The sequence below is a fragment of the Oncorhynchus gorbuscha genome, linkage group LG06 (genome assembly GCF_021184085.1).
Source record: "Oncorhynchus gorbuscha isolate QuinsamMale2020 ecotype Even-year linkage group LG06, OgorEven_v1.0, whole genome shotgun sequence".
Taxonomy (NCBI): Eukaryota; Metazoa; Chordata; class Actinopteri; order Salmoniformes; family Salmonidae; genus Oncorhynchus; species Oncorhynchus gorbuscha.
In genome coordinates, this window is record NC_060178.1 from 40,660,146 (window position 1) to 40,914,623 (window position 254,478).

Below are 254,478 nucleotides of genomic sequence, written 5' to 3' on the forward strand. Positions count from 1 at the left end.
TTTTTGATGGGCATAAATCATAATTGTCTCTTTGTTATCATTTAGAATCCATTTTGCTCTAAATACCTGTCTCGTCTTTGACTTAGTATTTTAATTACAACTCTATTCCCAATACGTTATTCACTTGTCTAATTACAACTCAGACCAGCATTAGTGAGTGTAAGCCTTTAAAATGCCTTGTCTCTGGGAACAGGGAAGTCCCCTTAACCCAAACATTTACTCCTACAACGACACCCAATAATTCTTATGATCCCTTCACGTCGTTCGTTTTAAATCTCTTGATGTATCATGTAACTTATTTTTCTCTCTTCGAATTGTCGTCCTACAATATTTTTTTCCCACTGTCATACACTCAAACCACTGTGATTACCGTGCACTGTCCCTTTTCATTTGTTCCCCGCAATGAGAACGGAAACCAGATCGTTTTTAGAATACGTTACTTTTTTGTTCAAATTCACTGCCGTTACCTTAACCAAACATCAATAATCAGAAAAACAATCACAACTTCTTACGATTAAACTATTCTTACCTAATTTATAGTCAAAAGCGTTGCACTATATAGCCCCATTTGAGTGTCTAGCAATTCCGTTGCTTGGCTATAGACACAAATCTGCCCGCCTTTGTAAAATATATATTCCCTATTCCGATTGAGTTCAGTTTTAAATTATAATCAGAGTAAACCCAACCGAACTTCTCAATTTAATTTACCCTAACATTTAACGTACCCTGTTTTTGTGTTAAACTTCTCATGTCAATTCTATCTAGAACACATAATATCTGTTCAGTTATATCTTTTGCAAACACTGGCGACCGTATTTTTCAGGCAAAACATGCAAATAGGTCAATTACGATCTAAAATCAATTTTAGTTAAACGGGAACCGAACCGTGGATTACCGTTGGTGAGATGGCCGCGCTCACCACTCCCCTACCAGCACAATGGATTTTTGACTGAGACTCTCCGCAAATATACCCATTTTCACAGTTAATTGTATTTGTTACTCCGACATCTAGACAACAGAAAATAGCCCAAATTTAAACGCCCAACGTTTTCTCTCAGTTTAGGATTCTCATTAATCTCACTCCCTTTGTATCTGTTTTAGAAGGGATTCTAACTTTTCGACATCTAGGCGTCCGTCAAAACCACACCTTTTTCCCATTTAGGACAGAAATCTACATTCCTTCTATCTTTTTGTTTCATATAACGGTAATCTTCCGTCTTTGCAGAAAGCAGTTTAGAAGTGTTACTACCCATTATAAATCCTTGCCGTTCTTTTGTAGCTATGGTATCTAATCACTTATCTATGCTTTTCTATATAATTTTAAATTCTATGTGCGTGCTGTTCTATAAATTTGTAATTTACCGTTACCTAGTTACTTCTAGTTACTATCCTGTCTGCCTATGTGTGTGTTCCTTTAAAAATAATCAGTATGTATTTTCCATCTCGGTCGGGTGCGTTTCTCATGATTTAAGTTTAGCTCTTTTATGGATATTTTACCAATAGCTTTGACTTTTGAAACAAACATTAGGTCTAACCTTACAACTATAAGCCCAGGGTTTGTAAGGCCCTAGTTAATCTTATTTTCCGGTTGTGTCAGTAAAGAACTCTAATAATCGTTATTTTACGCCACCAATTGTTAGATTTTCCTCTCGCATTAGATTTAAATTACCCTCTCCTCCTTATTCGGCTAAACAATCCTTCCTTTTCTGTCTTAATCTCGCATGATTAAGTTTAGCTTTTTTATGGAAATCCTACCAATAGTTTTGACTTTTGAATCAGACTTTTAGGTCTAACCTAACAACTATAAGCCCAGGGTTTGTAAGGCCCTAGTTAAAATCTTATTTTCCGGTTGTGTCAGTAAAGAACTCTAATAATCGTTATCTCACGCCACTAATTGTTAGATTTTCCCTCTCGCCTGGAACTGTCATGTCTATAGATATGGCTTTTATCTCATTTCTTTAGATTTAAGTTTCCCTCTCCTCCTCATTTGGATATTTTCCGTAGTATTAGTTGAATCGGGACGGTGATCAATACTGCCACTATTTAAATGACCCATCCAGTTATCTTGCGCATTCTTGCCGTCTCTCTACGCCCAGTATTTGTACAAGATCCCGTCCTATCTCCCAATACCTATTTAATATCCCTTCTTAATCTCGGGCTGGTGTGCCACTCATGACTAAGTTTTAGTTTATTTATGGTAGTGCACCTTACCACAGGTTATTTTCGAACCTGCTTCCGTATATATCGGTTCTACAAAACCCATTGTATGATCATACACCTTTGTGGGGATAGCAAAGTTCTCACTATTGATGAATTCTCACAACATCAATTAAAAAACTCAATTCCCCCAAAATCAAGAATAAAAATACTGACCTTATCGCCGACTGGGAAAGCAATGTTCGTTGTATCTAGTCACTCTCTCTGTTCTCTGTGATAATACGCAGGCCTGTTTAAGTTAACCTCAATTCAGAGGTCAGGTCTTTAGTAAAACGAGTCAAACTCGAGTTTTCAAACCTTCAGATAACAGATAAAGATATTTAGATCCGTGCCAAATTGATAAAGTTCACTGATTTTCAAAACTGTTCGCTAATGGTGGAACAAACTCCCTCAGATAATCAGGAGACACCTAAACCCCACCTCTTTAAGAATACCTTAGGTTAGAATCCCTCTCACCCCACCCCCTAAGTTTTAGATGCACTATTGTTAAGTGACTGTCCCACTGGATGTCATAAGGTGAATGCCCAAATTGATAGAGGAAATGACTTAAATGTAAATTTAAATGTAAATGATAGAGGAATTTTAAATTTCCTTATGTTTTATTGCCAAAACCAATTAAAGGTGAATGCACCAATTTTGTATTGGATAAGAGCGTCTGCTAAATGACTTAAATGTAAATGTGTAAATGTAAATGATAGAGGAATTTTAAATTTCCTTATGTTTTATTGCACTCATTTCTAATTCATGATAAGTTGTAAGTTTATCATTTGCATGAATTAGCAAGAGACCAGTCTTAAAAAACAAGTTCAGCATTTATTCTTGATGAGTACTGACCCAAAATACAAAGAACATTACATTTTAAATCTGAAGAAGACATAAAATGACGTCATCAGATACACCCCCTCTCCCAGTCTTACAATGGTGTAGTATTCGGTCCTGGAGATAGTTTCACTCCCCTCATAAACTACATTCCAACCTGCCTAAAGGATATACTTCTCTCTGCTAATGGAATCCAACCAAAACATTCTTATCTGTTTGAAGTACTATCTTATCTCTGCTTTAAAACTTTCCCAGGAGACACAGACACAATTAATTTCTGCTTACATTTTCAGTAACAGTACGGGCAGTCACCAGTGCTAAGCTATGCTTCATCTCTTCTCCGGCCTGGGTCTGGCCACAATACTTTGTCCACATCACAAGATAAGTTTTCTCTTAACAAACATCGAGGGAAGTATGTCCTAGCATGGCGTATCCAACCTTGGACAGAGGCAACCTCTATGTCCCCACATGCGTCCTCCATTGCCTGGAGAAGTGGCATGCAGGTATAGGGTTGGCGATCATACACTTTCCAGCGCCAGGCTGAGAAGAATTCCTCTATGGGATTTAGAAAAGGTGAATATGGGGGTAGGTACAAAACTACAAATTGTGGATGGGTGGCAAATCAGTTTTGGACCAGAACAGCCCGGTGAAAACTAACATTGTCCCATAAAACTCTAGCAGGCTCCTGATCTGGATCAGGGACAAGCATTGTGTGTAATGAAGTTCGTCTGTTGTTTGAAGAGAGTCAGACCGAAATGCAGCGTGTAGGTTACTCATGACTTTTAATGAAGATAATACGGTACATGAAATAACGGAAGAAGAAAACAACAAACGAATGAAACTAATACAGCCTATCTGGTGACTAACACTAAGACAGGTACAATCACCCACGAAATACAACGCGCACTCAGGCTGCCTAAATACGGTTCCCAATCCGAGACAACGAGAATCAGCTGACTCCAATTAGGAATCGCCTCAGGCAGCCAAGCCTAACTAGACACACCCCTAATAATACACACTCCCAATTAATACAACTCCAATACGAAATACAACATATAAACCCATGTCACACCCTGGCCTACCCAAACATATAACAAAACACAAGATACAATGACCAAGGCGTGACAGAACCCCCCCCTAAGGTGCGGACTCCGGGACGCACCTCAAGAACATAGGGAGGGTCCGGGTGGGCATCTGTCCATGGTGGCGGTTCTGGCTCGGGACGTTGACCCCACTCCATAAATGTCCTAGTTCCTCCCCTTCGCGTCCTAGGATAATCCACCTTCTCCGCCGACCATGGCCTAATAGTCCTCACCCTGATCCCCACATAACTGAGGGGCAGCTCGGGACCGAGGGGCAGCTCGGGACAGAGGGGCAGCTCAGGACAGAGGGGCATCTCAGGATAGAGGGGCATCTCAGGACAGAGGGGCAGCCCGGGACAGAGGGGCAGCCCGGGACAGAGGGGCAGCCCAGGACAGAGGGGCAGCCCGGGACAGAGGGGCAGCCCGGGACAGAGGGGCAGCACGGGACCAAAGCAGCCCGGTACTGAGGGGAAGCCCGGTACTGAGAGGGAGCCCAGTACAGAGAGGAAGCCCAGTACAGAGAGGAAGCCTAGTACTGAGAGGAAGCTCAGTACTGAGAGGAAGCTCAGGCAGGTAGTAGGCTCCGGTAAATCCTGGCTGGCTGGTGGACCTGGATGATTAAGGTTGTCTGGCTGATCTAGAAGATCTTGGCAGACTGGCACTTCTGGCGGATCCTGGCAGACTGGTGACGCTGGGCCGACTGGCGGCGCTGGGCAGACAGGAGACTCCGGCAGCGCAGGAGAGGAGAAAGGCTCTGGCTGCGCTGAACAGGCTGGAGACTCCGATAGCACAGGAGGGGAGAAAAGCACTGGCTGTGCTGAACAGGCGATGCGCACTGGACGCGCTGGGCCGACTGGGAGCACTGGTAGCGCTGGACAGACAGGAGACTCCGGCAGCACAGGAGAGGAGAAAGGCTCTGGCTGCGCTAAACAGGCTGGAGACTCCAATAGCACAGGAGGGGAGAAAAGCACTGGCTGTGCTGAACAGGCGAGGCGCACTGGAGGCCTGGTGCGTGGTGCTGGAACTGGTGGTACTGGCGCGAGGACACGCACAGGAAGCCTGGTGCGGGGAGCTGCTACCGGAGGACTGGTGTGTAGAGGTGGCTCTGGATAGACCGGACCGTGCAGGCGCACTGGAGCTCTTGAGCACCGAGCCTGCCCAAGCTTACCTGGCTCGATGCACACTCTAGCCCGGCCAATAGGAAGGGCTGGTATGAGTCGCAGCTGGCTCTGCACCCGCACTGGAAACACCGTGCGCTCCATAGCATAACACGGTGCCTGCCCGGTCTCTCTAGCCCAACGGTGAGCACAGGGAGTATGCGCAGGTTTCCTACCTGGCATAACTATTCTCCCTTTTAGGCCCCCCCCAATAAATGTTTTGTGGCGACTTTCCGGTTTCCAACCGCATCGCAGTGCTGCCTCCTCATACTCGCGCCTCTCCGCTTTAGCTACTTCTATTTCCTCCTTGGGACGGCGATATTCTCCCAGCTGCGCCCAGGGTCCTTTTCCGTCTAATATCATCTCCCAAGACCAGAAGTCCTCATATTGCTGCTCCTCACAATTAACAGGGAGAGTAGGCTCAGGTCTGACTCCTGACTCTGCCACTCTCTCTCTGCGCTTTCCCCCTTTACCTTCGGTTTTCGCTCTGTATAGCAATGCTTTCCTTCTCGATTCCATACGTGTATAGCCCTCTTCGCATTGCTGTAGGGAATCCCAGACGGGCTCCTGCACTTGCTCTGGGTCGGCCGCCCACCTGTCGATTTCTTCCCACGTCGTATAATCCTTGCTTCTGTTGTCCATAACGTCCACCTTCAGATCCTGCCAGTTCACACGCTGCTCGGTCTGTGAATCGTGGTGGGTGATTCTGTAATGAAGTTAGTCTGTTGTTTGAATAGAGTCAGACCGAAATGCAGCGTGTAGGTTACTCATGACTTTTAATGAAGATAATACGGTACATGAAATAACGGAAGAAGAAAACAACAAACAAATGAAACTAATACAGCCTATCTGGTGACTAACACTAAGACAGGTACAATCACCCACGAAATACAACGCGCACTCAGGCTGCCTAAATACGGTTCCCAATCCGAGACAACGAGAATCAGCTGACTCCAATTAGGAATCGCCTCAGGCAGCCAAGCCTAACTAGACACACCCCTAATAATACACACTCCCAATTAATACAACCCCAATACGAAATACAACATATAAACCCATGTCACACCCTGGCCTACCCAAACATATAACAAAACACAAGATACAATGACCAAGGCGTGACATTGTGTAAATTGCATCCAGAAAAGTGAGCATATTGCCGGTGTTGTACGGACCCAGTGTGGCATTGTGATGGAGGACTCCGTTTTGAGTGATGGCAGCACACATAGTTATATTACCCCCACGCTGTCCAGGGACATTGGTAATTGCCCTCTGTCCTATTACATTTCTTCCGCAGCGCCTGGTTTTGGTGAGGTTGAAGCCAACCTCATCCACATAAATAAATTAATGGCGAATTACATGGGCATCCAGCTCCCATTACTCTCTGTAACAGACAAAAGGATATACAGATGAGTAAATAGTTTATGTCTGAAGTACAGGAAGTAGTGTTGCATACATACCTCTACAAAGTCATGTTGCATATTCTTGACTCTGTCAGAGTTCCTCTCAAATGGCACCTTGTAAAGTTGTTTCATCGTCACTCGGTGCCGTTGGAGGATGCGTTGTATGGTCGACAGGCTTACAGCATTGATGTTGTTAAATATGAATCCTAATTGCATTATTGGCCAAAACCATATTTATAATTGCAGTCTCCTGTACATCTGTAAACAAGCGTCCTCGTCCTCCATGATGTCTTTGCCTTTCCACTCTGTACAGAATTCAAACAGTATATGTTCAGCATAGGAACTGTAAACAATGTACCAAAAAATGTAGTACAGCATGATAACCTACCTCATTCATTCAATGCAGTGCAGTAAATGGATGGCTTAGAGTTACAAATGTTTATGCAATACTATGCAGTTATATGTATTTTACAGTACATTACTGTAATGCTAAAATAGTCATTAGATAGTTGCATACCTGTTCTCATTTCTGAAGGTTCGAATTATGGATGCCACTGTAAATCGACTCAAGTTAGGCAGTCCAGCCTCTCTCGGGGTCAAACCGTAGTTGATCACATGATCAACAAGTGTTGCCCTAATCTCATCAGAGATGGCTCTCCTTCCTTCTCTTCTTTGCCCTCGTCCTCTTCTTCCTCTTCCTCTCCCTCCTACTCCTCTTGTCCATTATTGGCATCCATTGTTCAAAACAGGTCATCTGACCTTTGACCTATTTATAGGCCTATAATACAGTAAAGCAGTGATTGGTTAGTGATCAGTTAAGCTATTAGTGTTTACACATGTGAGGAGTGTGTGTGTGACCATTGTGAATAAGTGTAGCATTTTGATTGGTTGTGTTTGGAGAAAAAAAGCAAGGCACTTCCTGTTAGATTTTTGTGTTTTAGGTAGAGAATTGTGTGTAGTGCTTTGAAAAAGTGTTTTATGCAATTGACAACTGAGTCAAAGGCTGAGAAATAGCTTATGGTTTTGGATGTTTGGTCTGTAGTTTTGCACTTTGAGTGAGAGGTTTAAAAAGTTGTGTGACATGAAAAGATTTTGTGTGTAAGCAGTTGGAAAAAACTGTAATCCAAAGGGGTAGGCAAGAGAATGGTCGTGGACAGGCAAAAGGGTCAAACCAAATCATTTTTGCGGCACGCTTGTAAGGCTCTGATTGTCCGAAATGGTTCCAACTCTTGTTCTTCTTCGTGGTTGTCTGGTATCTGGTGACTTGTTGTGCAGTCCTGAAAAGAACTACAGAGTGGATTTTCCTTCCATTCACTCTTGAAGATGCTTCTTTGAAGATAAGCTTAGCATAATACGATGGTTTGAGCTGAGTAACAGGATGGTCTTACTTAAATTCGCTTTCGAAGATAATCAGCCGTACTAGTGATTGTCTGGGAGGTGAGTTTATCTTCTCCACCTTGTGTTGAGATTCAAAGTTCAAACCATTTTAAACGTGTAGCGTCCGGCTGACACGCTCTCTGACCTCACTTCGGGGTGGTGACTACTCACTGTGCAAAGTTATGGAAAACAATGATCTCTTGTAGCTTCTCAAATCACATCCCCTCTTAACAAAAACGCTTATAATTTATCATATTACATGCACAACCCATAGTATGGAAACTACAGCTATGTAGTGTGTGTACATTCCAAGTTACAGTATTTCCTTTATGACATGTTTAATGACATCACAAAATAACAAACAAAATGATATTAATGTTTTATAGATCGCCTCTGACCATTCCCCACGTTCTATGTTTGAAATACTGTTCCAGTATTCACTTTTAAAAGTGTTCGAGTTTCAGCGGGAAAAATGTCTGTTGAGACAAAGCACATTTCTTGGGTGAATTTTGAGAGCACTGGCATGGATCTTCTCCCTTGATTTACAACAGGACGTGATTTGTTAATCCCCACAAGTTCTTTCCTTCCCCCTCAATGAGTGAGAGGGGGTCTGATTGAAGTTATTAATTGCAAACCTGATCTGACCTATTTGGATTCTCGTGGACAGTCATGACAACAGCCCTAGACCATTATTCCTGCACCATCAAACTTTAAAGTTGGCACTATGCATTCAGGCAGGTACTGTGTCCTGGCATCCGCCAAACCCAGATTTGTCCGTCAGACCTCCAGATGGTGAAATGTGACTCATCACTCCAGAGAATGCATTTCGAATGGCAGCGAGATGAATGGCGGCGAGCTTTACACCACTCCAGCTAATGCTTGACATTGCTCATGTTGATCGTAGGCTTGTGTGCAGCTGCTCAGCCATGGAAACCAATTTCATGAAGCTCCCAAACAGTTGTTGTGCTGACGTTGCTTCCAGAGGCAGTTATGAACTGGGTAGTGAGTGTTGCATCCAAGGACAGATGTTTTTACGTGTTAAATGCTTCAGCACTCAGTGGTCCCATTCTGTGAGATTGAGTGACCTACCACTTCGCCACTGAGCCGCTGTTGCTCCTCGACGTTTCCACTTCACAATAACAGCACTTACAGTTGACCTGGGAAGCTTCTGCCTATGGCAGAAATTTGACAAACTGACTTGTTGGAAAAGTGGCATCATATGATGGTGCCATGTTGAAAGTCACTGAGCTCTTCAGTAAGGTGAGTCTAATGCCAATGTTTGTCAATGGAGATTTCATGGCTGTGTGCTTGAGTTTATACAGCTGTCAGCAACGGGTGTGGCTGGAATAGCCGAATCCACTAATTAGAAGGTGTCCACATACTTTTGTATATATAGTGTAGATATACAGTAGGTACAGTACATATGTACATATATACACTCACTGGTCAGTTTATTAGGTACACCCATCTAGTACCGAGTCGGACCCCCTTTTTTAATCCAGAACATCTTGAATTATTAGAGGAATTCTACAAGGTGTCGGAAGCGTTGCACAGGGATGTTCATCCATGCTGATGCGCTGGCACCACGCAGTTGCTGCAGATTGGACGGAGGTTCATTCATGCTGCGAACAGCCCGTTCCATCTCATCCCAAAGATGATCTATTGTGCTGAGGTTTGGGGACTGTGCAGGCCACTCAAGTAAACTGAACTCGTTGTCATGTTCCAGGAGATGTTGTATCACTCCTCAATTGTGCAGTGTTGGTGATTGCGTGCCCACTGGAGCCACTTCTTCTTGTTTTTATCTGATAGGAGTGGAACCCGGTGTGGTCGTCTGCTGCAATAGCCCATCCATGACAAGGATCGACGAGTTGTGTGTTCCGAGATGTTGTTCTGCACACCACTGTTGTACTGCGCCATTATTTGTCTGTTTTTGGCCCGGCTGTTAACTATTCTCCTTCTACCTCTCTCATCAACAAGCTGTTTTCGCCTACAGGACTCCCGCTGACTGGATGTGTTTTATGTGTCGCACCATTCTCGGTAAACTCTAGACAAGGTCTTGCGTGAAAAGCCAAGGAGGGAGGCCATTTCTGAGATACTGGATCTGGCGCGCATGGCACCGACTATCATACTACGCTCAAAGTTTCTTAGGTCACTACTGTTGCCCATTCTAACGTTCAATCGAACAGTAACTGAATGCCTCCATGCCTGTCTCCTTGCTTTACATAGCAAGCCATGGCCAAGTGACTCACTGTCTGTTGAAGTGATCCATTTTTGTGAAAAGGGTGTACGTAATAAACTGTCCTGTGAGAGTAGATATAAAGTAGATGAAGTAGATATGCATAGATATGCATTATACACAGTATAAATATATGAGCTGGTTATGACTAGCTATGGCATTATGTTACAGAGTGGCCATTCCATTCATGCCTGCTGATGATCCTTATCTAATCTTTTCAGATATTCATCTCCCTATACCACTCTCTTTCTCCTACACACTTGTCCTTTTCTTCCATCTATCCTCCTCTACTAGAAATCACTCTCCAGATTTTTCTGTTTCTTTCTATTCCCGTTCAACCTATTGCCATCGACTGACCGCACAGTAGAGGCCATAAGGCTACATGGTCCAACCTTTCACCTCAGACTGGCGCTCCCGAGTGGCGCAGCTGTCTAAGGTAATGCATCTCAGTGCAAGAGGTGTGACTACAGTCCCTGATTTGAATCCAGGTTGTATCACACCCAGGCCGGGTTTGGGAGTCCCTTAAGGCGGCGCACAATTGGCCCAGAGTCGTTTGGTCGGGGTAGGCCGTCATTGTAAATAAGAATTTGTTCTTAACTGACTTGCATAATTAAATAAATGTTTAAAAAATATACATTAAAAAAGACACACACACTATCCTCTCTCCTTCTCCCTCCCCGACTGTCATGTTTTGTCATTTATTATCTTGTCTTGTCCCTGTGCTTCCCATTCTATTCGTTTCCCTCTGCTGGTCTTATTAGGTTCTTTCCCTCTTTCTATCCCTCTCTCTCCCCTCCCTCTCTCTCACTCTCTCGCTCTCTCTTCTCTCTATCGTTCCGTTCCTGCTCCCAGCTGTTTCTATCCTCTCTCCTTCTCCCTCCCCGACTCCGAGGGATAAGAATAGGCTCCATCAAGTTCATATGTGATTTGTCTTAACACAATTATATCCCTCCTTCTCTCCCATTACTCCTTCTCTCTTTCTCGCTGGATTCCCTGTGTGCTTTACGTGGGCCTATAAAGAGGAGGTAATTAACCGCGAAGGGCAGTTTTATTAATTAGCTTTTAACGAGAGATGAGTGAAGAGAGGAGAGAAGGGGGAGGAGGAGAGGGGTTAAAGCTATCTTAAGGATAATGTTAGCTCTAGATATGGGAATAGGTGGGATGGAATCGTTTCTGTCAGGAATCGCTTCACCTCTCTTGTTCTTTTAATCTTTCTATATTTTTCTTCTCCTAGGGTATGTTCATTTGATTCAAAGGTGAGAACCTTTGTTCTCTGGGTTTGAGAAGGTTCTATATTATTTCTCTTTTCTTCTTTCATTCTCTATCTCTCGCTTTCTAGGTGTCTCTGCTTCTCTCTCTCGTTTATACCTGGCGCTAGCTAACCTGGTGTCTGATCCTGTGTCCAGATCTTGTACACTTTCATATTTTCTCCACATTTTCAGACGCGTGTCTACACATGGTATTGAAATGTGTCTCTTATCCGTTCACTGTGTCCACATTTTGTGACCATTTTCTGGTCACTCCCAGTATGCAAATTATTTCACAGATATTTCACAGATTATTTCAAAATAATATTTATTTAAATTCTTGATGCCATAAGGCTGCCACACCTGTCAATTATTTTAGAGGGCAGGAAAATTATTTCTTAAATGGGTTCACAGTTCAGATCTTTTTACACTTGTAAGGAAGGGCATGTTCACACTTGACACTTACATGTGACTTCTGAAACACAAATATGATGATCACATTTAAAAGACAGCTCTAGATGCACAAACGTTGCATTGTGGTCTGATTGTGTTCAGGTCTGGCTGACAACTTCAAGGGCTGGCTAGGGATGCATTGTGTGCGGATTGCTATTCAGTCTGGAAGCAATTATGCTTCCAAAAGTGCATACAGCGAGCGACGTCATCAGTACTCCACCCACAAGTCTTCAGAAAACATGTGTTTTGGGAGCGAGAGGCACCTTTTCATTATAACTTTGTAGGAAATACGTTCCTAGCGTGTGAGGAAGTATTTGCTGGTCTCATAAATACTAGCAAGCTTGCTAACATTTAGAAAAACAAACGTTTGTTTTGCTGGAGTTATGCTTACCGTTAGCAATCCTTTTAGCTCTGCTAGCTAGCTTGCTAGTTAGCTACAAGCTAGCTACAATAATCAAGTTGTTGTTGTGTTATTATCATGTTTTGCCAGAACACATAATGGCATTTGAATATAGCGTGGAGAAAGGGTATCCTGACACAATGTGGACACGATGGACACCTTTAATCGGAATTCCATATCCAAAGGGACTTGATTGTGGTGTTTGCATAGCTCATCACCTAAACGAAACACTTGATTTAGAGTAAACCGGACTCACTTCCATTAGTGCTGACACTGTTACACTTACTCAGAGTAAGAAATTAACTGTAGTGGTTTAAAAAAATGTATTTTTTAAATTTGTATTATTAACCCAACCACCACCCCCCTCGGAAGACAGCTTTTTTGCTACATATACATACATTTTAAATATACATTTTACATGTGCATTTTGCATACACCTTTTAATGCACCTTTTGCATACGAATTTTACATACATGGTACATTTATATAAAGCTGTCACATAACAATAAGACTTTACCAAACATAAGCTCTTTAATCCCAACCCTCAGCCACTCTCTGTCATGCCCTGACCTTAGATATCTCTGTTTTCTATATATTTTGGTTAGGTCAGGGTGTGACTAGGGTGGGTACTCTAGTGTTGTTTGTCTAGGGTTTTATATGTCTAGGGTTGTTGTAGGTCTAGGGGTTTTGTTCAATGTTGGCCTGATATGGTTCCCAATCAGAGACAGCTGTTTATCGTTGTCTCTGGGTTGGGGATCATATTTAGGCAGCCCTGTTTCCCACTTTCGGTTGTGTGATCTTATTTATGTGTCGTTGCCTGTCAGCACTCGTTTGTATAGCTTCACGTTTCGTTTTGTTAGTTTGTTCAGTGTTTCATTCTTTAAATAAATAAGAATGTACTCATACCATGCTGCGCCTTGGTCCGATCCTTATAATGAATGTGACAGAAGATCCCACCATTTGAGGACCAAGCAGCATGGTCAGGAGGAATGGACCTAAAAAAATTGTATTAAAATAACCATGGACGCTTACCACGCCGCATATTGGTCCTCCGATCCGTCTCGCCTCTCCTCTTCAGACGAAGAGGAGGAAATCCCTTACAGTAGCTATTTTTCCCACCTGTGTTTGTGGGATATTGTTTTGTGTTTGTGCATGTGCACCACGTAGTCACGTTTAGTTGTTTGTTTATTGATATATTTTTTGTTTTGTTTAAGTTTCTCTTTGTATTAAATATGTGGAACTCAACATCCTCTGCACCTTGGTCCTGTTCTTACAACAACCGTGACAGAATATCCCACCAAAAGAGGACCAAGCAGCGTATCCACGAGGTAAAGGAGTTTTGGACATGGGAAGAAGTGATGGGTGGATGCGAGACCCTTCCTTGGTGGTAGACGGAAGGTAATAATGGAGGATAGCGATGACGCCAGGGTTCACAGCCACAGAAAGCCCAAGGACAACCCCAAGATTTGTTTTGGGGTAGGAGCACAAGGGGTGGCCGGTTGAACCGTGGGAAGAGCCAGAGCACATGGAGCAGGCGATAGAGAATTGTTCGGTCGGCCCAAGGAGAGTGCCAGAGCCCGCATGGGAGTCGATGGAACAGTGTGAGGAAGTATACCGGAGAATGGAGTTGGCTAGGAGTATGCGGCAGCGCAAGCGTGCTGAAGAGCGGGTCATCAGTCCTGTGCCATATGTGACGGCTCCACGCACCAGATCTCCAGTGCGCCTCCTCAGCCTGGTATGTCCTGTGCCGGTTCCTTGCACTCACCATGAGGAGCAAGACGTCAGTCCGCTGCCAAAGAAACCCCAAGATTCTTTTTTGGGTGGGGGGGACATGGAGCTGGCGGTCGAGCAGTGGAGAGTGCCAGAGCCCGTGTGGGAGTCGGAGGAGGAATTTCATGAAAGATTCCCGAGAGAGGTGGTAGCGATGAGAATGCTGCAGCACACTCGTCCTGAAGTGCGTGTCCCCAGTCCGGTACATCCTGTGCCAGCTCCCCACACTCTCCCTGAAGAGCCAGAGACAATCAAGGAGGCGATGGAGAAGTTGGAAGAGAGAGGAGAGAGATGTTGTGCAAGTGTGTTCTGCTCAACGTTCAACCAGAGGATCCAGTTAGCAGTCTGGTGAAACCTGTACTGGCTCCACACATCTGGACTCCAGTGCGCCTTCCCAGTCCGGTACGTCCAGCGAGGGTCAACAGTCCTGGGCTTCCAGGAAAGGCGTCCAGCCCAGCTCCATGGCCGGAGCCTTCTTCTGTCCCAGTACAGGCACGGCGTCCAACCCAGCTCCAGGGCCCTCCCCTGCGCCGGTGCCCAGTCCAGGCATGGTGTTCAGCCCAGCTCCATGGTCGGATCCGGGGTCTGGGGAGGGCTATGACCCGCACCAGAGCCGCCACTGACACTAGTCACCCCCCTAACCTCCCATTTGGTTTCAGGTTTTGCGGCCGGAGTCCGCACCTTTGGGGGGTTACTGTCACGCCCTGACCATAGAGAGCCCTTTTTTCTCTATGGTGTAGTAGGTCAGGGCGTGACTAGGGGCTATTCTAGTTTAAAATATTCTATGTTGTGTTGTAGTTTATATTTTCTATGTTGATGTTTTGCATGATTCCCAATAAGAGGCAGCTGGTAATCGTTTTCTCTAATTGGGGATCATATTTAAGTAGCTATTTTTCCCACCTGTGTTTGTGGGATATTGTTTGTGAATGTGCACCACATAGTCACGATTAGTTGTTCGTCAGTTGGTAGAGCATGGCGCTTGTAACGCCAGGGTAGTGGGTTCGATTCCCGACCACCCATTAGTATGCACACATGACTGTAAGTTTTGTTATATTATTATTATATTTTTTGTTTTGTTTAAGTTTCTCTTTGTATTAAATATGTGGAACTCAACATCCGCTGCACCTTGGTCCCATTCTTACGACAGTCATGACAATAACATATGTATGAGTGAAGCTTTTATTGAGAGTTTTAAATCTTTAATATTGAATAATTTTAGCTCCCTAAACTCATATTCATTATTTAAATAGGCACGTTTAATTTTGTCTGCCTTAGCATTCCAAAATAAATATTTTTAATATATTTTAAAATACGAGTCATCTGGAGTAGGCAGTGCCATTAGTCAGTAAGTAAACTGTGATAGGACCAAAGAGTTAATCAATGTGATTTTTCTGTAAATATACAAGTATTTACCTCTTCATGGTTGCAGAATCTTATCTATTTTTGCTAACTTTCTATCGAAATTAATTGTGGTAAGTTAATTTATATTGTTCGAGATTTGAATACCAAATACAGTATGTCTACTTCACCATCTGCCCATTTTAAGTGGACACTTGTCATAATTAGATTTTAATCCAGAGAGGCTCTCTTCAATGATACTGTGCAGGGATCCAGATTACGGACTTACTGAAAAATTAGAGTCATGGGCATACACTGATACTTTTGTTTTTATCCCCAGGGTTTCTAACCCCTTACTGTTGTTGGATCTAATTTTAATAGTTAGCATTTCAATGGCCATAATAAATAGATATGGAAACAACGGACAGCCTTGTTTTACTCCTCTTAAAAGCTCAATACCTTCTGAGAAGTAACCATTATTTACTATTTTACATCTGCGGTTGCTGTACATAACTTTAACCCATTGTATAAGAGATTGAACAAAATTAAAGTAATCCAGGCATTTATATATAAATTCTAGTAATACTTTATCAAAAGCCTTTTCAAAATCTGCTATGAAGACCAGGCCTGATATCTTCAATGTTTCATAATGTTCAATTGTTTCAAGTAATTGTCGTATATTATCTCCAATATATCATCCATGTAAAAAAAATGGGTTTGATCGGAATTAACAATATCTGGTAAAACCTTTTTATTCTATTTGCAATGCATTTCGTCAGGATTTTTGCATCACAACATTGAACTGTTAGAGGCCTCCAGTTTTTTAAATGGACTGGATCTTTATACTTACCACCTGTGTCCTGTTGAAGTAGTAATGAAATCAGACCTTCTTGTTAAGTACCTGAAAGTCTACCATTTGAATAAGAGTAATTAAAACATGCTAATAATGGATATTTGAGTAATTCAAAAAATGTCTGATATACCTCTACTGGTATGCTATTAAGCCCTGGTGTTTTTCCAGACTGAAAAGTTTTTATTGTCTCAAAAAGTTCCTCTTCTGTAAATTGGCCTTCACACAGGTCTTTCTGTAAATTTGTTAATTTAACATTATTATTATTAGGAAAGAAATCCTTGCAGTTAACATAATTCAGTGGAAATGGAGGTGTAATGGTTGTCGTGGGTTGAAGAAGGTGAGGACCAAAGTGCAGCGTGGTACGTGTTCATCTTTTATTATGAATTGAACACTGAATGGAAAAACAACAAAAGAGAATGAACGAAACCGAAACAGTTCTGTCTGGTACAGAATATAATAACAGAAAACAACTACCCACAAACACAGATGGGAACAGGCTACATAAGTATGGTTCTCAATCAGAGACAACGATTGACAGCTGCCTCTGATTGGGATCCATGCCAGGCCAAACACATAGAAATACAACAGCACAGAACAAAATATAGAATGAAAAACATAAAATGCCCACCCCAACTCATGCCCTGACCAAACCAAAATAGAGACATAAAAAGGGAACTAAGGTCAGGACGTGACAGGAGGAGACTGAAAATAAAACATACGCTTAAAATATTTAGCTTCCTCTTTCAAAATATAATTTGGTGAATTTGTAAGGAGTTTCTGTAAATTCTTCTTGGTATAATTTCTATGTTGAAGATTCAAGAAAAAATGTTGTGCATTTGACCATTTTCCATCCAATTTGCTTCGTTTGCTTTGATCTTTCTTGAATAAGTACCATCATTTCTTTTTGTTTTTCTTCTAACCTATTTTGTGCCTCTATAGCACAGTTCCCATTACCATCTACAGTTGAAGTCGGAAGTTTACACTGAAGATGGAGTCATTAAAACTTATTTTTCAACCACTCCACAATTGTTTTGTTAAGCAAGTTGGTTAAGACATCTACTTTGTGCATGACACAAGTCCTTTTTCCAACAATATATTGTTTACAGACTATAGATTATTTCACATATAATTTACTGTATCACAATTCCAGTGGGTCAGAAGTTTACATACACTAAGTTGACTGTGCCTTTAAACAGCTTGGAAAATTCCAGAAAATCATGTCATGGCTTTAGAAGCTTCTGATAGGCTAATTGACATCATTTGAGTCAATTGGAGGTGTACCTGTGGATGTATTTCAAGGCCTACCTTCAAACTCAGTGCCTCTTTGCTTGACATCATGGGAAACTCAAAATAAATGTGCCAAATGTATAAGCATGGACATATGGCACATTTGCAGCAAAGATATTCATATTCAGGTTTTGAGATAAGGTTGTTTAATAGGGCCTGCTCCAGAATAGAGCATATTTCCCTTAGGAACACCTGTGTGGTATCAACACTCAGTTTTCTATAGAAACGTTCATTGCTGAGTTGTCTCTGAATTTCTTCTTTCTATTTTTCATAGTCTAAAACAACCACAGCACCCCCCTTGTCTGCAGGTTTTATAACCAAAGATGCCTATATATGTTATTAAATTTGAACATGAAGTATGTGTCTCTTGTAGATTATTCTGACTGATGAAAACTTCCTATGTCCTCATTGAGATTTTACAGGCGTGTTCAATATGCCTTATTTATACACTTTTGTAATATTTATGAAATGCATAATTGTTATAATTGGTAGCACTTTTTTGTTTTTCCTTTGCCTCCAACCCCCTTCGATGTGTAGAACGGATGTGGGTGGGGCCAGGTCTACATAAGGGTGCAAATTTTTTTAAATCACAAAAGCTCGAAGGCCGTGTGGCCGAAACGTAAGCTTATTAAATATCGGTGATACTATCAAGAGCAGTGATACTATCAAGAGCAGTGTGCAGTTTCATTTTTCCTCCATCTTGTTCAGTTGTTGCCATGCACCTGCAAATAAGATTATTCAGATGTGCGAGTGCCTTTTGAATAATGTACAATATTCAAATTAAATAAATAAAAATCTTAAAGAAGAAAGGGCAGCCTTACCCATCTTCACCTTCCCTTATATCAAAACCTGATATTATGTCCATATAGTCCGAAATTCCATATTGCCTAAATAGAAAAATAAGTTCATCATACCCATTCTGCATTATCATAAGTCCAACCTTTTTTAGGTCCACATTGTCCACGGTTCCATACGGCATGAATAAAAAAAATTTGTTAATCGTAAAAAAAAAAAAAATTTGTAAAAAACAAATGAATCCATATTTGTACTGTGTAATGCGATGTAAATTTGTATTGGGGACTACTTCAACAGGAGGTAGCTATCACTCAAAGCCACGTTGTAATCTTCGAGTCATTGAACATTTGGTTGTTTACATATAATTTATCGACCACTAGACGAAGATTCTGCTTCTCTGCTCAGATCCTTTTGAAAGTAAGGTACAGGGCACATCGTCACTCCACTATTTCATGAGGAAATTGTCCATTAATAGAGAATGGGGTGTTCTTCAATTCCCTACCCTGTTGTAAACAAGGCAATTTTCATTTTGTAGTGTGTTAGCATAGCTACGATCGGACGGAGCCTTCCCTCTGCTCTGCCACCGTGAGCCCTTTGAAAATCAATTGTTTTCACCTGTTCGTCCGCCATTTTGAGATTACGTTTCATGAACACCTTGACATTTTCCTCCGTTGACTGATCATTATCATCCTCCTTTATTCCCATTATAACAACATTATTTTTCATACTTCTACACTTTAGATCAAGTAGTTCGGCTTTCATTGTTTTATTATCATACTGTCATGGGAGTCGTCTTCTGAAGAGGAGGAATCGGACCAAAGCGCAACGTGTGTTCATGACTTTTTATTAAACAGAACACTGAAACAAAAATGACAAAGTGAATAAACGAAACTAAAACAGTCCTGTCAGGTACTAAACAGAAAAAAACTACAAAACCTATGTGGCAAAAAGCTACCTAAGTATGGTTCCCAATCAGAGACAACGATAGACAGCTGTCCCTGATTGAGAACCATACCCGGCCAAAACAAAGAAATACAAAAACATAGAAAAAAGAACATAGAATGGACACCCAAATCACACCCTGACCAAACCAAAATAGAGACATAAAAAGCTCTCTACGGTCAGTGCGTGACACACGTAGCCTCTCTGTAGTGTCTTTTAGGGAGTCCACGGTAGTTTTCAATATCTTATTTTCTGATCGTATTTCTTCCATAATTTTATTACTGTAATCCATTCCTGTTTTTATTAAGGCCTCAACTTCCCCCAGTAGCCCAGGCAATAGATAAAAACAATTTACTCGCTCATGCTGTTAAGCAATTTTCAATTTTCTGGAGACATAGTTATGAAAACGAATTTTAGATGGCGGCTTGCCTTCAGTTTTGCTCACAGAACTCGAGGAAAGGTCGTCTCTTGTTTGCTTCGATGTATCCATATCTTTTTCGAGCATATCAAAATGCTAATCAATAAATAGTTCCAGATTCTCTATATTATCCAGAATGTTTGATTCGGGGTTATCAGCTAATCCTCAATTTTTGTGATTAATTCATGGGACAAGCTGTACCTACCACGCTGCCACCTGCCACGACATCACCCAGCTGTAGTGTTTACATTTACATTTACATTTAAGTCATTTAGCAGACGCTCTTATCCAGAGCGACTTACAAATTGGTGCATTCACCTTATGACCTCCAGTGGAACAGCCACTTTACAATAGTGCATCTAAATCTTTTAAGGGGGGGTGAGAAGGATTACTTTATCCTATCCTAGGTATTCCTTAAAGAGGTGGGGTTTCAGGTGTCTCCGGAAGGTGGTGATTGACTCCGCTGTCCTGGCGTCGTGAGGGAGTTTGTTCCACCATTGGGGAGCCAGAGCAACGAACAATTTTGACTGGGCTGAGCGGGAACTGTACTTCCTCAGTGGTAGGGAGGCGAGCAGGCCAGAGGTGGATGAACGCAGTGCCCTTATTTGGGTGTAGGGCCTGATCAGAGCCTGGAGGTACTGAGGTGCCGTTCCCCTCACAGCTCCGTAGGCAAGCACCATGGTCTTGTAGCGGATGCGAGCTTCAACTGGAAGCCAGTGGAGAGAGCGGAGGAGCGGGGTGACGTGAGAGAACTTGGGAAGGTTGAACACCAGATGGGCTGCGGCGTTCTGGATGAGTTGTAGGGGTTTAATGGCACAGGCAGGGAGCCCAGCCAACAGCGAGTTGCAGTAATCCAGACGGGAGATGACAAGTGCCTGGATTAGGACAAGCGCCTCTTCCTGTGTGAGGCAGGGTCGTACTCTGCGGATGTTGTAGAGCATGAACCTACAGGAACGGGCCACCGCCTTGATGTTAGTTGAGAACGACAGGGTGTTGTCCAGGATCACACCAAGGTTCTTAGCGCTCTGGGAGGAGAACACAATGGAGTTGTCAACCGTGATGGCGAGATCATGGAACGGGCAGTCCTTCCCCGGGAGGAAGAGCAGCTCCATCTTGCCGAGGTTCAGCTTGAGGTGGTGATCGTCATCCACACTGATATGTCTGCCAGACATGCAGAGATGCGATTCGCCACCTGGTCATCAGAAGGGGGAAAGGAGAAGATTAATTGTGTGTCGTCTGCATAGCAATGATAGGAGAGACCATGTGAGGTTATGACAGAGCCAAGTGACTTGGTGTATAGCGAGAATAGGAGAGGGCCTAGAACAGAGCCCTGGGGGACACCAGTGGTGAGAGCGCGTGGTGAGGTGACAGATTCTCGCCACGTCACCTGGTAGGAGCGACCTGTCAGGTAGGACGCAATCCAAGCGTGGGCCGCGCCGGAGATGCCCAACTCGGAGAGGGTGGAGAGGAGGATCTGATGGTTCACAGTATCGAAGGCAGCCGATAGGTCTAGAAGGATGAGAGCAGAGGAGAGAGAGTTAGCTTTAGCAGTGCGGAGCGCCTCCGTGATACAGAGAAGAGCAGTCTCAGTTGAATGACTAGTCTTGAAACCTGACTGATTTGGATCAAGAAGGTCATTCTGAGAGAGATAGCGGGAGAGCTGGCCAAGGACGGCACGTTCAAGAGTTTTGGAGAGAAAAGAAAGAAGGGATACTGGTCTGTAGTTGTTGACATCGGAGGGATCGAGTGTAGGTTTTTTCAGAAGGGGTGCAACTCTCGCTCTCTTGAAGACGGAAGGGACGTAGCCAGCGGTCAGGGATGAGTTGATGAGCGAGGTGAGGTAAGGGAGAAGGTCTCCGGAAATGGTCTGGAGAAGAGAGGAGGGGATAGGGTCAAGCGGGCAGGTTGTTGGGCGGCCGGCCGTCACAAGACGCGTGATTTCATCTGGAGAGAGAAGGGAGAAAGAGGTCAGAGCACAGGGTAGGGCAGTGTGAGCAGAACCAGCGGTGTCGTTTGACGTAGCAAACGAGGATCGGATGTCGTCGACCTTCTTTTCAAAATGGAGGGGGAGGAGGATTCAGGAGGGAGGAGAAGGTGGCAAAGAGCTTCCTAGGGTTAGAGGCAGATGCTTGGAATTTAGAGTGGTAGAAAGTGGCTTTAGCAGCAGAGACAGAGGAGGAAAATGTAGAGAGGAGGGAGTGAAAGGATGCCAGGTCCGCAGGGAGGCGAGTTTTCCTCCATTTCCGCTCGGCTGCCCGGAGCCCTGTTCTGTAAATCATTTTTTGGTGTTGTTTTAACCCTATATGGTATAAAGGCTAATTTGCATATTTCCCACGGTGCATTTTCTTTTAGAGTGAATGGTAGAGTTACCACCTACGACTATTTGTTGGTGACAGAGACATGGTTATTGAATTTTTCCCTTCAAAGGCCTGTGATTTTTATCAAGTGAGTACCTAGGCGAATGATATCATTAAAATTGAACTCTATGACAATACAATACATACACTGAGTATACCAAACATTAGGAACACCTTCCTACTATTGAGTTGCACCCCCCCCCCCACTTTGCCATCAGAACAGCCTTCATTTGTCAAGGCATGAATTCTACAAGGTGTCGAATGGGTTCCACAGGCACGCTGACCTATGTTGACTCCAATGCTTCCCACAGTTGTGTCAAGTTGGTTGGATGTCCTTTGGGTGGTGGACCATTCATGATACACAGGGTTGGGTAGGTTACATTCTAAATGTAATCCGTTACAGTCACTAGTTACCTCTCCAAAACTAATCAGTAACGTAACTTTTGGATTACCCATGCCATTTGGCCATACCAACCTCCTTGCTGTGTTCCAGGCTCTGGTAAATGAAGTTCTCCGTGACATGTTGAACCGGTTCGTCTTCGTCTACCTCGATGATATTCTCGTTTTCTCCTGCTCCGCCCATGAACACGTGCTCCACATGCGACAGGTTCTTCAACTTCTCCTGGAGAACCAGCTTTTTGTGAAAGCAGAGAATTGCGAATTCCATCACTCCACCATCCTCCTCCTGGGTTACATATTCACTGCAGGGAGTGTACAGATGGATCCCGGGATAGTAAGAGCAGTGGTGGATTGGCCCCAGCCTATGTCCAGAGTACACTTGCAACATTTCCTAGAATCGCCAACTTTTATCGTCGCTTTATTTAGGTTTACAGCACCCTGGCTTCCCCCCTGTCTGCACTCACCTCTTCCAAGGTTCTGTTCACGTGGTCCCCAGCTGCTCACCGGGCATTCCAGGATCTCAAACACCGTTTCACCACAGCTCCCATCTTGGTTCATCCTGACCCACCCCACAAGTTCGTGGTGGAGGCCGATGCTTCAGATGTCGGATTGGGGGCTGTCCTATCTCAGCATTCTGCCCTGGACCTCAAGTTACATCCCTGCGGCTTCTTCTCCCATCGCCTCAATGCCACAGAGAGGAAACTTGATGTGGGGAATCGTGAGCTTCTCACGGTGAAGATGGCGTTGAAGGAGTGGAAGCATTGGCTGGAAGGGGCAGAACATCCGTTCATTGTGTGGACAGACCACAAGAACTGGGAATATCTCTGCACCGCCAAGCGTCTCTATTACAGGAAAGCTAGGTGGGCCCTGTTTCAACTGGTTCAACTTCTCCCTCTCATACCGACCGGGATCCAAGAATGTCAAGCCGGGTGCAGTGTCACGTCGCTACATCCCCGGAACCCAAGATCATCCTTCCCACCTTGTGCCTGGTGATGGCTGGGAATAGGGAAGCAGGTTCGTGAGGCACAGCGTTCCTAGCCCGGGCCCAGATAACCGGATGTTTGTTCCTGACACTGTCCACTCCTCGGTCCTGGAGTTGGCCCACTCCTCCAAGCTTGCCTGCTTTTGGTGGCCTACCATGGTTCCTGACGTCTCCATGTTCGTTGCTGCATGCACGATCTGTGTGAAGAACAACACTTCGCAGCAAGCTTCGGCTGGTCTCCTTCAACCTTCCTCACAGTCCCTGGTCTCACATATCCCTAGACTTTCTCACAGGTCTTCCCCCGTCAGATGGCAACACCGCCATCCTGACAGTAGTGCACCTACTCATGATGCAGCACGTCTTCCGGATCCATGGACTTCCAGTGGACATGGTCTCCGACAGGGGTCCTCGGTTCTCGTCCCGGTTCTGGAAGGCATTATGCACACTCATTGGGTCGTCAGCCAGCCTGTCCTCTGGGTTCCACCCCCAGTCCAACAGCCAGTCGGAGCGAGTCAACCAAGACCCGGAGACGACTCTTCGCTGCAGGGTCTCCGCCAACCCCACCACCTGGAGCCAGCAACTAGCATGGGTCGAATACGCCTGCTACATCCTTCCTTGCTCTACCATGGGTCTCTCGCCTTTTGAGTGTTCTCTGGGTTATCAGCCCCCGTTCTTTCCTGAGCAAGAGGAAGATGTCGACATACCCTCGGCCCAGATGTTTGTCCGGTATCATCTCGGGCAAAGGGTATGGTTGTCCACCCGAGATCTGCCCCTCCGGGTAGAGTACCACAAACTTTCCCCCTCAGTTTATCAGCCCTTTACCTATCTCCAAGATCATTAGCCCCTTTGCTGTTTGTCTTCTGTTGCCCCATATGCTCCATATACATCCCACTTTTCATGTGTCTAGGATCAAACCCATGTCTCCCAGCCCTTTGTCTCCTGGCCTGCAAGTCATGTGTAATGTGTAATTCCTATTGGAATCCAGCATGAGTTAGGATATTCAACAGTTGCCATTTTTATTCACCCGCAACCTGCATTCAGAAGGACAGTCAGGGTTAGGAAAATTGATAAGAAGACTACCTAACTAATAAATGTTATCTATCTTTGCATGGCATAAGATCAATGTATCAATCAATCAATCAATGTACACGCAAAAACAGATATTAAAAACAATCATTAAAGATCTGCTTCTAGTATAGCATGCTGGAAAATATGATGATAATGATGGTTGTGGTTTATATGGGACTATTTTACTCTTCAAAGTGTAAAACAATCATTCTGGTTATTAACACCAACACTTGGGGTTCTTTTACACCACTGAGTGTTAAGTTCACTCTTAAAGAGTGAATTGAACTCCTGAATCAACACTAGAAATGTCACACTGAAAAATGAAGACTGGCCAATTTGCTGTGTGAAGTGCTGTGTGTGTGTGAGCTCACAGCAGTACCCCTAGTCTTAAGGTGATTCATGCCTACTGTCGAAGAGCCGGTGTGAGCTCCTGTAGTGCTAGTTTGTGTGTGTGTCTCTATTCGTCTCGATCTCTATTCTCTCCCTCTGTTTATTATTCCTCCCTACCTGTCTCTCTCCACCCTTTCCTCTCTCCCCCACCTGTCCCGATCTCCCACTGGTCTCGGCTGTTCATTCATTATAACTGGGCCTGCTGACACACACACACACACACACACACACACACACACACACACACACACACACACACACACACACACACACACACACACACACACACACACACACACACACACACACACACACACACACACACACACACACACACACACACACACACACACACACACACACACATACGAGGTAGGGTGCATAGTAGAATTCTTCATGCAGTACAGGTTAACAGGTCATCAAAGAAGAATGACAACCTTATATTTTAAGGAGACATAGAGAGAGAGAGTGAAGGGGGTAGATTTAAAAGCTACCCAACATGGCAGTTAAAAATAGGGGAATATAATAGAGTGAAAGCCAGAGACAGATGGATATCGTAAACCAGCAGCACACTGCACCAAGAGAGAGGGAGAGAAAGAGAATGAGATGGGGAGAGAAAGGGAGGGGGAGACTGCAGCATTTTGTCAGTCCGCAATACCCCAGTGTGTCCTCTAGATGTCTCCTGTGTACCACAGTGAGGGAGATGCAGGCAGAGATAAGGAGAGAGGCACTGCACTGTATATATAGAGAGAGATGCAGAGAAGCCAGCCACATACTGAGACGGTTGGGTAGATCTTTCTCTCCTTCCAGCTCTCTCTCTCTCTCTATTCATTGTGTTCACTGTGTCTCCCCAGAGGTACTCATATTTATATGTGGTATTCCATATCTGCGTACTTCCCCTTTGAATCCTCCTCCTCTTCCCTTTTTTTATTATTTCCTTCTCTCTCTTTGCTGTACTCCACCTCTTATTTTACTGTCTCACACACATTGTCTCTCTTCCCTTCCCTTCCCTCACTCTCTCTTTCTCTCTGGTAATCCCCCCTCTCAGAACCAGTGTACTTTTCTCCCTCTCCCCCCTTTACTAAAATCACACCATCCCGCCCCTCTCCCTCTGTTCTCCCTTTTTCCCGCTTGCTTCTTATACTCTCATTTATCTCGGCTCGCTTCAATCTCTGGATCTATTCTGATGGTGTAGCATCCCACCATCTTACACACTCACACACACAGCAAGGATTTTCCTGTTTTCCAGTAGAAGCCTTTTTTTTGTTCAGTCAGCAAGCCTCCCTCCTACCCTTTCTCTGTCCCTTTCTCTCTCTCTCTCTCTCTCCTTCCTCTCTCTCTACTTCCCCTATCTCTCTCTCTCTCCCTCCATCCCTCCCTTTTACCCCTATCCCTCCCTTTTTACCCCCCCTCTCTCGAAGCCATTTGTGTTTATTGCTTTTTACTTCACAATCATTTATTCCTCTACTAATCTCTCTCTTCTTGCTCACACTCTCTTTCCCTTCCACACTATCTTCATCCCTCCACCTCCTCCCTCCTTCCACCACCCCTCTCTCTCGGTGTAGTGTCAGTGCTGATCCTAGTCTCTGGGTTGTTTGTTCAGTCATTTGTGTGTGTGTGTGTGTGTGTGTGTGTGTGTGTGTGTGTGTGATCCCTGCCTGCTCCCCTCTATCACTCTCATACAGTGCAGGCCTATGCACGTCCTTACTCAGCATGTTAACTTAATTAATATTGTGTCGGCGTGTGCGCGTGTGTGTGTGAGTGTGTGTGTGAATGAGTATACTACCATAGGTATCTGAATGGTTGTGATGTAGACCTATAACCTTTTTGTAATTTTGAAGATGGGTGCTGTCCATGGTGCTGAAACCATGTCCCACATCCACTATTAGTTAATGACATATTTGCCTCTTGATATAATCATAATCTCAATAGTCACGTTGATATGAACATGTTATGATTTAAGTTGTTATGGCGACATGTTTTTTGGCTGTAACATGGTATGCTCTGAGAAGGGTCTATTGACCACAACATTGTTTTTAAAATCTATTTAAAGGGGCAATCTGCAGTTGCTACATCCATATTTTGAATTAATTATATACCCATTGATTCTTGAAGAATATAACTTGTAAATTCCTCATAAGCTTAGTTCAACTGTCCTAGTCCATCAGAACCCCAAATATTAGCTTGTTTTACTCCTTTGTTTGTAAATTGTAATTGTAAAAAAACACGGTATAGCCGTGTTTTAGATATAGATTTTGGATTTGTTTCAAGAGAGAAAATGGTATATATGTTGGTAACATAGCTGGTAATATGGTGAACTGCATGTTGGTGATCTCTGAGAAGAGTCTGTTGACGGCAGCATCGGTTTGCATGATCTACTAGAACGTGGAACATAGAAGAATCCCAGGATACTGGAGTTTCCTTTTCAAACACAATGGTGACAAGGCCATGATGAAGTATTTGGTCAAGCTTATTTGTTGAGTTTGTTCATTTGTTGATATCCTTTACAGTGCATTCGGGAAGTATTCGGACCACTTTACTTTTTTCCACAGTGTGACGTTACAGCCTTATAAAAATGTAAAATGTATTAAATGAATTCTATCTACACACAATATCCCATAATGACAAAGCAAAAACAGAAATACCTTAATTACATAAGTGTTCAGGCCCTTTGGTATGAGACTCGAAATTGAGCACAGGTGCGTCCTGTTTCCATTGATCACCCTTGAGATGTTTCTACAACTTGATTGGAGTCCACCTGTGGTAAATTCAATTGATTAGACATGATATGGAAAGGCACACACATAAGGTCCCTCAGGCGAAAGTGCATGTCAGAGCAAAAACCAAGCCTTGAGGTCGAAGGAATTGCCCGTAGAGCTCCGAGACAGGATTGTGTCTTCAGCATTGAAGGGCCCCAAAGAACACAGTGGCCTCCATCATCCTTAAGTAGAAGAAATTTGGAACCACCAAGACTAACTAGAGCTGGCCGCCCGGCAAAACTGAGCAATCGGGGGAGAAGGGCCTTGGTCAGGGAGGTGACCAAGAACCCGATGGTCAACCTGACAGAGCTCCGGAGTTCCGCTTTGGAGATGGGAGAACCTTCCAGAAGAACAACCATCTCTCAACCATCTCTCACCAATCAGGCTTTTATGGTAGAGATCCTTGATGAAAACCTGCTCAAGTGCGCTCAGGACCTCAGACTGGGGTGAAGGTTCACCTTCCAACAGGACAACGACCCTAAGCACACAGCCAAGACAACGCGGGAGTGACTTCGGGACAAGTCTCTGAATGTCCTTGAGTGGCCAAGTCAGAGCCCGGACTTAAACCCGATCGATCATCTCTGGAGAAACCTGAAAATAGCTGGGCAGCGAAGCTACCCATCCAACCTGACTGAGCTAGAGATGACATGCAGAGAAGAATGGGAGAAACTCCTCAAATACAGGCGTGCCAAGCTTGTCGCGTCATACCCAACAAGACTCTAGGTTGTAATTGCTGCCAAAGGAACTTCAACAAAGTACTGAGTAAAGGGTCTGAATACTTATGTTAATGTGATATTTCCGTTTTTTAAATATATATATTTGTCAAAATGTATAAAAAACGGTTTGCTTTGTCATTATGAGGTATTATGTGTAGATTGATGAGGAAAAAGTAATTTACTAATTTTTTAGAATAAGGTTGTAATGTATTAAAATGTGGAAAAGGTCAAGGCATCTGAATAGTTTCGGAATGCACTGTATAACAGGGGTCTCCAATCTTTTCCAGCATGAGGGCTACATGAATGAAACATGTCACGAGCTACACATTTTTTTTCTAGCAAATGGGCACATTCTTCTCTTCTCTTCTCCCCTGCAAATCTTCCCCCGGGTCCTTGGTGTACGAAAGAAAGTAGTGCACTGCACTGTTTTCTGACACTATACCTGGTAAAATAATAGTTAATAAATGTTTTATATTTTTCCAAATGATGTTTTCTCAGTTGTACTTTTCCTGGTTTTAGATTTCTTTTTCACTCTCAAAATTACAATTGTTCATAGAGAAACAACGAAATGTGATGTTCTGAGTCAATGTCAATGGAAATCACATCAAAATACCTTTTTAGAGGGGTCTGGAAGAAAACTAACGCATTTAGATGTTTGAGTGTAATTCACATTTAATTGTGCATCTGGCCCTTTAATTGCACATCTAACGCGTGAGGTATGCGTTGTCTAATGTGCCAGTCTACTGATGGTTATGTAATGCTGCTGCTCATTTCATGGCAAAGTTGCAAATAATATACATACAAATTATATATTTACTCATGATATACTTCTGCCAGGTAAACATGCTTTGGTGTTCATTTTGAATTGAGAAGGTTTTGGGGAAAGTATGTCTGTCAACCCATAAGATGGTTATCACTTCAATTGTCTCCACACTGAGTGATAGACCAACGTGCGCACCACACAGACAGATGGGCAATATTGCTGGAAATGAATAGTCAGATATTGTGTTAGTTTGGGCTTTTTAAACTAATAGTGGCTAACCAGTGTGGGATAATGTCAATGTTGCGTTGATTAAATAGTAGCTGGGCTCTTGCAATGTAACGTGGGCTCTTCCATGTACTTTCACAATTGTTTGGTGAGCTACTCATAGCTGGGCTGCGAACTACTGGTAGCTCGCGATCCACTTGCCGGAGACCCATGATCCATAACATTAGTGTTTACATTGATAAACGCTTTCTGGTGTAGTAATTAGCTATTTGGTTTTTGGTTTGACCTTTTTCGTATTTAAATGTGTTTGTATTAATAGCCTACTGGTTTTTCGAGACATTGCAACAACAGACACATTTAGGGCATGGTATATATAATCTGGAATGTACTCCGTCATTTCAGTAAAGTCCCAGAAGAAACAGAAATCAATGCACATCTCGCCCTCGGGCTTCCTTGACTCGCGCTACTTTTTGTCTTCGGCCCTGTCCGGAAATAGCCGAAGGTGTCACGTGTTTTCACTGATGCGCGGTATGCCCGCTGTCCATTGTGATGAAACAGACAACCACCGCAGCTACAGCATTCCCGTGCAGGACTATAGGACAAATCAGGTCACATTTCAATCCCCTCCTCCCCTCCAATAATCCTACTATGCAGTTATTTATTCAGAGAGTATGAGTGCTGACCATTGGTGGCGTGTTTTATACAGCAAATTAAATGTCATCGTTTAAATTTTTTTTTAAAATCTCTCCATATCATGTTTCCTTCAAATTCCTACATTTGTATTTTATTATGGCAGATATGAAAACCCCTTCCCCAATACAAAATATGTCTGTCCCATACATTTTTAATTGACTACTTTGTAGCCCCGCTCCCCTCTTTCTCCCTCTGTCTCTCTCTGACTGTGGTTCCCTCCTTCCTTTCAGGGGGGGGGGGGGGGGGTTGAAATAGCACTGGCAGCAAAGTAATGGTCCTGCGGAAGTGAATAGCCAAAAGCCAAAAGAACAGAGAGAGAGGGGCAGGGATGAAGAAGGACATTACAGAGGGGAGAGGAGGAAAGGAGAGATGGGGGTGTGTGAAAGAGAGAGGGATGGAGGGAGGTAGTACATTTGTTGAGTGCAGTACCTTTACTGAGATAGTGGAAACAGAAATTAAACCATAGAGAGGGAGGGAAGATGAGAGTGAGAGAGAGCATGGGAAGGGCAGGGACATAAAGGAATGGTACGAGTAGAAAGTGAGGGAAGGAAGGAAAGAAATCCGATTATTTTATGCGGAACACGAGTGAGCCAGGGGAGGGTGTGGAAGGAAGAGGGGAAGAAGAGTAGGAGAGAAGAGAGCAGAGCTGAAGTGGCTGGATTACTTTGAGTAGGTAAAGGACACAATGTCCGGGCCATTCAGAGAGAGAGAGAGAGAGAGAGAGAGAGAGAGAGAGAGAGAGAGAGAGAGAGAGAGAGAGAGAGAGAGAGAGAGAGAGAGAGAGAGAGAGAGAGAGAGAGAGAGAGAGAGAGAGAGAGATAGTGTGTGTGTGAGAGAGAGAGAGAGAGAGAGAGAGAGAGAGAGAGAGAGAGAGAGAGAGAGAGAGAGAGAGAGAGAGAGAGAGAGAGAGAGAGAGAGAGGGAGCCTCATTCTTGTTTTCACTGCAGCAAAAGATCATTCACTTTTCCAGCATGGACCCGGTCCCCGCTCGCAGTGCAGCTCTACGACTGTGTGTGCGTGCGTGCGTGTGTGAGAGTGTGTGTGTGTGTGTGCAGATACAGATCCACATAGTTGTGTGTTAACCCTTCATGTGTGTTATTAACTCCCTCCTCTGAATCTCTCTCTCCATCCAGACTAATATCACTCCATACGCTCTGTAGTATGCCTAGACGAATTTCTGCAACTCAAAGTAATTTGCTTCCTTCTCTCGTTTTCTTTCGTCGTCTTCTCCTCTCCTCCTCTCTCCGTCTCTTCTTTCGTTGTCTCATCTCCTTCGCTCATCTCCTTTCTTTATCTTCTTTCCTTCATCCCCTCTGATCTGTAAGTGCAGGAATAGTGAAATCCAGTCCCCTGTGTTTACTAGTATGCTTCCCTTCATGCTCTCGTTACAGATCAGTGCAGACGAAGGAAGGGAGACTATTGAGATGCACCCCTCGTTGCACAAAGGCACTGCATAGCCTACTACAATATACACACGCACACGCACGACACACACACACACACACACACACACACACACACACACACACACACACACACACACACACACACACACACACACACACACACACACACACACACACACACACACACACACACACACACACACACACACACACACACACACACACACACACACACACACACACACACACACACACACACACACACACACACACACACACACACACACACACACACACACATACTGACTCTGCAAACACACTGATGATATGAATAGGGCTCTGTTTACACACTATAACAGCAGAGTGTATCAACTGTATTAAGACTTTGCAGTAAAGAGACCCTGTGCTTGTATGTGAAGGTGCTGTATAGCGACACACACACACTCCAACGACTGCACCGAAGGAGGAATGTGGCCACCTACTAAGTTAATCCAGTGTAATCAATGACATTGCATCACCGCAGTAAGGGTTAATACAGCATAATCAAGAATGTACTCAATCGACTACACAGCATGTTAGCTTTGCACTGAGAACGAGAGATGGAGAGAAGAACAGAGAGAGAGAGAGGGGAGGGATGGGAGAGTGAAGAGGGAGAGAGATGGGCGAGAGAGGAGAGCACGGGAGAGGTAGAGAGAACAGGGTGCATTAATCGTCTGCAGTCTTTTTCTCCCCATTTTGTGCAGCTCAGCAAATAATCGTTCTGCCTTTAGCTCTCCTCTCCCCCTCCTCACACTCTCTCTCGTTCCCACTCTACTCTCCCCTCTCTCCCATTGGATGAGCCTGAAACTTGGAGAGGGCGAGAGAAGGAGGGATAGAGAGAGAGAGACGGAGAGACGGACTGAGGGAGTGAGGGGGCGTGAAACACAGTCATATTCATCTCACTCCTCTCTAATTGAAAAAAAGTGTTTTAGTGAAATTAAAGACAGGAGGACAGGAAGAGTGGGGCCATGCAGGGGGGGGGGGAGTAGAGAGAAGAGAGAGACCCATCCGTTATGTAATATATTAAATCATTACCTCTCCACAATTCAACATTGCCCTACCGGTGTGTCTGTGTGTACGTGTGTATGTGTGTACGTGTGTATGTGTGTGTACGTGTGTATGTGTGTATGTGTGTGTATGTGTGTATGTGTGTATGTGTGTGTGTGTATGTGTGTGTGCACATGTGTTTCTTCACTGTTCCTCACCTTGTCCACTATGGACCAAGCACTAACGATAACACAAGGTTTCTCATGCAGGGCCCCTTATGTCATGCTCCATCTCATCAGTGTATGTTCACCTGCTGTCACTATAGTAACATGGACCTCTATTGAAAAGGAAACACCTCCCTGCCTCACCTCCTAACCTCCCCTCATCCTCAACGCCCTAGGCGACCAGTTTTGATAGCCTTTAGCCGCACCCTCATACTACTCCTCCTCTGTTCCGCGGGTGATGTGGAGGTAAACCCAGGCCCTGCATGTCCCCAGGCACCCTCATTTGTTGACTTCTGTGATCGCAAAAAGCCTTGGTTTCATGCATGTCAACATCAGAAGCCTCCTCCCTGAGTTTGTTTTACTCACTGCTTTAGCACACTCTGCTAACCTTGATGTCCTTGCCGTGTCTGAATCCTGGCTCAGGAAGGCCACCAAAAATTCGGAAATTTCCATACCCAATTATAACATTTTCCGTCAAGATAGAACTGCCAAAGGGGGAGGAGTTGCAGTCTACTGCAGAGATAGCCTGCAAAGTAATGTCATACTTTCCAGGTCCATACCTAAACAGTTCGAACTACTAATTTAAAAAATTACTCTCTCCAGAAATAAGTCTCTCACTGTTGCCGCCTGCTACCGACCCCCCTCAGCTCCCAGCTGTGCCCTGGACACCATTTGTGAATTGATTGCCCCCCATCTAGCTTCAGAGTTTGTTCTGTTAGGTGACCTAAACTGGGATATGCTTAACACCCCGGCAGTCCTACAATCTAAGCTAGATGCCCTCAATCTCACACAAATCATCAAGGAACCCACCAGGTACAACCCTAAATCTGTAAACAAGGGCACCCTCATAGACGTCAACTGGTCCTGACCAACTGGCCCTCCAAATACACCTCCGCTGTCTTCAACCAGGATCTCAGCGATCACTGCCTCATTGCCTGCATCCGCTACAGATCCGCAGTCAAACGACCACCCCTCATCACTGTCAAACGCTCCCGAAAACACTTGTGAGCAGGCCTTTCTAATCGACCTGGCCCGGGTATCCTGGAAGGACATTGACCTCATCCCGTCAGTTGAGGATGCCTTGTCATTCTTTAAAATTAACTTCCTCACCATTTTAGATAAGCATGCTCCGTTCAAAAAATGCAGAACTAAGAACAGATATAGCCCTTTGTTCACTCCAGACCTGACTGCCCTCGACCAGCACAAAAACATCCTGTGGCGGACTGCAATAGCATCGAATAGTCCCCGCTATATGCAACTTTTCAGGGAAGTCAGGAACCAATATACGCAGTCAGTCAGGAAAGCAAAGGCCAGCTTCTTCAGGCAGAAATTTGCATCCTGTAGCTCTAACTCCAAAAAGTTCTGGGACACTGTGGAGAACAAGAGCACCTCCTCCCAGCTGCTAGGTAACACGGTCACCACCGATTTTATTTGTATTTTTTATTTTACCTTTATTTAACTAGGCAAGTCAGTTAAGAACAAATTCTTATTTTCAATGACGGCCTAGGAACAGTGGGTTAACTGCCAGTTCAGGGGCAGAACGACAGATTTGTACCTTGTCAGCTCAGGGGTTTGAACTTGCAACCTTCCGGTTACTAGTCCAATACTATAACCACTAGGCTACGCTGCAGCCCTGATAAATCCATGATTATCGAAAACTTCTACAAGCATTTCTCAACGGCTGGCCATGCCTTCCTCCTGGCTACTCCAACCTCGGCCAACAGCTCCGCCCCCCCCCCCTCCGCCCCCGCAGCTACTCGCCCAAGCCTCTCCAGGCTCTCCTTTACCCAAATCCAGATAGCAGATGTTCTGAAAGAGCTGCAAAACCTGGACCCGTACAAATCAGCTGGGCTTGACAATCTGGACCCTCTATTTCTGAAACTATCCGCCGCCATTGTCGCAACCCCTATTACCAGCCTGTTCAACCTCTCTTTCATATCGTCTGAGATCCCCAAGGATTGGAAAGCTGCCCCAGTCATCCCCCTCTTCAAAGGGGGAGACACCCTGGACCCAAACTGTTACAGACCTATATCCATCCTGCCTTGCCTATCTAAGGTCTTTGAAAGCCAAGTCAACAAATAGGTCACTGACCATCTCGAATCCCACCGTACCTTCTCCACTGTGCAATCTGGTTTCCGAGCCGGTCACGGGTGCACCTCAGCCACGCTCAAGGTACTAGACGATATCATAACCGCCATCGATAAAAGAAAGTACTGTGCAGCCGTCTTCATCGACCTTGCCAAGGCTTTCAACTCTGTCAATCACCATATTCTTATCGGCAGACTCAGTAGCCTCGGTTTTTCTGATGACTGCCTTGCCTGGTTCACCAACTACTTTGCAGACAGAGTTCAGTGTGTCAAATCGGAGGGCATGCTGTCCGGTCCTCTGGCAGTCTCTATGAGGGTGCCACAGGGTTCAATTCTCGGGCCGACTCTTTTCTCTGTATATATCAATGATGTTGCTCTTGCTGCTGGCGATTCCCTGATCCACCTCTACGCAGACGACACCATTCTGTATACTTCCGGCCCGTCCTTGGACACTGTGCTATCTAACCTCCAAACGAGCTTCAATGCCATACAGCACTCCTTCCGTGGCCTCCAACTGCTCTTAAACGCTGGTAAAACCAAATGCATGCTTTTCATCCGTTCGCTGCCTGCACCCACACGCCCGACTAGCATCACCACCCTGGATCGTTCCGACCTAGAATATGTGGACATCTATAAGTACCTAGGTGTCTGGCTAGACTGTAAACTCTCCTTCCAGACTCATATCAAACATCTCCAATCTAAAATCAAATCTAGAGTCGGCTTTCTATTCCGCAACAAAGCCTACTTCACTCACCGATCCTCGACTTCGGCGATGTCATCTACAAAATTGCTTCCAACACTCTACTCAGCAAACTGGATGCAGAATATCACAGTGCCATCCGTTTTGTTACTAAAGCACCTTATACCACCCACCACTGTGACCTGTATGCTCTAGTCGGCTGGCCCTCGCTACATATTCGTCGCCAGACCCACTGGCTCCAGGTCATCTACAAGTCCATGCTAGGTAAAGCTCCGCCTTATCTCAGTTCACTGGTCACGATGGCAACACCCACCCGTAGCACGCGCTCCAGCAGGTGTATCTCACTGATCATCCCTCAAGCCAACATCTCATTTGGCCGCCTTTCGTTCCAGTTCTCTGCTGCTTGTGACTGGAACGAATTGCAAAAATCGCTGAAGTTGGAGACTTTTATCTCCCTCACCAACTTCAAACACCTGCTATCTGAGCAGCTGCAGCTGTACATAGTCTATCGGTAAATAGCCCACCCAACTTTTCTGCTCTTTTGCACACCAATATCTCTACCTGTACATGACCATCTGATCATTTATCACTCCAGTGTTAATCTGCAAAATTGTAATTATTCGCCTACCTCCTCATGCCTTTTGCACACAATGTATATAGACTCTCCTTTTTTTTCTAGTGTGTTATTGACTTGTTAATTGTTTACTCCATGTGTAACTCTGTGTTGCCTGTTCACACTGCTATGCTTTATCTTGGCCAGGTCGCAGTTGCAAATGAGAACTTGTTCTCAACTAGCCTACCTGGTTAAATAAAGGTGAAATAAAAAAATAAAAAATCTGTCCCAGGTTCATATGTTGTTGTTAACTAGCCTATAGAACTGGTGAATTGGCCTGTTAATTAGCTGTAGTTCCAGTCACTATTGGGTGAATTGTTTCTCTAACTAGCCTGTAGGTTTAGGTGTATATAGAGAACCAGTCAAAAGTTTGGACACAACTACACATTCAAAGGTTTTTCTTTATTTTTAGTGTTTTCCACATTGTAGAATAATAGTGAAGACATCACAACTATGAAATAACATGTAGTAACCAAGTGTTAAAAAAATCAAAATATATTTTATATTTGAGATCGTTCAAAGTAGCCTTGATGACAGCTTTGCACTCTCTTGGCATTCTCCTAACCAGCTTCATGAGGTTGTCACCTGGAATGCATTTCAATTAAAATAATGATGGCTGTCGTTTCTTTTTACTTATTTGAGCTGTTCTTGCCATAATATGGACTTGATCTTTTACCAAATAGGGCTATCTTCTGTATACCACTCCTACCTTGTCACAACACAACTGTTGGCTCAAACGCATTAAGAAATGAATGAAATTCCACAAATGAACTTTTAACAAGGAACACCTGTTAAGACATGAAGGTCAGTCAATCCCTTAAACTCTCCCCTCCTCTCCCCCATAATCGTAAAACATTCCCTTTAATTGAGTTTTTTTATAACCATTTCTCTCCCTTACCGGACGGTTTGTCCTGTCTGAACTAGTTTCAAGAAATGTAAAGAACTTTGAAAGTTTCTTCAAATTCAGCTGCAAAAACCATCAAGTGCTATGATGAAACTGGCTCTCATGAGGACTGCCACAGGAAAGGAAGACTCAGAGTTACCTCTGCTGCAGAGGATAAGTTCATTAGAGTCACCAGCCTCAGAAATTGCAGCCCAAATAAATGCTTCACAGAGTTCAAGGAACAGACACATCTCAACATCAACTGTTCAGAGGAGACTGCGTGAATCAGGCCTTCATGTTTGAATTGCTGCAAAGAAACCTCTACTAAAGGACACTAATAATACGAAGAGACTCGCTTGGGCCAAGAAACATGAGCAATGGACATTAGACTGGTGGAAATCTGTCCTTTGGTCTGATGAGTCCAAATGTGAAATGTTTGGTTCTGTGAGACAGAGTAGGTGAACGGATGATCTCTGTGTGTGTGGTTCCCACCGTGAAGCATGGGGGAGGAGGTGTAATGGTGTGGGGTGTGCTTTGCTGTTGACACTGTCTGTGATTTATTTAGAATTCAAGGCACACTTAACCAGCATGGCTACCACAGCATTCTGCAGCGATACGCCATCCCATCTAGTTTGCGCTTAGTGGGAGTAGAATTAGTTTTTCAACAGGACAATAACCCAACACACCTCCAGGCTGTGTAAGGGCTATTTGACCAAGGAGAGTGATGGAGTGCTGCATCAAATGACCTGGCCTCCACAATCACCCGACCTCAACCCATTTCAGATGGTTTGGGATGACTTGGTACGGCAGAGTAAAGGAAAAGCAGCCAACAAGTGCTCAGCATATGTGTGAACTCAAGACTGTTGGAAAAGCATGCCAGGTGAAGCTTGTTGAGATAATGTCCAGAGTGTGCAAAGCTGTCATCAATGCAAATGGTGGCTACTTTGAAGAATCTCAAATATAAAATATATTTTAATTTGTTTAACACTTTTTGGTTACAACATGATCTCATATGTGTTATTTAACAGTGTTGATGTATTCACTATTATTCTACAATGTAGAAAATAGTACAAATAAAGAAACCCTTGAATGAGTAGGTGTGTCCAAACTTTTGACGGGTACTGTATGTATGGTGCACACATGTTAAGCAATGATCTATTTATATTTCAAAGATTTTACCCTCACCTGTAGATTTGACCCTCATGTTAAAACATCTATTCCATACTCCATCCTTTTCCACTAAATATTCTACCCCTCTCTCTTTCCCTCTCCACAGACTCCTCCTTCCCCCTCCCCCTTGTGTTCTATCTCTTTTCCTCTCCCTCCTCCTTTCTCCTATGCTCAGTTCGGTTTGTGTCTCCTCTTTCAAAGGACGCAAGGGTGGGAACAAGTCGCCCAACAAAGCATGTTACAGTGCAGACATGACTTGTCCGTCAGACAGCGAGAAAATCGTAATAAACTGCGGAGGGGTGCGACACGAGACTTACCGCAGCACCCTCAAGACGTTGCCCGGTACCCGCTTATCTTGGCTTACCGATCCGGACGCGTTTAGCAACTTCGACTATGACCCCAAAATCGACGAGTTCTTCTTCGACCGCCACCCTGGCACATTCACATTCATCCTCAACTACTACCGCACAGGCAAGCTTCACTGTCCCAACGATGTGTGCGGCCCACTGTTCGAGGAGGAGCTCGCCTTCTGGGGCATCGACGAGACGGACGTGGAGGCGTGCTGCTGGATGAACTACCGCCAACACAGGGATGCGGAAGAGGCGCTGGACAGCTTCGAGCAGCCGGAGCCAGAGGAGCCGGAAGACGACCTGGAGCTGACTGCGGACGGAGAGCTCAAGAGGCTGTGCCTGCACGAAGACGGACGCAAGAGGAGCTGGTGGAGTGTGTGGCAACCCTATTTCTGGAATCTTTTTGAGGATCCGTATTCTTCCAAGAATGCCAAGGTGAGTCCTCCCTCGAGCACGATACATAGGCTACATTCTGTTGCGATGCTTGTATTGCGCGCGCGCGCCCTCTCCTTATGACATTTCCTCTTAAATGTTTTCCCGTCCGATAAAAGTCTATTACAGGTGCACAGGAATATTAAACTGGATTTAGAAGAGGGAGATCCCGTATAACCTACTGCTTATTTAGGCTGTATATTGAATATCCTTGACGTATTTTTATAATGGACGTCATGTGTACAGACTGCAGTCTATGAAAGTTGGCTGCTATGTCCAAAGTTATTACGATGATGAGGGAGGGTGTGTTGGAACGGAGTTCATTGTGTTCTTCGCTTTGATAGTCAAGGAAAATTAGTTGGAAGAAAAAAAAACAGTGAATGTCACAAACATCGTTTGGAATTTTAAAACAAGCAACCAACTCAGACCAGTGCTGGTGTGCCTAGTAGTTGTTGCCGGTTGGAATTAGACATTTGTGGCCTATGGCGTGTTATTTTCTCTATTTTCACAAATAATTTAATTTAGCACCAAGGTACACTATTAAGTTGTGTGGTCACTTGGTCGATCCTCTATTCCTATACGATTCTCTCCTCGTCCCTCTCTCCTCCATTTTTACGCACTGTCTCCCCGTTACCACTGCGTCTCGAGCGTACCGCATACCCCCCCCTCACACGCACAAACACACACACACATACACACACTAAAAAAACACGTTCCTACGCTTGATTAAATTGTCTTTCTTTGCTCCTTACTTCGTCGTTGGCGAGCGCATCACTCAATCTCGATTAGCGCATTATCTCTCCTCGCTCACTCTCTCGTCTTCCACAATGTCCACTCCCCGGTTGCGCATCTCTCTATGTCTCCTTGCCTTTCACTCTCTCCATCCCACTCTCACCCCTCTCTTTACCTGCTCTCCATGTATATCTTCACATCAATAACTTTTTCGTTTTAACAAGCCTTCTCGTGCTGCGTCCCTCTCCAGTCTAAATGCTACCCGCGTTTTGCACACCCTGGCCGTGATTTTGGCGCATTTTAAGCACCTAGTATTATAAAACTAGTCGATAGTCGAGTGTCCACTTGCCTAACTCAAATAAGGTCAAAACCATATGTTTTAATCGTTAATGAATGGAACCTTTGTCATGTTTTTGCCCTCCGCAGAGATTACTTCATTAACTCACCACTTTTCATGCTAATCTAGACCTAATCCTAGACCTAATAAACCTGTCCTTCCCGGCAATCAACGTCTCCATCTCGTCTCCCGCAGTCTCAATTTATATAAGTGAAGAGTTATTTTAGGCTTAGTTAGTTTAGGGTTTTGTTACCAACCAACAGTTTGAATGAATGTTTTGCTTGCCTCTATATGTTGATTGACCAATTGTCTACAGTTGCCTATCTCACTTTGCTAGTGGTGACATACAGTAATGGAAAACTGTAAATGATACAGTCATTTTGTGTATTATGAACAGTAAAATACTTTTGAAATGTTTTACTGTAGCATACTGTAAGTTATGGTCAATGTGGAACATTTTGTGAGATGGAAAAAAATAACTTTATTTCAAATGGTACTGTAATTACAGTATTTGTTGAGGCAATATTTGTTGCACCTGCGAGTGAGAATAATGCACCAATTTCACTTGTATGTGGTTATAGTGCCCCATCATTTTAACATGTAAAGGGGAATGGCAGCAAGTCTTAAACCTTAATGCTTAAGCATTTTGCCATGTCCTTTTGGTCTGTTTTGCCCTGTGGTCGCTGACAGTTTGGAAGCCTTTGTTAAGGACTCTTAGAAGTGCAAGTGATATAAAACACAAAATATTCATTGATACGCTGTAATGTTTGTAAACACTTTACCTAGCAGCCAAACTGCTTGGACCAATCCCTTGAAATTACAGTAAAATACTGTGATAATACAAACCCCTAAACTAATTTAGTTTATTCATTCATTTATTCATTTTACGGTATTGTACTGTGTGTAATTACACAGTACTTGCTTTGATACTGTGTACTGTAATGTGAAATACAGAATTTTACTTGCCACTGAGCTGCCTGTAAGCTACTGACAAATTCACAGTAAGCCCTTTAGAGTATAGGCCTAGTCAGTGCAGTTGGCATGCCAGCTATGAGGGTGACATACAGTAGCCCTATGTCACATGTGACCCTGTAGGTATAACACCCCAGCAGTTGGTTATTCCCCCTTCCATAAACATTCAACCCTTCAACATGACAAACCATACAGCCCTTTATCTTCAGTGTTCACTGTTGTCACTGTCTTCACTGTTTTCCTTCGAGGTGATAGGCTATCTGTGTGTGAAAACAGGGACATCAACAGGCCTGCACCTGTGACAAATGAACAAAGACACATCTGTATGAGTATTCAGGAACTGTTGACTGAAATGTGTTGACTGTAGAGGATATGCAGGCCAGGCCAGGCCTGTAAACCTTCCCTGTTACAACGGCTTACTTGTGGACACCTGCACTCAAACACAAATTAACACCTTCACGCGGGTCACACTAAACACATGTGGTTCCCTGGCAACAGGATATATGCTGTGCTGTATTCTGGCCCAGGCTACAATAGGCTATTACAGGTATCGGCTTGACATAGAAATATACTTAGTAGAACCAATGTGTTCTATAGAGAACACACAGACCTATTTAAGGTTTAAAGTAAGGTGTCAATAGAAGGCAACTAAGGAATTCCGCTCTTGATTAAAAATGGCATAATCATCAATGGTCTGTATAGGGCTGATTGCTTCAGTTTAAGCCTGAGATCTTCGTACATGGCGTGACACTAGAATATTCACCGTCACACAACAGGCGTAATTTATATCAAAAGTCGTCCTGCGGGAACCTGTAGCTCCTTGTCCTTCAAAACGCAAGTCCTTGGTAGAATGGACATTCTATCTATGCAATGCGGTGGGTTTTTAGAGTTGTGTGTCTGTTCTACTAAATCTAACTCTGAGATTAACTCACCTGATGTTCTCTTTCTGGTGTGGTGGCCCTCTACCTGACCTCCAAGGATGCTGTCTCCATGGGAACACAATACTGCAGGCTTTTGTTTCCCAGGGGTTTGTGTTAGAGGGCACAGCGGGCTTAGATTCAGAGTCTACGTCCTAAAAGACACCCTATTCCCTATAGGTGCACTTCTTTTGACCAGGGTCCTATTGGCTCTGGTCAAAAGTAGTGCACTATAGGGAAAAGGGTGCCATTTGGGACGAAGACAGTGTGGCAGTCCAGGTATAGAAGTTGCCCTCAGAAACAGATCTAGGATTAGTTTACTCTCCTCCAATCCTAGCCTTATCCAATAGGAGGAGAGAATGGAAATCTAACCTTAGATCAGTGTCTAGGGCTAATGTCACCATACCCCAGAGAGAAATTACAGCTAGGTCTCTTGCCAGGCTTACTCAGCAGGTAGTGTTGCCAAGATAACCCTCCTGGTTTTGGCGTTGAATTTGACACATTTTGTCGTTCATCCCCTCAGACTATAAAGCTGAATCTTCAAATGCTTGAATGAAATGAATACATGTAATCGATGTAAGTAGACCTAATGTCAAATTACTTATATAATCACTTAAAATGAGTTTGTTTTTGTCATGGCAGACAGGAGAGGGTCAACACTGGATAGACCTATGGCTGACCAGTGCCCCTCTACTCTATCATCTAAAGAACTATTGAGGGGTTACTCATAATAGTATGTACATTATTGGGGCTAGTACTACTAATTTCACAGATGTGGGAGTTTACAGTGTGATGTGCATGGAGAAGATTCCTGGTAAACTGAAATAACCACCCCATGATTGAGCTTTTCTGCTTTCCTGTAGGCTACAATGCAATCCTGTGGGCTGATCCAAAACAAGCTGATGCTTCTGAATGGACTTTTTCTTTGCACTGCAGGGTTGATTAGTAACATAGTGTGCTTTATAACCAGTGGTGTAAAGTAACTAAGCAAAAAATACTTTGAAGTATCTGTACTTTACTATTTATATATGTGACAACTTTGACTTTTACTCCATTACATTCCTAAAGAAAAAAATATATATTAACAAAATATATTTTTTCCCCAATACATTGTCCCTGACATCCAAAAGTACTTGTTACATTTCAAATGCTCAGGCAGATCAACAATATGGTCAAATTCACACACCTATCAATATAATGCATTGTCATCCCTACTGCCTCTGATCTGGTGGACTAACTAAACACAAATACTGTGTTTGTAAATGATGTCTGAGGGTTGGAGTGTGCCCCTGGCTGTCCGCACTTGTACTTTTTTACTTTTACTCAAGTCTGACAATCGAGTACTTTTTCCACCACTGTTTGTAAACACAACAGAAGTTAACAGATGAGTTTGTGTTGTTTGGGATGGTCACATTTTGAACTTCATATGGCAGATTGTGAAGAGAATAAAGGGGGTTATCCCAAGTAGGATGTGACTTTACACCACCACACACCTTGGAGGGAAGCGGAAACACACCCTCACCTGTGCCAATAGGATTAATCCACCCAGTAGTGGCTGTACTAAGTGTAACTATAGCAGGGTCGCTACCACAATAAACCTGTTGTCTCCTCTCTTGCTTCCCCTCCTCATGCTTAATTGTCTCTAAAATCCACATCCATTTATGGAGAGAAAGCTGTGCCATGACCCAGATCATTGTGTGTTAAAATAGTATGTTCTGTCAACTGGGCACATCAAGACAGCGTATTGACCCAGGCTGTGCCTGCATGCCTGGTCCCTAGTTTGGGCTGTATGAAGAGACTGGATGTTGTAGATGCTTGTGTTGCTGTCTCTTGCAGGCTTCCTTTGTAACAGAGATGTCAACAGAGCCAGAATTACTGAAGAATGAAAGCATGGTGAATCCTTGATTTCAAGTGGAGTGAAATCTTGCTGAATGGCATGGTTTGCCTATAAGTTAGTGAGGGCACAAGTGACCTTGCCTGCCAGGTTCCTAAAGGTTTGGAGTATAGTAAGATACCTCATTTATCAAAAGTGCTTGTGCACAAAAACTACTCTAAACCTTGCGTGTGTCAGTTTTCCTGCAAAGGTTAGGTTTTTGTCTTTTTTAAAAACTTGATGGGAAAGTGTGCATATTGTATCTCCACGCAAATCTCAGACCATGCGTATGCACACCTAGTGGTTGATTAACTGTATTGCAAGCAAAAAACATTATTTTGGGGGAAATGGAGGTGTTTGATGCAGGGGAATTATAATAATGGTAGGCTTATAAAGGCATTCAAACCTAGGCCTAATGATAAGATAGATGCATTTGCTGTTGATAAGCTTGCATATAAAATCAAATCAAATGTATTTATATAACCCTTCTTACATCAGCTGATATCTCAAAGTGCTGTACAGAAACCCAGCCTAAAACCCCAAACAGCAAGCAATGTAGGTGTAGAAGCACGGTGGCTAGGAAAAACTCCCTAGAAAGGTCAAAACCTGGGAAGAAACCTAGAGAGGAACCAGGCAATGAGGGGTGGCCAGTCCTCTTATGGCTGTGCCGGGTGGAGATTATAACAGAACATGGCCAAGATTGTTAAAATGTTCATAGATGACAAATATGGTCAAATAATAATCACAGTAGTTGTCAAGGGTGCAGCAAGTCAGCAGCTCAGGAGTAAATGTCAGTTGGCTTTTCATAGCCGATCATTGAGAGTCTCTCTACCACTCCTGCTGTCTCCAGAGATTTGAAAACAGCAGGTCTGGGAAAGGTAGAACGTCCGGTGAACAGGTCAGGGTTCCATAGGCGCAGGCAGAACAGTTGAAACTGGAGCAGCAGCACGGCCAGGTGGACTGGGGACAGCAAGGAGTCATCATGCCAGGTAGTCCTGAGGCATGGTCCTAGGGCTCAGGTCCTCCGAGAGAGAGAAAGAAAGAGAGAAAGAGAGAATTAGAGAGAGCATACTTAAAGTCACACAGGACACTGGATAAGACAGGAGAAGTACTCCAGATATAACAAACTGACCCTAGCCCCCGACACATAAACTACTGCAGCATAAATACTGGAGGCTGAGACAGGAGGGGTCAGGAGTCACTGTGGCCCCATCCGATGATACCCCCAGACAAACAGGAAGGATATAACCCCACCCACTTTGCCAAAGCACAACCCCCACACCACTAGAGGGATATCTTCAACCACCAATTTACCATCCTGAGACAAGGCCGAGTATAGCCCACAAAGATCTCCGCCACGGCACAACCCAAGGGAGGGCGCCAATCCAGACAGGAAGATCACGTCAGTGACTCAACCCACTCAAGTGACGCACCCCTCCTAGGGACGGCATGAAAGAGCACCAGTAAGGCAGTGACTCAGCCCCTGTAATAGGGTTAGAGGCAGAGAATCCCAATGGAGAAAGGGGAACCGGCCAGGCAGAGACAGCAAGGCGGTCCGTTGCTCCAGAGGCTTTCCGTTCACCTTCACACTCCTGGGCCAGACTACACTCAAACATATGACCCACTGAAGAGATGGGTCTTTAGTAAAGACTTAAAGGTTGAGACCGAGTCTGCGTCTCTCACGTGGGTAGGCAGACCATTCCATAAAAATGGAGCTCTATAGGAGAAAGCCCTGCCTCCAGCTGTTTGCTTAGACATTCTAGGGACAATTAGGAGGCCTGCGTCTTGTGACCGTGTAGTTATGTACGGCAGGACCAAATCCGAAAGATAGGTAGGAGCAAGCCCATGTAATGCTTTGTAGGTTAGCAGTAAAACCTTGAAATCAGCCGTTGCCTTAACAGGAAGCCAGTGTAGGGAGGCTAGCACTGGAATAATATGATATATTTTTTTGGTTCTAGTCAGGATTCAAGCAGCCGTATTTAGCACTAACTGAAGTGTATTTAGTGCTTTATCCGGGTAGCCGGAAAGTAAAGCATTTGCAGGAGTCTACCCTAGAACTAACAAAAGCAATTATTAATTTTTGCAATGTTACGTCGATGGAAAAAGCTGTCCTTGGAACAGTCTTGATATGTTCGTCAAAAATGAGAGATCAGGGTCCAGAGTAACGCCGAGGTCCTTCACAGTTTTATTTGAGACGACTGTACAACCATCAAGATGAATTGTCACCGCATAGCGGCAAGTCACCTAATATGTTTATTTTATTTGTATTATATATTCCTAATTCATAATCATATTGCAGGGCATGTCTCTCTCTCTTTCCGACATGACTGGTTTATTCCCGCTACCTAACAAATATGAATCTAGTATTTATCCATCAATATTAGTAAATAGACCTGGAGCCTATGACAGTATTAGTAGGCTACAGTAGTATTGTGCGATAGGAGCGCGACATAATAATCGAAACAAAATTTTGAACAACAATTCATATTTTGTATGGGCTGTAGGCAGCATTTACTTTTAAATGGTTCAATAGACAATCAATCTTGCACAATGTGCAGCCAGTGATTGGCACCTGCAATAGTCAGCATGCGTTTTTTGTTTGAAGAAGTCACTGCAAAAGAAATTGAAGAGCCTGCCCACACCTCTACATAAATTTGATCAAATTTGCCATTGCGCTTTAGAAAGTATCATGGCCCAGTTCCTATATCTCCTAATCCCACAGAAAACGAGTTTTTTTGTTGTTACCATAACAGGTTTCCAGGCGGGGTTGTAGCGCTCGTTCATGAGCGCGCAAAAAATAGTATGGCTCATATTTGCTAATGAAAACATGCGTATACAGTGCCTTCGGATAGTATTCAGACCCCTTAACTTTTTTCACACATTGTTACAGTACGTTACAGCCTTATTCTGAAATGGATTAAATAAAAAACATTCTCAGTAATCTACACACAATACACCATAATGACAAAGCGAAAACAGGGCTTTAAAAATGTTAGCAAATGTATAAAAAAAACAGAAATGCCTTATTTACATAAGTATTCAGACCCTTTGCTATGAGACTCGAAATTGAGCTCAGGTGCATCCTGTTTCCATTGATCATCCTTGAGATGTTTCTACAACTTGATTGGAGTCCACCTGTGGTAAATTCAATTGATTGGACATGAGGTGCTTCATGAAAGTACTGAGTAAAGGGTCTGAATACTTATGTAAATGTGATATGTTGTTTTATTATTCTAAAAACCTATTTTTGCTTTGTCATTATGGGATATTGTGTGTAGTTTGGCGAGGGAAAAAACAATGGAATACATTTTAGAATAAGTCTGTAACGTAACAAAATGTGGAAAAAGCCAAGGGGTCTGAATACTTTCCGAATGCACCTTATGTTTGATAAATCCCAATAATTTGTTGCACATGCAAATTGGTTGATAAATGAGGCCCATGACCTGTTTGCAACATAATACATGCTGTGGTCCTGTATGGCTGAGTTGGTTTGAGCATGACGCTTGCAACGCTAGGATTGGAGTTTCAAAACGCGGCGCTACCCATGCGTAAAATGTGTGCATACGTGACTGTAAAAACATCTGTAATATAATATTGTACGTTCTGAAAAATGAATGAAATAATGGTAAATGGTGTAGAACGTAGAGGACAAAATTACTATAACATAGCATTGATTAGGCTCCATAACTGACTACAGCATCTCGGTTGGTGGTGGCTTATTCTTCGTACGGTGGTTGAATGTCGTCATCGCTCTGCGGCGCGGACAGTGTATCCCTCAACTCTTTATCATATACAACACACTACTTGTTGTATTATCATGGATGCAGGGGTGTACGCTGGATTGCTTATTATCGCCTTCTAGACCCCGAGCCCCTCCCCCTCTCTCCCTCTCGTACTATCTCTCTCGTTGTGCTATAGCGTAGCACTGCGGTGCTGATAGTAGCTGACTGCGCGCCGATTTCTGCTGCAGCGCAACACACGAAGCAGCTGTCTAAAAGGAGAGAGAACGGGAAAGGGGGAGGTGGAGAGATCGGGGGCTGTTTGTGCTAGCCCTTTTAAGACTTCGATCGAGAATAAAAGCACTAAAACTATTGGACGTGGTCACTTTTCCCCCCTTTCGGGTATTTTTTGTTTTGCTTAGCCTTGCAAGCTTGGGTATGCGTATACGCTTATCGATTAATCCAAATTTCTCCGTCTGCACCATTCACGTGGCTGTCTTGTAAAACGAAGCCCCCCTCCCCCTCCCCACATACACACAGACACTGAGAGAGGGGAGGGCGGTAATGCGGGTAGGCGAAAGCCGAGTGCCCGCTGTTAGTGGCACTGCCTGTCAAGCTCTAGAATGGCTGAATAGTCTTATTTTTCACATCATGCCCGTAAAGGTTATATTTTTGTAATTCTGACCTCCTTTCGTGTACTACGCTTGCGCTGTTTGGTCAGTTTGAATTATTCTGACTCTGTGTGTGTGTGTGTGTGTGTGTGTGTGTGTGTGTGTGTGTGTGTGTGTGTGTGTGTGTGTGTGTGTGTGTGTGTGTGTGTGTGTGTGTGTGTGTGTGCGCGCAGACTGACGGGCTCTCAATATCACACCTCTAGAGAGAAATGAACCCTCGTCCACCTTGTAAACTTCACGAATGGCCCTGGTCCAGTTTCACTCATGTTACAATTACGACACACACACACACACACACACACACACACACACACACACACACACACACACACACACACACACACACACACACACACACACACACACACACACACACACACACACACACACACACACACACACACACACACACACACACACACACACACACGTTGTGTTTTTGCTACAGAGGCTACCCTAGATATCAGAGGGAGCGCGTGATATCTGTTTAACCTTTGTGTGATCCAGCTCTGTCCATGTCACCCGCCTCCTTACGCGTCTTGGCTGATGACACGGTCGGTCGTTCATAGCTGTGTTCCCCTCCCAGATAGACCTGCGCTTGTGAGGAAGAAAAAATGGCATCACAAAAAATAGCAAATGACTCTCTTTAGGACTAGACCAAATATACAGCTGATCAGTGTACAGACCTACCGGCATGTAGTTATTTGACCCCGGCACCATATTTCCTATAGGCACCGGTACACACAACACCAACAACATCCTGTAGGCTAACAGTTAGCCTATTCATTCTCCCATTTGCTATGGATGAGCAAGTGTTTAATGGACTTCCTGTAAATGAAGGTAATAGGCTAATTATTAAATGAAACTCATTCTAGTCCTAATCTTTCGCACAAAGTCCTTAGTAATATGCCTACAGCCCCCCCAGATGTAAAAGTGGCCACATTTCTAGGCCTATGGTGCTTGTAGGTTATTAGTACTCATTGTCTCACATTGGTTCGCTTTTTTAACTAACATATTGCCCATGATTTATCCCGTTGTATCTATTAGGTAGGCCACATGGAATGCTATGGCTATTTTGGTCTAACGATATGAGTAGAGTCCGTCATTTGAGTCTAAGTGAGCAGGTAGAAAGGTGAGTAGGTACAGTAGTAGAGGCGAGAAACGATGGAGACTAGCAGGCCTAGGCGGAGCTGTCCTCTGAAATGCAGTCCCCTAGAACAGGTATGGGCGACTCCAGTCCTCTGGGGCCTGCTTGGTGTCACACTTTTGCCTCCAGCCCCAGCTATCACACCTGACTCCAATAATCAAGAAATCGTGATTCTCAGTTTGGAATGCAATTACGTTAATCAGCTGTGTTTGCTAGCGATGGAGGAAAGGTTTAGCACAACTCCGACCCCCTGCGTCCTGGCTTTCTCATCCCTGCTCTAGAACCGGGCAGCTCCACCCACACATTCTGTATTTCAGCACTGGACAGCAGCAGTCTGTAGACCTATTTCAGCACTGGACAGCGCCTAGGCCTCTCCTTTTACTACTTTACTCGCCTTTCTACTTTCGTCTTTTAACTTTACTCGCCTTTTCTATGTGAACTAAAGTGTCTGACTGTATAATGGCTGCTCTTGCAATCTTACTTTGCAGCAAACTATTATGTTACAACAATGCGACCAGGCAAGTTGGTGTTACTTATAGCCTAGGCCTACTCAATGTGTTGATTGTCGAGGACGCGTTATGTCACTGAGTTACATCATTCAGTTCATGCTGCTGGTCTCTAAAGTGTTCGAACTTCTCTGACTGACTTAACTCTCCCAGGTCTCATTGGCTCCGTAAGATACGTCACTGAGCGTCAAGGGAACAACTCAACAACGTTTATTCTCGAACCATATTGGTCACTTTGTGTTATCCAACTCCAGTCCTCGAGAACCCCCAACAAACTATAGGCCTAAAATAAACAGTATAGCCTATCATAAGTTTAGGGGCGTCAATGTTCCCAATGTTAATGTGCACGCCCTCGGAAACTGCATAGCTTATGAAATATTTATTTTCTTTCTATCCACAATGTAAAAATAGGCTAGCCTACTGCATGGCACATGAAAAATACTATTCGCCTAGGAATCAACTCATTTGTGACTTGGCCGTAGAGATAAAGAGCAAAAACGTTTTTGATGACTTTGATGTTGTGTGTTCCACTTTTTAAACGGGGCTAAGTCGCCCTTGTTTCGGTGTGTAAGTTATCGTCTGTATCTTTCTCTCCTCAGGTGTTTGTAAACAATCTGTGAATAGGGGACACGGGTTCCGAAAATAAACTGGCGCGTGCCGAGTGTGTGAACTCGAACTAGATTAATTTGTACTGTATACTTCAAAAGTGTGCCGTGCGCACTGACAGACTTACTCGCGCGCATGCTCGAGCCGGCAGGGATCTCGTCTTTCACCGTCGGCAGTTTTATTTATCGCCAACCGGTATTTGTAGCACTGTGGAGCGATAGGCCACTGGGAAACCTTTAATTTCCAGGCCGTATTGGTCTGTCTGTGGCCGATGTAAATGCTACTGCTGCGGATTGGCATTTCTGTGTTGTTCTTTAGTAAATGTAATGGGAAACGCATGTGACAGAGTAGTTTATTTGGAGTGTCGTTGACATTGCGTGAAAACACTGTCTCAAATTCCCCTGTGTATACAAATGTTGCACTCCACTCATTTTACACCACCTTGACGTTTTTCTGCTAAGGTTTCTGTTTAGCTGCATCCTATTTGTGATTCTACCCCTCTACCGTCCCCTTTCCTCCCTCTCTTCCTTCTACCTCTAAATATAGAAATAAAAAGGGGAGATAGGCTGCATCTCTCCTCCTCTTCACCATATACTGACACGCACACTCCTCTTCACCATATACTGACACGCACACTCCTCTTCACCATATACTGACACGCACACTCCTCTTCCCCATACTGACACGCACACTCCTCTTCCCCATACTGACACGCACACCTCCACCCGGTGGTTTTCCCTGGACGTTACTGCACCTCCGTTGCACATTCCCATGCAGCCGAGTGCTTTTCAGAAGCAACCGGCCACCGTGTGCATCAAAACCGCCCGTGGTTCTCTCCGCTTTCTCTTTTCTTTTACGGATGTGCGTGATTCCCACCCGTGGCCCGCCCTCAGCAGCCGGTTACTTGGCTTCCCTTACACAGCGCTGGCTGGTTTGCAGCGTGTACCCGAGCCAAATCGTTTTCGCTCTTGTAGTCGTCGATTGTACCAGCTCGGAGTGCTTCGTGTGAATTGCATCCACTGCGGCGGCAGCAGGGCCCCTCTGCTGGGAGAGATGCGACAACACGTCGGTGGAACTGTACGCTTTCAGCGCCGGCGTTCGCACATAGAGCCCAGTCACGGGGGCTTTTGAATGAAGTCAAAAATAGAAATAAAAAGCTTCGTTATGTGTTAATTTAATTTAACCGTTTTTTGTAACATGTGTGAGAGGTAATCTACCTACAGGGCAATGAATTGACAAGTAATACATTACACACACACACACACACACGGCATATTTGGCATTTGGATTACCAGTGAAGAACTTACACAGGAGTAGAGAATAGTTATTGTAGCCAAGCCATTTAGGTGTGAGGCCCTCCAAGTCGAATCGAACATTGCCTAAGGGGAAAGACAAGTAATACATTACACACACACACACACACACACACACACACACACACACACACACACACACACACACACACACACACACACACACACACACACACACACACACACACACACACACACACACACACACACACACACACACACACACACACACACACACACACACACACACACACACGCGCTGTTCTTCAGTGTCCTTTTAGTTCATAAGGGACTGTCCCTATTCAAATACATTAAACATGCATAATTCCATCCTTCCTTCAGTTAGTCAGGGACTAGTCCCGTTCAAATATTTAAATATGCATCCGTCCTTCCTTCAGTAAGTCAGTAACTGGCCCCATTCAAACACTCTGAACATGCATCCTTTCTTCCTTCCTTCAGTTAGTCAGTGACTGGCCCCCTTCTTATACTTTAAACATGCATCCTTCTGTCATCCAATCATACATATCAGTAATAACCTTGAGAAACAGCTGAAAGGAAGGATGCAGTCTGAAAGTATTCGAACCGTGCCCTGTGTGTGCCCTGTAGTCAATGTCATGATAGCCGTGCTAGCCTACTGTGCTGAAGACTTGGCATTTGCCTCTGGGAGCGAACACAAATCTTCAAGTCCCAGGCAAGGTGACTTGTGTCACGTGAGTTTAGTTTGGCAAAGTACCACCTCTCCATTAGGCTGATAGGGGACAGACAGAGGAGAGCAGAGTGCCACGGGGTGCTGCAGTGCAGATGGATCTTCCCACTGGGCACACACTGGATGAATCAACGTTGTTTCAACGTAATTTGTCAACGTATTGTGCCGTGGAATTATGTGGAAAATACATTGGATTTGAAAAAACTAATCAACCATTATTGTTTATCTCATTTCAACCGGTGTTGTAAACATTGAAATTAGGGTAAAACTTCATCTTAAATAGATTGACTTAACCTGACTAACAGGTTGTTACATCAATCTAATTTCAACATAGTCATTACAACTATGTACACGATGAAATTGCATTGAACATTCCACATAGAAATACATTCAATATATATTGGGTGGTTGAAGTATTGAATTTGATATTTGATAAGACATATGTTATTTGACCTTGTTTCAATGTTGATAGTAAAATGGTTTGTTTGAATCAACGTCATGGTTTCAATATCATGCCATCAACCGAAATAAAGAGGTATTTTGAAATATAATGGGAAGTCACAGTCCAACGATTCCTGGCTGAACTATGACTCCTACTGGTGCACGAGAGGTAATGCACGTCAGTGAGAACAAGTCTACCATCCAGAAGCCTACCTCTACGTCAGGGGTGTCAAAGTCAAATGGACGGGGAGGGCCAAATAAAAAATTTAGCTACAAGCCGAGGGCCGGACTGTTCGAATGTTCATTGAAAATTTTTTAAATGACGCATATAGTCTAGTGAACCTAATTGAACCTACTGAAAACCTAACAAATATATTCCAATATGATCAGATAAATAAAGCAATATTTTCTTATGGCTCTGTCAGTAATCTTTAATTTTCAACAGACACAAAAGACAAATTTCCTTTATATAAAAATCCCCATAACATGAACATTAAATGAAAGAAACCGGTATTCAAGGCACCATCAGTAGCCTATATTTTCTATTTTAGCAAAAGTGGGCTAAATTTACTTCAAAGAAAAAAACAATAATAGCAATTTTCTATCATCCACTCAACTTGGTTTTAAATGCCTTCACTGTACTGTACATATCAGAGATGACACGATCCCGACCCTGCAGCTGCAAGTTCATTGCATTCAGATGACTCGTAATGTCACACAGAAAAGCCATTTCACACAGAAACATTTCGTCTCGGAGTTGTGTTGTGTCTTTCCCTTTGCTGTCCAAGAACAGACAAATCTCCTCACGAAGCTCGAAACATCTTTGAAGCACCTTTCCCTGGCTTAGCCATCGCACCTCTGTGTGATAAGGCAAATCACCATGCTCCGTTTCTAACTCCGTCAAAATGCCTTGAACTGGCGGTGATTCAAACCTTTGGCTCTGATAAAGTTAACTGTGCGTGATGATGCTCATTACATGCTCCATTTTCAAGGCTTTACCGCACAACGCTTCCTGGTGTATGATACAATGATAAGCTGTCAGCTCACCTGTCGCGTTTTCCTCTTGCATCTTTTCCCGTATCTTCACCACCAGTCCGCTCCTGTGTCCACACATCGCAGGTGCTCCGTCGGTTGTCAAACCCACGAGTTTTTCCCAAGGCAGCTCCATCTCATTTACACATCTTGACACCTCTTCATACAAATCATGCCCCGTAGTTGTGCCATGCATAGGACGTAAAGCCAAAAACTCCTCTGTCACGCTTAGGCTGGAGTCCACTCCGCGGATGAAAATTGACAACTGGGCAATGTCAAAATGTCGGTGCTCTCATCCACAGCCAAGGAATATGCAATGAAATCTTTTCCCTTTTTCACAAGCTGCTCTTTTAGATTGATGGACAACTGGTCTACTCTCTCGGCAATGGTGTTTCTGCTCAGACTCACATTTAAAAAGAGTTGCCTTTTTTCTGGGCAAACTTCGTCACAAACTTTAATCATGCAGTTTTTGATGAAATCCCCCTCCGTAAATGGCCGGGCTGATTTAGCGATCTCTTCTGCCAAAATAAAACTGGCCTTGACAGCAGCCTGGCCTTGTGATTTGGCTTTTTGAACAGAGCCTGTCGAGATTTGAGGCCTCGTTTTAATTCCTCTGCCTTTGTAGCCTTTGTTCCATGTCCATATTCTTGTTTTGTCCGCGTGTTTCGTTTCATAATGTCGTCTCAGATTATACTCTTTCAGTACCGCCACACTTTCTCCACACAGAAGACACACAGGTTTTCCAGCTACCTCCGTGAACAAATACTCCGACTCCCACCTTGTTTGAAACCCCCGGTTCTCAGTGTCCACCTTCCGTTTTGCCATTTTTGATGGGTATCTGAAAGTTAATTTCACTGTGATGCTGACAACTGCTGTGCCAATAAATATTGAAATGAAGCAGCCTACTGCTCGGTGCGTCACCATTGCATTGTGGGAAATGTAGTATTGGTGCGTGTAAAAGATCTGCGGGCTGCCGGCTTGCTGCGGTCTGCGGGCCGGTTCTAATAACAAATCAAGATCATCCCAGGGGCCGTAAAAAACCTTCTCGCGGGCCGGATGTGGCCCGCGGGCCTTGACTCTGACATATGTGCTCTACGTAGACTACTTAGCTTTGGCAACAAGCTGCGTTTGATTCAGCTGAGCTGTCATGTCAACACATTTAGACATTGATCATCTTCCCTACTCATTTGCGTAGACTACCTAAATAATGTTGACTAGTTGAAGGTAACTCCTCTAACTTTTCTTACACAAGCTGTATGTGAAAGTAACAGTCGAAGTGAGGTTGGGTTTATGTAGGCTACATTAACATCTGATTTTCCCAAAGGACACCATCAATTAAATACAAGTCCATGTATTTAAGTTGAAGTTTTACCCCAATTTCAATGTTCTCAACACCTGTTGAAACGAGATGAAAACAGCGCGGGTTGATAACGTTTTTCAAATCCAATGTATTTTCCATGTCGATTCGATGTCACAATACGTCAACCAGTGTGTGCCCAGAGGGTTTGGCTCCAGTCCCTTTATGCCTCTAACGGCCGATTTCTGATCAGATCTATTTGTCTCACTGCTAACCAGCACCAGTTAGAGCAACAACAAAAAAAATATGAAAAGAGGCCTGGGATCAGTTGAGGCATAATGTAAAAACGTAAAAGATAGCCACAAGAAGTTGTTTAGGAACGGATTTCAGTCCAAGGGTCAAGCCAGTCATACGGGATAGCTAAGGTATAGGGTTGTAATCTTGTCAGCGAGACACTCAAGTAACCTCTGGAGGAACTTGATCCAGTGCACTGCAATGTGAGATGATATAAAAACACCTCCGACCGAAACATTTGTCATATAAAAGGTCGTTTGGGAGTTTTTATGATGTGAATTATTATTAGATTTTTTTGTTCCTTTTATACGGCCTTTAATTCTATTCATGGGAACCATTATAGAGATTGTTTTTCAATGAAAAGCACATTTATAAATTCAACGTATTATTATTAACGAAAGGAGAGGTCGCAATAAGGGCCTGTGTTCATGTGGCTTCTGTCCCGCTAGTCTACATCCTCTGGGGGAAGGGGTAGGGGTAGAGGTAGGGGTAGAGGTAGGGGTAGGGGTAGAGGTAGGGGTAGAGGTAGGGGTAGAGGTAGGGGTAGAGGTAGGGGTAGGGGTAGAGGTAGGGGTAGGGGTAGGGGTAGGGGTAGAGGTAGGGGTAGGGGTAGGGGTAGGGGTAGAGGTAGGGGTAGAGGTAGGGGTAGAGGTAGGGGTAGGGGTAGGGGTAGAGGTAGGGGTAGGGGTAGGGTAGGGGTAGGGGTAGAGGTAGGGGGGGTAGGGGTAGGGTAGGGGGGGTAGAGGTAGGGGTAGGGGTAGGGGTAGGGGTAGAGGTAGGGGGTAGGGGTAGGGGTAGAGGTAGGGGTAGGGGTAGGGGTAGGGTAGGGGGTAGGGGTAGGGGTAGGGGTAGGGGTAGGGTAGGGGTAGGGGTAGAGGTAGGGGTAGAGGGGGTAGGGGTAGGGGTAGAGGTAGGGGTAGTGGTAGGGTAGGGGTAGGGTAGAGGTAGGGGTAGAGGTAGGGGTAGGGTAGGGGTAGGGGTAGGGGTAGAGGTAGGAGGTAGGGGTAGAGGTAGAGGTAGGGGTAGGGGTAGGGTAGGGGTAGAGGTAGGGGTAGGGGTAGGGGTAGGGGTAGGGGTAGGGGTAGGGGTAGAGGTAGGGGTAGAGGTAGGGGTAGAGGTAGGGGTAGGGGTAGGGGTAGAGGTAGGGGTAGGGGTAGAGGTAGGGGTAGGGGGGGAGTAGAGGTAGGGGTAGGGGTAGAGGTAGAGGTAGGGGTAGAGGTAGGGGTAGGAAGGGGTAGAGGTAGAGGTAGGGGTAGGGGTAGGGGTAGGGGTAGAGGGGGGTAGGGGTAGAGGTAGAGGTAGGGTAGGGGTAGGGGTAGAGGTAGGGGTAGAGGTAGGGGTAGAGGTAGGGGTAGGGGTAGGGTAGGGGTAGGGGTAGGGGTAGAGGTAGGGGTAGGGGTAGGGGTAGGGGTAGGGTAGGGGGGGTAGAGGTAGGGGTAGAGGTAGGGGTAGGGGTAGAGGTAGAGGTAGGGGTAGGGGTAGGGGTAGAGGTAGGGGTAGGGGTAGGGGTAGAGGTAGGGGTAGGGGTAGAGGTAGGGGTAGGGGTAGAGGTAGGGGTAGAGGTAGGGGTAGGGGTAGAGGTAGGGGTAGAGGTAGGGGTAGGGGTAGAGGTAGGGTTAGGGGTAGAGGTAGGGGTAGGGTAGAGGTAGGGGTAGGGGTAGAGGTAGGGGTAGGGGTAGAGGTAGGGGTAGAGGTAGGGGTAGGGGTAGGGGTAGAGGTAGGGGTAGGGGTAGAGGTAGGGGTAGTGGTAGGGGTAGGGGTAGGGGTAGAGGTAGGGGTAGGGGTAGGGGTAGGGGTAGAGGTAGGGGTAGGGGTAGGGGTAGAGGTAGGGGTAGGGTAGGGGTAGAGGGGGGTAGGGGTAGGGTAGGGGTAGGGGTAGGGGTAGAGGTAGGGGTAGGGGTAGGGGTAGAGGTAGGGGTAGGGGTAGAGGTAGGGGTAGGGGTAGAGGTAGGGGTAGAGGTAGGGGTAGGGGTAGAGGTAGGGGTAGAGGTAGGGGTAGGGGTAGAGGTAGGGTTAGGGGTAGAGGTAGGGGTAGAGGTAGAGGTAGGGGTAGGGGTAGAGGTAGGGGTAGGGTAGGGGTAGGGGTAGGGGTAGGGGTAGAGGGGGGTAGGGGTAGGGGGTAGAGGTAGGGGTAGGGGTAGAGGTAGGGGTAGTGGTAGGGGTAGGGGTAGAGGTAGGGTAGGGGTAGAGGTAGGGGTAGGGGTAGAGGTAGGGGTAGGGGTAGGGGTAGGGGTAGAGGTAGGGGTAGAGGTAGGGGTAGGGGTAGAGGTAGAGGTAGGGGTAGGGGTAGGGGTAGGGTAGGGGTAGGGGTAGAGGTAGGGGTAGGGGTAGGGGTAGGGGTAGAGGTAGGGGTAGGGGTAGGGGTAGGGGTAGAGGTAGGGGTAGGGGGTAGAGGTAGGGGTAGAGCTAGGGGTAGGGGTAGGGGTAGAGCTAGGGGTAGGGGTAGGGGTAGGGGTAGGGGTAGAGGTAGGGGTAGAGGTAGGGGTAGGGGTAGGGGTAGAGGTAGGGGTAGGGGTAGGGGTAGGGGTAGAGGTAGGGGTAGAGGTAGGGGTAGAGGTAGGGGTAGGGGTAGGGGTAGAGGTAGGGGTAGAGGTAGGGGTAGAGGTAGAGGTAGGGGTAGGGTAGGGGTAGGGGTAGGGGTAGAGGTAGGGGTAGAGGTAGGGGTAGAGGTAGGGGTAGGGGGTAGAGGTAGGGGAGGTAGGGGTAGGGGTAGAGGTAGGGGTAGGGGTAGGGGTAGGGTAGGGGTAGGGGTAGAGGTAGGGGTAGGGGGGGTAGGGGGGGTAGGGGTAGGGGTAGGGGTAGGGTAGGGGTAGGGGTAGGGGTAGAGGTAGGGGTAGGGGTAGGGGTAGGGGGTAGGGTAGGGGTAGGGGTAGGGGTAGAGGTAGGGGTAGGGGTAGGGGTAGGGTAGGGGTAGGGGTAGGGGTAGAGGTAGGGGTAGGGGTAGGGGTAGGGGTAGGGGTAGAGGTAGGGGTAGGGGTAGGGGTAGGGGTAGGGGTAGGGGTAGGGGTGGGTGGGGGCTTTTCCTCTTGGCCCTGAGGGAACACTCTTTCCCCTTGTGTAAAAATGGCTAATTTGGCACAGGACTGGGGGCAAAAAAACAACAACACCTAAACACCCTCTTTCCCTTCCCCTCTTCCACTTCTCTCTTTCTCTTCCCTCCCCTCCTCCACTTCCCTTCCACCCCTCTCTTTCTCTCCCCTCTTCCAATCCAGTCTTCCCCTCTACCACTCAGTTCCCCATTTCCCCCCTCTTCCATTCTTTCCCTCCCCTCCTCCACTCCCCTCTTGCTCTCTTTCTCCTCCCCTTTTCTCCCATCCTCCACTCTGTCTTCCCCTCTTCCCCTCTTCTTCTGGTTATAGGATGGTGGGATGATTCCCGTCCTCCGGAGAGAGAGAGAACTGGAAGCTTTTGGAGATTTGTGGGATTTGTCAGGCAGATGTCAAATTCTCTTTACTTAGAGGCTTGTATTAGCCTCCTCACTTAGACCTACGGGGCCCAGTTCAATCAAAACTGCTAACCAGGTTTCCGCGGTAAAGCAATGATGTGGCGAGAATACTTTAATTGTATTGATTTGAAACTTTAATTGTATATGTGTATTGATACGCTCAGAAAAACAATGTTTAGGCCTACATTAGAAACAAAATAAATCTTTAGAACATATCAATGAACGTCAATAGGACATATCAAACACAACTGCCTCCCATTTACCACAAAATGGTGGAAAGTATTACCCGTTTCCCTATACAATGTAAAGCACCTTGAGTTTGAGGAAACTGTTGTTTCCTGTTCTGTTGTGATCTGTTCTGTACTATAAACACAAATCATGACCATTATAATGCAGATGTAATTTCCTGGAAGTATACCATGTGAGGTGCTGCTGAAAAGGCCAGGCCTTGCATCCTTGATGAGTATTTATGGATCAGTAGAGATAAGTGAATGGCATTTGGATTACCAGTGAAGAAATGACACAGGAGTAGAGAATAGTTATTGTAGCCAAGCCATTTAGGTGTGAGGCGCTCCAAGTCGAATCGAACATTGCCTAAGGGTCAATGAATTGACAAGAAATACATTACACACACACACACACACACACACACACACACACACACACACACACACACACACACACACACACACACACACACACACACACACACACACACACACACACACACACACACACACACACACACACACACACACACACACACACACACACACACACACACACCAAGCGATGGTTTATTGCATACAGAATTTGCCTTGCACACTCTGTTTCTCACCCAACCCGCTCCTGTTTCTCTCTCCCACAATATTTCATTTTTGAACAGGGTTGGATAAATGGATCTGAGGGTGGAAAGAGACTAAGAGAGAATAAGAGAGGGAGAAAAGGAGAGATGGAGAAAGCGAGAGAAGGAAAGGGAGAAAAAGAGAGAGGGAGAGATGGAGAGTGAGAGAGAGATGGAAAATGAGGGAGAGAGAGAGAGGAAGTAAAGGAAAGATGGAGAGACATCCTGTCTTTAAAAAAATAACACACACACACACACATTATAAACCTCTCCTTCAATTTCTGTGCACCACGTCAATAACATGATGGTTTCCGTAAACCCTCTCAGTGTGTTCACGATGTTGAAATCCCTCGTGGAACTTTATAGGCAAAGACTGAGTGTCTCGGTATGTGTGTGTGTGTGAGAATGTGTGTGCACTGCAGAGAGCAGGTCTGTGAGAGGAGGGGGACTCTTGAAATGATGACGGTAATGCTGCAGAGCTCTGTGAGAGAGAGAGAGAGAGAGAGAGAGAGAGAGAGAGAGAGAGAGAGAGAGAGGAGGCTGGCGGGAAGGAGGAAGTGAGAGAGAGATGCGGCGGAGCAAGAAGGAAGAGGAGGAGGAGGAGGAGGAGATGAGGTGCCTGGGAATGAAAGAGGGATGATTTGAGAGAGAAAAGAAGGAGAGAGCAGTGATGGAGGGACGATCCTGGGCGTAGCAGTATCAAAGCACCTCAGGCCAAAGACTGCTGGGGAAAAAACCTACACGTGCAGAATAAAGGCAATTGGACAGACAGGAATGCAAGACAGTACAGAAAGTAGTAGAGAGAGAGTAGGAAGAGAGAGAGATTTGCAAAGAGGGATGGAAAGAGATAGATAGCAAAGTTCTGTGTTTTAATAAAATCTCTCTCTTACACAAAGTCTGTGAAGCGTGGGTACATTTACCAGCCAACCCAGTCAATCTATGGGTGGCCCTGTCTCAGACGGTTTGGACACAGTTGGCCCGTGTGTGGAGAAGATTCCAGTGTGTCTTTGTGGAATAGTGGCTGCTCCGCTCTCTGCTGACTATTCCTGTACAAATACAGACGCAATGACTCAGTGCCCAGAGCCTGTGTGTGTGTGCCTGTGTGTGTTTATTCTCTAGGACAAGAATGCTTTTCCCCCATGCAGTGTGGGTACTTTACTACAGAACGTATGTGTGTGGAGTGGGAGAGAGATGGAGAGAGAGAGGTACAATGAGGAGCAACATTTTAAAATAGTGATTGATATGAGGGCACAGAGAGAGAAGAGAGACTGACAGAGGGAAAGAAGGAGGGAGCGAGAGGAGGACACGAGAGGAACATTTGCAAGGACAAACATGCGTAGTGCACTGCAGTGATCAGGATGGAATACTAAGCAGAAAAAATGCAATGCCTTCTCTTTTTCTGGTTTCACCTCAATGGACAGGGTGTGTGTGTGTCCTGGCCAGAGAGAGAGAGAGGGAGTGTGTGTGTGGGTGTGAGAGTGTCCGTCTGCATGTGTGTGTGTGTGCGAGAGTAAGGACCAGTTGATGTGTGTGTGTGTGTGTGTATCTGTGTATCTGTGTGTGTAATTCTGCGTGTTTATGGCTTCCTATTGCACTTACTGTACTTTCCACAGTCTAATGAACCGGAATACAATGTACACCATAAGCACTCTCCAAGACTTAGGGGTTAGTGCTCTAATTACCTGAAGCTAACATTACCCTCTATACTTCACTGTTCTTCAAGAGTTAGTGCTCTACCTACTGAAGCTAACATTACTTTACTGTTCCACTTTCCCTTAAATAGAATTCCTATGGTGTTTCCATCCTTCCAAACCTAGATCTTTAAGATGTCCTAATTACCATGAATATTCCCAAGGCTGCCGGGCTTTTTCTGTTCCCGGTCCCACATGGGAGCATCTCCCTCCTCTTTCTGTCCTTCTCTTTCTGTCCTTCTCTCTCTTTCTCTTCATTTGTCAGCTCTTCTTCTTCTTCTTCTTCTTCTTCTTCTTCTTCTTTGCTTCCTTGTCGTCCTCCTGCCTTTTCTTCTTATTGTCTCTTTCTTTCTGTCTGTCTATCTTCATCTCTCTATCTGTCACTCAGACTCTGTCTCCCAGCGGAAACGTGTGTCCACTTCTAAGGGCTCTTAATGTTCCCTCCTTAGGGAAGATAGGAAGTAATGTCCACTCGGGTGCTAAGACGTCTCCACTGACTTCTCTTCAGGAATGAAGTACGTTTAGGACACGGACACTCAGACCCAATGGGATATGTGAGAGTTTATTCCACTCTTTGGAAACATCAATGCACACTCCTAAGGGCATGGGGATGTTCCCTCCCTATGTAGGGTACACTTTAGTCCCTGGTTAGTGAGGACTGAGCAGTAGTGTCATTACTGTTGAATGAGCTGGTTATATAAATGGCCTGGATGCGTAGGACTGTCTCAACATCTATATGTCTCAATGGGCAAAATACAGTATATGGATCAGAGGGAAGGGAGGGATAAGGAGAATGGGGAGAGAAGAGAGGGGGGGAGAAGAGTGAGAGAGGTAGAAAAGAGAGATGGGGATTAAAGAGAGAGCTAGAAGAGAGAGAGAGTGGAAAGAGGGTTTTCGTGTCATTAGGGATGGTTTGAAATGTACAGAATGGGGACCAGGAGGAAAATGGGAGAAGGTCATGCTTTTTCAATTTCAGTCATGGGGTGGGTTTAGTATTTAAAAAACAAAATCTAATCCAGAGGAGGGTCATGTAATTTGTAATTGATGAAATTTCAATAGTTCTCAGTGTCCTAGAATTAGTTGCTTTCTAGGCTATTATCGATGTGTGCCTGATGCCGCCCCTCATCTCTGATTCTCTGCTGGGCGTGAAAATACAAGTGCACCTATCGGCTATTTAGTGTGTTCTCAATCAAATGCTCCACAGGCTATAGGCTCGGCTACAGAAGCACAGAGCAACGTTATATTTCTAAGAATATGTACTTCCTTTTTTTGAGCTGCTGGGATGGTGTAAATAAAACTAGGCTGCCATGTTCTTTCTGATACATTATTTTTTTTTAATGCTGCCTAAACCAATGACTGTGCTGTGTAGCAGTGGCAGTTCAGGAGTTAGAGTCAAAGGCTTCTTCCCAAAATCTTTATCTATTCATATTCCCCCAAAATTCTACATTGTGCGTGCGGACTAGCCTATACTATTCAGTTTGAGCGGGAAAGCGAGAAGATGACAAGGAGGACCGGAAGTCAACTTTGATAGGTTGCTACTACTATAATTGACTTTAATATAAACCATATGTTTCTAGCCCATGATGGAACTATACTCAACACAAATATAAACGCACCAAGCAAAAATGTCTAAGATTTTACTGAGTTCCAGTTCATATAAGGAAATCAGTCCATTTTAATAAATGTATTAGGCCATAATCTATGGATTTAACATGACTGGGAATATAGATATGCATCTGTTAGTCACAGATACAAACATTTAAAAAACCTAAGGGCGTGGATCAGAAAACCAGTCAGTATCTGGTGTGACCACCATTTGCCTCAAACAGCATCTCCTTCACATAGAGTTGATCAGGCTGTTGATTGTGGCCTATGGAATGTTGTCCCACTCCTCTTCAATGGCTGTGCGAAGCTGCTGGATATTGACGGGAACTGGAACACACTATCCTACACGTCCATCCAGAGCATCCCAAACATGCTCAATGGCTGACATGTCTGGTGAGTATGCAGACCATGGAAGAACTGGGACATTTTCAGCTTCCAGGAATTGTGTACAGATCCTTGGGACATGGGGCTGTGTATTATCATGCTGAAACATGAGGTAATGCCTGTGGATGAATGGCACGACAATGGGCCTCAGGATCTCGTCACGGTATCTCTGTGCATTCAAATTACCATCAATTAATTGCAATTGTTCTCACTGTCCGTAGCTTATGCCTACAATACCATAACCCCACCGCCCGCATGGAGCACTCCGTTCACATCAGCAAACCGCTCTACTACACGACGCCATACACGTGGTCTGCGGTTGTGACGCCGGTTGGACGTACTGCCAAATTCTTTAAAACAACATTGGAGGTGGCTTATGGTAGAGAAATTATCATTAAATTCTCTGGCTAGAGCTCTGGTGGACATTCCTGCAGTCAGAATGTCAATTGCAAGCACCCTTAGCCTAGTGGTTAGAGTATTGGGCTAGAAACCAAAAGAATGCTGAATCGGATCCCCGAGCTGACAAGGTAAAAGTCTGTCATTCTGCCTCTGAATAAAGGGAGTTCATCCACTGTTCCCTGGGCGCTGAAGATGTGGATGTCAATTATGGCAGTCCCCCACACTCTCTGATTCAGAGGGGTTGGGTTAAATGCGGAAGACAGATTTCAATTGAATGCTTTCTGTTGTACAACTGACTAGGTATCCCCTTTTCCCTTCCCTCAACACTTGAGACATCTGTTACATTGTGTTGTTTGACAAAACTGCAGATTTTAGAGTGGCCTTTTATTGTCCCCAGCACAAGGCACACCTGTGTAATGATCATGCTGTTTAATCAGCTTCTTGATATGTCATACCGGTCAGGTGGATGGATTATCTTGGCAAAGGAGAAATGCTCACTAATAGGGATGTAAACAAATTTGTCCACAAAATCTTTAAAAAAGAAGCTTTTTGGGCATACAGTATGGACCATTTCTGGGATATTTTATTTCAGCTCACAAAACATCAGACAAACACTTTACATGTTGCGTTTATATTTTTGTTATAGCATATTTATCAGAGATATTGATCTCACAATATGCGAGATTTTACTAACTTGCATTGTGGTGCTGAAACATGAAGCGATAGCCGCGGCACAATTAATCCGACAGATCATGGTGCTGCCTGTGTCTGTGAAATTAAAACCAGGACTTGAGGGGGTATAAGAGGGTATGTGTGTGCCATAGGCTTACCTTTGGCTAAGGACTATTGTTTTGTTTTTAAAAAAGCATAGGCCTACCCCTTGTTAGCTTAAAGAGATGCTTCAAAATCCCGAAGTATCCATTCTAAGATTTTGAAGAAAATAAAACTGATCCGATTATATAAAGTGATCTATAACAGTGCTTTGGTCCTAGAGTAGACGAATTAAACTACTTCTATGCTCGCTTCGAGGCAAATAACACTGAAACATGCATGAGAGCACTAGCTGTTCTGGACGACTATGTGATCACACTCTCCACAGCTGATGTGAGTAAGACCTTTAAACAGGTCAACATTCACAAGACCGCAGTGCCTGTAGTGAAGCAGGTTGAGAGCTTCAAGTTCCTTGGTGTCCACATCACCAACAAACTAACATGGTCCAAGCACACCAAGACAGTCGTGAAGAGGGCACAGCCATACCTATTTCCCCTCAGGAGACTGAAAAACTTTGGCATGGGTCCTCAGATCCTCAAAAGGTTCTACAGCTGAGGAAGGCCCTGAAAATTGTCAAAGACTCCAGCCACCCCAGTCATAGACTGTTCTCTCTGCTACCGCACGGCAAGCGGTACCGGAGCGCCAAGTCTAGGTTCAAGAGGCTTCTAAACAGCTTCTACCCCCAAGCCATAAGACTCCTGAACATCTAATAACATGGCTAACCAGATTTTTTGTATTGCCCCCCCCCCCCTTTGACGCTGCTACTCTGTCATTATCTATGCATAGTCACTTTAATAACTCTACCTACATGTACATATCACCTCAATTACCTTGATTAACTTGTGACCCCACACATTGACTTTGTACCGGTACCCCCTGTATATAGCCTCACTATTATTATTTTACTGCTGCTCTTTAACTACTTGTTACTTTTATTTCTTATTCATATATATTTTTTAACTGCATTGTTGGTTAGGGGCTTGTAAGGAAGCATTTATGGTCTACACCTGTTGTATTCGGCGCATGTGACTCATAAAATGTGCTTTGCTGCTTTATGCTAGAAACAAGATGTGAAAGACCTGGGACAGATGGGACGTTGGATGCATATGCGAACATCTTCGTTTAGTTTCTATGACATTCATTGGCTGAGCTACAGATTTCTATAGCCGAGGAGACAAAAAAATAGACTTTGCTTGGGAAGTAATCTAAATCTGTCGCTATCAATTGATTAAGCTATTCACTTTCTGTACAATATAAGACGTTTAAACCCAGACAGCTTTTAGGGAAACTCTTGTGACCTTCTCACGTTGGTTTAAGCCTTGGAAGAAGAGTAGCCAGCAGTTAAAGCTTACATTTTTCTGCTTCTATAGGCTTACTTTGTCTGGAGTGGAAAGGTAGGCCTAACTTTTGAAAGTACCCTACTCGTATTCATAGTGAAGTGTCAGATTTATTTAGTTGCAAACAGGGACAGTTTCGTTGCAAACAAGTCACAATGATTTGGCATTGGAGAAATACGATGAGATGAACACATAGGCCTATCTCTCTGTCCATTCTTATCTTGTAATTTGTGTGGTTTAAAAAAAAAACTTCTGCTATGGTCTCCTGTCATGTGAAATGACGTAGAATTGCATGACATTTAAAAAAAATAAAAGGCTTATTTTTCTCAGACCTGCAAAGATAGATTCATGCAGTGCTTTTATTATAAAGAAGATATTTCACCCCTGCTCTATTTTCACGGTGGTTTGCGAACCCACAACCTTCTGGCCCGCAGCCCTATGATATCATTATTCCTGCATTGCCATGTAAATGTTACAGAGACGAATAGCAGTTTCTAAAACTGCATATCTAAGTCTCTGGTCCGTCCTAGAAGTGAGGGTAAACGGTAAGCATGTTCTCTGTTATCCAATTTTCTGTTTTAATGATTATTTTGGGTGTAGGGGAGTGTCACTTGTTTTTTTTTAAGCGTTCAGGGGAGGGTTTAGTTCAAATGTATTTTTCAGAGAGGCTTGATTTTGTCCAGGTCAGCCATGTTATAAATAACGTACACTCCCTTTCTCCTTGCAACTTGCTGTTCACATATTGTCATGCAGGTGAAAGAGGACCCAAACGCGACTTAACAGAAACAGAGTTTATTAATGTTCAAAACGGAATAACTGAAATCCTCTAGATTTGTAGAGGGGAAAACAACTGGAGAAGCGGCCACAGACTGCAGGTCGCTTCTCGGGTAGGCGCAGGCCGCAGTCGACTGAGACACCTGCTCACACGCAGCGTCTGATGAAGGCACAAAACACGACAGGACAGGGTGATACACAATCACGGCAAAAAACACGACAGGACAGGGCGAAACGCAATCACAGCATGGTGAATACAAAACAAGGAACCGACGGCACAGGAACGGATCACAAAGGAATAAATAGGGACTCTAATCAGGGGAAAGGATCGGGAACAGGTGTGGGAAGACTAAATGATGATTAGGGGAATAGGAACAGCTGGGAGCAGGAACGGAACGATAGAGAGAAGAGAGAGCGAGAGAGTGAGAGAGGGAGGGGGAGAGAGAGGGATAGGAGGGAAAGAACCAAATAAGACCAGCAGAGGGAAACGAATAGCATGGGGAGCACAGGGACAAGACATGATAATAAATGACAAACATGACAGTACCCCCCCACTCACCGAGCGCCTCCTGGCGCTCTCGAGGAGGAACACTGGCAGCAACGGAGGAAATCATAGATCAAACGGTCCAGCACGTCCCGAGAAAGAACCCAACTCCTCTCCTCAGGACCGTAACGAAAACGATAAAAAGGGAAACTAGGGTACTACTCTAAAAAAAAAATGAGAACTAGGGACAGACTGAGACACAGCAAGGGCAGGGACAAGAACAGGAGAGATGCGATGGCAGGGAACAGACTGAGACCCAGCAAGACCAGGAGCAGAAGCAGAAAAAAAAAAAAAAATTACCAGACTTCTTCTGCGCGCAGTCTGAACACGCAGCCACGAAACGGCGCGTGTCACGCTCCTGAGTCGGCCACCAAAAGCGCTGGCGAATAGACGCAAGAGTGCCTCGAACACCGGGATGACCAGCTAACTTGGCAGAGTGAGCCCACTGAAGAACAGCCAGACGAGTGGAAACAGGAACGAAAAGGAGGTTACTAGGACAAGCGCGCGGCGACGCAGTGTGCGTGAGTGCTTGCTTAACCTGTCTTTCAATTCCCCAGACTGTCAACCCGACAACACGCCCATAAGGAAGAATCCCTCGAGATCAGTAGAAGCCACAGAAGAACTAAACAGACGGGATAAGGCATCAGGCTTGGTGTTCTTGCTACCCGGACGGTAAGAAATCACAAACTCGAAACGAGCGAAAAACAACGCCCAACGAGCTTGACGGGCATTAAGTCGTTTGGCAGAACGGATGTACTCAAGGTTCTTATGGTCTGTCCAAACGACAAAAGGAACGGTCGCCCCCTCCAACCACTGTCGCCATTCGCCTAGGGCTAAGCGGATGGCGAGCAGTTCACGGTTACCCACATCATAGTTGCGCTCAGATGGCGACAGGCGATGAGAAAAATAAGCGCAAGGATGAACCTTATCGTCAGACTGGAAGCGCTGGGATAGAATGGCTCCCACGCCTACCTCTGAAGGTCAACCTCGACAATAAATTGTCTAGTGACGTCAGGAGTAACGAGGATAGGAGCGGACGTAAAACGTTCTTTTAGAAGATCAAAAGCTCCCTGGGCGGAACCGGACCACTTAAAACACGTCTTGACAGAAGTAAGAGCTGTGAGAGGGGCAGCAACTTGACAAATTACGAATGAAACGCCGATAGAAATTAGCGAAACCTAAAAAGCGCTGCAACTCGACACGTGACCTTGGAACGGGCCAATCACTGACAGCTTGGACCTTAGCGGAATCCATCTGAATGCCTTCAGCGGAAATAACGGAACCGAGAAAAGTAACGGAGGAGACATGAAAAGAGCACTTCTCAGCCTTTACGTAGAGACAATTCTCTAAAAGGCGCTGTAGAACACGTCGAACGTGCTGAACATGAATCTCGAGTGACGGAGAAAAAATCAGGATATCGTCAAGATAGACAAAAACAAAAATGTTCAGCATGTCTCTCAGAACATCATTAACTAATGCCTGAAAAACAGCTGGCGCATTGGCGAGACCGAACGGCAGAACCCGGTACTCAAAATGCCCTAACGGAGTGTTAAACGCCGTTTTCCACTCGTCCCCCTCTCTGATGCGCACGAGATGGTAAGCGTTACGAAGGTCCAACTTAGTAAAGCACCTGGCTCCCTGCAGAATCTCGAAGGCTGATGACATAAGGGGAAGCGGATAACGATTCTTAACCGTTATGTCATTCAGCCTCGATAATCCACGCAGGGGCGCAGAGTACCGTCCTTCTTCTTAACAAAAAGAACCCCGCCCGGCCGGAGAAGAAGAAGGCACTATGGTACCGGCGTCAAGAGACACAGACAAATAATCCTCGAGAGCCTTACGTTCGGGAGCCGACAGAGAGTATAGTCTACCTCGAGGAGGCGTGGTCCCTGGAAGGAGATCAATACTACAATCATACGACCGGTGAGGAGGAAGGGAGTTGGCTCGGGACCGACTGAAGACCGTGCGCAGATCATGATATTCCTCCGGCACTCCTGTCAAATCGCCAGGTTCCTCCTGAGAAGTAGGGAGAGAAGAAACGGGAGGGATGGCAGACATTAAACACTTCACATGACAAGAAACGTTCCAGGATAGGATAGAATTACTAGACCAATTAATAGAAGGATTATGACATACTAGCCAGGGATGACCCAAAACAACAGGTGTAAACGGTGAACGGAAAATCAAAAAGAAATAGTCTCACTGTGGTTACCAGATACTGTGAGAGTTAAAGGTAGTGTCTCAAATTTGATACTGGGAAGATGACTACCATCTAAGGCAAACATGGGCGTAGGCTTGTCTAACGGTCTGAAAGGAATGTTATGTTTCCGAACCCATGCTTCGTCCATGAAACAACCCTCAGCCCCAGAGTCAATCAAGGCACTGCATGTACACCCGAACCGGTCCAGCGTAGATGGACCGACATAGTAGTACAAGATCTAGATGAAGAGGACTGAGTAGTAGCGCTCACCAGTAGCCCTCCGCTTACTGATGGGCTCTGGCCTCTTACTGGACATGAATTAACAAAATGTCCAGCAACTCCGCAATAGAGGCACAGGCGGTTGGTGATCCTCCGTTCCCTCTCCTTATTCGAGATGCGAATCCCTCCCAGCTGCATGGGCTCAGTCTCAAAGCCAGAGGAGGGAGATGGTTGCGATGCGGAGCAGGGAAACACCGTTGATGCGAGCTCTCTTCCACGAGCCCGGTGACGAAGATCTACCCGTCGTTCTATGCGGATGGCGAGAGCAATCAAAGAGTCCACATCTGAAGGAACCTCCCGGGAGAGAATCTCATCCTTAACCACTGCGTGGAGTCCCTCCAGAAAACGAGCGAGCAGCGCCGGCTCGTTCCACTCACTAGAGGCAGCAAGAGTGCGAAACTCAATGGAATAATCCGTTATGGACCGTTCACCTTGGCATAAGGAAGCCAGGGCCCTAGAAGCCTCCCCACCAAAAACTGAACGGTCAAAAACCCGAATCATCTCCTCTTTAAAGTTCTGGAATTTGATAGAGCAATCAGCCCTTGCCTCCCAGATAGCTGTGCCCCATTCTCGAGCCCGGCCAGTAAGGAGTGAAATGACGTAAGCAACCCGAGCTCTCTCTCTAGAGTATGTGTTGGGTTGGAGAGAGAACACAATCTCACACTGCGTGAGAAAGGAGCGGCACTCAGTGGGCTGCCCGGAGTAGCAAGGTGGGTTATTAACCCTAGGTTCTGGAGGCTCGGCAGGCCAGGAAGTAACAGGTGGCACGAGACGTAGACTCTGGAACTGTCCAGAGAGGTCGGAAACCTGAGCGGCCAGGTTCTCCACGGCATGGCGAGCAGCGGACAATTCCTGCTCGTGTCTGCCGAGCATGGCTCCTTGGATCTCGACGGCAGTGTAACGAGCGTCTGAAGTCGCTGGGTCCATTCCTTGGTCGGTTCCTTCTGTCATGCAGGTGAAAGAGGACCCAAACGCGACTTAACAGAAACAGAGTTTATTAATGTTCAAAACGGAATAACTGAAATCCTCTAGATTTGTAGAGGGGAAAACAACTGGAGAAGCGGCCACAGACTGCAGGTCGCTTCGGGTAGGCGCAGGCCGCAGTCGACTGAGACACCTGCTCACACGCAGCGTCTGATGAAGGCACAAAACACGACAGGACAGGGTGATACACAATCACGGCAAAAAACACGACAGGACAGGGCGAAACGCAATCACAGCATGGTGAATACAAAACAAGGAACCGACGGCACAGGAACGGATCACAAAGGAATAAATAGGGACTCTAATCAGGGGAAAGGATCGGGAACAGGTGTGGGAAGACTAAATGATGATTAGGGGAATAGGAACAGCTGGGAGCAGGAACGGAACGATAGAGAGAAGAGAGAGCGAGAGAGTGAGAGAGGGAGGGGGAGAGAGAGGGATAGGAGGGAAAGAACCAAATAAGACCAGCAGAGGGAAACGAATAGCATGGGGAGCACAGGGACAAGACATGATAATAAATGACAAACATGACACATATAGAATTCACTGTATGTCGCTACTGTTGTCAAACTATTGTCTTCTACATTATGCATTTGACATTCACTTAGTAAACTCAAGCTTATGCATATTTGCTTTTGATGGAAAGAGATAAAGAGAGAGGAAAAGAGAAATATACGAAGAGAGGGGGGAGAGGAATATATATATATACACATGAGAGTGGGGAGATGGAGAGATTGCGTTAGAAGGCTCTCAAGTTTTTGAGGAGAATGGAGGCTCAGTTCCTATGGAAGATGTTTTTATCAATGAGAGGTGATCTAACCATTCACGAGCACTGTTCAACACTCAACACACAACTCTATGACACATATTTTCTCCTCTCTCTCTCTCCCCGCTCCAGCCCACTTACTCTCTCTCTCTTTCTTCCTCAGCTACCCCCCTCTCTCAGAGACATGCACACATATGCACACACTTATAGCAACACATGCATCCTGTACCTTTACACAATTACATATTGTATACACACACACACACACACACACACACACACACACACACACACACACACACACACACACACACACACACACACACACACACACACACACACACACACACACACACACACACACACACACACACACACACACACACACACACACACACACACACACACACACACTAGTCATGAGTTTAGACACTGTAATGATCCATGCAAGGTTGATGTGTGTAGGGCATAGTGTGTAGGGCATAATACATATTGCGTAGTGTGTAATGGAAAGTGGCGTATCGTAGACCAATGAGGCGCTAACCTTTTCAACAGCACCAAAAACAGGGGGGTGGTTGGTTTATCCTCTAACATCAGAATGGTTGTAGAAGTGTTCAAAAACATATTATATGCTGAATCTGACTGAGCTGGATGGATGTACACCCTGTGGTTCTCTAGAATGGCACCTATTCAATATTTAGTGCACTACTTTTGATCAGAGCCCTATGGGCCCTGGTCAAAATGTGGGCACAATTAAGGGAATAGTCACCAAATTGGCACCCCATTCCCAATTGGCACCCATTGTGGAATAGGGTAGAGATAGGTCATCACTGGGGCTCAAACTAATAAGACTATTCAGCTACAATTTGCCACTAAGTAATGTTTTTATATCAACTCCTGTACATTTTTCCTGGTCCGGTCACATGGTCAGAAGAGCTATAACTGGCAATAACTGTCCAGTCCCAGAATTTTCCCTTGCTTTAGCCTCATTTGATCCATACACCCATCCATCCATCCATCCATCCCCTACCTCCACTCTCTCTCTGGCCCAGGATAGGGACCAGCTGCTGGGCTGCTGGGGTTCTCCGGGCCCCTAGCCCCTGTGGCTCAACCACTCTGTGGCTCTGTTGCTCTGGCCAGTTCTCACTCCCTTTGCTTTGCTGCCAGGGATGGAGAGAGAAAGAGAAAGAGGAGAGCAGACTGTGGAGATGGAGAGAGATTTTAGTGAGAGATATTAGCAAGAGAGAATGAGGGAAGCATGGAAAGAGTGAAATAGAGAGATATAGAATGAGAGAGCGAGAGAGAGAGAGAGCGGAAGGGAAACGGAATGAGCAAGAAGCTGAGAAAGAGTAAAATGGGAGAATTAGAGAGGGAATGAGAGACAGAGAGATAGAGAGAAAGAAAGCGAGAGATAAATATATAGTCAGAGGGAGAGACAAATAGAGAGACCAAGAGGGAGGGAGAGCTGGCTGGTATGGTGCACAGTATGTCCTGTCCTAACCTCCTCCTTCCCCCAGATGGCTCTGATGCTGCTACTGATGATGGTGTGATTGGTCTTTCTCTCTCTCTCTCTCTCTCTCTCTCTCTCTCTCTCTCTCTCTCTTACCCTGCTTTCCTCTTTCGCCCTCGATCTCTTTCTCTCAATCAAATTCAAAGGGCTTTATTGACATGGGAAACATATGTTTACATTGCCAAAGGAAGTGAAAGATGATAAACAATAAAAAGTGAACACTCACAAAAGTTCCACCTCTCTCATCCTCTCCTTCTCATCCTCTCTCTATTCCTCTCACATGCTGACCCCCCCCCCCCTCTATTCTTTCTTTTACAGACTCTTCCTCGCTCCTCCCTCCCTACTGCAGGGTCTTTGCATTTCACACACCATCTCTATGCTTTAGTGGGATTCTACATTTACATTACATTTAAGTCATTTAGCAGACGCTCTTATCCAGAGCGACTTACAAATTGGTGCATTCACCTTATGACATCCAGTGGGACAGTCACTTAACAATAGTGCATCTAAAACTTAAGGGGGGGGGTGAGAGGGATTACTTATCCTATCCTAGGTATTCCTTAAAGAGGTGGGGTTTCAGGTGTCTCCGGAAGGTGGTGATTGACTCCGCTGTCCTGGCGTCGTGAGGGAGTTTGTTCCACCATTGGGGGGCCAGGGCAGCGAACAGTTTTGACTGGGCTGAGCGGGAGCTGTACTTCCTCAGTGGTAGGGAGGCGAGCAGGCCAGAGGTGGATGAACGCAGTGCCCTTGTTTGGGTGTAGGGCCTCTCACGTAAACACACTCAAACACACACTTCTCTGCTTGGTGTGGTGCATTCGAACACACACACACACACACACACACACACACACACACACACACACACACACACACACACACACACACACACACACACACACACACACACACACACACACACACACACACACACACACACACACACACACACACTGACTGGTGGCTGATCAATAGAGAATGGGTTGATGACCCCATGCACATTAAAGGGTCAGTAAGAGGCAGGTGGGCGGAGCTTTGCTGGCAATCATCTCAGTATCTGCTCACCGGTCACATCGCACACTAACACAGCCCCTCCCACCACATAGACTATACCTCAGAGTAGGTGGAAATTACCCAGGGTCAGAAATTCTGATTCTCTTTTGTAGTTGAGGTTAGAACTCTGATCCTAGATCTGTGCTTTTTTGTTAGATTAATTTAGAATCTAATACTGTCCATAATACATTGTTTTAAAACTAATACCACATGGATATCCCTCTACACATACTGGACACATACCCCCCCCTCTTGGGGCAATATTTATTAGTGTCCTGACTGATACTGCTCCCTATGGTATTCTCCATTCATGCAGCTCTAAAGACCGATCTCTTTCTGGCAGGTTCTCCTTTCAGTTATGGCTATGTTGTGTAGGAGCCCGGAGCAGGATTTGGCAGCTGGCTGTTCATGCCGTTCAGAACAGAGCAGTAGTCATTGTATAAGGCCAACCTCTGCCTTGCACATACCATTGCACCAATCTCTATCCATGAGAAGAGCTGGAGTGAGCACATATTCATTCTCTCTCGCTCTCTCTCTCTCTCTCTCTCTCTCTCTCTCTCTCTCTCTCTCTCTCTCTCTCTCTCTCTCTCTCTCTCTCTCTCTCTCTCTCTCTCTCTCTCTCTCTCTCTCTCTCTCTCTCTCTCTCTCTCTCTCTCTCTCTCTCTCTCTCTCTCTCTCTCTCTCTCTCTCTCTCCCTTTTTGCCTCCTCTTCTCTGATCTCCATCCTCCTCTCTTCTCCTTTCATCTCCTTCTTTCCTTTTCTTCTCCCCCTCTTCCTCTGTTTTAGCATAATTGCTCTGCTCATAATGTACCTTTTGTTAGCCGCTATCAATATCCTCAGACACAACACACACATGCACACATTCTCACGTTCATACTCATTATGCGGCTTTGCACCGTGGTTTGGTGTTGTTTGCACTTCTATGTACTGTAGCTACTGTGCGGATGGATGCTCTTTGTGCTATAGCCCTATGACGAGGGATGCACGATATATCGGTGAACATATCGGAATCGGACAATATTCGCTAAAAATGTCAACATCGGTATCGGTCGATGTGCAAAACCGATGTCAAAGCTAACGTGCATACCTATATGTAACGGAGGTACATGACGTAATGACGCCACGTAAGATGCTGCTCTACACGTGCAACACAGCATTCCTAACCTGGCCCACAATGTCTGCTGTGTGGGTCGAGCAGTCGACAAGTCGAGCAGTCATTTGGAAGAGTAAGAAAATGTAATTGAGAAATCCATTAACACCAAGATAATGGAAGTCATTGCCGTTGACAGTCAACCGTTCCCTGTCGTGGGTGATATTGACTTTTGTGACTGGCCGAGCACCGGTACACACTAACATTATCACGTGTGCCATTTTTCAGATGTTGCCCTACCAGAGTAACACAGTAATAGCCCCACTGCTGTTAGCTTAACGTCATACTATGGAACGCCGTTTGGGTCTTTGCGCGTCAAAAAAGATACACGTCAAATAACACTATTTGACAATTACACTCTTCGTGTTAAATAAGCTTTTAATTTGACACGTCAAATAACACAGTTCTATTAGAATGTTGTGTGTTCTGAATTTGCACGTGCAAGCCAAGTGCCACCACTACTATCAGTAGCACTGTCAAAGCTGTACAAAAAAGTCTGCAAACAAACAAACACTGGCCACGAACGATGTGTTTACAATACCCTGTTCGTACTAAAGTATTATTTGTTTGACCACAACTTCTGGGGTAGCTAGCTTTAGCTCAGTACCTAGCTAGCACCAATGCAACCAGCCTGAAAACAATGACCAGTAGAAACTGCAGTCATTTTCATTATTCTTAGCAATGATTTAGGAATCCTTGTGAGTAAGTATTAGCTAGGTAGCCACTCGCCTATTGAAATTGAACTTCAGTTCATGAAAATAAATATCTAGCCAGCTACTATTTATCCCTGTTTCCCAAAGCTAACGTTATAAGCAGCCAGCTAGCTTCATTTGGTAAGTGAGGCTCGACCGGACCGGGTTATGTGTTGTGAAGCTAGCCACAATAATGATTAGGCACAATAGTGGAATTTGTGGTTTGCCTTCAAAATAAAAGTACCTCTTTGAAAGTGATGCAGTACGTTACAATTGGTGAAATAATGCCACCTTTAGACTAGATAACGTTAAACAAGGTTGGAATGTGAAGCAATGAAATTGGGTATCAGTCTACTCTGTGAAACCCACAGAACACAACTGTGAAAAGTTTACGCAAATATTAGCGTTTTAGCTCTTATCTCGGGACTGTGACTGGGGAGGTGATTTCACACAGTCAGCCTATTGTGTGTATTGACATTCATATTGCACTGTACAGCTTTACCTAAGGATTGGGGATCAATTAAATGGGGTATCAGTCTACTCAATACCCAAGATATATTTTCCCAACATCGTCCCAGTTATCAGACTCCAAAACATCCACGCAGTATTGCTTTTTCTCTGGAATAGTGTTCAATATACATAGGTTGACAATAAATGTGGCTCAATTCACAGTTGTTTCAGAGTCCCGCAACAAGAGCTACGATGCTAATGTTCTCTGGGTGTATCTGAGGAGACAGATACCCCATGTCATTGCTCCACAAACCATAGGTAAGGCTGTGTAGTGAAATAAGTATGCCCCCAAAGCTAAATACATCCAGTGTGATTTCAACAGATTTTTGTCAAATTGATTTTATATAACAACCTTCCAACCTCGTTTAACATGATCTATTCAATTATGGCTTAATTTTACTTATTTGTATTGATTTGCATCACTGTCAATTACATACTTTTATTTTGAAGGCTAACCACAAAGTCCACGATTGTGGCTAATCCTCATTGTGGCTAGCTTCACATAGATGGGTCCGACCACCATTAATCCAATACAAACTGTCTTATAAATTAGGGTTATTTTAGATGATGGCACCTAGCTATACAGTTAGCTAGCTAACTATAACTGCTGTTGTCGTTTTTCTATGTTTTTGGGGAAGAACATTGTTTGCATCCATGAGCTAGCTATCTTTTTTTTAAATGACCAGCACTGAAGGTGCGCGAGACAACTTTACCAGCATCATAGCATACGTATCGATGAATCGTTGTGACATATGAAATACGAGTGATAGTGTAATAACTACGTAGAAAATGCATGAACGCGTTAAATTATTATGTGATGTGCAGTCATATTCAGGTCCTGACTGGTTCATTCTCTCCTGGTTGAGAATGAAACGACTGAACAAATGAACGAGTAAGTGAAAGAAATAGGTTTTGATTATGTTCTACTGGTAAAGGGGACATACACGTAAATGCCAACAAAATAACTATTTGGTCAGGTGTGTGTGTGTGTGTGTGTGTAACCTTTATTTAACTAGGCAGGTCAGTTAAGGACAAATTCTTATTTACAATGACGGCCTACCCCGGCCAAACCCGGACGCTGGGCCAATTGTGCGCAGCCCTATGGGACTCCCAATCACGGCTGGATGTGATACAGCCTGGATTCAAACCCAGGGACTGTAGTGACATCTCTTCCACTGAGATGCAGTGCCTTAGACCGCTGCGTCCATCTCTCTCTCTCTCATTTTTCTCTCCTGCCTCTACTCCCTCCCAGTTCCACCTTGGGTATCCATTGGTCCGTGTCATTATGGTGCAGGAGAGAGAGAGAGAGAGAGAGAGAGAGAGAGAGAGAGAGAGAGAGAGAGAGAGAGAGAGAGAGAGAGAGAGAAAGCGCTCCAGGCAATACATTAGCGTGAAGCTGGAGTGCTCCTCCTCCTTCTGTCCCTGGTCCCCTCTTTCCCTCCCAATCTTTTGGAGATACAAACACGCTTGCTTAGCAGATTAAATGGGCAGAGAATGTTACTTTTACCCCAATGAACCCTGTGTTGTCTGTTTTTTGCCTTCTATGATCTATGGAATAGGATGCTTTTGGTTGATGGCTTCAATCTACTGATTTATAATTAACGACTTCTCCACCACTCTGTTTTTCATCCAAATGATCTGATTGATTTTTGACGCGGAGATTCAGTGTCGCGATCCCGCTGACGCTGCTTATGGTCCGAAGCTATTCACATGTCAGTGCTAGTAGTGGTTGTACGTCTTTCTTCTGCTTTAATATGTATTTGTCCCTCTGAGGTTTTGAAGGAGCTAACAGAGACATTTTTTTTCTGATTTTCTGCCGTTGGGTCGGAACTGGGAAAGTATAGACCGCATCAGTGGTGGCTGGTGGCACTTTAAATCGTAGGATGGGCTCATATAATGTCTGGATTCCATGTGTTTGATACCCTTCCGTTCATTCCATTCCAGCCATTACGATGAGCCATCCTCCCCTCACCAGCCTCCATTTGAACCGTAGGCCACTGTAGCGTTATGGCAGTTTTCCCTCGTATTGAGCCGTCATTCATGAGCTCAGTGAATACTTGTGGATATCTGTTCTAAACCAGAGGTAGACTCCACCCCGTCAGAAGCCTCTCTGTCAGGGAAAGGTCCAATGCAGCCGTTTTTCTATCAAATCATTTCTGTGTAACAATTAAGTACTTTGCCGTTAATAGATTTCCATTAGAAGGTCCTTAAGTGTTTCTCAAGCAATAATTGTGCTAGGACTGTCTAAGTAAGGACGGGAAAACTGATAACTAGCTGTTATTGGCAGAGAGGTTTGGAACTCTTTGTTATTGGTCTATTAACCAATTTACCACGTGGTGATGCTTTTTTATTTAATTTTTGATTTCACCTTTATTTAAGCAGGTAGGCTAATTGAGAACAAGTTCTCATTTGCAACTGCGACCTGGCCAAGATAAAGCATAGCAGTGTGAACAGACAACACAGAGTTACACATGGAGTAAACAATTAACAAGTCAATAACACAGTAGAAAAAAGAGAGTCTATATACATTGTGTGCAAAAGGCATGAGGAGGTAGGCGAATAATTACAATTTAGCAGGTTAACACTGGAGTGATAAATGATCAGATGGTCATGTACGGGTAGAGATATTGGTGTGCAAAAGAGCAGAATAGTAAATAAATATAAACAGTATGAGGAAGAGGTATGTAAAGTTGGGTGGGCTATTTATAGACTATGTACAGCTGCAGCGATCGGTTAGCTGCTCAGATAGCAGATGTTTGAAGTTGGTGAGGGAGATAAAAGTCTCCAACTTCAGCGTTTTTTGCAATTCGTTCCAGTCACAGGCAGCAGAGAACTGGAACGAATGGCGGCCAAATGAGGTGTTGGCTTTAGGGATGATCAGTGAGATACACTTGCTGGAGCGCGTGCTACGGGTGGGTGTTGCCATCGTGACCAGTGAACTGAGATAAGGCGGAGCTTTACCTAGCATGCACTTGTAGATGACCTGGAGCGAGTGGGTCTGGCGACGAATATGTAGCGAGGGCCAGCCGACTAGAGCATACAGGTCGCAGTGGTGGGTGGAATAAGGTGCTTTAGTAACAAAACGGATGGCACTGTGATAAACTGCATCCAGTTTGCTGAGTAGAGTATTGGAAGCTATTTTGTAGATGACATCGCCGAAGTCGAGGATCGGTAGGATAGTCAGTAAGGGTAAGTTTGGCGGCGTGAGTGAAGGAGGCTTTGTTGCGAAATATAAAGCCGACTAGATTTGATTTTAGATTGGAGATGTTTGATACGAGTCTAGCCAGACACCTAGGTACTTATAGATGTCCACATATTCTAGGTCGGAACCATCCAAGGTGGTGATGCTAGTCGGGCGTGCGGGTGCAGGCAGCAAACGGTTGAAAAGCATGCATTTGGTTTTACTAGCGTTTAAGAGCAGTTGGAGGCCACGGAAGGAGTGTTGTATGGCATTGAAGCTCATTTGGAGGTTAGATAGCACATGTCACCATGGAAGCTGAAACTCCCACCCATGCAAACCTGCTGATTAGAAGGTCCTGTGTAGATTGTATTTTCAATCATCAACTATCAGGAAATAACACGGATCAAATTTCTTCACACTTTTACAATGTTCGTTTCATCAGCTGTTATCATGCAATATGATATGAAACACAGGAAAAAAACGAATTTTGACTACACTGGGCCTTTAAAGGCCACCATCATGCTTAATGCTTTCTAACAAATACAATTCAGAAATTCTACTATGCCCAGACTGAAACGATGTGCGCTGAGAGTTGGGAAGCAAGTTCAGGGAGTGAGTGTTTTAATAAACAAAAACAACATAGTACAAAATAAGAAACACGGACAATGCACAGACATTAATTTAATTGTATGACTTTTGATGTCTGTAAAAATGACTGAGGACATTTGGATTGTAGATACAATGTATTTGGAAAGTATTCAGACCCCTTTACCTTTTCCACATTTTGTTATGATACAGCCTTACTTACCTCATCAATCTACACACTATAACCCATAATGACAAAGTGAAAACAGGTTTTTAGAAATTTTAGCAAATGTATTAAAAATGGAAAACACAAATACCTTATTTACATACAAAGGGGCAAAAAAGTATTTAGTCAGCCACCAATTGTGCAAGTTCTCCCACATAAAAAGATTAGAGAGGCCTGTAATTTTCATCATAGGTACACTTCAACTATGACAGACAAAATGAGGGAAAAAAATCCAGAAAATCACATTGTAGGATTTTTAATAAATTTATTTGCAAATTATGGTGGAAAATAAGTATTTGGTCAATAACAAAAGTTTATCTCAATACTTTGTTATATACCCTTTGTTGGCAATGACAGAGATCAAACGTTTTCTGTAAGTCTTCACAAGGTTTTCACTCACTGTTGCTGGTATTTTGACCCACTCCTCCATGCAGATCTCCTCTAGAGTAGTGATGTTTTGGCGCTGTTGTTGGGCAACACGGACTTTCAACTCCCTCCAAAGATTTTCTATGGAGTTGAGATCTGGAGACTGGCTAGGCCACTCCAGGACCTTGAAATGCTTCTTACGAAGCCACACCTTTGTTGCCCGGGCGGTGTGTTTGGGATCATTGTCATGCTGAAAGACCCAGCCACGTTTCATCTTCAATGCCCTTGCTGATGGAAGGAGGTTTTCACTCAAAATCTCACGATACATGGCCCCATTCATTCTTTCCTTTACACGGATCAGTCGTCCTGGTCCCTTTGCAGAAAAACAGCCCCAAAGCATGATGTTTCCACCCCCATGCTTCACAGTAGGTATGGTGTTCTTTGGATGCAACTCAGTATTCTTTGTCCTCCAAACATGACGAGTTGAGTTTTTACCAAAAAGTTATATTTTGGTTTCATCTGACCATATGGCATTCTCCCAATCTTCTTCTGGATCATCCAAATGCTCTCTAGCAAACTTCAGACGGGCCTGGACATGTACTGGCTTAAGCAGGGGGACACGTCTGGCACTGCAGGATTTGAGTCCCTGGCAGCGTAGTGTGTTACTGATGTTACTTTGGTCCCAGCTCTCTGCAGGTCATTCACTAGGTCCCCCCGTGTGGTCATGGGATTTTTGCTCACCGTTCTTGTGATTATTTTGACCCCACAGGGTGAGATCTTATGTGGAGCCCCAGATCGAGGGAGATTATCAGTGGTCTTGTATGTCTTCCATTTCCTAATAATTGCTCCCACAGTTGATTTCTTCAAACCAAGATGCTTACCTATTGCAGATTCAGTCTTCCCAGCCTGGTGTAGGTCTACAATTCTGTTTCTGGTGTCCTTTGACAGCTCTTTGGTCTTGGCCATAGTGGAGTTTGGAGTGTGACTGTTTGAGGTTGTGGACAGGTGTCTTTTACACTGATAACAAGTTCAAACAGGTGCCATTAATACAGGTAACGAGTGGAGGACAGAGGAGAATCTTAAAGAAGACGTTATAGGTCTGTGAGAGCCAGAAATCTTGCTTGTTTGTAGGTGACCAAATACTTATTTTCCACCATAATTTGCAAATAAATTCATAAGAAATCCTACAATGTGATTTTCTAGATTCTTTTTCTCATTTTGTCTGTCATAGTTGAAGTGTACTTATGATGAAAATTACAGGCCTCTCTCATATTTTTAAGTGGGAGAACTTGCACAATTGGTGGCTGACTAAATACTTTTTTGCCCCACTGTAAGTGTTCAGACCCTTTGCTATGAGACTCGAAATTGAGCTCAGGTGCATCCTGTTTCCACTGATCATCCTTGAGATGTTTCTACAACTTGATTGGAGTCCATCTGTGGTAAATCCAATTGATTGGACATGATTCGGAAAGGCACACACCTCTCTATATAAGGTCCCTCAATTGACAATGCATGTCAGAGCAAAAACTAAGCTATGAGATCAAAGGACCAAAACATTTCTGCAGCATTGACGGTCCCCAAGAACACAGTGTTCTCCATAATTCTTAAATGGAAGAAGTTTGTAACTACCAAGACTCTTCCTAGAAGAAGTGAGCAATCGGGGGAGAAAGGCCTTGGTCAGGGAGGTGACCAAGAACCCGATGGTCACTCTTATAGAGCTCCAGTGTTCCACTGCGGCGATGGGAGAACCTTCCAGAAGGACAAACATTCCCTGCAGCACCCCTCCAATCAGGCCTTTATGGTAGAGTGGCCAGACAGATACCACTCCTCAGTAAAAAGGCACATGACAGCACACTTTGAGTTTGCCAAAAGGCAGGGACTGAGCGACTAGTCAGGATTGAAGTAAAGATGAATGGAGCAAAGTAGAGAGAGATCCTTGATGGTAACCTACTCCAGAGCACTCAGGAACTTAAACTGGGGCGAATATTCCCCTTCCAACAGAATAATGACCCTAAGCACACAGCCAAGACAACACAGAAGTGGTTTCGGGACAAGTCTCTGAATGTCCTTTAGTGGCCCAGCCAGAGCCAGAACTGGAACCCAATCGAACATCTTGGGAGAGACCTGAAAGTAGCTGTGCAGCGATGCTCCCCATCATACCTGAAAGAGCTTGAAAGGATCTGCAGAGAAGAATGGGAGAAACTTCCCAAATACAGTGCCATGCTTGTAGCATCATACCCAAGAAGACCCGAGGCCGTAATCGCTGCCAAAGGTGCTTCAACAAAGTACTGAGTAAAGGGTCTGAATACTTGTGTAAATGTGATATTTCATTTATTTTTTAAAACACATTTGCAAAAATGGCTGAAAACCATGTTTTTGCTTTGTTATTATGGGGTATTGTGTGTGGATTGATGAGTGGGGGAAAACTATTCAATCAATTTTAGAATAAGGCAAAATGTTGAAATGGGTTCTGAGTACTTTCTGAATGCACTCTATTTTGGTAGTAGTATATAGTATTAGGACAGTGGTAGTAGAATACAGTGGTTGTCACGCCCTGACCTTAGAGTTCCTTATTTTTCTCTATGTTTGGCTAGGTCAGGGTGTGACTCTGATGGGAAAGTCTATGTTTTCTATTTCTTTGTTTTTGGCCGAGTGTGGTTCCCAATCAGAGGCAGCTATCGTTGTCTCTGATTGGGGATCATATATAAGTTGTCATTTTCCTTTTGGGTTTTGTGGGATCTTGTTTTGTGTATAGTTTCTTTGCCTTACAGAACTGTGCGCTTTCGTTTATTTTGTCGTTGTTATTTTTCTTTTGGTGTCATCAATAAAAAGACGATGTACGCCTACCACGCTGCACCTTGGTCCGGTCATTCCACAAACGAGAGCCGTAACAGTGGTAGATAGTATATAGTGGTAGTATATAATGGTAGTAGTACCATATAGTGGTAGTATACACTGAGTGTACAAAACTCTTTCCATGACATTGACTGACCAGGTGAATCCAGGTGAAAACTATGATCCCTTATTGATCTCACTTTATAAATCGACTTCAATCAGTGTAGATGAAGAGGATGATACAGGTTAAAGAATGATTTTTGTCTCCTTACAGTGCTGTGTGTGTGTGTGTTCTTACAGTGGGGTGAGGCTGACTGGAGCGACATGGAGGTGACTGGACTACAAATAGCTTCTCTTTACATTTGCATCTGTTATTCCCCATGAGGTTTCAATAAACGCTGTGCCCTGCCTGGATGCTTCCTGCCTGGGCCTGGCTGTCTTCTATAATCTAGTCGTTATGCGCTGTCCTCTAGTCTATGCTCTACGTTTAATGCTTTGGCCTCAACTGCACACCGGGGGTTGGGTTGGGCCAACGTGTGTGTGATTTGTGTGTGTGCATTACGATTGGTTTGTGTCTCCACTCTTAGGGGAAAAAAGGTGCTATCTAGAACTTAAAAGGTTTCTTTGGCTATCCCCATAGGAGAACATTTTGAAAAACCCTTGTTGGTTCCAGGTAAATCCCTTTTGGTTCCATGTAGAACCTTTTTGGATTCCATGTAGAACCCTTTCCACAGAGGGATCTACATGGAACCCAAAATGGTTCTACCTGGAACCAAAAAGGGTTTTACTTGGAACCAACAAGGGTTCTTATGGGGACAGGCGAAGAGTGTCCTGCGTCTCTTCACATTAAGACTTTCCGTGCTTGTGTGTGTTTGTTTTACTCTGCCTCCACTTCTTGCTCATCAACTGTACTTGCGTGTTGTGTTGTCTATTCAGACAGGAAGAGGTGGATCGGTGCATTAGTGTTTAGCAGGCTGGGTTGTTTTAGGTAGCAACTCTAGTCTCTCCTCATCTCTCCTCTCTCTCTGCTGTCTCTCCTTTCTCTGTCTGTCTCTCTCTCCATCGCCACTCGCCGTCTGTCTCTCATCCCTTCCTTCTCTCCATCCCTTCTTTCTCTCTCCGACTCAGTGCTAATACTCTGAAGAGCCTCTCTACAGCTCTGGGGCTGTCTAAGGTTTGGGATATGAATATAGCACAGTGCTAGTGCTAGTGCTGAGAGAGAGAGAGACCTGCTATGCACTACAGTACCACCCTAGGAACATGAGAGGACTAGTTCTGCCACACACAGATAGAGGGCAGTGTTTGTAGGTATCTTACTGTTGGGACACTTTGGCCAAATACAATGACATGTAGTTGGAGACCCCCACCCCCCCAACAAAAATTTGACAGAGAGGAGAGAGAAAGTGGATATGAGAAGAGAGTGGGTCACATAGACAGTGGGTCAGATACTCTGATTCAAACACATATCGGTGTTGCTTGCTGTAGGGCGGCGACACAGGCGGCTAGACCACCTAGCCCACAGGAAACCTACCTTTTTGTTTGACATCTCATGTTATGGTAACAACATGCATTGAGGTATTGACTAGCCTATCATGCCTATATTGTGGAAGGACACTGTAGGTCCATGTATAGGGGCAGCAGGTCGCCTAGCAGTTAGAGAGGCGTGCCAGCAGCCGGAGGATTGCCAGTTTGGATCCCGGATCTGACGGGAAAGATCTGGTGGAAGTGAGCTGGCAACCGGAGAGTTGCTGGTATCAAATCCTAGATGCCATTGCCTGCTGTTGTGCCCTTGAGCAAGGCAGTTAACAACTGTTCCATGGGTGCCCAGTGTGGCAACCCCCTGCTCTTACCTCTCCAGCCTGTATATGCATGTATCTTTTGGATGGGTTGGGATAAAGCAGAAGTCAAATTTCGGTTGGACCTTGTGTACAATTGACAAATGAAGTAATCGTAAAGTACCAGAATAAATAGATAGCTGGGTGTCTCTCTTGCTACCTCTCTTGACTTTCTCTCTCTAGTCTAACCTGATTCCCCTGCTCTCTCTCTAGTCTAACCTGATTCCCCTGCTCTCTCTCTAGTCTAACCTGATTCCCCTGCTCTCTCTCTAGTCTAACCTGATTCCCCTGCTCTCTCTCTAGTCTAACCTGATTCCCCTGCTCTCTCTAGTCTAACCTGATTCCCCTGCTCTCTCTCTAGTCTAACCTGATTCCCCTGCTCTCTCTCTAGTCTAACCTGATTCCCCTGCTCTCTCTCTAGTCTAACCTGATTCCCCTGCTCTCTCTCTCTAGTCTAACCTGATTCCCCTGCTCTCTCTCTCTAGTCTAACCTGATTCCCATGCTCTCTCTCTCTAGTCTAACCTGATTCCCCTGCTCTCTCTCTCTGTCTCGCTCTCGGTTTCCCTCCCCCTCAGTGATGTTAGATCAGTGCTGTGCTGTGCTGTATGATCTGACTGTGGTGACTTGTGAGCGGGGCTCGTCTCCAATACAGCCTAATTGATGTTAATAGTCTGTTGTGATCTGCTGTCCCAAGCTCTCTTTCTCTCTCCCTTTACACCTCACTACCTCTTCTTTTCCTCCTCTCCTACCCTTCTCTCATCACTCCTCCTTTCCTGCCACCTCTTGTTTCTTTTATCCTCTCTGTCTCTCTCTCTCTCTCTCTCTCTCTCTCTCTCTCTCTCTCTCTCTCTCTCTCTCTCTCTCTCTCTCTCTCTCTCTCTCTCTCTCTCTCTCTCTCTCTCTCTCTCTCTCTCTCTCTCTCTCTCTCTGTCTCTCTCTCTCTCTGTCTCTCTCTCTGTCTCTCTCTCTCTCTGTCTCTCTCTCTGTCTCTCTCTCTGTCTCTCTCTGTCTCTCTCTGTCTCTCTCTCTCTCTCTCTCTCTCTCTCTCTCTCTCTCTCTGTCTCTCTGTCTCTCTGTCTCTCTCTCTGTCTCTCTCTCTGTCTCTCTCTGTCTCTCTCTGTCTCTCTGTGTGTCTCTCTCTCTCTGTCTCTCTGTCTCTCTGTCTCTGTCTCTGTCTCTGTCTCTGTCTCTCTATCTCCCTCATTCACTCACTCTGTCTCAGTCCCTCCCTCTCGCTTTCTTTCTCCCAATCTCTTTAACTACCTCTCTTGCTCTCTTCCTTTTTCTCTCTTATTAAGTGAGACCATTAATGAGAATGTTGTTAATATCCACTTTTATGTATTTTATGTACAAGCAGGTGTGTGTGTGTGTGTGCTTGTTTGTGTGTACGAACTTCTTGATCCTGAGACCACTTAGTTTCTTTCAAGAAGCCAGAAAGGTTTGTATTTTTGTTAAAAGGCCTTTTTTAAGGGGGGAACACCAGTTTGCCTAATGGCCAGTGTACATGTCAGTGGACTGTGGAATGTTTCCAAGCACATGTATTATTCAAACTAAACAATGGAAGGGTTAAAGAGGAGAGATGGAGGAATGAGAGGAGAAAGACAGAAAGAAAGAGGTGTAAAACAACTTTAGTAGAAGCACTAAGAGATAAAAAGGAGAGGTGGAGTTACCATGACGAGGGAAGAGAGAACAATAAAAGAGACCGAAAGAGAGGAATAGATGGCCATCCTACTTTAAACAAATAAACTTTGAAGCTCATTACTTTTTCTTATAAATGATTTGTGAAGCATTTGTGAAGCATCTATGGAGGCTTTTAAAGGTTTTTTGAACGGTTCTTCGATTAAAGTGGACCAGAGATGGCAAAACAGAAAGGAAAAATCAGTGTGAGGAAGAGAAGGAGAGGAATAGCGGAGGGGAGGAAGAGAACGATATGAGAGGAAGAGAAGAGGAGGAGAGGAAGCCATAGGAGAGCTGTGAGATTGAGGAGGCATCAATGAAAATGAGGTCACTTGGACTTGAGTGAGCGGGGAGTGAGGGAGAGGGCTTGGATTGGAGGGGAAAGGAGAGAAAAGGAAAGAGGCGAGAGATTAACTTTGTGGGAGTAGAGAGAGAGAGCGAGACAGAGAGAGGGAGGGCAAAACAGAGAGAGCTATGGGGATGATGATGAAGTCTGTGCTTGTTTCAGATTTAGATTAGAAATAGTTAAGTTAAGAATGTGGGTAAAATTAGAGGCTTGGGTAGGCTTGGGTGGTATGCCGTTTATAACATATACTGGGGTATTTGGAAATAGTCACGGGATGTTTTTTCAAAACCGTGAACAATTTCTTTGAATTTTTTTTTAATACATTTGAATATTTGTAGCTACTTTTTAAGTAAATACCTGCAGTCAACTTGTGCAATACATTGGGAGATAAAGCACATTGCGTTCTTCATTTCAGCTGTCACATTATTTTTCATTATGAAGCTTACCGGTAGTCACGTGGTGGTTGTTTACAAGCACACAACGACGAGAGACCGGAGCCTTGTGAGTCACTCACTGTTGTGCAGAAAGCGCCAGGTGATCTAGTTACAGTATGGAATTCACAACTAAATGTTTGCCAGCTAGATGCAGTATCTTATAACCATTAAGTTAACTGTCTAAAATGTGCTAAATTCTCTGCAGTTGTGCATTTGGGTTGCTAATTTAGTAGCTAATTATCTAGATAAGTGGTAAGCTTCTTGCAAAAATCAAGTTTATCTTGGAAACAGCAGGGAATCCCCTCCTGAAACAAGAGCCTTGCTGTCTAATATTTGTTTTGTGCGTGCAGCAAACTGTGAGTAGCATTTTTTTGTTATTTGTAGAACTTTATGGGCTGGGATGTCTGTCCTTTAAATAGTTTTGTCAGAGACTGTATAAAAGTTTTGCAATGTGCTCCTTAGCATTTACCTAGCATTCACTATGGGATTTTACATGTACTTGTTAGCATTGCTAAACATCGGATTACTTGTTTAGTGCCAGTTTTACCGAATATCCCGCGAGGGTACAAGGTCGGTATGAAGCACAGGAAGTTAGTGGCACCTTAATTGGGAAGAATGGTGGAATGGTATCAAGTACATCAAACACATGGTCTCCAGGACATTATTATGAGCCATTTTCTCCTCAGCAGCCTCATGTTGGTATAAAGGTATGACAATCTGGATACCGCCAAAACCTGATAAGGGGTGCCTTAGAAAGGATCACATTGTCTTTCCAAATACTCCTAGCTGTCCCACCTATCCATCTCCGATAATATATTTTTGATAAGGACTTTCTCCTGGATGGAGTCTGAGGACAAAGTGAGGGAAATGATCTCTGAGAAATCGAAGATGGACCACAGAAAGATTGAGGTGGTGAGCGCCCACAGGACTGGAAAACCCACCACCGGCCCAAGTGATAGGCCCAGGACAATAGTGGTCAAGTTCATGAGGTTCAAGGACAAGGTAGCTGTTCTGGAAAGAGACAAGAACTTGAGATGAACGTACATCTTCCTCAACAAGGACTATCCTGAAGCTGTGCGCCAGAAGAGGAAAGAACTGATCCCAGTCATGAAAGCTGCCAGAGTGTGTGGGGACATTGCTTACATCTGCTATGACAGGCTCATTGTCCACCCTCCCTCCCAGAAGCCTGGAAGGGATGAGAGAGCCAAGCCTATGGGTTCGTAGCTTCAACCCCGCAGCACAAACACGCACACGCACGCACGCACGCACACACACACACACACACACACACACACACACACACACACACACACACACACACACACACACACACACACACACACACACACACACACACACACACACACACACACACACACACACACACACACACACACAACAATTGATTAATGGACTGCTGAATGTATATATTCTTTATCTTGCTTTGTTTGCTCATTGCAGTATTGTCTCTCTGATAAGCTACCCAGGAAAGAGCTGAAAATAGACCATATTAATATATGTAGCCTTAGAAATAAGGTTCATGAAATCAATAACTTGATAACATCAGATAACATTCATAAATAAGCTATTTCTGAGACTCACTTAGATAATTAATTTGATGATACAGCAGTAGCAATACAAGGATATAACATCTATAGAAGAGACAGAAATGCTTATGGGGGAGGTGTTGCTGTATATATTCAGCGCCGTATCCCTGTAATGCTTAGAGAAGACCTTGCAATATGTCAAGTGTAATTGAAGTGTTGTGGTTCAAATCAAATCAAATTTTATTTGTCACATACACATGGTTAGCAGATGTTAATGCGAGTGTAGCGAAATGCTTGTGCTTCTAGTTCCGACAATGCAGGTTCACTTGGCACATCTAAAGCCTTTTCTTTTGGGGTGTTGCTATAGGCCACCAAGTGCTAACAGTCAGTATCTAAATAATATGTTTGAAATGCTTGATAGTCTTTGTGATGTAAACAGAGAGGTCTACCTTCATGGGGACCTGAATATTGTCTGGTTTTCATCAAGCTGTCCACTCAAGAGGAAGCTTCTCACTGTAACCAGTGCCTGTAATCTGGTTCAGGTTATTAATCAACCTACCAGGGTGTTAACAAACTCTACAGGAACAAGATCATCCACATGTAACGATCACATTTTTAAAAATGATTTACTAATACTGTAGAACTTTGTTCTAAAGCTGTATCCAATTATTGCTAAGCATGCACCTGTTAAGAAACTGACTGTTAGTACAGTGAAGGCTCAATGGATTGATGAGGAATTGAGAACTGTATGGTTGAAAGAGATGGGGCAAAAGGAGTGGCTAATAAGTCTGGCTGCACATCTTACTGACTCACTTACTGCAAATTGAGAAATTATTTGACTAAACTCAACAAAAAGAAGCCAAGATTGATGATATAAAGAATGATGGAAAAAACTTTGGAGTACTTTAAATGAAATTATGGGCAGAAAGACAAATTCAACCTCCATCTTTCATATTCATCACAAAACCATTTGATGTTGACAAATATTTTAAAGATGACTTAATTGGCAAAGTGGGCTAACTTAGGCAGGAAATGCCAACAATGAACAGTGAGCAATTCTATTCATCCATCAAAAAATAATAATGAAAGAAAAGCATTGCAAATTTGAATTTTGTAAAGTTCGAGTGGGAGAGGTAGAAAAATTATTGTTATCAATCAATAATGACAGACCTCCTGCCATTGACAACTTAGATAGAAAGCTACTGAGGATGATAGCTGACTCTATAGACACTCCTATCTGTCATATTTTTAATCTGAGCCTTACATGTCCTCAGGCCTGGACGGAAGCAAAAGTAATTCCGCTACCCAAGAGCGGTAAAGTGGCCTTTACTGGTTCAAACAGCAGACCTACAAGCTTGCTGCCAGCTCTTAGCAAACTGTTGGAAAAAATTGTGTTTGACCAAATACAATGCTACAACACAGACTTTCAGCATGCTTATAGAGAAGGGCACTCAACATAATTTGTAAGTCGCTCTGGATAAGAGCGTCTGCTAAATGACTTAAATGTAAATGTAAATGTACTGCACTGACACTAATGACTGATGATTGGTTGAAATAAATAGATAATAAGAAGATTGTGGGAGCTGTACTGTTAGATTTCAGTGGAGCCTTTGATATTATTGACCATAACCTGTTGAAAAAACATATGTGTTATGGCTTTTCAACCTCTGCCATGTCGTGGATTCAGATCTATTTATCTAATAGAACTAAAAGGTTTTCTTTAATGGAAGCTTCTCTAATGTCAAATATGTAACGTGTGGTGTACCCCAGGGCAGCTCTCTAGGCCCTCTTCTCTTTTCATTTTTTTTTACCAATGACCTGCCGCTGGCATTATACAAAGCATGTGTGTCCATGTATGCTGATAATTCAACCATATATGCATCAGCAACCACAGCTAATGAAGTCACTGAAACCCTTAAAGAGTTGCAGTCTGTTTTGGAATGGGTGGCTAGTAATAAACTGGTCCTGAACATCTCTAACACTAAGAGCATTGTATTTGGTACAAATCATTCCCTAAGTTCCAGACCTCAGCTGGATCTGGTAATGAATGGTGTGGCTGTTGAATAAGTTGAGGAGACTAAATTACTTGGCGTTACCTTTTGATTGTAAACTGTCATGGTCAAAACATATAGATTCAATGGTTGTAAAGATGGGGAGATGTCTGTCCATAATAAAGAGATACTCTGCTTTTTTTTACAGCACACTCCAAAAAACAAGTTATGTAGGTTCTAGTTTTGTCTAATCTTGATTATTGTCCAGTCGTGTGGACCAGTGCTGCAAGGAAATACCAAGTTAAGCTGCCTGCTGGTCCAGAACAGATCAGCACATACTATGCATGCCAGTCTCGCTTGGATAAGAGTTGAGGAGAGACTGATTGCATCACTTCTTCTTTTTATAAGAAACAATGTGTTGTAAATCCCAAATTGTTTGCATAGTCAACTTACACACAGCTCTGACACGTACACTTACCCCACCAGACATGCCACCAGGGGTCTTTTCACTGTCCCCAAATCCAGAACAAATTCAAAAAAGCGTACGGTATTATACAGAGCCCTTATTGCATGGAACTTCCTTCCATCTCATATTGCTCAAATAAACAGCAAACCTGGTTTCAAAAAACAGATAAAGGAACACCTCACGGCACAATGCCTCGCCCCTATTTGACCTAGTTAGCTTGTGTGTAGGCATTGATATGTAGGCTACGTGTGTCTTTACATTTTTAAATGTAGTTCTGTTCTTGTCTGTTGATCTCCTGTAATTATGTCATGTTTTGTGTGGATCTCAGGAAGAGTAGCTGCTGCGTTTGCAACAGCTAATGGGGATCCTAATAACGTACCAAAAAGACACCAAAAACTGTTTAGAAACACCCCCTGTCATGTCCATTGTCAAACCTAAGACCTTTCAAATGTAATTTCTAATTCTTAAGTAATCCTGCGGGTCACTTTTCCAGGCAGACAGATCTACTGATATCACACACTTATTCATAAGACGTAACCACTGTAAATAATCACTTATTTATGAAAACAACAATTTATTAATCAGCGTCACCTTCATCCTACATTTTAATTGAATTCCTACTCTCTCTTAGACATCGGTCCAATCATTTCACTCTTCTTCTCTTTCTTTCTTTCTTTCTTTCTTTCTTTCTTTCTTTCTTTCTTTCTTTCTTTCTTTCTTTCTCTCTCTTCCTCCCCCTTCTCTACCCTTCTGTCTCTTTCTCCCCCTCATCTCTATCCCTCTACCTCTCTCCTCTTTCTGTTCTCTTCCCCCCTCCTCCCCTACTCTGCTGCAATGTCGAGGGTTTTCATATTGGTGCAGTGTTTAAAGATGTCCTCAGACCATTGCAGTGTGCAGTATGATGTTCAGGCCATTGCAGTGTTGAGTCTGTCTGTGTCTGTGTGTCTGCATCTGTGTGTGTGTGTGTGTGTGTGTGCAACTGACTGACTGACTGACAGACTCACTGTGTGTGTGTGTGTGTGTGTGTGTGTGTGTGTGTGTGTGTGTGTGTGTGTGTGTGTGTGTGTGTGTGTGTGTGTGTGTGTGTGTGTGTGTGTGTGTGTGTGTGTGTGTGTGTGCGCACTGACTGACTGACTGACAGACTCAGTGTGTGTGTGTGTGTGTGTGTGTGTGTGTGTGTGTGTGTGTGTGTGTGTGTGTGTGTGTGTGTGTGTGTGTGTGTGTGTGTGTGTGTGTGTGTGTGTGTGTGTGTGCAACTGACTGACTGACTGACTGACAGACTCACTGTGTGTGTGTGTGTGTGTGTGTGTGTGTGTGTGTGTGTGTGTGTGTGTGTGTGTGTGTGTGTGTGTGTGTGTGTGTGTGTGTGTGTGTGTGTGTGTGTGTGTGTGTGTGTGTGACTGACTGACTGTGTGTGTGTGTGTGTGTGTGTGACTGACTGACTGACAGACTCACTGTGTGTGTGTGTGTGTGTGTGTGTGTGTGTGTGTGTGTGTGTGTGTGTGTGTGTGTGTGTGTGTGTGCAACTGACTGACTGACTGACAGACTCACTGTGTGTGTGTGTGTGTGTGTGTGTGTGTGTGTGTGTGTGTGTGTGTGTGTGTGTGTGTGTGTGTGTGTGTGTGTGTGTGTGTGTGTGTGTGTGTGTGTGTGTGTGTGTGTGCAACTGACTGACTGGCAGACTCAGTGTGTGTGTGAGTTCAGGACAATATAGCCTACAAGACAACCCCATTGTCTCAGTGTGACTGAAAACCCACTACTAAGTGTTCTCCTCACAGCACTACCCTCGTCACTGTCACTCTTACATCTGGGTCAGGTAGACCAGGGCTGTGTCTGAAATGGGACCCTGTTCCCTATGTAGTGCACTACGTTTAACCGGGGCCCATGCATCCCCATTCTCCACCCTTCCCTGCATGCATTTAAAATAATTGGATTGGTGTAAGCATTGGCTGGAGGAGAGTTTCCACCATTTTTAAACCCATACACTTCAGAAGGGGGAGGTTGAGATTAGGCCATTCCTCTGACTTGACCTCTACCAGAAGGGCCGTCTGCCAGTCCATCTCCATCAGTAGGTGTGTTGTTAGTCTGACTGCGTCCCAAATGGCACCCGTTTCCCTACATAGTGCACTTTGGGACACACCCTACAGGGTTCATTCAGCACACTTTCCTCTTGTGTCTGAAAATATTACTAGTTGTCAAATCCTTGCTTCCTCTATCATTGTTTCCTCCATTCTTCACCTCCCTCTCAAAGCGTTTTCGAAGAGGTCAGAGTGGAGGGACCTTCGATCTGTTCCTCCAAGGGAACAAGGATGGATGAAACAAGGACTGAGGAAGTAAGGATTTTAAGTCACAGTCATGGACTAGGAGGATAGTAGGGGCCTGTGAGCTGCTAGAAATGGGGAATATCTCACCCTGCAACTGCAAGGGCCAGGGGAACGGCAGGCTTTTGCTCCAGCCAAGGTTACACACACACACACACACACACACACACACACACACACACACACACACACACACACACACACACACACACACACACACACACACACACACACACACACACACACACACACACACACACACACACACACACACCTCTTGTTTTAACTTGTGGACACTCAAATCATATTTTCTCTAACCCCTAAACCTAACCTTAATCCTGACCTTAACACCTAAACCTAACCTTTAACCTCAAACTCTAATTCTAAACCTAACACTAATTCTAACCCCAAACTCAATAGAATTAGCCTTTTTCCAAGTGGGGGCTGGCAAAATGTCCTCAGTTGGTCAAATGTTTGTTTGTTTACCAATCTTGTGGGGACTTCTCGCCTCACAAGTATAGTTAAACATCTCCACACACACACACACACACACACACACACACACACACACACACACACACACACACACACACACACACACACACACACACACACACACACACACACACACACACACACACACACACACACACACACACACACACACACACACACACACACACACACACACCATCTATAATAAAACATGCATGTCAAGGGAGGGAACTGTTAAATGTTTGATAAAGCAACAGAAAGAGAAAGATCCAATGGAAAGAGAAACTAGATTTGCAAACACATACAAAATAAAGAGTCCCCAAAAGTGGAGCTTGAGTGCTTTAGGATGGTGAGGCGAGGCAGGTGACATCACAGGCAATGGGCTCGCCGGTGTCTCTAGTCGGCACGGAAACGGGTCTCCTCATCATCAGCGTTTCCAGGCCACAGTGAGATGAGATGAGACTTGTTAAATGAGTTCATGTTAATAGGCTGGGGGAATTAAGCAGCTCTCCCAGGAGCATCCAGACCACTCATTTGGGCTGTTTAAAAAAAAAAAAAAAATCTGTCATGAGAAGATTGGCCCGACTGCTGCATTTGAGAAACATCCTCAAAGACATCTATAATATAATGTAAAGGTATATATACACTGGAGCCACTGGGTTGGTTTGATATTCATAATGTCGGTTGAGTGTGTTTAGGCTTTAATATTTTGGGAAATGTTGTTGTATGTGTGTACCTGCATGTGTGTGTGCTTGTGCATGTATGTTTTGTGTTGTATGAAACGCAAGCTCCCTTTCCAGATGTACGTGTTTCTCTCTATACTGAGATCTGAGCAGGCATTTCGCAAGACTGCTGCTACTCTGCAGCCAGGGCTCTGGAAGGACCCCGATACATTCAGGCAGCTTACTGCATAGACCAGAGAGAGAGGGAAGGGGAGGGAGAGAGAGAGAGACAGAGGAGGAGGAGGAGTGTGGAGGTATGGGAGAGCTAAAGATCTAGAGGTAGAGAGCAAGCAAGTGAGTGAGAGAGAGAGGGAGAGAGCGATTTCAGTGTGAAAGAAAGGGGAGGAGGAAGGGGATAGCGAAGGAACAGAGAGGAGGGGAGGGGAACGCTGCAGAGGGGGAAACAGCAACACCACACACACACACACACACACACACACACACACACACACACACACACACACACACACACACACACACACACACACACACACACACACACACACACACACACACACACACACACACACACACACACACACACACACACACACACTTGTGTATATAAGTGACTGTAATGACGTGTTACATAAAGGGAATTCATTGGGTGGCAGAAACAAAGACAGAGGGGCAGAGAAAGAGGGGCAGAGAAAGAGGGGCAGAGAAAGAGGGGCAGAGAAAGAGGGGCAGAGAAAGAGGGGCAGAGAAAGAGGGGCAGAGAAAGAGGGGCAGAGAAAGAGGGGCAGAGAAAGAGGGGCAGAGAAAGAGGGGCAGAGAAAGAGGGGCAGAGACAAAGACAGAGGGGCAGAGAAAGAGGGGCAGAGAAAGAGGGGCAGAGACAAAGACAGAGGGGCAGAGGAGACAAAGACAGAGGGGCAGAGGAGACAAAGACAGAGGGGCAGAGGAGACAAAGACAGAGGGGCAGAGGAGACAAAGACAGAGGGGCAGAGGAGACAAAGACAGAGGGGCAGAGGAGACAAAGACAGAGGGGCAGAGGAGACAAAGACAGAGGGGCAGAGGAGACAAAGACAGAGGGGCAGAGGAGACAAAGACAGAGGGGCAGAGGAGACAAAGACAGAGGGACAAAGACAGAGGGGCAGACAAAGACAGAGGGGCAGAGGAGACAAAGACCGAGGGGCAGAGGAGACAAAGACCGAGGGGCAGAGGAGACAAAGACCGAGGGGCAGAGACGGAGGGGCAGAGGCAGAGGGGGGGCAGAGGGGGAGCTGGAGAGATGCAGAAAAAGAGAGGCATATAGAGACTGAGGCAGAGAAAGACCGAGAGAAAGGCAGGAGGTGAGGTAGAGGGCGAGGCAGAGAGAGGTTGGGCGATATGGCCTAAAAATCATACCTCAATTTATTTATTTATGGGCGATTCAGAATATACACTACCGTTCAAAAGTTTGGGATCACTTAGAAACGTCCTTGTTTTTGAAAGAAAAGCACATTTTTCTTGATTTTTGAAATGTTTTCTCTAAATAAGCTTTGTTGTACAAGTAAAGGTAAAATACACTGCATTTTAAACAGTCAACAATAATTTAATGAATTCATGGCTTGTGAAATTATACTTTGGCTACCTTCCACAATAATGACCCACTAATAATGTAATTATTTTATCAAATTAGTTTAACTGTCTATGAAAATGCAATTTTTGTTACAAATTTGACCAAAACCATGCATAATGCACAATCACTAATAATGACCAACTTCTTGTAGCAGCCGTTATAGAAAATGTACACAGGTCTCAAAAGCAATCTCTGAAGCACAATTCCATGTGCTAGTGCGTAGCCTGCTAATCTTTATATTTAAGGTTTAGCCAACTTGGATCTATTTGCTAGCTAACAGGGTAGAACAGTTGAATTTGGTATCAAATCAAATCAAATTTTATTTGTCACATACACATGGTTAGCAGATGTTAATGCGAGTGTAGCGAAATGCTTGTGCTTCTAGTTCCGACAATGCAGTAATAACCAAAAAGTAATCTAACTAACAATTCCAAAACTACTGTCTTATACACAGTGTAAGGGGATAAGAATATGTACATTAGGATATATGAATGAGTGATGGTACAGGGCAGAATACAGTAGATGGTATCGAGTACAGTATATACATATGAGATGAGTATGTAGACAAAGTAAACAAAGTGGCATAGTTAAAGTGGCTAATGATACATGTATTACATAAGGATGCAGTCGATGATATAGAGTACAGTATATACGTATACATATGAGATGAATAAGGTAGGGTATGTAACATTATATAAGGTAGCATTGTTTAAAGTGGCTAGTGATATATTTACATCATTTCCCATCAATTCCCATTATTAAAGTAGCTGGAGTTGAGTCAGTGTCAGTGTCAGTGTGTTGGCAGCAGCCACTCAATGTTAGTGGTGGCTATTTAACAGTCTGATGGCCTTGAGATAGAAGCTGTTTTTCAGTCTCTCGGTCCCAGCTTTGATGCACCTGTACTGACCTCGCCTTCTGGATGATAGCGGGGTGAACAGGCAGTGGCTCGGGTGGTTGTTGTCCTTGATGATCTTTATGGCCTTCCTGTGACATCGGGTGGTGTAGGTGTCCTGGAGGGCAGGTAGTTTGCCCCCGGTGATGCGTTGTGCAGACCTCACTACCCTCTGGAGAGCCTTACGGTTGTGGGCGGAGCAGTTGCCGTACCAGGCGGTGATGCAGCCCGCCAGGATGCTCGCGTATGTATGAACACACCCTTCTGTCCATCTCCCACTGTTTGAACAGCATGCTAGCCTGTCCACTTTGTTCTTAAGTTTTCGTTTTTGCGTCTTTTACTTTTGGTTTAAGCTTCAAACAGCTTCAAATACAATATTTTTTGTTAATCGAAAATATATTTCACAGCCGTTTAGACGGTGCAATGATTCTCTACACTATAACTTTGCTTGTTTTGTCACACAAACTGAAATTAGGCAAACTATTATAATTTTAGCAACCAAGAAATAGTGGAGCGATTTCTGCATAGTGCCTCATTAAGTTTTAGTTTATTATTGTAAAATAATGTCTCAATGTGTTTCACCGTCTATATGAGCGGTTCTGCTGGACCAAACCGCAAATGGCGAGGAGAAATCGCATTTTGTCAGAGAGGAAAAAGTTATTTTTCCTATTTGTTGTTCTCAGTGGCAGGGGGATGAGGTTGGTATTTGTGTGTAAATTGGAAGTTGCACAGTCACAGCAGAAGGAGCGCGACCAAAAAGACAACACGAGAACAAGTGGACATAAATACAGGCATTTGGAATATCGTACTAAAACATACTTTGAATCTAATCTAAACATGAATCTAATTAATTCAATATATTGCCCAGCCATAGTTTGAGGCTGGGTTGCCGATTGGTTAGGTTGAGGCTTGGTTAGATTGAGGTTGGTTTAGGTTAAGTTTGGTTGAGGCTTGGTTGAGTTAGGTTGGGTTGAGGTTGTGTTCGGTTTGGTTTGGTTGAGGCTGGGCTGAAGTTGGGTTAGGTTATGTTGAGTTGAAGCTGGGTTGAGGTTGGGTTGGGTTAGGCAGTGTTGAGATTGGGTTGGGTTGAAGCTGGGTTGGGTTAGTTTGGATTCAGGTCGGTTGTGTGAGAGAGAGTGAGGTTCCGTGTGCCTGAGATGAACAGGTACTATTGATCCAGGGGGCCGAGAGAAGAAAAGGCCTGGTGCTTTAAACAGGCACACCGGTTCAATCAATAGACATTTATCTATGTGAAGGCGAACATGACATGTCTGTTTTCATAATGGTGGCCGCGCATTGCCCACAGCGTCGTAACTCACTAACCCTCATCTCTCTCTCTCTCTCCCTCGCTCTCTATTCATCTCCCTCTTCCTTTCCCCCTCGCTCTGTCTCTACTGTACAGTCACACTCCATCTTGAATCCCCCTCTCACCGATTTCTACCTCTGCCTCTCTTTTCCCCCAGCTCTTTCTCTCTCTCCCTCTCTCACCATTTCTCTCTCTCTTTCTGTCTCAGTGCAGTGTCAATGAGATTGCAGCATTCAGGATGTCCATACTGTTTTAGCTGCATCCCTCTCTCTCTCTCTCTCTCTCTCTCTCTCTCTCTCTCTCTCTCTCTCTCTCTCTCTCTCTCTCTCTCTCTCTCTCTCTCTCTCTCTCTCTCTCTCTCTCTCTCTCTCTCTCTCTCTCTCTCTCTCTCTCTCTCTCTCTCTCTCTCTCTCTCTCTCTCTCTCTCTCTCTCTCTCTCTCTCTCTCTCTCTCTCTCTCTCTCTCTCTCTCTCTCTCTCTCTCTCTCTCTCTCTCTCTCTCTCTAAGTGTGTATTTTTGGTCTGTTGTTCGTGGTGTCTGGCACCACCTATCTTCCGTCTTTTATCAGAAGCACAGGTCTGAATGCACACTACAGTACCACTGCAATGACCCAAAACGCAGCACATATATATATATAGCTACATATCAGGGAACATTCATTCAGCAAATATTTTATTTACATTCACAGTCAGCTGATTGTCCAAAGCTATGTGTCTATTCTCATTGACAAGAGTTAAGGCGGATTTTGAGAGATTCTAATGGTATCTATTCTCGAGAGAAACTACTGTAATGTAAACTTGCGTATTTCTCATGTCTCGAATGCTATCTCCGGAGGTCGCGCACGACACTCGTCCAACAGATGCCCCCCTCTAAGCAGGGGAGTGTAAACAGAATTGTGTCCTTGAGCCCAACATTCATACAGTAGAAATACTAATAGCAGAGTAATGTTTTTGAAACAGCTGAAATGTAGACATGTTCATTATATTTTAAACTAGTTTTATTGAGTTTTCATCTGAAATTGCATTAACAACTTGTTACATTCTCAAATTGTCGCCCGTAGCTTTAAAAAAAATGGAAGCTCAACGGTGTTGACTTATATGATATTAATAAAAATGTACATTTATATTCGTATGAGAGGGGTGAAAGTTCATGTTTGATATGCTAACATTACTAGCTAGCTAGCCCAATAATGGAAGAAAGGAGCCAAGGACCATACATGTTCTGTTTAAAGGTGAATTAGCTCTGGAAACCAAAACAGCCTAACACTCCATCTCAATTGCTGTACAGATCTAGAAACTTACATCACTCTACTTTCATATCACATCAAAATAATTTCACATATGCAAAATACGTTTTACCACAGTTGCAGCAGACAGTATTTTTCAGTGACAACATGTTTGTGGCGTCCATCTTCCGTTTACACACAGGTATTCGGAGACGCAGATAAATAATTAGCACAGGTAGTCAGACACTCTATCTTCGTCTGTTTTCCGTAAACATGCGCTGTAACATGGGAATATGGCTGTGTGTGAACCGTAACCCTATTAAGGTGTCTAGTAATTGAACTTATTTTGTATTTGTATTATTTTGCGCTGATATGAAATATATGCTACTTATGTTTCCAAAACCGTACTGCAAGCGATGCATGTTCATTTTTAGAGGAAGCGTCGGAAATTTTAACAAAACTGCCCTGGTCAGAAGATACTATCGTCAATAGGCGATAAACCAGTTACCATCTATGAATGGTGTTCTAGCTAGCTAGCTGTGTTATTGTCTTGCAAGCTACATTTAATGTGTGTACTAATGAGAAAATAAACCCTTTAATTGTTTGTACATGCGTGCACATTTTTGCATTATTCAAGAGTGTAATAAGGCTTGGTTGCATTATTTAAGATAAAATCTGAATTTAAGACCAAAAAGCACATTTTTGTTTTCATGAATTTGTACAATATAGCAGCTCAGTTAAACAACTAGTCGAATCTAATAGTTAGGCCTGTTTTCAATTTTTGAAGATCAAGGGGTATTAAATGAATTGGAATGACAGAAAATCGGACAGACTGTTGTTTTTTATGTAAAGATATAGCCTGTCGTAGAAAGCAACGGGTTAGATGAAGACTACATAACCAACCCATGAAGTAAAAATGCAACATCTATTTATGGCCAGCTATGTAAACTCTAACATGGATTTATCCTGCAGTAGATGGTAAATTTGTAATATAAATCAAATCTAATTTTATTGGTCACATACACGTGTTTAGCAGATGTTATTGCGGGTGTAGTGAAATGTTAGTGCTTCTAGCTCTGACAGTGCGGTAATATCTAACAAGTAATATCTAACAGTTTCACAAAATATACCCAAAATACACGTATATATAAGTAAGGAATGGATTAAGAATATATATACATACAGTTGAAGTCGGAAGTTTACATACACCTCAGCCAAATACATTTAAACTCAGTTTTTCACAATTCCTGACATTCAATCCTAGTAAAAAATCCCTGTCTTAGGTTAGTTAGGATCACCACTTTATTTTAAGAATGTGAAATGTCAGAATAATAGTAGAGAGAATGATTTATTTCAGTTTTTATTTCTTTCATCACATTCCCAGTGGGTCAGAAGTTTACATATACTCAATTAGTATTTGGTAGCATTCCCTTTAAATTGTTTAACTTGGGTCAAACGTTTCGGGTAGCCTTCCACAAGCTTCGCACAATAAGTTGGGTGCATTTTGTCCCATTCCTCCTGACAGAGCTGGTGTAATTGAGTCAGGATTGTAGGCCTCCTTGCTCGCACACACTTTTTCAGTTCTGCCCAAAAATTTTCGATGGGATTGAGGTCAGGGCTTTGTGATGGCCACTCCAACACCTTGACTTTGTTGTCCTTAAGCCATTTTGCCACAACTTTGGAAGTATGCTTTGGGTCATTGTCCATATGGAATACCCATTCACGACCAAGCTTTAACTTCCGGACTGATGTCTTGAGATGTTGCTTCAATATATCCACATAATTTTCGTCCCTCATGATGCCATCTATTTTGTGAGGTGCACCAGTCCCTCACAACATGATGCTGCCACCCCCGTGAAACCCCTTTTTCCTCCAAACATAACAATGGTCATTATGGCCAAACAGTTATATTTCTGTTTCATCCGACCAGAGGACATTTCTCCAAAAAGTACATTCTTTGTCCCCATGTGGAGTTGCAAACCGTAGTCTGTCTTTTTTATGGAGGTTTCGGAGCAGTGGCTTCTTCCTTGCTGAGCGGCTTTTCAGGTTATGTCGATATAGGACTCATCTTACTGTGGATATAGATATTTTTTACATGTTTCCTCCAGCATCTTCACAAGGTCCTTTGCTGTTGTTCTGGGATTGATTTGCACTTTTCGCACCAGAGTATGTTCATCTCTAGGAGACAGAACATGTCTCCTTCCTTAGCGGTATGACAGCTGTTTGAACAGATGAACGTGGTACCTTCAGGCATTTTGAAAATTGCTCCCAAGGATGAACCAGACTTGTGGAAGTCTACAAAAAATGTTTTGTTGTCTTGGCTAATTTATTTTCATTTTCCCATGATGTCAAGCAAAGAGGCACTGAGTTTCAAGGTAGGCCTTGAAATACATCCAGAGGTACACCTCCAATTGACTCAAATGATGTCAATTAGCCTATCAGAAGCTTCTAAAGCCCTGACATCATATTTATGACATAATCTGTCTGTAAATTGTTGGAAAAATGACTTGTGACATGCACAAAGTAGATGTCCAAACCGACTTGCCAAAACTATAGTTTGTTAACAAGAAATGTGTGGAGTGGTTGAAAAATCAGTTTTAATGACTCCAACCTAAGTGTATGTAAACTTCCGACTTCACTGTACATATGAACTGGGCGATGCAAATCAAATCAAATTTTATTTGTCACATACACATCGTTAGCAGATGTTACTGCGAGTGTAGCGAAATGCTTGTGCTTCTAGTTCCGACAATGCAGTAATAACCAACAAGTAATCTAGCTAACAATTCCAAAACTACTACCTTATAGACAGACACAAGTGTAAGGGGATAAGAATATGTACATAAAGATATATATGAGTGAGTGATGGTACAGAGCGGCATAGGCAAGATACAGTAGATGGTATTGAGTGCAGTATATAACATATGAGATGAGTATGTTAACAAAGTGGCATAGTTAAAGTGGCTAGTGATACATGTATTACTGTATTATTGTATGGCTGTTTAACAGTCTGATGGCCTTGAGATAGAAGCTGTTTTTCAGTCTCTCGATCCCAGCTTTGATGCACCTGTACTGACCTCGCCTTCTGGATGATAGCGGGGTGAACAGGCAGTGGCTCGGGTGGTTGTTGTCCTTGATGATCTTTATGGCCTTCCTGTGACATCGGGTGGTGTAGGTGTCCTGGAGGGCAGGTAGTTTGCCCCCGGTGATGCGTTGTGCAGACCTCACTACCCTCTGGAGAGCCTTACGGTTGTGGGCGGAGCAGTTGCCGTACCAGGCGGCGATACAGCCCGACAGGATGCTCTCGATTGTGCATCTGTAGAAGTTTGTGAGTGCTTTCGGTGACAAGCAAAATTTCTTCAGCCTCCTGAGGATGAAGAGGCGCTGCTGCGCCTTCTTCACGATGCTGTCTGTGTGGGAGGACCAATTCAGTTTGTCTGTGATGTGTACGCCAAGGAACTTAAAACTTACTACCCTCTCCACTACTGTTCCATCAATGTGGATAGGGGAGTGTTCCCTCTGCTGTTTCCTGAAGTCCACAATCATCTCCTTAGTTTTGTTGACGTTGAGTGTGAGGTTATTTTCCTGACACCACACTCCGAGGGCCCTCAACTCCTCCCTGTAAGCAGTCTCGTCGTTGTTGGTAATCAAGCCTACCACTGTTGTGTCGTCCGCAAACTTGATGATTGAGTTGGAGGCGTGCGTGGCCACGCAGTCGTGGGTGAACAGGAGAGGGCTCAGAACGCACCCTTGTGGGGCCCCAGTGTTGAGGATAAGCGGGGTGGAAATGTTGTTGCCTACCCTTACCACCTGGGGGCGGCCCGTCAGGAAGTCTAGTACCCAGTTGCACAGGGCGGGGTCGAGACCCAGGGTCTCGAGCTTGATGACGAGCTTGGAGGGCACTATGGTGTTAAATGCCGAGCTGTAGTCGATGAACAGCATTCTCACATAGGTATTCCTCTTGTCCATATGGGTTAGGGCAGTGTGCAGTATGGTGTAGATTGCATCGTCTGTGGACCTATTTGGGCGGTAAGCAAATTGGAGTGGGTCTAGGGTGTCAGGTAGGGTGGAGGTAATATGGTCCTTGACTAGTCTCTCAAAGCACTTCATGATGACGGAAGTGAGTGCTACGGGGGGCGGTAGTCGTTTAGCTCAGTTACCTTAGCTTTCTTGGGAACAGGAACAATGGTGGCCTTCTTGAAGCATGTGGGAACAACAGACTGGGATAGGGATTGATTGAATATGTCCGTAAACACACCAGCCAGCTGGTCTGCGCATGCTCTGAGGGAGCGGCTGGGGATGCTGTCTGGGCCTGCAGCCCTGCGAGGGTTGACACGTTTAAATGTTTTCCTCACGGCGGCTGCAATGAAGGAGAGTCTGCATGTTTTAGTTGCGGGCCGTGTCAGTGGCACTGTATTGTCCTCAAAGAGGGCAAAAAAGTTATTTAGCCTGCCTGGGAGCAAGACATTCTTGTCCGTGACTGGGCTGGTTTTCTTTTTGTAATCCGTGATTGACTGTAGACCCTGCCACATACCTCTTGTGTCTGAGCCGTTGAATTGAGATTCTACTTTGTCTCTATACTGACACTTAGCTTGTTTGATTGCCTTGCGGAGGGAATAGTTACACTGTTTGTATTCGGTCATGTTTCCAGTCACCTTGCCCTGATTAAAAGCAGTGGTTCGGGCTTTCAGTTTCACGCGAATGCTGCCATCAATCTACGGTTTCTGGTTTGGGAATGTTTTAATCATTGCTATGGGAACGACATCTTCAACGCACGTTCTAATGAACTCGCTCACCGAATCAGCGTATTCATCAATGTTGTTGTCTGACGCAATACGAAACATATCCCAGTCCACGTGATGGAAGCAGTCTTGGAGTGTGGAATCAGATTGGTCGGACCAGCGTTGAACAGACCTCAGCGCGGGAGCTTCTTGTTTTAGTTTCTGTCTGTAGGCAGGGATCAACAAAATGGAGTCGTGATCAGCTTTTCCGAAAGGAGGGCGGGGCAGGGCCTTATATGCGTCGCGGAAGTTAGAATAGCAGTGATCCAAGGGTTTTCCAGCCCTGGTTGCGCAATCGATATGCTGATCAAATTTAGGGAGTCTTGTTTTCAGATTAGCCTTGTTAAAATCCCCAGCTCCAATGAATGCAACCTCAGGATATATGGATTCCAGTTTGCAAAGAGTCAAATAAAGTTTGTTCAGAGCCATCGATGTGTTTGCTTGGGGGGGAATATATACGGCTGTGATTATAATCGAAGAGAATTCCCTTGGTAGATAATGCGGTCGATATTTGATTGTGAGGAATCCTAAATCAGGTGAACAGAAGGACTTGAGTACCTGAATGTTGTTATGATCACACCACGTCACGTTAACCATGAAGCATACGCCCCGCCCCTCTTCTTACCAGAAAGATGTTTGTTTCTGTCGGCACGATGCGCGGAGAAACCAGCTGGCTGCACCGATTCCGATAGCGTCTCTCCAGTGAGCCATGTTTCCGTGAAGCAAAGAACGTTACAGTCTCTGATGTCCCTCTGGAATGCTACCCTTGCTCGGATTTCATCAACCTTGTTGTCAAGAGACTGTACATTGGCGAGAAGAATGCTAGGGAGTGGTGCATGATGTGCCCGTCTCCGGAGTCTGACCAGAAGACCGCTCCGTTTCCCCCTTTTACGAAGTCATTTTTTTGGGTCGCCGGCTGGGATCCATTCCATTGTCCTGGGTGAAAGGCAGAACACAGGATCCGCTTCGCGAAAGTCATATTCTTGGTCGTACTGATGATGCAATATGTAAACAATTTAAAAGTGGCTAAGATACTGTGGAATAGTGTGGATGGCAGTTTATACATATGAGATGAGTAATGGAAGATACGGAACATTATTTAAGTGGCTTGTAATCCATTTCTAAAAGTGGCCAGTGATTCCTAATCTATGTCTATATGCAACCGTCTCTGATGTGCTAGTGATGGCCGTTTAGCAGTTTGATGGCCTTGAGATAGAAGCTGTTTTTCAGTCTCTCTGTGTCAGCTTTTATGCACCTGTTCTAACCTGGATGATAGCGGGGTGAACAGGCAGTGGCTCGGGTGGTTAATGTCCTTGATGATATTTTTGGCCCTCCTATGGCATCGGGTGCTGTAGGTGTCCAGGAGGGCGGGATGTTTGGCCCCAGTAATGTGTGGGCAGACCGCACCACCCTCTGGAGAGCTTTGCGGTTGTGGGCGGTGCAGTTGCCGTACCAGGCGGGGATACAGCCCGACAGGATGCTCTCAATTGTGCATCTGTAAAAGTTTGTGAGGGTTTCAGGGGCCAGGCACCACTCAAATATATTTAGGCTCTTGAGGTTGAAGAGGCGCTGATGAGCCTTCTTCACCACATTGTCTGTGTGGGGGGACCATTTCAGTTTGTCAGTGATGTGTACGTTGAGGAACTTGAAGCTTTCTACCTTCCCTCATCTCCTCCCTGTAGGCTGTCTCATCGTTGTTGGTAATCATTAGAAGAAGACAATGTTTTATCTAATGGCCTCTTTAGTAGTTTGACATTTATGAGTCTCGTCCTTGAGGCAGAATTGAGTGATTTCAGCTAGTTTTGTGTGTCATCATATTGGTCTCTGACTTGTGGTCACTCGCTCAGGTGGAACAAACTTACATTTGCACTGAAAATGTAATTGAAAAAACAGAAAGTTTTTAATAATAAATAAATAATTAAATAACCAAATAATTTTGGTGCAAATGTTTTTTCTGAATGTAAAAGTAATCCTAGAAGTAATCATTTAGTTTTTCAAAAATCTCTGTAATCTGACGACAATATTTTTGTTGGTAAACATAACGAATTACAGTCACCATTTTTTTGTAATCCGTTACTCCCCAATCCCCAATCCCGACTGTATGGTTGGTATGTGGTTTGTTCACTTGAACTGTGAGTTCATCAGAGTGCCTGTGTAATCGTTGGCTTTAGACCTAAAACTGTGTAAAACAGATCTATTCATGCAAAGTGGGAACCATTGGTGTTTTTTTGTTGCAGTTTAGGTTAACCTCTGTTGCTGCATGTTTTCTGTGATACAGTTTGTGAATGACATCATCTGTAAATCCATGTGATCCTTTGGGTTAGGCGTCAGTGAGAATTCAATGAGCCCAAGAAACATAATCCTGTAAAAGGCAACTATGTACAAAAAACTTGAACCTAACCATCTTTCTCCCTCTCTCTCTACAGTACTGTGCGTTCCTCTCCCTTCTGTTCATCCTCATCTCCATCACCACCTTCTGCCTGGAGACGCACGAGGCCTTCAACACCATCTACAACAAAACAGAAAACGTGACGGTGGGCAATGTGACAACTCAGGAGATCGTCTACGAGGTGGTGACCGACGGCTGGCTCACCTATGTGGAGGGAACGTGCGTCATCTGGTTCACCATCGAGGTCATGATGCGCGTGATCTTCTGCCCATGCAAGAAGGAGTTCTTCAGTAGCACCCTCAATATCATTGACTTTATTGCCATCATGCCCTTCTACCTGGAGGTGGCGCTGAGCGGTCTGGATTCCAAAGCCGCCAAAGACGTGTTGGGCTTCCTGCGAGTGGTGCGCTTCGTCAGGATCCTGCGTATCTTCAAGTTGACTCGTCACTTCGTGGGTCTGCGGGTGCTGGGCCACACGCTCCGCGCCAGTACCAACGAGTTCCTCCTCCTCATCATCTTCCTCGCCCTCGGGGTGCTCATCTTCGCCACAATGATCTACTATGCCGAGCGCATCGGTGCCGACCCTGACGACCCTACGGCCGCCAAACACACAAACTTCAAGAACATCCCCATTGGCTTCTGGTGGGCCGTGGTCACCATGACCACTCTGGGCTATGGGGACATGTACCCCGAGACGTGGTCGGGGATGCTAGTGGGCGCACTGTGTGCCCTGGCGGGGGTGCTGACCATTGCCATGCCTGTGCCCGTCATCGTCAACAACTTTGGCATGTACTACTCACTGGCCATGGCCAAGCAGAAGCTGCCCAAGAGGAAGGGCAAGCACATCCCTCGGCCCACCATGCCGGGCTCGCCCAACTACTGCAAGCCAGACGCCCTGGCCATGGCCACTGCCGGGCCAGGTATGGTGGGCTCAGGCAGCCTGGGGGGAGGGGACTGCCCTCTGGCCCAGGAGGAGATCATCGAGATCAACAGGACAGGTGAGTAGAGCAGGGGAGGGAGGAGATGGATGGAGGGAGAGAAGGGGAGGAGAGGCATGTGTGTGCGTGCACGCGCCTGTGTGAGTGTTTGTGTGTGTGAATGAAGTATATTTGGAATCTATCTAGAGTGACTGACTGCTGGTGACCTGCAGCATCCCACACTAATATTGCAATATTATGATCAAATTACCCCGATCACTCTCTCTACATGATGTGGTGTCTCGGCTTGTCTCTGAGTCACATAACTAACCCAATGTACCACAACATATACCCCAAGTCTGAATCACTGTACTGAACTTTAGCCAATGATGAACACCCATAAAATACTGGAACAGTCCTAAATAGCACTTTGTCAGATTATGGTTCCCAACCATCACAATCCTCCCTTTCTACCGCATGTGTGGGTATGTGGTGTGTGTGTTTCCATCCCTCTCCAGTCTAGAATTAACCGATTAGAGAGTGTGGGGAGAAATGAAAGTGGATCTGTAACTATGTTAAATAGGGAAGCTGAGGCCGCACGCACGCACACACACACATGCACACACACACAAGCTGATGAGGTCAGATAGACACCGTAGCTCTGTATAGAGCAGGGTGATCCCATAATCTACCCCCCCCCCCAGCCACCCCTCCACCCTCATCCTTCTCTCTCTGCTCTCAACACGTCGGCTTTAACGTTTATAAATATTTGGTTGGGAAGATTGGCCTGTCAAAACGCTGTTTGACAGGGGACAGAAATGTAATTAAACTTGAAGAGTAGAGCGGGTGATGGGTGGAGGGTTGGGATGGGGGTGGATTGGGAGAAGGATTAGTTATGACAAGAGAGAAGTTGAGAAGCATGTAAAATGGAATTCTAGAGGGCCCCTCACTTTACATATGTAGGCTACTCAGAGCCTGATACCTGATCGCACGCGTGCACTCACCCAAGCACACACACACGTGCATGTACACACACACTCGGGATACTGGAATCTGTGTTTGTATTCAATTAAATTATTGAGTACTCAACATTTTCAAATGCAACTATTTAGCAGGTTACATTTAAAAGCGCTGACAACATTTCTGCAAGATGTGAGTATGTCAAGGGCAGTGAATGTTAAAGTTGTGTATCAGAACAACCAGCAGTGGGCCACTGTAGCTAAATAAATATAGGGGAACTGAATTGACAAGTAATACATTACACACACACTTACATACATTTGTACATCATATAGGCCTATTTCCCTCTTGCACTAGCAACCCCCCACACTAGTAATAAATAGTATTTTTTTGTGTGTGTGTGTGTGTTTGTAGGGACATGCCAGTCCCGATCAGCTGGTGAGTTCACACAGCCAAAAGAGCTCCTTCTGTCAACACAGCTTACAGCCCAGGAGGGGAGACAAGTGTAGCTCAGGCTGTAGAGCATGGCTGCTTGCAGCGCTAGGGTTGTGAGTTCAATTTCCACAGGGAACTAGTAGCAAAAAAAGTATTAAAATGTATGCATTCACTACTGTAAGTCGTTCTGGATAAGAGCATCTGCTAAATGACTAAAATGTAAATAGGGATTGGTGTGGAGTAACCAACTAGGCTCTGTTTGAAAGTTGTAGGGCCAGGATCTGGGAAACAGTTTAAGCCTAGAGTAAAAAATGATTTAAATCAAGAATTTCCATTGAACATGCTTTTTAGTCCTGGGATCTTTTATTTCAGGTCGTGAGGCATGGACCAACACATTTCTACAATCAAGATGGCGGCAGGGCAGTTTCGTTAAGCGTGTTGTGTCACGCTGTTTGTTTATTTCAAGTGTTACACGTTTTTATTACTTCGCAAAAACCGTTATAGGCTGTGAAAGTTAAACAACAGGCAAAATCTAAAATCCTACAGGATCAAAGCAATCGAAGTGTTAAAATCGCTAGTAAACCAAGCAGGGACATCTGCTGGTTTCGACATGAGGAGATAAGCCGGTGTGGTGCCCTCCCTGAAAGCCGAGAGAGGATACATCTGTGTTGTGACTGACTGTCTAGACACGTTTGGGCCGACTAGCCTTGGATACTCCTCGACGGTCAGGTTTTTCATCTGTGTTCCAGCAATCTACCAGAGTCTTCTGACTCCTTTCCTGTCTTGCTGTGCTGTGTGCTTAGGGTTGCCAACTGTCCCGTATTAGCTGGGCTGTCCCTTATATTGGGCTAAATTGGTTTGTCCCATACGGGACATCCCTTGTCCCCGTATATACATCCAATCACAGTATAGCCTAAACGCGCCAATTCCTGCAAAGTAATTTCTGTTGTTGTTCAGTCAGTTTGGCATATCAAGGAAATATGGATAAACCTGCAAAAAAAGAAGAGACTGTGCAGCTACAACAAACAACGGGAAGCAAAAGAGATGTGGGATAAGCCCCGTCAGTGGTGACTGGACGAAAGCTTTCTGTACTTTATGCCGTCGGGAATTCTCAATTGGCCATTGGAGGGGAGAATGACCTAACTCAGCATGCATCCACAGAAATGCACAAGAAGGCCATGCTGGCTAAAGGGGCTAGCAATATCAGTGCATTCATCGCGACGTCTACTGCAGAAAATGACAAAGTCGCGGCAAGTGAAGCCTCTTGTATGTGTACCATACGGTTAAACACGGACTCAGCTACAACAGCACCGACTGCCTTGTTAAGCTCAGCGGTGCTTTGTTGCATGACTCAAAATGTTGTGAAGAAGTTGCACTTGGGAAGAACGAAAGCTGAGATGATTACAATGAATGTTTTAGGACCAAAGTCTGTGCGGGATATTTTGGATGATCTGTCCCCGACCGAAGGTGAGCCGGTGTATTTCTCAGTTGCCAGTGATGCCTCCAACAAGGGAAATAGAAAAATGTTTCCAGTGTGTGTGAGATATTTCTCTGTGACTGATGGAATGCAGTGCAAGTTACTTGACTTTCATGAAGACAGTGGTGAAACTGCAAATGGCATCCATCAAGCTCTGATGAGCTGTCTGGAAAAGCATGAACTGGATATTAGACACATCCCAGTCTATGCAGCAGATAATGCCAATGTCAACTTTGGAAAACACTACTCTGTTTACCAGCTATTGAGCAGTGACAACAATCGCATTCTGAAAGCTAATTGCCCAGCTCAAATAGCTCATAATGCCTGCAAGCCCGCCTGCGATCAGCTGTCAGTGGGTATTGAAACAATTGTTTTAAAGATCGACAGCCACTTCTCAGTATCTGCTTCCCGAAGAGAGGAACTGCGAGCATTTTTTGCCTTTGTTGTCATTGAGTGGCGTGAAATTCTGAGACGTGTTTGCACATGATGACTCTCTCTTCATCCAGCTGTCGATCGTCTCCTGCAAAGCTGGCCAGCTCTTACATCATACTTCAGGTCCCCTGGGGAGACAAAGAGTATTTTTGAGTATGAAGAAAAAACGGAAGCTGCTGAGATTTATCTGTGCTTTTTCCACAACGTTGGGGTGTGTTTTTGACCAACTTGTAAAAAAGCTGGAGGAAACAACGCTCTGCATGACAGATGTTTACAAGGAAGTCCAAAAGTTTAAAATGAAGATGCTTCAGCTGAAACAGGACAGCTTTTTTTCTGGATACCAGACCAAGCAGCTGATGGACAAACAATTGTCAGCACAAAGATCCAAGCAGCAACAGGACTTTGAAGTTCTATGACACTGTCATTACATACATTGACAAGTAGTTTAATTTCTCACCATAACATGTAATGGTGAAACTGAAACGGATCGGCCTCTATGAGGAGCTCTCCTTCACTGACCTGGAGCAGGTGGTGGTTGCCCTCAAAATGACAGAGAACGTCAGTATGGACCAACTCTATGAAGAGTTTTGCGCTTGCTGGGAGGAAATACAGAAAGCCAGACAGGATACCACAAAATCCACCAGTGAGAAGTGGGTGGCAGTTTCCCAAAACCTAGGGAAAGCCAACTTGATCAACATGTTCAGGATTGGTCTCATTTGTCCTCAGTGTACCAGGCTCAAATGCCTTTGTAGAGAGGATTTTCTCTCTGATGACCATTTAAATGGTCAGACTCAAGAAACAGATGCAGCACAGAGCTGATCAAAAATGAACTTTAAATATCTGTGAACTGTGACTTGTCATGTGAGGACTTCTCTCTGGCTATGCAAAAGGACAAAGGACTGCTTGAATCAGTCAAGAGCAGCAAAGAATATCCATGGAAAAACTTGGTGAGTGACTCATGCCCCTCTTTTCCTCTTTTGCATTTGAAATGTTTTTACTTTTCTTTTTTTGCTGTAAAGGTCAAAATGGAGATTTCTTTGATCATTTATTTTGAGGTTTATTCACACAAGTTTACATAATGATACAGTTTTAAGTCAAGCTATAGACTAAATGGAATATAACCATGTTTTGCTTTTCCAATTTAATAAGAATATGAATATACACTGTATATTCATTCACACAACACCATACCTACACCGCCGTGGCACCGTGCTCTGGCACGCCACCTTTTGTCCCTTATTTGGTAGTGAGAAAGTTGGCAACCCTATATGTGCTGGAAGCCGAAGGTTGGTATCTGCGCTGTGAGATAACGTCTTGATGCGCTGGGCTTCCTAGCACAGGGTGTCGCGCGGTGAAACTCCGCTTCGCATTCATTTCAATGGAAGGAAAGCGGAGAGGGCGGGGGAAATTTGGGCGGTGCGAAAGTGGCGTGGGAGGTGGTGGAAAAATTATATTTTCCCAAGTTTATGCAAATCACCAGCGGCAACCATTGGGCGATGACCAATCATATCGAGTGGTTCTTATGACGAATTTGACGCTATGCCACCCAAGGCTGGAGACTTTCTTCAGCAAAGATGGCTGACAAAATACTAGGATGTAAGCAAATGTAAGTTATTATAACGTCATAACGAATCATGCAAAAAATGTACAGTTGACAGGAATATGTTAGTTAATGTAGAGACAAACGATTATGCATATTTTTTTAATCATAAAGTTAATTTACGAAAATCGCGATTTAGCAAGCTAGCTGACAAGCTAACATTAGCCAGCTAGCTGGCTAGCTTTATGGGTGTTGTGACATAAGTATGAAATCGTAATACTGGTTTTGCTTTAGGGACTCCTGAAACAACCAGCAACCCAGGCTGTCGTCTTGTGAAACAGTGGATGTAAATAATCTAGCTAGCTAAAGCATTTACTACAAATTGAATGTACAATTTTGTAAGCTTGCCTTGCTGATATTTGCCATGCAATGCAGATAGATGAAATAACGTAGCTAGCTATGTTCTTGCCTATTGTGCAATGGAGGATAACAATGAATGCCTATGAATGTGTAACGTTAACTTCTTGCGTCGAGCCATCCCGGATCCGGGATCGTGACTACAGCCTCAATCATTACCATAACGCAAAACTAATTATTCATGAAAATCACAAATGAAATTAAATCAATATGCTAGCTCTCAAGCTTAGCCTTTTGTTAACAACACTGTCATCTCAGATTTTCAAAATATGCTTCTCAACCATAGCAAAACAAGCATTTTTGTAACAGTATTTTCACAAAAACCAGAAAAGCATTCAAATAAAATCATTTACCTTTGAAGAACTTCAGATGTTTTCAATGAGGAGACTCTTAGTTCGATAGCAAATGTTCAGTTTTTCCTGAAAGATTATTTGTTTAGGACAAATCGCTCCGTTTTCTGCGTCACGTTTAGCTACGAAAAAAACCTGTATCCAGGATTGTGTAAATCTATCCGCAAGCTCATTAGCATAACACAACGTTAACTATTCATGAAAATCGCAAATGAAATGAAATCAATATGCTAGCTCTCAAGCTTAGCCTTTTGTTAACAACACTGTCATCTCAGATTTTCAAAAATATGCTTCTCAACCATAGCAAAACAAGCATTTGTGTAACAGTATTGATAGCTATTGATAGCTAGCGTAGCATTTAGCGTTAGCATTCAGCAGGCAACATTTTCACAAAAAACAGAAAAGCATTCAAGTAAAATCATTTACCTTTGAAGAACTTTGGATGTTTTCAATGAGGAGACTCAGTTCGATAGCAAATGTTCAGTTTTTCCTGAAAGATGATTTGTTTAGGACAAATCACTCCATTTTTTGCGTCACGTTTAGCTACGAAAAAAACCTGTATCCAGGATTGTGTAAATCTATCCGTAAGCTCATTAGCATAACGCAACGTTAACTATTCATGAAAATCGCAAATTAAATGAAATAAATCTTATTTTAAAAAATGAAGTCATTAAAACGCAAACTTTTTTCCAAATTAACTCTATAATATCGACAGAAACATGGCAAACGATGTTTAGAATCAATCCTCAAGGTGTTTTTCACATATCTATCGATGATAAATCCTTCATGGCAGTTGACTTTCTCTTCTGAAGAAATGGAACGCGCATGGACCTAGAGATTACGCAATAATTTCGACACAGGACAACGGGCGGACACCTGGTAAATGTAGTCTCTTATGGTCAATCTTCCAATGATATGCCTACAAATACGTCACAATGCTGCAGACACCTTGGAGAAACGACAGAAAGGGCAGGCTCATTCCTGGTGCATTCACAGCCATATAAGGAGACATTGGAACACAGCGCCTTCAGAATCTGGGGCATTTCCTGTATGAAACTTCATCTTGGTTTCGCCTGTAGCATTAGTTCTGGGGCACTCACAGATAATATCTTTGCAGTTTTGGAAACGTCAGAGTTTTTTTCTTTCCAAAGCTGTCAATTACATGCATAGTCGAGCATCTTTTCGTGACAAAATATCTTGTTTAAAACGGGAACGTTTTTTATCCAAAATTAAAAGAGCGCCCCCTATCTTGAAGAAGTTAACTAACTCACTTTTGTACTGTAGTATCTGGGATCTACATCTGTTTATATTAGTTACTATGCAGTTACTAAGCAGTAACGTATTACGGCAGTGTCACGTTACTACGCCTAATAGGAAATGCACATGCGCACGAGGGTGCCGGGAACTGTAGAGCACGAGGGGTTTTGACTAAACGAAAACTAACTGTACTCCCGTCTCCTGCCTGGTAATTTCTCTATAACACAAATATTACAGTGGCGACGAGGTAATTAAACTACATAAACGGACATTGCTTGAAGGAAAGAATGTTGCGTGAGTAATGAAACTCAAAATAATTATGTAATTCGTCAGCTATTTTTGATTTTCTTTCGCCAGTAGAGAAGGCTAAGCACTGCTATTAGGTACAGTATTCAGGAGCTGCCAAGTAGCAAGACTATTGGAGTCCAGAATAGCGACACTGCCCTCTGGTGGTTAAATGTAAAAAATGTCATTGAACCCATTGAAATTAGGCGATCTCAGTGGAGAAATATTGTCAAGACAAAAAAGGAAGAATGAACGTAACACGGTGTGTACATTATTACAAATGAGTGCAGTGAATGAAGTCATTGCAGAAACTTCTGAAGTGAAGAATTAGATGAAAATTAAGGAATACAAGGAATAAGGAAACTGAACAAATAACTGAAAATGGCAACCATTGGTCGAGTACCAGAGTTTGAGGCTACAAAAGAGGATTTTGATTCCTATTTGGAGCGTTTGGAGCGTTGGCTGGCTGAAAATGAAATCAAAGATGAAAAGAAAGCAGATGTATTTCTCAGTGTTTTGGGTCCAACTGAGTATGGATTGCTGAAATGTCTCATTGAACCAATAAAAGCAGTGGAGTTGAACTATGCAGAACTGACTGAAACTCGTTCAAGGTATTTCAAGCCTAAGCCAATTCTCCTTGCAGAACTTTTCAGATATTACCAAAGTCACCAGAGTCTAGGGGAAACCGTGGCTGACTACATCCTTGCTTTAAAAAGGCTGGCAAATACATGTGAGTTTGCACGATTTCTTGATGATGCTCTCCGAGACAAGTTTGTATGTGGTCTCACAGGTGAAGCATATCACGGAAGGCTCCTGTCAGAGAAGGACCTGACCTTTAAGAACACCTGTGATATAGCACTTGGACTCGAGCTTGCCCACAGGGATACTATTGAGCTATCGGGACATGCAGAACGTCAGAAAGGTGTTCACAAGGTCAGTGATGCACGTGGTGAAAAAGGCTCACAAAAGTCACACTTTTCTCAGTCCTGTCCTCAAGGTTACACAAGAACAAAGCAGCCCACATCTCAAAGGTCTAAGCCAAGTTGCTACAGATGTGGGGGAGATAACCATCAGCACAGTGAATGTCGATTCCAAAATGGAAAGTGCCACAATTGTGGAAAGGTTGGACATTTACAGAGAGTGTGTAAAGCCTCGAAACGCACAGCAAGAACGCACAGTGTCAGTGTCAGACGCAGCACAAGAAGAGGAAGGCACAACTGAAACAGTAGTGGAACTGTTCAGTGTACACAGCTCAACAACAAAAAGATGGAATCTATCTCAGCATAGAGTTAGCGGGAAAACCAGTAAAAATGCAGCTGGACACCGGAGCGTCTGTATCTATGGTTCCAGAAAGACTCTACAAAGAAAAACTGAAAGAGTGCCCTTTTCAGCCCGCGTCCATCCGCCTTTCTTCATACACTGGTGACACTATTCCTGTGTTAGGGCAGATCCAGGTACCAGTCCGGTATGAGGGGAAGGAGTGGACGCTACCGCTTGTCATTGTTGAAGGAGAAAAATCAGCCTTGCTAGGCAGAAACTGGCTACAAAAGATCAAGTTGAACTGGGGAGAAATCTTCATTCTGAGAAATGACAAACCAGTGAGTCAGGCTACACTCACTAACATGCTGGAGACGCACAAATAACTTTTCAAAGATGGCTAGGGTGAAATACAAGACTTCACAGCAAAAGTCAGAGTGCAAGAAGGAACCAAGCCTACCTTTTATATGTAACAGCGTTCGTCTGTTGAATGAAGAAAGTCGGACCGAAATGCAGCGTGTAGGTTACTCAGGACTTTAATGAACAGAATACCAGTACATGAAATAACTGGAATACAAAAAAACAACAGAACGGAACGTAAAACTAATTACAGCCTATCTGGTGACCACTACACAGAGACAGGAACAAACACCCACAAAATACAAAGCGAAAGTCAGGCTGCCTAAATACGGTTCCCAATCAGAGACAACACGAAGCACCTGACTCCAATTGAGAATCGCCTCAGGCAGCCAAGCCTATACAACACCCCTAATTAGCCGCGATCCCAAATACTACAAACCCCAATACGAAAAACAACATATAAACCCATGTCACACCCTGGCCTACCCAAACATATAACAAAAACACAAAATACAATGACCAAGGCGTGACATTATAAACCACGCCCAGTTCCCTATGCTCTTAAGGAAGCAGTAGAGAAGGAACTGGACTGCCTACAGAAGAATAACATAATCACAAAAGTATCGAGGAGCAACTGGGCCGCTCTGATTGTTGTAGTCCCAAAGAAAGACAAGACTGTCAGAATGTGCGGTGACTACAAGGTCACAGTAAATCGCTGCATACTACCAGAGGAATATCCACTACCAAACGCTGTTTGCCACTCTAGCTGGTGGGAAGGTTTTCAGTAAGCTGGACCTGGCATTCGCTTATCAGCAACTGAAGCTGGATCCGGAGTCAGAACAGTATCTGACCATCAATACACACAAGGGGCTATTCAGATTCAATCGCTTGGCCTATGGAATCTCGACAGCTCCAGCGATATTCCAACACACAATGGATCAGATCTTGGACGGTATAGACAATGTTGTGTGCTTCATGGACGACATCTTCGTGTCAGCACCAACCATTGGAGAGCACCTTGTAGTGCTGGACAAAGTGATGTCAAGACTGGAGAAATACGGAGTGAAAATGAAACGCAGCTAGTGTGAGTTCCTCCAGGTCTCAGTGGAGTATCTCAGATACAAGATTGATGCACAAGGCCTGCACCCAACCAACCGCCAGGTGAAGAACACCCTATTGCATTTGCATCACAGACTCTGTCACCAAGTGAGAAAAATTATGCTCAAATTGAGAAGGAAGCCCTGAGGATAATATTTGGAGTGAAGAAGTTTCACAAATATCTCTACGGAAGGAAGTTCCAACTGCTGACAGATCACAAGCCTCTGTTGGCCATCCTTGGACCAAAATCGGCTATACCAACCCTTGCTTCACTTCGAATGCAACGTTGCGCTCTGATATTGTTAGCCTAAGACTACGAGATTGAGTACAGACGATCCAGTGATCATGCAAATGCCGATGTACTATCAAGACTACCATGCAATAGTGACTCCGACAGTGAAGATGATAGAGCAGTCTTGCAGATCTCTCTCATTGACGAACTGCCCATATTTGCTTCAGACAGCAGAGGAAACAAGGAAAGACCCAGTTCTTTCCAAAGTCTTGGACTTAACATTAGGCGGTTGGCCAACCTTCGTAAATGACGATAACCTTCGTCCATTCATCGACAAGAAAGACCAGTTGTCCACTGATCAAGGATGTGTTCTGTGGGGATCAAGGGTGGTGGTACCTCACAAATTCCAGAGGAGACTGCTATCTGACCTGCATGAGGGACATCCAGGGATCACTCGAATGAAAGCATTTGCTCGCAGTTATCTGTGGTGGCCTGGACTGGATCAGGACATTCAACAGCATGTAGGCTACTGCTCACCTTGTGAAGCTGTTCGCAACAAGCCTGCTGCTGCACCTCTTCATCCATGGTCCTGGGCTGCTACACCTTGGGATCTTATCCATGTGGATTACGCCGAGATTGACAAGCAACATTTCCTTGTTGTCGTCGATGTCCATTCCAAGTGGATGGAAGTGTTCCCTACTCAACTGACCACAGCTGAGAAGACCATCAATCTTCTCAGACACCTGTTCGCATCCTTTGGACTAGTCAAGGAGCTCGTATCGGACATTGGCCGTCCGTTCACGTCAAACAATTTTGAAATGTTTCTCAAGAACAACGGAGTAAGGCACATCCTGTCACCATCTTACCATCCAGCATCAAACGGAGCAGCGGAGAGAGCCGTGCAAAGGCCTGGACTTGCACAATTGGTGGCTGACTAAATACTTTTTTGCCCCACTGTATGTACTACAATTATACACTTCAACAGTGTTTACCAATCTTGGTCCTAGAACATCAATGGTTACACATTGTGACTAATAGACTAGAAACAGGATTTAACTAGTTAAAAGCTGATTTGTAATTAATATATACAGAAAAATAACTGAAAAAACAGTACACTACACTTCCTATGCATCATGTAAATACTCTAAAACCGATTTGTCGTGTCTTTACTATGGATTAAATTATATAACATGCTATTTTATAAAATAATTCTCTATAATTAATATTACCTGATTAAACTACTCATGTAAATGTAATTAACTAGGAAGTCGTGGCACCTCAGAAGAATGTTTATAGAGCTGTTGTCTTCAGAATAAACTCTAAAAGACCTGGTAATCTTTTATATCAATAGCAGTCAATTATTAATCGTCACCTTATTCAGTCTCATCTGAACGTCGTAAAAATCTTGGTTATCTTCACGAACATGGCTAACAAGTTGAATCAGCAATACAAAATGTGGTTTAGTAATTTATTTACTAAATACCCAAATAGTCACACAGAATTACATATACACAGGATGGATCATACATTGATTACTAATTATGTCATAAAAGAAAACGTCACTAGCGGATGAAACCGATATGACGGCTGAATGAAAGAGCGGGAAGACTGAGGAACGAAAGGATTGGGTCTCTATCGGACCTTATGAAGCTATGGTATTGTAAATACAGAAACCTATGCATTCTAAATAACTGCCCATTCGGAAAAGGAGAATGCAAAAAATATATTTATCCCTGAGCTGTGCTTCGATAGATTGGTCGAAGATGGTCAGGTTAAGCAGATGCTAAACTACAGGACTGTTTTACTATCACAGACTGGAACATGTTCTGGGATTCTTACGATGGCATTGAGGAGTACACCACATCAGTCACGGCTTTATCAATAAGTGCATCGAGGACGTCGTCCCCACAGTGACTGTACGTACATACCCCAACCAGAAGCCATGGACTACAGGCAACATTCGCACTGAGCTAAAGGGTAGAGCTGCTGCTTTCAAGGTGTGGGACTCTAACCCGGAAGCATATAAGATATCCTGCTATGCCTTCCGACGAACCATCAAACAGGCAAAGGGCTAAGATTGAATCGTACTACACAGCTCCGACTCTCGTCTTATGTGGCAGGGCTTGTAAACTATTACAGACTACAAAGGGAAGCACAGCTGCGAGCTGCCCAGTGACACAAGCCTACCAGACGAGCTAAATCACTTCTATGCTCACTTCGAGGCAAGCAACACTGAGGCATGCATGAGAGCATCAGCTGTTCCGGATGACTGTGTGATCACGCTCGCCGTAGCCAACGTAGGTAAGACCTTTAAACAAGTCAACATTCACAAGGCTGTGGGGCCAGACAGATTACCAGGACGTGTACTCCGTGCATGTGCTGACCAACTGGCAGGTGTCTTCACTGACATTTTCAACATGTCCCTGATTGAGTCTGTAATACCAACATGTTTCAAGCAGACCACCATAGTCCTTGTGCCCAAGAACACAAAGGCAACGTGCCTAAATGACTACTGACCCGTAGCACTCCCGTCCGTAGGCATGAAGTGTTTTGAAAGGCTGGTAATTGCTCACATCAACAACATTATTCCAGAAACTGCAATATCGAGAGCATCCTGACTGGTTGCATCACTGCCTGGTACGGCAACTGCTCGGCCTCCGACTGCAAGGCACTACAGAGGGTAGTGCATACGGCCCAGTACATCACTGGGGCTAAGCTGCCTGCCATCCAGGACCTCTACACCAGGCGGTGTCAGAGGAAGGCCCTAAAAATTTGTCAAAGACACCAGCCAACCCAGTCATGGACTGTTCTCTCTACTACCGCATGGCAAGCGGTACCGGAACACCAAGTCTAGGACAAAAAGGCTTCTCAACAGTTTTTACCCCCAAGCCATAAGACGCCTGAACAGGTAATCAAAAGGCTACCTGGACTATTTGCATTGTGTGCCCACCCCAACCCCTCTTTTACTCTGCTGCTACTCTCTGTTTATCATATATGCATAGTCACTTTTAACTGTACATTCATGTACATACTGCCTCAATTGGCCCGACCAACTAGTGCCCCCGCCTGAATTGGCCCCGACCAACTAGTGCCACCCGCCAACCCCTCTTTTACACTACTGCTACTCTTTTTTTAATCATATGCATAGTCACTTTAGCCATATCTACATGAACATACTACCTCAATCAGCCCAACTAACCGGTGCCTGTATATAGCCTCGCTACTATTATTGCCTGGCTACTATATATAGCCTCACTACTATTATTTTTCATTTTCTACTGTTTTTATTTCTTTACTTACCTATTATTCACCTAATACCTTTTTAGCATTTCACTGTAAGGTCTACACCTGTTGTATTCGACGCACATGACAAATAAACTTTGATTTGATTTAAACTGACATCATATTCTTTAAGTACCAATGGATACTTTCAACTGGTTGGATTACAGAAATATTGTTCCGTTCCCAACCTTTTGATGTCACCATACTCTCTCTATTTTAACAAAGGGCTTTCCAAGAGTTCATTCTGTAGAGTAGAGAGAAAAGGGGGAAAGGTATTTATGGGGGTCATAAACGTCATGACAGGTTTATCTCAATATCTAATATCTAAGCCGTCATTGTAAATACCAATTTGTTCTTAACTGACATTCATTCATTCATTTCAACCAGTAGAGAATGTGAAATACTTTATTGAAAGAAGTTTATTATCCAAGTGTTATAAATACATACATTATAAATATTATAATTGTAATATTATAAATACAAGTGAAATCTGTACTTCAACGCACATCTGTTGTGCATTATAAAAACAGAGGAAGAAAGAGGAGGCTGCGAGAGGTGTAAAAGACAAAGGGAAAGAGGTAAGAACATAGGAGCAGAGAAGGCAGCATATGATTAATGAATCAGTGCTACCCAAATATTCTCTCAGTTCATCACAATTATATAAGTGTCTCGAGTCGGCCCGAAGGTTATCTTAAGAGCGGGTGAGGTGGCAATGATGGGACTGGGGGTTGGCATCCTCTCATCCAAACATCTGCAGACGAGAGAGAGAGAGAGAGAGCATGTGTTTTCATTTTTTATCCTAACATTGTTAGTCATAATCATCAGGAGGTGACATGCAAAACTGACCTTGGCTCATTAACTCTGGGACTACTGCATCTCTATCTGTATTTCAAGGTAAAGCTTCTCTTTAATAATACTTCCTGTTGTCCTGACCAAGTGACCTCTCACCTCTGATCATGCTGTGCCCTCTATGTAGCCAGTTCAGTTGCGGGAGGGGTTCACCGACACAGCTGATATAACCTAGAGGATTTAGGGAGAAGAGGAGAGAGGGATGAAGTGAAGGAGAGGTACTGTTATTGAGAAAACAAGGTAGCTAAAGAGACAATGTTCAACAGGGTAGCCTAGTGGTTAGAGCATTGGACTAGTAACCGGAAGGTTGTGAGTTCAAACCCCCGAGCTGACAAGGTACAAATCTGTCGTTCTGCCCCTGAACAGGCAGTTAACCCACTGTTCCCAGGCCGTCATTGAAAATAAGAATGTGTTCTTAACTGACTTGCCTGGTTAAATAAAGGTAAAATAAAAATAAAATAAAAAACCTTGTGTCCACACCACACAAAGTGGCTGCAGAGTACTTTATGCTGAAGAACATGAACGGACACACGAGGACAAACAATATAGTGTAGTTTATAAAAATAATGTCTTACTATTCTCCATTGTTGGCCCTCTTGCCAATTATTTGAAGGTGGAAGGATCCACAGTTATATACCTGAGTCTGCTTACTGCACAACACAATCCATCAATCAGATTGATACATGAGTGTATAGGTATGAGTTATAGGGTGTCTAATTGTCCTACATTTTTTCAATATGGGTGATTTAAAATAGCCTGTTTTGTTTTTGTACAGACATTACACCCTTACCTAAACAGCACCCTCAACTGCAGTTGACAGAGCTAAGCAAATGGAAGAATACTTTTATTGCAATGTGAATGGCTCTTAAAAGAGCCTTTGGTTATGCATAGTGTAGTCTGGTGTTGCCAGGGAACAGCACCCTCTTCGAAGAAGTAGGTGAAGATCTCAAGGCACACAGATGGCCTTTCTTGCTGCGTTGTTGGACCCCATCCTTGAAACATCCTGCAGAGCAGCAGACTTCTTCTCTGGCACACGGCGGCGAGCTGCAAATCCCCTCCTGGTCCATCCTCATGAAGTTATGCAGAACACAGGTAGCCTTCACACACCTGAATTCCTCCAGGAGGCAGTCCCAGATGGCCCTGGTCACACAACCTTGCAGTGCCCTACAAATTAACTGTAGGCAATCGTTTAGAGGAATCTCCAGTTACAAGCTACCTGTAGGAATATGGAAGACAATGTAATTATTAGACTTTTACATTACCAGGTCATTGGGGATTACTAAATTATAATATCCCTGATAACATTGGATTTAATACAAACAGTGGACTGAATACAAACAGTGTAGCTATTCCCTCCGCAAGGCAATCAAACAAGCTAAGCGTTAGTATAGAGACAAAGTAGAGTCGCAATTCAACGGCTCAGACACAAGAGGTATGTGGCAGGGTCTACAGTCTATCATGGATTACAAAAAGAAAACCAGCCCCGTCGCAGGATGTCTTGCTCCCAGACAGACTAAATAACTTTTTTGCCCGCTTTGAGGACAATACAGTGCCACTGACACGGCCCGCAACCAAAACCTGCGGACTCTCCTTCACTGCAGCTGACGTGAGTAAAACATTTAAACGTGTTAACCCTCGCGAGGCTGCAGGCCCAGACGGCATTGCCAGCCACGTCCTCAGAGCATGCGCAGACCAGCTGGCTGGTGTGTTTACGGACATATTAAATCAATCCTTATCCCAGTCTGCTGTTCCCACATGCTTCAAGAGGGCCACCATTGTCCCTGTTCCCAAGAAAGCTAAGGTAACTGAGCTAAACGACTACCGCCCTGTAGCACTCACTTCCGTCATCATGAAGTGCTTTGAGAGACTAGTCTGGTCCTTCTGTAGCTCAGTTGGTAGAGCATGGCGCTTGTAACGCCAGGGTAGTGGGTTCGATCCCCGGGACCACCCATACGTAGAATGTATGCACAAATGACTGTAAGTCGCTTTGGATAAAAGCGTCTGCTAAATGGCATATATTATTATTATATTAGTCAAGGACCATATCACCTCCACCCTACCTGACACCCTAGACCCACTCCAATTTGATTTACCGCCCAAATAGGTCCACAGACGACGCAATTGCAACCACACTGCCCTAACCCATCTGGACAAGAGGAATACCTATGTGAGAATGCTGTTCATCGACTACAGCTCAGCATTTAACACCATAGTACCCTCCAAACTCGTCATCAAGCTCGAGACCCTAGGTCTCGACCCCGCCCTGTGCAACTGGGTACTAGATTTTCTGATCGGCCGCCCCCAGGTGGTGAGGGTAGGTAACATCACCCCGCTGATCCTCAACACTGGGGCCCACAAGGGTGCGTTCTGAGCCCTCTCCTGTACTCCCTGTTCACCCACGACTGCATGGCCATGCACGCCTCCAACTCAATCATAAAGTTTGCGGACGACCCTACAGCGATAGGCTTGATTACCAACAACGACGAGACGGCCTACAGGGAGGAGGTGAGGGCCCTCAGAGTGTGGTGCCAGGAAAATAACCTCACACTCAACGTCAACAAAGGAGATGATTATGGACTTCAGGAAACAGCAGAGGGAGCACCCCCCTATCCACATCGACGGGACAGTAGTGGAGAGGGTAGTAAGTTTTAAGTTCTGCGGCGTTCACATCACGGACAAACTGAATTGGTCCACCCACACAGACAGCGTCGTGAAGAAGGCGCAGCAGCGCCTCTTCAACCTCAGGAGGCTGAAGAAATTTAGCTTGTCACCAAAAGCACTCACAAACTTCTACAGATACACAATCGAGAGCATCCTGTCGGGCTGTATCACCGCCTGGTACTGCTCCGCCCACAAGCGTAAGGCTCTCCATCACCGGGGGCAAACTACCTGCCCTCCAGGACACCTACACCACCCGATGTCACAGGAAGGCATAAAGATCATCAAGGACAACAACCACCCGAGCCACTGCCTGTTCACCCCGCTATCTTCCAGAAGGCGAGGTCAGTACAGGTACATCAAAGCAGGGACCGAGAGACTGAAAAACAGCTACTATCTCAAGGCCATCAGACTGTTAAACAGCCACCACTAACATTGAGTGGCTGCTGCCAACACACTGACTCACTTCAGCCACTTTAATGATGGAAATTGATGTAAAAATATATCACTAGCGACTTTAAAATATGCTACTTAATATAATGTTTTACATACCCTACATTACTCATCTCATATGTATATACTGTACTCTATATCATCTACTGCATCTTTATGTAATACATCTATCACTAGCCACTTTAAACTATGCCACTTTGTTTACATACCCTACATTACTCGTCTCATATGTATATACTGTACTCGATACCATCTACTGCATCTTGCCTATGCAGTTCTGTACCATCACTCATTCATATATCTTTATGTACATATTCTTTATCCCTTTACACTTGTGTGTATAAGGTAGTAGTTTTGGAAATGTTAGGTTAGATTACTCGTTGGTTACTACTGCATTGTCGGAACTAGAAGCGCAAGCATTTCGCTACACTCGCATTAACATCTGCTAACCACGTGAATGTGACAAATAACATTTGATTTGATAGATACCTGGGCACACATATTTGCATGTGACAATAACAGGATCATATCAAGGATAGCATCACAAATGAACACAAATACCACTTGAAGCTTGATGATGAGTTGCTCATTTGACTCAACTGTGCAGTGCTGAGGCAACAACAAAAGAGAACCACTGCTCTTCATATGTCGACAGGCTTTCTTAGCTCTCGTTATCCGAGGACAGAAAACCTCACAAACAGACTTCATTATAGTCAAATTACACCGTGCTGAATATTATGTTATATTATCTCCGTTCTCACTTCTAGGGACAAGAACTACACAAAAGTACCTGCCCTATCCAGAATAGCCTACTCACTTTGACAGTTGGGGCTGCTGTCCTTTCACCCTCCTCCAAGGCTGTTAGCTAGCTACCTACAAATGCATTTGAAGGTTTTACAGTGACAAATCCATCACGATAGCTAGCTAATATGAAGTTAGGTAACGTTAGCTGGTGATATTTAATTCACTTGGCCTGCAATCTATACAGTATATGAAGTTGGCTAGCTAGCCAACTAGCTCATTTAGCAGCTCATTTGAGTTAGCCTGCACAGTAACGTTAGCTAGTTAGCAAATAATACATCATTGTTGTTTTTTTACATTATCGAAATGTATTTACTTACTTGAATAGGTTCTCCCATACATGTGGACAATTGGAAACAGGGCAGCAAAGTTTATTTGTCACCAGAGCGTTTTAGAGGATATTACTATCTACCCATTTAATAACCAGACCTTCATACAAACTTGCTATGCTGAATTCTTGACGCACAATCGAGCATGTTGCCATATGCTGCCAGCACGCCCACAAGAAGGTCACAATGGGCGGCCTAAGCAGCATGCTGCAATTTGCCACTATCTAGTGTACATGCACCGCTGACCATACCGCTCGCATGTGCCATCGCACGCAGGCACGCATGTTGATTTTGTCCAACCATACCAGACGCGATCCGGACACACAGTTTGAAATATCAAAATTAACTCTGAACCAAGTGTATTGATTTGGGGACAGGTCGAAAATCATTCAACATTTGTGGCAATTTAGCTAGCTCGCTAATTTGTCCTGGGATAAAAAAACATTGGGTTGTTATTTTTACCTGAAATGCACAGGGTACTCTACTCAATTAATTACAGATAAAATGATAAACCGAGTTTGTTTCTAGTAATCTCTCCTCCTTCAGGCTTCTTCTTGTTCTTTGTACTTTACTTCTGATTCCAAATTATTTTAAAACTAAATCAGGGTTGGGACTGACTCATATTAATGTGAGGAGTCTGATGCTGAAAATGGACATGATAAAAGTTTAGGTTCACACTGCTGACAGATGTCGTAGTTCAGTCCGAAACCCGGTTTAAGAAATCTGTTCTAAATCAGTCTATAGGCTTGGATGGTTATAATGTTTATCGATGTGACCAACAAAGGGGGAGGTATAACCATCTATATTAGACAGATATGTGGTTACTGAACTAAGGTCTTTATCTAATCCAAAACAGTTAGAGTTTTTAGCATTGAAACTGCAGTTAATCGAAAGCTGTGAACTTAGATGTAATAGGATGCTATAGACCTCCATCTGCAAAAGTAGAATCCCTGGATTCTCTGGCTGAACTGATGCGTGGTTCGGGGGAAAAATGAAATGGTCCTCATGGGCGATTTAAACTGGGATTTATGTCCAAACTGACGCAATAAGAGGACTGTGCAATACACTGAATTTGACTCAAATTATAAATGCAGTCACAAGACTCAATCCAGAAGACATCCCTAAATCAACACTTATTGGTGTCATTCTAACTAACAATCCGCATAAATACTCGGCCGTTGGTATGATTTATGTGATCATTGTCCAGTTGGTTGCATTAGAGACACCAAAATCCTCACTTGCAGATTTGAACAATAAAAGGCCAGCAAATTGATAGGGGCACCTCTTATAAGTATCTATGGATTTGGTTAGATGAAAAGTTGAATTTTAAACAGCACATTGATAACCAAGAAACTGACGTTGAAATTGGATTTCTATTTTAGGAACACATCTTGCTTTTCAATGTTAGTCAGAAAGGATCATGTTCAAAGCACTTAAAAAAAAACAGTGCTAGATTATTGTGATATTATCTAATTGCAGGCCTCAGCAAGTACCTTAAACTCTGGACACAGTGTATCATGGTGCTTTAAGATGTATTACAAACACTACATTAGATCACCCATCACTGTGATTTGTATGCTATGGTGCAATGGACCTCTCTCTCCACCAGGAGACTAAAGCACGGGTACACCTTTCATCCCGTTCATCCTAGAATAAAGTTAGGGGAGGTTACTGTCCTTGCCTGTTTTTAAGACTCTGATCGACGCCACATATGTGATAGCTGTAGTTGTTTCTAATCTTCAATTGTATCTGTAATTTGTGACACTGTCTTTTGTATGTATTTAGTATTTTTCTGTAATATCTTATGTACACGCTGCTATTTCCCTGTTTTGCCCTTTTAACCTCAATGGGTCTTACCAGGTTAAATAAATACAAATAAATAGTCTAGGACTAAGCTTAATATGTGTCTAGGAAACCGGCCTCTGAAGTCTAAGGCCGTGTCCGAATACCCATAAATAGTCCTAAATAGTAGGTCTTTTGATTTTGTGAAAAGTTTTATATAGGGATGCGCAATATATCAGTAAGCATGTCAGAATCGGCATCAGCCCGATGTCTAGTTTAACGGCGATGTGCAAAACCGATGTCAAAGCTGACTTGCATACCTATATAACGTAGGTACATGATGTAATGATGCTACGAAGAATTTAGCGCTACATGTGCAACACAGCATTCCTAACCTAACCCACAATGTCTGCTGTGTGGATCGAGCAGTCAACAAGTCAAGCAGTCATTTGAAGGAGTAAGAACATTTCAGCGAGACAACTCAAAGGCGAAATCCATTAATGCCAAGATAATGGTATTCATTGCCCTTGACAATCAACCCTTCTCTGTCGTGGATGATGTTGGCTTTTGCAGAGTGGTCGAGCACCGGTACACACTACCAAGTAGGCACAATTTTTCCAGATGTTGCCCTACCGGAGTTACACACTATTGTTGAAACTCACATTCATGAGCTACTTGCTACTTGCTAGAAATAAGCTCAACTGCATTTGCAGCAGACGTGATAACTTGTCATGGCATTGAAACGCCTGCTCAACAAAAATGCCAACACAGACAGTTGAATTAACTTGGAAAAGTATTCTACTAGAGGCCGTGAACAAGCGATTCTGTGACATTCTCACTTAGCCTCTACTGTGTCGCCACCATGCTCGATGCTAGGTACAAGGACCGCTACTTTGATGCAGACAAGAAACAGGGTTTACGTGAAATGTTACAGACACACCGGGACAAGATGGAAACAGACACAGTGACAGTTCGCCACGAGGAAGAGAGGCCACGGACAGACAGAGCTGAAACTTCACTGCTGGACATTTATGATGAAATCCTGGTTGAGAATGAACAAAGGAACAACGAAACAGCACAGCAAGTAAGTGAAAGAAATAGGTTTTGATTATGTTTTACTGGTAATGAGGACATACGTAAAAGCCAACAAAATATATTTTTTGGTCAGTGTGGTGTGTGTGTGTGTGTGTGTTTCAACTATTTAACTACTAGAATGATTAAAAGGCAGCTAAAATGTTAAATATCAGTTATTGGCATCATTTTTCTTTGGCAAGGAGCACATCGGGTATCGGCCAAAAATGTAATATCAGTGCATCCCTAGTTTTATACTATGTGAAATTTCAAAAATCAATTGAACATTAAATGCCGGATGTCATACGCATTTTGACTTTTTTTCCTAGTAGAATTCTCTACACACTATTGAGGAAGAGAATAGTCTTTTCACACCCATGAGTGTTCGACAACAGCTGAAAATGAACTAATAGAAATTAGAACGAGAAAGTAAGTAAGCTATATACAGGGTCATTTCCAGGGTTAGTACCAATAGCATATTTACAATGAAAAATGTAGCCTGACATGTTGCTTTTGTATTGTTTTGAAATGTCCCAACAGTCTATGCTGCTAAGAAGAGCAGAGCTACCTCCCCGAGTGCATCTGGTCTCCATGTTGCCTCCACACAATAGTTAGTCAGATGTACTAAACCTGCCATCAAAAACAACAGCATCAAGGAAGATAAAATATGGCCTTTTCTTTTTTCTAATATGCTGTCAACTGGTGTGTGGCTGTATCCTAATGCAGGTATAAACACGCAAATACAACCGATATTTACAGATTCATCCAGAATATCAGTGTTCTAACATGTAGCTATTTGGACATGAGCGAGAGGAAGATAAGAAGAGGTAAGGAGGGACAGACTGTATAGTGATCTTCGAACTTCAGTTTTGTAGTTGGTAGAGTGAGTGATCTTCATGAAGCCTCTTACTTTAATGAATCTTTGACCTCTTAATGTTCCGACGCCCCCTGGCTCCACTACCAGGTGTTGCCACAGCATCGTGTTATAAAGCCTGTTTGAACACACACAGTCTTGTTTTGAACGCTTTTGTACAAAATAATAAAATGCAGTATGACAGGATATTTCTTAACACAGCTCTTTATAAGTGGCATGTTCACGTATCTCATACAATGATCAACTGACCATGACCTCACCACCTGGGTGGTCTTAACCAATCATAGCGCAGTATGATACTGTGGTAAAATGCATCCAACTACAATTCACTATGTTTACACATATGGATATTACATCCCCTTTCTTTTATAACAAAAATATATATTTGTTCATATTCTAAGCGGTTCTTTTGAATACATGCTCTGTAGTTTGAACTCAAGGTAAGTAACAATTTATACTGCATACTGCACCAACTGAATCAACATAAAACAAATGATTCAGCATACTGTTACTTTTAGAACAAAGGAATCTCAGCAACTCAGCTTTCTCGGTAGCAATAACATCTTAAAATTTCAAACAAATACAATACCAAAGCATTTCAAGTCAACTTTTCAATAACAAGTTTACAGTCTGGAACTGTTTTAGGGCAGCGATCCGCCTACACCTTTTGACATTTCACAGGTCTAGGACAGCTCTGGGCTTGACCTCTCTTCCTGACCTTGTGCGATATGATGCTGAGCATGCTTCTGTGTCAGTCAACAGTTCTTGTGGTGTTGCAGGTAAGTATGGTATATGTTGTGTTGTGTGTGTGTTTAGTCCATCACTTTCTCTTTCAGGGGAACAGTTCACCTCGTCAGTGTATTGTTCTTTTGTGTTCAGTAGGAGGCGACGATTGCCTCGGTACACCGCTCCTTCTGCGGAGCGGACGTGATATGAATGTTCAGTGTCAGCTGGCTGGATGGCGACTGCTGGTTTCCAGAGGCCATGCTCCTGGATTCTAACTGGCTGTGGTCTAGCTGACCTGTCATAGTATCGCTTTTGTTGTTGTCTCTGTGCACGTTTTTCATGCATTTTCTTGTAGCCTACGACCTCAGGTTGCAGCTGCTGGTTGGTGCTGGGAATGACTGAGCGAAGTCCGTGCCTCATCAACAGCTGGGCTGGTGATTTTAGGTTGTCAACTGGAGTGTTGCGGTATTCAAGGAGACTGAGGTAGGGGTCTCTCGTCTGCGTTTTGCTTTGTCCATGAGTGATTTATCAATCTGCACAGATTTTTCGGCAAGGCCATTACTTTGAGGGTAATGTGGGCTTGTGATGATGTGTGAACTCCCATGCTTTTATGAAGGATTAAAAGTCATTGTATTTGTAACCGGGGCCGTTGTCAGATATTAAAGTCTCTACAATGCCATGCCTGGCAAAAAATTGCTTTCAGCTTGTGTATCACAGCTGCAGATGTGGTGCAGATTGGCCCTGGTTCAATCGTGATCGAGTCTTTCACTTTCTGGAAAGCAATGTCGTGTTGCTTGTCCCAGAGAAACTCACTGGACTGCTTTAGCAGCTGACACAGGGGTGCCTTACCATTGGAAAGGCTGGGAGCGAACTTGGCTAGGTAGTTGACCATGCCAAGCACTGTTTCCAGCTCTGCACGGTTCTTTGGTGGCTCCATTTTTTTGTATGGCTGAGATCTTCTATGGATCTGTCTTGATTCCAGTCGCTGTGAGAAGATGTCCGAAATAGCTGACCTCTGCAGCGCCGACTGTGCTCTTCTCGGGGTTGAGCCGGACTCCTCTCTCGAGGGACCTTTGCAGCATCGCACGGAGGTTTCTGTCGTGTTCCTCTTTGGTTTGACCATAGACAAGGATGCCATCCACAGTTGCCCCAACTCCGTCTAGGCCTTTGTACACTTTGCCGATCTTTCGCTGAAACTTGTCTTGGGCTGAGATAATCCCAAAATGCAGGCGACGGAACCTGTACCGTCGAAATGATGTGTTGAACGTTGTGAGCTTAGATGACTCTTCTGTGAGCTTGATAGCCCAGTAATCTGATCTGGCGTCCATGACACTGAAGTAGCGTGCTCCCGCTAGCTTGTGTGTGATTCCATCTAGCGTCAGTAAAGGGTAATGGGGGCGTTTGATAGCCTTGTTCTTGGGTCGAGACATACTCTGAGCTTGCCTGTGCGTGGTTTGTCCACCACAACTAACGTCGGTTCTGTAACCTTGATGACTATGTCAGATTGCTCCATGCTCTACACCTCTTTCCTCAGACGGGCGCTGAGAGCAAGGGGAATCTTTCTCGGTGGGTAGACCACAGGGGTTGCGTCTGGATCAAGGTGAATGGTACATTCTCTGGGGAATAATCTTATTCCTGTAAAAACATCAGCAAACATAGTCTGTCTCTACTGGTGCTGTCACTGGTAAAACAAGCTTGATGAGGTCCATGTCTAAACATTCTTTAAGACCTAGCACTGCAGGTGCTCTAGTGTCAACAACGTAAAAGTCCAACATCTTGTCACTTTCCTCGTATTTGCATTTGAAAGTGCGTGTGCCTTTTACTGGGAGCTGTTCACCACCATAACCAGTCAGTCTGCGCCTGATGAGCTGTAGCTCTCAGATGTCAAGCTGCGGTACTTATTCAGAGGAATAATGTTTACTTGTGCACCAATGTCTAGTTTGAACTTTAGCTCAGTGCCTTGTGTTCCTATCTCAATGTCAGCAAAGGCTTGTTCTGTCTCTGATATTCAATTTTTCTGTGTCACTGAATCAATAAACAGGTCATCAGCATTTTTCTCTTTAATTGACACTATCTTCACTCACTGTGTGCACTGTTTTTCCACGGTAAGTTCAGCACACTTTTGCAAAGTGACTAAATTTTCCACATTTTGTACACTGTTTGCCTTCAGCTGGGAAATTTCCCTGTTGGCCATACACTTTGTATCCACAGCATCCACATGTTTTGGGGCGTTTTGAGTCTGTGTCGCTCTGTTTTTGGAGTTATGTCTCTCTACGTTCTGAGGAGCGCTCTCTGTGCACCGGAGGTGTGCTTTGATGTCTGCACGTGATTGTTCACGTGATGCGCTCGTGCTTCCTCGCGAAACTGTTTTCATCTGAGCCAGTGCTAGCTCGTGAGATCTGGCTATGTCCGGCGTTAGCTCAGACCCAATATTCAAAAGTTTCTCTCTCATTAACGGTGAGTAATCTTATTCGCGGTTTGCATAATCACAGCCTTTCACAAGCAGACGCAGCTCAGTCACAAACTGTTCAGACGATTCGCTAACTCCCTGTTCTTTCTCATCGAATTTGTACCTAGCAAAATCGTATTGGTCTTCGGCACAACATATGCTTCAAAACGATCGTAGTATATTTTCAGTACCTTTGATTCAGCCTCGGTAAGTGTCCATGTTGTAAATATCTCCCCTTTTTCACCGATACAGAGGAGCAGGTAGCTGAACTTTTCCTCTTCTCTTTCCCTCAGAGGATCCGCGAACATTAGCTCCACATGCTGTTTGAACTTACTCCCAAGCATCGGGTAAGTTTGTAGACTCCCAGTCCATTCGAGGTGAAGGAACTCCAGCAAAAGCCATATTTTAGTCCTTTTACCCTGACACCATGTCTTGTTTTGCACACAAAATAATAAAATACAGGATATTTCTTAACGTAGCTCTTCATTAGCTAGCTATAAATGGTATGTTCACATGTCTTTTTTAATTTGTATTTTATTTTTATTAACAACAAATCAATACATAAAGCACATGAGGGAACACAAGCATACATAGATTACAAACAATGGACAATCTAGCTAGGGGGTACAATATCACATTACAATTACACAAGGACCTTAAGGGACATGAATATACTTACAATTCTAACAGCTTTTTTGTTAGTAGAGCATTTAACTGTCTTAAAATACAGTTCAATTTCTTTTTGTAGGATACGAAAATGTGGTTTTCTGTTTGTAAATTTACATTTGTGTATATGAAATTTGGCCAAAAGAATAATAAAATTAATTACATAAAAATGATTCCGCTTATTTCTATTGTATGTAAAGAATCCAAACAGTACATCTCCCACAATAGTGTAAAATATTCATAAATGTGTTCAATTATAAACCTACTGATGTCTTGCCACAGTTTTCTTACATGCATACAATGCCAAAAAAAGATGCACAACTTTTTCTGGGTGGTCATTACAAAAGGAGCAATTTGAGTTGATGTTTTCCTTAAACTTCTTCATATAGTGGTTGGCAGGATAATATTTATGAATAATTTTAAAGGAAACTTCCTTAATTTTGTTAAAAAGAAGGTATTTTTGTGGCAACATCCAAACTTTTTTCCAACAGATATTATCAATAAATCCATTCCAATAAGGCATGACATAAGGTATAGATACAACATCCTGCTGAAACAAGGATCGTAATCGCTCTGTTGTTGAATGGACCAAAAGAGAAACAAATCTTTCCTACTGATGAGTCAACAGGGTCAACAGAAGGTAGGCTCTGAGGGTCAGGTCTTGACATGTTCCTGAATAACATAGCAACACCTGAAGGAATGGCATCTAAAACAATTGCAAAATCTTTAGGTGTTACAGGACCTTGTAAAGTGATAAGAATTCTTTATAACTGAGTAAAATACCCTCTGCATTTACCAGTTGGCTCACCAATAGGATATTATTTCTGAACCAATATTCTAAATGTTCACATGTCTCATACCATGATCAACTGACCATGACCTCACCACCTGGGTGGTCTTAAAACTTCTTCAGGATTGGTGGGTCCCCGGCTGGACCTAATGCGTCTAGCATGAGGTTGTAAGTAACAAGAACATTTCCCAGGACATAGACATATCTGAAATTGTCAGAAAGCTTTAAATTCTTGTTAATCTAACTGCACTGTACACTTTACAGTAGCTATTATAGTGAAAGAATACCATGCTATTGCTTTAGAGTGCACAGTTTAGAACATGGAAAGTTATTAATAAACAAATTAGGCACATTTGGGCAGTCTTGATACAACATTTTGAACAGAAATGCAATGGTTCAGTGGATCAGTCATACACTTTGCACATACATTGCTTTCATCTAGTGGCCAAAATCTGAATTACACCTGGGCTGGAATAATACATTATGTCCTTTCTCTTGCATTTCAACAATGATTGTACCAAAATAAATACCAAAGAACGGTTGGTTTTTTCTTTGTATTATCTGCGGTCCTTCTGTAGCTCAGTTGGTAGAGCATGGCGCTTGTAATGCCAGGGTAGTGGGTTCGATTCAAAGAACGGTTGGTTTTTTCTTTTATTATCTTTCACCTGATCTATTGTGTTATATTACCCTACATTCATTTCAAATTTCCACACATTTCAAATGGTACCAAAAATATGCATATCCTTGCTTCAGGGCCTGAGCTACAGACAGCTACAGACAGTTTTCAGGGCGAAAATTGAAATAAATGGGTGAATTTTATTAACCAATCATACGGCGGTACGGTGGTAAAATGCATCCAATTACAATTCAGTATGTTTACACATTAATATTACACACACACACACTCGCTCAATGACATATACTGTACACATACACACATACACACCTCTCTCCCTCTCTCACCACTTTCCCTCTCTCTGTAATATGCTATTTACTGAATTTCTCTCTCTCGCTGTCTCTCTGTGTGTCATTGTAAGATTTGGCCCGCTGGGTTATTTCTGTAAATTGTTGAGCAGTAACTCAATTCTAATTAGATTTGACAGCTGTGTCGGAAGCTATAAGCACAAGTTACCCCGCAGCATCTCACCGCGAGTGTGTGTGTGTGTGTGTTTGTACGAGTGCGCATGTATGTGAGTATCTACACTCTGTTGTATCTCTCAGTTCCCCTTCTCTTTCTCGCCCTCCCGATTCTCTCACTCTCTCTTCTCTCTCTCTTTTGTAATGTGTGTGTTAATGTAATGATGCTCAACTCAGTGTGTGCTTGTGTGTGTGTGGACCTGGAGACGCTGGGTTCCTGCCTCCTCTCCTCCACTGCAGTGTTTTGGTCACATGATGAGCAAGACTATCACAGGACACTGATGTTCTTCTCCCCCCTCTTTGTCTCCTTTCCTTCTTCTCGCCTCACCGTCTTCACCATGTACAACCCGCACTCTCACTTTTAACAATCTCATCTCGTCTTATATTCATTTAACCCTCTATCTTCCTACCCCTCTCTCGTTCTCACACATCACCCTCCTTCCTCTGTCTCCTTCTTCGTTCCTGTCCTTCTCTACTTCCTTGTTCTTATTATCTCACCTTAAACCTAATTGATCTTGTTGTCATACCTTTCCCCACCCCCCCTTTTCCTGCTACTTATTTATTTCTCTGCCTTCTCTCCTCTCCATTTATCCCCCTCTTCTTACACATTCTTCCTCCTCCCCTTCTCCTCTTTCTACCTCCTCTTCACTTTATCTCTCCTGCCTTCCACATATTTTCTCTCTTTCGCCTCTCCATCCATTTACTTCTCCCTTTATCTCTCTCCCACCCTTCTCCTTCCCTCATTCCTTACACCCCACCCAATCACCTTATCTTTCTTCTTTCCTACTAATTTCTCCCTCTGTCCCTCCCTACCCTTTCTTCCCTCTCCCACCTCCTCACCCTTCTCTGTCGACCCTCCTTACCTTTTCTTACATGCCTCCTTGTCTCCCCCTCCCTCTGACCCATCCCCCCTATCTTTCTCCTCCTTCCCCTCTCTCCCCCCTCTTCTTCCCCCTCCTCCTCTCCCCTCCAGATTCCAAGCAGAATGGCGATGCGGCCAATGCAGCCCTGGCTAATGAAGACTGCCCCACCATAGACATGGTGCTTGGGGAGGAGAGGAGTCCTGCTGCTGGGGGTCTGGGCACCGGCGGGAGCCGTGAGCGCTATCCCCATGACCGCGCCTGCTTCCTCCTCAGTACCGGAGAGTTCCGTGCTACAGACGGCAACGTGAGGAAAGGTATGCCCAGGACAGGGTCAGGGCGGGGGTCAGAGTCAGGGGCTGCGCTCCGCCATACCCAAGGGTTCAGTAGCTCGACACTCAGCAGCTCAACACTCACTGTGTGCTCATGACACTCCCATACACACATATTCACACACACACAAACACGTACAGAGCTATACACTTCAGAGCTGGTTCAAGTACCTTAGGTCAAATACTTTCATTAAACTTAACAGTATTTGAGGTGCGTTTGATTCAGCTTTTTGTTTGCTTTTGGAACTATTCCATTGATTCCATCGTATCAGGCAAATGTAATCAAGTGCATCTCTTGGAATTATTTGACTTCCAATTCACACTTACATAAACACACACACACACTACGGAAACACTAGGTATTGCCCTACCACTTCTCCCCTGACCCCTCCCCCTTCTCATATTTCTCATAACCAATCATTTTACTGACAGTCACAGACCCCGCCCACAATATCCACAGGCTGTTTTGAGCTGTCTCACGCTCCAGACATTCCTATATGAACTGGGTTATGACACATTATGGCATAAGTGAAATATCAATAGATTGATATTTTGTTGGACCAGTTCCCACATGCTGTATTCAATGACATTGGCACCCCACGTCTACTACTGTATATGTAAATGTGCTGTGGTGCTTTCTAATGCCGTTCTGGACACTGGAGTTGTAAAATATCATATAGGTATTATTGCCTGAGTTCGGTACATATCAGTACATATCAGTACATATCAACAGTGCTCCATTGTAGCTCAGTTGGTTGAGCATGGTGCTTGCAATGCCTGTATAGTGGGTTCAACCATCCATACGTACAATTAATGCACACATGACTGTATGTCACTTTGGATAAAAACATCTGCTAAATGGCATTTATTATTATAATTATTAATTATATCGTTTTTCGACATACATGCACTTACAGGTACTCTATTTCAACCCACTGGTTTAGCTCTGCTTTTTCTTTCTTCAGCTTTAATGCACATTTTCACAGCCTGTTCTGAAATGAGATCTGTACGGAACGATCGCTGACTGAATAGCTATCACACTGCATCTGGCTGTCAATCTGTCTTCTACTGCCTGTCATCATGCTATCTATCCTATCTATCTATCTACACTATATATACAAAAGTATGTGGACACCCATTCAAATGAGTGGATTTGCCTATTTAATAAGTCACACATTGCTGACAGGTGTATAAAATCGAGCACACAGCCATGCAATCGCCATAGACAAACATTGGTAGTAGACTGTTCAAAATGAAGAGCTCAGTGACTTTCAATGTGGCACAGTCATAGGATGCCACCTTTCCAACAAGTCAGTTCGTCAAATTTCTGCCCTGCTAGAGTTGCCCGGTCAACTGTATGTACTGTTATTGTGCAGTGGAAACTAGGAGCAAGTGGTAGGCCACACAAGCTCACAGAATGAGACTGCACAGTGCTAAAGAGCATAGCACATGAAAATAGTCTGTCCTCAGTTGCAACACTCACTACGGAGTTCCAAACTGCCTCTGGAAGCAACGTCAGCACAGGAACTGTTCATTAGGAGCTTCATGAAATGGGTTTCCATGGCCGAGCAGCCGCACACAGGCCTAAGATCACCATGCCAATGCCAAGCGTCGGCTGGAGTGGTGTAAAGCTAGGCATCATTGGACTCTGGAGCAGTGGAAACTCGTTCTCTGGCAGAGGGGCTACCTGCCCATATGCTTAGGAATAATGGTCTGGGGCTGTTTTTCATGGTTCGGGCTAGGCCGCTTCGTTCCAGTGAAGGGAATTCTTAACACTACCCCATACAATGACATTCTAGACGATTCTGTGCTTCCAACTTTGTGTCAGCAGTTTGGGGAAGGCCATTTGCTGTTTCAGCATGACAATGCCCCGCCCCTGTGCACAAAGTGAGGTCCAAACAGAAATGGTTTGTCGAGATCAGTGTGGAAGAACTTGACTGACCTGCACAGAGCCCTGACCTCAACCCCATCGAACACCTTTGGGATGAATTGGAACGCAGGCTGCGAGCCAGGCCTAGTTGCTCAGCATCAGTACTCGACCTCGCTGTGGCTGAATGGAAGCAAGTCCCCACAACAATGTTCCAACATCTAGTGGAAAGCCTTCCCAGAAGAGTGGAAAAATGGGGGACCAACTCCATATTAATGCCCATAAATGTTGGTATGATATGTTCGAAGAGTAGGTGTCCACATACTTTTGGTCATGTAGTATTTATCTGTATCTATCATCTATCTATCTATCTGTATTGTGGCTCTCATTCTGGCTCTCATTTATTGGTCATGCTTTCTTCCTCTTTGTCTCTCTCTCTCCTCTCCACACCCTGTCTGCTTGCTATCGCTCCACCCATCCATTCATCCTCCTCTCCCCCTGCCCTCCATTTCTCCATGCTTTCTCACTGGACATCTTTTTTATTTACCTTGTTCCACTCACCTGCTTCTTCTTTCACCTGACATCCCCATGGTTCTACCTCCAACAATTCAACCCCTTCCACCTGCCATTTTGAACCTCAACCTAAAACTAACCCCCCGCCCGGCCTACCCCCGACGTCCCCGATCCCAAATACACTCCTCTACAAACCCCACTCCAACACTCCCCTCACAACAAACACCAGACGCTGCAGCGGCCAGCCCGGCATCCCCTCCAGGAGAGGAGTGGTTCAAGCCGGAGGGGCCTCTGCTACAGCAGGACCTCAATGCAAAGTCAGCCTCCTCCTGGATTAAACCATAGCGAATCAGAGGTAACACAAAAGACACATACAGAAGTTTGGTTGAAAGCACAATGAGCAAACACACAGTAACACAGTTCCACTCCCCCCACACACACACACACACACACACACACACACACACACACACACACACACACACACACACACACACACACACACACACACACACACACACACACACACACACACACACACACACACACACACACTCTTAAAAGGTTGTATGTTTAAGAATGCATGACAGTTAATTGCTTCTTCCTTTAAAGCTTTAAGGTTTGGTTCAGCATTTTCATGGTATATTATGGTGCTAAGTGTAGGGTGGGAGGGTAAATGTATGTGTGTTCATGCACGGGTCTGCGCGTGCGTATGTGTTTGTGTGCGTGTTCATGCGCGGGTGCGTATGTGTGTGAGTGTGTGTGAGTGCGCAGGTGCGTGTGTGCATGTTTGTGTGTATGCATTTAGTGCCCTCATGAATTGTTGGCACCCTGGCTGAATACTGTATGAACTCAAGAAGGCAGTGAAAAAATGTAATTGTTGTTTATCAGCTTGATCTTCCACTCAAAATCTCATATGAATCGAACCTTTAATTGAGTTCAAATTGATCAAAGAAAAACAAATGGTCATCAATAAGTAAATATTTTATTAATAAACATGCATGTCACAATCATTGGCTCCCCTGCATTTAGTACTTGGTGCACCCTCCCATTGCCAAGATAACAGCTCTGAGTGTCACGTTCGTTGTAATGAGCGGACCAAGGCGCAGCGTGCATAGAGTTCCACATGTTTATTAAAAATGAAACTCGCCAACAAAAACAGCAAACGAGATGTAAACGACTGGAGGGCTCACAGGCACTACACAAAAACAAGATCCCACAAACTAAAAGTGGAAAAAAGGCTGCCTAAGTATGATCCCCAATCAGAGACAACGATAGACAGCTGCCTCTGATTGGGAACCATACCCGGCCAACAAAGAAATAGAAAAACTAGAATGCCCACCAAATCACACCCCGACTTAACCAAATAGAGAAATAAAAAGTCTCTCTAAGGTCAGGGCGTGGCACTGAGTCATCTCCTGTAATGTTTGATGAGGTGGGAAAACACATAGGAAGGGATTTGAGACTATTCCTCCATACAGAAACTCTACAGATCCTTCAGGGTCCTTGGTCCTCGCTTGTGGGCTCTCATCTTCAGCTCACCCCACAGGTTTTCAATGGGGTTTTAGGTCAGGGGACTGGGATGGCCGTTGCAAAAGCTTGATTCTGTGGTCAGTGAACCATTTTAGTGTGGATTCAGAGGTATGCTTTGGATTGACCCCGTTTTAGCCACCTGGTAGAGGCAGACAGGTTTTGGCCTAAAATATTCTGGTGCTTGATGGAGTCCATGATGCCATGTATCCTAACAAGGTTCCCAGGGTCTTTGGAAGTAAAACATCCCCACAACATCACAGATATATAGCAAATATAGCAAACTCCAGGCACTTACGTTTGTAGTTTGGTGACAGCAGAGGCGGCAACCCTTCCAAATAACTTGTTGGCATAAAGGTGGCATCTAATTGTAGTTTTGGTGAGTTGGTGTCCCCAAGATGTAGCCAACTTTGGCAATTCTCCAACTGTGATCCTTGGAGATTTTTGTGCCTCTTGAACCGTCCTTCTCACTCTGTGTGGGGTCAAAATAAACTTGCGTCCTCTTCCAAGCAGGATTATCACTGCATCAGTTGTTTTTAATTTCTTAATTATTGCCCTAATAGTGGAAATGTGTATTATCAGGGTTGTAGCTATCATTTTATAGCCATTGCCAGATTTGTGAAGGTCAACAACTTTTTAAAATTGTATTTTTAATCTAATTTCATGTGTGTGTTCTCTGGCCTTTCCCATGTTGATGGATGACTAAGGGAGTTTAGCTGGTGTGTCGCCATCCCAGTGAAATAGGAAGTCATGGAAGGACCACTTAAGAGTTCCCAAAGAGTCAGATGAACTTTAAAAAGTAATATCTTAACCGGAATATTCCTCACATTAATTAGATTTTGTTCCTAAGAATTTCTAGGGTGCCAATAATTGTGACAAGCATGTTTTTGAATAAAATTATTATTTCTTGATGAATTTTTATTATTATTTTTAAATGTTTAAAAAAAAATCTCAATTACAGGTCAGATTCATCTTATCTTGAGTGTAAATTAAAGCTGATAAACAATGACATTTTGTCACAGTCTTTTTTCTTCATATTTTCCAATCATTCAGGAGGGCAGTGTACATCAACGCATGTTTGGAAATGTATGTGTTTACCCACATTTAACACAGTTCAACCCCAACTCTGGCTTAGCCTTTGGTCAATTTCATTCAGTTCAACTTCTGCACTTAACCTGACATTACACACACAGACAGACGCACAACCTTTAACCTCCATTTCTGCCCTCCGGATGACCCCAAACCCCCTCTCAGTTCCTGCAGACCAGTGTAGTCCTCTCTCTCTCTCCCCCACTCTCTATTCTCTCTCTCTTCTCTCGCTCTTACTCAACCTTCTCTTCTCTCTCTCTCTCTCTCTCACCACCAAAACGCCACAACCGTTTTCCACTGAGGGGTGAGAGAATGTGCCCTGAGCGAATGGGACCGATTAGACCTACATGACTCATTGGATCCAATAGAGGGAGAAAGAGAGGAAGAAAGAGAGGAGCCGGGCTTAATTGTGCAATGGGAGGCTAAATGGCGTTATGTAACGTGATGTGAGCGATATGATGGCCTCCCCCTCCTCATCTCTTCCCTCCCTCCATCCTTCCTTCCCTCCTTCCCAGAGACCTCGCCTGCAATCTCAGCACAGGCCTCCATTCAAATTCACCCTCTCAGAACTCCTCCACACACACACAACACACAGGATTTCTCACCAAATGTACTTGTAGCCTACCCCTTGACTCCCTGTCTTAGAGCACTGTTACACACCATAAACTGAGCACTTCATGACCCATTTGACCAATTAAACCACTACGCAACGCGACCAACATAACACAAGATTCTGATCGGGAGTATGTGGTTGTGAATGAGCTACGGTACATGTGTTTGGCTGTGGATGTCCCTCTGTCCATCGGTTAGAGCTGTGTGTATATATGTGTGTGTGTGTGTGTGTGTCGGCTGCGATGCTAGCCCTCTGTTCTCTGCAATGAGTGTGTACGTTTGTGAGTATGTGTGTTAGGACCACCATGGAGAGGAGGGTGGGGTTGTGAGGGGGACCATGTCTTCTGACGTGTCTGTTGTTGTCTCCCTCCTCAGGTTGTGTCGTGTCATGCGTTTGTATGTCGGCTCTTGTTGCTCTGTGTTACACTTGTCTGTCTGTCTGTCACTGTCCTCTACCCGGTCTCTGTCCGTCCGTCTGTCCGTGGTGTGTCCTGTGTTTTCCTTTGTGCTCCCTTTGTTTTTGTTGTCGTTTTTGTTTTGTGTTGCCGTGTCCTCTTCTCACTCCTGTGGCTCTTTACTCTGGTGTCTCCTCTCGCCTTACTCAGAGACACCAGTACAACTGCCATGTTTAGCCGTGTACAACCAGTCACACAAACAATACACAAATCCAAGATACTGTATAATCCATACACAATTGGAGAATTCTGAGAGAAAAAACTGTGACTCATTTAAATCCTGATGATTAAACCAAATCAGTGTTAACATGTTTGTGTCTCTATAAACTGGTAGCAGAGTAAAGGCCACTGGTGTGTTATGGTTCATTTCTTGAAGTAAAAGCTGGTTACTTCTCTCTGTTTCTGGAATTGCCCTCCACTCTGAGGTGACCAAAACATTGTTTCATCACAGTACCAGGGGGGTGCCCAGGCCCTATGTGCTAGTCCAGAGTCAGTCCTCTGGACTAGCTCTCCATTCTCCTTTACAACCCTAAACCAAGACTCTGGATCAGATCTTATGCCTGCTCCCTGCTCACCACAAATGTCCCTATACAAGTGGCATTGACTCAAGCTGACATAGTCTATACAGCAGTAGACCTATGAATGTTAGTGGCTGGAGTGGGGGATGCATTTGGCTGTGCTGAAACACTGTTCACAAGTTTTTATTATTTTATTATTATTTTAACCTTTATTTAACTAGGCAAGTGTGTTAAGAACAAATTCTTATTTTCAATGACGGCCTAGTAACAGTGGGTTAACTGCCTATTCAGGGGCAGAACGACAGATTTGTACCTTGTCAGCTCGGGGGTTTGAACTTGCAACCTTCCGGTTACTAGTCCAACGCTCTAACCACTAGGCTATCCTGCCACCCCATCTAGTGCTTTTTAAGGTGTGCTTCAGTCTTTTAGTGGGAGAGCACTAAGGCCAGGCTAGATCAAAACATATAGGTCTAGTCTAGATACTGTACACACTTTGGGAATGAATGGCTTACCGGCACTGGGCAGGTGTATAGCGCACCCCTCCACACACACAGTGTTACACACAGACACAGACAGACTGGCAGGCAGGCAGGCAGACAGACAGACAGACAGGCAGGCAGGCAGGCAGGCAGGCAGGCAGGCAGGCAGGCAGGCAGGCAGGCAGGCAGGCAGGCAGGCAGGCAGACAGACAGACAGACAGACAGACAGACAGACAGACAGACAGACAGACAGACAGACAGACAGACAGACAGACAGACAGACAGACAGACAGACAGACAGACAGACAGACAGACAGACAGACAGACTTACAACCAGACAGACAGACAGACAGACAGACAGACAGACAGACAGACAGACAGACAGACAGACAGACAGACAGACAGACAGACAGACAGACAGACAGACAGACAGACAGACAGACAGACAGACAGACAGACAGACAGACAGCTACTTGCAGTGCTAGGTAAGTGACGGTAGTAGCCGTACGGTCTTTGGTGACTAGCTGACTGGTGTTAGTGGTGGTTAGTGTGTTGAGCCACAGCCGCTGACGGCCCTGTAATAATAATAATAGAAGCTTCATCCACACTCTAAAAGCAAAAAAATACATCCTCCAAAAGCGCCCCAAAATGGCTGCCGGCCTTCCGCTTTTAAAGTGGGATATAGTGCTTTAAACCTCCCCTTCTTCTTCCTCCTCCTCCTCCTCCTTCTGGCGCTTCTCATTTGTTTCTGTGCCCAGAGTGGTTCTGCTGGTTAATGGCTTTATTTTATTGTGGTTTATTTTATAACACGTGCAGCTTTGACCTCTGTTGACAAATGCTAAAGTGCAGAGGACAGGAGAGGTTAAAACTTGGAGGCTTGGGCTCCTTACGTATATACCCTGCATCCCAATATCTTTCCTGACTCCTGAAGTGTGCACTTGTTCACTCCCTCTCATGGATTTAAAAGAAAAAGATTGGTATGCCTCAAGCATATGGTGGAAACTCTGTCCAATGCTTTTCAAATGCGCTGGGGGAAGCACAAGCTTACACTTCAGGAGAAAGGACATATTGGGAAGCAGCCTTTCTCTCCCTCTCTATTTAATATTTTCCTCTGATAAATATTGTATAGTTGTAATAGTGTAATTGGTGTGTTTGAGGGTGTGTGTGGATATTGTGTTGTGTTTTATGTACAATGATGTGTGTATAATTTGTTTATTGGTGGTTATTAGTTTCCTGTCTGTAATGTACTGTGGGGTTTTCTTGTGAGTTGTATTTTATTTCCCCCTCCTTTCCTCTCATTCTCTCTCTCTCTCTCTCTCTCTCTCTCTCTCTCTCTCTCTCTCTCTCTCTCTCTCTCTCTCTCTCTCTCTCTCTCTCTCTCTCTCTCTCTCTCTCTCTGGAAGAGAGCTCTCTCAAAGCATCTCTTTCATTTTAATAATATGTAAATATGTTGTACTCAAATCTCTCATGTAGTCATCATTCTGTCTCCCTTTTCTCCTTATTTCCCACTGTTGCCAAGGAAACAGTGGAAGAGAGCATTCTGGGACGCTTGTGCAAAGCATTCTGGGTTAGATTATTAAAATAATTCTTTCATTTTAATAATATGTAAATATGTTGTACTAGTAAGTAATCAAATCAGATAATACTACATGTAGTCATCAAACCATGCTCCCACAATGCACTGAGTTCAAGTTGTATTATTATTATTATTTATTCTACAGTGTTTGTTTATCATTTTACTATTTTGCTTTTTATTCTCATCATGTACTATTAATTAGAATGTATTATTTGGCGAAAGACATATCCTACACGCAGGTCCCTGAAAAGGCAAGCAGCGACAGAAACACTAGACCAGCAGACGGGAAACTCAATGGCATAATCCGTTATGGACCGTTCACCTTGGATTCCTGTGACCCTATTAACCCTAAAGCAGACAGCAGACAGCATCAGCCCTCAGGACTCTTATTGGAGCAAAGTGGCTTTGTCCTGTAAGAGCTGATCCGGGACCAGGGTGAATCTCCTCCCTAAGGTTTCCTAGTGGAGCAGAGTGCCTTTGTCCTGTAAGAGCTGATCCGGGACCAGGGTGAATCTCCTCCCTAAGGTTTCCTAGTGGAGCAGAGTGCCTTTGTCCTGTAAGAGCTGATCCAGGACCAAAGTGTTCCCCTGAGAGCAGCTTGAGTGGCACTTACGGTCTGTCAGGCTCTCTGCTTTTAAAACACTGGAGTAGTCCAGGAGTGCTTCCAAAATGGCACCCTATTCCCTATGCAGTTAACTACCCTCAATGTGCACTGGTTAAAAGTAGTGCACAATATAGGGAATAGGGTGCCATATTTGACTGGAGTGGGTTTGTTTAGAATTAGTGGTCTGTTCAATTAATCTCTCTCATGTGCGCTGTTCCAGTTGATCTTGATGACAAAAGAGACCCCCTCCAACGCCTATTCCCTAGGGCTAAGCGGATGGGAGCAGTTCAGGTTAATCTCGAGGGGCGCAACCTTCTTCTTGTCTTCTACCATTGATTTCCCCCCGTAGACACAAAGCACCACCGCCATTAGGCTGTTGCTCTCTCTGTGCTGCACTCGGAATCATTGATGGACAGAAGGAGATGCCGTTCCACAATGGTGTTCTGTCTCTCTCTCTTCCCCTCTCCCTATTTCTCTCTCTGCTTCTCACTCTCCCTCTCCCTCTTTGTCTCTTTGCCACTTTGTACCCCCCTCTCCCACTCCCTTTCTCCCCTGGAGGTCTATATAGCTTGGTATGTGCTGCAGTGAGGTTAAAACTGCAGATCAAAGACAAAGATAATATTGCACTTATATTGCTAATATTGACCATTGAACAACAGCTAATCTAAAAAAAAATGATGCTGTACATGACAATACGCGCTCAACCCCCCTCGATATAAACCAATGATATGTATTTTAGAATCAGCAGGTGAAAATACTGTATGCAAAATCAGGCAGGCACGATTATGCATAATGTCAACAAATAGACTTGGATATCATTTATTTTATTCAACCTTTATTTAACTAGGCAAGTCAGTTAAGAACAAATTCTTATTTACAATGACGGCCTACCAAAAGGCAAAAGGCCTCCTGCGGGGCGGGGGCTGGGTGTAAAAATACAAAAAATAAGTAATAAATATAGGACAGAACGCACATCACGTCAAGAGAGACAACACAACACTACATAAAGAGAGACCTAAGACCACAACATAGCAAGGCAGCAACACATGGCAACACAGCATGGTACGGAGCAACACTACATGACAACAACATGGTAGCAACACAACATGGTAGCAGTACAAAACATGGTACAAACATTATTGGGCACAGACAACAGCACAAAGGGCAAGAAGGTACAGACAACAATACATCAGGCAATGCAGCCAAAACTGTCATTAAGAGTGGCCACGTGAGTCTTTGAATGAAGAGATTGAGATAAAACTGTCCAGTTTGAGTGTTTGTTGCAGTTCGTTCCAGTCGCTAGCTGCAGTGAACTGAAAAGTGGAGCTACACAGGGATGTGTGCTCTTTGGGGACCTTTAACAGAATGTGACTGGCAGAACAGGTGTTGTATGTGGAGGATGAGGGCTGCAGTAGATATCTCAGATAGGCGGGAATGAGGACTAAGAAGGTTTAATAAATAAGCATCAACCAGTGGGACTTACGGCGGGTATACAGAGATGACCAGTTTACAGAGGAGTATAGAGTGCAGTGATGTGTCCTATAAGGAGCATTGGTGGCAAATCTGATGGCCGAATTGTAAAGAACATCTAGCCGCTCGAGAACACCCTTACCTGCCGATCTATAATTTACGTCTCTACGTAATCTAGCATGGGTAGGATGGTCATCTGAATCAGGGTTAGTTTGGCAGCTGGGGTGAAAGAGGAGCGATTATGATAGAGGTACCAAGTCTAAATGTAACTTTAGCCTGCAGCTTTGATATGTGCTGAGAGAAGGACAGTGTACCGTCTAGCCATACTCCCAAGTACTTGTATGAGGTGACTACCTTAAGCTCTAAACCCTCAGAGGTAGTAAACACACCTGTGGGGAGTGGTGCATTCTTCTTACCAAACAACATGACGTTTGTTTTGGAGGTATTCAGAACAAGGTTAAGGGCAGAGAAAGCTTGTTGGACACTAAGAAAGCTTTGTTGTAGAGTTTTTAACACAAAATCCGGGGAGGGGCCAGCTGAGTATAAGACTGTATCATCTGCATATAAATGGATGAGAGAGCTTTCTACTGCCGGAGCTATGTTGTTGATGTAAATTTGAGTAGAGTGTGAGGCCTAGGATCAAGCCTTGGTGTACTCCCTTGATGACAGGCAGTGGCTGAGACAGTAGATTTTCTGACTTTATACACTGCACAGAGGTAGTTAGCAAACCAGGCCAAAGACTCCTAAGAGACACCAATACTCCTTAGCCGGCCCACATGAATGGAATGGTCTACCGTATCAAAAGCTTTGATCAAGTCAATAACAATAGCAGCACAACATTGTTTAGAATCAAGGGCAATGGTGACATCACTGACGACCTTTAAGGTTGCAGTGACCGATCCATAACCTGAGCGGAAACCAGATTGCATACCAGAGAGAATAATATAGACAGCAAGAAAGCCAGTCAGTTGATTATTGACAAGTTTTTCCAACACTTTTGATAAACAGGGAAAAATAGAAATAGGCCTATAACAGTTAGAATCAGCTTGATCTCCCCCTTTAAATAAGCAATGGGAACCTCCCCAGAAAGGAGAGAGAGGTTAAAAAGGTTGTAGATAGGCTTGGCGATGAGTCAAATAGGAATCCTGACTTAATGAAGTGGTGATTAAAGAGCTCAGCCATGTGCTTCTTGTCAGTAACAACCATATCATCAACTTTAAGGGACATGGGCAGCTGTGAGGAGGAGGGTTTATTCTCTAGGTCTTTAACCGTTTCCCAGAATTTATTGGGGTTAGACCCACAGAGAGAGAACTGCTCCTGAAAGTAACTAACTTTGGCCTTCCGGGTAGCCTGAGTGCACTTATTTCTCATTTGCCTGAACAAGAGCCAGTCAGCTTGAGTAAGCGTGGGCTGAACCTTTAGCCAAATGCAATTCTTGAGGTGGAGTAACTCTGCAAGATCACTGTCGATCCAAGGGGCTGATCCTTTTTTGAATTCTCATTTTCTTTATGGGGGGGTGTTTGTTAACAATACTACTGCAAATATTTAAAAAAGAAGGTCCAAGCGTATTCGACAGAGGGGATCAAGCTGATTCTATACCATTTTACAGAGGCCAGTTCATGAAGGAAGGCTTGCTCGTTAAAGATTGTTAGCAAGCGTCTATGACAAATCAGGACAGGTCGTTTCACTGAGCAGCTATTGCGAACACAGGCTATAAAACAGCGATCACTAAGGTCATTACAGAAAACACCAGACTGATACCTATCAGGATTATTTGTGAGGATAACATCAAGAAGAGTAGCCTTCTCTGGGTGTTTGGAGTCATACTTTGTGGGATTGGTAATAATCTGAGAAAGATTTAGGGAGTCTCATTTCTTTAGGACTTGGTCAGGTGGTTTAAGCATGTCCCAGTTTAGGTCACCTAGCAGGGACATATTCAGACTTAGTGTAAGGGGCCAGGAGAGAGTTTAGGGTACAGGCCGGTGCTGATGGAGGACGGTAGCACCCAGCAACAGTCAACAAAGTGCTATTTGAAAGTTTAATACTTAAAACCAGCAAATCAAATTGTTTGGGGACAGACTTGGTGGAGACAATCGAGCACTGAAGGTGTTCCTTGGTAAAGATTGCCCCTCCCCCAGCTTTGGAAGATCTGTCTTGCTGAAAAAGGTTATAACCAGAAAGGTTAAAATCAGTATTCAAAACACTCTTCCTTAGCCACGTCTCAGTAATGACCAACACATCTGGATTGGAGCTGTGAACCCACACTTTCAATTGATGAATTTTAGGTAATAAGCTTCTAGTTTTAACGTGTAGAAGACACAGGCTTTTACGGGAGCAGAAATCGGTGAAGCAGATATCAGAGCACACGCCCAATTTTTCAGTTTTTGATTTGTTAAAAAGTTTGAAATATCCAATAAATGTTGTTCCACTTCATGATTTTGTCCCACTTGTTGTTGATTCTTCACAAAAAAATACAGTTTTATATCTTTATGTTTGAAGCCTGAAATGTGGCAAAAGGTCGCAAAGTTCAAGGGGGCCGAATACTTTCGCAAGGCACTGTATGTGTAACATACATCTAAGGGCTATGTTCAGTGTAGCAGTGTCAGTACGTCGAATATTCCCATAATAGTGTACTAACCCTTTTCACATCAGGGAATATTTCTCTGTCTGTCCTGTCCCTCCCCTCTCTCTTTCTCTCCATTTTACTATTTTTCTCTCTCTCTCTCTTTCTCTCTCAATCTCTCTTTTCTGCCCTCCCTCCCTCTTTCTCGCTCTCTCTTTTTCTCTCTTTTCCGCCCCCATTCTCTCTTTCTCTCTCTCATCTCTTTCATTCTCTATTTTTCTCTCTCTGTCATTGACCACTATCAAGGTACATGCTATATGCATGAGGAAAAGAACAGTAGGATTAGATTCTTCAGGAGGAGATATAGTAGGTTCATTCATTCATCTATAGCGCCCCTCTCCCTCTCCCCATCGTAAGTAATGTGTGTTCAGCATGTGTGTTCATATATGTGTCCATGTGACATAGCAGAGAGCTGGCCATCTAGGCCCCAGTGTGGTTTCTTATGAATCAACTCAATGTTGTTTGGGGATATGGTGTTTGTGTGTTAAAACGTGGTTCAGTATTTCATGCTATGTCTGATACATACAGATGTTCTACTGTATGTATGGTTACTGTGTCAATTGTGTTGTTTTCTGTCATACATCCATAAATGTGAAAAATGTGTTTCAAATATTGCCCCAGGTGATTACAAATCTACATGTTGTTTCGTAATGTGACATAACAATAATCAGCCAATGCAAATATATCATCATTTATATATAATACTAAAAAAGTGGGAAAGTAATAAGAAACATGTATGCAAATTAAATCTATACATTTAAATTTACTATACTTTGGCCGTTTAAAACCATGTATAGTACAGTTGAAATCGGAAGTTTACTTACCAAATACATTTAAACTCAGTTTTTCACAATTCCTGACATTTAATCCTAGTAAAAATTCCCTGTCTTAGGTCAGTTAGGATCACCACTTTATTTTATGAATGTGAAATGTCAGAATAATAGGAGAGATAATCATTTATTTCAGATTTGATTTCTTTCATCACATTCCCAGTGGGTCAGAAGCGTGCTCGCACACGCTGTTTTCAGTTCTGCCCACAAGTGTTCTATAGGATTGAGGTCAAGGCTTTGACCTGGCCACTCCCAATACCTTGACTTTGTTGTCGTTAAGCCATTTTGCCACAACTTTGGAAGCATGCATGGGGTCATAGTTCATTTGGAAGACCCATTTGCGACCAAGCTTTAACTTCCTGACTGATGTCTTGAGATGTTGCTTCAATATCTCCACATAATTTTCCTATCTCATGATGCCATCTATTTTGTGAAGTGCACCAGTCCCTTCTGCAGCAAAACACCCTCACAACATGATGCTACCACCTGCTTTGCGGTTGGGATGGTGTTCTTCGGCTTGCAAGCCTCCCCCTTTTTCCTCCAAACATAATGATGGTCGTTATGGCCAAACAGTTCTATTTCTGTTTCATCAGACCAGAGGACATTTCTCCAAAAAGTACATTCTTTGTCCCCATGTGCAGTTGTAAACCGCACTCTGGCTTTTTTTATGGCAGTTTTGGAGCAGTGACTTCTTCCTTGTTGAGCAGCCTTTCAGGTTATGTCGATATAGGACTCGTTTTACTGTGGATATAGATATTTTGTACCTGTTTCCTCCAGCATCTTCACAAGGTCCTTTGCTGTTGTTCTGGGATTGATTTGCACTTTTCGCACCAGAGTACGTTCATCTCTAGGAGACAGAACGCGTCTCCTCCCTGAGTGGTATGACGGCTGCGTGGTCCCATTGTGTTTATACTTGCGTACTATTTTTTGTACAGATGAACGTGGTACCTTCAGGTGTTTGGAAATTGCTCTCAAGGATGAACCAGACTTGTGAATGTCTACAATTTTTTTCTGAGGTCCCGGCTGATATCTTTAGATTTTCCAATGATGTCAAGCAAAGAGGCACTGAGTTGGAAGGTAGGCCTTGAAATACATCCACAGGTACACCTCCAATTGACTCAAATTATGTCAATTAGCCTATCCGAAGCTTCTAAAGCCATGACATAATTTTCTGGAATTTTCAAGCTGTTTAAAGGCACAGTCAATTTAGTGTATGTTAACTTCTGACCCACTGGAATTGTGATACAGTGAACTTTAAGTGAAGTAATCTGTCTGTAAATTGTTGGAAAAATGACTTATGTCATGCACAAAGTAGATGTCCTAACCGACTTGCCAAAACTATAGTTTGTTAACACAAAATTTGTTGAGTGGTTGAAAACTTAGATTTAATGACTCCAACCTAAGTGTTTGTAATCTTCCGACTTCTGCTGTATATTCATGTATTTAAGCTGCTTGTATTTAATGCCACAGTAATACTACAGTGATATATTACTACAGTGATACTACAGTGATACTACACTAATACCACAGTGATACTACACTAATACCACAGTGATACTACACTAATACCACAGTGATACGATACTACAGTGGTATTGTACCACAGTGATACTACAGTCATACTACTATAGTGATAGTACAGTTGTATTACAGTGATACTACACTAATACTACAGTTGTACTACAGTACTTCTACAGCACACATATTATTGAACTATATTGCTACAAAGGTATTTACTGCACAATACTGGTGTATATAGCCTATACAGTATCTGACATCAACTACCTGAGCATGCATATTTATTTACATCCACTACCAACGGTCCAGACACTAGATATAATACACAAAGGCTGCCATAACAAAGTATATAACAACTCTGATATTGGAAACCTTATCTACATGTAGATTTGCGCTGGGGGGAATATTTGTCCCCTTGTTTTCCTCCCTCACCCCCCCCCCCCTCTCAGACTAACTTCCATGTTCCGTTCCATCCCATCCCCAGGACATCCCCAGTCATTGCACCTGCGTAGCATAACTAAAGTTTGACCTGAGGTACGTACAACCGACTAGCTTCCTGCCCTCCTCCTCTGTAACACTATCAAGCTGACCCAAACCATGCTGTGCTGGCTCAGATTACCTCTTTTCACATTGTCCATTCCAGCAGAGTTCCAGCAACTGTAGTGGATGCGTAACCACTAACCAGGCCAGCGCAGTACAGCTTGGTTGGACTCGGCTCTGTTTGGCTCGGTAGTGTGAAACGGGTATAGGAGGAACAAGCTGGTATGTCACGGCTTTGGCAGGAACAGTGCTGCATTCTGCTGCGTTAAACAACCAGGCTTTGCTGTAAAGCCATGTAGAGTGGCGTGAATGTGTTCAACCTGATATATGTAAGGATGTAATGCAAGAATGGAGTAGAATTACATACATTAGCTTTTACAACCTGAATTCACTTTTAGATTTGTATTTTTTTAATACTCTTAGATTAAATAGCATTGATAAGCTTTGATAGTGATGCACAATGCATGTTTTACAGCAAGAAATCTTTGGCATATAGATCACATACTAGCGGGCCAGTTTTAAATCGTCTTGTTTTATGGCGTGCGCCGTGTGCGTGCGTGCGCCGTGTGCGTGCGTGCGTGCATGCGTTTGAGTGTGTGTGTGAGAATACAGTATGCATTTGTGTCAAAAATGAAGCTATGAAACCGAGTTAAGTTCTTCTGAGTGCCAATCAAACAATGAGTTCCTGATGAAGTCAATAAAAAAAAGTGAGCAGAGTATTCAAAAAGAGATCATACTTGTACCGTTTATTGGCTCATTTATCATAATTATTATATTATTATTTTGCTCTCTTTGTTGATATTTATGGTCTGACATTTTTTTGTGATAATTTAATGAACTATTTTTTTGCTTGTACTTCTATCTCTCTGTCTCTTTCTCTCTGTCACCTAGTTGTAAGGTGCATGTTGCATGGTGTGTTGGATGCTGTGAAGGAGGTGATCTGGGTAACGTTAGATGAACAGTATGGCCAATAGTCATTAGCCAATCAAACTGTCACTTCCAACCACATATTCGCTTATCTATCCATTGTATTTACACATAGCCTAGTTCTAAGTCATTATATAGGGCCGGGAGTTTTGTCCAGACCACCTGATCCGACCAAGAAAAACCCAAGGCTCTAGTTCAGAGTTATACATCCTGTGACCTGACCAAGGAAAACCTCCCAGCCCGGTTTCATGACATTGCAATTCCACAAATGAATCATTACGCTAGGTATGCCTGGAATCCGTCCAACGGTTACCAGCCGTTACTCATGGTTACTACGTTGTTCATTCCCACCTCAACCTCTCCTGGGCAGGGCCTTCGTCCCGGTCCCTGTCCTGTCCTGGTCTCAGCGAGCTGAGCTAAGTGAAGCTTCTTGAAAGCCTGAAAACAAACATGTTATTATTGTAGGACACGATAGGCTAACCATTTGGGAGATATCGATCTCAATCAAACCACCCCTTACTGCTTGTGGAACCATAAGACCACACACAAACACACACACACACACACACTTACTTCCTAATCAGCTAAGAGTTGCTGGGATTGATGTGGGCTGTTACAAGGGTCGACGTCTCAAACGTCTCGTGCACTGTACCTTTGAATAATAATGTGTGTAACTGTACCCTACACCTAAAGTGATGCTAGTCAGATGCATGTGTAAATATATGAAAACAGTAATGCATGCTAATGCATAAATATATTGTATTTAGAGAGTAGACACATGCACATATATTTACACATCATCAATTTAGATATTACCAGTACGTGCTCAGTACATGCTCAAGTTTTAATACAGAATCCTGGAAATTCCTGTACCCTCAAACAGGCACACAAACCATTAACATACATGCACATGAACACACACACGCTCTCTCAACACACCCGCTCTGCCAAAGAAAAGTGGTCAGGTTGTGAAGAACACGATGACCCAGATATTTTGCATAGCCGTAGCGTACTACCCAGACAGTATTACCCAGCATGCCTCTTGTTCACAGCACCAGCCCATGACTGAGTGGCTCCTATAGGCAATGCATTAATGTAAGAACCTGGCATCAAACAAACTCATCCGGCCGCGACAACGTTAGCCCAGTGCTCCCAAACCCCAAACCTACCCCTCAGTGTTGTATTCTAAGTTCTAGGTCTAAGTTCTAAATTCCAGACACCGGCCCAACTAATCTGGAAGTATAGTAATGATATTAATACCTGGTATTTGTGATAGTAATTCAGTTGTTCGTTTCAGATTTTGATTTGTTTGATGAGCCATGTTCTGTCTCTCATTTTGTTTGTTAGTTTGTGTCAGTGTGAGGAGAGGGGTGGGAGCCTACAACCTCTCCCCATGCTGTTGGCAACTCTGGCCCACATTTAATCAACTACAGATATTGAAAGAAACCGCACTACTTGCTGAAGTAAAACAGCATAGACCAGCCTTCGTTGCATTTTCTCTGGTGACCAGCCTTCGTTGCATTTTCTCTGGTGACCAGTCTTCGTTGTGTTTTCTCTGGTGACCAGCCTTTGTTGCATTTTCTCTGGTGACCAGTCTTCGTTGTGTTTTCTCTGGTGACCAGCCTTTGTTGCATTTTCTCTGGTGACCAGCCTTTGTTGCATTTTCTCTGGTGACCAGCCTTCGTTGCATTTTCTCTGGTGACCAGCCTTTGTTGCATTTTCTCTGGTGACCAGCCTTTGTTGCATTTTCTCTGGTGACCAGCCTTTGTTGCATTTTCTCTGGTGACCAGCCTTTGTTGCATTTTCTCTGGTGACCAGCCTTTGTTGCATTTTCTCTGGTGACCAGCCTTTGTTGTGTTTTCGCCAGTGACCAGCTTTCGTTGTGTTTTCGCCAGTGACCAGCTTTCGTTGTGTTTTCGCCAGTGACCAGCTTTCGTTGTGTTTTCGCCAGTGACCAGCTTTCGTTGTGTTTTCGCCAGTGACCAGCTTTCGTTGTGTTTTTGACACTGATGACCAACATAAGCTGGTCACTGTAATGATCTTCGTCTGTTGTTTGCAGAAAGTCAGACCGAAATGCAGCGTGTAGGTTACTCATGACTTTTAAGGAAGCTAATACGGTACATGAAATAACGGAAGAAGAAAACAACAAACGAATTAAACTAATACAGCCTATCTGGTGACTAACACTAAGACAGGTACAATCGCCCACGAAAACAACGCGCACTCAGGCTGCCTAAATACGGTTCCCAATCCGAGACAACGAGAATCAGCTGACTCCAATTAGGAATCGCCTCAGGCAGCCAAGCCTAACTAGACACACCCCTACTAATACACACTCCTAATTAATACAAACCCCAATACGAAATACAACATAAACCCATGTCACACCCTGGCCTACCCAAACATATAACAAAAACACAAGATACAATGACCAAGGCGTGACAGAACCCCCCTAAGGTGCGGACTCCGGGACGCACCTCAAGAGCATAGGGAGGGTCCGGGTGGGCGTCTGTCCATGGTGGCGGTTCTGGCTCGGGACGTGGACCCCACTCCATAAATGTCCTAGTTCCTCCCCTTCGCGTCCTAGGATAATCCACCTTCTCCGCCGACCATGGCCTAATAGTCCTCACCCTGACCCCCACATAACTGAGGGGCAGCTCGGGACAGAGGGGCAGCTCGGGACAGAGGGGCAGCTCGGGACAGAGGGGCAACTCAGGATAGAGGGGCAACTCAGGATAGAGGGGCAACTCAGGATAGAGGGGCAACTCAGGATAGAGGGGCAACTCAGGATAGAGGGGCAACTCAGGACAGCGGGGCAGCCCGGGACAGAGGGGCAACTCAGGACAGAGGGGCAGCCCGGGACCGAAGCAGCCCGGGACCGAAGCAGCCCGGTACTGAGGGGAAGCCCGGTACTGAGGGGAAGCCCGGTACTGAGGGGAAGCCCGGTACTGAGGGGAAGCCCGGTACTGAGAGGAAGCTCGGTACTGAGAGGGAGCCCGGTACAGAGAGGGAGCCCGGTACTGAGAGGAAGCTCAGTACTGAGAGGAGGCTCAGGTAGGTAGTAGGCTCCGGTAAATCCTGGCTGGCTGGTGGACCTGGATGATTAAGGTTGTCTGGCCGATCTAGAAGATCTTGGTAGACTGGCACTTCTGGCGGATCCTGGCAGACTGGCACTTCTGGTGGATCCTGGCAGACTGGTGACGCTGGGCCGACAGGAGACTCCGGCAGCACAGGAGAGGAGAAAGGCTCTGGCTGAGCTGAACAGGCGGGAGACTCCAACAGTGCAGGAGAGGAGAAAAGCTCTGGCTGCTCTGAACAGGCGAGGCGCACTGGACGCGCTGGGCCGACTGGTAGCACTGGTGGCGCTGGACAGACAGGAGACTCCGGCAGCGCCGGAGAGGAGATAGGCTCTGGCTGCGCTAAACAGGCTGGAGACTCCGATAGCACAGGAGGGGAGAAAAGCACTGGCTGTGCTGAACAGGCGATGCGCACTGGACGCGCTGGGCCGACTGGGAGCACTGGTGGCGCTGGACAGACAGGAGACTCCGGCAGCGCAGGAGAGGAGAAAAGCTCTGGCTGCGCTAAACAGGCGAGGCGCACTGGAGGCCTGGTGCGTGGTGCGGGAACTGGTGGTACTGGCGCGAGGACACGCACAGGAAGCCTGGTGCGGGGAGCTGCTACCGGAGGACTGGTGTGTAGAGGTGGCTCTAGATAGACCGGACCGTGCAGGCGCACTGGAGCTCTAGAGCACCGAGCCTGCCCAAGCTTACCTGGCTCGATGCCCACTCTAGCCCGGCCAATAGGAAGGGCTGGTATGTGTCGCAGCTGGCTCTGCACCCGCACTGGAAACACCGTGCGCTCCATAGCATAACACGGTGCCTGCCCGGTCTCTCTAGCCCAACGGTGAGCACAGGGAGTATGCGCAGGTTTCCTACCTGGCATAACTATTCTCTCTTTTAGCCCCCCCCAATATTTTTTGGGGGGTGACTTTCCGGTTTCCAACCGCGTCGCCGTGCTGCCTCCTCATACATACGCCTCTCCGCTTTAGCTGCCTCTATTTCCTCCTTGGGACGGCGATATTCTCCCGGCTGCTCCCAGGGTCCTTGACCGTCTAATTCCTCCTCCCATGTCCAAATCTCCAAATGATGCATTCTCTCCCATTGCAACTGCTCTTCACGATTAACAGGGAGAGTAGGCTCAGGTCTGTTTCCTGACTGTTTCCTGACTGTGCCACTCTCTCTCTGCGCTTTCCCCTGTTACCTTCAGTTTTCGCTTTGTATAGCAATGCTTTCCTTTTCGATTCCATCCGTGTATAGCCCTCTTCGCATTGCTGTAGGGAATCCCAGGCGGGCTCCTGCACTCGCACTGGATCGGACGCCCACCTGCCGATTTCTTCCCACATCGTATAATCCCTGCTTCTGCCGTCCATATCGTCCTCCTTTAGCTCCTGCCAGTTCACACTCTGCTCGGTCTGTGAATCGTGGTGGGTGATTCTGTAATGATCTTCGTCTGTTGTTTGCAGAAAGTCAGACCGAAATGCAGCGTGTAGGTTACTCATGACTTTTAATGAAGCTAATACGGTACATGAAATAACGGAAGAAGAAAACAACAAACGAATGAAACTAATACAGCCTATCTGGTGACTAACACTAAGACAGGTACAATCGCCCACGAAAACAACGCGCACTCAGGCTGCCTAAATACGGTTCCCAATCCGAGACAACGATAATCAGCTGACTCCAATTAGGAATCGCCTCAGGCAGCCAAGCCTAACTAGACACACCCCTACTAATACACACTCCTAATTAATACAAACCCCAATACGAAATACAACATAAACCCATGTCACACCCTGGCCTACCCAAACATATAACAAAAACACAAGATACAATGACCAAGGCGTGACAGTCACCTGCAAAACCAGCATCAAGTCACATTATGCTGGCTTGAAAAGGGATTTCTTATTCCAATCCAGACTGATTAGGGATATCCAATAATTGTACCTTTCATTCACTCACTCACTCACTGAAAATCTGCATTCAGCATGACTGCAATGGTTAGAACAATTTATGAATGAGACGACCTAAACCATCTAAACTGGAACAACCATTTCAGTAACGGGTGCAATAAATCCAAATAACAGATTTGATTAGTTGAGAAAAATATGTATTTTAAGTTAGTGGTATACTACTTTGTGTAGTATAAGATCAAATAATTGATTAATTAATCAATGTACATGCAAAAACATAGATATTGAAACAGACAGCAATAGAGTATGTTTGTAAGTATGATAATGATGGGTGTGGTTTTGCAGACCAGCTGGACCAGCATACACAAAAAAAATAGGTTATTCATGGGTTCTTTGTCAGGGAAGTAACACTTTTGCATATCAGGAAGGGTTCTCTGCTGCTGTGACGGTTGTGAAGAACTACCATGTTTTCCGTTTATACCATAAAATGCACTGTTAAAAAGTCCTGTCATTTTACGATACAGTACAGGCTACTGGTTGCAGTGAAAGAAAGGTAAACAACAGGTTACTGAAGTTTTTCAGACAAATGTAAGGTGTTATTGCTGTAAAAGGACAGTATTCTGCTGAATGTTGGTTACTTGAGTCTATACCTCACTTGGGATTTAAACTCACAAACTGAATGTCCTGCTAACACCACCAGGTCTGTGGGCATAACAGAGATTGGCCACAGATTAAAGGAAAGAATACATTTCTGCACTTTGCTAAAAGTTGCCAAGAACCAAGTCAATAATTGTCAGATTATCTGACAACACCGATGGAAAAAATAGCCGTGCTTGATGAAGTGTGCATAAATACTTTGGGGTTTTCCACCAGGAGCATCTTTATTACCAAGAACATATATCCCCACACTCAAAATTAGGGTACAGTTAGAGTACAGTCTTGTTCCCTGGAGTACAAGAGGGTCAAAGGTACACATAAGGTACCTTCAGAGGTACACATAGGAACTCACATGGTATTGGTTGGTTATTTTTAGGGTACATGTATGGATAATCTAGTATAATGGTACATTTTTCTATCCAATATTTTAAATATAAGGTACAATCATCACTTCACTTTGAAGTGTAGGTGGGGGAATGTATATATGTGTTTGTGCCAACCGCCAGTTCAAGTGTTGTACCAGTTTAAGGGGGTGTGATGGGAAACCGAGGCTTTCTGAAGGCTTCAGAAATTCAGAATTCACCAAATTGTGCCGAAAAACGGTTGATTACTCAGAGCTTCATTATCTGTTACAATGTACATTATTGACATCTGCTGGTCAGCAATAAATAGCAGCGTGTGATTATCAGATGGAAGTATTTTTTTTCTCCACTGTTTTCATCAAAACTCTTATCAGTTGGAATACCAGGTTTGTATCTGTCATCATGCTTCCCTTTTTTGCCTTAAAGTTGACTATTTTTCATAATCTGAATCTATGGCGTCATTTAGGATGCTGAAGATAGAACCTTATACTATAGTAAATAAAACAAATGATTTGAACAACAGTGCAGAAAGTGTGGCTTCAACAGGATTTGACCTCATACCCTTACGTCCCTGAATGTTTCATAGTTCCCTACTCTACCTGCTAAACTACTGGTCAGATTAAAATATTTGTACACAATCGTTACTATATTTGTAAGTACAGTGTCCAGTAGAGGTCGATGTTTGAAAGCGTCTTGGAATCGGAAGAAAGCACCGGAACCGCTGCGAAATCAGTGGGATCTCGCATTTTGCAACACACGGTTTGAAAAAGCAAGGACTCAAACTAAGTCTCGGATGTCATTGATGTACTACTGATAAAGTGATGCACGCATCGGCACTTCGAAGTTAGCTGCTTAGCTATTTCAAGCATGCCTCGGAGCTTCGGTATCAAACCGACTAAATTGACTAAATTTCACAGGAATGGAAATGAGTTGTCTTCACATTGCTTTGAATTCTGCGTTACCTAAATGGCAACAAGTTGTCAGTAAGTTATTGTAACAATTCACAGTAACTTAATAGCCAGTAACTGCTAGTAACTCACTGGCAACTAACTGCCAGTTTCTTACTGGCATCTTAACTGGCAACCAGATGTCAGTAAGTTATTGTAAAATGCACAGTAACTTACTTGCATTCAGAATGAGCGTCTGCTAAATGACTTAAATGTAATGTAAATGTAATGAATGACTGCCGGGGGCTCACTGTACCTTCACTGACAACCATTTCAACAGGAACATCTGTTACCACCAATATCTATTTTGCTGTCTCCACAATGACCTACTTTCCACAACCCGAGTCGTATTGATAACCTTACCAATAAAAGCTATGATGTCAACTTTATTCCCATGTCAAAGTGTCCTTTGCACATTCATGAGCGCAAGATTTCTGAACAGGCCTTGAAACCATGCCAGGACCAGCAGAAACACCACCCCGACATTAGGTCCAATTAATACTTGAGCAGCCATGGAAGCGGCATCATTCCACACTGTAGCTCCACCAGTCTGTTTTACAGCCTCTGCATACGATACATCATGACTCATTTTATATTTCTGAGCCTCTCTAGCCTCTCTCTGCACCTGGCATCCACCAAATGCTGCACTATGTTCCCCCACACAATTACAACACTTAACCTTCACATTGCTGCCACATTTACAGTAATCATGTTCCCCTCCACACTTAGAACATATTTTAAATTTACATTTAAGTCATTTAGCAGACGCTCTTATCCAGAGCGACTTACAAATTGGTGCATTCACCCTATGACATCCAGTGGAACAGTCACTTTACAATAGTGCATCTAAAACTTAAGGGGGGGGGGTGAGAGGGATTACTTATCCTATCCTAGGTATTCCTTAAAGAGGTGGGGTTTCAGGTGTCTCCGGAAGGTGGTGATTGACTCCGCTGTCCTGGCGTCGTGAGGGAGTTTGTTCCACCATTGGGGGGGCCAGGGCAGCGAACAGTTTTGACTGGGCTGAGCGGGAGCTGTACTTCCTCAGTGGTAGGGAGGCGAGCAGGCCAGAGGTGGATGAACGCAGTGCCCTTGTTTGGGTGTAGGGCCTGATCAGAGCCTGGAGGTACTGAGGTGCCGTTCCCCTCACAGCTCCGTAGGCAAGCACCATGGTCTTGTAGCGGATGCGAGCTTCAACTGGAAGCCAGTGGAGAGAACGGAGGAGCGGGGTGACGTGAGAGAACTTGGGAAGGTTGAACACCAGACGGGCTGCGGCGTTCTGGATGAGTTGAAGGGGTTTAATGGCACAGGCAGGGAGCCCAGCCAACAGCGAGTTGCAGTAATCCAGACGGGAGATGACAAGTGCCTGGATTAGGACCTGCGCTGCTTCCTGTGTGAGGCAGGGTCGTACTCTGCGGATGTTGTAGAGCATGAACCTACAGGAACGGGCCACCGCCTTGATGTTGGTTGAGAACGACAGGGTGTTGTCCAGGATCACGCCAAGGTTCTTGGCGCTCTGGGAGGAGGACACAATGGAGTTGTCAACCGTGATGGCGAGATCATGGAACGGGCAGTCCTTCCCGGGAGGAAGAGCAGCTCCGTCTTGCCGAGGTTCAGCTTGAGGTGGTGATCCGTCATCCACACTGATATGTCTGCCAGACATGCAGAGATGCAATTCGCCACCTGGTCATCAGAAGGGGAAAGGAGAAGATTAATTGTGTGTCGTCTGCATAGCAATGATAAGAGAGACCATGTGAGGTTATGACAGAGCCAAGTGACTTGGTGTATAGCGAGAATAGGAGAGGGCCAAGAACAGAGCCCTGGGGGACACCAGTGGTGAGAGCGCGTGGTGAGGAGACAGATTCTCGTCACGCCACCTGGTAGGAGCGACCTGTCAGGTAGGACGCAATCCAAGCGTGGGCCGCGCCGGAGATGCCCAACTCGGAGAGGGTGGAGAGGAGGATCTGATGGTTCACAGTATCGAAGGCAGCCGATAGATCTAGAAGGATGAGAGCAGAGGAGAGAGAGTTAGCTTTAGCAGTGCGGAGCGCCTCCGTGATACAGAGGAGAGCAGTCTCAGTTGAATGACTAGTCTTGAAACCTGACTGATTCCTTCCTTCCTTTACATTGAACAGCTATCAGTCCCATTCTTTGACTTTTAAAACACCGCATTGGGGACAGGACAAATTCTATGACATTGAAACGAAGGAATCCTATCTTTACTTTCCCAGGCATGACCTTCTCAAATCTTAGCAGCACTGATAGGCTTCACTTCTTTGACCTTCTTTCCTACTGATCAACACTTTGGCCTCTCACTCTTCCTCCCTTCACATTTTCTTTAATATCATCTATAGGTATAGATATTGGGACCCCAGTGATGACTCCCCTCAATCTAGCATAAGCACCAGTGACATGGCTTTCAATCTTCTTCCCATTAAGCTTTTCCATTTTCAGAATCTTCTCTTGCTGAGCCTGGCTACCACACAATATTAACAATCTACAGTTGAAGTCGGAAGTTTACATACGCTTAGGTTGGAATCATTAAAACTCGTTTTTCAACCACACCACACATTTATTGTTAACACACTATTGTTTTGGAAAGTCAGTTAGGACATCTACTTAGTTCATGACACAAGTACATTTTCCAACAATTGTTTACAGACAGATTAATTCACTGTATCAGAATTCCAGTGGGTCAGAAGTTTACATACACTATGTTGACTGTGCCTTTAAACAGCTTGGAAAATTCCAGAAAATGATATCATGGTTTTAGAAGCTTCTGATAGGCTAATTGACATAATTTGAGTCAATTGGAGGTGTACCTGTGGATGTATTTCAAGACCTGCCTTCAAACTCAGTGCCTCTTTGCTTGACATCATGGGAAATCAAAACAAATCAGCCAAGACCTCAGAAAAACAATTGTAGACCTCCACAAGTCTGGTTCATCCTTGGGAGCAATTTACAAATGCCTGAAGGTATCACGTTCATCTGTACAAACAATAGTACGCGTATAAACAAATATAAACACCATGGGACCACGCAGCCATCATACCACTCAGGAAGGAGACGCGTTCTGTCTCCTTGAGATGAACGTACTCTGGTGCGAAAAGTGAAAATCAATCCCAGAACAACAGCAAAGGACCTTGTGAAGATGCTGGAGGAAACAGGTACAAAATATCTATATCCATAGTAAAATTAGTTCTTTAATGACATATCCTGAAAGGCCGCTCAACAAGGAAGAAGCCACTGCTCCAAAACCACCATTTAAAAAAGCCAAGACTAAGGTTTGCAACTGCACATGGAGACAAAGATTGTACTTTTTGGAGAAATGTCCTCTGGTCTGATGAAACAGAAATATAATTATTTGGCCATAATGACCATCGTTATGTTTGGAGGAAAAAGGGGGAGGCTTGCAAGCCGAAGAACACTATCCCAACCGTGAAGCGCGGAGGTGGCAGCATCATGTTGTGGGGGTGTTTTGTTGCAGGAGGGACTGGTGCACTTCACAAAATAGATGGCCTACAAACCTGACTCAGTTACACCAGTTTTCTCAGGAGGAATGGACCAAAAGTCACCCAACTTATTGTGGGAAGCTTGTGGAAGGCTACCCGAAACGTTTGACCCAAGTTAAACAATTTAAAAGCAACGCTACCAAATACTAATTGAGTGTATGTAAACGTCTGACCCACTGCGAATGTGATGAAAGAAGTAAAAGCTGAAATAAATCATTCTCTCTACTAATTATTCTGATCTTTCACATTCTTAAAATAAAGTGGTGATCCTAACATCTTTACAAGGAATAAATGTCAGTAATTGTGAAACTGAGTTTAAATGTCTTTGACTAAGGTGTCTGTAAACTTCTGACTTCAACTGACCATTTCCAATGAACCGAGTTAATTTGACCTACCTCTTTTTCTACGCCATTAGTTAGTCAGGGTGTAAATGAGGCCCTGTTGTCTCATAAAACCCTGTAACTACTTTCCACTCTGACACATTATTACTTTTGCTTCCTACCTACCTTGGCGCTCTTTATGCTTTCTTAACTAAACACTCCACTGCTTTCAGCATCATGATCTCTCTTCTTCCTATGTCTTTCCACTACAGACCATTTCAGTCCTTAACCCTCATCCTCCCGCTCCATACCATCAGAACTGACACCCATATTGTTCGCATTCAAGCACAGCTGTTGCTTCACCCGCTTTTTCTCCATTTCATCTGCACTACTCGCCACCTTTTCCGACCTCCAGACACCACACACTACACCTAGATGATTGCACCGGTTTTCAATGTCTATTAGTAAAACCGCATCTACCCTTAAAATACAGCATCAACATTCTGGCGGCACACTGCTCTGTACGATAGTTCTACCTCAACCTTCATCAACATAACGATAAAACACTTCAACTGGTGCAATACTTCCACAAACAATTGGCACAAATACAACATATTTTAGACCATGCCTCCAAATATGCTAATGAGCCCCACCAGCACATTGCCCCCACCTACATTTCAAAGTGCAGTGAAAGCAAGGTAAAACAAGTAATTTTACAACAATAACACCTTAATTCAACTGTAAAAAAGCAAGCGTTTAAAGTTAAATGGGTTCTCATGCACAAAATGCGTGTCAGCCAATGAAAAGCGTTGATTTACTTGCGTGTGATCAAACGCAAAATTGTAGCTGGTCCCATCAGATAATATGGTACAAACTAACTCTAAGTTAACTTAAACAGGTGGTACTGATTATACCCTGGCACAGTTGCGTCAGCCAATTAAAATCGTCAAAGTAGTTGGACGCGTTCCAACACTTGTTCATGGATTGTTCAAGTCCAACAGATCTGAACGTCAAAGCAACTATCACATGTATTTGACTGACTGGTCAAATTGCTCTCTGTAAAGTGCCTAGTCCACGTAATTGTCACAGATTGTGGCAAGGGTTTGAATCTCACATGAGCCCCCCCCCCCCCCTTTTTTTAAATGTTGATTTACATGTATTGTGTTAGTGCTTGACTTGGACTAAAATAGGTGCCGGTACTGTATATATTTAAGTGCAGGAACTGTACAATACTTTTGAGCTAATATTTGATAAGGGGTGCAGGGACTCAAGCATGAGAACATTTGAGGTGCAAGTACTCAGTTCTGGTGAGCTCCTGCCCAAATCAAGCACTGCTATTGTGTTGAAAAGGGACATACAGCCACAGTTTGAAAATTAAGATTTTGAATGAATTTAAGAAGGAGCTACCTTCTTTCAGCCTTGCACACAAACACACTGCTATTGTCTAATAATTATATTGCGTAGGCTATATTACATGGACGTGTACACCTAAATGTAGGGCTACAATGTTTTATAGGCTGTGCGTGGTTAGAATCATCCACTTCATCACATGCGTTTTGAATCGAGCATCAAGGACCGGCAGTCAACAGGTTTTTGTTGTTGTAAGGACCTCATTTATATTTCCCCCATAAAAGCACATAGATGTGTGTGTGAAACTGGTAAACAAAAATGCGGGGTTTTGTCATGTATGCAATAACGTGAAAATCGTGTCTTACGTTAGTAGTAGCTAGTAGCCTAATCAAGGATGCATCAGTGCAATATTGGCACACAACATTTTGCTACAGTAGTAAATCTCGAATTTGTAGGTTTAAATTATCCCTCTAGTGTCCAGGGTTGACCTATTTTAAGAAATGACATTGGTTTGTCGATATAAAGTCTAAGATCTTTTCTAGGTTGATGAAGAAGTTGTGCCAGGACATAATCAGTACGATTCGTTGAGGTTAGTATAGGGCTAACATGTGCTAGGTTATCTGATGGGACCAGAACAATTTTGCGTCACATGCAAGTAAATAAACACTTTTCATTGGCTGATACACATTTTGTATGTGAGAACCCATCTAACTTGAAATGCTTGCTTATGTTAACAAGTATGGCCCCACTGTATTTTTACTGCAACTCTGTAGCAGATAACTTCTATTTATAGGATACTTCCAGCACATCTGTAGTATCCTATAAGTATAACTGTAGAACCTGTCATTGGCTCTATCTGGAACCAGAGGGTTCTAAATGGAAATCAAAAGGTTCCCCTACAGAGACAAATCAAAGGGTTCTACATGGCACCCAACAGTCCTGAACAGTCATTCTGAAAAGTACCTTTTCTCTCATGGCTAACTACCAGGAAGTTTTAAAGACAGGATGAGTGGGTGGGGAGCTTATATTCATGAGCTCGCCTTGACTGACAGCTCTACGCCTATGTCAAGAAGCAACTTGGATGCAATGAGCAGCATTGCAGTAAAATCACATCAAGCTAATTTAGTGATTCACAAAGCAACTCAAACGTTGAATTAACAAAAAATATATACATCTCCCATTTGGGATGTCTCTCGTGACACAGCAGCACTGGCGGATGTGTTGACTTGACAACTGAGTCACAGTTTTGAACAACCCTCATCTTCTAAACCCTGGCAGTCATTCTGAATGCAGACTGTGGGAATCCACTCTGGTTGGATTCCAATAGGAATTAAACATCACGTTGTAAGCCAGCATAATTTGACTTGATGCTGGTTTTGCTTCAGCTTATGCTGGTCACCAGCAAAAACACAATGAAGGCTGGTCACCAGCGAAAACACAATGAAGGCTGGTCATCAGCGAAAACACAATGAAGGCTGGTCATCAGCGAAAACACAATGAAGGCTGGTCATCAGCGAAAACACAATGAAGGCTGGTCACCAGCGAAAACACAATGAAGGCTGGTCATCAGCGAAAACACAATGAAGGCTGGTCACCAGCAAAAACACAATGAAGGCTGGTCATCAGCGAAAACACAATGAAGGCTGGTCATCAGCGAAAACACAATGAAGGCTGGTCATCAGCGAAAACACAATGAAGGCTGGTCATCAGCGAAAACACAATGAAGGCTGGTCATCAGCGAAAACACAATGAAGGCTGGTCACCAGCAAAAACACAATGAAGGCTGGTCATCAGCGAAAACACAATGAAGGCTGGTCATCAGCGAAAACACAATGAAGGCTGGTCATCAGCGAAAACACAATGAAGGCTGGTCATCAGCGAAAATACAATGAAGGCTGGTCATCAGCGAAAATACAATGAAGGCTGGTCATCAGCGAAAACACAATGAAGGCTGGTCACCAGCGAAAACACAATGAAGGCTGGTCACCAGCAAAAACACAATGAAGGCTGGTCATCAGCGAAAACAGAACAGAAACACAACAAAGGCTGGTCAGCATAACCAGCTAAACCATGCTGGTCAGACCAACTGGACCAGCATAGACCAGCTTGAAATTTCTGCTGGTCTATGCTGTTTAATTTCAGCAGGGCTGCAGGTTTCATACAGAATGTTGATGCTGTATTTTAAGGGTAGATGTGGTTTTACTAAATCAAAATATCCAATGACAATGTCTGCGAGACCTTGTATACAGTGTAAACCACGGTGTGGTTTCTCTTTATCTGTGATTGATTGAATTGGATCCCAATTTTATGGTTGATGACATGTGCTGTGACTGCCTTTCCGCCCTCATTCATTCCTGCCCAAGAACACATTCTCTATTATCAGTAACGATGGAACAAAGTAATTCATGACAACAAAAACAGCACAAAGAAAAGACACATTAGGATGAGATGTGGCTGCTTGGAGTTTAGAGAACAGTGGATGATCAAACTTCTCCTGTTATGCCACCTATAACCTGATGATTCTACTGCTTGGTCATGTGTGGTGAGGTTTATATCCAGATTGCTGCTCTATTGTAACTTCACGACAAACACAGACAACACAAAGTTTCATCTCTTACATGGGTGGTGTTAGATTTTGGCTTGCTCTTAAAGGGGTGGCGTTAGATATTGGTCATGTTCCCATGCTCAGAAGTTGCTGACAGCACCGTCATTGATGTGGCACGCAACCATTGGTTGATGCATGCAACGTCTGAGCAGGGGAATGTGACCTTTGGCTCACTCTTAAAGGGATGGTGTTAGAATTTGTCTCACTCTTAAAAGGTGGTTGAATTTAGACTCACCCTTAAAGGGGTGGTGGGAGTAATGCAAATTCGAACACTAATCTAGCGTAATAATATGTGCATAGAGGCTATCCACAACATGAAAAGCTGTGTTTTATGTTTACGTTCTACTACATCGCTGGGAAGGAGGAGGAGGAAGGGAAGAAGGCAGGCTTGGACCATGAGAGGAAGTATGGGGCTGCATTCACACACCGTCTCAGAGTAGGAGTGCTGATCTCTGATCAGTTCACCTCTGGACATTCAAATATTATCTTATTCATTTGATTTGTTTTGATCTAAAGGTCAAATTGATCCGAGATCATTACTACCGTGATGGGGGCTCTGAGAGGTAGGTGTAAAGGGTGAATAAGGGGGAGGCAGCCAGGTTCTGTTGGGCCCGGTGAAGCTGCCAGTGTTTTCATACGGTCTTCAGACACACACACACACAGTAAATGTTCTGCTTATGTTTCTGTTCCCAAATCCTGACGACTTCACCAGGTCCAAATTGGTCACGTTGTTATTCTGTGGAGGTGCTGAATAGAGCTTTGACTGTATGTACTGTTGCCCTGTCCCCCGGTCTGTCTGAAGTCTGTCTTTCTGGAGGTTTAGAATTCAGTGTTGGAGGCTAAAACATCTGGATGCTGAGTCTGCCCTCTCTCTCTCTCCTTTTTCTAAGAGACAAATGAGTGTTCTTCCCTCTCTTTGTGTATACCAGAGGGAGCTAAAAGTCACTGGAGCTTGATACCAGCTGTTTTATCCATCAGTACTCTCCCCTCTACTATATTCTACTGTACTCTACTGTGTTGTACGTTACTGTGTTGTACTGTGTATGCTGACACTACTGACAGAAAGCACCATTTTGTATTGATGTGGCAAGATTTTGATGACATATTTTCATAACTCATTTTCCTGTTTTGTCCTGTCTCTCCCGTCTGTCTGTCTCTGTCTTTCTTTCTCTCTGTCCCTTGTCTGTCTGTTTGTTTTCTTTGGCCTTAAAACCTGATTTGAATTTTCGGTTTGACTGTTGATTTGACTTGATTTGGTATGATTTGGGTTTTAATTGTTTTTGTTTTTTGAAAACTTTTTATTCATAACAATTGTTATTCCATTATATATTTTAACACCACATCATTGTCATCCAAATTATATCCATGTCCTCCTTAAACATGAACCAATAACATAATAATCATTAAAACATTGAAATTAACCATAAACATTTATGCAATTTTACTTAATATTTATTTTGCACCAAATGTCCTGCTTTTAAACTGTTTTGAACCCTAAAACTACTTTTCCCAAAACACCACTGTTGATATCCCCTGTCACCTCTACGGTAACCCCTTGACCTCTAACCTAATGTAACCCTGTAACCATGACAACCCGCTCACCACAGCAACAGGCTATGAGAAGTCCCGCAGCCTCAATAACATTTCGGGCATGTCAGGAGCGCCTATGCGCCTCACCCCCATCACCAACCCTTTCGAGCCCCCGGGAACCAACCTCCGCCGCTGTCACTCCCCCATCCCCTCCATTTTGTAGCGTCATGATGTGGAGAAGCAAGCCAACAAGTCAACTACAGAAGCAGCATCAGGAAAGAGAGACATACCAACACCACTGTAATCCCAGTACTCCCACTGATATTAGTCCTATAGTGATAATGATAATGAACTGTAGGGGGTGCCATTTAGCCACATGTAATAATGTTCTTTATTGAAAGCCAGGTTAAGGGGGGCATCCAGTGTATAAGGGACTTAGTGGATATTTTTGCTATTCATTCTAAGACTACAGGCACTTTCCCACCACATGCAATGTGCAATATGTTAAGCCGAAGCAAAATGTTAAGAGGTATTCGGTGTTAGTCTCCAGCAATGTTACACCTGATGGAGCAATGAGAACCCGCACACACACACACACACACATCAACACACACGTATACTCGCTCTCTCTTTCTCTCTCACACAGACACACACACACGTATACTCTCACACACCTGCCTTATTAACAGGGATTGAGTGTAGGTTAGCGATTTAGACTGATAAATAATGTAGTGAGCTAAAATAGCAGGCCTCCCTGTATTATAGTAAGTGTGCTGTTTTTGCACTCCGTATTACCACTAATCCTAAAGAGCTCCTTAGTCAAATGAGACTTCCTCTAATACTCTACACCCCCACACGTCATCAAGCCTCAACAGCAAACCCATCCACTCACTCACACACACACACACACCTCTTGTATTTGGGAGAAGAAAATACTTACACTAACTAACACCAACAAAATATCTAATATATACTCAAATGCATGCATTCGTTTTTTTGAAGAAAAAATCTAACGAAAAACAGTAGGAATAAAAATCACACAAAGAAATTCTTATATTTAACAGAAAATCTTTGACAAGAAAAGAGGCAAGCCCAAAATAAGAAAGGTATTTTTTAGTATCACCCATACAACTGTACTGGTTAGTGCTAGATCTCCCAGAGGAGCTGACTCATTGGACCGTTAAATGTGTTTCTGTGTGCTGAAAATAGACTGTATCACACACACTTATGGAGACTCACCGACCGATCAAACAACAATGTATTCTTTTAAAAGCTGAGGGTGGGGTGGGGGGGGGGTTGCTAGAGAGTTGTATTATTCTAGCGTTCATTCACCACTACTATTATTATCATTATCATTATTGATATTATCAGTGCCATGTAGAGAGCTGGAGAGAACGCAAAGCGTTCTGGAGCTTTCGTGCAATACACAGACTCTGATGAAAGCCTGAACAACAACCATCATTGTTTTAAAGAAGAGTATCCTAACCCACACAGAGGGAGGACATAATAACAAACTATTTTTATAATGGTTGTGAGGATCGAAGGGCAGAAGGGATGGAGGGATTTGCTCTTCTTTCTCTAGGGGGTGGCGTTAGGGGTGGTAGAAAAGAAGGGGTGGGGGGTGGGACTCTCATTCCCATTGGTCGGGAGCAGTAAAAGGGGAGGGGCCATTTAAGCAGAGATCAGTATTTCTCATCATTGACCATATACCAGCCCTACCGGCCATCCCTGCCCTCTTGTATGCAGGTGTGTAAAATTAAATGTAGCTCCTTTCTCTTTTTCTAAATATGGCTCCTCAGAAATCAATCTGTACACATATCAAACTATACAGTCTGCACATGTCAGTGTCAGGTGGGTGTGGCTATACTCAGAAGTGGCTTTGGGTCACCCGTTAGACGAGAGATCAATTTCGGTCTTTTTCATTTTCATCAACGATCTCCCTCCACTTCCTTAATCCTTCGTTGTCTTCCTGTATCGAGCATTTCACCACATCTCCACACTCACAATGACTCTTATGATTTGAGTGTAGTGATTTTTTTCAGTTTTCTTTTTTCTCTTTTGTCCTTTTTGACCCTCCCACCCCCCACCTCCCGGTCCTGGCTGCTGAACCATCGCACCTCACATAAAAAGAGGGCACCGTGAATGGAGGATGGACTGACAGCGCTTGGTAGAAGAACAGAACGAATCAATGACAAAATGAACAAAAAAGGCAATATACATATATAGAAATATGCAATGTATAGAAATATATTTGTATCTATGTATAGTTAATCCTATGGAGATGTGCTGTATGTCTGTGGCACACATGGGACTTGTGTGGTTTTGTGCACACAGACATGCATCTACCTCTGGCCCAAGATGCAAGAGTGCCAATTCATCAGAATTACAGATCATTCCTTTCTTTCTCACTGTTTTCTGGGGGGAAGGAGGACAAATGTTTTCCCTCCATACCAGACATTAGAAAAAAAAGAGACCAAAACTTCTTAAAATCCTGATTTCTTTTGAAATTGTTTGTTGAAATGTAGAACATGACGAGGTTCTAGTGACAATGTTAAAAACATCCTATCTTGATATACCCAATGTCGACATTTAAATTATTGTCATTCTTATGGATTGTATATTTTTCATTTAAGCGGTTGATTTACACAAATGTTTATTTTTGTATTTTCCGATGTCACTGTCGATTTTATCATTGATATTTATTGGCATCGAATGTTGCGATCGATTAAGGTAATGCTTATGTCTCTAACTGGTTGCATCCAGTTCTGTTGCTTGAAATTTGTCCGTTTTGATTTTATGTGTTTTTTGGGGTTTTGACATTCCCATTTCTCCCCCTCCTCATCTCTCACTCTGCCACCTGCTCCTCTCTCACTAGAGACAGAGGGTTGTGTAAGGACTGAAGGTGACATCTTTTCACATTTCGCAGAAAGTGCATTCTCTATGACCAACATTAGCATTAGCCATATACAGGTGTGGGCTGTATACACTCTAGATAGCGTTAAGCTAAAAGAGCCTATTAGGGCAACCTCGTTAAGCGAGCGAAGCAACAACAAAAAATACAATAAGACAAAACCGTTAGATTATTCAAAGCTCAAGTGATGCTGTGAGGAGGTTTAACGTTTATTAGATTAGAATATGAACTGTTGTCGTGAGTCGCATGACATAGCTCCTCCATATCTGCACTTCATATCTGTACTTATCCGATAGTCGCCTGATTGCCCAGTCGGTTCGTGCTCTTTTACCAAGTCCTGGTCACTCATTGTCACATTAGCTTGCCAATGACATAGGAGTTGGCTAGACAGCACAAACAGATCTGGGACCGTGCTAATCTAATAGTAGTGTGCGAGAATCTGAAAAGCCTTCATCTGTGTAGAGTTTGAGTTTGAGGTGGGAGTGTCAGGGAGGGTGACAGCTTGATCTATAACTATGGTTGGGGTGGATTCCATTTTGATTGCAGTCAATTCAGGAGATGCATTGAATCTCAACTAATGAATTGAAAATTGCCTGTTATATTAAATGTCGGATTGTTTTCAATTCATGGTTTGTGTTTTTATTCACCTCCAGAGTTGATATGATATAAATGGAATTCACCCCAAATTGCACTAGTATTCTTACACCCAGAGTAATAAATATGGTCATATAGTTATATATGGTAGTATACATAGATATATTCCATATATATGGTTTTGCTGACATCCAGACACCAGTCTACAAACTACCAAATCAATATTTTATCATGTTCTCTCTTCATCCCTACATCCCTCCCTTCCTCCCCTGTCTTCTCCCTTGATCTAGTGCTTTGGTGTTTGTTCTTTAATTATAGGAATTCTTGTTATACCTGTTATTGGTCCAAATGTTCTGTACAGTTGTAAAGTTTTGACTTATTTCAATCTGCATGGGGTTTCCATTGCAAGCAATAAGGAATTGATATGTCTATATCCAAAATCAAGGAAATATGATTTGGGAAGACATCAGATTTGATCATGAGCTTAATGATTGTGTATATATTTACTGTATATATTAAGTGCATATGAATGTGTATATTTCCATACACAACATATAGACTAACAGTATGCTATTAGGGGGGGAAAGCACTCGCCTCTCACAGTTTTGTCTGAGAAGAGTTGAGCTTATATATATGCATGTTAAAGATGTTATAGGGTGGAAGAGACCATTGGTACCCAAATGGGGAGGGGGGTTTGGGAAAGTTGTATTTTTTAAGGATGGGGAAGGGTAACCAGTGGTCTTGTGTAGCTGCTCTGTTATTTCTTATAGACCTTACCAGACAAACTGGTAATAATAATTACTTTATGATTTATAATTTTTGTTATCTTTTTACAGAGAACTATTCTGAGAGCCCAGTGCTTATCAGGTATATGCAAAAAGAAGCAGTAACTGTGAATTAATACTAGAGAAAAAAATGATCTACTTCTTCCTTTTTCCATGTTAATCAGAACACGTCTTCAAAACTCAAAATGTCCCTCTGTGAAACCACATCGGCCAAAGCCCACCCAAACCTTACCGACTTTTCAACACACTTCATCACTTTCTCTCCTCTCTGTTCTCCCTCTCTCTTGTTCCATCAATCCATCCTGTCCTGGCCCCCTCTTGCTTGAAATATCCTGAGGTAAAGTACATACCCAACATTTAGGGGTTTAGCATTTGAAAGTAACAGAAATTACTAGTTTTGAGCCGGTTCCAAATTCCCCTAACCTCCCCTATGGGGAGGGAAAGCTCACACAACATTTGCATTATTAGTGATCCTTTCTTTTGATAATAAGTAACCACAAGGTGTAGCAAAACGAAGTAGCATTTAAATGCACATCATATCCAAGGTTACAGGTTATTAGTTTATGACACATATTGAGTCAAAGCAGATAGCAAAATTAACCTCAACTGTCACTAACAATCTACAAATAGACTACACTTCCCCCTGGAGGTAGAATTCACACGTAACCAACCGTAGGCTACAGACAGATACACGACTCATTGTTGAGCAAAAATACTTATGCTCGGTCCTTCTGCATCCTGCACATTTTTTAAACTTAGGTTGCATCTGAAATGGCACCCTACTCCCTATTTAGTGCTTTGCTGCATTTGAAATGGCACCCTACTCCCTATTTAGTGCTTTGCTGCATTTGAAATGGCACCCTACTCCCTATTTAGTGCTTTGCTGCATCTGAAATGGCACCCTAATCCCTATTTAGTGCTTTGCTGCATCTGAAATGGCACCCTAATCCCTATTTAGTGCTTTGCTGCATCTGAAATGGCACCCTAATCCCTATTTAGTGCTTTGCTGCATCTGAAATGGCACCCTAATCCCTATTTAGTGCTTTGCTGCATCTGAAATGGCACCCTACTCCCTATTTAGTGCTTTTCTGCATCTGCAATGGCACCCTAATCTCTATATAGTGCACTACTTTTGACCAGAGCCCTATTATAGGGGATAGGAATAGTCAATGCCCACTGGGCACAACGTGGAATAGATATTGAATTGACGTCTGTGACCGATGGGTGGTGACTTTTCCCCCATTGTCACTGGGACAGGACGGTGCTGCTCTTTGACTAGCAGTAGGAGGCGAGCATGTGACTTTCTAGAATGGATCAGTAGAGGTTGTTGTGATAGGTGGTTATTTTGCTCATTATTGATGTGCAAGTTGATGGTTTAGTTAGTGGTTTCAGTTAGTAGAGTGATGTTCAGGTCTGTGTATCATAGCATGTTTTTGTTCAATCATTGCAGGTAAAAAAAAAAAAACTCTGGAAAGAAGTTCTTCAGACACTTTTTAACCAATCCTAAGAAGGGAGAATTACTTTAAGATGCTAAAATGGAGGATGTTTGTAGTCTAGCCATCAACTGATGTAGAAATGAATTTAATAATATCATCAGTGCAATGTTTTTGACTACACCTCTGTCTTCCCCCTTTTCCACATTTCCCCTTTCCCTCTTCGTCAGTCTCCCTCCATTCACAACTCAGGTATATTTCTCTCTATGTTGGTTTTAAATCAGTGCTTCCAGACGTAATGTCTATCAGAGCCGAACAGAGAGAAGGTTTGAAATGTTTTGCTTCCTCTCTACTGTATGTATGGACCTGTAAATATTGTATGTCCTCATCCCAGCTCACCTATGTACCCTGTTATGTGATTCTGAGATTGTTTTGTACCTCCACTCTCCTCTCACCCCATCTCGACCTCTCCACCTTCTCTTATTCTTTTTTTAATTGGTATTTTGAGATGTGCTATCTCTACTGCTTCCATTACAAATCCCCAAAATGAAACAACCCCCACCATAAAAGTTAAAGTTCCATCTTCCCTAAAGGTGGATTACAAACGTCTCCCGAGGATAGGAAATGGACAGAAAGACTGTCAGACATTACGTATGATGGTTTTTTTGGGGGGGGGTAGGAACTGTGTATTAAAAAAGGATTGTCATCAAAGGAAGAACCATGAGATGGAGGACAGTTTGAGGAAGAAAGAAAAATACTAAATGAGAGGAGGAAGGCAGCTGATCACTTCTCAGTGTAAGAATGTGTTTTGTCTTCTGTGTGCTGTTTCGCTCTGTGCTTCGCGTGCTGTGTTTTCGCAGTGTGTGTGTGTGTGTAACTGTGTTTTGTGTTTGCGTGTGTGTCTTGTGATTCCGTGCTTCGCCCTGTTTCATGTCTCATTTTTTCCTCCATGTTGCCTATCTGTGTGTGTGTGTGTGTGTGTGTGTGTGTGTGTGTGTGTGTGTGTGTGTGTGTGTGTGTGTGTGTGTGTGTGTGTGTGTGTGTGTGTGTGTGTGTGTGTGTGTGTGTCGGCGGTAGGCTGCCTTCATAAAGTATTCACACCCCTTGATTTATTCCACATTTTGTTGTTACAGACTGAATTCAAAATGCATTAAATATAAAGAATCTCACCCATCTGCACACAATACCCCATAATGACAAAGTGAAAACCTGTTTTTAGATTTTTTTGGCAAATTCATTTCAAATAACTTACAGAAATATGTCATTTACATAAGTATTCATACCCCATGAGTCAATACATGTTAGAATCACTTTTGGAAGCGATTACAACTGTAAGTCTTTCTGGGTAAGTCTCTAAGAGCTTTGCACAACTGGATTATACAATATTTGCAGATTATTATTTTTAAAATTGTTCAAGCTCTGTCAAGTTGTTTGTTGTTCATTGCTAGACAGCCATTTTCAACCCAATTTAATCCAAAACTGTAGGCCACTTGGGAACATTGAATGTTGTCTTTGCAAGTAACTCCGGTGTATATTTGGCCTTGTGTTTTAGATTATTGTCCAGCTGAAAGGTGAATTTGTCTTCCAGTGTCTGCTTAGCTCCAGTCCATTTATTTTGATCCTCCCCAAAAAACTCCCTAGTCCTTGCCGATGACAAGCACACCCATAACCAGATTGCAGCCACCACCATGCTTGAAAATGTGAAGAGTGGTACTCAGTGATCTGTGTGTTGGATTTGCCCACAACATAGCGTACATTTCTTTGCAAAATTTTGTGCAGTTTTACTTTAGTGTCTTATTGCCAAACAGGATGCATGTTTTGGAATATGTTTATTCTGTACAGGCTTCCTTCTTTTCACTTTGTCATTTAGGTTAGTGTTGTGGAGTAACTACAATTGTGTTGATCCATCCTCACTTTTCTCCTATCATATCCATTAAACTCTGTAACTGTTTTAAAGTCACCATTGGCCTTGTGGTGAAATCCCTGAGCTGTTTCCTTCCTCTCCGGCAACTGAGTTAGGAAGGATCCCTGTGTCTTTGTACTGACTGAGTGTATTGACACACCATCCAAAGTGTAGTCAATAACTTCACCACGCACAAAGGGATATTCAATATCTTTTTTTACCATCTACCCATTTGGAAAACCTCCCTGGTCTTTGTGGTTGAATCTGTTTGAAATGTACTACTCGAACTGTGGGACCTTACAGATAATTAAACCCTATTATTGCACACAGAGTGAGCCCATGCAACGTATTATATGACTTGTTCAGCAAATGTTTACTCCTGAACTTATTTAGGCTTGACATAACAAAGGGGTTGAACACCTATTGACTCAAGGCATTTCAGCATTTCATTTCTTATTAATTTGCAATATGTTCTAAAAACATAATTCCACTTTGACATTAAGGGGTATTGTGTGTAGGCCAATGACACAAAATCCCAATTTCATCCATTTTAAATTCAGACTGTCACACAACAAAATGTGGAAAAAGTCCAAGGGTATGAATACTTTCTGAAGTGCTCTCAGCTCTTGGTCTGTGTTTAGCTAAACTAACATTCCTGGTGGGCTGTAGTCCTGTATGGGATTGACCTCGAAAAATCACTGACTCAGTCCTCTTTCCTAGAAAAGCACCCTATTGGATTATGACTAACCAATGAATTAAGAGGTAGACAAACACCAGCAGACCTAACAGCCCACAAGAACTGAAACCACCCACGCCAATTGTATTGGTGTCTGCGCGTGTGTCTGTGCAAAACTTACAGGCTTTTCTGCCTTTTCGTATTTTGTGTACATGCATGCCAGATGTGCTTTGCAAGAAAACAGGTATTTTGTTTGCTTTGTCGTCTATTGATCAGTTGAATCATTTGCTTTGAACAGTTGTACTCATCATAACTATACCCATCCAGTCATAGAATCAAACACGTGACTATAAACAATTGAGAATGTGAAATGCATTCAAACTCCCATTCAAGCTCATGTTTAGGTTAATCGTATCAACTAAACTACCCTGGATCATGTAGGTTTTTAAACATCCAGTCGTAGCTGGTTGATTTTCTAGGTCTGCTGGAACTTCCACTGATTCTTCTCCTTTGTTTCTCTCCTCTTTTTTTTCAGTGTTGAGTTTCTAAAATGACCCTTTCTGTCCAAGAAGAGGAACAACCTTAGGACACAATTCACCCAGAGCTCCCTACTGGATTCACTGTAGAATGAAGGGATACGTAACCGGAGAGGGAGAGAGAGGGAGAGAGAGAGAGAGAGAGAAAAAATGAGAGAGAGCGAGAGCGAGAGAACGAAGGAAAGAAAGAGAGAACTGAAGGTGATGATGAGCAGATGATAGAAGACAAAGAGTCAAAAAGATTAGTTCATCCCTCCACACCAGAAGCATCCTTCGTTCCTGTGGACTCCTCTGTCAGCACCATCCCTTAGAAAACAAAACTTCAGACCAACTCGTTCCTGTGGACTCCTCAATCAGCACCATCCCTTAGAAAACAAAACTCCAGATCAACGTGACAGACTTACAGTGACTCTGAGTACCTGGAAAAGTATCACACTGAAACACATACCTTATGTCAGCATACTTTACAGAGTCTTATTATACTAAGTCATTGACATTGAAATCCCAGACAAATAATAAAAGAAACAAACAATAGAACAGAATGCCCCTAGGAAAGAGCCAAAGTGTTATGGGATAGTAGGACAGTGTTCCACAACTTGGTCGTCATCCTACTGTGTCATAGACCATGTATGCTTTTAACCACTGTCAAATGTTCCCTTGGACAAATGACATCTTACCGGCTCTCAGATACAGTATATTCAATTGTTTTTAAATCTTCCTATTTAGTACTTCAAAGATCGGACGTACAGTAGGGTAGGCTATATAATAAACAAGCTACTGCAGTGGTCTGAGATGACTCAACATGGTCAGCGTGGATGTGACTACAGAAAAGGAGAGCCAGTTGCTAGCCAACGGCCAAATACATTTACATCACAGTAATTGTACTGTTTTACAGCCAAACACTATGCAAAGCTATGAGGCTGAACAACCATTGCATCCAGTGACTCTTGAGTCAGCCGGCTATGGTGACACTACCTTCTTATGTTCAGTCAGTCACACCTGTTGGATTGTTTTCATCGATTTTACAGCCCTCCTCTTACCTCTCACAAGAGACACACTTCAGAAGATACTGAATTATGGGCCCCAATAGTAGAGCAACCAGGCATATAGTATACCAGGCCATTGGCCATTTCATATAAACCTGTGCGTAGATCTGAAATACGATACACTCCCTGACTGACTGACGCTGACGCGTGTTGCATGAGAGTGTGTCGGCTGACCCTAACAGATCTACTCATCGACCACTTTGAAGGATTTGGACCTAAAGAAAACCAGTGTGCGCGTGTGAGAGTGTGTGTGCTGAAGAGTTGAGGAGGACGCCAAAGGAGAGAGACACTGGAAGCATCCGCAAAGCGCATGCCAAGAACGGGAAGCGACTGCTGGAAAACAAGGACATACATTGCCCTCACTTTCTCGCTCTCAATCTCTCCCTCTCTTTATCTACACCCCTCTGCATCTCAGCATTGCTCATCCTCCGTAGCAAACTGCATGGCATGATCGGGAAAAAAAACCTGAAGAACGAAACGTAGAGAACAAAAGGATGGAGAGAGAGACCAGAGAGACTTTATTTTTTTAAACCAAACAATCAAACAATCATTGTCACATCAACCTTTTTCAAAAATATCCAATTGGTAACTATTTGCAAGTGTCAAGATAACAAATGGTCAACTGCTCGCGGAGAGAGTGGCTACTGTAAAGGTCGCTCTCCTTTCTTTAGAAAGAGCACTGCACCTCTGGGGGGATCAGAAAGATTTGCAAGGAAGTGCGAGAAAATAGCGGGAACAGGGTGAACTTTGATAAACAATTCCGGGGGAAAAAAGTGAAAATGCATTTTTATTCCTTTGTTTACCAGCATGACTATTCTGCATGAGTCTACTTCTGCAAGCCCTCACCCCACCGCCTCCGTAAAAAAAGAGGGCTAGGAATTGAAAAAATGAACAAAATCGAGAGGAAACAAAAAATATTTATGTTATATGCAACTAATAAAAAAAGAAAAAGAGCAGGATTATATTAAAAAAAAGATCTATATTTTGTTTTGGGATAATAAAAAAGGAATAACGAAAAAAAAAATAGGATTGCAAGATACACCTTGAACAATGTTTTCTTAGATAAATAAGATACAAACACCACCAAATCTACCAGAGATGAACTATGCGATGAACTTCCCCTGATACTACAACTACTCTACTACTACTTTGATGACTACTCTTCTTGTGCTCTGCTACTTCTTCTTCTACTGCTCTCACTCTCTGGTCCTACCGCCCTGATTGTATCCCCTGCTGCCAATTCTCTGTCTTCCACCCCACTGTCCATCCAGGTCCCCTCTCCACTGTCTGTCTGTATAACTATGTTTAGTTGGACTGTACTCAGATCCGATGGGTCATATTCACTAGGATCCAAACGGAAGCAAACTGCCCGGAACGGGAGGTACTATCCCTGAACTTGTCTAACACGTTTTCCGCTGCAAAGCTGTTTGCTACGGTGTGCACTAATGAATACGACCATGATGGACTCTGTTGTTGTTCTTTCAGTCTCGTGCTCAAGGTGGGAGATGGCAGCTTCACCACCGGGACACGGTTGTAGACACTATAAAGGTCTCGGCTAACTAAAGCAGTGTAGCGATACCTAGCGGAGATCAGACCTCACACCGTCCCCAGGCTAATTGCCTACAGAGCATTGGGAGAAAGTATCTGATCAAATGAACGAGATTCGCGATGTTTGTGGGGTAGAGAAGGAGAGGGATCGGGTGCAAGGTGGATGGGAAGAAGAGGGGAGGGGCACAACTGGCTTAGGTACAGCTAAAGACAGAGGTGAATGGATCATACCCCCATCATACAATAAATTACATCGATTGGATCGTGTAACCCAATAACACTGTAGCTAGCTAGGACCTGTAGCACTGCACTGACTGGCAAGATAGTGTCATATTAGCTCAGCCCTGATATTGTAGCTGTACGATGCATAGCTTCGTACTGCTATGACATAATGTACTGTAGGCCTATTTCCATGATTATAGGGATGTGCATAACGTGTCATTGTGGCATTGAACATAATCCCCCCCCCAAGCTCGCTAACTCTACAGCCCTTGTGACGGTCAACAGTGTTTGTTTTACACATACTGGTGCCCCCGCGTTGGTGAAGCAGCCATCTTTGCTCCATTTCCTCAGGTGGGGATAGCATATTTCCAGGAAAACTGCTGTTCAAATATGCACGAAGGGAATGCCGAACGGTCTATCTATGCTATCATATTGAGCTTATCTAGATGAATTGTTGTTGTTTCTGTTGATGAACAAAAGTTCATGTTGACCTTCCACCTCCACTGCCTGTTTTGCAGTATGGCTGGATGCATCACACCAGGCACCTCACTGCATGTTAAACAACAGATTGTGGGGGTTTATTTCCCCCTGTTTTTCCATGTTTATTTTCAAGTGAAAACTAATGTTGCTATGTTCAGTTTCTAGGCCTGTATGTATAGGTCATGTCTCGCCAGTCACCGCAAACCCTCTAGCTAGGCCTACATCAGAGTTCGGATAATATGCTGCTGATGTAGCCTACTCGTTGTCGCCCTCTACTGGGCTCCAGTGCGTTGCGGGGGATGTAGTTTATCCCCAGTGAAGAGTGTCATCATCTGAGCCGTGGTTCGTCTCTGGTGACAGTCTGGTCTAGCCGAGTGCCAGCAGAGCAGGGTTCATCCCAAGGGTGGTATTTAAGGTTACAATGGAGGAGGCGTGTTAATTATGTTTGGGGTCACATTCATTGACCGTGTCGAATACAATTTGGGTCACATTCATTTGCATATTGCTAGTTTGTATTTTTGTCTCAAATGAGTGTTAACTTGTGTTCACTTGCCAAAACTGTTGCTTTGCTTCTATTTGTTTATTTGTTATTACGCAATGATGACGATTTTGATGATGTTCCAGAGATGCTGGGGGCTAACTGTACTGAGAACTGAGCAACTACCTATGCAAGAGTTTGACTGTAGCATATGATTATACTTCAGTGTTTCATTGTGCCAAAGGAGTTCAGTGTATTAGGTCTGTCTGTTATGTGGGAGGGCAAGAATGGGGCAGGGTAATGGTGGAAAAAAAGAGGCAGCTACTATATCTAGCATGGTGCATTGTTTACTGAAGCGTGTGGGGGCTAGAGTAAATAGAATAGGGGGGTCAGGGGTCTCCCCTGGAGTTTCCCACTCAGGATATGTCCCTGTACTCTCTGTTTTCATTTGATACACTGGATCTCTGTCATTCATCACCTTATGTCTGATTCCTCCCCCCTTTCCTTCTCCTCATATTCATTCCCTCTCTCCCTCTTTCAACTCCTGCCTACTCCTTCTTTCACCCTCTCCCTTTCCAAAAAAAAGTGTATTATGGCACTATGTTTGTTACCAAAAGGATGACTTGAAATGATAGAGACATAAGTAATCATAGATTATGGAAGGATGCATCACTACCAGACATTTCATTCTGAAGATGGAAATGATTGTTTGTGGGGTAGAGAAGGAGAGGGATCGGGTGCAAGGTGGATGGGAAGAAGAGGGGAGGGGCACAACTGGCTTAGGTACAGCGAAAGACAGAGGTGAATGGATCATACCCCCCCCCCCCTATCATCCTTCTGGTAGCACAACCCACACAGACCGTTCCATTTAAAATGTGTGTGGGGTTGGGGGGGGGGGTGTTATTGTCAGAGCAATAATTTCTTCCAAACCCTCAATTTTGTGGGGGTGTCCAATGCCATTTACTTAAACTTACTGTCAAAGTAACCTTACCACCTCAAAAAAAAAGAGAACACACAAAAAAACCTCTTAATGTTTTCATCTTGATTTTATAGCATGCATACACACATCTAGTCTCTGAGTTTTGGGATGGGTTTTCACAAAACAGGTGGTGAATATACTGTGAATAACCGCCACCTTATGTGAATGGCTGTACTACCACAGTTGTGAGTCTGACAGTGTGTCAACAGGAATGTGTGTGTGTGTTTGTGTGTGTGTGGGCTACCTGAAGACACGTGCAGGTGGGGGGGGGGTGATCCAGCTCCTGAACATGGCCACACCCACTTTAGAGGATTGACAGCTCAACACTTGCATAACTTTACTTGAAACCCAAATACAAAACATATCAAGAGAGGAGCAGAGTAAAGCCAGAAAACCCGCTGTCGTATAATTCTCTTTCCCCGACGTCTTCCTCCCTCTCATCCCCGTCTCCTATCCCCTTCTCTTTCTCTCCCTCCACACATGTTTGAGGAAGAAGCTCTTTTTGCATCCTTGTTCTTGTGTTTCTCTAACATATTGTTTGAAGTTCAATTCTAATGCATGCGTGGGAGAAAAAAAAGACAACTTATTTGTGAATGGCCAGAATGAAGTAACTCTCTTTTCGCCGGCAATCTGTCTTCCTCTTTCTCTGTCAGCCAGTGGTGAGAGGATGGGGGGGGGGGGGAATATGCAAACTGAAACATACTCTTAAAAAAAGAAATCTATCACTTTTTATTATGTACATTTTTTTGTTATATTTTTGTTTTACTGCAGTGTGGCTTGACTGAATTGGTAGAAATACACTGGCTATCTTTCTGTGTATTGCACTTGGGAGGTGAAATAGGCTCAGTTTCATGAGTCCGATATCTTTCCTGATACACATACAACAGTCCGGGATATCTCAGCAGTGCTAGTAGCATAGCGCCAATCTGTCCATTCTGTTACATTTTTCCAGGTCCATCTGTCTTTTGCATCTGTACATCTCTACATATAATTTTGCCTGTCACTTCTTCTGTCTATAACAGTAGATTATTTATCTCCTAATCTACCACTCCAGATACAGATATGTCAATATCATTGCTAAACTTACAATTTTATCTGTTATTTTTTCTTATTTGGTGCTTTTATTTATTTTCTTATCATTTGGTGACTTGTTTACTCTTTTGTCTGATTTGTGGTTTTGTTGCTGATTTGTGTTATGATTTTTACATTTGAAAGAACATTGCACTACTAGCGCCAATGCAGCTAATGTTTCTATTGGTCCTGCCAACTGTTGTGACTACATCACCGCTAAGGGAATAAGGCTCTGGGTGCAGCCATGCCACTTTCCTATCAGGGGAGAAAGAGAGGGAAGACAGAGATGGAAGAAGAGAAGGCTACTACAATAACACTGAATGGGATTTATGCTGTAAAGACTGATACTGGATACAATTTTAATGTCATAACACAGAAGAAAAAAATAATCAAGAACTGTATAAAATATATTTCAATGGAATGTTTATAATTTACCTTTTATATTTTTGAAACGTGTAAAGAAAAAAAGATTAATAAACAGTAATAATTTAACAAACAAGTTTGTGAAAAAAGAGACTTAAACACAGTTCTATTATTAAAAGTATGAAAGTTTGAAAATGAATGCTAATTAAACTGAAAAACTCGTCTCCATTGCAGATAGGAAAAATAAAACAAGAATAATAAAACAAACAAAAAAAACCCACAAAATTAACTGGAAAAACAAGCAAATCCAATTCAAAGAGAAAACATCAAAAACTCTATAAAAATATTAAAAGCTTATGCCAAAATGTTCTATTTGTGTCCTGTGCATTCTTTGTACATCTAGCTAACAATTCCTATCACGACTGATATTATGGATCTTACTGATTGATGCTCATGTTGAGGACTTTTAGGGGTCATAGTTAAAACATGATTATTACAGCACAAACACCGTCAACTCATACTTATTTTGTTTATCCTAATAAAATGGCACATTTAATACATTTACATTCAAGTCAAACATCCCAAATGTTTTTTATTCAAAATACATGTTTCATACATTTTTATAAACTTCAAAAATATCAAATCGGTATTCATGTGTTATTTCTGTAAAATATTGTATTGAAAAATAATATGACCTTTCTGTAAAAAACAACAATCACATAACATGATTGTCTGTCTGTTAGGCTTACACTGGTTTCTCATTTCAGGCACAGATACCCTAGTCTAGCAGGATACCAACAAACATGATGCTATACCCTTACAGGAAAAAACACATGATTTCACATGTGAAATTTCCACATGTAACATTTTAACATTTGTAACATTTGAAACCATGTGGTTTTGGAACACTTCATGTGATGACATACAGTTTTATTTTATTTGCAGTTTCACATGTGAAAATCATATTTTCACATTTAAAATCGTATATACACGTGAAATAACTGTTCACATGTTGAGCTGAAATTTTCACCTTTGAAAACAAAAGAGACACATGCGAGGACAGTTGTTCACATGTATTCAATACAGAGTTCACATGTTAACACCACCTTTCACATGTGAGAATAACATGTTTTCACCACACATCTGAATTGCAGTTTCATATGTGAAAATCACATTTTGACTTTCACATGTGAAAAACTTTCAAATGTTGTGAGGTGTAGTTTCATGGTATCACATGTTGAAATGTTCCAAATGTGCAATTTCATATTATCACATGTTGCTTTTACATGTTGTCATATTAACTTCCCATAAGATCACATTAAAAATGTGAAATTCATGTTTTTTCCGTAAGGGTAGTGACACAAAATGTACTGAGCTCTGCCCCAACACTTTGGTTTCATGACTGTAGGTTAATATATACAGTGCCCTCAGAACGTATTCACATCCCTTTATGTTACAGCCTGAATTTGAAATGGATTACATTGAGATTTTGTGTCAAAGGAGAATTATGTTTTGAGATATTTTGTTTTTACAAATGAATTAAAAATGTCTTGAGTCAATAAGTATTCAACCCTTTTGTTATGGCGAGCCTAAATAAGCTCAGGAGTAAAAATGTGCTTAACAAGTCAAAATAAATTGCGTGGACTCACTCTGTGAGCAACAGTAGTGTTTAAGAAGATTTGGTAACATTAAAACAGAATAATATGCCAAACCAACATTAGATAACTATACAGAAAACCCTGAAATTGCTGAGATAAGTACATGAAATCAATGATGAGAGAATAATCAATCAAATTAACTGAAAACTAAAATAGCAGTACAGATGGCTCTCTTTTTATAGGTGCAGAGATGTAATACAGTATTTTGTGTTGGGAAAAAAAGTATTAAATCCATTTTAATCCCACTTTGTAACAACAGAATGTGGAAAAAGTTGAGGGGTGTGAATACTTTCTGAAGGCACTGATAAAAAAAAAAGTTTAATTTGATTTAAGTTGAGGTAAATTGACTGAGAACACATTCTCATTTACAGCAACGATCTGGGGAATAGTTACAGGGAAGAGGGATTAATGAGCCAACTAGAAGCTGGGTATGATTAGGTGGCCATGATGGTATGAGGGCCAGATGAATTTAGCCAGGACACCGGGGTTAACACCCCTACTCTTACGATAAGTGCCATGTGATCTTTATTAACCACAGAGTCAGGACACCCGTTTTAACGTCCCATCCAAAAGATGGCACCCGACAGAGGGCAATGTCCCCAATCTTTGCACTGGGACATTTTTGTTTTAGACCAGAGGAAAGAGTGTTTCCTATTGGCTCTCCAACACCACTTCCAGCAGCATCTGGTCATCTTATTTATCCGGAGCAAACCTGAAGGTAGGTAACTAATAATACATAGACTAGGTAAACAAATGTATTTGTGTGTGTGTGTGTGTGTGCACGTCAAACAATTGCGTTTGAACCGGAGTGGGACTGTGTATGTGTGTGTGTCAGGTCCTCCTGGCCAGTTTCCAGGTGATAACACTACCCATTATGACACCTCCGAGGAAGACCAGGATGAGCCCTGAGGACCGGGCGCTCATAGAGGATATCCTCTCCACCTGTACACGTGCCAGCGCAGCGAAACTGTTCATCTGGGAAGAGAGAGAGTTAAAGAGGGGGAACAAAGAATGATGAGGAGAGAGAAAGTGGGAGGAGAGAAAGAGGGGGGAGAAAGTGAGAGAAATCAATGACAATCACAGTTCAGTTGTCTTTAACAATAGTTAATACCACGTCATACACAACAACCAAGACCAAGTTTATATTAATATAGAATATTGCCCATTCTGTTAACTTTAATACAAAGGGGAAACACTACGGGGACAGCCTCTGATGGTATCTATATCTTACCCATCCTCCATGTTTCTGGATCCAGTCCAGTAATTTGCTTCTGAAGTACTCCAGTGTCCACTTCAGAATGTCCTTCACTAACTCGGGGAGGTGAGCAATCACCACCTAGCAGAGGTGAAAAGAGTGTTAATACACACACAGTGATTGTACTGTACATCCAATAATAATAACAAAGTAACAAGAACACTGTATTACATTTACATTTAAGTCATTTAGCAGACGCTCTTATCCAGAGCGACTTACAAATTGGACTTACAAACTGCATAACATACCTTGACAGCTATCCTCCCTGCTACGTAGAACAGCACAGCAATTCTCTCCCAGGTGACTTGACCGTCCTCAAATACCTTTTCTACCAAATTCCAGTAGCTGGTCTTGCTGGTCATTTGCCCCACCATTCCATCTATCACACTGTTGCTTGGACAGGCGGGTTGAGGGAGGTAGGGTAGTAATTAGACTACTGACTTAGACCATTGTAAACTAACACACAGATAGACAAGCATACTCTATATTCATATTTGTTTAGCTACCCAGCAAAGCGAAATTGATTCTGTGAAAGTTCCCAGAACATTCGTTAGGTTGCGGCAAATGTTCTCATTACACACAAAAAAATGTTCAGTTGTGCTGATAATTATTAAACAATGTTTGTATAAAACATTCGCCTGATGTTGCAAGAATGTTTCCAGAACACATTTAGTCTGTTTTTATTATTACATTAACTGGAAACTTAATAATGAGAACATTTGGGGAATGTTCTGCTGTAGTTATTACAAATGTTGTGCATAACATTTTAATGAATGTTAGAACATTCCAAGGACACTTCATTTAAATTGTTTTCTGAAGAAAAAAAAATTCTAATGTTAGATAAAACCTTAACTTAATGCGAATCTTCGATAATGTTCAGAGAATGTTCCCGATTTGCTGGGTAGTCTATGCATCAAATTCATCAATGTGAATTCACATAACAACAGTTTGAGAAATTTAAAAGGTACTGTAAAACACAAAGCAATGGCTCCAATATCAACTGACTCGTCCAGCTCCCTGTTCTCCTTGAAGGCGTCTCCGATGGTACGTATCATCACAGCCAGCTGTAACACCATCTTCTGCTCCTGCTCACTCTCCAATTCCTGGGTTTCTGCGGAGACCACTACTGGGACCTCTGATGACAACACCTCATCCAGCTGCTCCTGCATCACTCTGGGGATGAGAGAGCATTCTGGTCCAGAACCACTCCTTCTTAGAGCACATACCCTGCTGTAGCCTACTGTGTGTCAAACTAAACAACTGTTGTCACTACACACGGTGTCTGACGGTTTTCATTTCTTCCTTGCACTTAGCTGACAATGTAGAGAATACATTGTTTTTTTGCTCTCTGTTTTTGTCAATTCCCAACCCCATGGAAAGTGCACACATGCATACACATCCAAGCAAGAGGTTGGAAGCAGCCAGTGGTATTAAGTACTTAAGTAAAAATATTTAAAGTACTACGTAAGTCGTTTTTTGGGGGTATCTGTACTTTATTATTTATAATTTTGACAACTTTTACATTTTACTTCACAACATTCATAAAGATTTTTTTAAAACTTCTTACTCCAATTCACACACTTTTCAAGAGAACATCCATGTATATCTCTACTGCCTCTGATCTGCTGGACTCACTCAACACAAATGCTTTGTTTATAAAGCCCCTGGCTATCCATAATAAAAAAATAATAATAATTGTACCGTATGGTTTGCTTAATATGAGGAATTTGAAATTATTTCTACTTTTACTTTTGATACTTAAGTACATTTTAGCAATGCATTTACTTTGATATTTAAGTACATTTAAACCTGAATATTTGTAGACTTTTACTCAAGTAGTATTTTACTGGGTGAGTTTCACTTTTACTTGAGTAATTTCCTGTTAAGGTATCTTTACTTTTACAAAAGTATGGGTACTTGGGTATTGGGTACTTTTCCCACCACTGGAAGCAGCCACAGGTTTACAGCTACACTACCGGTCAAAAGTTTTAGAACACCTACTCAATCAATGGGTTTCCTTTTTTATTTGACTATTTTCTACATTGTAGAATAATAGTGGACATTACAACTATGAAATAACACATATCAAATTATGTAGTAACCAAAAAAGTGGTACCTTTTTTTATATATTTGAGATTCTTCAAATAGCCATCCCTCACCTTGGTGACAGCTTTGCAAACTCTTGGTATTCTCTCAACCAGCTTCACGAGGTAGTCACCTGGAATCCATTTCACTTAACAGGTGTGCCTTCTTAAAAGTTCATTTGTGGAATTTATTTCCTTCTGTCATGTTTTGTCATTTATTATCATGTCTTGTCCCTGTGCTTCCCATTCTATTCGTTTCCCTCTGCTGGTCTTATTAGGTTCTTTCCCTCTTTCTATCCCTCTCTCTCCCCCTCCCTCTCTCACTCTCTCGCTCTCTCTTCTCTCTATCGTTCCGTTCCTGCTCCCAGCTGTTCCTATTCCCCTAATCATCATTTAGTCTTCCCACACCTGTTCCCGATCCTTTTCCCTGATTAGAGTCCCTATTTCTCTCCTTGTTTCCCGTACCTGCCCTGTCGGATCCTCATTTATAATTCACCGTGCTGTGTCTATGTTTTGCCCTGTCGTGTCGTGTTTCCCTCAGATGCTGCGTGGTGAGCAGGTGTCTGAGTCTGCTAGGTTCAAGTGCCTTCCCGAGGCAACCTGCAGTTCTCGATCAAGTCTCCAGTCTGTTCTCGTCTTTACGTGTAGTATTATGCTTTTTGTTTTGTAAAGTTTATTCTGGATTAAATACTCTGTTTTCGCCAAGTCGCTTTTGGGTCCTCATTCACCAGCATGACAGAAGGATCCGACCAAGGAATGGACCCAGCGACTACAGACGCTCGTAACACTGCCGTCGAGATCCAAGGAGCCATGCTCGGCAGACACGAGCAGGAATTGTCTGCTGCTCGCCATGCCGTGGAGAGCCTGGCCGCTCAGGTTTCCGACCTCTCTGGACAGTTCCAGAGTCTTCGTCTCGTGCCACCTGTTACTTCCTGGCCTGCCGAGCCTCCAGAACCTAGGGTTAATAACCCACCTTGCTACTCCGGGCAGCCCACTGAGTGCCGCTCCTTTCTCACCCAGTGTGAGATTGTGTTCTCTCTCCAACCCACACATACTCTAGAGAGAGCTCGGGTTGCTTACGTCATTTCACTCCTTACTGGCCGGGCCCGAGAGTGGGGCACAGCTATCTGGGAGGCAAGGGCTGATTGTTCTAACAATTACCAGAACTTTAAAGAGGAGATGATTCGGGTTTTTGACCGTTCAGTTTTTGGTGGGGAGGCTTCTAGGGTCCTGGCTTCCCTATGCCAAGGTGATCGATCCATAACGGATTACTCTATAGAGTTTCGTACTCTTGCTGCCTCTAGTGACTGGAACGAGCCGGCGCTGCTCGCTCGTTTTCTGGAGGGACTCCACACAGTGGTCAAAGATGAGATTCTCTCTCGGGAGGTTCCTTCCAGTGTGGACTCTTTGATTGCTCTCGCCATCCGCATAGAACGACGGGTAGATCTTCGTCACCAGGCTCGTGGAAGAGAGCTCGCATCAACGGTGTTTCCCTGCTCCGCATCGCAACCATCTCCCTCCTCTGGCTCTGAGACTGAGCCCATGCAGCTGGGAGGGATTCGCATCTCGACTAAGGAGAGGGAACGGAGGATCACCAACCGCCTGTGCCTCTATTGCGGATTTGATGGACATTTTGTTAATTCATGTCCAATAAGAGGCCAGAGCCCATCAGTAAGCGGAGGGCTACTGGTGAGCGCTACTACTCAGGTCTCTTCATCTAGATCTTGTACTACTATGTCGGTCCATCTACGCTGGACCGGTTCGGGTGCTACATGCAGTGCCTTGATTGACTCTGGGGCTGAGGGTTGTTTCATGGACGAAGCATGGGTTCGGAAACATAACATTCCTTTCAGACAGTTAGACAAGCCTACGCCCATGTTTGCCTTAGATGGTAGTCATCTTCCCAGTATCAGATTTGAGACACTACCTTTAACTCTCACAGTATCTGGTAACCACAGTGAGACTATTTCTTTTTTGATTTTTCGTTCACCTTTCACACCTGTTGTTTTGGGTCATCCCTGGCTAGTATGTCATAATCCTTCTATTAATTGGTCTTGTAATTCTATCCTATCCTGGAACGTATCTTGTCATGTGAAGTGCTTAATGTCTGCCATCCCTCCCATTTCTTCTGTCCCCACTTCTCAGGAGGAACCTGGCGATTTGACAGGAGTGCCGGAGGAATATCATGATCTGCGCACGGTCTTCAGTCGGTCCCGAGCCAACTCCCTTCCTCCTCACCGGTCGTATGATTGTAGTATTGATCTCCTTCCGGGGACCACTCCTCCTCGGGGTAGACTATACTCTCTGTCGGCTCCCGAACGTAAGGCTCTCGAGGATTATTTATCTGTGTCTCTTGACGCCGGTACCATAGTGCCTTCTTCCTCTCCGGCCGGGGCGGGGTTCTTTTTGTTAAGAAGAAGGACGGTACTCTGCGCCCCTGCGTGGATTATCGAGGGCTGAATGACATAACGGTTAAGAATCGTTATCCGCTTCCCTTATGTCATCAGCCTTCGAGATTCTGCAGGGAGCCAGGTGCTTTACTAAGTTGGACCTTCGTAACGCTTACCATCTCGTGCGCATCAGAGAGGGGGACGAGTGGAAAACGGCGTTTAACACTCCGTTAGGGCATTTTGAGTACCGGGTTCTGCCGTTTGGTCTCGCCAATGCGCCAGCTGTTTTTCAGGCATTAGTTAATGATGTTCTGAGAGACATGCTGAACATCTTTGTTTTTGTCTATCTTGACGATATCCTGATTTTTTCACCGTCACTCGAGATTCATGTTCAGCACGTTCGACGTGTTCTACAGCGCCTTTTAGAGAATTGTCTCTACGTAAAGGCTGAGAAGTGCTCTTTTCATGTCTCCTCCGTTACTTTTCTCGGTTCCGTTATTTCCGCTGAAGGCATTCAGATGGATTCCGCTAAGGTCCAAGCTGTCAGTGATTGGCCCGTTCCAAGGTCACGTGTCGAGTTGCAGCGCTTTTAGGTTTCGCTAATTTCTATCGGCGTTTCATTCGTAATTTCGGTCAAGTTGCTGCCCCTCTCACAGCTCTTACTTCTGTCAAGACGTGTTTTAAGTGGTCCGGTTCCGCCCAGGGAGCTTTTGATCTTCTAAAAGAACGTTTTACGTCCGCTCCTATCCTCGTTACTCCTGACGTCACTAGACAATTCATTGTCGAGGTTGACGCTTCAGAGGTAGGCGTGGGAGCCATTCTATCCCAGCGCTTCCAGTCTGACGATAAGGTTCATCCTTGCGCTTATTTTTCTCATCGCCTGTCGCCATCTGAGCGCAACTATGATGTGGGTAACCGTGAACTGCTCGCCATCCGCTTAGCCCTAGGCGAATGGCGACAGTGGTTGGAGGGGGCGACCGTTCCTTTTGTCGTTTGGACAGACCATAAGAACCTTGAGTACATCCGTTCTGCCAAACGACTTAATGCCCGTCAAGCTCGTTGGGCGTTGTTTTTCGCTCGTTTCGAGTTTGTGATTTCTTACCGTCCGGGTAGCAAGAACACCAAGCCTGATGCCTTATCCCGTCTGTTTAGTTCTTCTGTGGCTTCTACTGATCCCGAGGGGATTCTTCCTTATGGGCGTGTTGTCGGGTTGACAGTCTGGGGAATTGAAAGACAGGTTAAGCAAGCACTCACGCACACTGCGTCGCCGCGCGCTTGTCCTAGTAACCTCCTTTTCGTTCCTGTTTCCACTCGTCTGGCTGTTCTTCAGTGGGCTCACTCTGCCAAGTTAGCTGGTCATCCCGGTGTACGAGGCACTCTTGCGTCTATTCGCCAGCGATTTTGGTGGCCGACTCAGGAGCGTGACACGCGCCGTTTCGTGGCTGCTTGTTCGGACTGCGCGCAGACTAAGTCGGGTAACTCTCCTCCTGCCGGTCGTCTCAGACCGCTCCCCATTCCTTCTCGACCATGGTCTCACATCGCCCTAGACTTCATTACCGGTCTGCCTTTGTCTGCGGGGAAGACTGTGATTCTTACGGTTGTCGATAGGTTCTCTAAGGCGGCACATTTCATTCCCCTCGCTAAACTTCCTTCCGCTAAGGAGACGGCACAAATCATTATCGAGAATGTGTTCAGAATTCATGGCCTCCCGTTAGACGCCGTTTCAGACAGAGGCCCGCAATTCACGTCACAGTTTTGGAGGGAGTTCTGTCGTTTGATTGGTGCGTCCGTCAGTCTCTCTTCCGGGTTTCATCCCCAGTCTAACGGTCAAGCAGAGAGGGCCAATCAGACGATTGGTCGCATACTACGCAGCCTTTCTTTCAGAAACCCTGCGTCTTGGGCAGAACAGCTCCCCTGGGCAGAATACGCTCACAACTCGCTTCCTTCGTCTGCTACCTGGTTATCTCCGTTTCAGAGTAGTCTGGGTTACCAGCCTCCTCTATTCTCTTCCCAGCTTGCCGAGTCCAGCGTTCCCTCCGCTCAAGCGTTTGTCCAACGTTGTGAGCGCACCTGGAGGAGGGTGAGGTCTGCACTTTGCCGCTACAGGGCACAGACTGTGAGAGCCGCCAATAAACACAGGATTAAGAGTCCTAGGTATTGTTGCGGCCAGAGAGTGTGGCTTTCCACTCGCAACCTTCCTCTTACGACAGCTTCTCGTAAGTTGACTCCGCGGTTCATTGGTCCGTTCCGTGTCTCCCAGGTCGTCAATCCTGTCGCTGTGCGACTGCTTCTTCCGCGACATCTTCGTCGCGTCCATCCTGTCTTCCATGTCTCCTGTGTTAAGCCTTTTCTTCGCACCCCCGTTCGTCTTCCCTCCCCCTCCCGTCCTTGTCGAGAGCGCACCTATTTACAAGGTACATAAGATCATGGACATGCGTTCTCGGGGACGGGGTCACCAATACTTAGTGGATTGGGAGGGTTACGGTCCTGAGGAGAGGAGTTGGGTTCCGTCTCGGGACGTGCTGGACCGTTCACTCATTGATGATTTCCTCCGTTGCCGCCAGGATTCCTCCTCGAGTGCGCCAGGAGGCGCTCGGTGAGTGGGGGGTACTGTCATGTTTTGTCATTTATTATCATGTCTTGTCCCTGTGCTTCCCATTCTATTCGTTTCCCTCTGCTGGTCTTATTAGGTTCTTTCCCTCTTTCTATCCCTCTCTCTCCCCTCCCTCTCTCACTCTCTCGCTCTCTCTTCTCTCTATCGTTCCGTTCCTGCTCCCAGCTGTTCCTATTCCCCTAATCATCATTTAGTCTTCCCACACCTGTTCCCGATCCTTTTCCCTGATTAGAGTCCCTATTTCTCTCCTTGTTTCCCGTACCTGCCCTGTCGGATCCTCATTTATAATTCACCGTGCTGTGTCTATGTTTTGCCCTGTCGTGTCGTGTTTCCCTCAGATGCTGCGTGGTGAGCAGGTGTCTGAGTCTGCTAGGTTCAAGTGCCTTCCCGAGGCAACCTGCAGTTCTCGATCAAGTCTCCAGTCTGTTCTCGTCTTTACGTGTAGTATTATGCTTTTTGTTTTGTAAAGTTTATTCTGGATTAAATACTCTGTTTTCGCCAAGTCGCTTTTGGGTCCTCATTCACCAGCATGACACCTTCTTAATGCATTTGAGCCAATCAGTTGTGTTGTGACAAGGTAGGGGGTTATACAGAAGACAGCCCTATTTGGTAAAATACCAAAGTCCACATTATGGCAAGAAAAGCTCAAAAGTTTCTTCAAGTGCAGTCGCAAAAACCATCAAGCGCTATGATGAAACTGGCTCTCATGAGGACCGCAACAAAAATGGAAGACCCAGAGTTGCCTCTGCTGCAGAGGATAAGTTCATTAGTTACCAGCCTCAGAAATTGCAGCCCAAATAAATGCTTCACAGAGTTCAAGTAACAGACACATCTCCACATCAACTTTTCAGAGGAGACTGTGAATCAGGCCTTCATGGTCGAATTGCTGCAAATAAACCACTACTGAAGGACACCAATAAGAAGAAGAGACTTGTTTGGGCCAAGAAACATGAGCAATGGACATTAGACCGGTGGAAATTTGTTCTTTGGTCTGCAGTCCAAATTGTAGATTTTTGGTTCTAACCACTGTCTTTAACCAGTGTCTTTGAGACACGGTGTGGGTGAACGGATGATCTCCACATGTGTTTTTCCCACCGTAAAGCATGGAGGAGGAAGTGTTATTGGTGTAGGGGTGCTTTTCTGGTGACACTGTCTGTGATTTATTTAGAATTCAAGGCACACGTAACCAGCATGGCTACCACAGCATTCTGCAGCAATACGCCATCCCATCTGGTTTGGGCTTAGTGGGACTATCATTTGTTTTTGAACAGGACAATGACCCAACACATCTACAGGCTGTGTAAGGGCTATTTTACCAAGAAGGATAGTGATGGAGTGCTGCATCAGATGACCTGGCCTCCACAATCCCCCGTCCTCAACCAAATTAAGATGGTTTGGGGTGAGTCAGACCGCAGAGTGAAGGAAAAGCAGCCAACAAGTGATTGGTATATGTAAGACTGCTGGAAAACCATTACAGGTGAAGCTGGTTGACAGAATGCCAAGAGTGTGGAAAACTGTCATCAAGGTAAAGGGGGGCTATTTGAAGAATCTCAAATATAAAATATATTTAGATTTGTTTAACACTTTTTTGGTTACTACATGATTACATGTGTTATTTCATAGTTGTGATGTCTTCACTACTATTCTACAATGTAAAAATAGTAAAAAATAAAGAAAAACCCTTGAATGAGTAGGTGTTCTAAAACTTTTGACCGGTAGCGTAGGTGTGTCCATATGATGCATCTTTGATTAGTTTTGAGTATCTGTGAAAGTGAACTCACCTTTTCAGCAGGACCTCTCCTACTCTGTCATCTGATGAACAAATAAAACAATTAAATCAAAATCGGCTTAGGTCGTCAACATAAAAAAAATAATTATAAATGTCAAATAGAACAGAATCTTGATAGCTAGCAATAACTTGGATACATTGTTGAAGTGATGAGACATTGCACTGGCAGAACTAGCTACCTGATGTCTCTACACAAGCCATTGGCAGTCCACACCCAGCCCGAACAATAACGTTAGCTAGCGAGCTGTAACTTCAGAAAACTTCAGTATAGTAACTGTAGTTATTCTCTTATAACAGGATACAACTATTCTAGCTCTATTTGACAGACGATGGTTGTTGCTGTTTTATCTCTATTAAGAAAATATGGCATTCCTTTGAGACAATATGCAGAATCAAAAACACAAAAAAATTAGGAATGGCCTCTGACGACAATAAGACTGAACAGTCGAATGAAAGCGGAGAGCAGACGAGCAGACAATCCGCGCGTGCGCATTGTTAATATGGGTCCTCACGCTAATGTGTCCGTGTGGAAACTGACTACCATACACAACTTGCTAGCTGATAGCTTCTTTAGATAGTTGATTTTTGTCCGGCTAGCTAAAGCAGAGAGGGCGGCATCTAAGCTAGTGAGGGTGGGGGGGTTAGCGCGACAGGGCAGAACAACCTTTCTTCAGGCAGCTCCCCTCCTTTGTTAAGGACACCAGCAGTATGATCTCTATCATTGAATCTCTTGATCCTCTCCCTGAGAATACCTTGTTAGTTACTTTTAATGTTGAGTCATTATACACTAATATTCCACACGAGGGCGGTATTGAATGAACTACCTTCCAGCGCATGCATTGTAACATTGTCTGAAATAGTACTTACGCATAACTCAGTTATTTATCGTATAACTTGTCCTTGTGGTAAAAAAATGTAGGTAAAACAAAGCGCGAATTAAAAGTACATATCTCAGAGCATCGTAGCACCATTAGGTGTAAAAACTACTTATCCAGTTGCGGCCCACTTCTTGGAGGCAGGTCACTCGATTTCGTCTCTGCGTTATATTGGCATCGAACATGTCACCCTCCCTAGGAGAGGGGGTGACCTTGATAATTTATTGTTAAAACGAGAGGCTGCCTGGATCTTTAATTTAAAGACCCTTGCGCCCTTCGGTCTCAACGTAGACTTTGATCTGAAGCCATTCTTGTGATTTTGCCATTGTAATTGTTTGTAAACTTGTGTAGTTAAATTAATCTATGATCGTATGCTATCCATTTGTTTGTATGCTGTTCTTTGTTTGACATTTTAACATTTGATTATTAACCAATGGTATTAGGCCACTCTTGGCCATGATTACAGACACCTGTGTCTTTTGACACTATATAAACGAGTCATCCCGCAGTGTTTGTGATTATACCCTGATGAAGACAGATTGGCGGTCGAAACGTTGGTAATTACATCTGAGCTCTTAGAGTGTGCTGCTCTTTTATTTTCAAGCACGTTGCAGTTCGTCATGGGGAACTTTTCTTTGTGTATCTGAACTCTCAGATCACAGATTTAGCGAAGTTAGCTAGCATTACTTTTGGTTAGCACGCTGATGGACTACAGAGCAAGAAAGCCAGTCCTGATACATAGTATCATGTTGATGATCAACACAAGTTAAAAGTTACTTCTTGCACCATTGTAATCATGACCGGCAGCACCACCAACACAATGCACGATATCTTTCAATCAATGGAGTACGAACCGTGTAGTTCCAGCACTGTGACTGTTCAGGTAAAAACAACACAAAAACATGTATTTGTTGCATAAGTGTCTAGATATTCTTTGCATATGTTTAAGTATGAGACAAAATACATTAAGGTGATTTTACTTGAAATAAAAGTGTTAGAATATCAATGATAACGTTTTTCTTTCATATCACGCTTTACACCATGTCTTAGATAATATTGTAGCGACCCGCACAGACAGCTGTGTGTGTTATGGGTTAGGCTAGGAGGTGGTTGTGTTGTACTGACCAGTACCCGGTGTTCGCGGGGTCCGACATGTCAATCAACCTGCTATCTGCCAATCACGGGAATGCCTGGAATGTTCTGATGCCGGGCATCCTGGTGGTTGGCGGAGTGGCGTGGAGGGGGGTTGGGCAGGGGGGTGGAGCATTGGAAGTTAAGACCAGGTTCAGCCTTTGTTCTCTCTCTCTTACGTCTGGGCTTCACAAGAGAAGGTCACGATTGGCTTGTGGGTTATCTGTCATCTATTTGGCGTGTGCTACGGCCCAAACAGTAGCCTGTGTAAAGTTGGTTTAATAAACCGTCAATTCGCAAACTCAAGCCTCTGTCTGGACAATTGTTCATTTATGATCTAGTCAGGTCATTACATTGGTGTCAGAAGTAAAAACGTTGATACAAGTTAGCCAGCTAGCTAGCTGACTTATGTGGCTAGCTACCGTAGGTGAGAACGGGGATTGAAAATGCTTCGAGGGAATCCGAAAGTGAAGGTGGAGGTAAGGGCCGATTATGGCCAAGGAGGTGCGTGTGAATGGACGTCGGGGGTTCTGTCTGAGGAGATCGCCAGGGCGTCGGAGCGCAGAGGCCGCTTGAGGGAGGACGTTAGAGCGATGGCGGCTGAAGCGGGCATGAGTGCTTCGTCGACTGTATTTCGCGCGGATTCTGGTTGGCGGACGTCGACGCGGCGTGAAGTGGCGCGAAGTGGTGACGTCGACGCGGCGTGACGAGGAATCTGGGGCTCAGGATGTAAACAAACATGGCGGCGCCCAGTTCCCGGCTGCGTCCGTATCTGTTAAGACCCCGAAATATTCCGGTAAGGCGGATTGGGAAGCTTTTCATGCTCAGTTTGAACTGTTAGCTCATTTTAGGGGGTGGTCGGATGAAGAAAGGGCACTGCAGTTGGCTTTATGCCTCGCGGATGAAGCTCTGGCCTGTTTGATATTGATTAGCCCCGAGGACAGGCATGATTATGGTGCTTTAGTGGGAGCACTGAGGAGGCGCTATGGACAGTGTGTACAGCCCGGGCTACTGCGCTCCGAACTGAGTAATAGACGCAGGCAGCCTGGAGAGCCTCTACGGGTGCTAGCTAATGACATTGAGAGCCTCTCTCGGCGGGCATATGCTCACATGCCCCCCTCCGTGCAGAGCGAGCTAGCACGGGACCAGTTCATACAGGCGCTCTCTCCTACGGAGCTGCGCATACAGACCCAGCTGGCTCATCCTGAGTCATTGCAGACAGCCTTGGAGATGGCTTTGGAGAGGGAGCTGGTGTGGGCTGGGGCTTCAGCTGGGGCTTTGGTGGGGGTGCAGGGAGACACACCCTCTGTGCGAGCTGGGGGGCATAGCAGCCCGGAGCCAGAAAAGCCTGCTTGGGTGGCCGAAATGACAAAACTCATTCAGTCTCTACAGGTGGCACGAAACACAAGCCCTGGTCCCAGGGTCTGCTGGGGTTGTGGCCAGCCAGGCCATCTGCGCCGAGATTGCCCCATGTCCCCCAGAGCTCAGGGAAATGGCTCGGGGTCCGCATAGACCGGGTAGTGCGGACCCCTGGCTTTCTATCCCAACCACCATCATCTTCAGGAGGAGCCCACCGGCACAGACGGGGAAGCAAGGCTCCACTTCCCCCAGAAGCAGACGAGGGCAAGCGGATGGAGCCTGTTGTTGTGGTGGGCCGGACCTGTGTTGGGGACTTTTGTCATGTCCCTGTCACTGTGGAGGGGGTGCCCTGCTCCGCCCTGGTGGACACTGGGTCCACAGTAACCCTGGTGAGGCCAGATATTGTGCCAGGTTGGACTCAGTGTGAGCCTCCAACTGTGCAGCTCCACACAGTCACAGGTGAGCTGGCACCCATGAAAGGGAAGGGAATAATGACTCTGACAGTAGGGGGCAGGACTGTGCGTCATCCTGTGTGGGTGGCGGCTGTGCAGGACCCTTGTATCCTGGGGTTGGACTTTCTTAGGAGCACAGGCTGCCAGTTAGACCTAAATAGGGGCACACTGAGCTTCCAGGGAGGGACGGAAGTCACCATGGCCCCCCCTAATGTCACATTCACTCAACCCAACAAACCCTTTACTCCAACAGTTAAAGCAGCAGAGACTCATGGCTGCGCCCCTCCCCCACAGCTGTGTGTGACTTTTCCCCAGTCCCCCTGTCACCTACGGCGGTGTGTTACATTCCCCCAGATACCTCCATGACACAGCCCTCTGTGAGCCCGGGCCGCACCCCCCCAGCCCAGCTACCCCAGATGGGAGAGGAGAGGACACTGTCTGCAGTGAGGGAGATATGGGGGAGGAACTGTGTTGGTCTTGACCCCGAGCAGCAGGAACGGTTGTGGCAGTTGCTGTTTGAATTCAGAGACTGCTTTGCATTGAGTGAGGAAGAGGTGGGTCAGACTCATCTGGTGCAGCATGAGATCGACACAGGTGATGCTCGACCAATCAAGATGCGTCCCCGCCGTATCCCGCTGGCACGCCAGGAGGCGGCATACAAGGCTGTGTTGGAGATGCAGCGGGCAGACTTCATTGAGCCCTCAGACAGCCCCTGGGCGGCGCCAGTCGTCATGGTTCTGAAGAAGGGGGGCAAGCTGAGGTTCTGTGCGGACTACAGGCGGCTGAATGAGGTAACCAGGAAGGACTCATACCCCATACCACGTATCGATGAGTCGCTGGACCTGGTTAGGGGGTCCTCCTGGTTCTCCTCACTAGACCTCCACAGTGGCTACTGGCAGGTGCCCCTCTCCCCAGAGGCCAGAGACAAAACTGTGTTCTCCACTAACAGAGGACACTGGCAGTTCAAGGTCCTGTGCTTTGGCCTGTGCAACGCTCCAGCTACTTTTGAGCGTTTGATGGACAGGGTGCTGGATGGCATCCCCCGACAGCAGTGTCTGGTATACCTCGATGACATCCTGGCCCATGGCAGCTCCTTCCAGTCAGCCCTGGGGGCGCTACGGCGTGTGCTGGAGAGGGTGGCTGCCGCAGGTCTGAAGCTCCACCCCGAGAAGTGCCACTTCATGAGGAGAGAGGTGTCCTTCTTGGGCCACCGAGTGGGGAAGGAGGGGATCAGCACCATGGAGGACAAGGTAGGGGCTGTCAGAGACTGGCCCACCCCCACCGACCAGCGTCAGCTGAAGAGCTTCCTGGGCCTGGCCTCGTACTACAGGAGGTTTGTACGGGGCTTCTCAAGCGTTGCTGCTCCACTGAACCGCCTGCTGCCGAAGGACAAGGCTTTCACTTGGACAGTGGAGTGTGAGGAGGCGTTCAACACCCTCAAACGTGCACTGATCGAGGCCCCCGTGCTCGCCCCCCCTGACCTCACCTTGCCCTTTATCCTGGACACAGACGCGAGCAATGTGGGCATGGGTGGGGTGCTGGCCCAGGTGGGGCCAGAGGGGGGGAGAGTGGTGGCGTACTTCAGCAAAACATTTGACAAACATGAGCGCCGCTACTGTGTCACCCGGCGGGAGCTCTTGGCTGTTGTGGCTTCCGTCAAACACTTCAAGTACTACCTGGGTGGTCTGCCCTTTACTGTAAGGACTGACCACTCTGCTCTCCAGTGGCTCATGTCTTTCAGAGAGCCAGAGGGGCAGGTGGCACGCTGGTTGGAGGAGCTTCAGCCGTATGACTTCACGGTGGTGCACAGGGCAGGGGCACGCCACTCCAATGCCGACGCCATGTCCCGTCGGCCCTGTACTGCAGACGGCTGCCGCCACTGTGAACGGAGAGAGGGACGGGAGAGAGAGCTGCGGGCAGAGGAGGGTGTCTGTGCCACAGTGTGTCGGGCGAGCGGGCCTGGCTGCTGTGAGCTGCAGACTGTCGACGTGGCTGAATGGCGGCAGCAGCAGGGACGGGACACAGACCTACAGCCAGTGCTACAGTGGGTAGAGGCGCAGGTGAGGCCAACATGGGAAGAGGTGACAGCGCTCTCACTCGCGACCAAAGGGTTGTGGTCGAAGTTTGAGAGACTGCTGCTGGCTGAGGGCGTGCAACAGCGGGCATGGAAGGAGTCAGCTACGGGAGAGGAGAGGTGGCAGGTGGTGGTCCCAAAAGCATTGCGGGAGGCTGTGCTCCAGAGTACTCATGGGGGGGGATGGGGACTGGACACTTTGGGGTCACAAAAACACTGCGCCGTCTCCGTCAGGGCTTCTACTGGGGGCAGCACAAGAGGGATGTGGAGGACTTTTGTCGCCGCTGTGACAACTGCACAGCGAGAAAGGGCCCCCCAGGTCTCTCTCATGCTCAGCTCCAACAGTTCCCAGTGGGGGCTCCCATGGAGAGGGTGGGAGTGGATGTAGTTGGGCCGTTCCCCACCACAGACAGTGGAAACCGCTGGGTGCTCACGGCCATGGACTATTTCACAAAATGGCCCGAGGCCTATGCTCTGCCTGACCAGGAGGCAGAGACCATCGTCGACGCCCTGACAGCGGGGATGTTCAGCAGGTTTGGAGCTGCAGAGTCCATCCACAGCGACCAAGGCAGAAACTTTGAGTCCCGCGTGTTCGCCACCATGTGTGAGAGGCTGGGTATGCACAAGACCCGCACTACTCCTCTCCATCCTCAAAGTGATGGCCTTGTGGAGCGCTTCAACAAAACGCTTGGACAGCAGCTGGCCATCGTCTCTTCCAAACACCAGCGTGACTGGGACAAGCACCTGCCTATGGTCCTCATGGCATGCCGCTCCGCTGTCCAAGACTACACCTCCTGCACGCCTGCCCTCCTCATGCTGGGGAGAGAGATCCGCACCCCTGCGGAGATGGCGTTTGGTCGGCCCCTGGATAGCCCTCATGTTCCTCCGGGGCCGGAGTATGCCTGGAGAAGCCCACACCTTCGCCAGAGAGCAGCTGGTGAATGCAGGTGTGAGGCAGAAAAGGAACTATGACGTGCACACCCGGGGAAGGCACTTTGTGGCTGGGGAGCTGGTCTGGGTCTACAGCCCCCTAAGGAAAAAAGGCAGATGCCCCAAGTTGGACAGTCACTGGTTGGGACCCTGCAGTGTCCTGGAGAGGGTAGGGGAGGTTGTGTACCGGGTGCAGCTTCCTCCCAGGGGGAGAAAGGTGGCACTGCACCGGGACAGGTTAGCCCCATACAGAGGGGCCTCTTCTCCCCAAACCCCAGGAACCCCCACAATTCCCCTCTCTGGCAATGACATTCTCCAGGCACCCACCCTCAGGTGCCGCAGACAAGGCTCCAGACAGCCCACTCCCCCTGTCTCCCCCCCTGTGTCACCACGTGGTTCCCCAGAGCCACGGACTGTATTACCCGTTCCCGCTTCCTTGTCCCCCATATCCCTGCCTTCATCCCCTGGTTCCCAGAGGGGCACTCTGCGACCATCATGGCCACGCAGGCAAAGGAGACCTCCGCGTCGCTTCAGAGACTTTGTTTGTTCCCTCGGGGACGAGGGACTTTGTGGTGGGGGGGCTGTGTTGCGACCCGCACAGACAGCTGTGTGTTATGTGTTAGGCTAGGAGGTGGTTGTGTTGTACTGACCAGTACCCGGTGTTCGCGGGGTCCGACATGTCAATCAACCTGCTATCTGCCAATCACGGGAATGCCTGGAATGTTCTGATGCCGGGCATCCTGGTGGTTGGCGGAGTGGCGTGGAGGGGGGTTGGGCATGGGGGTGGAGCATTGGAAGTTAAGACCAGGTTCAGCCTTTGTTCTCTCTCTCTTACGTCTGGGCTTCACAAGAGAAGGTCACGATTGGCTTGTGGGTTATCTGTCATCTATTTGGCGTGTGCTACGGCCCAAACAGTAGCCTGTGTAAAGTTGGTTTAATAAACCGTCAATTCGCAAACTCAAGCCTCTGTCTGGACAATTGTTCATTTATGATCTAGTCAGGTCATTACAATATGATTTCTGTTAGCAAGCTATTACCATGTGAACTTTATTACTGTAACTAACTCAGGAGGCAGACACACCTTGGGTCAAGTGAAAATAAGAATATGTTCTTAACTGACTTGCCTGGTTAAATAAAGGTAAAAAAAAAAAAAAAGAAAGTCGGTTGGGATCTTCTGTGAAGAACAGCAGTCTGACTCTTTCAACAGCTAACATGTCCAGATTATATTTCAAAAATATATATTTTGCTAGATTATGTGCTGTAGGATGTGCTTGGAACTGGTGAAAAGTGGGGTAGGTATAATTTGTTACGTTCCAACGGGAATCTGTTTCAGAAACTTCGTAAAGTACAAGGTTGCCAACAAACAACGCATACAAAATAGCGTGATCAATTCACCTAGCTAACTAGCTGCCGAATAGGCATCCACTCACCACGTAGTTTATTCTTAATATATGTCCAGAGGTTACCAAAGTGAGGACAGACATTTTTCGGAATTAACGTGGTGAGTGAAACTTAATGAAAAAGCCCACTTCCCTACCGGCATCTTATTTGCCCGCTATTCAACTTTGTATTTGTTTGTTGGCAACATTGTTATTTACAAAGTTTTTGGAACAGATTCCTGTCGGAATGTTGCACAAATTATACCCACCCTGAAAAGTGTACCCTGACCTCACTACTCTGTCAATAGTTGATACTCCCTAGGGGCCCTTTTATTTGATTGGTTACTCTGTGTTGGAGGTGTCAGTCTCTGCAGCCAATCAAATGTGAGCTCAACTCAGAATTGGTCATGTATTCCCAAAAAAACAAAAAATATTAGTTTCTTTGTAACTTATTTTTTACATTTGTTGTACATAATGTTTCCGCTACAGTCTGACTGAAAATAATTCTGTACATCAGAACTGTGATTACTCACTACAGCCTGGCAGAATCCTTTTTTTCCTTTAACGAGCCCTATGTGAATGATATACTGCTATCCTGGGAACAAGCCCATATCCCCGTCATTTGCATGAAGACAAGGCAGAGAAAAAAAGGGGTAAGAGGGCGGGCTGCCTTCTGAGAATTCTTAGGCGATAGAATAAACCCAACTTCCTTCCATTCTGCTAGCAAACGTGCAATCTTTGGAAAATAAAATGGATGACCTACACTGAAGATTAAACTACCAACGGGACATTCCAAGCTGTAATATTTTATGCTTCATGGAGTCGTGGCTGAACGACGACATTATCAACATACAGCTGGCTGGTTATACGCTGTACCAGCAGGATAGAACAGCGGCGTCTGGTAAGACAAGGAGCGGTGGACTATGTATTTTGGTAAATAACAGCTGGTGTAATGAGATCTAAGGAAGTCTTGAGCTATTGCTATGTCATGATAAGTTGTAGACCACACTCTCTACCTAGACAATTTATCTGTATTTTTCGTAGCTGTCAACATACCACCACAGACCGATGCTGGCACTAAGACCGCATTGAATGAGCTGTATTCCGCCATAAGCAAACAAGAGGCGGCGCCCCTAGTAGCCGGGGACTTTAATGAAGAGAAACTTAAATCTGTCTTACCAAATTTCTATCGGCATGTTAAATGTGCAACCAGAGGGGGAAAAACTCTGGACCACCTTTACTCCACACACAGACTCATACAAAGTTCTCCCTTGTCTTCCATTTGGCAAATCTGACAAATTCTATCCTCCTGCTTACAAGCCAAAATAAAGCAGGAAGAAACAGGGACTTGGTGGTCTGATGAAGCAGATGCTAAGCTACAGGACTGTTTTGCTAGCACAGACTGGAATATGTTCCCGGGATTCCGCCGATGGCATTGAGGAGTACACCACATCAGTCATTGGCTTCATCAATTAGTGCATCGACGACATCGTCCCCACAGTGACTGTACGTATATACACCAACCAAAACCATGGATTTACAGGCAACATCCGCACTGGGATAAGGACTCTAACCCGGAAGCTATGCCCACCAACGAACCATCAAACAGGCAAAGCCTCAATACAGGACTAAGATTGAATCATACTACACCGGCTGTGACGCTCGTCGGATGTAACAGGGCTTGCCAAGGGAGGCACAGCCGCGATCTGCACAGTGACACGAGCCTACCAGACAAGCTAAACTACTTCTATTTAATCTTGGAGGCAAATGGCACTAAAACATGCATGAGAGCACCAGCTGTTCCGGACGACTGTGTGCGTTCTCCGCAGCCAATGTGAGTAAGACCTTTAAACAGGTCAACGTTCACAAGGCCGCAGGGCCAGGTGGATTACAAGGACGTGTACTGCGAGCATGCATTGACCAACTGGCAAGTGTCTTCAGACATTTTCAACCTCTCCGTCTGAGTCTGTAATATGTTTCAAGCAGACTACCATAGTCCCTGTGCCCAAGAACAAGAAGGTAACCTGAATGACTACCAATCCGTAGCACTCACGTCTGTAGCCATGAAGTGCTTTGAAAGGCTGGCCATGGCTCACATCAGCAACATTATCACAGAAACCCTAGACCTACTCCAATTTGCGTAACGCCCTAATAGATCCACAGATGATGCAATCTCTATTGCACTCCACACTGCCCTTTCCCACCTGGACAAAAGGAACACCTATGTGAGAATACTAGTCATTGACTACAACTCAGCGTTCAACACCCAAAGCTCATCAATAAGTTAAGGACCCTGGGACTAAACATCTCCGTTTTCAACTGGATCCTGGACTTCCTGACGGCTGCCCCCAGGAGGCAAGAGTAGGTAACACATCCGCCACTGATCCTCAACACAGGGGTAGGCCTGATCACCGACAATGAGGTCAGAGACATGGCCGTGTGCTGCAAGGACCACAACCTCTCAAGACAAAGGAGATTGTGGACTACAGGAAAACGAGGACCATTATTATTCTTTTAATTTGACCCCCTTTCTCCCCAATTCTGTGGTATCCAATTGTTAGTAGCTACTTTCTTGTCTCATCGCTACAACTCCCGTACGGGCTCGGGAGAGACGAAGGTTGAAAGTCATGCGTCCTCCGATACACAACCCAACACAACCCGCACTGCTTCTAACACAGCACGCATCCAACCCGGAAGCCAGCCGCACCATTGTGTCGGAGGAAACACCGTGCACCTGGCAGCCTTGGTTAGTGTGCACTGCGCCCGGCCCGCCACAGGAGTTGCTGGTGCACGATGAGACGAGGATATCCCTACTGGCCAATCCCTCACTAACCCGGACGACGCTATGCCAACTGTGTCGCCCCACGGACCTCCCGGTCGCGGCCGGTTAAGACAGAGCCTGGGCGCGAACCCAGAGTCTCTGATGGCCCTTAACCACTGCGCCACCCGGGAGGCCACGCCCCCATTCTCATCGACGGGGCTGTAGTGGAGCGGGTTGAGGGCTTGAAGTTCCTTGGTGTCCACCAACAAACTAACATGGTCCAAGCACACCAAGACAATCATGATTAGGGGACAACAAAACCTATTCCCCTTCAGTAGACTGAAAAGATTTGTCATTGGTCCTCAGATCCTCAAAAGGTTCTGCAGCTGCACCATCGAGAGCATCCTGACTAGTTGCATCACTGCCTGGTATGGCAACTGCTCAGCCTCTGACCGCAAGGCACTACAGAGGGTAGTGCGAACAGCCCAGTACATCACTGGGCCATGCTTCCTTCCATCCAGGACATCTATACCATGCAGTGTCAGAAGGCCCTAAAAATTGTCAGACTCCAGCCACCCTAGCCATAAACTGTTCTCGCTGCTACCGCACGGCAAGCGGTACCAGAGCGCTAAATCTAGGTCCAAGGGGCTTCTAAATGGATTATTGTTTCAAGCCATAAGACTCCTGAACCTCTAATCTAATGGATACCCAGACTATTTGCATCCCCACCCCATTACGCCGCTGCTACTCTGTTATCATCTATGCATAGTCACTTTAATAACTCTACCTACATGTACATACTACTTCTACTAACCGGTGCCCCCGCACATTGACTCTGTACCAGTACCCCCCTGTATACAGTCTTGCTATTGTTTTTACTGCTGCTCTTTAATTACTTGTTACTTTTATTTCTTATTTTTTTAAACTGAATTGTTGGTTAGGGGCTCGTATGTAAGCATCAGTGCATGTGACTAATAAAATGTTATTTGAAGTGTGCGTACACATACAGTACCAGTCAAAAGTTCTGACACCTACTCATTCAATGTGTTTCTTGATTTTACTATTTTCTACATTGCAGAATACTGACGACATTAAAACTATGAAATAACACATGGAATCATGTAGTAACCAATTTTTTTTTAAACCTATCAAAATATAATTGAGATTCTTCAAAGTATTTGATGCTAACCAATTTTTCAACCCTTGTATTTGTCAGCCTGTTGCGGGCTTTGGTGTATGTGTTCCCAAACAAGCACCAGTTGCGCTCTGAGGCGGCTGATGTTGGTGCGATTTGGAGGATGAGGCAACAGGGGAAAGGGACTCAGATCCACAAAGTCCCTTCTACCAGGTGACTGATGAGATGTTGGCATGACTGCCATATTGCATCTCCATCCCAAAGCCCTTGCTTGGAAGTGTACTTCGCCAGACTGCTAAGAACCTTGCCCTCATCCAGGCCAAGGTGGCGAGACACTGTAGTGATGACCATAGGCTTTCTCTGCACCAGACCGGATGCTCTTGCAAACATACTTGGTGTCCAACATGTATACTGCGGCGTGTATGGGCTTCAGACAGAAGTCTTCACTCTTTTTGATGCATTTCAGAACTGCAGTTTCCTCTGCTTGGAACAACGGTGAAGTTATTTCTTCTCTTACATCTCTGCAAGAGGAGTCTGAACATCAGACAGGATGGCATTGTCTCCCTCAATCTGTGCCATGGCTGCTGCTATATGTTTCAGGTTGCTTACCACTCTCTCCCAAAATACATCATCCAGGAGGATCCTCTTGATGGGGCTGTCCATATCGGCGGACTGTGATATGGCCATTTCTTGGAGATATTGCTTCCCCTCCAGGAGACTGTCAAACATGATGACAACACCACTCCAACGGGTATTGCTGGACAGCTTCAATGTGGTGCTCTTATTCTTCTGACTTTGCTTGGGGAGGTTGATTACTGGTATAGCTTGATGAACCTTCACATACCTAACCATTTCCTTGGCTCTCTTGTAGTGTATCCATTGTTTTCAGTGCCATGATGTCCTTGAGGAGCAGATTCAATGCATGAGCAGCACAGCCAATGGGTGTGATGTGAGGGGGGAATCCTCCACTTTAGACCAAGCAACCTTCATTTTCGCAGCATTGTCTGTCACCAGTGCAAATACCTTCTGTGGTCCAAGGTCATTGATGACTGCCTTCAGCTCATCTGCAATGTAGAGCCCGGTGTGTCTGTTGTCCCTTGTGTCTGTGCTCTTGTAGAATACTGTTTGAGGAGTGGAGATGATGTCGTTAATTATTCCTTGCCCACGAACATTCGACCACCCATCAGAGATTGCAATAGTCTGCTTTCTCTATGATTTGCTTGACCTTCACTTGAACTCTGTTGAACTCTGCATCCAGCAAATGAGTAGATAAAGCATGTCCGGTTGGAGGGGTGTATGCTGGGTGAAGAACATTCAGAAATCTCTTGCACATTGCCTGTGAGCATCAGAGGAACCAGTTGCATATACAGCTTGAGCAAGACATTCATCAGCATTTCTCTGACTACCTTCCTCCATAGTCAAAACAACTTCTGATTCCATGAGGACCATGAGCTGTTGCTATCGATAAGGTGTCTGATTCATCATTTTCACCTCGAATAGAAGTAGATGGACTTTTGTCAGAGGTTGCTTGTTTTGAACTTTATGCACTTGGCCAGATGATTCTGCATCTTTGTTGCATTCTTCACATGTGATTTGGCACAGTATTTGCAAATGTACACAGCTTTTCCTTCTACATTAGCTGCAGTGAAATGTCTCCACACATCAGATAGTGCCTGTGGCATTTTCCTGTAAAGATGAGAAAAAAAGAGAAATAATACAATTCCATGTACAGATAAATAGTTAAGCAGTTATATTAAAGAACTCCTTTGAAAGATAAATGTTTAAAAATTAAACGTGTATAGAAACCTGGGAATTAACACTCAGTTAGCAGGCTCAAGCAAGCTAAAACCCACATTTTGGCACAAACGAACTAGCAGAAATGACTAGTTAACAAAAAATAATTTGCACTACAGTTCAAAAGTTTGGGGTCACTTAGACATTTCCTTGTTTTTAAAGAAAAGCATTTTTTCCCATTTGAAAACATCAAATTGATCAGAAATTCAGTGTAGACATTGTTATTAACCTCTCTGAGCACGACGGGCTGAAATTCCACAACATACGGTGATCGCTACACAAATAGTCATATTAAACATTCATGAAAATACAAGTATCTCACATGTATTGAAAGCCTAGAATCTTGCTAATTCAACTGCGTTGTCAAATTTAAAACAGGATTTATTGCGAAAGAATACGATGCGATTATCTGAGTATAGAGCCCCATCAAAATAAATTTGAACCAGCACAGGCATAACAATCACATACTGCATTAAAATAAATAGTTTACCTTTGACAATCTTCGTCTGTTAGCAATCCCAATGCTCATTGTTACACAATTAATGATCTTTTGTTTGATAAAATCCGTCATTTTGTGAACTGCTTGTCGTGAATTCCGTCTCATTCCATTTTCGACGACACATTCCAGGTAAATAACTCACACAGAACGTGACTTTTCCAGTCATGTTTGGTTTCATTGCAATCAACTGGTTTGTTTGTAACACAACCAAACCTGATGGGCCATTTCGCGGGACGTATTGACTGAATGAAACCGATTTTGAAGACAAGTAATGACATCACTGTGCACCAATGATATGACCACTGTTTCGTTGATTGACTGTATTTTAACCCAATGACCACTGATCGTCTTGAAATCTAGCTGGGTAGATAGCCAATGAGCTGAGGTAAACGGCAATATGCAATGGTTATGTGTTGGACGACCAACCCATCCGGCGTAAAGAGTCATTCGCTATCGAAGTTTTATACCGGAATGAGCTACGCATTTTACACACAGCGTTGTTTTGGTAAACGCGCAGATTCAGCTGTTTATATATCAATCAGTATGGCGACTAAGTCAGGGAAATCTAAGTCTAGATATACAGGTGTACACACAATTTTAGAAGAAATTGATCTGAAAAGTGAGAGATTGTTGTGGGAATCGCTAAATGAATAGTCCTAAGTGGAGGAATATTTTCTGAACTGGGAGGACACCATTGTAGCCACTGTATAATCTGTAATGTGCCTGCAGAAGAGGAACAATGTCTCGGTTTTGGACTGAAGTTATTCTCATGATAATGTCCTTGTTTGAAATTAATAATATAAAATATTACTTGTGATTTTTTTTAAATTATTTTTTTTAAATGTTAAATTTAGAAGCAATCTATACAGTGGGGCAAACAAGTATTTAGTCAGCCACCAATTGTGCAAGTTCTCCCACTTAAGGTGAGAGGCCTGTAATTTTCATCATAGGTACACTTCAACTATGACAGACAAAATGAGAAATAAAATTCCAGAATCTCATTGTAGGATTCTTTATTTATTTGCAAATTATGGTGCAAAATAAGTATTTGGTCACCTACAAACAAGCAAGATTTCTGGCTCTCACAGACCTGTAACTTATTCACGAGGCTCCTCTGTCCTCCACTCGTTACCTGTATTAATGGCACCTGTTTGAACTTGTTATCAGTATAAAAGACACCTGTCCACAACCTCAAACAGTCACACTCCAAATTCCACTATGGCCAAGACCAAAGAGCTGTCAAAGAACACCAGAAACAGAATTGTAGACCTGCACCAGGCTGGGAAGACTGAATCTGCAATAGGTAAGCAGCTTGGTTTGAAGAAATCAACTGTGGGAACAATTATTAGGAAATGGAAGACATACAAGACCAATGATAATCTCCCTCGATCTGGGGCTCCGCACAAGATCTCACCCCGTGGGGTCAAAATGACCACGAACGGTGAGCAAAAATCCCAGAACCACACTGGGGGGACCTAGTGAATGACCTGCAGAGAGCTGGGACCAAAGTAACAAAGGCTACCATCAGTAACACACTATGCCGCCAGGGACTCAAATCCTGCAGTGCCAGACGTGTCCCCCTGCTTAAGCCAGTACATGTCCAGGCCCGTCTGAAGTTTGCTAGAGAGCATTTGGCTGATCCAGAAGAAGATTGGGAGAATTTCATATGGTCAGATGAAACCAAAATATAACTTTTTGGTAAAAACTCAACTCGTTGTGTTTGGAGGACAAAGAATGCTGAGTTGCATCCAAAGAACACCATACCTACTGTGAAGCATGGGGGTGGAAACATCACGCTTTGGGGCTGTTTTTCTGCAAAGGGACCAGGACGACTGATCCGTGTAAAGGAAAGAATGAATGGGGCCATTGTATCGTGAGATTTTGAGTGAAAACCTCCTTCCATCAACAAGGGCATTGAAGATGAAACGTGGCTGGGTCTTTCAGCACGACAATGATCCCAAACACACCGCCCGGGCAACGAAGGAGTGGCTTCGTAAGAAGCATTTCAAGGTCCTTGAGTGGCCTAGCCAGTCTCCAGATCTTAACCCCATAGAAAATCTTTGGAGGGAGTTGGAAGTCCGTGTTGCCCAGCAACAGCCCCAAAACATCACTGCTCTAGAGGAGATCTGCATGGAGGAATGGGCCAAAATACCAGCAACAGTGTGTGAACCTTGTGAAGACTTACAGAAAACATTTGACCTCTGTCATTGCCAAGAAAGGGTATATAACAAAGTATTGAGAAATGCTTATTCTCCACCATAATTTGCAAATAAATTCATTAAATCCTACAATGTGATTTTTTTTCTTCTTTTTTTTCTCATTTGTCTGTCATAGTTGACGTGTACCTATGAAAATTACAGGCCTCGTCTTTTTATGTGGGATAACTTGCACAATTGGTGGCTGACTACATGTTTACAGTGGGGCAAAAAAGTATTTCATGTCATGAAATGTGAGATGCGTGTGTCTGCTGCCCCATCCCAACCCACATGAAATAGCCTATTTGAGGCTGTTGAGGGGAGGGCAGGCCCACAATGGCCAAAGTGAAAAGGAGACCGTAGATACAGCTGGTCTGTTGTAATATAAAAGAGACAGTAGCAGGTATATAATAACATATTCAACCTTGTGTTCCCTGTACTCTATATATGTATCTATCTGTTTATTATACCTCAGCAGCACTATTGTGTAGAGCTTTGACAAAGTGGGTGATGTTATCCTTCCTGTTTGGCCCTGTCCAGGGGTCTCATTGGATGGGGCCACAGTGTCTCCTGTCTCAGCCTCCAGTACTTATGCTGCAGTAGTTTGTCGTGGGGCTAGGGTCAGTTTGTTTATATCTGAAGTACTTCTGTCTTATCCGGTGTCCTGTGTGAATTTAAGTATGCTCTCTAATTCTCTTTCTCTCTCTCTGAGGACCTGAGCCCTAGGACCATGCATCAGGACTACCTGGCATGATGACTCCTTGCTGTACCCAGTCCACCTGGCCTTGCTGCTGTTCCAGTTTCAACTGTTCTGCCTGCTGCTATGGAACCCTAAACTGTTCATATTTACCTGGGGTTTCCTAGCCACCGTGCTTCTACACCTGCATTGCTTGCAGTTTGGGGTTTTAGGCTGGGTTTCTGTACAGCACTTTGAAATATTAGCTGATGTACGAAGGGCTATATAAATACATTGGATTTGATAGAGGACTGAGGGTCTTCCAAATATTGAAAGTGTGTAAATAGTTAGCCATGTTGTAAATGTGTGTGTTATATATATCCCTTTTTTTGGGGGAGGTGTGTTAAAATACCATTTTGGCATTTTGTATATAGTTATTTGTTTCAAAATATACCTTCACCAATTTGGCCACTTGGGTACATTTGGGCTACTTGTGTGGGACACCTGGGTGACTTCATGATAAATGTCATGTCGCATACTCATTTTGGAAGTTTTCATTCTGTAACTTTGCACAAGTACTGTTGCCCTCTTATTTATTTCACTGAAATTGTCCCCATCATCCTATCTGAATGTTTGTTTTATCTTGTTCATTTTAAAGATGATATAAAAAAAAAATGTATTTTTTTTTTTTCATTGTATTATCAAAACCGGATCTATTGTGTTATATTCCCCTACATTTACACAAACTTCAGTGTTTTCTTTCACATGGTACCAATAATATGCATATCCTTGCTTCTGGGCCAGAGCTACAGGCAGTTAGATTTGGGTAGGTCTTCAGGTGAAAATTGAAAAAAGTAGGGGGGTAGCTTTTAAGAGTTAATGATGTAAATGACAATTGTAGCTGGAAATGGCTGATTTTTATGAAGTATCTAGAGGCCCATTCTTAGCAACTGTCACCCCTGTGTTCCAATGGCACGTTGTGTTAGCTAATCCAAGTTCATCATTTTAAAAGGCTAATTGATCATTAGAAAATAATTTTGCAAATATGTTAGCACAGCTGAAAACTGTTGTTCTGATTTAAAAGAAGCAATAAAACTGGCCTTTAGACTAGTTGAGTATTTGGAGCATCAGCATTGATGGGTTCAATTACAGGCTCAAAATGATCAGAAACAAAACTTTCTTCTGAAGCTCGTCAGTATATTATTCTCAGTAATGAAGGCTATTCCATGCTATTGCCAAGAAACATAAGATCTCGTGCCACGCTGTGTACTACTCCCTTCACAGATCAGCGCAAACGGGCGCTAACCAGAATAGAGTGGGAGGCCCCGGTGCACAACTGAGCAAGAAGACAAGTACATTTACATTACATTACATTTAAGTCATTTAGCAGACGCTCTTATCCAGAGCGACTTACAAATTGGTGCATTCACCTTATGACATCCAGTGGAACAACCACTTTACAATAGTGCATCTAAATATTTTAAGGGGGGGGGGGGGGTGAGAAGGATTACTTTATCCTATCCTAGGTATTCCTTAAAGAGGTGGGGTTTCAAGTGTCTCCGGAAGGTGGTGATTGACTCCGCTGTCCTGGCGTCGTGAGGGAGTTTGTTCCACCATTGGGGAGCCAGAGCAGCGAACAGTACATTAGTGTCTAGTTTGAGAAACAGACGCCTCACAGGTCCTCAACTGGCAGCTTCATGAAATAGTACCCGCAAACATCAGTCTCAACAGCAAAGAGGCTACTCTGGGATGCTGGCCTTCTAGGCAGAGTTCCTCTGTCCAGTGTCTGTTCTTATTCCCATCTTAGTCTTTTCTTTTTATTGGCCAGTCTGATATATGGCTTTTTCTTTGCAACCGCCGCTCTAATATCCAATAGTTCTTCCCGGCTGTATGTAATAACATTTCCTGAGCTAATAATGTAAAAAAACAAAGTACATAAAGAACAAAATACTGCATAGTTTCCTAAGAGCTGGTCTCGATGCTGCCATCTCCGTCGGCGCCATCTTCTCATTTGACTCTTCTCATGTTTTGTTACTGCGGTTACGTTATTTTCTTTCAATGCATTCAATAATATTCATTTTCATTGTTGGAGTGGACACATTGTTTGCAGAGCGCACATTCTATGCTGCACTTGTGAGAAACAAGTTTTTGTTTATTTAATTCCATTCCATGTCATTTTAGTCATTGTCTTTTGTTTGGAGCGTTTCTGTCAATGTTGAGTAAGGACATGCACACATAGGCCTATAGGCTACCTGGCCTGCGTGCAAACGTAAGCATATAAATGTGACCACTTGGGGTTCTGATAGTATTTCTAATTAAGCATAACCACTTTGGGAGGCTGTGGAGCTTCCCAAAGTAATGTTTTTTTCACCTCAAACAGCAAGCCAACAAAGTCTATTTTTCCATCCATTGTGAATGACAATATTTCATTTTATTTCAAAAATCTTTCCAGCTCTCTCCCTTTCGTTTACCACTCAGCGTGAAAGGGAAAAATGTTCAAATTATATGCATCAGGTGTAGACCTAAACAAGTGTCAAAGTATTTACCAAAATAAATAACAAATAATTAAGGAGCAACAAAAAAAGAACAGTAGCGATGTAAAATACAGGGGGTACCGGTACAGAGTCAATGTGCGGGGGCACCGGCTAGTCAAGGCCCGCTCGACCCTATCCCCTCCTCTCTTCTCCAGACCATTTCCGGAGACCTTCTCCCTTACCTCACCTCGCTCATCAACTTATCCCTGACCGCTGGCTACGTCCCTTCCGTCTTCAAGAGAGCGAGAGTTGCACCCCTTCTGAAAAAACCTACACTCGATCCCTCCGATGTCAACAACTACAGACCAGTATCCCTTCTTTCTTTTCTCTCCAAAACTCTTGAACGTGTCGTCCTTGGTCAGCTCTCCCGCTATCTCTCTCAGAATGACCTTCTTGATCCAAATCAGTCAGGTTTCAAGACTAGTCATTCAACTGAGACTGCTCTTCTCTGTATCACGGAGGCGCTCCGCACCGCTAAAGCTAACTCTCTCTCCTCTGCTCTCATCCTTCTAGACCTATCGGCTGCCTTCGATACTGTGAACCATCAGATCCTCCTCTCCACCCTCTCCGAGTTGGGCATCTCCGGCGCGGCCCACGCTTGGATTGCGTCCTACCTGACAGGTCGCTCCTACCAGGTGGCGTGGCGAGAATCTGTCTCCTCACCACGCGCTCTCACCACTGGTGTCCCCCAGGGCTCTGTTCTAGGCCCTCTCCTATTCTCGCTATACACCAAGTCACTTGGCTCTGTCATAACCTCACATGGTCTCTCCTATCATTGCTATGCAGACGACACACAATTAATCTTCTCCTTTCCCCCTTCTGATGACCAGGTGGCGAATCGCATCTCTGCATGTCTGGCAGACATATCAGTGTGGATGACGGATCACCACCTCAAGCTGAACTTCGGCAAGACGGAGCTGCTCTTCCTCCCGGGAAGGACTGCCCGTTCCATGATCTCGCCATCACGGTTGACAACTCCATTGTGTCCTCCTCCCAGAGCGCTAAGAACCTTGGCGTGATCCTGGACAACAAACTGTCGTTCTCAACTAACATCAAGGCGGTGGCCCGTTCCTGTAGGTTCATGCTCTACAACATCCGCAGAGTACGACCCTGCCTCACACAGGAAGCGGCGCAGGTCCTAATCCAGGCACTTGTCATCTCCCGTCTGGATTACTGCAACTCGCTGTTGGCTGGGCTCCCTGCCTGTGCCATTAAACCCCTACAACTCATCCAGAACGCCGCAGCCCGTCTAGTGTTCAACCTTCCCAAGTTCTCTCACGTCACCCCGCTCCTCCGCTCTCTCCACTGGCTTCCAGTTGAAGCTCGCATCCGCTACAAGACCATGGTGCTTGCCTACGGAGCTGTGAGGGGAACGGCACCTCAGTACCTCCAGGCTCTGATCAGGCCCTACACCCAAATAAGGGCACTGCGTTCATCCACCTCTGGCCTGCTCGCCTCCCTACCACTGAGGAAGTACAGTTCCCGCTCAGCTCAGTCAAAACTGTTCGCTGCTCTGGCTCCCCAATGGTGGAACAAACTCCCTCACGACGCCAGGACAGCGGAGTCAATCACCACCTTCCGGAGACACCTGAAACCCCACCTCTTTAAGGAATACCTAGGATAGGATAAAGTAATCCTTCTCACCCCCCCCTTAAAATATTTAGATGCACTATTGTAAAGTGGTTGTTCCACTGGATGTCATAAGGTGAATGCACCAATTTGTAAGTCGCTCTGGATAAGAGCGTCTGCTAAATGACTTAAATGTAAATGTAAATGTAAGGTAATTCAGGTAATATGTACCTCAAGGTAGAGTAAAGGGACTAGGCATGGATAATAAGTAGCAAATTGGGGTGGAGGGGGATAATGCAAGTTGTCCGGGTTGCCATTTGATTAGCTGTTCAGGAGTCTTATGGCTTGGGGTTAGAAGCTGTTAAGGAGCCTTTTGGTCCTAGACTTGGCCCTCAGGTACCGCTTGCCATGCAGTAGCAGAGATCTATGACTATGGTGGCTTAAGTCTTTGGCCTTTTTTGGGGCCTTCCTCTGACACCGCTTGCTATAGAGGCCCTGGATGGATGGATGCCAGGAAGCTTGGCCCCAGTGATGTACTGGGCCATACGCACTACCCTCTGTCGTGCCTTACCAGGTGGTGATGCAACCAGTCAGAGATGCCTCTGTCGTGCCTTACCAGGCGGTGATGCAGCCAGTCAGGGATGCCTCTGTCGTGCCTTACCAGGCGGTGATGCAGCCAGTCAGGGATGCCTCTGTCGTGCCTTACCAGGCGGTGATGCAACCAGTCAGGGATGCCTCTGTCGTGCCTTACCAGGCGGTGATGCAACCAGTCAGGGATGCCTCTGTCGTGCCTTACCAGGTGGTGATGCAACCAGTCAGGGATGCCTCTGTCGTGCCTTACCAGGCAGTGATGCAACCAGTCAGGGATGCCTCTGTCGTGCCTTACCAGGCGGTGATGCAACCAGTCAGGGATGCCTCTGTCGTGCCTTACCAGGCGGTGATGCAACCAGTCAGGATGCTAAAAATGTTGCAGCGGTATAACTTTTTGAGGATCTGAGGACAGATGCCAAATCCTTTCCAGTCTCTAAAGGGAGAATAGGTGTTGTCGTGCCCTCTTCACAACTGTCTTGGTGTGTTTGGAGCATGATAGTTTTGTCGGCAATGTGGACACCAAGGAACTTGAAGCTCTCAACCTGCTCCCTGTCAATGAGAATGGGGGAGTGCTCAGTCCTCCTTTTCCTGTAGTCCACAATCATCTCCTTTGTCTTGAACACGTTGAGGGAGAGGTTATTAGCCTAGCATCACACTGCAGGTCCCTGACCACCTCCCTATAGGCTGTCGCATTGTTGTCGCTGATCAGGCCTGCCATTGTTGTCTCGTCGGAAACCTTTGTGATGGTGTTGGAATTGTGCTTGGCTATGCAGTAAAGGGTGAACAGGGATTACCACAGGGGACTAAGCAAGCACCCCTGAGGGGCCCCCGTGTTGTGGATCAGCATAGCTGATGTGTTGTTACCTACCCATACTATCTGGGGGCGGCCTGTCAGGAAGTCCAGGATCCAGTTGCAGGGGGAGGTGTTTAGTCTAGGGATGCACCGATATTAAATTTTTGTCCGATATCCGATATTTTCGTTGCCAACAAATACCGATAACAGACATTTAAAATTGTAGCAGCCTTTTTAAGCATTCGTACAGTTATTGTTAACACACAAACACACACCCACTAAGACACTACATCTCAGTGCAAGAGGTGTCACTATGGTCCCTGGTTCGAATCCAGGCTGTATCACATCCAGCCGTGATTGGGAGTCCCATAGGGCGGCACACAATTGGCCCAGCGTCGTCCGGGTTTGGCCGTCATTGTAAATAAGAATTTGTTCTTAACTCTCTTGCCTAGTTAAAGGTTACACACACAACACACTGACCAAAAAGTTATTTTGTTGGCATTTACATATGTCCCCATTACCAGTAAAACATAATCGAAACCTATTTATTTCACTTGCTGTGCTGTTTCACTGTTCATTTGTTCAGTCTCAACCAAGATTTCATCATACATGTCAAACAGTGAAGTTTCAGCTGTCTTTCCATGTTTCCATCTTGTTCAGCTGTGTATGTAACATTTCACGTAAACCCTGTTTCTTGTCTGCATCAAAGTACCTAGCATCAAGCATGGTGGCGACACAGTAAAGAGGCTCAGAGAGAATTCCACCGACTTGCTTATTTACAGCCTCAAGTTCTTTTGTAAGTTTTAACCCCACAGTCTGTGGGGTTAACTTGTTGAGCGTGCATTTCAATGTCAATGCAGGGGGTATCACATCTGCTGCAGACGCAGTTGATTAGCTTTTTAAAAATTTATTTTTTTCGTTCTTTCTTTTTTAGCTTTTTTCTTGAGTCATTTGTTAGTGGCGCTATGAGTGTGTTGATGTTTCAAACATGCTCTCAGGTGGCAGCAGCGGTATGAGACCCAGCACATTCTTGAGCATGCAATACAGCTTTTCTCAGTACGACATCCTCGTCGCCCCACTGTGCTGTCAGACTCAGAATGCTCATGGGGCTGACATCGCTGGTCCAAATGTCAGTCGTGAAGCTAATAACAGTGACGCCCATAGCAAGTAGCTCATGGATGTGCGTTTCAACAATACTGTGTAACTCCGGTAGGGCAACATCTGAAAAATAGCGCCTACATGGTAGTGTGTACCGGGGCTCGAGGTGCTCGACCAGTCAGCGAAAGCCAACATCATCCAGGACAGAGAACGGTTGATTGTCAAGGGCAATGAATTCCATTATCTTGGTGTTGTAATGGATTTCGCCTTTTGAGTTGTCTCGCTGAAATGTTCTTACTCCTTCAAATGACTGCTCGACCTGACCTTGTTTAGTTGTTGGAAGTGTGAGCTTAGTATTTTTCTGCTTTTGTTCAGTGTAGTGCTGTATTTTTAGTGGCGTCATTACATCTACCTACGTTAAATAGGTATGCACGTCAGCTTTGACGTGGGTTTTGAACATCGGCGTTAAACTAGACGTCGGGCCGACTTACATAGGTATTCCTCTTGTCCAGATGGGTTAGGGCAGTGTGATTGTGTTGTCTGTGGACCTGTTGGGGCGGTATAGCAAATTGGAGTGGTCTAGTGTGTCAGATAGGGTGGAGGTGATATGATCCTTGACTAGTCTCTAAAAGCACTTCATGATGACGAAGGGGAGTGCTACAGGGAGATTGTCATTTAGCTCAGTTACTTTAGCTTTCTTGGGAACAGGAACAATGGTAGCCCTCTTGAAGGATATGGGAAGAGCAGACTGGGATAAGGCTTGATTGAATATGTCCATAAACACACCAGCCAGCTGGTCTGCGCATGCTCTGAGGACACAGCTGGGGATGCCGTCTCGGCCGGCAGCCTTGCGAGGGTTAACACGTTTAAATGTTTTACTCACGTTAGCTGCGGTGAATGAGAGCCCGCGGGTTTTGGTTGCAGGCTGTGTCGGTGGCACTGTATTGTCCTCAAAGTGAGCAAAGAAGTTGTTTAGTTTGTCTGGGAGCAAGACTCAGGGTCCCCGACGGGGCTGGTTTTCTTTTTGTAGTCCGTGATTGACTGTAGACCCTGCCACATACCTCTTGTGTCTGAGCAGTTGAATTGCGACTCTACTTTGTCTCTATACTGACGCTTAGCTTGTTTGATTGCCTTGCGGAGGGAATAGCTACACTGTTTGTAGTCGGTCATGTTTCCAGTCGCCTTGCCCTGATTAAAAGCAGTGGTTCGTGCTTTCAGTTTTGTGTGAATGCTGCCATCAATCCACGGTTTCTGGTTGGGGAAGGATTTAATATTCGCCGTTGGTACATCACCGATGCACTTGCTAATAAACTCACTCACAGAGTCAGTGTATACATCAATGCTGTTGTCCGACGCAATCCAGAACATATCCCAGTCCACGTGATCGAAGCAATCTTGAAGCGTGGAATCAGATTGGTTGGACCAGCGTTGAACAGCCCTGAGCACGGGGGTTTCCTGTTTTAGTTTCTGTCTATAGGCTGGGAGCAACAAAATGGTGTCGTGGTCAGATTTGCCGAAAGGAGGGCAGGGAGGGCTTTGCATGAGTCGCGGAAGTTAGAGTAACAATGATCCAGGATTTTGCCGGCCCAGGTCACGCATATGATATGCTGATAAAATTTAGGGAGTCTTGTTTTCAGATTAGCCTTGTTAAAATCCCCAGCTACAATAAAAGCAGCCTCAGGATACGTGGATTCCAGTTTCTATAGAGTCCAATGAAGTTCTTTCAGGGGCGTCGAGGTGTCTGCTTGGGGGGGGGGGGGGGGGGTATACACGACTGTGATTATAATCGAAGTGAATTCTCGGTCGGCATCTGATTGTAAGGAATTCTAGGTCAGGTGAGCAAAAGGACTTGAGTTCCTGTATGTTGTTATGATCAGACTACAGCTCGTTAATCATAAGGCATACACCCCCGCCCTTCTTCTTACCAGAGAGATGTTTGTTTCCGTCGGCACGATGTGTGAAGAAACCAGGTGGCTGTATGAACTCTGATAACATATTCCGAGTGAACCATGTTTCCGTGAAACAGAGAATGTTACAATCTCTGATGTCTCTCTGGAAGGCAACCCTTGCTTGGATTTCGTCTACCTTGTTGTCAAGAGACTGGACATTGGAAAGTAGTATACTCAGGAGAGGTGGGCGATGTGCCCTTCAACGGAGCCTGGCCAGAAGACCTCTCTGTCTGCCCCTTCTGTGGCGCCGTTGTTTTGGGTCGCCTGCTGGGATCCATTGTCCTGGGCGGGGAACCAAACAGAGCTTCCGCTTCGGGAAAGTCGTATTCCTGGTCATAATGTTGGTAAGTTGACGTTGCTCTTATATTCAATAGTTTCTCCCGGCTGTATGTAATAAGACTTAAGATTTCCTGGGGTAACGGTGTAAGAAATAATACATTTAAAAAATCTAAAGACTGTGTTGTGGTCTAGTAGGCCATTCTATCATTTGTTTACGTTGGAGGGTAAACTTTGTCCTGAGCTTCGTGGATGGCCCAGCCTGGAGCTTTTTCCTCAGTTGACACCTCAAAGATTTGAACTAAAAAAACAGGTCAGTTTTTCTTTCAAGTTCACACAATTGCAGAATGCTTCACAGGGGTTCAGAAGAGAGAAGACTCCTCTTCCTAGGTGGTAGTGGTACCTTGAACACTGTCAGACTCTGTGAATGGCTTAACCTGTGGCATTTGCTCAGTGGACACCTCAAACATTTGCCCGGAGTTTGGAGGTGGCTTGGTCTGTCGGAGGATTCAATCCATTGCCCTGGTACTTATTGGTGCTCAGATGAGTCAGCTTGAACACGTCCAGGGGCTTTGTTGATGGCTCCATGCACTGCTGGTTCTCAGGTGATGCCTCAATCTGTTGCAGAAGTTCAGCGGGCATTTAAAACATCTGCTTAGAAAAGGCTCACTGTTCAATCCCTTATCCTGATCCACTTGGTAATTCAAGTAGTTGCTTGCTTGGGTTCAGTAGGAACCTTGAGTACTTCCTGAGAACCAGTGGATAGATCAATCCTTTCCCTGGCATTTTTAGGCAGGGTTCATAATTGGATTCAACAGGTTGTTCAGTCACACGTGTTCTCAGGAAGCATTTTGAATGGTTCTGAAACCTCTGCTGACTCAATTGGCCTTTGAAGCTCAGTAGACATCTGAAATGTGTCTTTGTCAGAGCTGGGACCGACAGATTAAAAAACAGGCCATCAGACTGTCAAATACCCATCACTAGCTGGCCTCCACCCAGTACCCTTCACTGAATTTAGTCACTGTCGCTAGCCGGCTACCACCCGGTTACTTAACCCTGCAGTTTAGAGGCTGCTGACCTATGTACACAGACATGGAATCACTGGTCACTTTAATATTGGAACACTGGTCAAGTTAATGTTTGCATTTTGTTTTACTCATTTCATATGTGTATATACTGTATTCTACTGTATATTAGTCAATGGCACTCCGACATTGCTTGTCCTAATATTTTATATATTTCTTAATTCCATTATTTTACTTTGAGATTTGTATGTATTATTAGATACTACGGCACTGTTGGAGCTAGGAACACAAACATTTTGCTACACCCATGATGACATCTGCTAAATATGTGTATGTGACCAATAAAATTTGATTTTGAAATACTTGTTAAGTCAGCTGTATCTTGATTTGTGTCAATACCAAAACCATGCTCGGGGGAATGCTTGAGCGTGGTTCTGGTAATGACTCAAATGTTACGTCAGTCTCTTCAGGCCCAGTTTCAGGAAACAATAGTGTGTGTAAACTTATGACCCACTGGAATTGTGATATAGTGAAATAATCTGTCTGTCACGACTTCCGCCGAAGTTGGCTCTCCTGCCTGTTCGGGCGGTGCTCGGCGGTCGTCGTCACTAGCCACTACCGATCCCTTTTTCGCTTGTCTATTGGTTTTGTCTTATTAGTTTCACCTGTGTGTATTTTAGTTTAATTAACGTCATATGTAGTAGGTTGTCCCGCCCTTGTTATGTGCGGGATTGTTTTTGTATTCATGTCATTTGGTGTAGTGCTTGTTTTATTCTCCGGTCTATTTTTGATCCTGTGTTGGATTATTCACCCTGTGTGTTGGGTTGACGGTGTTTTTTGTGCGCCGGAGAATAAACTGTCAAATATCTGAAACCTGCTCAATGCGCCTGATTCCACCCACCTTGAGGGTCGGGAGGCGGGTGAACGGCTGTTCCACCTGCGTCAGGAGATGAGGAGCGTACAGGACTTTGCTCTGGAGTTCAGGACCTTGGCCGCAGGAGCAGGATGGAACGACAGGGCCTTGATCGATCATTTCAGATGCAGTCTCAGGCAGGACGTCCGCAGGGAGCTGGCATGTCGGGACACCACATTCACACTGGATGAACTCATTGACTTGGCTATCCGTCTCGACAACCTGCTGGCTGCCCGCGGGCGTTCGGATCAGGCCCTGTCGTTTCCACTTCCCAGCCCTCCTGCCCCTATCCCTATGGAATTAGGAGGGGCGGCTTCGAGGGGGACCGGAGGAGGAGTGTCCTCCTGCACCAGTTGAGGTCGACGAGGGCACACGTCCGATCGGTGCTGGAGGAACTCGTCTGGGAGTCGGGAGGGCAGGCGGAGCACTACTCGATCACCCCAGGTGAGTCAGCACCAGACTCACCCAGAGCTTTCTGTCGGTCATGTGTATGTGTTGACTTCTTTCCCTGGGTTTTTTCCCTCTCTACAGCATAAGGCGCAGCTGGGAATTTCATGGATCGTGGGCTTGCATTAAGGCTAGGGATTCCCCTGGTGTCGTTAGACCTACCTTTCCCCGTGCACTCCTTAGATAGCCTACCATTAGGGTCAGGAGTAATTAGGGAGGCTACGGTGCCGCTGGACATGGTAACGCAGGGGGATCATAAGGAGCAGATTAGTCTGTTCCTTATAGATTCACCTGCGTTTCCAGTGGTGTTGGGGGTTCCCTGGTTAGCTCAACACAACCCGGTGATTTCCTGGTGACAGGGGGCTCTTAAGGGGTGGTCAGAGGAGTGTTCAGGTAGGTGTATAGGAATTACCGTTGGTGCGACTACGGTGGAGAGTCCAGACCAAGTTTCCACCGTGCGCATTCCCTCTGAATATGCCGATTTGGCTATCACCTTCAGTAAAAAGAAGGCGACCCAATTACCACCTCATCGTCGAGAGGACTGCGCGATAAACCTTCTGGAGAACGCTGCACTTCCTAGGAGTCACGTGTATCCATTGTCCCAGGAGGAGACAGTAGCTATGGAGACATATGTTGCCGAATCGCTGGGACAGGGGTACATTCAGCCCTCCGCATCACCCGTCTCCTCGAGCTTCTTTTTGTGAAGAAGAAGGATGGAGGTCTGCGTCCGTGCATTGATTATAGAGGTCTAAATTCCATCACAGTGGGGTTTAGTTACCCACTACCTCTCATCGCTACGGCGGTGGAATCATCATGGACCTGAGGAGCGCGTATAATCTGATGCGTATCCGGGGAGGAGATGAGTGGAAAACCGCATTTAGTACTACATCTGGTCTTTATGAGTACCGCGTCATGCCATACGGGTTGAAGAATGCTCCAGCCGTCTTCCAATCCTTCGTAGATGAGATTCTCCGAGACCTGCTCGGGCAGGGAGTGGTAGTGTACATCGATGACATCTTGATCTATTCTGCCACTCGCGCGGCGCATGTGTCTCTGGTGCGTAAGGTACTTGGGCAACTGCTGGAGCATGACCTGTATTGCAAGGCGGAGAAATGTGAGTTTTTCAAATAGTCCGTTTCCTTCCTGGGGTATCGTATTTCCACCTCCGGGGTGGTGATGGAGGATGACCGCGTTACAGCCGTGCGTAATTGGCCGACTCCGACCACGGTGAAAGAAGTGCAGCGGTTTTTAGGGTTTGCCAATTACTACCGGAGGTTTATCCGGGGTTTTGGTCAGGTGGCTGCTCCCATCACCTCACTGCTGAAGGGAGTACCGGTGCGCTTGCGCTGGTCAGCAGAGGCGGGCAGAGCCTTCAGTCGATTGAAGGAGATGTTCACCAATGCGCCCGTGTTGGCGCATCCGGACCCCTCTTTAGCGTTCATAGTGGAGGTGGATGCGTCCGAGGCTGGGGTTGGAGCCGTGCTGTCCCAACGCTCGGGTGTGCCACCCAAGCTCCGCCCCTGTGTTTTCTTTTCGAGCAAGCTCAGCCCAGCGGAGCGAAACTATGATGTGGGGGACCGGGAGTTGTTAGCTGTAGTCAAGGCTCTGAAGGTGTGGAGACATTGGCTTGAGGGGGCTAAACACCCTTTTCTCATCTGGACTGACCATCGTAATCTCGAGTATATCCGGGCAGCGAAGAGACTGAATCCACGTCAGGCTAGATGGGCCATGTTTTTTACCAGGTTCTGGTTTACCCTCTCATACCGGCCAAGCTCCCAAAACACCAAAGCCGACGCGCTGTCCCGCCTCTATGATACCGAGGAGCGGTCCGTTGAGCCAACTCCCATCATTTCACCGTCATGTCTTGTGGCACCGGTGGTATGGGAGGTGGACGCGGAGATAGAGAGGGCCTCACGGTCAGAGCCGCCCCCCCTAACCGTCCAGTGGGGACTCAGTACGTGACGAGGGGGGTTCGGGACAAGCTGATCTGGTGGGCTCATACTCTCCCCTCCTCGGGTCATCCTGGCATCGAGAGGACAGTGCGGAGTCTGAGAGGGAGATACTGGTGGCGCACGCTGGCTAAAGACATGAGATTTTATGTCTCCTCCTGCTCAGTGTGTGCTCAGAGCAAGGCTCCTCGGCACCTGCCTAGAGGGAAATTACAACCCCTCCCCGTTCCACAACGGCCGTGGACACACTTATCGGTGGACTTTCTTACCGACCTTCCCCCGTCCCAGGGAAGTACTACGATCCTGGTCGTTGTGGATCGGTTTTCTAAGTCCTGTCGTCTCATCCCGTTGCCCGGTCTCCCTACGGCCCTGCAGACTGCGGAGGCCTTGTTTACCCATGTCTTCCGGCACTACAGGGTACCTGAGGACATTGTTTCTGATCGGGGTCCCCAATTCACGTCCAGAGTGTGGAGGGCGTTTATGGAGAGACTGGGGGTCTCAGTCAGCTTAACCTCAGGTTTTCACCCCGAGAGTAATGGGCAGGTGGAGCGCGTAAACCAGGATGTGGGCAGGTTTCTGCGGTCCTATTGCCGGGACCGGCCTGGTGAGTGGGCAAGGTATGTTCCCTGGGCTGAACTAGCTCAGAACTCCCTACGCCACTCCTCAACTAACTTGTCCCCTTTTGAGTGTGTGTTAGGTTACCAGCCGGTCCTTGCCCCATGGCATCAGAGCCAGACCGAGGCTCCTGCGGTGGAGGAATGGGTACAGCGCTCCAAGGACACCCGGAAAGCCGTTCAGGACTCACTACGGTTAGTGGGAGAACGGCAGAAGAGGAGCGCTGACCAGCACCGCAGTGAGGCCCCCGTGTTTGCACCGGGGGACAGGGTCTGGCTCTCGACCCGAAACCTGCCCCTCCGCCTGCCCTGTCGGAAGCTGGGGCCGCAGTGTGTGGGGCCGTTCAAAGTCCTGAGGAGAATAAACGAGGTGTGTTACAGGTTACAACTTCCTAGGTATTACCGTATTAACCCCTCGTTTCATGTGTCTCTCCTCAGGCCGGTGGTGGCTGGTCCCCTGCAAGAAGGTGAGGTGCCTGAGGTCCCTCCGCCCCCTCTGGACATCGAGGGGTCCCCGGCGTACACAGTTCGGGGCATTCTGGATTCGAGACGCCGGGTGGGGGGCCTACAGTACCTCGTGGACTGGGAGGGGGTATGGTCCGGAGGAGAGATGCTGGGTTCCGGTGGGGGACATTTTGGACCCTTCTCTCCTGAGAGATTTCCACCGCCTCCACCCGGATCGCCCAGCACCTCGTCCTCGAGGACGGTGGCGGCGCGCTGCGGGGGCCGCGCGTCAGAGGGGGGGTACTGTCACGACTTCCACCAAAGTTGGCTCTCCTGCCTGTTCGGGCGGTGCTCGGCGGTCGTCGTCACTAGCCACTACCGATCCCTTTTTCGTTTGTCTATTGGTTTTGTCTTATTAGTTTCACCTGTGTGTATTTTAGTTTAATTAACGTCCTTATATGTAGTAGGTTGTCCCGCCCTTGTTTTGTGCGGGATTGTTTTTGTATTCATGTCATTTGGTGTAGTACTTGTGTTTTATTCTCCGGTCTATTTTTGATCCTGTGTTGGATTATAAACCCTGTGTGTTGGGTTGACCGTGTTTTTTGTGCGCCGGAGAATAAACTGTCAAATATCTGAAACCTGCTCTCTGCGCCTGATTCCACCCACCTTGATAAAACGTGACACTGTCTGTAAACAATTGTTGACAAAATGACTTGTGTCATGCAAAGGAATGTTCTTCCCGACTTGCCAAAACTATAGTTTGTTAGCAAGAAATATGTGGAATGGTTGAAAAACAAGTTTTAATGACTCCAACCTAACTGTGTGTAAACTTCCGACTTCAACTGTACAAAGCTGTGTACTACTCCCTTCACAGAACAGCGCAAACTGGCTCTAACCAGAATAGAAAGAATGGGAGGCCCTGGTGCACAACTGAGCAAGAGGACAAGTACATTAGTCTCTACTTTGATAAACAGACGCCTCACAAGACTTCAATTGGCAGCTTCATTAAATAGTACCCGCAAAACACCAATGTCAACAGTGAAGAGGCGACTCCGGGATGCTGGCCTTCTAGGGCAGAGTTGCAAAGAAAAAGCCGCGTCTCAGACTGGCCAATAAAAAGAAAGATTAAGATGGGCAAAAGAACACAGACACTGGACAGAGGAGGTCATCCCAGAGTCGACTCTTCGCTGTTGAGACTGGTGTTTTGCGGATACTAACTTCCAGTTGAGGACTTGTGTGAGGTGTCTTTTTCTCAAACTAGAGAAACAGACCCCGAACTTTTGAACAGTAGTGTATATGTAAACTCGATCTTTTCTCCTTTTCTCAGGCTTGGCTTGAGCCTCAGTCTCGTGCGCTCGGCTTGTTCATCGATGGAAAGTTTGTTCGCCGTGCAGACAGACAGACATGCAATGTGACTGACTCTTCAGGTAAAAAGAGAACCTACTGGGGAGCTATCCCATCAGTTTAATATTATTGTTCTGTCTATCTCTTTCTTCCTCCTCTAGCCACCGTTTTCTTGTTATATTTTAAATACCTTGTTCATCAATATAATACTATTTTGACATCTTTCTCTCCCTCTCCCTCCTTAGGTGGTACTGTGTATAATACTGTGTGTGCTGTGGATGAGGATGTGTCCCTCTCTGTGTCCTCTGGGGCCAGTGGCTTCAAGGCCTGGAGTGCTCTCCCCTGTCATCTCAGAGCAAAGATTCTACTCAGGTAGCTACACACTGTACTCCTTTACCTCTGTCTATGGTTCACTGATACACACCTTTACCTCTGTCTATGGTTCACTGACACACACCTTTACCTCTGTCTATGGTTCACTGATACACACCTTTACCTCTGTCTATGGTTCACTGACACACACCTTTACCTCTGTCTATGGTTCACTGACACACTCCTTTACCTCTGTCTATGGTTCACTGACACACTCCTTTACCTCTGTCTATGGTTCACTGATACACACCTTTACCTCTGTCTATGGTTCACTGACACACCTTTACCTCTGTCTATGGTTCACAGACACACACCTTTACCTCTGTCTATGGTTCACTGATACACACCTTTACCTCTGTCTATGGTTCACTGACACACTCCTTTACCTCTGTCTATGGTTCACTGATACACACCTTTACCTCTGTCTATGGTTCACTGACACACCTTTACCTCTGTCTATGGTTCACAGACACACACCTTTACCTCTGTCTATGGTTCACTGATACACACCTTTACCTCTGTCTATGGTTCACTGATACACACCTTTACCTCTGTCTATGGTTCACTGATACACACCTTTACCTCTGTCTATGGTTCACTGATACACACCTTTACCTCTGTCTATGGTTCACTGATACACACTACATCTTTTCAACTCGCTCTAGGGTTGACTGAAATACACACTCATAATAATACTTCATTTAAAGTGTTTCTCTATGATAACAACTATCCAAAACACAGAACATTGTAAGCAGACAACAATCAAAGCTATGTACAGGTGTCGTCAGGAGAACGGAATTAACATAGGTCCATGAAAGCCTTTCTGAACAGCTCAGTCTTTTGCATGTGTCTTAAACGAGGCGAGAGACTCTCCAGCCCTGACAGTGACTTGAAAGCTGCACTGAGGTCCAGCACTATGAGGATGCTGGCAGCCCCAGAGACAGCATTCATGAGGTCATTGGCGACCCTTACCAAGGTGCAGTCTCTGTGCTGTGTAGCTCTGATACTCTACTGGAAGGGCTCGAGAAGGTTATGAGTGGCCGTTGAAGTTGGCTAAACACAGCATGTTCAAGAAGCTTACTCAGAAATGGCAGGTTGGAGATGGGCCTGTAGTTCTGGAGGTTGTCAGGGTCAGATCCAGGCTTTTTAAGTACTGTTAAGACTGCAGCAAGTTTGAGCTGAAGAGGGACACAGCCAGTGGTGAGGGACTTGTTGATGATTTCCGTGAAGAAAGGCTCCAGTGCAGATAAGCAGGTCTTTACAAGGGAGGTGAGTCAAGTGAGCAAGTGGTGGTCCTCACTCATTCTAACCAGCTTGGTTACGTCAGCTGCAGTGAAGGTGGAGAACCTTGACTCAGGGAGCAGAGGACTGGCTAGATCAACAACAGAGGCTGGAGAGGACAGGATGGTGTTATTAATGTTTTCAATTTAGCTTTGGAAGAGGCACAGGTATTGATTGCATCCTTCTGGGGAGGCTAAGGCTGGAGGAGCTTGCTCACAGTAGAAGACGGCACCCAAGAGTTTCCACTGCCGTTGCTGATCAGTTGGGAGTAGTTTGATGTCTGAGCTTTAAGGCCTTTCTTTTTTTTTTGCCTTTCTGATGTTGCTCAAACATCTGCACATGTACAGTTCTAGATGACGGCCAGTTGCTTTGAGAGAGCGTAAGTGTACCAGGGAGAAGATTTGGGGAAAGACACTAGGCACGTTTTCAAAGGAGCAACTTCATCGAGTATGGAAGCCAAGGCAGTGTGGTATTGAGCCACAGAGCCAGTAACTGGCAGGTTGGAGATGGATTCAGTAAGATGGCCTGTGTTTTATAGTTTTAAGACTCCTAAACTTAATAGAGTGTTTCTTGTGCTGAGTGGGCAGAGGAATAGGTAGGGTGAAGGTGATGAGTTTGTGGTCGGACAGGCCTGGCATAATTCCATCCACGCCTGTGATGCAGACCAGGTCCAGTGTATGGCCTTTGTTGTGGGTGGAAGAGTCCACATGCTGTTGGAGTCCAAAGTTGTCCAGGACTTCAGCCAGGCCAGAAGAGAGACTGCAGTCAGGGGAGTCGACACGTTGAACTCACCAAGCTCTTGCATTTATTTTATTACATTTATTTTTTAATTGAACCTTTATTTAACTAGGCAATTCAGTTAAGAACCAATTCTTATTTACAATAACGGCGTGGCAAAAGGCCTCCTGCGGGGACGGGGGCTGGGATTAAAAATGAAATATAGGTCAAAACACACATCACGACAAGAGACGACACTACATAAAGAGAGACCTATAAGACAACTACACAGCAAGGCAGCAACACAGCATGGTACCAACACAGCATGGTACCAACACAACATGGTAGTAGCACAAAACATGGTGCAAACATCAGATTTGCCACCAATGCTCCTTATAGGACACATCACTGCACGCTATACTCCTCTGTAAACTGGTCATCTCTGTATACCTGTTGCAAGACCCACTGGTTGATGCTTATTCATAAAACCCTCTTAGGCCTCACCCCCCTATCTGAGATATCTACTGCAGCCCTCACAACAACACCCGTTCTGCCAGTCACATTCTGTTAAAGGTCCTCAAAGCACACACATCCCTGGGTTTCTCCTCTTTTTAGTTTGCTGCAGTTAGCGACTGGAACGAGCTGCAACAAACACTCAAACTGGACAGTTTTATCTCAATCTCTTCATTCAAAGACTCACGTGGACACTCTTACTGACAGTTGAGGCTGCTTTGTGTGATGTATTGTTGTCTGTACCGTCTTGCCCTTTGTGCTGTTATCTGTGCCCAATAATGTTTGTACCAGGCTTTGTGCTGTTATCTGTGCCCAATAATGTTTGTACCAGGCTTTGTGCTGTTATCTGTGCCCAATAATGTTTGTACCATGCTTTGTGCTGTTATCTGTGCCCAATACTGTCTGTACCATGCTTTATGCTGCTTCTGTGTTGTGTTGTCATGTGTTGCTGCCTTGCTATGTTGTTGTCTTAGGTCTCTCTTTATGTAGTGTTGTGTTGTCTCTCTTGTTGTGATGTGTGTTTTGTCCTATATTTATATTGTTTTTTTGTTTTTTATTTTAATTTTATTTTATCCCAGGCCCTGTCCCTGCAGGAGGCCTTTTGCCTTTTGGTAGGCCGTCATTGTAAATAAGAATTTGTTCATAACTGACTTGCCTAGTTAAACAAATTCTTATTTTCAAAGACGGCCTACCAAAAGGCAATTGGCAAAAAAAAGAAATGTCCTCTCACTGTCAACTGCATTTATTTTCAGCCAACTTATGTGTAAATATTTCTATGAACATAACAAGATTCAACAACTGAGACAAGTATTTTCTGGAGGGAATGGCCCAAGCCCTCACCCTGCGATCCAACGGGCTCTTCGCTGGCCATGGCAGAACATTGACATTCCTGTCTTGTAGGAAATCATGCACAGAACGAGAAGTTTGGCTGGTGGCATTGTCATGTTGAAGGGTCATGTCAGAATGAGCCTGCAGGAAGGGTACCACATGAGGGAGGAGGATGTCTTCCCTGTAACGCACTGCGTTAAGATTGCCTGTAATGACAACAAGCTCAGTCTGATGATGCTGTGACACACCGCCCCAGACCATGACAGACCCTCCACCTCCAAATCGATCCCGCTCCAGAGTACAGGCCTCGGTGTAACGCTCATTCCTTCAACGATAAATGCGAATCCGACCATCGCCCCTGGTGAGACAAAACCATGACTCGTCAGTGAAGAGCACTTTTTGCCAGTCCTGTCTGGTCCAGTGGGTTTGTGCCCATAAGCGACGTTGTTGCCGGTAATGTCTGGTGAGGACCTGTCTTATAACAGGCTACAAGCCCTCGGTCCAGCCTCTCTTAGCCTATTGCGGACAGTCTGAGCACTGATGGAGGGATTATGCGTTCCTGGTGTAACTCGGGCAGTTGTTGTTGTCATCCTGTACCTGTTCCGCAGGTGTGATGTTCGGGTGTACCTATCCTGTTCAGGTGTTGTTACACGTGGTCTGCCACTGCAAGGATGACCAGCTGTCCGTCCTGTCTCCCTGTAGCGCTGTCTTAGACGTCTCACAGTACGGACATTGCAATTTCTTTCCCTGGCCACATCTGCAGTCCTCATGCCTCCTTGCAGCATGCCTAGGGCATGTTCACACAGATGAGCAGGGACCCTGGTCATCTTTCCTTTAGTGTTTTTCAGAGTCAGTAGAAAGGCCTCTTTAGTGTCCTAAATTTTCATAACTGTGACCTTAATTGCCTACCTTCTGTAAGCTGTTAGTGTCTTAACGACCGTTCCACAGGTGAATGTTCATTAATTGTTTATGATTCATTGAATAAGCATGGGAAACAGTGTTTAATCCCTTTACTATGAACATCTGTGAAGTTATTTGGATTTTTACGAATTATCTTTGAAAGACAAGAGGGACATTTCTTTTTTTGCTGAGTTGTGTGTGTGTAAATAAATAAAGCAATCCCACACACAGTTAAAAATCCAGGCTATCTAATCAACATGACCAAAGGTTAATTTCCTAAAAAGTAATGAAAACAAACGGTTTCAAAACGGACTCGGTCACATTCTACCCTGACAAAGATACCCTTCCGGAAGGTAAAGATTTACTCTACCTTTTATGACCCTAGCGTTTCTGTTTGCCAGGCAACACAGTGGTTGCGATCCCTGGCGTGGGGACAGCGCCCCCTGTTCTCTTATTGTCACTGGGTTCTAAAGTGGCTCAAAACCCCCACGTCAGCTATGTCACTTACAGTGGCAACAAAAAGGTGGGCACACACTCAGACCAATTTTTATGCTTCCTTTTTTATGTATTTTTCACGTGCATCTTCTTGCACTAACACTTGTCTCTTCTTACTAGCACAATTTTTTTCTGATAGCTTCTTTATTGAGGAATGTTTTTACTTGCTATGACTGTGGTATGCGGTTGTTTTTTCTACCCTCGTTGAAACCACTGACTGACTGTAAGTCGCTCTGGATAAGAGTGTCTGCTAAATGACCAGGATTCTATGTAAATGTTATGGGACCGTAATTAGCTGTGTGAAGTGAACATTTTCTGTTGGCGCTGCAGTGAATTGACAGTTGTCCCACGACAATCGTGTGTGCTTTGGATTGTGAACTTCCTCGTTTTCTCTCTCTCACACTAACTAAAACCTTTCCTCCAATCTCTTCTTTCCTTATTTTTCAGGATGGAGAGATTCTGTGCAGGGCCACAGCAGGCATGGGTGTTCCCGTCTCTCTCTCCCTCTCCCTCGGAGCCACCTGTCCCTTCATCATCTTTGAGTCTGCCGAAATCGACAGCGCCGTGGATGGAGGGATAGAGACCGCCTTTAAGAAGACCAGAGAGGTGAAACAGATGTCTTTCTTTTCTCAGTTGCTTTTTGAAGCCAAATCAGTGAGTCAAAAGATTCCAGTGAAAGAATAAGATGGCCAAAGGTGGTCAGTATTGTACAGTATGACCGATCTCTACCTCTCCCTCGCTCTATAAACTAACACAAAAATATACACATTTTAAAGCCTTCTCTCACTGACTCAGTAGGCCTATATATGACTTATCTGAACATTAGACTAATGAAATAACCTGCCTTCTCCCCCCTCTCCATCTTCATTTCGCTCCCTCTCTCTCTTTCTCACCCCCCTCCTCAGTGCCAGTGGATGCTGTGTGTCCAGGATTCAGTGTGGGACAGTGCTGTAGCCCGTCTGAAGGTTCGGATGGCTGGGATGAAGAGTGTTCCTCTCCTGGCCGAGGGGGACCGAAGGCTGGGGGACGCTGCAGTACAGGAGGCCCAACAGCAGGGGGCCATGGTCAGTCACTACATTTACATTTAACATTTTAGTCATTTAGAAGTAATTTATCCAGAGCGACTTACATGAGTAATAATAATAATAACTGGGGTTAAGTGCCTTGCTCAAGGGGACATCGACAGGTGTTTCACCTTGTCGGCTTGGGGATTCAAACGAGGGCCCTTTCGGTTACTGGCCCGATGCTTAACCGCTAGGCTACCACATACACTGAGTGTACAAAACATTAGGAACACCTTTCTAATTTTGAGTTGCACCCCCTTTTGCCCTTAGAACAGCCTCAAGTTGTTGGGTGTCGGACTCTACAAGGTGTCAAGTGTTCCACAAGGATTCGGGCCCATGTTGACTCCAATGCTTCCCACAGTTGTGTCAAGTTGGCTGGATGTCCTTTGGGTGGTGGACCATTATTGATACACAGAAGAATATTGAGTGTTGAAAAACCCAGCAGTGTTGCAGTTCTTGACACACTGGCACACATACACAATAGCACACATACAAAATCCATGTTTCAATTGTCTCAAGGCTGAAAAATGCTTCTTTAACCTGTCTCTTCCTCTTAAATCCACTTCAATCAGAGGAAGAGGAATTAACAGGTGACATCAATAAGGGATCATAGCTTTCACCTGGATTCGCCTGGTCAGTCTGTCATGGAAAGCGCAAGTGTTCCTAATGTTTTGTACACTCAGTGTGCAAACTATTACCTGTGAAGTAACTGCCCCTTCCTCTTTACTTTATGGGCTTGACGATTATATCATAACGTGTGAAAACGCGGTCATTTTAACATATACAATTATATTAGTGTTTTGTGGAGGAACTTCTCCAGATGCCTTTTATGAAATATTTGACTTGAAGACCTTCAAAAAGCCTACAGCATTTAGTAAACTACAAGGCTACTTCCTGGTAAATGGCGTGTCACTTTCATAGCGTATAGCCCTTAGCACAGGTGGGGGGCATCAGTCACTCAATACCGCATAGGCATTTTGCACAAGCACTGCAGTGGGCAAAATAATCATGACATTTCAAAAAGACCTGAAGGCAGTAAATCCAATCCAAGTTCCAAATACTGCTTCTCGGAATTCCATCTCTTCACTATATGGATTATTTCCTTTTTATTTTTGTAATTTGCATCTTCTTTGTTTTGTACCACCATTTTGTTAGATGTGGTGTTGAGCACAATTAATAAAAAGTACCTTTTTTTCAATAAATGCTTGTATTAGCTGATCCAGCCGTGTCCCCCGCCCTCCTCCAGTACTGCCTATCCCCCCACGGTGCTGTGTGGAGTAGCCCCCTCCTGCACCTGTGTGGTGACCCCATCCCCCGGCCCTCTGCTACCCCTCCTCTCCTTCAGGAGCCACGGGGAGGGCGTCACTCTGGGTAAGGAGGACCACACCATACTATTTATATGACCAAACCACACTCACACTAATGAAACACTCACATCTATCCAACTCCATCTGTCCATCTGTCTATCTGTCTTGTCAGGGAACCACAGCCCTCACGGCCAGGCTGCCTCTCTCTGGACTGAAGACCTAACTCTGGCCCTGGAGGCTGCCAAGAGGTACAAGGGACACACGCACACAAATGCACCCATACTTACTTACACACACACACTATCTTGATCTCCCAATATTAATCTCAAGTCACCACGACTGAAAACATTTTGTGTGGTGTATCCTCTCTGCATTAGATTGATCATTCCTATCACCCAGAACCCACCTGATGAATAATGGACTATGAGATATTCCTCGACCTCTCTCCCCAGCCTGGGTTCAGTGTGGGTCAACTCCCACTCTGTTATGAACCCTTCCCTGCCTCTCTCTGGCCACAAGGAGAGTGGCAACTGCATCGATGGAGGGAAGGAGGTATGGACAATAGCCATTTTTTGTCCCTGTCCCTGTCCAGAGGGAATTTTGTATTTTCAGAGCTTCACACATGCCTTATAGGGTGTCGGGCTATAGGTTGTTTGTAGACAGGGTTCCTTTATATCTGATTGTCTCCTAAATGACAATTTCCTCCTTTTTTCTAGGGTCTGTTCCAGTTTCTCCGACCTTCCTCCTCTCCTCCTCTACCCGCTCTTCTCCAGCCTCTGTTGATTACTCCACGTTTGGAACGGCGGCATCACCGGCTATCATTCCAGAGGGATCTAATTTATCCAGGTGTGTGTGTGTGTGTGTCTTCACTTCTTTTAAATATGCTTTTGCACTTATTCAGTCACTTGTAAGGTTCATTAACTCACCCCCCCCACCCCCTCCTGTTTCTATCTCTCCTTCAGTAACCCTCGTTTCTACCTGAAGTATGTGGGGGGGAAGCAGTGTAAGTCTAAGTCTGGCAGCAGTGTGTGTGTCCTGGCACCAGGGGGAACTGTTCTCGCCTACTGTCCTGACGGGGGGAGGAAACACGTTCGCAACGCGGCCATTAAAGTCCAACCTGGGTAAGCTCGGCTCTAGGCTGGATTTTATCAACCAAACGTCACCGACAGTGTCGTCAAGGTCGTATGGTACTGGGGCAATATTGAGGTGTGTTTGACCCCTGTATAATTGCATATCGGGGACACACACCAACAAACAGCACTTAATTTTATTCCAGTAGAGTATGTAAGTGAGCTGTGTTTAATGGTCATCTAGTTTTGTCTCTTGGTCTCCCCCGCACCTCTCTGATTCAGAGGGGTTGGGTTAAAAGTGGAAGATACATTTTGGGTGAATGCATTCAGTTGTGCAACTCAACTCTTTCCCTTTAATACTAGCAAGCACCACAATCTCTTTGCAGAGCCCTCTGAGGTGTGGTGAAGGTGGTTACGGAGTACATTTAGTGGAGCATTAATCTTACTCTGGGCTCTGTACAGTATGGACTATCACATATAAATGCCTTCCTTCTCTAATCTCTTCCTTTGACATGACTGGCATGAAAGGAGTTCGAAAATAAAATGCATGCGAGTCTGGTACTCTGTGTAATTCTCACTGAGTATACCAAACATTAGGAACACCTTCCTACTATTGAGTTGCATCCCCTATTGCCCTCAACAGCCTCAATTCATCGGGGCATGGACAAGGTGTCGAAAGAGTTCCACAGGGATGCTGGCCCATGTTGACTCCAATGTTTCCCACAGTTGTGTTGAGTTGGCTGGATATCCTTTGGGTGGTGAACCATTATTGATAGACACGGAAACTGTTGTGAAAAAAACCAGTCGCGTTGCAGTTCTTGACAGAAACCGGTGCGTCTGGCACCTACTACCATACCCTGTTCAAAGGCACTTACATTTTTTTTGTCTTGCCCATTCACCCTCAATGGCACACACATACAACCCATGTCTCAGTTGTCTCAAGTAGAGGGCAACCGATTGATCGGCATGGCCGATTTAATTAGGGCCGATTTCAAGTTTTCATAACAATCAGTAATCCGTCATTTTTGGACGCCGATTATGGCCGATTACATTGCAATCCACGAGAAGACTGCGTGGCAGGCTGACCACCTGTTATGCGAGTGCAGTGTCAAAAGGACCTTGTGGCTGCACGGAGCCAAGCTAAGTTGCTAGCTAGCATGAAACTTATCTTATAAAAACAATCAATCTTCACATAATCACGAGTTAACTACACATGGTTGACAATATTACTATTTTAACTAGCTTGTCCTGCGTTGCATATAATCAATGCGGTGCCTTCATTTATCATCGAATAACAGCCTACTTCAACTTCAGCCACACGGGTGATGATTTAACAACAGCACATTTGTGAAAAAAAGACAACGGTTGCACCAATGTACCTAACCATGAACAGCAATTTGCAAATAAATTCATTAAAAATCCTACAATGTGATTTTCTGGATTTTTTTTCTCATTTTGTCTGTCATAGTTGAAGTGTACCTATGATGAAAATTACAGGCCTCTCTCATCTTTTTAAGTGGGAGAACTTGCACAATTGGTGATCTGGCCTGACCTGACCTCAACCCCCTTGATGCCTAATGCAAAAATCTCCAACCATTTTCACCTTTGGCAATCCTGTGATCTATCCAGCATATTCCAAAGCCATCTGGCTCCTACAGATAACCATTAACTTCTGATGTAAAAACCAGTCTCTATCACCCCTCAGATACTATCGTCTTACTTCTGATCGCTCTAGGATAGCAATGTTCCAAGTTTAACCCAGAATCCAACCATATTCAACACTTACTCACGCACCCACCGTCTGGCTAGCACACAGGGCACCAACAAAGCCTCTCCACTTCAGGCGGTCATATTGTAGATAGTGTCTCTTCTCTAATCTCATCTTCTCTAGCCCGTCCCACAGTCCGGTTCAGCTCTGTCCATCCCTGAGGCTCTAGGAGTAGTGGGTGTGGTTCTCCCTGACTCCTCCCCCCTCCTCTCTATGATCTCCCTGCTGGCAGCTGCTGTTGCCATGGGCAACGCTGTCATCATGGTGCCCAGTCCAAAGTACCCACTGTCTGCTCTAGAGTTCATCCAGGTGAGTTCTGTCCTGCCCTCTGACATTTTGATTCAACTGTGTGCTTGTGTGCACACGCTTGCTTGTGTATGCTGTTGGGTGTGTGTGTGTACATGTATTTTCCCCCGAACACATCTGTTCTCTGTCTCTCTAGGTTCTCCAGTCCTCAGATCTTCCAGGAGGTGTGGTCAGCATTATAACTGGTGGCAGAGATCAGCTGACCCTGGCTCTAGCCAATCAGTGTCATCAAGGCCATATGGTACTGGGGGAGTATGGAGGTGTGTTTGACCCATGTATACTCTCACACACCAACAAATAGCACTTAATTGTATTCCAGTAGAGTATGTAAATGAGCTGTGTTTAATGTTAATCTATCGTTGTCTCTCACACACACACACACACAGGGTTGCCAGTTCCTCCAACACACGTGTTCCAGCCCTCTGAAAAGCCTATGGCTCCACTGCCAGGAGGAGGCTGGGGGGAGAGACTGGGCCCAGCCTCATCCCTCACTCCTGGAGGAGATGTGGAGACAGGCCGTCCAGTGGAAGAGTGTCTGGATCCCCACTGCTTAGAGAAGGGGGGGGGGGGTTAGACAGAGGGAGAGATTTAGTGTATTAAAACAATAACATTTATTTTAAGTGGAGGGGGTGTTGGAAGGGTCCTTCATAGTCGCAAACTGGGATTGATTTTATGTAACGCATTTCACAGACGGGTGATTTGGGAATTTTCTACAAACCATATAAAACTTCCTCTTTCATGCAGAAGATCATGATGACTATAAAACCTTCAAGGATGTTCCAGTGGTTTCCTCCCATCAGAGGACTGTAGGCCGCCGACTCAGCGGTAAATAAGACCAGATACATGGAGAGATGTTTATAAACGCTTTGATCCTTTATGGATCACTGACTTCCACCTCCAGCACTCCTATGCCTGGTCTGATGCCTTAATAGCACTGGCGGTGATGCATTCTCTACAGGAAGCCAGCTTTCGTCAGCCAACAATACCTTCATCATTTTTGCCTTACTGTGTGTTATATCAATAGGGTGCTTAGATTGAGAAACAATTTAGATTTCTGTCCTCCCCCATGAGAAGTAAATACAGCTGTGCCAATTTTAGATTATTAGTACCATATTATGTTCAAAAGTAGACTAGCTGGCCTGATGACTCCTGGCTGTCCCAAGTCCACCTGGTCATGCTGCTGCTCCAGTTTCAACTGTTCTGCCTACGGCTATGGAACCCTGACCTGTTCACCGGACGTGCTACCTTGTTCTGGGCTGACTGACTCTCAGTCTGTTATATCTGGTGTAATTCTCCTGTCTTATGTTGTCCTGTGTGTATTTAAGTATGATCCCTTTAATCCCTAGGACCATGCCTCAGGACTAGGGACTAGTCTGTTATATCTGGTGTAATTCTCCTGTCTTATGTTGTCCTGTGTGTATTTAAGTATGATCCCTTTAATCCCTAGGACCATGCCTCAGGACTAGCTGGTCTGATGACTTCTGGCTGTCCCAAGTCCACCTGGTCATGCTGCTGCTCCAGTTTCAACTGTTCTGCCTACGGCTATGGAACCCTGACCTGTTCACCGGACGTGCTACCTTGTTCTGGGCTGACTGACTCTCAGTCTGTTATATCTGGTGTAATTCTCCTGTCTTATGTTGTCCTGTGTGTATTTAAGTATGATCCCTTTAATCCCTAGGACCATGCCTCAGGACTAGCTGGCCTGATGACTCCTGGCTGTCCCAAGTCCACCTGGTCATGCTGCTGCTCCAGTTTCAACTGTTCTGCCTACGGCTATGGAACCCTGACCTGTTCACCGGACGTGCTACCTTGTTCTGGGCTGACTGACTCTCGCTCTCTCTCTCGACCTCTCCCTCCCTCCTGCTGTCTCGACCTCTGAATGCTCGGCTATGAAAAGCCAACTTGAGGTACTAACTGTTACACCCTCTATAACCCTACTGGTCATCTATGAACATTTTGAAGAACATTCTGACCTTAATGGCCATATACTCTTATCTCCACCCGGCACAGCCAGAAGAGGACTGGCCGCCCCTCAGAACCTGGTTCCTCTCTAGGTTTCATCCTAGGTTCCTGCCTTCCTAGGGAGTTTTTCTTAGCCACCGTGGTTCTGCATTGATTGCCATTTTGGGGTTTTAGGCGTGGGTTTCTGTATAGCACCTTGACATCTGCTGATGTAAATATAAATACATTTGATTTGATTGATTGATGCGTCTTGCCGTAGAGATCCGTCATTTCCAAAATTGCATTGGATGGCCCAAGGGGTGTGGCTGCATCATTCGCGATGGATGATATGCTTACATGTTTGAACACTGGAATGTGAGATGTAATGTACACCTTGATTAGGGTAATAAAAATATCATTTCTATATAGCCTACACTTTCTTGTTCTGAACTTAACGGGTGGTGCACGTGTGGTCTTCGTAACATTGATCGCAAGAGCAGCTAATGATTTGATGGCTCCAGCAACATTCCAACATATCGCCGACTAACACTTGATTTGATTGAATTTGTGCAGTTTTTGTGCAGTTAAGAACCATTTATATTTAGTAACTTGTGTGCAATTACAGTGCTTTCAGAAAGTATTCAGACCCCCTGACCTTTTCCACATTTTTATGTTACAGCCTTATTCTAAAATGATCAAGCTACACACAATACCCCATAATGAGAAAATGAGGACAGGTTTTAGACATTTCTGCAAATGTATTACAAATAAAATATTTACATAAGTATTCAGACCCATTTATGAGACTCAAATTTCCTGTTTCCATTGATCATCCTTGGAATGTTTCTACAACTTGATTGGAGTCCACCTGTGGTAAATTCAATTAATTGGACATTATTTGGAAAGGCACACAGCTGTCTATATAAGGTCCCACAGTTGACAAGCCAAAAGGTCTAAGGAATTGTTTGTAGAGCTCCGAGGCAGGATTGTGTCGGCACAGATCTGGGGAAGGGTACCAACAACAAACAAATCCACAGAATTGAAGGTCCCCAAGAACACAGTGGCCTCAAATTCTTAAATGGAAGAAGTTTAGAACCACCAAGACGCTTCCTAGAGCTGGCCGCTCTGCCAAACTGAGCAATCGGGGGAGAAGGGCCTTGGTCAGGGAGATACCAAGAACCTGATGGTCACTCTGACAGAGTTCCGCTGTGGAGATGGGAGAACCTTTCAGAAGGACAACCATCTCTGCAGCACTCCACCAATCAGGACTTTATGGTTGTGGACAGACAGAAGCCCCTACTCAGTAAAAGGCACGACAGCCTTCTTAGAGTTTGCCAAAAGGCACCCAAAGGACTCTCAGACCATGAGAAACACGATTCTCTAGTCTGATAAAACCAAGATTGAACTCTTTGGCCTGAATGCCAAGCGTCACATCTGGAAACCTGGTACAATCCCTAGAGTGAAGCATGGTGGTGGCAGCATCATGCTGTGGGGATGTTTTGTGTTAGGTTTGTTAAAATAGTGCCCCAGGGCCTCCCAGGTGACGCAGTGGTTAAGGGCGCTGTACTGCAGCGCCAGCTGTGCCACCAGAGACTCGCGCCCAGGCTCTTTCGCACATTGGTGCGGCTGGTTGGATGCGCGCTGTGTTAAGAAGCAGTGCGACTTGGTTGGGTTGTGTATCGGAGGACGCATGACTTTCAACCTTCGTCTCTCCCGAGCCCGTACGGGAGTTGTAGCGATGAGACAAGATAGTAGCTACTAAAAACAATTGGATACCACGAAATTGGGGAGAAAAAAGAGGTAAAATTGTTGTTTCTTCGGCCAACTTTCAACCATATGTCATTTTTAAAGTGAAATCGCTTTGTTATGTGAGCATTCTACTCTATACAGTAAAAACATGGCTAGATTAGCTAGCTTTCATACAAGTATCTTTCAAAACAGAGCATTATTTGTAAGCTAGCAAGCTAGTCAATGTGTTATGGAAATTGCGTATCAGCTTGACTGACATTTGGTGACTATTTTTTTCAAAACCGATTTCATTTCAGTAGTTGATTGTCGTTAATATGAAACCATTACTATCGCCAGTGGAACTTATAGAATTACAGTTGTCATCATTTTGTTTAGACAGATGAGTTATTTAAAGTTATCTGCGTAGTAGAACTCATGCAGCTAAGCTAAGAAATGTTCTCATAATATCAATTTAAACTAAGAAACAAATGCTTCTGTGCCTTGTAGTGGTCATGCTGGTTGTACAGCATTGCCTTTTGAGGAAGAATAAACCCAGGAATAGCTACATAAGTGTCCTATGTTAATCCCTTTTAAACTTAAGTATTTTTTATATTAAATAATTGATTATTTGTATGTGAAATATGATCCCCTTTTTTTTAATGGAGCAAATCTTGATCGACAAGAATAAGGTGGCAGCCCTATCTGCACAGGCACCCCAAAGGGATCTGGGTGCATCATATCAACCAGCAGAGGAGGCAGCGGGGTTAATACCACAACTTTGTGTCTGAGCTGCACATAACCCACTGTCATTTGAGTTCTCCTCAGATGGACAACCTTCTCTCATGCGTCGGGCCAGAGCTGATCAAGTCAACTACCAACTTCAGGGAGCCCAATGAACCCAAAGAAAAGTTGCTCACTGAAATAAAAAGTGCATTTGCATTGCTTTACTTTGTTACCACAGTGAACTCTTTACTTAACAAAGAGATGGAGAGCAGGTTTATCCAGAAAATGAAGAATTTGAACGCACACGAGTGCACACACAATCTCTGACACTCTTTGGATGACAGAGATTAGTGGAGCGGGTGGTAAGAGAGAGCGAGGCAACAGACACACACACCCTATGTCCTTGAACAAAATAGGAATGAACAACTTTGAAATACCTGCAGTATGTAACTGTAACAAGCTTCTGTTAGGTGTAAATATTGTTGGGCTCACTGTAACGTCTGCTTCGAACTCACACTCTCAAACAAGTAGATCCCCTGAACGCAGCTCACTCTTCAGATCCCAATCACCTGAATTCGGATAACCTATTCACACTCCTGTATATCATTATTACACACTATTTAGTTCAGTTTTTTGCACCCCGTCATTGTGAGGTATTGTTTGTTTTGTGACACGCTTCTGTTCAGAGTTCTGTTTTTCCCGTAATTTAATCCCCCCGTGTATGATAGTTTTTGCCTGCCTCACTAACGATGCCTATTTCCTGCCCGTACTTTAGCCAATCGGGTTTCCTGTTATCAACCTATTGCCTGATCTCCCGGACAGCGTTACTAGCCTTTTCCCTGCCTGTACTAATGCCTTTTTGGACTCCCTGTGTATGACATTCTGCCTGACCCAGCTACCTGCCTCCTCCTGTGGTCCTTCAAATAAACATCTGCTGCACCCTGCGCTTGAAACCAGCTCTCTGTCTCCTATCGTGTTCACTACACCCACACATAATCACTATCTGCAAACAACTTTTCCACTCCGAGAATGAGAATGGTAAATTACTGTAATTAATACATGCGTTAACAGAAATGCATGTAACCAATGACAGGGATTAAAGGTAAATTGCCTGTTTTAATCAATTTTGGAATTTGGCTGTAATGTAATGAAATGTGGAAAAAGTCAAGGGGTCTGAATACTTTCCAAATGCACTGTTTATACAGTACCAGTCAAAAGTTTGGAGACACCTACTCATTCAAGGGTATTCCTTTATTTTTTATATTTTCTACATTGTAGAATAATAGTGAAGACATCAAAACACATATGGAATCATGTAGTAACCAAAAAAGAAACCACAAATCAAAATATATTTTATAGTTGAGATTCTTCAAAGTAGCCACCCTTTGCCTTGATGACAGCTTTGCACTCTCTTGGCATTCTCTCAACCAACTCCATGAGGTCGTCACCTGGACTTAAACGTTCATCTGTGGAATTTCTCTCCTTTTTAATGCGTTTGAGCCAATCAGTTGTATTGTGACACAAGGTATGGGGTGGTGTACAGAAGATAGCCCTATTTGGTAAAAACAAAACAAAAAAGTCCATATTATGGCAAGAACAGCTCAAATAAGATTACCAGAATGACGCCGGAGGAGATGGCTTTCGTTTTACGGTCTCCTAACCAATTGTGCTATTGTGTGTGTTTTTTCTCGTTATTTGTAATGTATTTGTATTATTTTTATATTTAAAACATACAATAAACTTGCAGGGAAGCCTCTCAACAACTACATCACATTAGTCATCGAACAGCCTCCCATCCAGAGACACACAGAAGCAACCAGGGTCAACGCCCTGCTCAAGGGCACATCGACAGATCTCCCACCAGCCCTCGAAGTTCCCCCCCACAGTTCCCCAAGAGCTGACCCTCAACCATTCAAGACACCCCACACAGCCTCCCTAAAAAAAGAGAAAAAAATCCCATTAATGTACCAACAAAATGAACAAAAGAGATAGATAAAGGAAAACAAAACAACAATGCAAAAAAAAACAAAAGGACAACAAAAATCATAACAGCAAGGCCAGCAATGTTTGAGTGCAAGTATGGCACTATTTGCATGCATATGTGTGCACCTGTGTGCATTTGAATGAGAGTGTGTGTATTTTGCATGTGTATAAACACTTGCAAGGCATCAGCCTCAGGAAAACCGGCATTAACTGTAAGTGTGATTCAAACACACTTTTTGTTACGTTTTATTTTGACATTATTTTTTGTACTTTTATATTTGACCGTCATTCTTTCCCTCACTCTCAGCAACTCCACTCCCACTTGTCTCCAATTCCACATCCCAACCCTCAGCTCCCCTCAGCTTCCCTCAGCTTCCCTCAGCTTCCCTCAGCTTCCCACCCATCTCTGCTGGCCACCCTCTTTGGATTTCTATGCACCATACATATTTTTCAACTATGCTGTGATGTTTAACATACAATTTCAATCTATCTAATCGAATAGAATCCACAGATTGGGAGTTGAAGATAAACACTTTTACTAAGAGTATTAGTATATTAGTAATTTAGTGACCCGGTCTCTCCAGATCTCCCAACAGTACTATTTCTAGGGTCAATTTTAGATCAATGTTATGCATTTCTGCCGTTCCTGAACCTGAGACTGGAAACAGGCTGCCTGAGGGCAATACCAAAATAAATGGTAAATTGATTCTGCATCCTCACAACAAAATCTGCAGAGCTTCGATGATTGTATGCTCCAAATATTCAACATTTGTTTGTGGCAAGAATTCTATATAATAATTTTAGCTGAAAAGCACGAAGTCTTGCGTCATTTTATATATCAACTCTTACACCCTGTACCATGGAATCGGTACATCAAAAATCTCTTCCCCAACTATTTTGCAATCTGAATGGGGAAAGGGGGATACCTAGTCTGTTGTACAACTGAATGCATTCAACTGAAATGTGTCTTTCCACATTTAACCCAACCCCTTTGAATCAGAGAGGTGCAGGGGCTGGCATAATCAAAAATCCCTAGCACCCGGGGAACAGTGGGTTAACTGTCTTGCTCAGGGACAGAACAACAGATTTTTACCTTGTCAGCTCTGGGATTTGAGCCAGCAACCTTTCAGCTACTGGCCCAATGCTCTAACCACTAGGCTACCTGTCAACATCCTGATCCTCAAATTAAACTGGTATACGTTCCCATACAATTTTGATAACTCCATGAAATACATACACCTGCCATTCCAATTTACAATATCATTTAAAAACAAAATACCCGTTTCAAACATCTTTCCCATAAATACAGGTATTTTATCAACCAGCACATTTGAGTTCAGCCATAGGATGTGTTGTAAAATTTGTTCTATCTTTTCAAGGGGGATGAAATTGAAATTGTAGCCAGCTCTGCAATGCTTGTTTGAAAAAGTATCATTTTCAATTAAATCGAAAATCTGACATGGCAATCTGCAGAAAGGCAAAAAGGCAATATTTTTTTGTTGTTTAATTTTTACCCCCCTTTTCTCCCCAATTTCGTGGTATCCAATTGTTAGTAGCTACTATCATGTCTCATCGCTACAGCTCCCGTACGGGCTCGGGAGAGATGAAGGTCGAAAGTCATGCGTCCTCCGATACACAACCCAACCAAGCCTCACTGCTTCTTAACACAGCGCGGAAGCCAGCCGCACCAATGTGTCGGAGGAAACACCATGCACCTGGCGACCTTGGTTAGCGTGCACTGCGCCCGGCCCGCCACAGGAGTCGCTGGTGCACGATAAGACAAGGATATCCCTACCGGCCAAACCCTCCCTAACCCGGACAACGCTAGGCCAATTGTGCTTCGCCCCACGGACCTCCCTGTTGCGGCCGACCGGGAATAAATTACTTAATAAATTGCAAATAAATTACTTAAAAATCATACAATGTGATTTTCTGGATCTTTGTTTTAGATTCCATCTCTCACAGTTGAAGTATACATATAATAAAAATGACAGACCTCTACGTGCTTTGTAAAATCGGCAGTGTATCAAATACTTGCTCTCCTCACTGTATTTGTGGCTCATATGATTTGAAAAACGAATCATCAGGAGTAGGCAGCGCCATAAGTAAGTGGGTAAACTGAGATATGACTAAGGAGTTACTGCTCCATGGTTGCAGGATCTTGTCTATTTTTACAAGTTTTCTATTAAAATACATTGTGGAGAGCTCATTTATATATTTTGTTAAATGAATACCAAGTATGTCTACTGCTATTTGTAAGTTATTTTGTACATAATGTTTCTGCCACCGTCTCTTATGACTGAAAAGAGATTCTAGATATCAGGACAACGATTACTCACCTCACACTGGACAAAGATTTTTTCAACGAGTCAGACGTGAAGGATTTACTTCAGACACCCAACAAGGTCCACATCCCCATCATTGGCAGGAGAAAGAGACAGATATCGGGGACGTAGGTTGGGGTGCCTTGTAAGGATCCGACGGCGAGTGGATAATCTGCCTCTACCTTCAGTCCTATTAGCCAACGTACAATCATTGGAAAACAAAATAGGCGAGCTACGATCACGAATAGCCTACCAACTAGACATTAAAAACTGTAATGTCTTATGTTTCACCGAGTCGTGGCTGAACGATGACATGGATAACATACAGCTGGCAGGGTTTATGCTGCATCGGCAAGATAGAACAGCCGCCTCCGATAAGACAAGGGATGGCGGTCTGTGTATATTTGTAAACAACAGCTGGTGCACGAAATCTAATATTAACTTCTTGGTGACAGGGGGCAGTATTTTCACGTCCGGATGAAATGCATGCCCAAATTCAACTGCCTGCTACTCATCCCCAGAAGATATGCATATTATTAGTAGATTTGGATAGAAAACACTCTGAAGTTTCTAAAACTGTTTGAATCATGTCTGTGAGTATAACATAACTTATTTAGCAGGCGAAACCCTGAGGACAAACCATTCAGATTTTTTTTTAGGTCACTCTCTTTTCAATGGGTTTTCATTGGGAATCCAGATTTCTAAGGGACCTTCTTGCAGTTCCTATCGCTTCCATTGGATTTCAACAGTCATTGTAAATTGGATGAGGTTTTTCCTTTTTGTAATGAAGAAATACGGCCATATTGAACGAGGGTAACTTGAAGTGTACTGTTAGATAGAGGCGCTTGACCAGAAAGCTAGCTACAGTTGGTTTTCCTCCTGTATTGAACACAGATCATCCCGTCTTCAATTTGATCGATTAATTACGTTAAAAAGTACCTAAAGTGGTATTACAAAAGTAGTTTGAAATGTTTTGGCAAAGTTTACAGTTAACTTTTGAGATATTTGTAGTCATGTTGCGCAAGTTGGAACCGGTGTTTTCTTGGCTCAAACGCGCCAAATAAATTGACATTTTGGATATATATCGACAGAATTAATCGAACAAAAGGACAATTTGTGATGTTTATAGGACATATTGGAGTGCCAACAAAAGAAGCTCGTCAAAGGTAAGTCATTAATTATATTTTTATTTCTGCGTTCTGTGTCGCGCCTGCAGGATTGAAATATGCTTCTCTCTCTTTGTTTACAATGGTGCTATCCTCATATAATAGCATTGTTTGCTTTCGCCAAAAAGCCTTTTTGAAATCTGACATGTTGGCTGGATTCACAACAAGTGTAGCTTTAATTTGCTATCTTGCGTGTGTGATTTCATGAAAGTTTGATTTTTATAGTAATTTATTTGAATTTGGAGCTCTGCATTTTCACTGGCTTTTGGCCAGGTGTCCCATATATCCCAGAGAGGTTAAGCCAGTACATGTCCATGCCCGTCTGAAGTTTGCTAGAGAGCATTTGGATGATCCAGAAGAAGATTGGGAATATGTCATATGGTCAGATTAAACCAAAATATAACTTTTTGGTAAAAACTCAACTCGTCGTGTTTGGAGGACAAATAATGCTGAGTTGCATCCAAAGAACACCATACCTACTGTGAAGCATGGGGGTGGAAACATCACGGTTTGGGGCTGTTTTTCTGCAAAGGGACCAGGACGACTGATCCGTGTAAAGGAAAGAATGAATGGGGCCATGTATTGTGAGATTTTGAGTGAAAACCTCCTTCCATCAACAAGGGCATTGAAGATGAAACGTGGCTGGGTCTTTCAGCACGACAATGATCCCAAACACACCGCCCGGGCAACGAAGGAGTTGCTTCGTAAGAAGCATTTCAAGGTCCTGGAGTGGCCTAGCCAGTCTCCAGATCTCAACCCCATATAAAATCTTTGGAGGGAGTTGAAAGTCTGAGTTGCCCAGCAACAGCCCCAAAACATCACTGCTTTAGAGGAGATCTGCATGGAGGAATGGGCCAAAATACCAGCAACAGTGTGTGAAAACCTTGTGAAGACTTACAGAAAACGTTTGACCTCTGTCATTGCCAACAAAGGGTATATAACAAATTATTGAGATAAACTTTTGTTATTGACCAAATACTTATTTTCCACCATAATTTGCAAATCAATTCATTAAAAATCCTACAATGTGATTTTCTGGATTGTTTTTCTCATTTTCTCTGTCATAGTTGAAGTGTACTACCTATGTTGAAAATGACAGGCCTCTCTCATCTTTTTAAGTGGGACAACTTGCACAATTGGTGGCTGACTAAATACTTTTTTTGCCCCACTGTATGTGAATTGAACCATATTGCTGCCTGAGTATTCGAAATGTAACTAGTACCTAAATAAAACGTACACATTTTATTTAGGAATGTAGTGGAATGAAAGTAAAAGTTATCAGAAATATAAATAGTAAAGCACAGATGCCCCTAAAAACAACTTAAGTAGTACTTTAAAGTATTTTACTTAAGTACTTAGACCACTGCTTTTGGAGGATGAGTGCACGACTGGTAAATAGTCACTTCTGGATAGGTCAGTCAGTCAGTCAGTTGGCTAGCTACCGGTAGAGACTTATTTTAGTATTGCAGTAATGTTAAAGGGCTCTGGCTAGTGTTAGCCAGCTAGCTTGCTAGAAGTAAGAAGCAAACATTAACCAGAGCTTGACCTCAGCAGAAGAAAAAAATAGGCTACTAAGTTCTCATCATAACTTTGCTTTAAGGAGAGTACTGCTGAGGCAGTCTACAATGCATGCAGGAGGAGGCAGAGGAGACAGAGAGAACCTTTGTGAAGCTAGTCACAATAAGGATTAGCCACAATAGTGGAATTTGCAGTTGGCCTTCAAAATAAAAGGCCCTCATTGAAAGTGATGAAAATGTTTTCATATAGAGGAGTCATTACATATTTGGACCTATGAATTGTAGATACATTAAATGGGGTATCAGTCTACTCAGTGACACCCACAGAAGACAACTGTGAAGAGATTACACAAATATTAGGGCCATAGTTCATATTGCCAGTCTCTGAAACCACAGTGAAATGAGCCAACTTAAGCTTACCAGTGAAATTACCAAGTGTATTGTACATAAATGTTGCACTGTACAGCCTTACAAATGGATTGTGGATCAATGAAATGGTCTACTCAGTGACACCCATAGAGCACAACTGATAAAAGTCTAAACAAATATTAGCATCATAGCTCTTATTGCGGAACTTTGACTGTGGGAAATCACCTCCCCATTCAGCCAACTGTGCATACTAACGTTCATATTCAAATATAATTGTATTTGTCGCATGCTTCGTAGACAACAGGTGTAGACTAACAGTGAAATGCTTACTTACGGGTCCATTTTCAACAATGCAGTTAGAGATTAAATAATAAATAAAATAAAACACTGAAATAGTGACACAAGTAATAAATACAGGGAATAAAAAATAAAGTTAAAATAACATGGCTACATATAGAGAGTAGAAATTAACATGGCTATCAATATACAGGGAGTACCAGTACTGAGTTGATGTGCAGGGGTACGAGGTAATTGAGGTAGCCATGCACTGTACAGCCTTACCTATGGATTGTGGATAAATGAAAGGGGGTATCAGTGTACTCAGTGACACCCACAGAACACAACTTTTTAGAGATTACACACATATTAGCGTCATAGCTCTTATTGCAGGACTTTGACTGTCTGAAATCACCTCCCTATTGTGCGTATTGGTTTGTTTCAAACCTGTCCACATGCCCATAGCTGGCAGCACACATGTAATCATAAATTCAGAGTGCAGCTGCATGACACCTGATCGTAATGCCTGAGGTAACTTTGGGTTAACTTTGGATATACCTATAGGGCTAGTTAGGAACCATAGGTAAATTACACATTGTACATGGCAATATGTTAAAATTCCAACAGCTCCAAATTTCAATTACTTAAACTCAAACCAACTTTAAAGAGTAGAAATTAATATTCAAATATTGAAAGCATTTAATGATAAAAACTGAAAGGTGTACAACATAAACATATTTTCTCATTTCCATTGTGTAATTATTGATGGTCCCTAACTACCCCTGAGACAGGCTATCCAAGTCAAACCTATTTTGACTCGGTCACACACCAGAAGCTAATTGGCTAAATGATTTGTCTAACTCTTCCCACCTGTGAACACACACACAGACGAGACACCCACGTCAAACCACAACCAACTCATGTTTGAATTCAGTCATGGCCCATAGAGATAGACAGGACTCATCTTTAAATCTGCAACATTATAGCGTCTTTGACAGCTTAGGCAGCACCATTG

General features: G+C 44.4%; 2 protein-coding genes, 1 long non-coding RNA gene and 1 pseudogene across 9 annotated transcripts; 2 read left to right on the plus strand and 2 right to left on the minus strand.

The window, feature by feature from the left end:
- The first annotated feature begins 38,419 nt into the window (after positions 1 to 38,419).
- Positions 38,420 to 185,478, plus strand: LOC124037969 (potassium voltage-gated channel subfamily C member 1-like). Of its 5 annotated transcripts, XM_046353286.1 has the most exons (5): positions 38,420 to 39,037; positions 107,756 to 108,716; positions 137,576 to 137,779; positions 140,404 to 140,529; positions 180,032 to 185,478. In XM_046353286.1, the coding sequence occupies exons 1-4, from the start codon at positions 38,420 to 38,422 to the stop codon at positions 140,517 to 140,519; spliced, it is 1,899 nt and encodes a 632-aa protein (XP_046209242.1). In that variant the 3' UTR covers positions 140,520 to 140,529; positions 180,032 to 185,478. The 5 variants fall into 5 exon arrangements, with proteins under 5 accessions (XP_046209242.1, XP_046209244.1, XP_046209243.1 ...); XM_046353288.1 differs by lacking the exon at positions 140,404 to 140,529; XM_046353287.1 differs by lacking the exons at positions 140,404 to 140,529; positions 180,032 to 185,478 and adding an exon at positions 173,325 to 175,307.
- LOC124037971 lies at positions 122,419 to 127,367 on the minus strand. Of its 2 annotated transcripts, none has more exons than XR_006839284.1 (4): positions 127,099 to 127,367; positions 123,442 to 124,082; positions 122,966 to 123,037; positions 122,419 to 122,768 (listed from the first exon to the last, which is right to left on the minus strand). It is a non-coding gene; the product is annotated as an uncharacterized LOC124037971 (long non-coding RNA). The 2 variants fall into 2 exon arrangements; XR_006839283.1 differs by having other exon boundaries at positions 123,787 to 124,082; positions 127,099 to 127,353.
- Positions 185,479 to 186,798: 1,320 nt separating the features above from the next.
- Positions 186,799 to 198,590, minus strand: LOC124037970 (apoptosis regulator BAX-like). Of its 2 annotated transcripts, none has more exons than XM_046353290.1 (6): positions 198,189 to 198,590; positions 198,002 to 198,032; positions 190,138 to 190,305; positions 189,381 to 189,525; positions 189,109 to 189,213; positions 186,799 to 188,852 (listed from the first exon to the last, which is right to left on the minus strand). In XM_046353290.1, exons 1-6 carry the CDS (start codon positions 198,208 to 198,210, stop codon positions 188,709 to 188,711), a joined length of 615 nt encoding a protein of 204 aa, XP_046209246.1. In that variant the 5' UTR covers positions 198,211 to 198,590; the 3' UTR covers positions 186,799 to 188,708. The 2 variants fall into 2 exon arrangements, with proteins under 2 accessions (XP_046209246.1, XP_046209248.1); XM_046353292.1 differs by having other exon boundaries at positions 189,381 to 189,519; positions 198,189 to 198,583.
- A 37,093-nt stretch (positions 198,591 to 235,683) lies between these two features.
- Positions 235,684 to 241,990, plus strand: LOC124038678 (annotated as a pseudogene).
- The last annotated feature ends 12,488 nt before the right edge of the window (positions 241,991 to 254,478 follow it).

Excerpts from the sequence above, each read along its gene's own strand:
- LOC124037970 (XM_046353290.1), bottom strand. The coding sequence starts at position 198,210 with ATGGCTTGTGTAGAGACATCAG. Across the intron at positions 190,306-198,001 it reads GGAGAGGTCCTGCTGAAAAG|AGTGATGCAGGAGCAGCTGG; the intron begins GTGAGTTCACTT and ends TCTCATCCCCAG. Across the intron at positions 189,526-190,137 it reads GAGAACAGGGAGCTGGACGA|CAACAGTGTGATAGATGGAA; the intron begins GTCAGTTGATAT and ends CGCCTGTCCAAG.
- LOC124037969 (XM_046353285.1), top strand. The coding sequence starts at position 38,420 with ATGCTCAGTTCGGTTTGTGTCTCCTCTTTCAAAGGACGCAAGGGTGGG. Across the intron at positions 108,717-137,575 it reads CATCGAGATCAACAGGACAG|ATTCCAAGCAGAATGGCGAT; the intron begins GTGAGTAGAGCA and ends TCTCCCCTCCAG. Across the intron at positions 137,780-171,271 it reads AGACGGCAACGTGAGGAAAG|CAACAGGCTATGAGAAGTCC; the intron begins GTATGCCCAGGA and ends CGCTCACCACAG.